Raw genomic sequence first — 288358 nt, 5'->3', positions numbered from 1 at the left:
TAAGAGAGACGTAAGGAGCAAATAGGGTTGAAGTTGCCAAAAGGATCAATGAAAAGGGGCAGACTAGATGGGCCAAGTGGTTCTTATCTGCCATAAAATTCTTTGTTTCTTTGTTAAATTAGGTATGTGTACAATCTGTTCTGACCTGAATTTCCTAGCAAGCATTCATCTACTGCTGCTCCACTCAGTTATTGCTAATACTGATTGCCTGTAATTTACAGAATCCAGTATAATAGAATTCTAATATAGAAAGCTATAAACAAACAATACCAACATACATTTCTTCACTTGTCTCAAAGTATCTCCCAACTCAACCCCTTCTGTCTGCTAAGATCTTTATCTCTTGTCCATGCTCATTACCTGCCCCCACTCCAGGTTACAGGACTATTTTCAGGGGAATGGGTATGTTCTGTTTGTTTGTTTAAGGTAATTTATTGCTTGCAATAATAGTGGGAGTGTTTTGGGGGTAGTTAGAAATTAGTGGTTTCACATGCTAGGTCTCCTATGTAAGGTTCATTAGAAGGCTGGACTAAGCCTTGACTGGGTGCCCTATCTTTAGAAGTGTCCTATTTTAAAAGTGTCAACTTCTTTTTAAATCGATTAATTGGCGTTATATCAGCGTTAAACAGCAGTGAAACAGAAGGAAACCCACCAAACTACAAACAACAACCTAATTAATTGGACAAAGTGGAATGAACAATTGTGAGTTCACAGTCTCCATACTACTAGCTCCTGTGGACACATAACCAAGACTTTCATTATTGAACTCCCTGTCTGGTGGCTGCATAAACCTGGTGCCTCCCTTGCTACTATTGCTGCTGGCTCTGTGCTTTACATATAATCCTAATGCATACTTATCTGTGTTATGTCAGTTTTCCTCTATTATAATGTACTTTTACCTTAGCTCTTTTTCTAAGTCTTATATCTAGCTCCTACCACTGTATATTTTACTATTTAATTTCTGCTCCCACCAAATCTCCACTTTTTTATACTCAATAATAAACTTTTGCAGTACAGAATCTTTTCCCACACTGCACTATTACTTGCGTTTCTGGAAATCTGCTCTCTCCTACATTCTGTCTTCATTCCTACTTTTAACTTTTCTTCCCCTATTTACATCATCCTTACTATTACCATGTTTTCTTCAAATCCCACCTTCACTCAGTGTCTACATAATCTTTTGTTCTGCCCCTTACTTCCATCTTTATCCTTTCCCCCTTGTCTCTTCCATTTCCTCTTCCCCTTATCTCCTCTCCTCTGTTTGCCTTCCTCCCCATCTTCTCCCATTACTCCACTTTCATTCTCTTATACTCCACAGGGGTCCTACAACCTCACTGCTAATCCCTCCTCCCACTCCCCTCTCCATGTCACTTTACCCCACATCCATCCACACATCATTAATTTCCCTTCCTGCCCACCTTCTACTGTCTCCCCTTCTAGCACTGGAGTCCGCACCATCACTACACTCTATTCAGCTCGGTCCCCCAAATTAATCTCACCCCCACGCTATAGCAACCCTGATAATCTCATTCAAATCTCTCCAAGAAACTCTGTCCCTCTATCCTGTGCCCTCTGGAATGCCAGGTCAGTCTGTAATAAACTGGTCCCAACCCATGACCTTTTCATCTCCAACTCCCTGAATCTCCTAGCTATTACTGAAACCTGGATTTCACCCTCTGACACCGCTTCTCCTGCAGCTCTCTCCTCTGGGGGACTCACCTTTTCCCACACCCCACGACCTGGGGGTCGCCATGGTGGTGGTGTTGGGGTCCTTCTATCCCCTGGTTACTCATACCAACCCATTCCCTCTGAACCATCCCTCACATTCTCTTCATTTGAAGTCCATGCTATACGCCTCTTCCACCCAGTACACCTCCAAGTAGCTGTCATTTACCGTCCCCCTGGCCCTCCCTCCAAGTTCCTTGACAACTTTGCTTCCTGGCTCCCTCACTTTCTCTCCTCAGACCTTCCCTCCATTATCCTAGGTGACTTCAATATTCCAATTGATATCCCCACAGAATCCTCTGCCTCCAAACTCCTCTCCCTCACATCGTCACTTGGTCTCTCCCAATGGACCTCCTCACCCTCCCATGTGAGTGGCCATGTGCTTGATCTGGTATTCACACACCGTTGTGATATTTCTGACCACCTCAATTCCCCATTCCCTCTTTCTGACCATCACCTTCTCTCTTTTAACCTGTCCCTCTCTCCTTCCCCTCCTCTACCTCCAAAAGCCTCCATTACTAAGCGTAACATTGACACTATCGACACAGGTTCCTTTTCTTCCCTGCTTGACTCACTTCTCTCCCCTATCCTCTCTCTCTCCTGCCCTGAACAAGCCGCCTCCCTATACAATGCCTCCCTTACTTCTGCTCTGGACTCTGTTGCCCCAGCGATCACTATTCACACTCGCAGATCTACTCCTCAACCCTGGCATTCCAAATGCACCAGATACCTGCAAAAGTGTTCTCGAACTGCCGAGCGACAGTGGAGAAGATCACGCTCTAAGGCAGATTTTCTCCATTTCAAATTTATGCTCTCATCCTATAGTGCTGCGCTCTCCCTCTCTAAACAGTCATACTTTAAGAACCTCATCTCCTCTCAGTCCTCTAATCCCCAGCGTCTCTTCACTACTTTCAAATCCCTCCTTCGCCCACCCCCTCCTCGCTCACTGCCCTTGACTTTGCTACCTACTTTACATCTAAAATTGATTCCATACGTCAGGACATCATATCCAATCAGTCCCCCAGCTCTCCACCTCCTCCTTTCCCTAGTCACCCCTCCCCATCAACTTTACCAACTCTAACATCCTTCTCCCCTGTATCTGGAGAGGAAGTCATGGCCCTCATCCGGTCCTCCCCCCCTTCCACCTCCCCCCTTGATCCCATCCCCTCCCGCCTCCTCCGCTTCCTCTCTCTCTCAGCCTGCTCCCATCTTGCCCACCTCATTAACCTCTCCCTCTCATCAGGCACTGTTCCTTCTGCATTCAAACATGCCCTTGTCTCCCCCATTCTTAAAAAACCTACCCTTGATCCTAACCTTCTTTCTAACTACCGTCCCATCTCTCTCCTCCCCTTTGCCTCCAAACTCCTTGAGCGGATTGTCTACAACCGCCTTACCACTTTTCTTTCCTCCCACTCCCTCCTTGACCCTTTTCAGTCAGGCTTCCGTTCTCTCCACTCCACTGAAACTGCCTTCACAAAAGTCAGCAATGACCTCCTTGCTGCCAAATCCCAAGGCCACTACTCTCTTCTCATTCTCCTTGATCTCTCTGCTGCTTTTGACACTGTGGACCACCCTCTCCTGCTGAATATCCTTCACTCCCTTGGTCTACGTGAAACTGCCCACTCCTGGCTGTCATCCTACCTCTCTGACCGATCTTTTTCAGTTTCCTCTCACGACTCCTCTTCCCCTCCACAGCCTCTTACAGTAGGTGTTCCCCAAGGTTCTGTTCTTGGTCCTCTCCTTTACTCCCTCTATACTTCCTCTCTAGGTGAACTCATCAGCTCTTTTGACCTCCATTATCATCTCTATGCTGATGATATTCAAATCTACCTTTCCTCCCCTGATCTCTCCCCCTCTCTTCTGACTCGTATCTCCAACTGTCTCTCTGCTGTCTCTTCCTGGATGTCCCAGCGATTTCTTAAACTTAATATGTCTAAGACAGAGCTAATCATCTTCCCACCCTCCCACATCACCTCACTTCCCACTATTTCTTTATCAATTGATGGAATAACTATCTCATCTAGTCCCAAGGTGCGCTGTCGGAGTTAACCTGGACTCATCCCTCTCCTTCAAACCACATATCCAGAACCTTTCACAGTCCTGTCGTTTCCATCTCAAAAATATTTCTAAGATCAGACCCTATCTCACCCAGGATGCTACTAAAACCCTCATACACTCACTGGTCATCTCCAGATTGGACTATTGTAACCTCCTCCTATCTGGCCTCCCCAAATCCCATCTCTCTCCTCTCCAGTCTGTCCTCAATGCTGCTGCACGGCTTATCTTCCTCTCCAAACATTCTGTATCTGCCTCCCCTCTCCTACAAGCCCTACACTGGCTCCCCTTCCCTTTCAGAGTCCAATTTAAGGTTCTCACGCTCGCTCACAAAGCCCTCACCCAATCTTCTCCCATATACATCTCTGATCTCATCTCCCTTCACGCTCCTCTCCGCCCTCTTCGCTCAACTAATGCACGCCGCCTTTCATGCCAGCTGATTACTTCCTCCCACCTCCAAGATTTTGCCCGCACTGGTCCCCACCTCTGGAACTCTCTCCCACTCCGCATCCACCTGTTTGCAATCCTTCAAACGGGCTCTCAAGACCCACTACTTCATCAAAGCCTTCCAGCTATCATTCTAACTCCTTGCTACATGCTCATTCGTCCCCATCTACCCCATCTGTGTCAACCCAGTTTGTCTTCCCCCACCTTTTTAGAATGTAAGCTCTCACGAGCAGGGCCATCTACCCTCTTGTGCTTCTCCTTACTATAGTGTCATTTACTTCTTACACACCACTAGGGCACCTAACACTTGGTTGCTTATGCTCTGTTGCTTATCTGGGTGATATGGTCACTAATGTAGCAATATATATTATCCATGTCCTGTATTGTATTGTTCTGTAAGTCACTTGTATACATTTTGTTTTTGTACTTTGTAAGGCGCTGCGGAACACTTGTGGCGCCATATAAATAAATGCTAATAATAATAATAATAATATGCGGCCGGCGGTTCGATTCCCGTCACCGGCAGCCCGACAGGAGCAGAGTGCGACGCAGCGTAAGCCCGACAGCGCTGGAAATCCCGATCGTGGATAGGTAAGTATCCACTAACCTAACCCCCCCTAACCCTAACCCTCCTTAGGGGTGCCTAACCCTAACTTCCCCCCCCCCCCCAAGTGCCTAACCCTAACCACCCCCTTCCCCGCTGCCTAAACCTAAGTCCCCCGGGGGGGGTGCCTAACCCTAAGTCCCCCCCAGGGGTGCCTAACCCTAACCCTCCCTCCCCCTAGCCTAAGCCTAACCCTAACCCTCCCGGGGGGGGTGCCTAACCCTAAGTCCCCCCGGGAGCCCTAAACCTAACCCTCCCCCCCCCGCGGCTGTCCGCTCACGGCGCCCGGCATCACTACGATCGTGATGCCGGGCTCCCGGCGTCGGGGAAATGCGGGAGTCTACATCTAGACGCCCGGCATTTCACCCTTGCCGGGATAAGACAGTCGGGAAGCCGGCTGCCGGTATATAGGCAGTCGGCTTCCCGATTGCTTCCCTTTTCAGGCTGCACCCACCCTATCTCACACTAGATTATCTTCTAGACCAGGGGTCTTCAAACTTGGCCCTCCAGATGCTGTGGAACTACACATCCCAGCATGCACTGCACATAGTTTTAGCATGCTGTTATATCAAAAAGGTGGCAGTGCATGCTGGGATGTTTAGTTCCACAGCAGCTGGAGGGCAAAGTTTGAAGACCCCTGTTCTAGACTGCACCCTTCAAGTGTTCCCTTAAAACTCATCTCTTAAGGAACTTTGTGAAATTCCTGAAACACCCTCTTAGCCCCCATAAATTATTCTCTCCCTAGTGCCTAACTCTAACCCTAGTACTTACTGTCAGGATGCCGGCAGTCGGGATTCTGGAGCTGGGATTCCTACTGCGACGGGATTCCGAGCGCCAGCATCCTAACCACCAGGTATGGTAATTGCATCCCATGTTCTCTTTTTATAAAGAAATCCTCTGACCCCAGATCGACATTGACTGGATCATGTAGCCTACATAGCACTTTTACCTGTGCAACCTGGCTGCACCAATACAGTGGGGCAAAAAAGTATTTGGACAGCCACTGATTGTGCAAGTTGTTGCACTTGAAAAGATGAGAGAGGTCTGTAATTTCCATCATAGGTACACTTTAACTGTGAGAGACAGAATCAGAACAAAAAATTTCAGAAATCACATTGTATGATTTTCAAAAATGTATTTGTATATTCTTGTGGAAAATAAATATTTGGACACCTACCAACCAGCAAGAATTTTGGCTTTCACAGACCTGTTACTACTTCTTTAGGAAGCTCATCTATCCTCCACTCGTTACCTGTATTAATGGCACCTGTTTGAACTGGTTAACTGTATAAAAGACACCTGTCCACACCCTCAGTCAGACTGCAACCTCTCCACCATGGCCAAGACCAGAGAGCTGTCTAAGGACACCAGGGACAAAATTGTAGACCTGCACAAGGCTGGGATGAGCTACTCGACAATAGGCAAGCAGCTTGGTGAGAAGAGATCAACTGTTGGCGCAATTATTAAAAAATGGAAGAAATACAAGATCACTGAATCTCCCTCGACCAGGGGCTCCATGCAAGATCTCACCTCGTGGGGTATCAATGATCTTGAGAACGGTGAGGGATCAGCCCAGAACTACACAGGGAGACCTGGTCAATGACGTCAAGAGAGCTGGGACCACAGTCACAAAGGTTACCATTAGTAACACACTAAGTCGTCATGGATTCAAATCCTGCAGTGCCCGAAAGGTCCCCTGCTTAAGCCAGCACATGTCCAGGTCCGTCTAAAGTTTGCCCGTGACCATCTGGATGATCCAGAGGAGGATTGGGAGAATGTCATGTGGTCAGATGAGACCAAAATAGAACTTTTTGGTATAAACTCCACACGCCGTGTTTGGAGGGAGAAGAATGATGAGTGGCATCCCAAAAACACCATACCCACTGTGAAGCATTGGGATGGAAACATCATACTTTGGGGATGCTTTTCTGCAAAGGGGACAGGACGACTGATCCGTATTATGGAGAGGATTAATGGGGCCATGTATCGTGACATTTTGGGGAAAAACCTCCATCCCTCAGTAAGAGCATTGAAGATGCAACATGGCTGGGTCTTCCAGCATGAAAATGACCCCAAACACACCGCCCAGGCAACTAAGGAGTGGCTCCTTAAGGAGCATTTCAAGGTCCTGGATTGGCCTAGCCAGTCTCCAGACCTCAACCCAATAGAAAATCTGTGGAGGGAGTTGAAAGTCCGTGTTACCCGGCGACAGCCCCAAAACATGACACATCTAGAGAAGATCTGCATTGAAGAGTGGGCCAAAATACCTGCGGCAGTGTGTGCAAACCTGGTCAAGAACTATAGGAAACGTTTGACCTCTGTAATTGCTAACCGAGGTTACTTTACAAAGTATTGAGTTAAACTTTTTGTTTGTCCAAAGACTTTTTTTTTTAGAAAGAATATACAAATAAATTGTTTACAAATCATACAATGTGATTTCCGGAATTTTTTGTTCTGATTCTGTCTCTCACAGTTGACGTGCACCTATGATGGAAATTATAGACCTCTCTCATCTTTTAAAGTGCAACAACTTGCACAATCGGTGGCTGTCCAAATACTTTTTTGCCCCACTGTATGTAGCACTTAACCTACAAATTGGAAGCTTAGGCCCGCTCACCTTATTGTCAATTAATACACATGCCGCTTTAGATCTTCTGGCTAAATGGCTAAAATCTGGCCTATGACCGCAAATTATAGGTTATTACATTTGTGTCCTAGTTTTAGTACTGTGTTTGTTTCAAATTGTAAAGCACAACTGAATGGCAACTGAATATATAGAAAAAATTATCAAATAATAGGTCCTTTAAGAATAATTTTTTTTTTATACGTGAATTGTTTAATGTTTACATTGGGCATTAAAAAAAAGATTATACTTATACACAGTTATAGTTTCATTGGGGTTGGGTACGGGAAGCCAGCGCTTAGCATCCCGGTGGTTAGAACCCAGACGCTGGCATTCTGACATGGTTAGGATACCGACACCTGTCGATAAGTATCCTAACCCTACCCCTAACCCTCTCTCCCCGCAGCCTAAACCCATCACCCTCCCCACCGCGCCGGCGCACCCCGGCGGCCAGTGGCCTAAAGAGGCCAGTCAGTGTATTTTTTTTTGGAGGGGAGGGGGGGAATTTTTGTGTACAGTAGGGAGAGGGGTTGGCGGCAGGGTAGCGATGACCAGTGGGAGAGCTATCACTGCAAAGCAACAGTGAATCCTGTGGCAGCCTGTTGCTGAAAGGGATCCTATAACGCAGTGCATTGTGGGAGATCAGACAAGAAGTGTCTGATCTGATCTAAGGAGCGATGCTGCAATCACAACTAAAGATAATTAAGGGGGGGACACAGGGGTGGGGGGCAAAGGGGGAGTGGCCAACGGGAGAGACGAAGGGGCCAATGGGTAAGAATAGCACAGTTTTTCTCTTTTTCTTTTCTTTCTTTCTTTTTAAATAATTATTATGTAATTTTGACCCAACTACTTAAAAAAACGGGACTGCTTAGTAATTATTTTGGCTTAGGGGGTGCCTTAAAAACATTATGGAGTGCCTCAAACTGAGAAAGTTTGGGAACCACTGCCCTAGTGCCTAACCCTATCCCCAATACTTACAGTCAGGATGCCGGCACCGGGATTCTGACAGGTGTAGGCATTACGGTGCCGGCATCCCAACCCGGGGATCTCAACTGTATCCCTTTCATTGAACACAGGGATTTTAAATCATACCTATAAAATACAGTTAAGCTCAAAAGAGGTTAAAAATGGTAAAAAAAAATGATTGAAGGTGTATAAGCATTTTGAGAGGTAGTCTAAGATTACAAGTATCGGGGTATACGAATTAAACCTGGTACACACGTGCACAAACTGTATACATAAATAACCTGCGAGGTTGAGAAACGCTCTCATTAAACACTTTGCTAAAGAATTATGGATCTATCACCATGGCTGTGGTAAACAGCACCACCAAAGGGTAAGCGACGCTTTTATTTGCAGGATACGAGGCAGCACAGATTCTCTGAGGAAATGATGTCGCAAAGACCAGGTTTCCTGAGCTGTTGCCGAATTGTGCAGCATCCATGATATTGTTCTTTTAACTTTTTTGCAGATGGTTGTCAGAGAAAATATTCTGGACACTGTCTCACTGTTTGCCCTTGTATAAATCAAATCTTATGAAGTGATGGATTGTTTAGCCAAGGACTACAGGGACAAGTGAAGGTTTTATTTTTTCCCCCCAAGTCAAACATAGTTTTGTTACTTCTTATGTACATATTTATATGTATGACTGATTACGCACCAGAGAAAAAGATCATCCTTATGCTGGCCAGCAATAAACAGTAAGTTGTAAGAGGAGCAGGATGTGGTTTAAAGCTGCTTTGCTGCCTAGTATATTATACAGCTGAGCATTAGCCCCAGAGGATAGGCTCTTCTCAGATGAACGCACACACCCTGCCTTCTCTGACACCATCCCGAAAGTTACGTATAATTATAACGCCATACATATTCAAAGTTTAACAAGATATAATTATCTGTAAATCACTTTATTAGAAGTTACAGTTAATAGGAATGTATAGTTCAGTTTTCTTTGGTTAAAGACATTCAGAATCAATATAACATATTATCATCATGATAAAAAAAAAAAAAACGAACCTTCCCAAATGTTTGACTAAGGCTCACGTGGCCAGCTGAGCTGGTAAACAAGCTCCCTCCAGCTCTGCAGGCAGGTTACCCCCTGGATACAGAACCACTGCATTAGTGGCACAAGGATATAAAAAAAAATCATCGGTCAGCAAAACCTGGAAATTCCTGGAATGTGTCGCTTGTTCATAACTAATGAACAACCCTTTTGTTTGGCCCACTCACACGAGTGTGCATTGGGTTGTCCGCCATCTCAAGCTACTAAAGAAAAGAATGAAACATAATAATGTAAGCAGCCCTTTAACCCATCATTAAATAAAGGGATCCAGACATGGAGCATTAGAATCTATAAAATAAGTAAAATTGTATCTGATATTAATGTTTGTCCTCTCTGTTCTATAGTCAGAGCAGAGCAGCAGGTGCCATCCTTCTCCTTAGGCTAATCTGGACTATGGTGACTTCTCCTATGTAACCTAGCTATGAACAGGAAGTGACAACAGGAGAAGACATTAAGGGGACAATTCAGTTGTTAGCGCTGGTGGCTCTGCCTAATGGGTGCCCGACGGAGCAATTCAATTGTTGCTCCGTTCTGACATGAACAGTCGCAGGCACTGGCATTTCTGCTCGCCCCCTGAGGAGGCGAGCAGAGATGTACGAAAAGTCCGTGGTTTGGGCACCCAAAAGACAGTTTGGAAGACCTAACCAGGACTTTAGATGTGTTTAACCATTTTAAACGGTTAAACCCGGTCTAATTGGTTGCGACAGGCGTGATAATTAATGGGCGCCCAAAAAACATCTGAATTTTAACAATTAATGTTAATTAGCATGATGTAAAAAAAAAAAAATAAACACCTTAAAACCATAAAAGAGCAGTAATGTACCCAAATACAGCGCTCTGTGACATGCATCACTGCATCATGGTTATCCCAGTTCTAAGATAATCATTACAGCAACAACCCCAACAAAAGTCTCATACTAATCACATGTATTCTTATTCTGATAATGCCAACAACAGTCCCATGCCCAAATCATATAGCCATGTGCCCAATCAAACCTCAGGTTTTACATTTACAATCTGGTGCACAGACGGATAATCTCATGCCAACTTAGCAGACCAATACAATTCTGTGCCCAATAGGTCCGATGAGTTAGATACCAATTTTCACTGTGTGCAGAGCAACAGCTTAATGCCCCATATTCAGCGCCAAGCCCAACATATACAGCCCAGAGCCAAATGTAAAAACACAGCCCTATCACCACCATATAGAGCTCATTGCCTATATAAATAATAATTACTGTAACATGACAGATGACATACAGCAAAAATGCAGTACTCTCACAAAGACACAATGGAGCTTCTTTTGTAGCCACCACCAGGGTTTCAATCAATGAAACTATTGTCACAAGTGGTTAGTGAGACAGCTCCCATCACAGGGGGGGATGAAGGATCAGTGCTGGCCCACATTTCACGAGCTTGTATGCAGCACACAGGACAGCACTGACTTAGGCCATACAACACTATCACTTACTCACTGTTACTACAATGTACCTATTGTCTGCAGCTAAGTGAAAGTGACACGCCATGGAGAATGAGTAAAAGGACCATCACGAATAAACATCTTCAACAATAAACCAGTACAAATATTAACACACTGTGCAAAATTACATCAAGACAATAAGATAAATTAAACAAATGTAATGATAGTGTTGCAGAAAAAAAAAATCATACCAATCTGTAACAAATACACAAATTCTGCTAGGATAATGAAGCTAGAACAGTGAACTTGGAAAGTCAGATGTACAGGAACTAATCACTTTATGATCCGCAAACCAAGTCTGCTTTGGCGGCTGCACTACTCAATCCCATAAAATACCCAGCAACTAGTAATGGGCTATAGTACGATGTGTAATCTCAGAGAGACTAAGCAAGTATTCTGTACTCTGGATGCTTCAGACAGTGAACATAAGACACCAGAACATAGTAAATAGGAATGACTCCAACTGTTGAACCCTTCCCCTTATTATTTATGATCTTGAGGGCTGGACCAGTTTACCTCTCAGTTCTCCTCCTTAAATAATCCTTGCAAACAATGCACCATCTTGCATCTTCCTGTTCCCCTCAGCAACTCTGATACAGTGTGTTTGCTCGGGAAGCCGATGGACAGAATCCCGACCGTCAACTTCCCGACTGTCTAAACCCGGCAAGGGGTTAAATGACAGGCCAGTCATTTCACCTACACCAGGAGCTTGACACCCGGCTTACTGATCGAAGATAAGCTGGGCGCGGACAGCCGCGCGGGGGAATGGGTTAGGTTTAGGGTTCCCGTGGGGGACTTAAGGTTAGGCACCCCCCAGAGGTTAGGTTTAGGCTAGGGGAAGGGGTGGTTAGGGTTAGGCACCCCCAGGGGAAGGTTAGGGGTAGGCACCCCTGGGGGAAGGTTAGGGTTAAGCAGCGGGGAAGGGGGGGGTTACAGTTAGGCACTTGGGGGGGAGGTTAGGGTTAGGCACCCCTAAGGGAGGGTTAGGGAGTAGAATTAGGTTAGTAAATACTTACCTTTGCCGATCGGGATTTCCTCCTCTGCCGGCCATGCGGCTGGCGGTAAATCGTATGTATTCCGTTCGCTCATACGCTGGGTACAGGCTTATTGAGTGCTGAAGTGCCCTCCCCTCCCTGCGACTCACCTCCACATGCCATGAACGGCGCTACTCCTGCCCGATGATGCCAGTCTACCCTGCCTGTAATTTTACAGTCTGTGTTTGTGCTCTTAATATGTAACTTTGGTCTGTGGTTTTACAGTTGTGTACTTTGCATATGCGATGTTATTTTACTTATGCTATGTCATTTAACACTGTACATTCTACAATAATAGGATCTCTTTACGGAGTAGATTAGTTTTTTTATTTTATTTTATTTTTTTAAATATTTGAGACAAAAAAAAATAAAAAAATAAAGAAAACTTTACAGATTATTACTTATAGTCTGCTTAGGGTCACGCACCCCAGTGTGATTGTCACTGTATGTAAACAGGCACAGAACAATAAGGCTTCCTGTCTCACAGCAAATTAAGCATCTTACCTGTCACGTGCAGCTGTAAACCTTCATGACTGTTTCTATTAGCCTGCTGTGGTGAGGCTGTGGCCATGTCAGGCTACAGGTCAGGCCTGGAAAACAGTAACAGAGGCATCATGTGAGTACAGTTACAATATTACCAGTCCTGCACAGGCTCATATTCAGTCATGAGTGACAAGTATACATCTCAAGGTACAGAGGCAACTTCAAAATACCCAGGTATATAAACGTATCTACAGCTTTTAAGTATACCACAGCTGCTTACAATGTAAAGTGGCATCTAGAGAAAGGACAATTCTGTTCAAGGGCCTTATAGTGACTAAATAAACACAAAGTTTTAGCTAAATACATCAACTGGTAAAGGGATGGGATCCAGTCCAGGTATGCTATGAGCTCAGACAGTGTTATTAGAACAAAACCAAAAATAGCCCAATGGAAATTGGCATATCCTACCATTCATAGCATAGCTGTAAAAGTTCCTATATTATCGTACATTAAAATGCCTGCTGATATATTACAGATAGCTGTCTCGATCTTTAATTAAATCTATTGTTTTGACTTATTACAAAGATCAAGGGTTAGATCTTAGTAGAGGTCCTTAAAGTGATTCATGTTGCCATCATTGATTTAAGGTCATGTTCATAAATCCAGTAATGCAGATGTCCACTATCTACCTGCCTAGCTTTAGAAGACAAAAACTGAATAGTGAACATGATATTGTTTGCCATCTTGTCTAAGGGTAACAACATAGAGTATGATTTTGTGAACTTTATTCTAATGATCTATGTTGCTGCGAGTCTAGGGGGTACCGTAATATTCACCCCATGGACCGCTAACAATCACAGACCACTTTAATGTCTCCTAGCGCTCCTATCAGATTGTAATCCCTGAAAACAGGGCCATCTATCACCATTGTCACGTGTCTATACATTCTCCATCTTTGGATAGGATGTAGTTTAAATCCCGGCAGTCGGAATGCCAGCGCTCACAATACCGGTGCCGAAATTCCGATGGTAAGTAGTGGGGTTACGGGTAGGCTCTAGGGGAGGAGGGTTACGGTTAGGCACTGGGGGAGGAGGGTTACGGTTAGGCACTGGGGGAGGAGGGTTACGGTTAGGCACTGGGGGAGGAGGGTTACGGTTAGGTTTAGGCTGCATAGGGGAGGGTTAGGTTTAGGGGTAGGGGGAAGGGTTAAGATACTGAACGACAAGTGCAGGTACCTTAACCCTCTCAGTATGCCGGCGTCGGGATTCTGACCTCCAGCATCCCATACCCAACCCATTCGTATATCCTGTCACATCTTATGCTGAATTCTTGTTTGCCATGCGAATTGGTCAGAACTGCATGTCTCATAATTGTAATGTTCATGTCTTTCTTATGCTGAATTCTTCTGTCATGCGATTGGGTCGATATTGCATCCATTTATTTTTGTTCTGGTTAGCTGGCATTTTTATGTATGCCATTATACAGATCTGGTCTTTGTGCCTTGGTCAATAATTGCACCAATGCACTTTTTAGCCTGCTGAAACAGTTTCTCTGTGGTCATACCAGTGTTATTCTGTACGGCGCTGCAAAACATGTGGTGCCTTATAACTGTACATGTGAAAGAATAGACAGATCACATAGATGATAGAATAACTAAGGTGGCCACTGAGTGAGTATCCATTAACAAGCTGGTATACCTATCAGCCAATCATGTTGCAGCAATTCAGTGCATAAAAGCATGCCGTTATGGTCAAGAGGTTAAGTTATTGTGTAGACCAAACACAGAAGGGCTGTTATGTCAGAAACTGCTGATCTTACGGGATTTTCATGTGCAAGAGTCTCTAAATAGTTATAGGTATTGATGTGCAACATGCAGCTTGAATCAGTCTTGCAGTATTGTTTAAAAATTGGATAAAAAGAAAATGTCTTCTCCCAAGTAAAAGAGCGTTCCACGTTAACAAACATACAGTTTGTTAACAGTTTATAAAATCTATTTATAACATTTCACAGTAAGACATCTTGGCACCACTACTTAAATCATATTTATTGCTTGCAGGCAAAAAAAACAGACTTATCAAACCCATTAAAAAGTGATACAGCATAAATGATCTGGTATATTTTAAATGCTGTAATAGAACCAGCAGAATCAGCAAAAAGAATCATTCTACGTTAATGTTTTTTCCCATTATCAGTAAACAGGAGAGATTAGACCAGTGCAAACGACCACAGCACAGCACAAAGACATCTTTGGAAATTAGCACAAGTGTGCCTTAAAATACTACCAAAGAACTTTACAGAGCAAGATGGCACCATTGGAGGAGATCTCTGTACCAGCCAATGAAGTTAGAGGGAGTGCATTTCTTGCAAAGTACACAATAGGGGCAGCAATTCACCTACGCAGAGCAGTGCAGAATTGAGAATTCCATTTTATTGAATAGAGAGGGAGATAAAAACGGTTTTGAGTGTTCCTTGTTGAGCATAAAGTTGCACAACTATTTCCACTCTGCAAAAGTATTTATTTATTTTTTTAACCAGTCCTAAGATGGTGGAGGATTGGGTCTCATCAATAGTTTTAAAGCAGGGGCGTCCAAACTACAGCTCACTGGCCAAGTAAGACCCTCTATATCTGACCAGGCAACTATTCAGAGTTTTTGAGCTGCAGTTACACCCCTGCACCCCCAGCATGGGGATTAAGGAAAGCTGCATCTGCCCTGCCTACGAGATAGGCAGAGCTGAGACAACACCACCTGAGTGGAAGCAGCAGCCTACCCAGCTATCCTGCCCCTAAGCCTAGACTATCCCCCAACCCAGCCCCGGGCCTCCCACCCAGCCACAGTGTCAGTCACAGGGCAGACAAGGACCGGAAGCTGCTTCTAAAGGAGCATAGGGACTATGCCAAAGGAGAAGAGGAACTTGCTATTATCTGAGGGAGGACAGACGCTGGGGACTGTATATCAGGAGGAATCCTGTAGGATGGGGTAATTTAAGGAGGAGAGAGTAAGTCCAGGGGCATTATCTGACGGGAATAGGAACCAGGAACAGTATCTTAGTAGGAGTAGAGATACCGTAGGCTAATAGAGACCACAGTCATTATCTGAGGGACAGTATGTGAGTCAATAGACAAGGTACTCGTCTGTAGTCAGTCACAAATCAACTATTTGCATTAATACAGAATCCCATCACAGTGAGTAAAACTGCAATCTAAGATAATTTAAAAAAATAATAATTTCAAGATATTTTTATCACTCTTAAGCTGGGTACAAACTGTACGATGTGTACCCAGCGATGCAATCCACGATCCGATGGCAGACATATCGGGCGATCCGGCGCCCAACATGCCGCCCCCCCCCAATTCCCCATATCTCTTGTGCATGCAGAAAGATCTGGAGGAGCGATGGACGACCCCACGGGAGCGCGTAGCAGACTATATCATGCCCACACACAGAACAATATAGCTGCGATTTTGTTCCAATCAGTCAGACCGGCCGCTATATCGCTCCTTGTGTGGGGGCCTTTAGCATTTATTAGAATACAATTTACTCAGCTAAGAACCCTTACTTAATTGATGGGAGGCAAGCTTTAGAGAAAAAAAATTGTAGCGTTCCATTCAAAGTTATTTCTTTAATATGGCACTCCAAGAAAAAAGTATGGACACCAGTCTTACAGGGAAATATCTTGGGGCTGATTCTGATCAGAAAAAAGCAAGTAACTTAGCGCCTTGGTAAACCATGCTACACTGCAGGTTGGGGAGATGTATAAAGTGCAGAGAGATTTAGATTTGAGAGGGACGTGTCCAAGCTCAAATCTAAAGTGTAGAAATAAAGCTGTGCAGCATTTGTGGGCCATGTGCAAATTCAGCCAATATTTACCCTGCATGGAAAAGCCATAAATGTCTTTGCACCACTAGTAGTGCAACATGGTTTGTCCAGGTGCTGTTACCTGTTTTTTGCTTTGCTCCCACCTCAGATTCAGCATTTTTATGTGCAAATTCCTCAATGAAAAGTGAACATACAAAAGTGTTTAGTCCCAATGTCCTCTATTCTCAATTTTAGTCATAAATGAGGCTAAAGTCACACGTATTACAGAAGATAATAAATCAGAACGATTAAATAAGTGGATGGGGTAGTTGTAAAGTGGACAGACTGTTGATGGGATGGTTATACTTTTACACAGAATGCCACTTCAGGTTTTGGCATGCACCTTTATAGGCACAGAGTGGACCAATGAGGAGGCCGGGTGCAAATCCAAAGTGATTTGTTTTGGGCACTGAGTGCGTTTCAGAAATGCCCTGAACAGACCGAATACTGGACATTTTGCACTTCATTCAATGGCTCTTCAAGAATCAAATCTACATTATTTTGATTTCTGTTTTGTGTGTGTTATATATACATTAGGGATGTGCAGGCTCGGTTCTACTCGGTTCCGTTCGGTTTTTTTTCCCGAATCTTATTGGGTTTCAGCTGTCACGAGTTTTGGATAGCCAATAAGATTCGGTAAAAAAAAACGAACGGAACCGAGTAGAACCGAGCCTGCACATCCCTAATATACATATATTGCACAGCCCGAACGCAAACAATTATATATATGTATGCGCATATATACAGTATATAATTCTCAAAATCTATTTTGAAAATACAACTATATATTAAGCACTAATCAGGCAGCTTATCTTGCCTCATGAAGTTGCAGTATACATGCCAATCCAGTAGATGGCGCACAAAGGCAAATACTACATATCAGAGTCCATGCTCATATTACTTGCAACCTTTGATTCTGTAAGTTAAGTAGTAACAAGATATACAAGATAGTGCAGCTGGACTTCCAGCGCACAGCATTGCACTGAAAGTTGGTGTTCTGATCATGCTTCTGCGGAACTTGACTCCACCCAAGTTATGCAGACGAACCCGACTTAAAGTCACTGCTCTACAGACAAATATAATTGAGGCACAGATTCCAAAGGGATCTGGCGCTGGTGAGTGTGCTTATACCACGTATACCCCTTATCCCCAACAATTTTCCTTTTCCATTCAAGTGCCTGCAGTTTCCTGTAAGTATCTGCTTCGCTATGAAGATCAACAAGACGCAGGGACAAACGCTCAGGGCTGCAGGCGTAGATCTCAGGACCAGCTGCTTCTCCCATGGGCAGCTTTATGTTGCTTGCTTACGAGTTAGTATTCCCATGCATCTTTTTGTGTTAATCCCTAAAGGAAAAACTGCAAATATTGTTTACAAACATATTTTGTAATTAATGTCTATAATATAAAATATACATCACAATATTAGATGCCACTACGGACTTTGTAAAATAAGTTCCGCTGAGCAATAACAGACACCCACGCGAGCGAAGCTGCAGGCAAACGCTAGTATGTAATAAGCATAGTTCATGTATCAGCCCTATATTAATTTCACATTATATTTCTCTGATAACACAAAATCGTGTGACACATCCAATCTACTATATACACCACGCACATTTGTCCCTGTACACTTGTAATAGGACAGTGGGAATATTCTATTCATTGATTTCAGTTATGAAGAAAATTAATGTTTACCTACCTGATCTTTTTACAGCATACTTATTCCATGCCATATGCTGAGCTTAGATAGGTCTCCTTATTGTGCATTGCTCCACCTACTCTCCTCTGAGTTTCCATGGTCCTTGGGGTTGACCTCAGTAGCCTCATTCCATGCCCCTTTCAAACATGCTTTCTTGACTTTGCCACATGCAGCCATTAGCTTTCTCTCATACACCGACACAAGAGGGAATGGCATTGGAGTTGTGTTATCGTACTGGTCAGGATTGTGACTAGAGGGCTTTACTGTTTTTTTGCTTGTCTGCACCCATTACCTCTTTAATGTCTCTATTGCTTCTCTTATCCAAAACAATACAGGTTGAGTCTCCCATATCCAAATATTCCAAAATACGGAATACTCCGAAATACGGAATAATTTTGGTGTGACTGAGATAATGAAACCTTTCATTTTTGATGGTTCAACGTACACAAACTTTGTCTAAGGCACACATTATTAAAAATATTGTATAAAATGACCTGCAGGCTGTGTGTATAAGATGTATATAACACAAATGCATTCTGTGTGTATATTGAGGTCCCATTCCCAAGATATTTCATTAAGATATGCAAATATTCCAAAATACGGAATATTCCGTTTTCCAAAATACCCCTGGTCCCGAGCATTTTGGATATGGGAGACTCAACCTGTATTACAAAAAAAAAAAAAAAGGCAGAACGTTACCCCATAACTGGATCTGTAAATGATGCTGGCGACCTTTCTGTGTTTATTGTCTCTACCTTCCAACATGGCAAATAATCCACATTGTGCTTCTCAGCACAGTAAACAGAGGAACTTTTCCCCTGCACTTTGCGCATCCATGCCTGGAAATGGAAGTCTATTGTGTAGTGCACAGCAGGAGCAGGCTGGGAAACAGACAATCCATAAAAAAACCATACAGAAATAAATGTAATTCATTGCTTAAACCCAGTATCGCTATTAGCAGCACTACTTCTTGTCCAAGACTACCGCACAGATATGTTGCAAAAAAAAAAAAAAAAAGCCGGGATGCAGAGTCATATCATTGTCACAGGCCATTGTATAATCCATTCTCCTAACAGAAGATTGAAGAAACCAGCACACCTCAAAAGGTTTGAAAGAATTATAACCAAACATGTAATGCAAGCAACATTCCCACAGGGGTATACAAGAAGAATGTATCAAGCCGTCATGGGGGCAAGCCAATTAAATGCGAAGTTGAATGGCTCCGGGAATGAGTGCCCAGAGCTATTCAGTTGTCCCCATCGCGCCTGGCACTTAAGTCAGGAGATGCCGTTCATGGCGCCTAATGCCGGGTGTTTAGTCGCGGTAAATGGCATTCTCCACCTTAAGGGGCAGCCTATATGCTGTTAGCACAGACGCTAAGCCCGCAACTAGCATTGCGGCATTAGTTTAGACAGATTCCTAAATTAATAGCTGCTATATCGCACAGTGTATGATCTCATAGGTCTCATTTGCTCACGGTCAAGAAGCCATACTAACAGATTTTACTAAAGATGGTTCCCTACTTTGTATGCAGACCAATTGTCCTCCCTAGTTGAAAAATAACATCGCTGCAAGGACAAATAAAGCAAAAACCATGAAACGGGACGTAGTTTAAATCCCAGCTGTTGGAATGCTGGAGCTCGCAGTGCAGGAGCCGGAATCCCGACACCAGTCAGAATCCCAGCGCCAGTATCCCGACGGTAAGTAGTGAGGCTATGGGGAGGGTTATGCTGGCCATACATCTGCACAACCAGCATAAGATACGATTCACCTCACGATTCCCCGGAGCTCCCTGCAGTCCCGGCGATACGATTTGGTGTTTTTCTTTACACACGATCTGTCCTACGATCGATCGTGTGCCTCACGCACTCATCTGGACAATGTCGTTGAAATGACATGAATGGATCGCATGCACTAAATTTACAGTACGATCTGCACATGATACGATGGATAATATGGGCTGCACACCTAATAATACGATCCGATTTAGGAGCCGTATACTACTAAAAAGAAATACACGAATTTCACAAGATCCATCATACGACTCGTCGAAAATCGGCCAAAATCGTGCTGGTATATGGCCAGCACTAGGGTTAGGGGTAGGATATTTAGCGACAGGTGTCGGTATCCTAACCCTGTCGGGATGCCGCCTTCGGGATTCTGTTCGCTGGGAACTCGAGCACCGGCATCACATACACAATCCCTATGAAACCTGTGTTATGATTCTATCAGAGACTATACAAACTATCGTTAGTAGCCCAGTGTGAGCACGCGATGTAGCCTAGATAGTAAAATAGAGAGTAGCAACATTTTTAGAACTGTTCTGCAGAATATTTGCTTTGTTCAATAACTGAGTACATAAGTTTGCATGTTTCCAATGGCGTATATTGTCCTTAATCATTCTGTACAGAATTCCCTACTACTACTCAAACTACATTCACCGCAGAACCGAATGAATATACACAGTTCTCATCCCCGCTCTATTAATGCGCCAGAAGTCCCACAAAATGCAGGATGAAGAGGCAAAATAGGGACTTGGATGCTTTTGTACTAAAAACGTGGAACTGCCATGATTATGTGCATGTGCACAGTGTCAGCCTCCGTTACTAGCCGGAGGCAGCGGGAGAGAGATCAGAAGATCTCTGTCCTACTCATAAGCCGCCATAGGCTTAAAGCAGTGGTGTAAAGTGTAAACTAAAGGGGTCAAACTCCCAACAGCTGCACTTTTCAGGTTTGGTGCACAGGGCTGAGATCGTAGTCCCCATTGATAATAATGGTGACTACGATCTGCAGCAGTAATTAGCACTCTGCCAGAGATTCCTGTGACATATCCTGCATTTTGTGCTATTAGTACATAGCAACAATTAATAAAATTAACGAAAAAAAAAAAAAAACTTTATAAATAGGCCCCTTGAATTATAACCAGAACACTATATATTGTATTTTTGTTAAGTGACCTAATTCAGCTGCCAAGTGTAAATACCAAATAATTACACAGCAACTTTGGTCATCCCTATAGCCTAATGCTCTGTCTTTTGTTTTGCATCAATTTCTGTAACAATTCCAGCAAAAGCACAAATTACAAAAAATTACAAAATAGAAACAATTAATCATTGCCACTTAGGGGTCTCTGTAGTAATAATTGCCAAACTGCCACGATAATTAAGGTTCTGTTTCGCGGCGGATATTTTCATTTTTAGCGAAAATATTCCCGCTATGAACTATGAGAAAGTCGCAGGGACAGTGGTTGCGGTAACCGATGTCTCCGCGAGTTACATCCCCGGCATTTTGTAATGGTCTTTCAGGTATGTGAAAGAATTCTCCGGGAAAAGCTCACACTACAAAAGAAAAAAAAGCTTGATAAATAGACCCCTTAATCACACATTTGTAATCTGCATCGAAAATCCTTTCAAACAGAAAAAAAAACAGCAGAGAAATATATAAACTAAAGTATATACAACATGATTTTATAGTTTAAAACATAAGAAAATTGTTCCATTTCTTACATTGCTTACCATGTTAAACAAGTAACATATACAATGAATAATTCAATTAAAAATAATATATATATTTATTTGAAAAAAATAAGCCTTTTTGTCACAATGTATTACTTAGCATAAGCAACCATCCGTAACAGAATTACCACAGATGATATGTAATAAAACGTTGCAATATACTATCTTATGTTCATTTACTGATGTGTGGAGCAGCTGTACTGGATGCACAGGAAAGCAATGTGGCAAGATTTCCATTGTTAGAAGCAGGTTTATAATAATATACTATTATGCAAACAAAGCAAAGGGCTCTGTAATTCCCAAAGCACAACAAGAACAAGCAGAGAAGGGAAACACTTTATTAATAAAAAGATCCACTCACAATATCTGTGCAGTCCATAGTACGTCAAATAAACACCCCCAGCAGCAGCAGCAGCAGCAGCAGCAGCAGCAGATCTGCGTCTCCTCCTCCTTGTGCAGTGCCTGGGATTCCTGACTGTGCCTGTCATGTGACTCTTATGCCATCAAATACAGGGAGAAGGCAGGGACAATCCTATACGTATTCACACGTCGTCCTGCAACTACTGCAGATTCAAGAGCCCTCTGAGCCAGAGAGGTTTCATGTGATATAAAATCTATGCTGTACAAACTGTATAACAGAGATATGTTCTAGCTTACAGTCTTTAGACACAATACAAAATGTAAAACTGACTGTGTGAAAACCATTTAATATTGGCTCCTAGTAAAATGGAAGTTTATAAAAGTCTTTCAGTTTTGGTTGGCATAGCGAATGTGCATTCTTGACCCCAAAATGGAGTTAGCTAGGGACCAGATTTTGGGCTCTCTGATAAGTCAGGGGACAGACAGTCAGAATCCAGGCACCGGAATCCCAACAGCATTTGGAATCCTGGCTCCAGAATTCCGACGGTAAGTATTAGGGTAGGGGCTAGACACTAGGGGGAGGGTTAGGGTTAGGCTATGGGAGGGGAGGGGGGTTAGGGTACTTAACACCAGGTGTTGGGATTCTGACTGTTGGGACGCCGCTGTCTGCATTCTGATCGACTCCATCCCGACCCATACCCAACCCCTCCTGATTCATGCATGGCCTACTGATGCTCAACTTACGTATTTTGAATGAGTTTAATTTCTATTGGCTCTTTCCCTACTTATTCATATATTCTTCTTTTTCTCAACTATCTCTGACCCAAAACATTTCACATTTACAGGTATACTGCATCCTGCCCCTCGAGCTCTCATACACTCCACAACTCTCCGCATTCTTCCAACCTTTAACTGGGCTCTGCAGTCTCACTCTCAGAACTCACTTTACATTCAACATCAGATCACTTAGTCTCCATACAGTGGAACAGTCTCAGTCTGGACCTGTCATGCACAACCCGCATGCAGCCCTTGCCTTAAATATATGCAGCCCTCTGGTTGGGGCCCCGGACAGGCCAGCCAACCTGGTGGTGTTTATTTGTTTTGGTCTTCCTCTTACCACCTGCACCTGACACTGGGAAGAGGGGCAGGAAATAATCATCAGGACGGGACTGGTCAGACATGCCTGTGACATGCTATGCATCCCTATGTGCAGAGAAGTGGCCACGGAACTCTCACTCTCTATAGTGTGATTATTATATAGTGAGATTACCACTAAGCACTTTCTCGCTCACTGTTATAGTTTTACTCCGACAGACAGACTGAGCCACAGCTTCTAGCTCAGGTAATGGTGCATACACACGGTTAGATTTTTCCTTCAGATCTGAACGATAACGATTTCAAAATCGTTCAGTCGTTCATATCTGAAGGAAAATCTGACATATCTGACATGCCTGAACGATGGACGATGAACGATGCGCGTTCCCGTTTGTCAGATAACGATATCTGACATCTGATGTGTTTGCAGTCAGACTTGGACGATTCCATTCATTTTAATGCAGTCAAAAATTGTTCAATCGTTCAAATCTTTGGTAAAATCGTTCAAATCATTCAATCGTTCATCTGACAAATTTGACCGTGTGTATGCTCCATAAGTATATATTTTTTTTAATGGATGTCAACACTTCAACATTATTAAAGTTATGATACATTGCATTATGGAATAATCCAAAATTTGCAGACAATGAATTTAGCAATACTTTTTTGTTTAAAACAAAAGAAAAGGATTTACAGAGTTATGTATTTGCCTTTTAACAACAAATGTTTGGTTTCTGTTGCATTTTAGAGAATTTTGAATAACTTATTTTCATTCCCATAGTTAAAGCCATCCTGCCTTGCAGCAATCCTGCCATTGTACACTCATGTTTCAATAGGAACCTTTTAACAATGCTACAATGCCTTTTCCTCAGGTACAATTGTAGGCATATTACATGTTTAAGTAAGTAAAAGTTTTTCTGCTGCCCCTTTTATGAGCTTGATCTCCCGGCCCCCGGTCTGGAAAAGGTTGTGCACCTCTGGTGAGGACTAATGGATCTCCTACGTACACCAGATGCACTCCCATGGGACCCAAAGCAGGCTCCTTTAAAAACCCTTATAGCTGCCACGTCCTAAGATGGTCTCTTCACATATTTTGGTTGTATACATGTTGGCAACATCCCAAGGGTTGTTACATATATAAAAACCAGATGACTGAATAACTTCAAAAGAATGAAACATATGATCAGGAAGATACTTCCCTGCACACAGCAGACTTCAAGTATTTAATCCTATTGAAAGACACTGGAGCCAGTCTCTCCTCAGCCTGATATGGACTAATAACAAAACTCAGCGGCACAGTAAGTGTTTTGTAAGGGAATACATACGGGAGACCGGCAGTCGGGATGCAGATGCTATCCGGACAGGGGCTCGCCAAGTATCCTAACCCTCCCCCTTTCATCCCCTAACCCTCACTTGCTGCATCCTAACCCCCGCCCCCCGCAGCCTAACCCTCTCCGGTAGTGCCTAACCCTTACTCCCCCTCATCCCTCCGGTGATGCCTAAACCTATCCCCCTCTGCGACCTAAACCTAACCCGCCCCGCTATACTGTCGTTTGGGTTGCCGGTTGTCTGGATTCCGGTGTCGGTAACTCAAGTGATGTCGGAATTCCGGCGGTGCGATTCTGGGCGCGGGGCAGGATTCCAATGCCGGGATTTTGCACAGCCAGCATCTTAACTGTATCCCTTTTGTAAGGTATACTACCACACATATAATACAATATACCAGCTATCTCAGGATAGGACCCCTTCATGCTTCCATCTGCCCACTAATAAACTTTGCCTGGTATAGAAGTCTTGTACATCTCTAACCCTCCCTCTTTTTCAGATCTCCTGCCTCAAATTATTTCAACATATCCTAGTTATGGAGAAGGGAAATGTAATATTGCTAAGGATGACTCTTCAATCTCTACAGTATATATTACCTGTTCCTAGTGAATTAATAGGCTTCATTCTCAGGATAGTTAATTGAGGCACTTTATGGTTGCCACATGTACCAAATATTTAGTTTGTAACATTTAATATTTTTCAAAGCAATGAATCAATATGTGTCTTTATTATAGGAGTAAAGCTGGGTACACATTAGACGATGTGTACCCAGCGATGAGGCGGGCCGATATATCGGTCACCCGTTACACATTAGACGATCCAGTGCCCAACCGCCCGATATGTCAGCACCAGCCGCATCCTGCCACATGGGGTCATCAGTCCCATTGAGCTGCATGTAGGGCCGGACCTGACGATGCGGGTGACCACCAAACGGGAGCACACATGGCCTCACATGTTTAGGCGAATTTGACAATATAAATCAGACTGATCCGTCGGATCAGCCGCAATATCGTACCCAGCTTAACTATCTGCATTACCATCACCTTCTCTGTGTAAAGCTGGGTACACACTACAAGATTGTGGCCAACGGCACGACCGGCGGAAAGATATGTTCGTTGGCCGTACACACTAAACGACATATTGTGCGACTGCATGCTATATCGTTCAGTGGCCACATCCAGGAGCATGGCGTCATTCAAGATATCTTCTGATCAGCCTGCTCTGCAGACAGATCAGAAGATGCGATTAACGACCTGCGGGAGAGCGCAAAAGTCAGTACACACACTAGACGTTGGGCCCAACCCGCCATGTCGGACGGCATACCGTCTAGGGTGTACCCAGCTTAAGTCCATCACTCCTGGGCTACATTTTCATAAGCATTTATGTGTCGCACCATCAGGATGTGTTATTGATATGCCGGAATGTCTCTACCATCGTAATGAAATCTATTGTTAGGCCTGGATGAAAGCCGGAGCACAGGAATAAGGTGTTGTCTCTCACAGGAGTGATAGGAGAGGTTTGCTCTCAGATTCTGCATTAGAAACTAGAGAATATGGCTGATGGCTGTGGAGTACCCAAGAGTTTTCTTTTGCATCAATTGTCATAGACGTTCCTTTATCTCTTTAGTCTAAGCAATTGCAATACCACGACGGAAATGTCTATAAATAAACCACTGTTGAAAAAAGGTGTGTTCTGGTATGATCAATTTAATCCATGCATGCTTCCATAAGGAAGAAAAAAGATATTCTAAATATAATACAAATCAGCCTGAAGTTAATCAGACAAATCCAAGAGATAACAATGATATAAATGATTTCCATTGCTTTCTATGTACAGAAATACATTGATGCAAGATCTGCCCTCTATTCAACTTCAGTCTGGGAAACATTCAATGACGGTGCTCAGTTTAACACAGGACACAACTGTAATCATCTAGTTTTGATATAAGTAACAGTAGTGGGATCATGCCGTACACTTCAAAATCTCTATCACAGCTTTATGTAACAGGACAGTAATTGCCGTATAGCCCAAGCTGGTGCGAATGCCTTGCTTGTGCAAGCACGTAAGCATACAGCACCTATGTGAGCACAGCTTTCTATGCTGCAGTGATCTGGGCTTCTCACTGCAGTACTGAAGCAGGCGGTTTTGCAGCTCCACACTCTGCCATCTGCTGAGGAATCAGCCCCTCCATCCTTTTCCTACAGTAAATGCTATTTAGGTAAACAGCAAATGGACAATATCACCTTAGCTGGCCACAAATGCCTTTTTTTTTCCCTCTCGTTTCCGAATGACTGTGTTTCTGAGCAAACAGGACAAAAATCAAATAATTTTTATTATGACCCAATAAGAAGTCAAAACAAAAAAAGTGTGATTGCTTCAATTGCATTCTGATTGTACACAGAAAGACATTTTTATTTGCACGACATTTGTGGATACATAGTCGAGATGCAGTATGTTGACTATATGTCAACATGTACAGCATGTCGGCAGTGTATGCCGACATCCATCATGTCAACATGTATGATGTCGACTTAGAACAAGCTGACATGTTCACAAAGTCGACAGGACATATGACGACTTACAGATGAATGTCAACGAATGCATATCAACATTTGTTGTATTGTTAGGTTTCAATCACTCAATTATAATACACACATATCAATCGACTTTAATCCAATCACTATGGTTTATACAGTTTGCTAAAAGTAAATGGATTTGATTGACTTGGCAACCTCCATTAGAAAGATTGTAACCCACCCCACACACGATTCCAAGACAACAACAAAAATACATAGATTTAATCTGCTGAATGTTAATGGTGGGGAGGGAAAGGACTTTACTGGATGTTAATGGTGGGGAGGGAAAGGGCTTTGCTGGATGATAATGGTGGGGAGGGAAAGGGCTTTACTGGATGATAATGGGGAGGGAAAGGGCTGTGCTGGATGATAATGGTGGGGAGAGAAAGGACTTTACTGGATGATAATGGTGGGGAGGGAAAGGGCTTTGCTGGATAATAATGGTGGGGAGGGAAAGGGCTTTGCTGGATAATAATGGTGGGGAGGGAAAGGGCTGTGCTGGATGATAATGGTGGGGAGGGAAAGGACTTTACTGGATGATAATGGTGGGGAGGGAAAGGACTTTACTGGATGATAATGGTGGGGAGGCAAAGGACTTTACTGGATGATAATGGTGGGGAGGCAAAGGGCTTTGCTGGATGATAATGGTGGGGAGGGAAAGGTCTTTGCTGGATAATAATGGTGGGGAGGGAAAGGTCTTTGCTGGATAATAATGGTGGGGAGGGAAAGGGTTGTGCTGGATGATAATGGTGGGGATGGAAAGGACTTTACTGGATGATAATGGTGGGGAGGGAAAGGACTTTGCTGGATGATAATGGTGGGGAGGGAAAGGGCTTTGCTGGATGATAATGGTGGGGAGGGAAAGGGCTTTTCTGGATGATAATGGTGGGGAGGGAAAGGACTTTGCTGGATGATAATGGTGGGGAAGGAAAGGGCTGTGCTGGATGATAATGGTGGGGAGGGAAAGGACTTTGCTGGATGATAATGGTGGGGAGGGAAAGGACTTTACTGGATGATAATGGTGGGGAGGGAAAGGACTTTACTGGATGATAATGGTGGGGAGGGAAAGGGCTGTGCTGGATGATAATGGTGGGGAGGGAAAGGGCTGTGCTGGATGATAATGGTGGGGAGGGAAAGGGCTGTGCTGGATGATAATGGTGGGGAGGGAAAGTGCTGTGCTGGATGATAATGGTGGGGAGGGAAAGTGCTGTGCTGGATGATAATGGTGGGGAGGGAAAGTGCTGTGCTGGATGATAATGGTGGGGAGGGAAAGGGCTGTGCTGGATGATAATGGTGGGGAGGGAAAGGGCTTTGCTGGATGATAATGGTGGGGAGGGAAAGGACTTTGCTGGATGATAATGGTGGGGAGGGAAAGGGCTGTGCTGGATGATAATGGTGGGGAGGGAAAGGGCTGTGCTGGATGATAATGGTGGGGAGGGAAATGGCTGTGCTGGATGATAATGGTGGGGAGGGAAAGGACTTTGCTGGATGATAATGGTGGGGAGGGAAAGGGCTGTGCTGGATGATAATGGTGGGGAGGGAAAGGACTTTGCTGGATGATAATGGTGGGGAGGGAAAGGACTTTGCTGGATGATAATGGTGGGGAGGGAAAGTGCTGTGCTGGATGATAATGGTGGGGAGGGAAATGGCTGTGCTGGATGATAATGGTGGGGAGGGAAATGGCTGTGCTGGATGATAATGGTGGGGATGGAAAGTGCTGTGCTGGATGATAATGGTGGGGAGGGAAAGGGCTGTGCTGGATGATAATGGTGGGGAGGGAAAGTGCTGTGCTGGATGATAATGGTGGGGAGGGAAAGTGCTGTGCTGGATGATAATGGTGGGGAGGGAAAGGGCTGTGCTGGATGATAATGGTGGGGAGGGAAATGGCTGTGCTGGATGATAATGGTGGGGAGGGAAAGGACTTTGCTGGATGATAATGGTGGGGAGGGAAAGGGCTGTGCTGGATGATAATGGTGGGGAGGGAAAGGGCTTTGCTGGATGATAATGGTGGGGAGGGAAAGGACTTTGCTGGATGATAATGGTGGGGAGGGAAATGACTTTGCTGGATGATAATGGTGGGGAGGGAAAGGGCTTTTTAAATAAAAACAGGTGCAACAGGTGATTCTGGGTGGCTACCATGCATGGAACGGATCCCTCTGGTGGTAGGGTCATGGGCGTGTGGGCAGACTTCAGCGCTCGTTTTGCAGCTAGATGGAGTTGGGACGCCCGTTTCAGACAATATTTTGCATCCAACATGGGGTCGGTGTAGGTCTGGATACAGATGACGACTGTGAACTTCTGCATGTATATGGATGGGTATTCGGCATAAATGGACGGATACTCTCATTAGTGTAAGCTAGTAAGCAGGCTGCCACAGCCATATAGAAGAAATCAATCATCCCCAATAGGTTTATTCTAATAACTAGAGATTAGCGGTTCGGTTCTGGCTCAGATCTTCACTCTAGGTTTGATTCTCAGGCGTTTTGCCTTGTTCTGAGAAACGAACTTGGCGGCAAGATCGGAGCCAAAACTGAAGCGCTCATCTCTACGAATGACATACTAGAGAGGAACAACATACTATAAAAATCAAATAAAACAGTACATTATACCCATATACAGTACTATAACAATATATTGCAATGTATGGCTTCCATAAAAATTAACTGTAGCATTTATATATAAATTGCACCACTGAAGGTGACAATGGATTGCTGAAACGTCACCGTTAATGTGTGTTTTGCCATTCGACACGTGGTGAACATGGGCTGAAAACTTAGGGGGAGATTAATCTGTTTTTTAGGCAAGCTACTTAATGGGCGCCCAATGTAGCAAATCAATTGTTCTGGATGGCCATTAATTATCGTACTTGTCGCACACAATTAGAAAAGGGTTTAGCCACATAAAATTACTAAACCAGTGTGAAGTCCTTGTTAACAGCTGTTTGGGCGCCCAAACCACGGACCTATCGCACATTTCTAGTCACCACCTCAGGAGGTTGCAAGCAGATATGCCGGCGGCTAATACGTCCGAATAGACCATCAATTGAATTACTCTGTCGGGCGCCCATTAGTCAGAGCCCCCCCAAGAGTGGTAATATCATATAAAAGGGCAAAGAGTAAAATAAACATTTATTTTTCCTATATTACGCTGGCAACATAATAACACAACAGCTGTGTTAAGGCTCCTATACACTGTGCGATATAGCAACCGACCCGACGGATTGGTACGATATCGCTGCTATATCGTACCGTGTGTGGGCATGATATCGGCCAGTGCACGCTCCCGTGGGATCGTACATCGCACCTCCAGATCTTACTGCATGTTCACATGATCTAGGGATGCGATGTACGATCCCATGCAGCGCTATGTGGGTGGGGGAGTCGGTTGCCGGCATATCTGGCGGTCAGGCAGCGGATCGCTCCGTGTGTGGGGACTGCCTGATATGTCGGCCACCAGATCGCAAGTCGCATTGCATGGTGCATATCGCACAGTGTATGGGGGCCGTTACTGCTCATGTAGCTTCAGATCTAACAGAGACTTTACAGTATGTTCATACAACTTTTACTGCTTCAAAATGGCAATTGTTCATTTTTATTTTAGTTTTCGATCAAAGTATATGTATGCATTATCCTTTCTGCATGAAACAGCTCATTAAGAAAGGGTCATCATGAGGACACTGATGAGTAAGTCAGTAGTATATCATGAGACCTATCCCTAGTCACACATAAAAAGAGAACATTTCTTGTCTGAGTGTAGTCAGCCTGATCAGAGTCTTTTCAGGCAAGACACTTCTTCCAGAGATTTATGTTAATTATATAAATATGCATTTATGCTCAGAAGTCCCATCAACATATACAACAACAAACTTTAAAAGTGGACTTTTCACCCATTAAACCATGCATGAAGTTAATGTACATTGTTCTGGGTCAACCTGTTTTGTCTTTACAGCTCCATTACACACCTGAAGCTCAGTCTTTGGAATAGTGTCCTTCTGCAGATCAAACGAAACAATCAGCCTTGGCCCAGTGTATCAATCCATGGAGCATCTGCAAGTCTGTCACATGCAATGCTGGATTAAATAGGAGTTCATGCCTCTGAACATGGCAACCTGCTGCTGAGTGATACAGGAAGCATCTGGCGAGATTTAGCCAAGTGCGAACTCTATTTAAGGATATTATTAGTCAGCGCCCTTTATACACAACCCTAATTATATATTTATGGTAAAAAGCAGCTTTAACTTCCTGTCCAGTATTAAATTAAGAATACAATGAGGACTTATCCATATTATGCTAGCCCTGTAATCGTTACTTTGTCAAATATATGGCTAGCTGTTAAGAAATCCGTTTAAGTGCCAGCCACGATGCTGCTTTCCAGCTTAGCGCGGCGGTAACATAGCGGCCAGCACTTTAGTCGGAGAATGTTGGTTAGCGCAACTAAACACTCAGCATTCACCGACTTAAAGTGGTTTTAGTCTGACTTAACATCGTGGTCAATTGAATAGCTCCAAGGACTCCTTCCCGGGGCTATTCGACATTGCGTTGAATTTAATCGCCCCCCAGTGAATCAGCACACCCCTCTGAGTAGTCCTGATTTTGGCAGGACTAAAGGCACTGAACAGTTACATTAATTGGAAAGTGGTACTAAGGGGTCTATTTACTAAGCAGTGTTATGAGACAGAGTGAAAAGTGATAAGGTACCAGCCAATCAGCTCCCAACTGTCATTTTTCAAACACAGCCTGTGAGGCAGTTGGGAGCTGATTGGCTGGCACCTTATCACTTTTCACTCTGTCTCCTAACACTGCTTAGTAAATAGACCCCTAAGTTTCAAACATATCCTGCGTTATTACTGCAGGAAACAAATTGTTTATTTTATACTAATCTATCCATATTGGCTCTTAAATCTGTGATGCGAGGTGGAATATAATCAGGTGATATACATGAGTGCTGATGTATGATGGTAGTGTGCAGGGAAGGGGAAATAAATGGCATCAGCATTTTGCAGTGCATTGTTGGTAATGCAGAAGAGTTATGTTTTATGTAACAAATACCAGTACTTTAGCATGGTTTCCTACCTGGTTATAAAGCTTTATAGTTTCTGAGCAATGAGTATAGTACATGAGCTGCATCTCCCATAAATATCTCTGCTTTGGATATAAATGCTGGACTATAGTGCAGGCTATAGTCCTATGCAGGCTTATCCACACTGTATTCATCTCAATAACCTACACACGTCAATTTAACACATGTATTCAATAATTTTTACTTTACACACCACTACAAAGCCATCCAACAATGCACAGACAGGTAGAATGTAAGCTCTCAGGACCAGGATCCTCTTCCTTTATATGCTTTTCCTTCCCTTACTTCTACCACCATATCCTGCCCACTGCCTACAATGGCACCCGACCTTTGGGTTCTGCCACCCTGATGCCTGTTTTATGACTGCTGATGCAGCAATGTTTATAAACTACGTCCATATTCTGCAATGTTCTGCATTATATGTCACTTTCGTTCCTGTTTGTTTTTGTTTTTTCGTTCATACAGTTTCTGTTTTAGTACTTTGTAAGGCGCTGTGGACTACTTGTGATAATAATGCAACAAGCACACGTAAGTCATTCTCTTTTTACTTAAAAGGAAATTCAGACAAAAAGTAGTGTTTTACAAACCACACTTCCAAACACTTTGTGCCAACCTGGAAAACTTACCTATATATGGCACACCACCCTAATGCTGCCCATCCACTAGGCGATTTTACCTAGCGATGGAGCGATAACGATGGTCGTTATCGCTCCATCGCTTGGTAATCGCCCGCAAATTGGGCAGTAAAAGGGTAAAAACGACTAGCGATGCACGCGCTGGTCGTTTTTAACATCAATCATCGCCCAAACATGACGGTCAACCAGACGACCGCCGTCACGTTGCCATGCTCAGGGCTAATTGATCTGCATACACTGCACGTCTGAACGTTCAGTGTATGCAGTTCACCCCGAGGGAAACAACGGCATCGTAATCGTGCCGTTGTCCCCCGCATCGTTAAATGGATGGGCAGCATAACCGTCCCGCATTACAACACAAAAATATCTGCTTTAAATGCGAAGTGATTAGACAGTAAAATTAAAGGTTTTTTTCCCAAACAAACCTTTTGCAACTTTTCTCGTTCACAGAAAGGGTTATAACCTGACTTCCTGCACTATATACTGCCATTTCTAGAGTAAATAGAAAGTTTATATCAGCTTCAGGGATGAAAGCAAAAGCAGTTTATTTTTTTATATTTGGGGAGGGGGGCTTTGCACAGATTTTGCAATTTAACAGCTTTTTAATGCATCTGCGAGTTCTTGATCTGGGAAGTTGTCGTGCAGATTGCAAACTAAAAAAACTCACTACTATTTGAATCCACCCCCAATAATAAAATGTTTGGAGACATGGCGGGATGGAAGACACCCTTCGATGGCTTGTGAAGTCAACTGCAACAGCAGAATCATGGTTTCAATGGGTCTCTAATCAAGTGTAGAAATTGAAGCCAACATATGACGAGCTTGCTTGTAAGTAAGTTTAGCTGTTTCAGCATTTCTCCCAGCACCATACATAGCACACACGCGGACACACTCATTCCAGTAGCGAAAGACCTGGAACATATGGCACATTTCCAAGAACACAATAACTGGGAGCGTGGCCCAAACTGTTTTTACAGACAAGACAAACAAGTTAAAAAGCAAAAACACATTATAACCCTAAGGACATTCATTAGAGTACTTTTGACTGTTAAAAACAGATCTGCCACAGTCTTTGTTTTATGATTAACCTCTGCTAGAGAACATAAAAAAAAAAAAAAGCACGAGGAAAAACGGAATGGTAAAATGATTACAAATACCCCTTTTCCACCCAAAACCCTGGACTCTGGTTATTGCCGGGTCCAACAGTACACAACGGTATGTGGTCTGGAAGCCGGCGGTCGAAATGCTGACCGCCGGCTTCCTGACAGCATAATCCCGGCAAGGGATTTAACACAGGCGTCGAAATCCTGATTCCTTCCCGATCGTCCACGATGGGTAAGTAGAACACTTAGCCCGGGGATGGGGAGGGGTTAGGTTTAGGCACCCCCTCCCCAGGGGAGGTTAGGGTTAGTCTAGGGAAAGGGGATTGCTTTGCTTTGGTTGATCTGTTTCAGGGCACCGCAATAGAACACATTTTTCTTTTATAACACATTTTAACCCTTCACTGTTTATTATACATGTACTTCACTTTTTTATTTTCATTCTTTACATGCAGCTGTGGCTGCTCCTAACTATGTCTTTTACACTGCACTTTTCTTACTATGGCGGTGTCCTGGGGCGGCTTAGCTGGGCCAGGTTGGGGGGGGGTCCTGCGCTCTGGATTTGAAACCTAGTATGTTAGGGACCTACCCTAAAGAGGTTACCTGGATATGGTGGGTAGGCCCATAACCTTGGCCATGATTATGCTAAAAACCTCTATTCATTGCAAAATTTTATTGCATTTATATATTATCAGTAATTTGGAGTTGTGCACCTGAGATTTGTCTGTTTCTGTTCCTGCAATTAGTCTCATCAGGTAGCACCTCCCATCATATATATACATACATACATACATACATACATATATATGTATGTATTTTTTGGTGTGTGCAGTCCAGGGATCTTTCCCATATACCCCTAAAAGAGGGTTAGGTGGGGGGTAAGGGTTAGGAATAGTTAAAATATTCACCCTGTCGGGATCTTCACTCTTCTGTCTTCCGGCGTCAGAATTACATCCGCCGGGCTTAGGACTGGCAGCATATCATACCGATTTCGTACACAACAGACCCGGGCCTTCCGGCGTTACAGCAGACGCTTGGAGATGATGTAATCTCCAAGCACTACTGAAGCCAGCCAATCCAGTCATTTGAGGCGTGACCCAGGTCAAGCCGTTTACACTGCTCCAGTGGTTCCCAAACATTTATGAATCACGGCGCCCTAGAGTATCAGCATTGTTTTCACGGCACCCCTAAGTTTAAGATTGTTATTGAGAAATTCAGAAAAAAATTAAGTGTATTAAATTGTGCTTAACTGTCATTCTTAGGTTCAATTATGTGGTGGTGGACAGGTTTGAGCTTCTGTTTGCCCTCATATCTACATTACATGTATGTCCTATTCCAAGTCAGATGGAACTTGGCCGGTTCCTGGCATTTAGCGCAACACTATTACCATACCATACTCAAGAAGTTTCTGATGTCACTTGGTTAAGTTGGTACACACTTGCACAATCATAGCTTCGATGAGATTTTTCTTTCGATTATACTTCCCGTTCAAAGTGCCGAATCATGCGTACATACTTTTACAATCTAACTTGTGATCTAGGAAACCCATCTGTCTAAGATATCTGCTGAAAAGACACAGAGGCGGCGCTGCTGCTGGAGGAGTAACAGTCAGCAGTACGTACACACTTTTTGTGCGAAATTGTACCATCGCATTGGTTGAAATTTAAACTGCACATAAATCCTGATCTTTCCATGTGACCTGTTTTCTTCCTAGATATCCTAATGATGCATACACAGTCAGATTTTTCTTCAGATCTGAACGATAACGATTTATAAATTCCATCGTTCATATCTGAAGGAAAATCTGACATATCTGAACGATGAGCGTTCCCGATGGTCATATAATGATATCTGACATCTGATGTGTTTGCAGTTATCTCTGGATAATTTCAGTCACTTTAATGCAGTAAAAAATCGTTCACAGTTCAAATCGTTGGTCAAATCGTTCATCTGACCGTGTGTATGCACCATTAGAGTACACACACTATAGATATCACATGAACGGGTTGGAAATCAAAAGAAAGGTGTGTACTCAGCTGTACTCAGTGTCTGAGCATACTGTAGATTAGTCTGCAGTAACAGCACAATAAAATAGGACTAAATGCAAAGAAGCAGTTTCTGCGCTTGCATTCGAAAACCTCTGCGACAGATCCGTAGCGGTGTACAAGACACCCGATGTCACTGCATTCCTGTTAATTAGAAAATCTTACATAAATAATTATTTCAATCGCTGCCTGATATTTCTGTGATTTGTATAAAAGCACTCTACACCTACAGGCTTGTGTATTTATATAATCACATTATTCCTCAGTGATTTCACATATCCTCATATACAAAGTTAAACAAATCTTGTCCTAATAGCTGTAGTCTCCATCATTGTTACAAGATATGGAAGAACATTTCTTGAGGTGCCAAAACATGAATTGAACAAAGTCTAAGATGGGTAGACACTAGACCAGAGGTTCCCAAACGCAGTCCTCAAGGTTCAATTTGATTTAACCACCCGTACTCAACCATGGATATCTCCAAAACCATAAACTGTTGGGGAGCCTCGAGGATCACGTTTGGGAATCTCTGCATTAGACAACATGTGAACCGATCCTGCGGATCGGAGCGACATATCAGGTACATCGCCTAGTGTGTACCCATGATATGCGCGCTCCCACGGGTCGCTAGCGACACTGCCCGTTGGCCCATGCCAAGTCCCTCTCCTCCCTGTCAGACCCGGCATCGGCAAGTGTGCATGCATTTGCCGCATGCCAGGTCCTGTCACCGGTGATGTCGTGCTGGGTTCACATCATGCAGTGCGTACCCAGCATAGACCTTAGCCAAATTACGTACCCGAGACTGTCTACTGCTAAGATTTTCAGATTTATCGGGATATGGTCATTGGGCTTGATTCAGCAGTGCACGGCTATCGGGAATCTGCGCGTGCGCAGGACCATTCCCTCGAGTGTGCAGAATGGATCCTGCTTAATCCCCCCCAAGCCCTTGAATGCCTCTGCTTAACTAACAGGCAGAGGCATTTAAGTGGCTGTGCGGTGGCGGCCGACCCAGAGATTGCCTGAACGTACAGAGTCTCTGAGCTCGCAAGCTGGCCAGGGGTTCCGGGCCGTCCACAATCACAACCATCGACCACTGATGGTCGTGATGGTGATCCCAGCCTGCGACCTCCGTCGCAGTGCTGGGATCGCATATGCGGCAGGGGGTGTCATACACCTCCTGCTGCATTAGCATTATTGCAAGTATCACAATTACCAAGCTGCCTGCGTGCACTACACACTACAGTATATGCCTGCGTGCAGCTTTGCAACTGTGATCCTTGCTCAATCAGGCCCATTATCACATTTGTGTTGAATAGCATGAAGAACTCCTTCAGTAATACATAGAACATTACAATACAAAAATACAATACAGAAGATATGAATAGAGAAATAGTAAAAACATACTGGACATTGGAGTTTTCTCCACTTATCTTTAACAAATCTCTCTGTGGGAAATAACTGAAAATATTTGAAAGCACACTATCATGCCTATTACTGTAAATGAATGGCTATTATCCAGAATAATTTTTCTACATGTGGGAATATGGATTTCTATTAAGAGTGGTTTTCCCACGAGAGACAATAAGTCACAAAATAGCAAGACAACGGCCAAAAGTAGGACTTTCACTTTAAAGTTATGGTCTAGGGATCGAGCGGCTTTAATGCATACCTTAAGTTGTCGTCACTGAAGGAAGACAAAAAGGTAGCCTACACCACAAACAGAGAGGACATTAAGCAAGTTTTATAATAATACACAATATTTTATGCCTGTAATTTTCTCCAGAACCTGGCAAATCTCTAGGTCTGCTATTTCAAATATTAAACAATCAGCAGACATACAGCCCAGAAAAACATCTGCTAAAACAAGAATAAAGACAGAAGGAATCAAAAAGATTAGGAGTTATTGTGCATACACAAGGGCCCACTCATCTTACACCAGATCAACTTTTTGCTGCCTGGGTGTTTCTTCACTTAAAGTTAAAAACATACTGTACTTGCCTTGGTGGCCTGCTCAAAGCACACTCCTGTGCTCTATGACTCATCCTGCATCTGCAAATGGCCTTACTCTATAAGCTACAACATTGACAAAGTTATTATATGAGGCGACCTCAGTGCAGTGACGTCAATAGCTAGGGAGGCACACATGGAGATAGGTCTGAGCGCTGGGAGCCTGTCTCACCCCCGTACTCACTGTAACTCTCCCCTCACTACACTAAGCTTCAGTGTCTATTGATTCTCCTACCTTCATCACTGTGTCTTCTCTTGCTACTCCTGACTGAGCACTCTCTAAACACTGCAGTGCACTTCCTGGTCACATGGCACATCCAAGGTGTCCATCAGTGCTCAAGGCACGCCCCCATACTTAGAGGCATGCCTCTATTAGCTCTTTTCCTGTGCAGCTTACAGCCCGTGGTGTGGCCCGGCACCCAGCTCTGCAAGAAGTGTCTGACTATACAGAAGCGAGGCTGAGCTGTTGCTGCCTCATCTCTTGTCTTTTTGCAGTCCCAGGGAGCTCCACAAAGCTGGTGAGCGTTAACTATAAAAAAAATTTACAATAAGCAAAAATGTTTATAAATTCTAAATATCTTCTTTGTATTACGCTATTCATTTTTCTATTAAATCTCAGGATTATGACAGGAGAGGCTCTGCCTCCCCTGCCTGCACATCCCTGCTTATGTGTGCAGAAACATAGCACGGAATTTCAGTGAAGACTTAACTATAGCCAGTGCTAGTAAACTTAAATAGAAGTTAATATGAAACCACTTAAAATAGCAATTTGTTATGAGTTATATGGGGAATCACTCATTGGGAGTTTATGGACAAAAGTAAAGGCCAACATAATCACATGTTGTAAACACTGCACTATATACAACAATGTAGGTCACATTGAAGCATTATTATACGCTCGCTTACTGCTTGTGTATTCCTGAAGTTAGAGTTTATAGGCCGCTTTTTTGCAAATAACATCCACATTTCGGTAGAGATATTACTAGCTGACACAAAAAAAGTGTTCAGTACTCAGAAACATATCTAGCTTTCTCGGACAGACTGAAGAGTACAGTACACAGAATGATATTAAAGTGGACAGTACAAATATACATACTGTAGCTAGCTTCCTCAAAACGGAGACTGAAGTGTTCAGTACAGAGACATAATTAGCTGCCTGACAGTATACAGAGACATATCTAGCTTTCTCGGACAGACTGAAGAGTACAGTACACAGAATGACACAGAATGATACTGAAGTGGACAGTACAAATATACATACTGTAGCTAGCTTCCTCAAACGGAGACTGAAGTATTCAGTACAGAGAGACATAATCAGCTGCCTGACAGTATACAGAGACATATCTAGCTTGATAATACTGAAATCTCAGTACAAAGAAATAGATAGCTTTCTCAAACAGACTGAAGTGTACAGTACACAGCTAAATAGCTAGCTACCTTAGATAGAAACTTCCTCAGTACAGTACACAGATACATAGCTAGTTTCCTCACAGGGAGACTGAAGTGTTCAGTACACAAGAGACAAATTAGCTGCCAGAGATTGAAGTGTACAGTACAGACATATCTAGCTTCCTCAGACTGAGGCTAAAATGTCAGTACAGAGAAATATCTAGCTTTCTCAGAAAACCTGAAGTGTACCATATACAGAGACAAATCAAGGTTTCTCAGACAGCCTGAAGTGTACCGTACACAAACTGCTAGCTTCTTCAGACAGACTCTCAGAACAGTACACAGAGACAACTAGCTGACAGACTGAACTGACATCCTCAGATGTAATTTGAAGTATACAGTACAAATGGGGCAATTCAATTAAATACGATGTTGAAGAGCACCGGGAATGAGTTCCAAGAGCTATTCAATTAATTGGCTGCAATGTTAACACGCGACTAGAGGATTTCTGCACGCACCCTCCTAAGATGCAAGCAGAAATCCGAATAAACTAATGTCACAACGTTATTTGCGGGCTTAGTTCGTGCACTAACAGCATCACAGACAGCACTTAAGTTGGAGAATGCTGTTTACCGCAACTAAACTGACATAAATGCTGGGCTAGCTTCCTCAGACTGCTATGTAAGTGTACAGTACACAGAGATAAATAACCCACCTCAGTCAGCTAGTTATAAATCTTTGTACAGTACTGAGGAAGTCTCTGAACATGCTAAAGTGTACAGTACTAACAGATGGCATGCGGTTAAGATCCAGACAACAGGGATGCCATCTGCCGGAACCCCGATCGCCGAGAGAACCCCGGCAATGGAATCCCGACATAGATCTTGGCAGATGGCATCCCGTTCGTAAGGAGACCGCGGAAAGGTGAATATCAGCCGTGGGGGGGGTGGATGGTTAGGTTTAGGCGCCCCGGGAGGACTTCGGGTTAGGCTGCAGGAGGGGGGAGGTTAAGGTTAGGCTCTAGACAGGCAGGAAGTTAGGTTCAGGCACCACCGGGAGGAGATTAGGGTTAGGCACTAAATGGGGAGCGTTAAGTTTAGGCACTTACTGGGAGGGTTAGGACGCAGGATAGGGAAGGTTAGTATGAGGGTGCAGGAAAGGAGGGTTAGGGGGTAAATAGAACAGGTGAACATTACTCACCGTTCCCGTCAGGATGCCGCTGTCAGTGTACTGACAGCCGGCATCCCGTCCGTCTGTATTTAATACCGATTCCCTCACAGACATATCAAGCTTTCTCAGACAGACTGAAGCATACAGCACACAAATACATATCTAGCTTCCTCAGACTGGGACTTCATTAGTACAATACACGGAGACATATATAGCTTGATCAGACAGACAGAACAGTAGAGAGAAATATCTACCATTGTCAGGCAGACTATGTGTACAGTACACAGATAAATACCTAGCTTTCTCAGACTGAGGGGTAAATGCAATAGGGTTTGAGTTTCTAACATTTTTTAGTTTTTTGCAAGACAAATGTAAGTTTGAATTCGACCAATGTAATAGACTACGAGAACATGCAAACTCGCACTAAACTCACATGAACCCTTCTTGCGCCGGACAAACACACAGTCCAGATGCTTTCCGTGTTAAACATACAACTCTCCATATAGAATAGGTTGCGAGCCGTAAAGTCGCACAGAACTAGCAGAAACAAGCTCACAAAACAATAGGATGATTTCAGGATGGCGAATTTAAAGTGAGCGTTTAGTGTAAATCAGCATCTGAGGCCTAGTACCACACAAGATGGCAATTTACACTAATAAAACCCCTGTATAAAAAAGCACACCTACCCCCATTTCCCCTGTGTGGGTGTAGTAATGGCAAATTTGCTGAACTCCTATGAGTTGTACAGGTCTGTCCTCCTCACTATTAAGGTGCAGTGCAGGAAGGGGGCGCAGGCGCATCACCAGATACAGCGCCCCATTTGGATACGTACCAGACGAACTATGGATTCTAATAATTTGAAAATTTGTTGACATTATAGAGGAAACTTACATCTACCCATGTGAGGAGCTGATATATATATATATATATATATATATATATATAAAATCTTTTATCATATGCATATGGTAAGTGTAGCTAAATTGATCTTTTACCCAACAAAATGAAATTATTATTTTTTTATAGAATTAAAAAACACCCCCAAAACAAAATCTTACCCTGTACCCATTATCACAATTGAAACAATCTGTTACTTTGCTTTACAAAAAAATATGAGATATGGTAAGAACTTACCCTTGTTATCTCTATTTCTACGAAGTCCATAGGGTTCCACAGGATACCTTGCGGTATAGGCGATGGCGGCAGACATCCAGGCACCACAGAGTTAAAAACTTCTCTATCCTCCCAGGATGCACTGGGGTCCCTCTCCTATACCCCGCCCCTGAGCCTCAGGCACTCAGTTGCGTCATAAGCCATAGGCCAAAGGAGGATAAAGAGAGAGAGAAGAAAGTCTGAAACACACAAGAATCACATTCTCACCAGAGGGAGACGGAAAAACCGGTGACCAGAATCACAGCCCATCTGCAGTACAGGTGCGACAGGGCGGGAGTCCTGTGGAACCCTATGGACTTCGTAGAAATAGAGATAACAAGGGTAAGTTCTTACCATATCTCATATTTTCTACTTCAGGGTCCATAGGGTATCCACAGGATACCTTGGGGATGTCCCAAAGCAGTATCCTTCAAGGGTGGGGACGCTCCTGTGCTGAGAGGAGAATCCGTCGCCCGAAGGAAGCATCCTGAGAGGTGTAGGTATCAAAAGTATAATACCGTACGAAAGTATGGACAGATGACCACGTGGCCGCCTTGCAAAGCTGAACAGCTGAGGCGTCACATCGAGCTGCCCACGAAGGACCCACAGACCTAGTGGAATGAGCCTTAACAGACGATGGAACAGGAAGGCCCTCGTGAGCAAAAGCTTCAGAGATAGCCAGTCGAATCCATCCTGCCAATGTTTCTTTAGTGGCAGGCCAACCTCTTTTGTGGAAGCCATAAAGGACAAACAAAAAGTCTGACTTCTAATAGACAGAAGTGCGGTCCACATAGATTTTCAAGGCCCGCACCACATCCAAGGTGGCCTCACCAACGGAAAGGTCCGGTGAAGTAAACGATGGTACAATAATTTCCTCATTGAAATGGAAACTAGATACCACCTTTGGAAGAAACCCAGGACGAGTACGCAGCACAGCCCTGTTTCTATGAAAAATTAGAAATGGAGGTCTACATGAGAGCGCTCCCAATTCCGAAACCCTTCTGGCTGAAGCAATAGCCAGAAGGAATACAGTCTTAATGGTTAGCCATTTCAAATCCACTGAGCCCAGTGGTTCAAATGGCGGTCCTTGAAGAGTCTTCAAGGCCACAGCCAGATCCCATGGTGCCACAGGTGGAACAAAGGGAGGCTGAATAAGAAGCACCCTCTGCATAAAGGTGCGGACATCAGGAAGCATAGCAATCCTACGATGAAACCACACTGAAAGTGCAGACACCTGTACCTTCAGGGAAGCTAGGCGAAGACCCTGGTCTAAACCCGCCTGTAGGAAGGCCAGAACCCTGGACAATCTGAACACCTGAGGAGCATAACCTCTAGTGCGACACCACTGGAAGAAAGCCCGCCACACTCTATAGTAGATGTTGGCAGATGAAGGCTTCCGAGCTCTCAGCATGGTGTTGACCACCGAACTGGAGAAACCTCTGGCCCTCAAGAGGGCAGTCTCAAAAAACCACGCCGTCAAAGACAGCCGACTCAGGTCCGGATGAAGGCAAGGACCCTGAGATAGCAGGTCCTGACGTTGAGGCAACAACAGCGGAGTGTCCACTGAAGATCCGTGTACCAGTGCCCTCTGGGCCACGCTGGAGCAATCAGCAGTAGCGTGCCGCCTTCTTGCTTAAATTTGGAGAAGGGAGAACGGAGGAGAGAGGTACGCATACTGGAAGGTCCACTTGACCGCCAGAGCATCCACTAGACAAGCCTTTGCGTCTCTTGTTCTTGACCCGAACATTGGCAGTTTGTTGTTGTGTCGTGAGGCCATGAGATCTATCTCAGGAAGGCCCCACTTGTTCACCAGTAGCTGACACACCTCCTGGTGAAGAGACCACTCTCCTGGATGCACGTCTTGACAGCTGAGAAAGTCTGCTTACCATTTGAGAACTCCTGGTAGGAACACTGCTGATATTGCGGTGAGATGCTTTTACACCCATACTAGAATGCGGGACACCTCTGTCAGAGCCGCCTGACTGAGAGTCCCTCCTTGGCGGTTTATGTATGCCACCGTGGTGGCGTTGTCCGACTGTACCTGCACAGGTTTACCCTTCAGGACCAGTCTTGCTTGCTGGAGAGCCTTGAATACTGCCCGCAGTTCCAATAGGTTTATTGGAAGAGCAGCTTCTACCGATGTCCACCTTCCCTGAAAGAAATGTGGACCCATCACCGCTCCCCAGCCTCGGAGACTGGCATCTGTTGTCAGAAGGGCCAAGTCTGCATTCCAAAAGGGGCGCCCCCTTGTTCAGGTGAGACGTCTGTAGCCGCCAGGCCAGAGATAATCGCACCTCCGGGGAAAGCACCATAGTCTGTGTCTTTATCCTTTGGGGCGACGCATTCCATCTGGAGAGGATCAGCTTCTGCAGAGGTCTTGAGTGAAACTGGGCAAACTCCACCATGTCGAACATAGATACCATGGATCCCAGTAACCTCATTGCCGAGTGAATAGACACCCGGCGACTCTGCAGGCAAAGAGGGACCTTTGCCTGTAACGCAGAGATATTTTCTCCCGTCACCAAGATCCTCTGATGTTGGGAATCCAAACAGAGCTCCTAGATGGAGCATCCTCTGTGATGGTACCAGGGAGGACCAATTTATCAGCCAGCCGGGAGACTGCAATACAGAGACTGTTAGTTGCAGATGGCGCTGAAGTTTCTCTGAGGACTCCGCCAGCAACAGGATATCGTCCAGATAAGGTAACAGGCGGACTCCCTGCAACCACAGGTGGGCTGCCATGACGGCCATAACTTTGGTGAACACCCAAGGTGCTGTAGCCAGACCGAAGGGCAGAGCCTGAAACTGGAAGTGGTCCTTGACACAAGGAAGCACTGGTGTGCTGGGACAACAGGGATATGCAGGTAAGCATCCTGAATATCCAGCGACACCATGAAATCCCCAGGTTCCATTGCTAAAATAATGGAATGCAGGGTCTCCATCCTGAACCGAGGAACCCTCAGAAATTTGTTGAGGGATTTGAGGTTGAGTATTGGCTGGTAGGAGCCATTGGGTTTCTGTACCAGAAAAAGATTGGAGTAATACCCCAATCCCTTCTGAGACAAAGGAACTGGCACAATAACTCCATTCTGGAACATCGAGTGCATTACCTTCTTGAGTTCAAGGCGTTGTCCTGATTGGACGGAAGGCCCATGGTGAAAAACCAGCTGGAAGGCCTCCTGCGGAAGGAGAGGGCGTACCCCTGAGAGACCACTTCTCTGACCCATGTGTCTGAAGTGGTCAGACCCCAGCTTTGGGCGAATTTCAGAAGTCGGCCACCCACTTTGAGGTCCCCCAAAGAGAGGCCCGTCCCGTCAGGCCGAAGGTTTGTCATCGGACTTGGGAGTGGGATGTCTGGTACTCCAGGCCTGCTTCCTGGGCTTTGCAGGTTTCTTGGCGGCAGTCCTCCTAGGAAAGGACTGTACCCTGGGTCTGTTCTGCGCTCTGTAGGGCCGAAAGGACGAAGAACCCGCTCCTGATGGGACAGTAGTGGAAGACAGACACGCAGACTTAGATGCTGCCGAAGTATCCACAATTTTGTCTAGATCAGGGCCAAACAGCACTTCTCCATTGAAGGGTAACCCCTCCAAACCCTTTTTGGAATCAGCATCCGCCTTCCAAGAACGCAGCCACAGGATACGACGAGCCGCCACTGCTGCCGAGGAGATCTTGGACGCCATGAGGCCCATATATAAAGCTGCCTCATTAATGAAGGTAGCTGAGTCCCTTAAATTACCCACCAACTCCACCGAGTCTGGGTCCAGGGATGCCTCCAAGGTATCGGCCCAGTGCTCCATAGCTCTTGCCACCCATCACACGGCCAAAGCCAGTCTGACACGCCTCCTGCATGGGAATAAATAATTTTCAAAAATATTTCTACCCTGCGATCCGTTGGATCCTTTAAGGAGGACATAGAGCGCATAGGCAACATAGCAATCTTTACTAGACGTGTGAATCCACTTGTGGCGGGTTATCCCATTTTGCAAAATAATTATCTGCAAAAGGGTATGCCACCGCAAACCGTCTATGGGGCTGGTAACGCTTACCCGGCGTTTTCCATGCCTCCTCTAAATGATCCACTAGCTGATCAGATAGGGGAAACACCGTAGCATCACTTTTAATATCCTTGAAAAAAGCATATTTTGATTTAGCTACATGAGGAGCGTCATCCTCAATAACCAAGGCCGTGCGCACCGCACGTATGAGCCATCTGTCGTCACAGCATCCTGATCTTGATGAGGTTGCAGCTGACGCTTCTGCGCCCGCACAGACGACTCGCCCTGTAACACCTCTGATAGCTGTTGTACTGAGGTAGACAGTGAATTAGCCCACGCAGGGTCATGGATGACCTGAGGGGGCGACAACAGGAAACTCTGAGGTACTATTAACTGTGTAGGAAACCCCTGCATAGGGGACGACACCATAGACTGCTGTGAGACCCCCATCTGTGGACACGCAGGGGTTGTCGTTAACTGGCCCACCAGGATAGTAAGTGCCGTAGCAAAACAAGCCCATGGTAGCTCCTGCACAGGTGTAATGACAGAAGTCGGCCGTGCCAACCGCAGGCACGCCTTACATAATCCATCAGAGTTACCATTACCCTCTGCCAATGGTACCTTGCATACAGTACACAGAGGCGGAATGGGGAAATCGTGCTCACTGTCTGACATACTGAGTGTGTGACCTGGAGCTGTATGTGACCACCGCACTTCACAACAAGTTGTATAGTGAGGTATAAATCCCCCTTGCAACACCGCACCGCAAGGGCTTGTTAGCAGAGAAGAAGAAAGGGATAGGGAAAATAGCTGACAGTATGTGAAAGTGAAAGTAACAGACAGCAGCGCTAGCCCAAAGTCACATACAATGCAGAATACTGAAAACCCTGCAGTATCTGCGCTTCATCAACTAACCAGACCTCAGCCTGGTAGGAAACAGCGCTGCATACACTGACCTTGCACCGGAGGAGAGGTATGCAGGGGGACCCAGACCACGATGCCCGCGTTAACAGCTTCCAGCAGCGTTTGCCACATGTAGTAAAATGGTCACCGAGGAGCAGAGGGAGGGCTGGTCCGGGGTCGGAGCGCATGCAGATGCCTAACCACCTTGTGGGGAGGCCGTGTGCAGCGGGGGAGGCGCCGGCTGCTTAGCAGGGAAAGCGCGCTCCCCTGGCATGCGTTTAACCCCTGGGACGCTGGACATTTACTGTTTCTGTCCAGTCCAGGGTAGTGGAAAGCGCAGGGATCAGTAGCCTGGTTCCACACTGCAGCCAGTCCCCAGGGAGCCCCCTGCCTGGGGACTAAGGACTGCGCTATTCGTCTGGGACCCACCGCGGGACCTTGTCCGGGCAACCGGGGCCACCGCTAGCTGTGACCCCAGTCACCCACCAGCATCCCCGGATCAGTACCGGCATTCTGGTACCAGCGGGGTGTAGTAGCGACGACATGGACGTCAGTACAGACTGTCCATGTTGTCTGCTCGTTAGATGTGCAGCCACAGCTGCATTGAAGAACTTCAGGGGCCGTGCAGACCCCCACTCTGTACGGTGCATCCGACTTCGGCCAGGCACCGACTAAAACTGAGTGCCTGAGGCTCGGGGGCGGGGTATAGGAGAGGGTCCCCAGTGCATCCTGGGAGGATGGAGAAGTTTTTAACTCTGTGGTGCCTGGATGTCCGCCGTCATCGCCTATACCCCAAGGTATCCTGTGGATACCCTATGGACCCTGAAGTAGAAAAGTTATTTCATGCTATACACACACACACACACACACACACGTGTTGTGTTAGAAGTATAAACATCACAGCCAAAAATCCTTTATGCAAACAATTTTACTGAACTCACAAAAATTCTAAATGCATTTTTCAACATGTTTAAGTAATCAGTTTTTTCTGGGGTGTGTGCTAGCGCTACGCCTACCTTTAGGCACACCACCACGTGTTCTAACGGGTTGGGTATGAAATGCCGACGGCTGGGAACCAGTCAGACTAAATACCGACGCTGCAAGCCTGAACGCTGAAGATCCCGTCTGGGGCTGTAAGTACCCTAAACCCTCCCTTAGTGGTGCCTAACCCTAACCTCCTCCCCCTGATGATGCCTAACCTTAACCTCTCCCCGGGGGTGCCTAAACCTATCCCCACCCTCCCCGCATCCTAAACCTAACCCTCCAGAGGGGGGGAGGGGTGCTTAACCCTGCCCCCCCCCCCAGGGGTGCCTAAACCTAAGCCTCCAAGACCCCCCCCCACAGGTAAGCGTCAACATTGCCTGGCTTACCTTCATTCGGGAAGCCGTCTGTCGGGATTTCAACGCCTAGATTTGGTCCCGCGCCAGGTTTTAGACGCCGGGATTTAGTCAGACTGCTTCCTGGCCGTCTGTATTTTGACCGCAGTCTGGTCTATATTTGTTTCAAAGGCTACACGCCGCACGTAATGAGACTCTTAATTTGATTTGCCAGTTTTTCGTGCCTTTCGACATCAGCAAACTTACATTTTGTTGGTACATACGCACCTTATAGCTCGCATGCTATTACATGCTGCGACTTTCAGAGCAAACTCGCAACAAGCTCGCAGCCAACTTGGCCAATGCAAACTCGCAAAAGTCGGAGCTTATTACATTAACCCGAGACTGAAGTGTTCGGTACACAGAGACATGACTAGCTGCCTGAGACTGAAGAATACAGCACACAGACATATCTAGCTTTCCCAGACAGAGATTGCACTCTGTAATATGTAATACACATACATTTAATTTCCTCAGATGGAGAATAAAGTGTACAGTAGAGAGCTACATATCATCAGATAACCCCCAAAAATCCACTATTCTATCCCCACTCATCAGTGATAGAAAATATATTTTTACGCTATTTTTGAGCGATGCTCAGCTCTCCAGTAATAGAGCACAAAGCAGTGACTTACTGCATGACCAGCGATTTGGGTCCCCATCATGCCTGACCCATTATAGTAAAATTTATTATTTGTACCACATCTGCTATCGCCATCCTGAGTAACCTTGTGATGTCCACTACCAGCAAAGGCCATTGGAGGCAAAGGTAAATAGGTAGACTCAATAATGTAATTCCTGCAAAGACATCCATTTTTGCAAGATTTAGGGATCTTTTCCATTTGATAAATAAGCCCCTGAGGCTGAAGTATACAGTACACAGATATTCACAATGGACTCAGGGCCCGATTCAGACCCGCTCGCTAGATGCCTTCGCACGCAGCTGTCAGCAGCCAAAGTATGCAAATCCGTTGATCGCACGGCAAGACATTAGCACGCCCACTATGTCTTGCCGTGCGATCACGGTATGTATTTATACGCCCACCAGCTTGTCACAAGACGCCCACTTTCCCTTCTTATTAAACGTCATCTCCAGGAAGTGTATGCAACAATCTGTAAAATCGAGTGACATCGAACGCATACGCAGCACTGGTGGTTGACCATACCCTACCGCAAGCACTGCGAGTGCTTCAGTGTGTAATTCAGCCATGTGACGTGTATTCTGACGCGGTGTCTTAATTATGTACACCTCTGAAACGGCGTTCAGATGCACAGACACGCCTGCGTTCGCACCACTACACCCCCGTTACAATCGACCAACCCGTCACCACCCACAAACGGCTCATCCTGTCACTCATCCTAGCGAGGCAGCTATGTGCAGCATGCGACTAGTTCGTGCACGCGCACTGCGTCTTATACGCATGGGCACATTGCAAACATCGGCAGGCTACGCGCAAACGGTCTGAATCGGGCCCTCAATTCAATTCAGAGCGATGCTTTATAGCGCCAGGAGGAAGCTCCCGGAGCTGTTCAATTCACATCGCTGTTTGGTCCGACTAAAGGATTTTTTCTCGCACCCCCTGGAGGGTGCGAGGAGAAATCTGACAATAGTGACGGCTGCGCGGCTGTTTTCCTGCTAAGCGCGGCGCTACCAGCCTCACGGCCGTCACGGACTTCGGAGAATGCCGGTTCTTGCGACTAAACACCCATGTAAAGTCGCGAGAACCGGCATTCTCCAACTGTCAGACCAAACATCACGCTTAATTGAATCGAGCCCAATGTGATGGCAAATACGTACATTTACTAATAGATTCCGGACATGGCACATGATGGTTTGCATTATTTATATTTAGATTAACAGATTGCTTAAGCACTTGCCTGGCATGGTCGCATCAGATGCAGATTTTTGATTGAGCCAACCTCAGGCCTGAACAGAGATCCGCGCTAAGTGCAGCCTGCAGCTGCCGCTGGCTACAATTGAAGGGCCCCAGCCAATGCATTAGTTCGCAGCTAGTTGAAAATGGCCCTAAGTCGCATCGCAGATGCAGCAGAAAGCCTCTCGGTGTACTAAAGATGCCAAGCCACGACTTTTTGCACACAGACTTTGTACGCGGCTCAGTTACTTGCAAAAACAATTGGGCTTGTCTGCAGGCTCTGTATTAGGGGCTAAAGTGAGAGTTTTTGGAAGTGGAGATGTTGCCCACAGCGACCAATAAGATTCTACTTAACATTTATCTAGCACCTTCTAGAAGATATTAGCTAGAATCTGATTAGTTGCTATGGGCAACATCTCCACTTCTAAAAACTCACTTTAGTAAATTTACCCCTTAGTATCACTATTTTTATTGCACAGGAAAAAAGGAAATGTACAGAACAAAGGTCAAAATAAAACAAATGAGTAAGAGAACAAACATACATTAATTATTTATGAATCAAACTACCACTGCTGTAGATTTTAATTATTATTTAAAAAAAAAAAAAAAAAAAATGAGAAAGAAAAATAAAAAATGTAGGCCAGACTCTTAGGCAAATGATTACACAATAGGAGAATATCAATAAAAAAAAAAAATACCACCACTAAGGGCTCGATTCAATTGAACGCAAATTAAATGGCGCTGGGAGGGAGCTCCCGGAGCTATTCAATTCTGCGCGCTGTTAGGTCGGAGAATGCCCGTTCTCCCGCCCCTCGCGCCTTAAACAGGGTGTTTGGTCACGAGAACGGGCATTCTCCGACTAAAACTTACCGACACGATGCTGTTTCCGCCGCGCTAAGGGCAGAAAACAGCATTTCGCCTGTACTTTTGTCAAGGAGGGGTGCGAGAAGAAATACTTAACAGCGCACAGAATTGAATATCTCCGAGAGCTCCCTCCCGGCGCTATTTAATTTGCATTCAATTGAATCGAGCCCAAAGTACTATTAGTTAAGGGCACTGAACTCGTTTTTAAAAGCTTGGGGAAGAGCCTAATGTAAAGGTGAACCAAGGATCCCATCCGGGTTAAACCCATCTACTTTATCATGAAGAGCTGCAGTCATTTTCTCCATATTAGCGTTAAACCAAATATTTGCTTTAACCCTGTATAAAGATGGAGAATATTGCTTTCAACATCTATTTAAAAAATAGTTTATTTGATGAATTACTAAGCCCTGGGACAAGGAGTCCTAATAGAGCCATCCATGGACTCATAGGCACTGGTGTTTGTAAAATATCACTTAAGAGGTTCCCAATCTCACTCCAGTAAGGGACAATAGACCTCATTCAGACCCGGTCGCAAGCGATGAGCGCTCGCAACCGGGTCGATGCTTAGGCCCTGCGCACGCGCAGCGGCCGCACTGCACGTGCACAAGCCCCGGAGTGAGAGAGAAACTCTCTCGCTCCGGAGCTCACTACAAAAGGGCCGGCTGTCGATGTTGATCGACAGCTCGGCTCGTTTTGTAGGCGTGGTGGGGGGGTGGTTCCACACACGGAGGCGTTCCGTAAGGAAAACCTGCCGTTTTGTGGGCAGTCGCACTGACATCAGCAGTGATGTCAGTGGGGAGCTTCCTGCTCGATCAGAGCAGGAAGCTACCTGGGGCTTGCGGTTGCCGAGACCCAACCTTAGGGTCTTGTCGAAAGCCCCGATGGTTGCGATGGTCTTGACCATCGCGACCATCAACCTGGTCGGTCGCTAAAGCTGTGGGTGGTAACCCACAGCTTAGCTAGCGACCAGGAGGCCACACTTGAAAATACAATAGGCCGCCCTCATACAGAACGAGCGCTCGCTGAGGGCCAATCTTCAGAGAAGTACACCAGATGTGTACAAAGTCACCCACCTGCCCACATCCTCGTCAACAAAGTGGGGAGGAGAAGGGAAAAATCAAGTCTGGTCGGTATCAAGTACTATCTAGAATACATTTTTTAGGAGTGCTCTTTAACCGAGGTAGACAGATGACCAGACTACATTTTTTCTAATAGTACTTCATGGGTCTTTACCCAGAGGCGGCACCCAAACTCTCCTCTCAACTGCATTCAAGTTTCAGAACTGAATTTGAACCATGCGATTGGAGGATAGTATATAAGATTGATATAATACCCTTTCTTATAGGAGAACAACAATATAATTTTTCAAATGGTGTCAATTGTCTGAAGATTAAAGTAAATACTCAGAAAATATAATCTTAGGTATATGATATTTACATTTAAAATAATCTAAAGAACACCACAAAATATCTTCAAGGTTCTGTCTTAATGTATTTTCACAGTGTATGTGTATTATAATGTTTAGGAGAAGAGTGAGCTGCATACAATATCAGATCTATCAATTGCAAGTAAATTGTGAACTGGTGAAGGATCTGTGCAGACAAAGATTTACTGATCGCTTTGACCAGACTGTTCGTTTCAGTCTTGGAAAATATATCAGAAAATCACATCAAGTACAGCCGAAGAGGAACTTTAAGTGATTTTTAGGTCTCCATGGCCACCTCACCCACACGCCTCAACTTGGCTTCCATTAGAGATGTTGACCTGCATTTGTGCTTTCAGAAACTTTTGGATTTATCTATTACTTCTGCTCAAGTGGCTTTCTCAACCACTTAGCAATGGAATAAAAGACCTTTACATACTCAGACTGACTGCGACGCAATTATAGAACTGGAACCATCACCACAACCAGAGGGCAGTGGAGAAAGGCAGCTGACAGGGAAAAGTGTACTGGTTTCACACAGTAGTAGGACATGTTTTCACAGAGGAATTCCCTTTAGAGAAAAAGTTTGTTTTTTTTTACAATGACCAAACAAAGTCAGACAGTGGTGCAGGATATTTGCTTTCACATGTACAATTTGTAGAACATTCATATTTTTTCATTTGATGAAAATGGTAGTGAGCAGAGGGGGCCTGAGCGGCCACAAGTGGTTGGGCAAAGTGCCACTGACAGCCGTGAGTGTAAAGCAATCACATAGATAATGACTGATAGAGAGGTCTTCTCAGTACCTTGTCTAGTAGCCAGCTATAGCGCAGCGCTCTTGAAATGCAGTGGAAAACTGGCCATTGGGTGGGGGCGCTGTGGAACCACATAGAATTGTTTTTATATTACATTTAGGGCTAAATGTGTAAAATAAAACACAAAGGGGGCACGATTCAATTGTTTTGGATGCCCCCCGCTGGCCGTCTACAGGATTGATCGCCCGACGGAGCAATTCAATTGTTGCTTCGTTCGGATACCTAAAGCTGCAGGGGGGGGGGCACATTTTTTTCTCGCAGCCTCCTGAGGTGTGAGAAGAAATGTTTGCAAAGTCAGGTGGTTTGGGTGCCCAAACAGCTGTTAAATACTAATGGGCGCGTGAACGGAGAAACAATTAAATTGCTCCGTCGTGCGCCTGTTCGTATAGATGCCCAGCAGGGGGGGCGCAAAACATTTGCATGGTCCCCAAATAATCATATTTGTAGAACAAATCTCTTTTTAGATATACTATATATTATCGCCAATGTTCCATCTAAACTGAGCAAATCAGGAAAAGTATAAAATCATTTGCAAGCTTAAGGTGCGTACACACTACACGATATGCTCCCTGAGCGATATCGTGTAGTGTGTCCCCGGCAGGCTGTGCTCAATGTCGTTCATGACATTGAGCACAGCCGCTGAACGATATCATTAACGATATCGTTCAGCGCCGGGCTCTCTCCCCCATTCCCCAACATGCAGCAACCTGACGAGGTCATCAGATTGTGCTGCATGTTCAGGCAATGGACAATGTCGGAAACGACCAGCGGGAGTGCATCACTGGTTGTTTCCGACGTACAAGTGCACGATTACTGAGCGACTGCACGAATACGATGTCGTAATCGTGCAGTCGCTCAGTAATATCGCCCAGTGTGTACCCACCAAGAGTTTACTGAGGCTGCATTAACAATCTGTAGGATATTTCCTAGTAAGATTTGTTTTATTATTAACACAAATCACTGTTCCCTCTAAGCAGAGTAATCTGTAAAAGGTAATCACAATATTATCAGCTTATCTATTCTAGGCAACATACAAATCTATTTTCATTCATAAATATTAACCTAATTAGTTGCACACACACCATAGAGCAGAAGTACTGCACACATACACATAAATCCAGAATAAGAGAATGCACCAGGTTTAACTGTGCAAAGTGGCTAACCCCATCTAAAGTACCACGAAGCACACTCAACCGGCTGACTTTTCGCGGATTTCTGCTCGCCACCTGAGGACAGTGCCAGCAGAAATCTGGGCACTCATGGCACTGGCTCCTGATCGGAACAACAATTGAATAGCTCTGTCGGGCACCCATTGCTAACGGGATGCAATCGGGAAGCCGGCTGACATTATACCGACAGCCAGCTTCCCGACTGTCATATCCCAGCGAGGGGGTGAAATGACCGACGTCTAGATGTAGATGCCGTTCATTTTACCGATTGAAGGGATGCCGGTCGCCGCGAGAGGACAGCCGTGGGGGGGGGGGGGGGGTTAGGTATAGGGCTCCCGGGGGGGACTTAGGATCCCCCCAGGAGGTTAGGGTTAGGCTAGGGGGAGGGAGGGTTAGGGTTAGGCACCTCCCCCGGGGGACTTAAGTTTAGGCAGCGGGGAAGGGGGTAGGTTAGGGTTAGGCACCCCTAAGGGAGGGTTAGGGTTAGGGGGGTAGGTTAGGTTAGTTAGTACTTACCTGGGGACGATCGGGATTTCCAGCGCTGTCGGCCTGCCGCTGACGGGATTTGAACAGCCGATTCCATGCTAACAGGCACCCAAAAAACAATTGAATTCCCCCTCATGCTGTTTTTTCTGTAACCTTTTCTGAGTATCCTGAGGAACAACTACCAGAAGGTTTGAAAGCCACCAGTGCAATCTGCAATCACTGGCGGGCATCAGTGCAATATTACCCGAGGCTCAGTTACACTCAAGAATCGGTGGGCATATATCATATTGCAGGGCTCGACAAAATCCCGGAGGCCAGGTCGCCATGGCTACCAGATTTTGCTGCCTGGCTACTAGATTTTGCAGTGAGGGAGGAAGCAGATCCTCATCAGCTCTGGCAGAGATTCGTGCCTGTAGTATTGCGGTGTTCATATCATGCACAGGAGTGCATGTACTGAGTATCGCCTGCGGTGACTGCTGTGCCTCTGTCCGTCCCGGCCTGCACTGACACCCCTCTCCATCCTGGCCTGCTCTGATCCCTGTTGTCTGTCCCAGTCTACGCCGATCCTCCTGTATGTCCCGGCTGTCTACTGTCTCCCATCTCCGGCTGCATAGAGTTGTCCGGTAGAGTCTAGGCGTGGCCAGGGATTGTGGAGCAGCTTCAGAGGGATAGTGGTATGACCATGAGGGGAGGGGTGTTTTGTTGTACTTTCTTGCACCATTGTTTTATATGAAATGTGGTCCGTTATTACTGGAGGGTGGATCAGGAGGAACTGTGCAGAGCAGTGAAGGGGCCTCCATCTTACTGTATCCATTCAACTGTGACCATTTTGTGGACTAGTATAGCGTGTATAACAGTTGTATAACACACAGAGCTGTGCTCCTCACTAACTCCTTTAAATTTTTGGGTGGTCTGGCTCCTACGCTTTCATCCTGGCTCCTAGATTTTAGAAAAATTTGTCAAGCCCTGTCATATTGGTTGTATGCTTTTGGACTCACACAGTGTACACTATTTGTTTTCCTCGTTTTTTGGTAAAATAACCTACACATCTTGAGACTAAAAGGTTGGAGAAGTGCTGGAATGCCCCCCTCCCGCCTCCATTTAATCCTACTTTAAACCCCGCTACCAAGTGCAAGCATCTGTTAACCACTACATGTGAAACAAGATTGTCTTTGACATGCAGTGTCACTGGTGTGTAACGCAGTGCCAGTGGGCCAGGGCCAAGGAGCAGATGTTGATAGCATCCCACTTGCAGAAAATGTTACTGAGCAGTTGGTCAAACAAACAGAATAAATGCAAATCATGAGAATATATTGCCCATTCTTACAGAATAAGAGCACACTTGGCACTTACTCTAGCATACAGAACCAAATCATTCAGTGCATTGTCTATACACACAAACAACAGATAATGACAACAATATGCATGATACAAAATGAGAAAAGGGATATGAGACAGAAGAAGAACAGATACTGATAATTACCTTAAGTAAACGTTTGATTTAGTCACCAACTTTTCCTTTGTCTTAAGTTTAATTCTTCAAATCCCTGATTTTGGTACATTAAAATTAATGCCCAAACCCACCTTCCACCATTTTCGCTTTATTTTAATCAGTTCTTACCTCTGACCCATAACCCCAGTGCCGAATTTTCCATTTGGTTTTCCAGCACACCCAACATTTCTGTCTGCTCCAATGGCCATCCAGTTTTACACTTCTCTCTCTCTCTTTAGCTTTCCATTATATATTTTATACTCCATATTAACTGCGGATTTTCAAATATATTTGCTTAGTTACCCTTTTAGATGTGAAGGCAGGCAGTTATACTAGATCTTTTTTTTTTTTACTCCCTTGTATACAAAATCAGATGGTGATCCTCGAGTACATCTGCTTCCATCTTTCCCACTCAGCGTCCCTATTTATCGCCTCAGGTCATAGGTACACTGATCCCACTTGGTAATAAAGATAATGGCGGTTGAAGTGCTTCTGCTCCATTTTCAGTCAGCTTTATGCTTCGAGCCGCAGGTGCTGTATAGGGGTTTGATATGTTTTGTCGACATTCATAATTTTGCTATTAATTGTCTAGACACCATTATGTCGACAGGTACATAATGTCAACACCCAGTTTTTACCTTAACTGTAACATTTCTATTGGCAACATTTTGTGTCGTCATTGTAACCACGTTGACATTATGGTATCGACCTTTTGACTATATTGTAATTGCCCATATAATTACTACAAACCACTGTATAGCTGTAGTTTAAACGGGATCAGTATGATTTACTGTCAGATGCATGTCCGGCGGTTCTAATCCCGACAGATAAGTATTTTCCTATTCACTAACCTAACCTCCCCCCTAACCCTCCCTTAGGGGTGCCTAACCTCTTCCCCCACTGTAAGTGCCTAACCCCCCCCCCCCTTCCCCGCTGCCTAAACACAAGTCTATCGGTGGGGGGTGCCTAACCCTAACCTCCCCCCAGGGGTGCCTAACCCTAACCCTTCATTTCCCCTAGCCTAACCCTAACCCTCCCAGGGGGTGCCTAACCCCAAGTCCCTCCCCTGGGAGCCCCTAACCTAACCCTCCCCCTCTGCAGCTGTCCACGCCCGGCTTACCTTCGATCGGGATGCCTGGCGTCGGACTCCCGGCGTACGTAAAATGACAGCCGTCGGGATTTCGACGCCTGTCATTTGACCCTTGCCGGGATTAGACAGTCGGGATGCCGACGGTCGGCATTTAGACCGTCGCCATCCCGACTGCATACCGTTTAAACTGCTGTATAAGCGAGACTGTGTAAACATTTAATTCTGGTGCTCTGATCATGATCAGCACAGATAACCAGTTCTGAAGCAGGGCCACCAACACCAGCACTGCCATAGGACGCTCCAGGCACTTGTACAGGCTGCCATTCCAGGAACCCTGCAAGCCAAATGCAGGTGCCATGGAGCTGTAACAGTACCGCCCACAGGGCATTGCACAGTGGATGACGGAACGGCTCGCACACAGCTAGTTACGGCCCTGAAGATAACACGAGGCAGCTTTGCGAAAACAATACCACTCATAAGGTCGTTGAAAATATACATTGGTGTAAACCTTTACCTGCGCCCTCCAGCTCATTTCTGCTTCTTTGTCAGATATACAGATGTGTCCACATACATCTTACTTCCTTGTGCGATAAACATCCCTTCTAGTCGCATCATGCTGTGGCGTAATAGCGCAGAGCGTCTTTTCGTGCAACATTTTACATTCAAGTGCGTGTTATTTGCAAGGCAATGTGAATAGGATGCACAAGCAGCTTCTGCTGATTAAAATGATATGCGGCATGCCTATGTTCTGTGTGCGGCTGTGGCTGTATCTGCATGCAAAACGCTACTTTACAGTGTCACAGCAGCTGACACTGTAATGCAGCATTTCGCATGCAGATACCCCCACAGTTGTACATAGAATATAGATATGTCAGCATATCATTTTAATCAGCAGAAGCTGCTTGTGCGTCCTATTCGCAAGAAAAAAAACTCTCAGTGCTACAGAGTCGTGAGCGCAAGGTTGCTAAATGTATATGGACACATCTGTATACAGTATGATATAAAGGCTTGTTTAACATGCCTGCTGATATGCTACTACTGGTATCTCTAACTTTGATTTAATGCAATACGTTAACTTAATACTGCCAGAAAGAGTATTTAGCAGTCCTTTTGAAGGTTAGAGGATGGCTCTGGACATGCATCAGGTTGCTAATCAGTGGTATAAAGGATTTTAGAAAATTCCTTATGTAACTAAATACATATAGAGACAAACTACTTTTAAATGGATACAAGTAGGACAATAAAACGGAAGGAGGTAATATCAATCTCCGCGAGTTATTCCCTTTTAGTACATAACACATTGTAAGCATCCTATGACATTTGGCATTTAATATACATCATTATATCCAATTACAACTGAGCTTCTAGTAATTGGATGCACTCCATCTTATCTCCATTATATCCTTTTCTTGGAAAGCTGAATCTGTATATGCCCATCATAAAACTAAAGCATTCTCTTCTGTGGATATAAAATCAAGATGTGCCATCTGACTTACACACATTCCTCAGCACAGTCTGTATTTACTCTTACTGATAAGGGCCATTTATGAAACATTAGCAGTAAAATTATGGACTGAAGATTATACCTATAAATAAGGGTCATTTACATGAGTGCAGAAAAACGTTCCTGTACCCGGTTTAGTGACGCGCCTAACGTTGTACAACAGATTCAAATAAAGCATAAAAGGATGAGTCCAACTTAGTTTTGAAGAAGTTAGGCAGGAAACAAATATTTATTTTTTTACAAGTCTCTGGACTCCTAATGGCTGCCACCATCTGTGCATAATATTCTTAGGGCCGTATTTAATTAGGTGCGAAAAGTCAGTTTCTGCAGAAAAGTATCGCCAGTGACGTCATTTCGGCAGGTGAAAAGTTATCCTTGTATTCAATTCCAAATACTTTTCGCCGGTGCGGAAAGTCAATGCATTGGAATAGGCGAAAAAGATGCTCCTATGAAAGCTGTCGAAAAAAAGTGCAGAATTGGGGTTTTGTGGGTGCAAACTTGCGGGAACCACCCTGCACCCTTGGGACAGCCCCCCAAAAGGTAAACTGTGTCAAAAAAAAAAAAGTAAAAAAAAAATACTCAACACCCCAAAAAACAACTTTGACAAAGGGGGACAAAAAAGTACACAGTTGGGGGACAAACTTAAAAACTAGCTAAATAGACTCCAGGGAGGTCCCCAAGTATGCCCCAGGTGTTTATAAAATTGCAGGTGTTTGCGGCAGGTGGATTTTTTAAGTGTTTTAAAAATTCACTTTAGCAACTTTAAAATATGCTAGCACCCATTTTCATTTACCCCAAATTTGCTGGGACTACTTATTTTCTGCAAAAAAAACTGCTAAATGCTATTATTCACCACTTCTGCAAAGACGCTAATTACCAGCTATTGAGATCATTTAAGTACCCTAAATACCTTCAGCAGGCCTATTTGGGGGTATCTATAGTGATCCCCAATGTCAGTGCATCTTTAGGGGGGGGTGTCAGGCTGATTTCCCCAAATCTGACAGCACTTTTAGCCAGGTCCAAATTCGTCAGGTCCAGTTTTCGCCGATTTCGAAATTGAATACGGGGATAAGCGGGGACGAGCGTGATACTTTTCCGCATGGGAAACCAGCGATGTCGGCGAAAAGTCTGGCATGCGAAAAGTACGGGACTTTTCGCACCTAATTGAATATGCCCCTAGTAGCAATGTCAAGTCACCACCACCATAAGCTTCTCATTTATCCCAAAGGCTGTGCAAAAAGTCTAAATTAGCTGCCATTTTGGCCAAGAAAACAGAACAATGGTCACTCATAAATAATAACTATAGAAAATTTACCATACCGTAACATTGTGAATTATTTGCAATTAGATGCGCAATCTTTAGCAACTGTAGATCAATGCAATCCTCTACAAATAGACTAAATTCACAAATGTACTTTATATATACTATAACAGCTCCAAAACCCTACAAGGACTTATAGGGAGATAGTCTCCATTTATATGCTAGGTTTATTTTATCAATTTTAAACGTGCCTAACTTGAAGTCCCCCCAGGGATCCATAAACCTAATCCTCCCCCCACACGGCTAAGTGCTAACACTGACCGAACTTACCTTCGTTCGGGAAACCGTCTGTCTAGATTCCGGGGTCAGGATGTAGACGGGCGTCAGGATTTCAATGCCCGTCTTTAGTCCCGTCGGTATTTAGATGACGGGATTTAGTCAGACAACTTCCCGGTCATCTGCATTTTGACTTTATCCCATTTCAAACTGTATAACTTTTAAGTTATTACTTAGAAAGGGCTGCGCATCGTGCTTTACTTCTGATGTGACACCCCCGGAAGATTACTTGCTTATGATGTCACTCTAAGAGCAGTGGCCGATGTGTGTTTCCGGACGCCACAACTTTCTGACCAGGAAACCGCAACTTTCTACACGTAGCATTTGCTTTGACTGCGTTACACTAAAGTGAAAGGGAGCCACCACTGCGAACATGCCACATGTGGTGCTTTGAATGGCTGTGACAGAAGAACAGTGTATCCCATGCACTTCCTCTCTCCAGAACACAGCTGAGCACTTCCTCTCTCCAGAACACAGCTGAGCACTTCCTCTCTCCAGAACACAGCTGAGCACTTCCTCTCTCCTGAGCATTTCCTCTCTCCTGAGCACTTCCTCTCTCCTGAGCACTTCCTCTCTCCTGAGCACTTCCTCTCTCCTGAGCACTTCCTCTCTCCTGAGCACTTCCTCTCTCCTGAGCACTTCCTCTCTCCTGAGCACAGCTGAGCACTTCCTCTCTCCAGAACACAGCTGAGTACTTCCTCTCTCCAGAACACAGCTGTTTCCTGTTCAGAAAATTGGGGCAATCTAGAATGTCTGTTTTTCCAAAATCTGGTGCCACTTCAGCTTTTCCTTCAGATAACTACAAAAACCAGCTTATAATAGTTTCAAAGCATTTAAATTTAGAATGGGAGCGTAGCCAGCTTTTTTACATGCGTGTTTCCCACATGACCCTTTTAAAGCCTATCAGACTCCCTACATGCCCCCCAATTTGTATATTATTTTTTGTGCCCCACTCATTTCTGTTATAATGTGACCCCCATCTGTATATCCTGTATTGTGCTGCTGTCACCTGTATCATGTTCTATATCTCTACCCTAAAACAAAATATGCCCTTCCCCTCTCGTCTTCTGTATGTCCTGTAGTGTACGTCCCTCCATTTCTATGGTTTTGTATTCTGCCCCCACACCCTCATCTGCAAATCCTGTACTGTGCTTCCTCTCCCCATCTGCATGTTTTGGGGATGTAGCTAACTTACCGGCGTCCGGAATGCTGGCCTCCAGAATCCCCACGCGGAAAGACCGATTTGGGATTAAAGACAGGAGTCCAAATCCCAACCCCTATCTTTAGCCCGACTCTGAGATCCCGACAGCTGCCATGCCGCACATAAGCGGGGTATTTTAGCCGTGGTGGAGGAGGGTTAGGTTTAGGGACCCCCGGGGGAGATTAGGTTTAGGCAACCCCTGGGGAGGCTTAGGGTTAGGCACCACTGGGGGAGATTAGGCACCACTAGAGGAGGGTTAGGGGGGGGGAAGGGACGGGACAGGGGAGGATTAGGGCACTTACCAGCTTCAGTCGGGATGTAGAGCCTTCGGGTTTCCGGCATCTGTATTTCATCCGGCCGCCAGCATTACATACCGATTCCCATGATTTGTATTTTCCACTGTCAGCCAGCTCCGTTTCTATGTTTTGTAGAGTGCTCTCTACCCCAAAACCACCTCCCAAACACATGGACAAGTTAATTTACCTCTGGCATGCCATTCTCTAATTCTGTCTGCCTCCGCTCCGCAGCAAAGTCCTCTGCAGTGCGGACGATGGTGGCTTTTGGAGTCTGTGACCAGCAGCGCTCCAACGTCACTACATCAGGTCAGCCATGCTGGCGGTTACTCGGGATCCGGATGCTGCCGATGCCGGCATAGGCACTGCTTAGGTGCTAGTTTCCAGCTGGGCGAGTGATCGCTCCTCCTACATCCCCCGTCTATAGCACTGATTTATATTGTAAGTGGGGTTACACTACTATAACTGCTTTACGTTTCTTGTTACCCAAAAGGAACATATTTAATGGCCTTAGCCAGCTACAGAGTAGGTAGATGATTTGTTCTTTCATTTAACAATTGTCAATGGGTTGTGGGGTTTTTTTTTTATATTCCTGTAAGCACCTATAATATCTAATACACTATGTAGACAAAAGTGATTGGACACTGACAGCAAATATATCAGTGAGATATTATTGACGTCAGTACTATGTAGGTCCACCACATGCAGTGATTACCGCAGACACCCTTCTTGGCAACAAGTTGCTGGACAGCAGCAGGCGGTATGTTCTGCCATCCTGCCTTATGTACAGTGACCAACTGTCACAGTGAAGAAGGTGGAGTCGGCCTAGAACACACCCGTTGCTCCAATTCGTCACAGAGGTTCTCAGTGGGGTTCAGATCTGGACTCTGTGCTAGCCAGTCCATCCGTGTTACCGAATTTTCTTATACCAGTCCAGCGTCACCCTGGAAACATGACAGGTGGCATTGTCGTCCTGATAAAATCATTCGCTGTTTCTACAGAACTGCAAGTGCCTCCCTACCAAGTGTTCTTGTCGAAACCGCCACATTAGTGGCCATTTAGAACTTGTGTGCAATGGTATGGATGCCGGTTTGCAATTTGCTTGTGTACCCCAATAACTTTTGTCTACATAGTGCTCATTTGTACAGATTGAGTAAATGTAAGATCTAGGCAAATCTAACACCTCCTAATTTAGATCTTTTCAACATGCCAAACTAGTAGTAGCCATCCTCTGTGTCCAACAAAAAAAGAAAAAAACATTTTTGCTTTTTGTGCTGACTTTTTTACACTTCTAGCTTCCTAAATCCTGCCCTCCCTTAACGCCCCTGCTGGACACTTCCACAGCCTGGACCCTCTGGTCGGGCTCGTTTCTCTGCCCTAGATGCCCTCTCCTGGCCTATAGCAGCTAATATGAGCCACAGCTCCGACCTACCCCTGTCTGCTTCTCCTGATGCTTCCCTGTTAGCTCAGGCTGCGGACCTAGCCCTACCCCCAACTCTGGGCCTTACCTGACCTAAAAAGTCTGGATCTTGCCTCAATAAGCTCCCCTACCTGACTGGTCCCTTAACCAGCTCCAAAGTGTTCCTCAACATCTCAGTCTGCTCTAATCCAATCCATCCACATCCTTGCTGCATCTACCTAACAGGTAGTCACTTCTATGGCCTACAGCGAATTACCCACATGCCAAGTGAGTGCAGGCCAGTAGCCCTAATATAAACCCTCACGCAACTTTATGCCTGCGCAACACTGAAAGAAAGTGTACCCTGAATGGGTGCCCTACCATCTTGCCCCAAGCACTCTGTGCAGCCTAGCATGACCAACTTGAACCTGCCCTACTGCAACAAGGACTGCCCAGCCACCCCCACCACTGCTTCCCCCGCTGCTTCCATGCATTTCCCCCACTGCAAATCACATTTCTAACAATTTCTTTCCCCATGATGTGGTTTTTGAGTAGGACGAAATATACGAGGAACAGGGTAGGATGAACACAGGGAGCTGATGAGTCTGTGGGTTTCTTGTGTTTTTAATGTTGCTTATATATTCTGTATTTCCCCATTGTATCCTATATAATGCACCCAAGATGGCTACCTCTCAAACTTTCGTGGGTAGGGTAAACAATCCATGGACCTGAGGATTCTGTGGGCACCTTGTTTGTATATTGTATCTCCCCAAAGTGTAAACATTCTCTCTGCATATTATTCATCCCACCCATTGTATTCTGTGTATTGCCCCAAGAAGGCTGCCATGTCTGGTACTTTCGTAGGTGGGGGGGGGATGAACAATCCCTATAACTAATGATTCTGCAGGTATCTTGTACTCTCAGTTTCCTATTTTGTATTACCCCAATGTAACTACTATAGAGCGAACAAGATGGCTGACTCCTTTCTAGTATGGGGCCTGAGTCCAATAAGGACGGTATTGACACAGCCGCAGGAAAGTGGCTGTGCAGCACCGTTCAACTAAAGTGCAAAAGCAGCAGGAGGTGCCTGCAGGAAATAGACGCCTCCTGCATACATCTGCGATCCGAGCGCAGCCTCCGTAGACTGCTTCAGATCACCGTTGTGACCGGTCACTGCCCTTGGCCAGTCTGCATAAGCCGACGCTTATCCAGTCTGGCTGTCAGAACCCTTCCGCCAGCTCCAGGTAGTCTGCGTCTGATGATGCAGAACTTGGGCTTGGCACACCTACAGAACGGGGGCAATGCTCCCCAGTTTTATATAACGGTTCTGGTCACTGCCCCAACTCCGCCCTCCAGACGCTGCAGCATATCAATCATGCTCTGACCAATGGGGGGGGGCATTACGAGTGATCACTCAGGGCCCGTTCCAAAACAATCTCTTATGTACGTAAGCCATCTGATTTCAGTGCATGACTGAATCAGGCCAATGGTTTGTAGACTGCAAATGTAAAGCATTTTGATACCTTTTGGAGAAAGGCACTATATGAACATTATTATTAAAATCATCATCATCAAACCAACACCTCATCAAACACCATAACTCGGCAAAAAAAAAAAGATTAAGAACCCCAAGTATAAAACAATGTAACCTGTTGCTAATGAAAATAATATGCACTGCTGTCTAAAAATGTCATACACACCAATAGCACAGAAAGCCGAGGCAATGAAATACAGTTCCAGGCCAAGGATTTATCATTGGGACAAGCCATTTATGCTTAACTGGGGTTACACATACAATTCAGCATTTAATTAACTTTCCTACATTTCTCTCAGGAATGATTTCCTAGAAATCTATGGCAGAAAATTGTTTAATACAGTACGTCTGAGGAATGAAACAGAGTGCATTACACAAGGACACCTGCAGGCAGCACACAGATTACTGTGTGCCAAACAAATCCAAAGTAGACAGAATGACATTTAGAAATGAGAACAGACTGTAGAGCGATGTACAGTGACACACTTTCTAGCTTAATAACTAGGTACCTGCTCTAAACACCTACAGTAGTGACAGAACAGGAGTACACACCTCGAATACTTGTAGGTCTGTTTTAATTACTATATTTGAAGATCTGATGCTCACACAAAGCCATCAATAGGGTTATGGTGGGGTTGATCAACCAAAAAATACAAATAAAACTCTTTTTAATTATTTTTTCAGTCAAAATCAGCAGAAGCAGAGTTCCTTGGGGTGGAAAGGGTGGCCCTCTGCAGAAATGGCTTCATGCAAGCATCTCTTACAGCCGCCCGGAGAACAGTTTTCAAATCATATATTCAACATTTAGGGGTATATTTACTAAAGAGAAAGTTTTTAGTAGTGGAGATCTTGCCCATAGCAACCAAATTCTACTTAACATTTATCTAGCACCTTATAGAAGATAATAGCTAGAATCTGATTGGTTTCTATGGGCAACATCTAAAAAGCCGCACTTTAGTAAATATACACCTTACAGTTGGGAGCATCAGCCTACGCCGGGTGCATATCACATGTCAATGTTTGGCCTGATTTGTTAAAAGATGTATATATTTTTATGTACAAAGCCTTCCAATTCAGTTCAGTGGGGTTTCTGCAAGTAGAAAAAACACCGGAAACCCTTTAGAAATGGAAGGGCTATTAGCATGAATGGTAAAAACTCTGAGCCACTTGCAATATTGAAGCAAATGCAAACATGCCAAATGCAAATCAACAACTTCATGCCAAAATATGCATAGGGGGGAATCCACTTGTATTTGGGCACCCGTAGCTACTGTCTAAAGCATGGGTGGGGAACCTTTGTTCTGCCGAGGGCCATTTTGATATATATATAACATTATTTGTGGGCCTGGTGCAGGCCACACCCCCTCTGTGTGATGTCACACAGGGGCGGGGCCACAATCGATGCTGATTACAGCTGCTTCGGAGAGCTGTAAGGGCAGCGGTGTGACCATCTGAAGCGTCCTAAGGACACTCCTGGCAGCACTGCTGCATAGATTCTGGCTGCAGGGTGCCATTCTAGGCACATTGCTAGCCAGATGAGGCTAGCAGAAAAAAAGCTCAGAGGGCCAGACCAAATGATTCCGGGGGCCTTATACGGCCTCTGGGCCTGAGATTCCCCATCCCTGGTCTAAAGTGACAGGAACAGTTTGTGCCGTGCCCATTACTTACCTCAGCTTTCTGCTCCCAGCCTCCTGAGGTTCTAGCAGAAAACTTGACCAGAGTAGGGCTTTTGGACATCTTAACCACAATGCACCCAGCTTTTGGCCAACTTAACTGTTTTTTAGAGGCACATTTTGGGCGCAACATCCGCTATAGTGATGGGCGCCCAAAAACAATTGAATGTCTCCCATCACTTTAGACGGGAGCTGCAGCTGCTAAAAAATAATTTAATTTCCCCTCAGTGTTTTAAGCAAATTTAATGAGCCTCACAAAAAATTATTTTGGTTTTAGAGCACAGATTTTAATTTTTACGTATATAGGTTTGATAATCTTCAAAAAAAACTATCATTAATATATCCTATTAAGATGCTCTGGGCCTGAGACTTCCGGTGGGCGGACCAAACGACCTGGCCGCACTTTTAATGGGCTCCCAAGCCGGCTCCATATAGCCGAGACATAGCGCCGCCGGAGAGACTCACTGCCTCACCTAAAGCCACCCTGAGGTCTCTGGGATAACGCGGGTAAGAGCGGCGCATGCCCCGGCCCCCCGCACTGCCCCACAACACCGGAATACAGCCGCATTGGAAAAGCGGCACTGCCCGCGGCCGCCATCTTGGATCGCGGCCGGGCATAATTTCTCCCCTCCACACTTTCAGCAACAGCCACCGGAGCTATCATTGGACCCATAGGAACAAGCGGGACGCCTGGACACCGTTTCAGGGACGCCCCTCAGTTACAAGATCCCCGCTGGCCACACATCACCCGCGGCCGCCATTTCTTGAGACCTGACTAAGCTACTGCAGCAAGCGCTTACCTCCTTTCACAATCCTCTCTGTTTGCTGCTCACACCAGGGAGCAGGGTGGTGTAGCTGGGTCCTCATACTGTGATCTTGTCCTGTCTGGTCCAAGGATAGTGCTCACAAGCCATACTATAAGTTTTAATTTACAGACCCAGTGTCATATATATCCTGAACACCTGGGGCTCCCCCTAGTGGCTCCTGATTAAATCGCACATCACATCCCTATACCATGGAGAAGTTTGTGGCCAGACCACAGCGTGCACCTAAAGGTCAAACTACTAAAGGGAAAGACAAAAATGTAGCTCCATCATCATCTCCTGACTCTCCTACTTCACCTCCAGCTGACAATATTCTGGACGGAACCTCTAAATTGACTCAATTTAGTACCGCCTCAATAGCTAAAGCCCAAGAAATATCTGAGCTTCTTTCTCCCTTGCTTGACAAAAAACTGTCCGGCCTCAAAGAAGCTATAGAATCAGCAGTTTCGCAACTTAAGGAACATGGTCGACGCTTTACGGAAGCAGAACAACGTATCTCCAATGTTGAAGATGAGCTAACAGAGGCACAAAGCGTAATACGTACACAGGAATCAGCGATCTCTGCTATGCAGGAAAAATTGGAAGACTTAGAGAATAGGAATCGCCGCAACAATTTAAGGTTAATAGGCCTACCGGAATCTGTTAAGCAAAGAGATCTCATGGATTTCGTCTCTAAATGGTTACCCTCTGAGCTCAATTGCTCGGCTTCTTCCAATACCCTCATCATAGAACGAGTTCACCGCATAGGCCCTGACCGTGCTTCTGACCAGAGAAGACCTAGGCCTGTCATAATGAAAATGTTGAACTACCTAGACAAAACTCGCATACTGGACGCCTACTGCAAATCAGAAGGCCTCACCTATCAGGGACACAAATTGTTGTTGTTTCAGGACTTCTCGTATCAAGTAGCAATGAAAAGAAGGGAATACTCCACTATTTGTAAAGCATTATTTGATCTGGGACTGAGATTTGCATTAATGTACCCTGCGAAGCTGAAAGTCCTACATAACGGCAAACAACACTTTTTCGATTCTCCATCGTCTGCAAAGACTTTCCTGGACTCTCTAACTGACCAAATCACTCCTCAAAATGATATCGTGACTTAAGAAGATACATTTAATTGTACAAATCCGTCTCCTATCGCAAACATGGAGAGTTTGTTATTGGAAATATATATCTTAGGCTTGTTTTCAAGATTTCTGGTTATTTTAACAACTGCTAAACGTCAACGGCAGAATTGTCAAGATAATCTCTGGTTTGTTGTTTTCTCCCCTTCCTTTTACACATTTACCATTCCTCCTCTTTTATATCCCCTTTTTTATTTTCTTTTATTTCTTTTTTTCAATTATCGATACTTTTATACCTCACTGGGTTTAAATAGGCCCGTAGAGCCTTATTTTTTGGTTCTTAAAATTTTCAAAAATTGTAAGACTGCATTATGTTTGTTATATTCCATACATTATGGCAGGTCATGTTTTTGTTTTTGTTTTTGTGTTATGTGTATTTTTGTAATGGCACTTTCAAGGTTTTACTGCAAGCGCTCTCTGCATGCTGGGACTGAGAGCGTGATGGTCTATTTACGATGGTTCATTTTTTTGATCTACAGAACAGGTATAGGATAATACAATGTCTCACTCTATTGCTGATCTCACTAAAACACAAAAAAACATAAGATTTTTAACTTGGAACGTAGAGGGTTTAAACACCCCGATTAAACGGCGTAAAATACTACAACAACTTAAAAAATTTAAACCTGACATAGCAGTGCTACAGGAGACCCATTGGAGACAGGGTGACCCTAATACTCTTAGAGACTCATGGATAAAAGATTATACAGCTGCATCTTTCACATCTAAAAAAAGAGGGGTGCTGGTGATTTTCCATAAATCTTTAAAATACACAGTTGTAGACTCGATCCTGGACACCGAGGGCAGATTTCTTTTTCTTAAACTGAATTTAGAAGGTGAATTAATCACGCTTGTCACTTTGTACGCTCCCACAGGTCACAACAATGCATTCTTCTCCGATCTCTACGCCCGACTCCAGAATTGGGCAGAAGGCGCCCTCGTCATAGGAGGAGACTTCAACACTACTCTTTCCCCTAGTCTGGACAGAACGGGAGCATCCGGTGAGTGGCGGGGCAGCACATCTCCAACGCTACAACTACTAATTGAATCCCTCGCCCTAGTAGACCCATGGAGACACCTCCACCCCTTAGCACGTGATTACACGTTTTACTCCCACCCCCACCACTCCTCAGCTAGATTGGACTTCTGGCTGGTCTCAAGCTCATTAATTAATAGGATTCAAACATCTCATATAGAAAACATAGTCATCTCCGATCATGCGCCTACATGGTTCACGTTACAACTATCTACCCCCAAAACATCTTCCTTCAATTGGAGATTCCCCTCATACTTATTCACTTCTCCAGACTTCAAAAAATACTTAGAACAACAATTTCTTAATTATAATAATGATAATGCTTCTCATATTGGCGACATATCATTGTTCTGGGCCGCATCTAAACCAGTAGTGAGAGGGCATATTATGGGATATGTTTCCCATAAACGCCGTAAACTTAACACACGTTTCACGGAATTGAGTAACGCCCTATCACAATCGTATGCCATTATGCTGCAAAATAACAACACAGAGACACGGCGGAATTATTTGAATAACAAAAATTTATATGACACATTGTGCACTGAAAGAGCCCAATATTATCTAGATTTCCAGAAACATCGCTATTTCCGTTGGGGAAATAAAGCGGGCAAACTGCTAGCTAATATAGTGAGAAGTCAGAAAACATCCTCTCCCATTCTTTCTCTTAAAGGTCCCCTAGGATCATTACATACCAACGAGGACATTGCGGCCTCTTTCTTACAATATTACACAGACTTATACTCCGCACAGGATGATAACCCTGTTCTGGGGATGAACTTTTTGAAAGAGGCTAATCTACCTTCCCTCTCTGAAGAGGCCCGCGACTCCCTAACAACTCCTGTTTCGGAGTTGGAGGTTGCTCTAACTATCAAGTCCCTGGCCAACGGAAAGACACCCGGCCCAGATGGCCTTAGTGCCGAGTACTACAAAATATTAAATCCACTTGTAACCCCTCATTTAGTTTCCTTATTTAATTCAATATTGAAGGGAACCTCAACACCACCAGACTTTAACCAGGCCCGAATTATCCTTCTCTTGAAACCTGAGAAAGACCCTACGCTGACCCAATCATATAGGCCAATATCTCTGCTCAACCAGGACTTCAAAATCCTCACTGGTATTATCGCTCAACGTTTACAATTAGTATTGCCACATCTCATACACACCGCACAAACTGGGTTTATGAAAGGACGACACTCAGTGATCAACGTCCGACATTTGATTGCAGGATTAACTAAATCTCACCAAATGAGAAATAACCAAACGCTCCTTGTCAGCTGCGACGCTGACAAGGCCTTTGATAGGGTGTCGTGGAACCACCTACTGCGCATCTTCCAGCTACAAAATTTTGGTCCCGAATTTATTACATTATTCAAAACAATATACCACACCCCTATAGCATTCCTAACAGTTAACGGCCTGAATACTCCATCCCTTAGACTACATAGGGGAACCCGACAGGGTTGTCCCCTATCTCCTTTATTATTTAACCTGGCTATAGATCCTCTTATCCGCACCTTTTTGCTATGTCAACAATGGCAGGGAATAAATATCGGAAATAATACTTTGAAAGTCTCCGCGTATGCGGATGACTTATTACTGTATTTTGAGAACCCACATTCTGCCATACCTAAACTCCTTCATATCCTGAAAAACTTCCATATTATCTCTGGTTTTTTGATAAATTATAACAAAACAGAGGCCTTGGCCCTACACTCGGACGTCACAAAAAACTGGAAAAATTCTTTCCCATTTAAATGGGCCAAAACAACTCTAAAATACCTAGGCCTTAATATCCCGGCACATCCCTCCGCCCTATACTCAGTCAATTTCCCTGCTTTAATACAACGTACACTTTTAGATTTTAAAAAATGGAAACATCTCCCACTCTCATATCTCGGTAGATGTCAATTAATTAAAATGATATCTTTTCCTAGGATTTTATATCTTTTTCAGATGCTCCCCTTGCTTCCTTTAGAATCTGATTTAAAATTGATTAACAAAGCGATCAGCAAGTTCATTTGGGCGAACAAAAAACCCAGGATTTCATTATTCAAACTCAGACAACCACCTGCTTTAGGCGGAATTAATCTCCCTTGCTTAAAATCTTATGCTATTGCGTCAAATTACCGATACGCAATTGACTGGATTAGAGGAACAAATGGATTTGCTGACACGCTAATAGAGCAATCTTTTAGTGTTGAAATGCCATTAGCTAGTTTGCTACACACACGACCCTTGTCCTTTCCACCTCACGTAGTACAAAATCTACTACTACATACTACATGCTTGGCTTGGCGCCGAGCCAGAACTCAAATGAGAGTCCCTCCCAATGTCTCCTTGTTCCTTCCTATCGGCCATAACCCAGGGTTTGATGCTGGTTTTCTAACACAAACTTTCAAAACCTGGAACACACAGGGATTGCGTTACATATATCAATTATTGGATCTCTCCACAATGACTATTTACTCTCATAACCAAATACAGGAAAAATTTCCCTGTATCCAAATCCCTTTATTTATATATTTCCAAATACGTAGTTATGTCAATACTTTACTCCCTAAAATTCCCATTATACCTGGGAAAAATGGTTTGGATGATGTGCTGTCTCGCTGCCTCTCTATGTCATTTTCCACTTCTATGCTATACACCTATATACGCCGGGAAATAAATTTGGAAGTGGAGACGGTGGGATTTGCCAAGTGGCATTCCACATTCCCTAACATACCCCTATCCACCATTTTGAAATCTTTTGTTAGACTCAATAAGCAATTAATTTCGGCTTCATACGCGGAAATGCAATATAAATTATTGCATCGTGCCTATTTCACCCCCAAATTAAGACTCATCACAGGTACTTCCACAGACTCAAATTGTTTTAAATGTGGTCAACCTGATGCAGATCTAATGCATTGTATGTGGCACTGTGCGGAGGTACAGAGGTTCTGGTCCTTGGTACACACCTATATTTCCACCAAGTTGGGAATTGCCTTTGAACTAACACCCGAGTGGGCTATGTGGGATATTGTACCATCATCTGGATCATCCTGTGCCCCTGGAGGTGCCCGTCTATTACTAGCAAAGATTGCAGCAGCTGCAAAAAAAACAATATTATCTCAATGGATATCCACTGACACTTTAACACTCAGTCTTTTACAACCTAGAATTACGCACCTATTTAATATGGACTGGTTAGAACTATCCCTTAATAAAGACAAGGAAGCAGAGAAGTTCTTTAATATTTGGCTCCCATATGTTCACACATTAACACCTCAGGTTAAAGACACGCTTCGAGCTGCAGTTCAACTTACAGCCTGGTATAATGAAGAAACCTTGTCTTCAGGTGAACCACCATTTTAATTCCTGTATTGTTACGTTCCTCATGGATACATTGTATTGCACATCACTGCTGTGGTCTTGTTGATGTCTTGCCATTTTCTGATCAATATGTTATATTGTTTATTGCGGTTTTACAATAAAAATATGTTTTAAAAAAAAAAGATGCTCTGGGCCTGTGTCAGAGGAGCGCACACTGACTATCGGAGGTAGTGGTGCGATTTATTTGCTACTGCTAATGTGCCCTGTTTTTGTACGTGCAGTCGCAGGTATAATGTCAGGTGCACGGAAAATGTAGAGACAGTGTCTGGGAGGTGTCTAAGCGCACGCAATGAGATGTTCCGTCTTATGGAAGGGTTGTGTGCGTGTCTGGTACAGTGGTTGTGTACAAATAGCGTTCCCGCTAGGCTGTTTTAGCGGGGCGCGGCGCCCTGCCCTCCTTCTGGAAGGCAAAAAGCGCCCTGCCCTCCAGAAGAAGGGCAAAAAGCGCCCTGCCCTAACAGCCTGCGGGAACAGTCTTCACCCGCGGGTCGCAGTGTCCCGCGTGTGAAGAAATGTGCGGTGACCCGGTCACCGGCGGAGAATAGACGCCGGGCGCATGCGCCCGGCATCTATTCTCGCTGTCTGCAGGGCTTGGGGGCTGCCCGGCGTGTCCGGAAGTGCCGGGCACGCCCCCAAGAGTGACGAAAAGGGGACGCGTCTTATAGACACGCCCCCTTTTTGATAACCATGCCCCCGCCTTTGGCGCGCGCACGGACATGCCCTCTCTAGCTCCGGCGCCCTGCCTCCTGCCGGAGCTAGAGGGAACACTATACAAAGGTGCTCGAATGCTCACATAGGGGGCCATACATGGATGGAAACACCTGCCATGGGGATGGCACAAGTTTCGAAGTTGCGACCGGTAGTGGCTTCTAAGGACGCACCAATCGTTATTACCACGTGAACAGACACTGGCAGTGGGTATCTTGGTCCTTGCACATCCAGGCGCACGGAAGTACACAAGTAGCGTTCCCGCTAGGCTGTTTTAGCGGGGCGCGGTGCCCTGCCCTCCTTAAGGAGGGCAAAAAGTGCCCTGCCCTCACAGCCTGCGTGTGCTGTCTTCACCCGTGGGTCGCAGTGTCACGCGGGTGGGGAAATGTGCGGTGACCCGGTCACCGCCGGTGAATAGACTCCCAGGCGCATGCGCCCGGCATCTATTCTCCCTGTCAGCAGCAATTGGGGGCTGCCCGGTGTGTCCGCAAGTGCCGGGCACGCCCCCAAGGGTGACGCATCTTATAGACACGCCCCCTTTTTGGGTGCGTGCCTTCTCTAGCCCTGCCTGCCGCTGGAGCTAGAGTGAACACTACACAAGGGAAAGACTTTGTAGCAGCGTTTGCATAAAGACACGGATAGGCAACCACTAATAGACGCAGTTGAGGGCGCTTCACCTCTGAATCAGGCCCTCTGTGTGTGTATGGGTTTAAACAAGGTAACACTCAATTCAAAGGCTCTTATACGGCCTTTCTAGAAATTAGTCCTTTGTTAAAAATAATGACTGCTCTCAGAGTTTAGGTTATATTTCTTAGTCAGATGGAAGGCTATTTTCCATATGATGAGTAAAGTTATGTCACTGGTTCCTCGTGATTTAATAGTCTGTAGTCTCAGTAATAGAGATTGGTCTCCCGTAAGATAACTTCCACAGTGTGTAGCAGACAGTTGAACTTATCTAATAATGCGTAATGCTGTCCAAGGTGCTGTCCGGTCAGCCTATACAGGTCATTTAGGTGTGGTTTACACACAACCCTCTGGTAGCATCTTAGCTTTTAAGAAGTGAGGCTGGGCGCATGTGATTTGAACTACAATGTCTGAAGCCTAGATAAGAGTGCAGACACTTTCAAAGAGTGAGGTCCCCAAGCAGACGATTCAATTGTTTGTGGGTACTGTAGTTTCCATCTAAAGTTGCCGGGAGCTATTCAACTGTTTTGCTGGACCAGCCCAGAGGTGGCTCTTATTGTGGATTTCTGGGAGCAGAAGTCCGTGGTAAGTAGGGTTTTGGGGGATGATCGCGAGTGCAGGGCGCGCCGTAAGTCTAGCCCGATGCTTAGAACAGGAGAGGCTGCTTAACGCAGATAATCCCATGTATTCTCGCACGAGAAGATGGCTGGTCGCTCATAAAATTGAATAGCTCCAGTGCAGTTCAGATGGGAGCTACCAACAAATGCATCGTCCCAATTTAAACCAATACATAACGCCCAGCATTTAGAGCAGGCAACGTTTTTCTCTTTGCCAGATGTTTAACATTACTAGCCAAAAAAACCTGCCACAACCATTACAACATATACAAACTTTTACAAAAGTAATTGATAGGTAAAGAAAATGTTAGTGGCTTTCTTGTTTTTGCTTTTAAGAAGCTAGGCTGCTCAGGATAGTGTGTAGTCTGGAGGTAGGGACATGCTTCAGAACTTTGTATTGTTAGTTAATCGACTGTAGGATGGACTAACTATGGTTAAGTTCACTCACCAGAGGCCCAGGCTTCGCAGGGTATGCAGTCCAAGCTTTGCTCCTTTTGGTTTAAAGAGGGTCTAGAGCTCCAAAACGGTTTCCTCTGTGAGGGTAGGAGGTGGAGTACGAGGGGAGAAGAAGCAAATAGGAGAGTGCCTGATCCTGCATGTACCACACTGAACATCCTCGAGTGTCAACTTGTGGCTCTAGTGCCAATGGTTGCCTGCCCATGATTTGGAGAATACATATATACTCCTCCAGTGGGCGTTTTTAGCAGAATACCATTTTTTTATACCTTATGCAGAATTCCAGCCTCTTGAAAATTTAAATGAATGTGACAGTCCAGTCAAAATGGCACAGTTGGGAGCTATGACCAGTGCCTAGATTATATTTTGCTAGATGTATTCAGACGTGTACAGGTAAGGACAAACACTAACAACAATACTCTTTTATATATAGAGTATCTATATTGCCGTGCAGCTGGTCCCATTAAAACTCAGGCAACACAGTTCAGTTATATTTCTATATGGCTAAAAGAGGTAACATAAGCTGAAAACGGGAATAAAAAAAAAAAGTATTGCTAATGGAAATGTCTAAGTTTAATCAGACTTAAATGTAAATATGTGCTTTGATTTTAGTTTACCTTTTAAGTCATATTTGAGCAAAACAAACTATGGATACAACTGAGGGGTTAACAATCATTTCACATAATACATTACAAAAGAATACAAATCACAATTTAAATTCAAAGTTCACGCACATAACTGCAGATTAAGCGTAAAGCTAAAAGGAGCACAAGTGTAAATGGAGACAGGCTGGTTTGCATTAATCAAGGAAACAGTTAAGTGCACACAGATGCAATGATAAAATAGTCTGTCATTAACCAAGGGCTACAAGGAATTAACTGCACATATTTGTAATTTCATAACAAGGATAATCTGTGATCTAGAGCAAATACAACTGCAAGTCTGCAGGAGCAAACACTGCAGTCAGTGGCCACAACTCCAATAAATATACTGAGCTATGTGCCAGACAGTAGGAGTAATTTACTACATCAGGCTTGAATCAATCATATGGACTGATGTTTAGAGCCACTGAATCTAATGTAGTGTAGTATCAATATATTGGCTGAATTCAGGTTTAAACAAAGGACCTAAAAGCTAATGTCTATCTGTATATGATCTCCCTCCCAAAAGAGATCAAGTTATTAGGCTTACATAACCAACAGAAAAGACAGGAATATTATTAACCTTTATTTATATGGAGTAAGTTATTATCAGCACAAAACAATGCAGGACAAGAACATGGTTTATAAACATTGCTGCATTAGTGATCATAACACTCATGGTGCGTACAAATACATAACACTCATGGTGCGTACACATACATAACACTCATGGTGCGTACACATACATAACACTCATGGTGCGTACACATACATAACACTCATGGTGTGTACACATACATAACACTCATGGTGTGTACACATCATTCTCGTTCATATCGTGCATTTTTTGGTCCCTTCCAACCAACGACCTGCGATGCGCAGGCACGTATGGACGATAACTATATCGTCCATCGCCCGTGTATGCAGGCCAAACTGGTCAATATCGACCAGGTTACTATAGGGACCCGCAATCAACTTTGGCTGTCGTTGGTGGTGTGCTGGATGATTGATATCGATCATCCAACACTCCGGGAAGGTGCAGGACGATCAGTCAGCGATATCGTTATCGCTGACTGATCGCACCGTGTGTACGCACCATTAGGGCTATCACACACACACAAAACGGTTTTGTCTGTCCGGAAAAAAACGGTCAGGTTTTTTTCCCGTGAAACGTTCACTTACACAAGCAACGGGTTGTGCCGTGTGTAACGTTAATGCCGTGTGTTTTCAATCTTTAAAGCTGAAGACCATGGACGGCAGCCGTCCTAGTCAGTGGTTATTACGTCTGCAACACGGCAACCGTGCAGTGTTCGTTTGTAACTTCCACTGAAATGAAACAGAAAAAAAAAACGTCAGTTTTTTTGCTGGACAGATAAATCCGTTGTGTGTGAAATAGCCCATAAACAGGGCGTCATTAACCAAGTGTAATGGTGCATACACACGGTCAGATATGTCAGATGAACAATTGAACGATTTGCAAACGATTGAATGTTTTTTTTACTGTATTAAAATGAATGGAAATCGTCCAAAACTGACTGCAAACACATCAGATGTCAGATATTTGTTATCTGACAATCGGGAACGCGCATCGTTCCACGCGTCAGATTTTTCTTTCAGATATGAACGATTTTAAAATTGTTATCGTTCAGATCTGAAGAAAAATCTGACCGTGTGTATGCACCATTAGATGCCGTTGTGGGGAGTTAGGAGTAAATGATAGTATGAGTAAGCGAAGGAGAAGCACGTGAGGGAAGAGGACCCTGCTCGTGAGAGCTTACACCTGTGTTGAAATTTATGCTCTGTTAAGCTGGGTACACACTTTTAGGATTGCAGGCTGAACAGGTAAAACTGTCCCGATCAGCCGTGCAGTCTGTCCCCAGTGTGACCCCCCGTCAGCCGCATATACACTGTGCAGACATTGCATAGTGTATACGGGCTTCTATGGGATTGGGTGGTCGAACCGACGAATATTAAACTGTACATAAAGGTGCAACCTTCCGATCCCGACCGTTGCAGGGGCGTTAAAAGCCATTTATTGGCTAACGCTCCTGCATCGGGACAGGGTACACACCTATACTATCCAATGGCCGTTCTCTCGATATTGGATGAATGGCCCGATGATTGTATAGGTGTGTACCCAGCTTTAGCCAGTGCAGGCATCGATTCCTGGTCTGACAAACCAACCAATGAAGCAAGGGCATCCGCTCGGCTTGAAATTTAGGAAGAGTTTTCAACCAGATACCTCTATGAGTATGTTAGTTATTAACTTTCCAAAATGACATGCAATTCCAACATTGTTGGTAACACTGCAATAATTTTGCAAAAGTGGTGCTGGATCAGCTCTCCACAAATAGATGCAGAACAAGATGCAAGAAGCTTTTGTATTACAGATTGATCTCCCATATCCAAATATTCCGAAATACGGATTTTTTTGAGCACGACTGAGATAGTGACACTTTTGCTTTCTGATGGTTGAATGTAAACAAACGTTGTTTAAGGCACAAAATTATTAACAATCTTGTATAACATTATCTTCAGGCCATGTGTATAGGGTGTATATAAAACATAAATGCATTCTGTGTTTAGACATGGATCCCATTCCCAAGATATCTCATTATGGTATGCAAATATTCCAAAATACCAAAAAACCTGATACCCAAAATACTTCTGATCTCAAGCATTTTGCATATGGGAGACTCAACCTGTACATTGTTGGCTTTTCAACTAAATACTATCAATATATATTGAAGACTATTTCACAGCAATGTCAGAGCTATATGTATATCCCGAAACAAAGCAAGACTTTTGCACCTTTAAATGTTTTGTGAGACACCCAAATGTTTCAGCAATGATTTAGCCAATCAGTTTGAGGGCCAAAGCCACACACCTCCTCAGCTACCTGGAATGTCTGATAAATAATGCATCTACCAATAGCTTGGCTGGTTTTCCAGTAAGGTAATGTATATATCATCCCTTTAATTTGGGACATATGTGACTTACAAAGGTCCTGTGGCTGATTAAAACCAGGTGAAAAAGATGAAAAGGAGACTGAGGTATATTCAATTAGAAACAAGGTTTTTACGCGGACCTTGCGCCCAATCTTGGATTACCATGGGTATGCTCGCTCCGGATATCCAAGTTTTTTTAAAACAGTGCACACAGAGTTTTCAGCACTGAAAATCACGGGGTGCGAAAAAAGAAAAAAAAAAGCTGTCCGGTCCAGTGGTCTCCATGGCTCCCGTTCATCTCCCCTCCATCTACAGTATGTAGTGGGGAAAACCCTGCAGGTGCGCGATTTTTGCGATTCTCGCACCTAATTGAATATGACCCGTGAAGTCAGCTGGACACAGAATCTATGTAATTCATATGTGTCCCGATTAAAGGGATGATATGGCAAGCCCAAGTAGGACAAAACCAAAAAAGTGATTTCCATCTCAGAATTATTAGATATAACTAATCTGTTTGTTTGTATGATTTTTTTAGGCAACTCATTAATTTTTTGGTGGCATAGTTGTGTTTGTAAGATTGTCATTATCAAAAATGACATACATATCTAGTCGTCTCTCTAAAGCTGGGTACACACTGACAGATATATATCTGGCGGGAAGGAAAATCTGGTAATGTATGGGAGCAAATACCAATAGAAATTTGCTCCAAAACCCTGGAAAACAGACCAGATTTTCCTTTCTACCAGACAGATTGGACAGATTTATCTGTCTATGTACCCAGTGTAAGAGGTAGACTGGGCATAACTTACAGTCTTAAGGTGCGTACACACTAGGCAATCAGGAAAGACAGTACGATTATGACATCATAATCGTACCGTCGTTCCTGATCCCCTGTAGTGTCTGCACTGAGCGATCACTCGTTCAGTGCAGGCACTGTCCATCATTCCTGAACATGCCAATCTGTAGTTATCGTTAGATTGTGCTGCATGTTCAGGCGATGGACAATGTCGGAAACGACCAGCGGGAGTGCGCATCGCTGGTCGTTTCTGACATAAAAGTGCACGATTACGATGTTGTAATCGTGCTGTCCCTCAGTAATATCGCCCAGTGTGTACCCACCTTTACAGTGCTTGACATGACCGTGGAGTTTGTAACAAACGTTGTGAAGAGTTCAGAAGGAGACACACTTGCAGTAATTTCCGAATTTTGGAAATGATCTTTGGCAAACTTGGGAAGCTTGTTTAAGGACATATGCAACGGTGTGCAAATTAACTGGAACATACATAATGGAGTATATGTTTAATGGAGATGGTGTGGTGGTGATTTTATTTACAACATCCTTCTATAGTACCAATTGGATGGATTAGTGAGGTCTCAGATAAGTCTCGACAGTGGTCGGAAACAGCCCTGGTGAAGAGCCACGATGACAGTCAGACAAAACTATCTAATGGAAGAAAAGCCCAAACAAGGATTCCGTAGGTGAACCTGCAGAGGAATCGTTGAGGTGTCGTCTCAACACAGAGGAAAGGGGGGGAGAGCATGAGTGGTAGTCCACACAAGTCTCTGTCCCAGAGCAGGAGTTGAGGTGGACAGTCAGGTACAGCTGACAGACACGACCAAGCCCCCCTCCCCCCTATAGCGAGCGGCCAGGAAGATGGTCATGATGGTCAACACCATCACGACCATCGGGCTTGCGACAAGACCCTTGTGGTAGGGTCTCGTTGCCGCAAGCCCCAGAGAGCTTTCAGCTCTAACAGAGCCGAAAGCTCTCCCACTGCCATCACTTGTGATGTCAGTGGGGCCAGCCCAGACGGTAGGCGTTCCCATGGGAACGCCTCCGTCTGGGCAGCCACGCCCCTGGCCCACCCACCGATGTTGAGTGACAGCACGCCCCCTTTGGTACGAGACGGAGTGCCCGTCGCAATCAGAGACTCGCGTATGCGCACAACGTAGGCCTTTCGCATGCGCACTGGCCTACCATCGACCTGGTTGCGAGCGCACAGCGCTTGCGACCAGGTCTGAATCAGGCCCTCTGTCCATACACCAGACCAACTTTCCTCCAACCTTCCAACTAGTTGGTTGGTTGGAATGAAAACCCAATAATGTATGAGAGCAAATGACAATCAGCAATTTGCTCCCAAACACCAGAAAACACAAAAAAGGACGTTCAGGCAAGTTGGTTAAATCTGTTTGATTTAAAAAAACTTGTCTGAACAACAGCTTTCATCTGCTTTCCGGGGGTTTGGGAGCAAATGGCTGATTGACATTTACTCCCATTCATTACTAGATTTTCAATTCCAAACAACCAACTAGTTGGATGGTTGGAGGAAAGTTGGTCTGGTGTATGACCAAAGGGCTAAATTACTACCAACCAATCAGATTCTACTTAACATTTAACTAGCACCTTCTAGAAGATAATAGCTAGAATCTGATTGGTTGCTATGGGCAGCATCTCCACTTCTAAAAACTCTCACTTTAGTAAATGTAACCCTCAAACACGGTGCTAAGTGCAGTGTGTCACAAAAGACCTACAGATGTGTCCTGCTACATCTTTGCTGATCTTGCTAAAAACGTGCGCACGCATCATGCCACGCGATTACCCGCAGCAGCATAAGGCTATGATGCGCACTGCGATCGATCCATGCACGGGTTCGAACGTAGTATGGCGGCACGGGTTCGAACGTAGTGGGCGTATACGATCGCAGGCACACGCCTCGCACAGCAAATTTGTAGCAGGACACATCTGTAAGTGTATATGGCTAGAAAGGGGCCACACTCCATGAAGCTACTATGGCTTTAAAAATAATCTGTGTTAACTGGCCCGTTGTAGCCCAAATATGTTTATTTGATGACCATTCTTTGTAACGTCAACATGTTGCTTACATTACTGACCCAATACTTCACCTTCTATTTTATGATCTTTTTCTTTTAGAATAGTCCACACACTTCTCACAAATAACATACAGACTTAGATGTACGACAAAGTTGCAACTTACATTTTACAATCCATTCTCATGCAGTTGTAGCAAATAATGGTTTAGAAAGACCGAGTTGAAAGTTACTGCAAGACCAGGATGAACATTACATATGGCAAATGTAGCATTAGGGTATAATAGTGGAAAAACTGAGATTACACGAGAAGTTTTAAAAGTCATACAGCGGAAGCATTGCTCAGGTGAGGAAAATGTATGAGATATCAATAGGCACTGAGCCTTGGCACAGACACACACTGAAACGGAAATAGCAACCAATGCATTCTATTACCGCTTCAGTTACCAGAATATCACAGAGCATAGCATCCGAGGGACAAAATAGAAATCCTGAGTAAATAGTGGCACAGCTAAATGTGACATCGCAATAAATATGCCATTAGCGCACAGATGACACTGGCACTTGATTTCACATACACTGACAGGCTTCGGAGTTAATAACAGACCGCAGAAAGATGTAGACACAAGTGACATGTGTACAATACAATTTGCCAATGTGTAATGTAGTGACTTCTGCTACTCTCAGTTACCATCTGCAACATTTTTTGCACTTTAAACCTTTGGTCGTGGCTGCCGCAGACAGTCCAATGAGACAACCAGACCGAAAGGAAAAGGGGGTGTTGGGGCATATGAACTGAAAAACAAAGAAGAGCCCAGGCCAGCCTCTGCAAGGAGGGGCTCACGGCAAGCAACATAAAGTGGTTAAGGACACAGCAAAAGGGTGGAATAGATTAAAGAGAAGCGGCAAAACATGCAGTGATAGAAAAGTATAAAAGGAAAGATGTCCCACGTTCGCAGGATATATCAGAAGATGTACAACAACGCTGGCAGAAATGAAAGGTGTACAGTAAGGGAGAGAGCGGCGGGAATGGGGTTGAAGGTGATGTGAAACATTGGATGAAATAAGTATGCATATATAAACATGAGTTACATAAAGGGATTAAAAAACACACCGTCAAGGACATACTGTATGGATGAGAGAACAGCAACCTTGAAGGTGGAGTATTCAAAAAAAAAAAAAAAAAAATACAGATTATGTGGCCTGTTGTAGAATAAGACTAGAGACAGGACAATAGAATAGAAAACAGACAGGGGCTGATGCACTATTATTACCAGATATTTATATGGCGCACACATATTCCACAGCGCTTTACATTCACATCAGTCTCTGCCCCAGTGGAGCTTACAATCTATATTCCCCATCACATGCTCACACACTAGATATACTTTTGTTGGGAGCCAATTAACATATCAGTAGATTTTGGAGTGTGGGAGGAAACAGGAGTACCCGGGGGAAACCCACGCAAGCACAGGGAGAATATACAAACTCCACACAGTTAGGGATAGTGGAAATCAAACCCACGACAAAAGTGTCTTTTTGGTATGCAGATGACGCATATTTGTACACTGCAAAATCCTACGCTTCAATCCGTATGTAGACTCGTTTTGCACTTACGACTGTTCACACTTACGGAAGACGGGATGGGGAGGGCATGCAAGCATTGGCAGAGGACGGAACGGCTGTTCACACAAATATGGCTCACGTAGGCCACAACAAAGACACAAATGTTCCCGTCAGAAGAAGTCTCACTAGCAGATATTCAATATCTGGTGCAAAATATGCACTGATGACAATAGGCAGCTGCTTTTGATTGGCTGAGTACATCTTGCTCCCTACCACTATTGTTAGCATGGCTGTGACCTATTTGCAGTATGTATTTGATATTTGCAATCTGTCCACAGCAGGAATGTACATTCTCATTTATTTTAAATGGGGAGGACAATGAATATTCAGGTTTATTTTAACTTAATTAGTACTTTTTTGTTGTATTGGCTCCTGTAATTATTGTATTTCACATGGTAAATTCAACTTTAGCATCTACTACTACCAATGTCAATAGAGCAGACGAAGAGGGACGGGCAGGCGCAACAATGTGGGCAACGGGAGCCAGACAGCCACCATAGAGTGTGCCAGACAGTCGGCCAACCAGATGCCACAGAGCAGGTGACAGGGGGCCAACCAGAAGCCACAGAGCGGGTGACAGGGGGCCAACCAGAAGCCACAGAGCGGGTGACAGGGGGCCAACCAGAAGCCACAGAGCGGGTGACAGGGGGCCAACCAGAAGCCACAGAGCGGGTGACAGGGGGCCAACCAGAAGCCACAGAGCGGGTGACAGGGGGCCAACCAGAAGCCACAGAGCGGGTGACAGGGGGCCAACCAGAAGCCACAGAGCGGGTGACAGGGGGCCAACCAGAAGCCACAGAGCGGGTGACAGGGGGCCAACCAGAAGCCACAGAGCGGGTGACAGGGGGCCAACCAGAAGCCACAGAGCGGGTGACAGGGGGCAAACCAGCAGCCACAGAGCGGGTGACAGGGGGCAAACCAGCAGCCACAGAGCGGGTGACAGGGGGCAAACCAGCAGCCACAGAGCGGGTGACAGGGGGCCAACCAGAAGCCACAGAGCGGGTGACAGGGGGCCAACCAGAAGCCACAGAGCGGGTGACAGGGGGCCAACCAGATGCCACAGAGGGGGTGACAGGGGGCAAACCAGATGCCACAGAGGAGGTGAAAGGGGGCAAACCAGATGCCACAGAGCGGGTGACAGGGGGCCAACCAGAAGCCACAGAGCAGTGGACAGGGGGCAGACCAGATACCACAGAGTGGGTGAATGGGGGGCAAAACCAGACACAACTGAGCGTGCTAGGCAGGCGCCACAGAGTGGGCAATGGGGGGGGGGGGTCAGGCAGGCATACAGTGTGCCAGGCAGACTCCACAAAGCAGGTGATGGGGTGCCAGGTCCTGAAAGACTTCACCCAGCGAGCAATGTGTGCCAGCCAGATGCCCGTGAGTGGGCACATGGTGCCAAGCAGTCATTAAGAGGGTATGAGAGGGGTCCAAGCAGTAGGAAAAAGACAGGAGGAGGGTGAGGGTCTGGCAATTAGATATTACAGAGTGCTAGGCATTACAGAATAGAGTGCTACCGGCAGGTCGGATGAGACAGTCAGAGAGAAGGGGAGACAGCTGCACAAAGAGACCACTACACACAGAGTCACCGTGCCATGTGCATATATATGTGTACATATTGGCAGCAGGATACGTACCGGGCGGATGTCCCGTACGCGGCCTCCCTGCCCGGGCCGTCCGTCTGACTGGCCGCCCTCCTTGTTGCCGTTCTCCTCCTCACACTCTCCCTGATCCTGACACCTCCGCTGCGGCCATCACACAGCTCGGCCCCGCCCACCTGACGTCACCTTCCCTCAGCCCTATCCGGGCGGCGCAGGGGGCGTGGCCGAGGAGGCGTGGCGTCGCCCAGGCTGGTAACATGATGAGGAGAGTGATGGAGAGGATGATGGTCATTGTGCTGCCGGCAGCCGGGGTGCTGGTCTCCATACAATGTATCAGAGTCATCTGATCATATCATTACTGATACAAGAGGCGAATAGGATACGAGGCTCCTGGCTCCCTGCTGTGCTTATTGGGTTACATTATTTCCAGCTCACTTTAAACACAATCCTTCCATGTAATGGTGCATACACACGGTCAGATATTCTGGTCGATATTAACGATATCGTTTATACAAATCGGAATATTATCCCTTTCAACTAACAAATGATGGTCGATGCGCTGGCACGAATGGTCGATATAGGTATCGACCATCGCCCGTGCATGCAGGCCAACAGGATCGATATCGATCATGTTAGCCTATTTACTATAGGGACCTGCAATCGTTATAGTAGTTGGGGGGTTGCTGCATGTGCTGGATGTTAGATCCAGCACATGCAGGACGATCGTTATCTGATGGTCTGACCGTGTGTACCCTCCATAAGTGATAAGTAGTACATGGTGTGTAATTGTAACATACTTGTACATTTATGTGTTATCACCCCTACACAGCATGTCTAGACATAAGTCTGAGGGGTAACTTTACTAAAGTGCGGGTTTGTAGAAGTGGAGATGTTGCCCATAGCAACCAGTCAGATTTTACTTAACATTTGTCTAGCACCTTAATAGCTAGTATCTGGTTGCTACTGGCAACATCTCCACTTCTAAAAACCCGTACTTTAGTAAATATACCCCTGAATGTATTACAATTACTAATAGTCTGCTTTTACCTAACATTATATATATGACCATTGGGCATGATAGTCACAGGATACAATTCTATTACACATGACCAAAATTCTTCCTCTATTTAAGATTGCTCCAAACCTGAAACCGCAGATTTTTAATAAATAGGAACTGTTTCCACTGGTGACGCAGTTGCATGCAGCATTTCTTCCATGGGAGACAGTACTTGGAAGTTTGTCATTATAGGAAACAGCAAACATTCTCAGACACAGAAATTTCCCGGGAACCATTCCCTAAATAATGTGGAGCCTTTTCAATATTAGCAGCACCCACCCGAAATATGTATCTCACTCGCTGCGATTTGCAGCGGCGGCGAACATTAATGAATGGGAGCAATACAGTATTGCTCCAATGTCAGGGCAGCTGCTCCAAAAAAACAGCCGTGCCGCTTGGCCTACCACTTCTACTTTCGCCGCTAACTAGTAGCAGGGAAAATGTACACAGCTGAGCAGTGTTAGTGAGCATGCATGAATTTCGTTCACGCATGTGCGCGGTGAGACCCCGAGGAGGTGCAGGGTTCCCAATATAAAAGATCAGGGCTCAGCGTGGCTTCACGGTAAGAGGGTAGCCCAGGGGCAGCAGCAGAGAGAATAGCTATACATCACCGTCATTATTTCAACCGACCGCAAGCCAGCCAGAGCTTGCGGAACAGCATCCAATCAGGAGCGGCCGCTCCTGCTTGGCTGCCGGTTTGCGAGCTGTGTTCAGCTCGCGAACCGCGCCATAGTTGAAATGCATTCGGCGATGTATAGTTATTCTCTCTACCATTCCTGGCTGCCCCCGCCACCCGGGCCCCCATGTCTTCTACCTGCACCAGCTGAAGAAAGAAAGGTACTCCTTGACCTTGCCGTGTGCTCCCCCAGTCCATTCTCTCCTGTCCTGCCCACCATTCCAGCCAGCCTTCCCTGCCCTATGCCTCCCCCCGTAGTCCAGCCAGCCTTCCCTGTCTTTCCCTAGTCCAGCCAGCCTTCCCTGCCCTAGGCCTCCCCCGTAGTCCAGCCAGCCTTCCCTGTCTTTCCCTAGTCCAGCCAGCCTTCTCTGCCCTATCACTCCCCCATGTAGTCCAGCCAGCATTCCAAGTCTCTCCATAGTACAGCCAGCCTTCCCTGCCAGTCCCCACCCCAGACTAGCCAGCCTTCTCTGCCCTGTGCCTTCACCACCTAGTACAGCAAGCCTTCACCCCCCCCAAGTCCAGCCAGCATTTCCTGTCCCCCCAGTCTAGCCAGTGTTCCCTGTCCCCCCAATCCAGCCAGCCTTTCCTGTCCCCCCCCAGTCCATCTAGCCTTCCATGCCCTCCTCCCCCCCCCCCCCCCAGTCCAGCCAGCCTTTTCTGCCCTGATGGTATAAACACTTTTAGCATTCAGGCACAGTTAAAAAAAATTTGATTATAAAACTTGTTTGTTAAAAAAATATAACGTCAATATTAGGGTGCCACCCGGCTTATACTAGGGGCGCTGTGAGGCAGTTTGCTGTGTGTTCATGCACTATTAACATTTTTTTAGTCATTTAAAAATTGTGTGTTAAAAAATATAACATTATTATTAGGGTGCCATCCGACTTATATTAGGGATGCTGTGAGGCAGTTTGTTTTGTGATAAGACACTGATAAAAAATTGTAATAATATAAAACTTATGTGTTAATATAACGCCATTATTAGGGTACCATCCGGCCTATACTAGGGGAGCTGTGAGGCAGTTTGCTGTGTGCTCAGGAACTGTTAATTTTTTTCTCGTAATTTAAAAATTGTGTGTTCAAAAATATAACGTCATTATTAGGGTGAAATCTGACTTATACTGGGGATGCTGTGAGGCTGTGTGTTCAGGCACTGTTAAATTTTTTTTAATAATATAAAACTTGTGAGGGAATTTGTGTTGTGTGTTCAGGGGGCACTGGGCCTGATTCAGAGCTGGACGCTCTGACAGAGCGCTCGCTCTGAATCAGGGCCGGCCTTCTGTTTTTTTAGAGCGGCCTCTTGGCCGCTTGCATAGCTGTGGGTGACCACCCACAGCTATAGCGAGCGGCCAGAAAGATGGTCGCGATGGTCAAGATCATCGCGACCATCGGGCTTGCGACGAGACCCTTGTGGTAGGGTCTCATTGCCGCAAGTCCAAGAGTGCTTTCGGCTCTAACAGAGCCGAAAGCACTCCCACTGTGATGTCATTGGGGCCGGCCCCAGACGGTAGGCTTTCCCATGGGGGCGTACTGTCACTCAACATCGACAGCACGCCCCCTTTGGTATGAGACCCGGAGCGACGGTTTGCCCGTCACTATCTGGGTCTCGAGCATGCGCACCATCGACCCGCTTGTGAGCGTATAGCGCTCGCGAGCAGGTCTGAATCAGGCCCACTGTGTTAAAAAATATAATGTCATTATTACCGTGCCACCCGGCTTATACTAGAGACGTTGTGAGGCAGTTTGTTGTGTGTTCAGGGAATTAAGGCATTGTTACAAAATTGTAATTATATAAAACTTGTGTTTTAAAAAATATGTCATTAGGGTTCCACCATTACTTGGGGCACTGTGAGGCACAGTGCCGTGTGTTTAGGCACTGTTATCAAAAATTAAAATGATAAAACTTGTGTGCTAAAAAATATAACATCATTAGGGTGCTTGATAGCTAGAGGCACTGTGTTGTATGTTCTGGCACTGTTATCAAAAATGAAAATGATAAAACTTGTGTGCTAAAAAATACGTCAGTAGGGTGACACCATTACTAGGGGCACTGTGAGGCACTGTGTTGTGTGATCAGGCACTGTTATCAAAAAATAAAATTATAAAATTAGGTGATAAACAATATAACGCCATTAGGGTGCCTCCATTACTAGGTGGATTGTGCGACACCGTGCTGTGTGTTTAGGCAGGGCTGTCTTAACAGCAGCCTGGGCCCTGGGCAAAGTAATGCACTGGGGCCCCTACCCACCCATTCATGGGGAGAAAATGTAAATATATGCTGCCCAGAACAATGATATGACACAGCCACCATATAGTATACAAGGGAACTTGCTGCCTGTATTGGGAATCAGTATGAATGACCGCCGGCCCTATGGCTCAAATCCCAATGCCGGAAGACCGTCGCCGCTGGGTCCCTTATTATCAATGTGGATGATGGAGTCCACCTGAGCAGTGTCCTATCCCCCTGGGCCCCACTCCCAATATCTCTCCCCCTTTCCCCCAAAGCAGTGTCATGAACTCGCTGAGGCCCCACTCCCCATGTGTTTCTGCCTTCTGCCCTCCCCCAATAGCAGTGTCCTCAGCCCTGAGCTCCCACACACCCTTGTCTCTGCCTCCCCCCATAACAGGGCATCAGCCCCCACATATATCTGCCTCCTCCCCCCATAGCAGTATCATCAGCCCCCTGAGTCCCTACTTCCCATGTCTTTGTCTCACCCTCCCATAGCAGTGCCATCAGCCCCCACTCCCCATATGTATCTGCCTCTCCATAGCAGTATCATCAGCTCCCTGAGCCCCTACTCCCCATGTCTTTGTCTCCCCCTCCCATAGTAGTGCCATCAGCCCCCACTCCCCATATGTATCTGCCTCCTCCTCCCCCATAGCAGTATCATCAGCTCCCTGAGTCCCTACTTCCCATGTCTTTGTCTCCCTCTCACATAGTAGTGCCATCAGCCCCCACTCCCCAAATGTATCTGCCTCCCCTCATCCAGCTCTTACCTTTATCCTGGGTGGTGGAGCCGGTCTGTCAGCAGCTCTACGGGTGTTGTCTGGCTTCTCCTCTGCACTCTGCAGTAGCTCATGTCAGTCTCACAGGCAGAAAGTGAAAGTGAAACTAAAAAGACTTCCTGTCTTTGTGAGTGCCCTGCTGCTGCTGCAGCCGCCTGATCTCTCCTGCTGGCTGCCTCGGATTACCGCACCGGAGCAGCTCAGAGAAAAAAAAAGGGGCGGCCCTGCTGGCGGGCCCCTTGAAGCTTCGGGCCCTTGGGCAACTGCCCAACAAGCCCAATGGAAGAGAAGGCCCTGTGTTTAGGCACTGTTATCAAAATGATGCCCAAGATAAAAAGAAGTCGATTTTCATGCCTGGGCAAAAGGCCAAAAAAGACACCTTTTTTGTGTGGAATTATTTTGACTCAAATCTTGACAACATTTGTCAAGCCATCTGTACCGTTTGTGAAGCCAAAGTAAGTAGAGGTACACCATCTAGAAACCATCTAGAAACCTCCTCCCTGCAACGTCGTTTGCAGCGAGTCCATGTACATTTTTTAGAAAAAGCTGAACAATCTAGTAAAATAATAGCAAGTAGTCAATCATCAGCTAGCTGCTTGCTCTCAGCTAGCTCCCTGCTCTCAGGTAGATCCCAGCTCATACAATCTCCACCGCCAACAACTTCATTATTAATCTCCTCATTAATGATCGGAGATAGTCCTCCTGCATCCAATTTGAGAAGGCTAGCTGGCTCCTCCCTTATCCAGGATTGCCCAGAAAAATCCTTGCACGCTAGGGCTGGTGCTGCTGCCGTGGGTGAATTTTCATACTAGAAGGGCACCAAGAAGACTAGTTTCAAACAACAATTGACTGTGAAACAATTATTTGCAAGAGGAAGCAAGTTTGAAAGCTGTCATCCAGTTGCACAGTGGATCATTGAAGCCATAACAGCTATCCTAGCATTAGATCTGCATCCAGTATACGCCATCAATGTATGTGGTTTTAGACAGTTAGCTGTGGTCATGTGTCCCCGCTACCAAATTCTATCTTAATTCCATTTTACAAGAACAGCAATTCCTCACCTGTAACTGAACGTTAAAATAAAACAAGTTCTTGGCCTAGACAATGCCATTGTACCCACTATACACTCAACCTCAGATATATGGACAAGCGGTACTAGTCAATAAAAAAATATGACATGACTGTGACACCCCACTGGTTGGGTGTATCGCCTTCAGCAGCAGCATCTAACACACAATGCCAGCTCATTCACAGGCAAGCTACTCTCTGAATCACCAGCTTCACTAAGAGGCATACTGGTGTCAACCTGTTACAAAAACTCAGAGATGTCATAGCAAAATGGCTTGGACTCTTCTCCGGATTACTAATTTCCGTGTATGACTGTGAGAGCATTATAAAAGGGTGAATTTGAACATGTCCAATGTTTTGCCCACACAATAAACTTGGTGGTTCAAATTTTTTTTTTTTAAATTAAAGGGGAGTGCAGGAGATGCTGTTTGTGGCCAGAAAAAAATCTGGAAATTTTCAGCATCCAACAACCGCATATAGAAGATTGCGGCGGCTGCAAGAACAGTTCAATTTGCCTTGCCACCAGCTGAAGCAAGAAGTAGTGACCATGTGGAATTCCCTTTATATGCTTCAGTGAATCAAGAAACAGCAGCAAGCCATCGATACCTACACAATAAGCCATGACATAGGGAGATGAGGGGCAATGTACCTTAGTCCAGCACACTGGAGAATACTCTTTGTCTTATGCAAGCTACTGAAACCATTTAAAGTAGTAACTAATGAAGTGAGTTCTGACACTGCCAGCTTGAGTCATGTAATAAAAGTACTTAAAAGCAGCTAGAGAAACTGAAGGAGGAAATTAAACAAAGTGATTCCAAGTATGTTGAACTTGTAGATCAACTTCTTTATTTGCTTCGCCAGGACCAAAGGGTTATCAAGATCTTGCAATTGGATCACTACATTTTGGTAACCATGCTTGAGCTCAGATTTAACTAGTACATAACCCCGTGTACTACTAACTAGCTTTGGTGTACATAAACTGCTCAGCCTCCAGTGTGTACTCATAAAGGGTATTTAGCACAGCCAGGAACCTTAGGAACGATCGGCAATACGAGGCTACCTCCTCAAAATGTGGAAAACTCATGTTCATAAAGATGAACTACAAATTCTTTGAGGAAGACCTTTGCCACCAATTGCAACAAAGTACAGATACTTCTGTAATGGGGGTTCCAGTGGGGATGAGCTAATATTGTGTGGAATAATGATGTTGACATTGATGAGGGTAAGCAGGATGATAATGAAATCTTACCAGTGTAGATATGATTAACAATGCTGTTAGCCTCCTTGATCCCATTGGTAGCTTGTTTTGTGGGGACTCAAATAAATCAAGCGCTTCAGCCACAAAAGTGGCAGTCCCAGTTGCTGAACTACTTGGTTTGTTAAACTGTGCATGTCCTTTTTAATATACAACGTAAACGTGGATGGGAGAGCCCAAGGACAATTCCATCGGGGACCGCTTTTCTTTTAATTATGGTCTGAATTTTCGGGGGCATTGGTGACAGTCTTTTTTGCATAGACAAACAATTTTTATTGGTTATTGCTCTAACACATAACTAATTTGCAACACATTTTTTTTAACCAGCAACAATGTGGTGCCTCACAAAATATAAAATAAATGAACAGAAATATGAAGCATATTTAGTATTATTTAGTAATATGCACAAGAAGATACAAGGCTACGTCTCAATTTCTCTTTTTAAATTAATTAATAGATCATTCTTTTTTACCTGCCATTCACTACATACTCTACCTCAATTTTCCTGTACTGCCCACAGACCTTTGAGCTACAGTAGTTCCCCTCATACTCAGACGCTCTGGTGTACCTCATGAATGCACTACAGGGGTTGTTACCCAATTAGCAAGGAGTGTGTGTGATGGGGTAGTATGACCAGCTTCTCTTGCAACCCTTGTCAGGAATCTACAACAACATTGTATTCTTTTATGGCTTTTTATTTTCTCAGTTGCTGCTAAACAGATCTTGCAAGGCCACGTCTCAAATTTTTTTAGTATTATTTAGTAATATAAACAAGAAGATAAAAAGCTATGTCTCAATTTTATTTTTTTAAATTAATTAATAGATCATTCTTTTTTTTTTACCTGCCTTAATTAATCAACCAATGCTTTACCTGCCTTCCATTACATACTCTACCTCCATTTCCCTTTACTGCCCTCAGGCCTCTGAGCTATTTGTCCTCATGCTCAGACTCTTTGGTGCACCTCATAAATATGCTACGGGGTTGTTACTAAAATTAGGAAGGGTGGGTAGTAGAATGGCCCTCTTCTCTTGCAACCCTTCTCAGGAATCCTTGACAATATTAACAACATTGTATTCTTTTATGGCCTTTTCACTTCTCAGTTGCTGTTCTTAATTAATTAATCAAGCAACCAACCAATGCTTTACCTGCCTTTCACTACATACTCCACCTTAATTTCCCTGTTCTACCTCAGTCCTCTGAACTACTTCCCCTCATACTCAGATTTTCTGGTGCACCTCATAAATGTACTACATGGTTTGTTACCCAATTAGGAAGGAGTGGGGGGGGGGGGGTAGTATGATCAATTTCTCTTGCAACCCGTGTCAGGAATCTAAAACAACATTGTATTCTTTTATGGCCTTTTCTTTTCTCAGTTGCCACAAAACAGATCTCGCAATGCCACGTCTCAAATTAAATATTCTTAAGTAATTAATCAACCAATGCTTTACCTCCCTTCCACTACATACTCCACCTCCTTTTCCCTGTACTACCCTCTGGATCTTTGAGCTAGTTCTCCTCATACTCAGATTCTCTGGTGCACTTCTTAAATGTACTACAGGGGTTGTTACCCAAGTAGGAATGGGGGTAGAATTGCCATCTTCTCTTATCAGGAATCCTTGGCTATATTAACATTGCTTTCTTTTATGGCCATGTCTCAATCAATCAATCAACTAATGCTTTACCTGCTTTACACTATATACTCCACCTCAATTTACCTGTACTGTCCTTGGACCTCTGATCTAGTTCTTGATTAATTAAATCATTCTTTCTATGGGGTCGTATAGTTTATTAAATGGTCATCCTATCTGCCACTGCTGTGTCGCAATGTTTCATAGATGTGCTATATTCTTTTAAACTGCCATGTGTTTGTGCCGATGCTCTGTTGCTTAGTTTAGCAAGCCATTCTTTGGCCAATATGGGTGAAAACAACATTGTGAGCTGTAAGGTGGTCAAAATTGATTGGAATTGACTGAAAATCAATGTTATTGAGGTTAGTAATACTGTAGGAACAAAAACAAAAACAGTCCCAAATGACACAATTGTAGTTGTTATTATCAATATAACAAAAAAAATCCAGATCCAAAACCAAAACACGATGATGAAGTAGAATACACGGGGGTACGCGCACAACTCTAATTCCTACACATAGTAAGCCTTTTTATTAAGATTATGCCTTGTTGTCAGTTTCAGTCACTTTTCATGTTCAGTCACTCTGGGGCATAATCAATAGTGGGACGATGCAGTCCCTAGAAGCTACGGGAGAGAAGGGGAGTAATGGTGCCTACACACTATGCGATGTGCTCACGATGCGATGTCCGATTTCTCCCCGGCAGCTCCATGGCAATCGTGACCACGATTTGGTGTAAAAAGTGTCCAATTTGACTCACGATCTCACAATCTATCATGCATTGTGCATGAGATTGGCAAATCTTGCTTGCAGCAGGCAAGATCTTATGGTGCGATGTACGACCAGCGGGTACGCACATCGGCATCGTGTTAATGAGCGGACACTCAGAATTTGGACATATTTGACATTGTTTGTCGTTCCGAGGTGTCAAAATCAGACAAATCGTGTAAATTATCGCATTGTGTGTACGCATGCACACATTCCCTTGCCAGTCGTAATGGGCTTCTAGGGGCTGCAGCCAATGACAAACTAAGAAATTTTGGGAACTACTGGCACAGTCAAAAAGAATCGCTTTTTTATATATTTCATTACACCAATATAGATTCTGAATTGTGATTTCCATAGATGACAGTGTTTATTTTATTGTTGATCTAATAAATCTTTACAAGGGACAGCCTTACTTTGTTTTACCTGTTTATTGACTGGTAAAGAAATCTTATAAAAATCTGGCTCTATATATGTAAATCCCTTGTAAAAAATTAAACAGTAGCCTTTTTCAAATGACTCTTGTACTGAAACATTTGAGACTAATTAACCACAGTCTTTCAGTTATTGACCAACTTTATAAAAGTATCCCAGGCAATGACAGACACAGGCATTTGTGGAAATAACTTATGTTATTAATTGAATCAACTCTACAGCTAAGTGCTTAATCCTTCACCAACTATATAACTGATAGAAACTTAACAGAAAATAAAAAGTACCTTCCAGCTTTCGTTTTTCACCTGGGAAATTTGATGATAAATAATGCATCCAGTATTCTAATCACTTAATGAACAGCACTCTGTACCTACAACGGCACTACCCCGTCCACCATCAGTGCTCTCAATGGTCGATAGTAGTGCTGGCACTGCTCCAGGTTTCAGCTCTGGTTCCATGCTGGCACCAGAGCCAAGGCAAACTTTTAGGTTCAGTCCCAGGGAACCCCAGCTTCAGCTCCAAAGCTGATCCAGACATGTTCCATGGTTCTTCTCCAGCTACTTTTCAGAAGCTCCATCTTTTAAGTAAATGTAATATATGTAATATAAAAGACTTGGGGCAGCACAGTGGCACAGTTATTAGCATTGCTGCCTCATCGCACTAGGAACATGGGCTCGATTCCAACCACGGCTCTTTCTGTGTGGTGTTTGTATGTTCTGTCATGTTAATATGGTAGTTATACTTTATATACCTCTAACATATTCAGGGAGAATGCAATGGCAAGAGATGTATCGTCAGAGGCTGAGTAGGAGATCTATAATATACTATTCTTAAATGTCTTATGGGAAAGATTCCTGGACTGCACACCCTGAATATATATAATGGGAGGTGCTACCTGATGAGACTAATTGCAGGCACAGAAACAGACAAATCTCAGGTGCACAACTCCAAATTATTGATAATATATAAATGCAATAACATTTTGCAATCAATAGAGGTTTTTTGCATAATCATGGCCAAGGTAGACTATACCCTTCCTCAAGCAGTTATCACTTCAGTGTGAAATACAACCAGGTGACGTGTACTATGACGCTGCCTCTTAATTATGCACGCCTCTGAAACTGCGTTATTTCAGTCAGGCACGACTGCGTTCACTTCTACACTCCCCCGTTTCTAGTGGCCTGCCTCTGTTACCACCCACAAATGGCTTCTCCTGTCACTCACTCTGATGCTGGGCTGTCTATGCTGGGCGAGCGTATGCTTCCCGATCACTGGGACTATTTCGCGCATGTGCGATGCATACGCATGTACAAAATGCAAAAATCGGCCAGCTACGAGCGAACGCTTCTTAGCGTTACGGGTCTGAATTGGGCCCAGAGAGTAAGAGGCCCTGCTTACCCACAGCTCTCAGTGGCTTCTTGGGACAGATGGAGACAGGTCCTAAATCCTCTGTAAAGATCCTCTGGGATCCTTAAATCCTCTGTAAGGATCCTCTGGGATCCTCAACATGCACCAGCGTCCTTGAGCTTAGGTGTTCAGTCGCCGGGGGTGGAGGTGAGTGGTGGGCTGAGTATTCTCCTCAGGTCTGCTAGGACTCCCATGCGTGTTTCCTGGTTCCCGCGATGGCAGTAATGGACGCAGCCATATTGGTCCGTATCACCTGACTAGTCTCTCCCAATGGTAGTCCTGTGGTCACTCAGCTGATCTTCTTATCCAATGACCAACTACGTAAGGGTATTTAGTCTGAACCCAGGAACAGGAAGCTGCGTGCAACTAGTGACTGTGATTCTGTAACATCGCTCCAAGCTCCATATTGTTATTCACTTTCAGTGACTATTATCTGCGCCTGGATCTTCAGTATCACCTAGAACCGTCTGCATGCTGAACTCCATTGTAACTTCAGTGGTATCAGTGTGCTACTCTGTGTATCTATCTCCAGTACTCTTTTTAGACTTAGCTGTATTTCACCAGTGTGCTCTCATCAGTCTCAGTTCATATTCTCTGTGTGTTTCCTCATCAGTTTCAAAGTTATACTGCAGTACCACTTACCAGTGATATCCTTCAGTGTTATTCTGCAGCACTATTCACCAGCGTGTGTACTCAGTACAGCATCTGTCATGTTCTGACTCCTAGGGGTAAATTTACTAAGATTCGAGATGGTCCCCATTTTCAAAGTGATTTATCTCGCTGGACTTCGCCAAAATTCGGCTGATTTAATCCCTTTTCTTTTACCAAATTTACCAACAGGCGATTTGAGGCAAAACGAGTTTGACGATGGTGATGTAGGTCGAGTTTGCCGGGTGATTTGTACGCAAGCTCGAGCGAGTTATCTCTCCTGTGTTGTTTTTTTTGGCTGGCACTAAATTGGTCGTTTTGCCTTAATGTGTCCAGGCCCTGGTAATTGTATTAATTTTAAACACAGATTGCACCATTATCATTGTATACACGCGTTTTTAAATAAAATTGATTGTCTTAAAAGGTGTCCTGTGTTTCATTAATGACTAAGCCTATAATTCGTCCTGTAAACGCAGAAATCTCGTGGGTTGTTGTTAGGAGTTTGAAGAATGAGGGACAGTGATTAGATTTGTGGTTGTTGACTTGTTTCTGGCTAATTTTTGGTTAATTTTTATTTAAATTTTTTGGTCCTTAATTTGCTTTTTATTTTTTTCTCTGTTGTTTGTATTAGTATTTGTTGTGTGATGTCTGGGGACCATGAGAGCCAGGGCCAGATTGAGGGTAAGTTGCTGTTTGCAGCAGAGACCCATGTGAGCACCAGTGAGGAGAGTGAGGTGGCAGCCCCCCAGAAGGGAAAGAAAAAAAGTGGTTGTAATGTCAGGTTTAGTTATGACCAGAACCTGGCACTTATTATTTAGCTCTAAAGCTTCAAGCACCTCTGCTAGTCGCAAAACTGATATTTGGTCTGGTGTGGTTGCAGCTGTGAATGTGGTTGGCCCTACCAAGAGAGATGAGGGCCATTGTAAGAAACGTTTTTTCGACATAAAACGTCATGTGAAGTCTAAAATGTCGGATGAAATAAAGGCTGCCCAAGCTACTGGTGGTGGATCGCCTTAAGTCGCCTCATATGCAGAGTATGAGGAGCCACTAAAAGCTCTCATTTTTCCAGAAGTGGTTAGAAGAAGCTATGTCAGGGACACAGATGCCCCTGGCCAAACTAGTAAGTTTTTTTTTTTTTTTTATATATTTTCAATTTTTTTTTTTTTTTTTTAAACTACATTTTTTGGGGGTTACAGAGGTTTTTTTTTTAATTTGTATGAACACAGTCTATTCTAAGGGGATTTAATAAAGGCTGCAGGTTTGAAATATATACCCTACACCCATAAACCCCATATCTGCATTTTTATCTAAAATCCAAAGCCTGTTGTAAATTTATATCCATTTTTAAAGAGCTGTATTCAATTTGTGTGGTGCCGCGATACTTTTCCGCCTCTCAGACTTTACGCCTACATCGCGTGTTTTGGAGGTGGAAAAGTATCGCTTGCGTGACCAAGTATCCCCGTATTCAAATTGAAAGTATGTGAAAATGGGACCCCGCAAAACTTAAACAAGCGGAAAGTACTGTCCTATTTGTTGGCAATTAGTCTAACACCCCCCAAAAGATGCTCTGGAATGGGTGTTAGCTTTGGTACCCCCAGATTTAGCTTGCTGAAGGTATATAAAGTTGCTAAAGTGAAGTTGGTAAATTTGTGAAAAAGCCACCTGCCACAAGCCCCTGCAATGATAAGAACTCATGGGGCATACTTGTGGACCCCCCCCAGAGTCAAGTTCGCTTGTTTTTTGGTTTGTACACCCACATTTTTTTTTCAAACATCCAGAATTGCAAAGTGTTTTTTTGGGGTGTCCTTAAGTGTTTTTTCAATATTTTTAGACGCAGTTTACCTTTGGGGGACTGTCTGAAGGCTGCACGGGGGTTCCAGCAACGTCGCACCCCAAAACCCCAGTTCTGCACTTTTTTCTGCCTGCTATTCATAGGAGATACTTTTCCGCCTATTACATTGCACTGACTTTCCACCTAGGCGGAAAGTCTTTGAATACGGCGATACTTTTCCGCCTGGCGAAATGAAATCATCGGCGAAACTTTATCGCTCATCTCGTCTTTTCCATCAAAATTGATTACGGACCAGAGTTACAACAACAGTATGTAAACCAACTTTGTATAAACTATTTATAGGTTTCCAGGTTTGTCTTTAGATTGTTCAATTTTTATTCTAAATGTTTTGACCATGAATGTAGTTTTAGAAACCGTTTTTGACAAACAAACATTACAAAATATGGCATATATTACTAATTATAAATAAACATGACTAATGTATTTTTTAAACACACATAAGGCAACAGCAACTACAAGAAACAGAAGCAGACAACAGCAAGATCCAGACTCAGAGGAGGCAGGTAAGTTAATTTTGGAGAGTATGGTGCTTTTTAAAAAACATATGAAATAATCAAATATGACAATACACTATGCTTTGTAGTCCCATCTCACCAACCTGCAAAAAAAAGGCCAACTCGATCTTTGCCCAGGGACACTCTGACAACATCACCAGTTGAAGCCACAATTTTGGCCCCTGAAACAAGTGCATCTGGTCATATGGATGGTGAGTGTGTGATTCTTTCTTCATAAACCTATAAAAAAAATTTTTTGGGTGGATCAAGAATTGCACTCTACAATATATTGTTTGGGTCTATTCATTTTGTTATTTGTCTGTTGGCTAATATAATTTCATCATATTGTTACATTCTTTGTCAAATAGGGATATGTCCTTATCAATGTGGTGCAAATATGTTTCCTTTTTTCTCAAATTAGCTTAAAACCTGAGTTTATTTTTTATGCAGTTTAGGGAAACTAATGTTGTCAGTTTATGGTGTCCACATAACTTGTGTTTTTTATTCAAGGTGCTTTCTGTATTTGCACAATGTTACATTAGTAACATTGAACCTCATTTGTTTGGCCATAGATAATAAGCTGAGTTTGGACATAGAATGTGTTTTTAAATTGTTCTGTTTTTTTTTTTTTTTTAACAAACTCAACATTGTTTAATGTTAAAAGACAGGCTAGCTTTTATGGTGACGAGTAGATTTTTTCTAAGGAAAATAGGCCGTGTGCCTGGTTAAAGTCTGCAAGTTTTTATTTTTCTAAAGGAAGAATAGAAACAGAACATCATGTCTGTAGCCTCTTTAAATATTTATAAAATTATCCGGAAATTCTAACTCAAAATTACACAATACTGTATTGCAGATTCCACCGATATGGCAGGGATTCCAGAACCATTCTGTTTGGGAGACCAAAGCCTACAAGAAGGACAAGAAGAAGAAGATGAGGAACTTATAACCCTCACGGAAATACCATACACCCCACAAATGCCTAACACACCACTAGGACCATCTTCTCCAACACTCTTGCCAGCTAGTCCGAATCCCCCCCACCCACATGATAACTACTGGTTTGAAATGGCTGCATTACAGCAGCAACAAATTGACTTACTGACCACACAAGTGAGTCAAAACACCACAATCACCAGAATTGGACACAGGCATAATAGAAGTATGCAAATTCTTCGGCAGGAAATCACCCGGAAATGAAATACAATGGAGTCTATACGTGAAGCCATTTTACTTTTTGAACAAACAAATCTTCAGCAACATGAAACTCAGAATCGCTTTACTGAGCAATTGATAAGAGTAATTGATCAGCAAAATTCGACACAGCGTGAATTTACGGCAATGTTACAAAATCTAGGCAACCAAATAGTCAATCGCTTATCTGAGGCAGCAGCCAACATCACTACAAGCACAACCTCACAAAGTGCCACACCGGCACCGGCACACAGTGCCACACCACCACAACACACCCTCTGTACCAGAGGTGGTACCCAAACTGGCTATGGTGGCAGAGGTAAATCTAGATAGGATCATTATTTTTTTCTTGTTTAAAAATTTATACTTTTTCAATACTTTAAGGATTTTTTTTTATGCCAAAAACAAAATACAAAAACATATACATGTGCAAATGTGGGTGAGTTAAGGTTTTTTGCCTAAAAAAAAAAAAAAAAACATGTTTTTTTTTATTTAATTTCTGTTTGTTATTGCCTTTTTTATTATTTTGCTATTTTTTCGTAAATATTTGTATGTATAATTCATCTATGTGTAAAATTTGCAAAAACATACCGTTTTGATGTTAAATGTTGTAAAATTAAATGCACAATGTACAGTTGTAGTGGTTTTTTGTAGCCTAAAATTAAATGCCTATCTAAGCACAATTGTTTATGCATTTTAGCATGGTTGGTAATAAAAGTGAACGTTAAGAATGTACCAGCCAATCCGAACTTAGCTGGCATGTCAGAGGAAGTGTGTTATTTTGTAATGTTTTTTGGTTGTTAACTTAGGGCCGTTAGTTTATTTACTTTTGGGCCTATTTTATTTTGGTTGTAAAGTGTTTTTTAACTGGATAAAATAGGGGCCTGACCTGTTTTTCGCATGATTGTATTTAATCAAATGTGAAGTTATCTGCCTTTTCGCAGGAGCGCAAAGTGTTAGGTAACAAAAGGGGAAAACTTAGCAACACTGAATAGGTGGTTTCAAAAAGTGTTTTTTTTTTGGCCTGGTGGCTTTGAAATGAAACCCGGGACCACAGGGAGACTCCAATGTTAATATGAGTTCCGTATTTTTAAAGGTTTGAATTTTTGGGTTTGGAAAAACTGTTTGGCCGTGGTTAATTTTTGGCCCCTTACCATTTTTACACAAATTCAAATACATTGACTTTTCACAGCTACATAAAGACAATGCAATGTAATCTGCGAAATACCGTAGATTCGCCTATGAATAGGTGCAGCACTAAAATAGAGAAATTTAGTTTGTGGGTACAGAGTTTCTGCAACCACTCTGCACCCTTTGTACACCCCCCTGATGCAAATAGCTCTAAAAAATTTAACATAAAAAACACACCAAATAACAAAAAAAAATAGGGGTTTAACTTTGGAATAAACAAAATAAAAAAAAAAAAAACATAAAAACACTCCAGGGGGTACCCAAAGTCTGCCCCACCAGTCTACCCAGAAATTAAAGATTGGTGAATTGATGCAAAGTTTCATAATTGGAGTTAACCACACTTTCATAAAGGTCACTTCACCCAGGCTGGTATGTTCTGATAATTTTAACTCACCACAGCAAGCAGGCTGCGACCTGCTCACTTGGTGTGGCGAAACCTAAATCCCAATAGGAGGGGTCACTTGTGAAGACCACCAAGTGGGTTAGACTCTGCACCTCTGGTTAGGTCTAGCCAACACCTGGGTTTGACCGTTAAGGAGGACATTATTACTGTTACCCCATCAGTTGTTCCTAGCCACCCTAATCCTCCGGCTCCCAGTCCTCCAACTGAAGAATTCCTATCGTGACATCCCCACAGCTCTCAGTGACTGCTAGGGACAGAGGACCTCATTCAGAGTCGGTCGTTGCGGCCGCTCGGTCGTACGCAACCGATGTTTGCTAAACTGTGCATGCGTAAAATTCGCAATGCGCGTGCGCAAACTAGCTGTTGCGATCAAAAATTGCTCTCTCCTTGAACATAGCCAGGTCGTTAGTTTGAGTGACAGATTGAGCCGTTTGTGGGTGGTAACAGGGGAAGGTGCTTGTGAACGGGGGAGTGGAGATCCGAACGCAGGCGTGCCTGACTATGCAAACAGCGTTTTATGGGAGTGCATAATTAACTAAGTAGTGTCATGGCACATGTGACATGGGAGATTTTTACACTGACTTGATCGTAGTGCTTAAGAGAGGGTATGGTCAACCTTAAGCTCTACGACCAGCTCCGATGGTTCCAGATGGTCCCAATTAATCCTTATATGCCCGGAGATGACGTGTATTGCGAACGAAAAGTGGGCGTGTTTTTAGTCTTACGGCCGCATCCTCCCCTCTCTCATCTAACGATCCCATCTTAACGACGCAACTTGCGAGCGCTTCATTTGCATATCAGGCCCCTTTTCCCTTACGACCGAGTGGCCGCAATGACCGACTCTGAATGAGGTCCAGAGTGTGAGAGGCCCCGCTCACATGCACTGAGGACTGAATATGGGAGCAGTCAAAGAGGAATGGAGGTCTATACCATTCTGTCAGTGCCCCCAAGGTGTCCCACCCCATTGTACCTACCGCACACTTCCACCCCATGCGTCACCTGCAGGGGAGTAGGGTAACAGATAAGAGTCGGGAGAGGGACAGAGATGATAGAGAGATGGGAGTGGGAGGGGGGAGTGCAGAGAGGAGAATAGAGATGGGAAGGTTGGGAAAGGGAAATGGAGAAAAAAACCCTGTAACATGAACACAATTGCTTGCGACCCTGTGAATGATGGGTCTAAAATACTAGTTATGTCTCTTACTCAAGAAACACTACTTATCAAAGCAAAATCTCTCTTTCAAAACTCTAGATCTCTGCTGCAAACTCCATCAAACATACATTCGTTCAATCATCCTGTATAGCAGGGGTGTAATGACGGCAATGCTTTCAGCTGTGCTGTTGAATTGGCAATCAGCAAGCCCAGGGCCGCCAAGAGCCGCACCGGTTTCTTTTTGCGCTAGGAGGGGGGGCGCTGTGAGCCCCTCAGCCCGGTGCACAGCCAATAGGGGGCGCGATCAGCATGATCGCTCCCCCCATAGGCATAGAAGACTCCTCCAGCTGTGTGCAGGCAGTCTCCCACTGCAGCCCAGCACACAGCAGCATGTGCTGGGCTGCTGGGATGTAGAAGGGAGGGGGAGCGGGGCCGGACCCGGGCCCCTCCAGCAAGCCAGGGCCCGGGTAATTTGTACCCGCTCCCCCCCCTCTCGGCGCCCCTGAGCAAGCCCAACATTGTGATATCATATTGTGTATGTCATGATCATTATTGTGGACTAGTACCTACCTTGGAGCTGGTGCAACTTGTACGTATGTCTGCTTTTGGCCGCATCTCCAAAAATGGTCCCAGGTCAAACCCACAGGGCTGCTGAGATGTCTTATGTGCCCCATTAATAGAGGGGTCGCATGACCAAGCAGGGCTGTGGCCACACCCATTCTGAAAAAGGTTCATTATGAAGATTGTTTGTGCCGCCGCTACCCAGTGGCAGGCTGGGCCAGGGGGCAGGGTGCCATGTGCCCCCCGGGCCGCAGTGCTATGCGGGCTACGGGCTGCAGGCAGTCTGTGTCTCTGTGACACAGCTGCCTGCACCGCACGTGTAGCGCTGACCGGACGGAGTTCGGTCAGCGCTACACAGTTACTGGCAAACACACAGCTGCCGGCCCCGGCAGCTGTGTGTTTGTTTTAAGTAGCAGCCAATGAGAGTCTGTCAGACTCTCACTGACTGCTGCTGTGCCCACTGCCGGAGCCGCTCCATCTTTCGGCTCCTGCAGTGGGTAATGGGAGAGATGTCATGACGTCTCTCCCATAATGCAGAGCAGGCCGGCCTGGGAGGAGAGACGGAGGAGCAGATGGCGGCGGGAGCGGGGATTCAGGTAAGTGTTTATTTTTTTTTTATTACCTGTGTCTACCGGGGAGTCACTGCAAGGGGGGAAACCACTACTGGGGGCCCTACAAGAGGGGAGACCACTACTGGGGGCACTACAAGGTGGAGGACTACTACTGGGGGCACTACAAGGGGGAGATCACTACTGGGGGCACTACAGGGGGGCTACTACTGGGGGCACTACAAGGGGGAGATCACTACTGGGGGCACTACAAGGGTGGACTACTACTAGGGGCACTACAAGGGGAGGGGACTACTACTAGGGGCACTGCATAGGGGGGAGGGGACTACTACTTGGGGCACTGCATAGGGGGGAGGGGACTACCACTGGGGGCACTGCATCGGTGGACCACTTCTGGGGGCTCTATATAAAGGGCAATACTGGGGGTACTGCATAGGGGGGAGACTACAACTGGGGCCACTATTTAAGGGGCACTGCATAAGGGTTACCATTATTGGGGGCACTGCATGGGGGGTGGACTGCTACTGGGGGCAGTATATAAGGGGTACCACTACTGGGGGCACTGCACAGGGGGGACCACTACTGGGGGCACTATATAAGGGGCTTACTACTGGGGGCACAAGGGGCACTGCACAAGGGGACCACTACTGGGGGCACTGTATAAGGGGCACTGCATAGGGGATACCACTACTGGGGGCACTGCATTGGGGGTTCCACTACCGGGGGCACTATATAAGGGGCTTACTACTGGGGGCACAAGGGGCACTGCACAGGGGGGACCACAACTGAGGGCACTATATAAGGGGCACTGCATAGGGGGATCACTACTGGAGGCCTGCATAAGGCGGTCCTCTCCTGGGGCACTGGGGGGCACTGCATATGGGCACCACTACAGACGGCTGCCCCTAATCTTTATTTTTGTTTACATTAATCCCATATGGACCTGCCTCCTCCCTGGAACACTTGAGGGGGGGGGGGGGCGGGTTTGCACCATAGCACGAATGTGCTTCGGGCACCCTGGCTACAGGCTACTCCTCTGCATGCATTTGCCCCCCAGGCTAAAAGTTGCCAGCCAGCCCCTGTCGCTACCTATCCAGCAAATAAAACAGGAGGGAAGCAGGGACAAATATTATGCACACCGATAGCTATGTAGCTATGGTGTGCGCCAAGGGAAGTGCTTTCCTCTGCCTCCATGGATGGACCAGCCATCCCCACAGCCAGTATTCCCCACAATTTACATTGTGCAAAATAGTACTGCCCACAATTCATATTACAGTAAGCAGTACTGATCCCATTAATGTTTTGCCAAACAGAAGTTCCCGCATATCACATTATGCCAAATAGCAGTGCCCAGAGTTTACATAAGCATATATACAGTACACCCATCCTCCATAACATTAAAACCGCTGATAGGTGAAATGAATAACATTGATTATCTTGTTACAATGGCACCTGTAAAGGGGTGGAATCTATTGGGCAGCAAGTGAACGGTCAGTTCTTGAAATTGATGTACGTATTAGAATGGAAGCTGGAAAAATGGGCAAATTGTGATAGACGACTGGGTCAGAGCATCTCCAGCGCAGTGGTTAGTAGCTGGCAAAACTGGAAGGACAACCAATGAACCGGCGACAGGGTTATGGGTGCCCTAGGCTCATTGAAGCGCGTGGGTACCGAAGTCTAGCTCGGCTGGTCCTATCCCACAGAAGAACTACTGTAGCACAAAGTGTTCAAAAAGTGAATGCTGGCTATGATAGAAAGTTGTCAGAACACACAGTGTATAGCAGCTTGCCGTATATGGGGCTGTGCAGCCACAGACTAGTCATGCTGACTCCTGTCCACATGCCGAAAAGCGCCTACCATGTTTATTATTAATAAATGTAAAATTTAATCAAAACAGCTAATATAATCAAATATAATCGGAGCAGTGATGGGAAGGCGTATGCGTAACCCACAGGTCAGTCACGCATGCGCACAAGAGCCCTGACGGCAGGACTCGTACAGCGGCGGAGGTATCCAAAAGGATCCCTCTTTGCTACCGAGACCTCCTTCCCACAGGGAAGGAGCGGGTTGTGATCCACAAGCGGGAGCAATCGCCATCTGAAGATAGCGAATGCTACCTCCTACCGCACTCAAGCTCCGAAAATATTGTATTTTGGGGGCTTGATGAATTCTTTTGCGGGCCATTCCGCAAAAGGAAAGTAAGCAGGAGATTTCTGTGATATCTTGATGAATGGCCCAAAAACTTAATTTTTACAATTGCAAGTGCACTGCTGAATGTAGATTCACGATTATCGGGAATCTGTGAGTGCGCAGGTCTTGTTCTGTGCATGTGCAGAACAGGTCCTGTGTGATCGTATGCAGAGCAGCAGCAGACTGTCAGTGATTGATAGTCTGCTGACATTTGTGGGCAGAGAGGGTGCGGTGATGAGGCATATCGCCGCTGTTGGAAGGGATTGAAGAGGCCAGGATCTGTCGGATGTCCGTGCACATGGGCATGTGTGGGCATCAGATGAGGATACGAACGCAGCTAACTGTGCTTCAACTGACAAGGTGCGACCCCCGGACTCGCCTGCGAACCCGGCAATTTATGACCAGTTTTGCTAGATAAAATCGTCAGTTATGTAGTTAAACTTTGTGGAGGGGGTTTCTTTGGTGGGAGGTGTGTGTGATGGTTTCATTTTGAAAGCTCGGCAGGAGGCACACACTCTGCAAGTTGTGTCCTACTTGCACTTGTGTACCAACATGATGACATAATTTTTTATCAGAATTTGATTTTATTATATATATAACATTTCTGCACGGGACCTCTTTGTCTGGTGGAAGCCTGGGGCGATTTAATTGTTTTGGGAACCCATAATTCCTGTCTAAAGTAGCCGGGAGCTATTCAACTGTTTTGGGCACCCAGCCCGGAGGCTGCGCTTTTCTGCTTGCACCCTCCTTAGGTGTGAGAAGAAATCCGCCTAAAGTTGGGCTTTGGGGCTGTGTGCGATTGCCGGGGCGCGCCTCAACTGCAGCACGTCTGGCACTTAGCACAAGAGAAGCCACAGTCTTGTGCATTTGAGCGTGAGAATGCAGCCATCGCAACCAGCACGTGGCTGATCGCACAAACAATTAAATAGCTCCCGTGACTTTAGATGGGAGCTATGGACACCCAAAACAATTGAATTGCACCCTAAGATGTTGATTGGTGTAAGCGTTCCAACGGTGCACAATCTCGCTTCAGTCTGATGAATGACCAGGACTTTTTGGCTTTTATTAAAGAGAGAGAGATCCTCAGAGTTGGCATTAAAAAGAATTATATAAATAACTTCACTCTATACTTAGAAGGTTAGGTATATTTTTATTTGCAGTTGGTACATCTTATAATTACTTTCCTGTTGGTACATCTTATAATTACTATGTAGTTGGTATGTCTTATAAGTAATATGCAGTTGGTTGCAAGTAATCATCAGGTAAGAAGTAATATGCTCAAATGGCGCCACCTAGCAAACAAAGACAGAAATATGACGTTCACATGGTAAAAGAAAAATATACCCAGCAGGCATGATTATTATTTTCATTCAATTTAAGTTGTAAATTGAGGTAGTTTATTGTGTACAATGGGCCTGATCAGACTCGCTCGCAAGCGCTGAGCACTCGCAACCGGGTCGATGGTGGCCCAGAGCGCATGCGCACGACGGAGCCGGCTCCGTCGAGTGCATGCGCGAGACCCAGATAGCGACGGGCAATCCGTCGCTCCGGGTCTCGTACCAAAGGGGGCGTGCTGTCGATGTTGAGTGACAGCACGCCCCCTTTGGTGGGTGGGCCGGGGGAGTGGCTGCTCAAACTGAGACGTTCCCATGTGAACGCCTCCATTTGGGGCCGGCCTCACTGACATCACTCGTGATGTCAGTGGGAGAGATTTCGGCTCTGTTAGAGCCAAAATCTCTCTGGGGCTTGCGGCCACGAGACCCTACCACAAGGGTCTCGTCGCAAGTCCGATGGTCGCGATGGTCTTGACCATCGTGACCATCTTCCTGGCCACTCGCTATAGCTGTGGGTGGTCACCCACAGCTATGCGAGCGGCCAGGAGGACGTTCTAAAAAAAAAATAGCCTGGCCCTGATTCAGAGCCGGACGCTCTGACGAGAGCTTGCTCTGAATTAGGGCCGGGCTATTTGGCTATTTGGTGCTCTGTGCCAGAAAGAGCATAGGTGTCCCCCTATTTTTCAAATATGGACATAATTCATCCGAAAAAGGAGCATGACCTCATGAAGAAGAGCTAGGGAAGAGATAGGGGAGCCAGGAGCTGCTGGGGATAAAAGAAGAGGAAGCTACTAGTAAGAATGATAATAAACAGGAAAATTGACAGGCCCGAACAGCGCCCCCCTTGTCCTGTGGTACCCTGTGTCATGGCACAGGTCGCACCACCCTAGTATACGGCCCTGAGAGCACATATTGGTTGCATGCTTCGATGCATCTTACAGTCAGTCAGTACTTGACTACTTTTGATAAAGCATTTCTGGGATATTGTGAAAACAACATCTGTGTTTAAAATAAGGTTCATAAAACTGACTTCTTTCCATTGTAGGTGAGCCCCAAAGTAGTTAATACTTCAGTGCGTATAAACACACATTCAATCAGCACATTTTCTAGGTCACAAATCACCTGTAATTTATCACACATGCTTGGGCCATACTTGCCTATCCTCCCAGAATGGCTGGGAGGCTCCTGAAAATCATGTGGTGCTCCTAGCCACCTGAAAAGATGTACAAGTCTCCCAGGTTTGGGGCCACCCAGCCACCTACTTCCCCAGTGAAGTGGGCGACACAGGCGGCAGATGACGCAATTTGCATTGTGTCATCATGGCTTTGCATAGTCGGGGGTGGGACTATGATGATGCAATCGCATTGTTACACCCCCAGACCTGCCGAGCCCTGCCGCCCCCAAACGCTCCCACCTCTGCAGTGCCAACCTGGCTGCCTCCTCCCAGAGGAGGCAGTCAAAAGGTAAGTGAGTAAGAAGGCTTGGGCACAGTGGGGGAAATTTACCAAACCTTGGAGAGAAAAAAATGGTGTGAGATAAAGTACTAACCAATTAGCTTCTAACTGTCATTTAAAAGACTGTGGGGGAGATGTATCAAAGCTTTGAGATAAAGTGGATGGAGATAAAGTACCAACCAATCAGCTCCTGTCACTTTTCAAGCACAGCCTGTAAAGTCACAGGAGTTGATTGGCTGGTACTTTATCTCTCTCCAAGGTTTGATAAATCTCACATCACTTTATCTCTTTCAAAGCTTTGATAAATATCGCCCAGTCACTCAAGTAGCCATCAGTGTGTTGGATAGCGGTGGCCATTTGTTGCAGCATACATATTCCTCTCAAAGAGAGTCAGCATGATTTGTGAAATGAAGAACTTAAGTATAAGCATGCAATTAAGCGTCCAAACCTTATGCCTATTCTTTCAGTCATTCACCTGTTATGAGTACCATGGCCGTAACTAGGGTAGTGCGACCAGTGCCATGGCACAGGGCACCGCAGGACAGCAGGCACTGTTTGGGCCTGTTAATGTTCCTGTTTGTTATCATTCTCACTTGTATCTTCCTCTTCTTTTATCCTCAGCATCTCCTGGCCTCCCTTATATCTTCCCTGGCCCTTCTCCATGAGGCCATGGCCATTTTTCAGGTCTTATCTTATGTCCCTATTTAAAAAATAGGGGGGGGGGGGGGGGCGCCAATTGCTCTCTCTTGCACAGGGCACCAAAAAGTCTAGTTACGGCTCTGATGAGTACCACCCCGAAAGTTCTTTAAAATTTTTAAAGATTTTAAATGACCTAGGCTAGAGTTTCACAACTTTTTATAGCTCTTCATATTTTGCGACCTACTCATGTTAATATATGGCTATACAGTAGAACCTGGTGTGGATAAACCAGGCAGCTACAAATATATATATATATATATATTTAATCTTCCCTAGTACTATGTAAATACTGCACAGAAGTCCAAACTAGGCTGCGATGCAGATTTCTGACACATATCCAAAATTCGACCATATCTCACACAAGACACTGCAAAAACTCGAATCCATGCACTCATTTCCCGCATTTACTATTGCAATAGTCTCCTTACTGGTCTTCCCAAAAACAGGCTATGGCCATTGCAATCCATTATGAATGCAGCTGTGAGGCTGATTTTGCTTGCCAAACGTTCATCGTCTGCAGCTCCGCTCTGTCAGTCCCTCCATTGGTTGCCGGTTTTCTACCATATTCAATACAAAATACTTTTACTTACACATAAGGCTATTAACCAAACCACACCAACATATATCTCTTCTCTCATCTGAAAATACCTCCCAACCTGACCTCTCCGATCAAGATCTGCATCTCTCATCCTCACGCATTACTTGCTTCCATTCATAGTTACAGGACTTTTTTCGTGCTGCACTCACTCTGGGGAATGCCCTCTGCACACAATAAGACTTTCCTCTAGTCTCCAAACCTTGAAGTGTTCCCTGAACTTCACCCCTTCAGGCAAGCTTATCAGATTCCAGAACCGCCCATATAACCTTCATAGCTTCCATATCTAATTATATCCCCTTTCACAGTCCACACATAACCTCTCACATTGCCTTTCTTGCACAACCTCCTGACATTTGGCCGACATTCCTGTATGACTGGATCATGCAGCCCACCAAGAAACTCTGCATTCTGGATGCACCAAAATGCAATAATATAGCACCTATCCTTGTGTATCAATGCCTATTTCCCTATAGACTGTAAGCTTGCAAGCAGGGCCTTTCTACCTATATATCTGTCTGTTATTACCCAGTTTTGTGCTATTAATGTTTCCAGTTGGCAAGCGCAACAGAATATGTTGCGCTATATAAGAAACTGTTAATAAATAAATAATTCTAGAGATGTGCAGGTCTGGTTCTTGGAGAACCGACAACAACCAAATTTAGGAATACCGTCTCGAACCGAGTCCAAGTTCGGAATCACTTTGGGGTACTGAGTCCCGGTTCGGATCCTCCTGCGGTTTGGAACTTGGATTTAGAAAACAAACTTGGGTTTTGGATTGCACAATAACAGGTCAAAATTACGTCATTTGAGACGTTTTTTTTTTTTTTTTTTTAAAATACAGATCCAAAACCAAAACACGTGAGAGTGGTTTTGCAAAACCAAAACACAAAGATGAATCCGGATTGAAAACCATCGGCATACATCTCTAGACACATCCCTACGTATTCAACTTTCTGCTTTGGCTCCACAGAGTGAACAATGGGTAGTTATTGCAGCTTAACTGTGCTATTGATTATCCATGCAACCTATCCCCTCGTTTAACACAGAAATGTTCTGCTACTGTGTGTGTTGCGCACGGTGGGATGGAGCAAAAATTTATGTTTGTGCGGAGGTGTCAGAAAAGCAGAGAAGGAGCAGATCATGTCGGCGTAGACTGGGGTGACCCTTATGTCAAATCCAATATATATATAATTTTTTCTATTATTGAGAGCATTATCCTTATTGCCTGGATGCTTTTCTCTTTTCCTGACACACATCACTGAAGACAACCTATATATGTTTCTATCAATACATGAAGCACTTTTTGGATGGAATTATTCTAGGAATCTCTGTTATGATTTTTTTAAATGGATTTAAGGGGCCTTTTTTGACCAAGGCCACTCTATTGTGGATTACCATACATTTAAGATACATTTGTCTTTCATGTTTATAGTTGTATGTACGGTACTATTTAGATTTTTTTGGTCTTTAAAGTACTCTCATTTATCCTTGTGCACATCTCTGCATTGAGCTATGTCCCAAAAGAGAGCCTTCATTGTGGACGAGTTATTCCTGTGCGAAGCAGATAATCTCTTGGTGTCCCTGATGGATGATGACGTGGAGAAAGTAAATTTTGATCAATTTGAATTTAATACTTTATCCGCAGAAACACCAATAGATGTGTATCACAAACTACTAAGACTTAAATGTAAAGAGACAGACCTGGTCCTCCACGGCCAATTTCTTTCAGAGTACCATACAGGTAGATCTAAAAAAATCCCTCAAGGCTTTAGGGTTGTCAACATCTCCACTATCGGCAGATCAAGTGCGTCCTTGTGCACTAAGTGGTGTGGAGTCTCAAACACATGTTCACTAGACTTGATCTTGGCTGGTAGTGGAGGAGGTTGGCCTTGAATTAGTTAAGATCCGTGATGAAATTAAGAAATTGGAGAAATCGAGCCTCACCTTATTAACAACTGATAAAACGACCAGTTGGTGTGAAAAGCTACAGACCCAAATAGCGTTATATAAAAGGGATCTGATTTCTGTTAAAAAGAAGAAATTAAGCACTGTGAATAGTGACTATTCTAACCATCAGGTGTATAGATGGCTCTTTGGTAACCCTAGTGGTCCCCCTAAGCAACAAAGAACGTTCAGACGTAGAGCAGCCTTTACTGTAGATACTACTTCAAAAACTGATTGGCTCTGTGATTGATAATGCTGTGCGGGTGGTTGGAAGAGGGAGTCGCTTTGTTTTTACGAGTTGAGGCACTGATTTGTCCCATTTTTTACACCCTACCCAAGGTGCATAAGACCCTGGATAACCCCCCAGGGTGCCCTATTATCTCAGACAGGGGCTCTCTCCTCCAGCCACTCGCACAATTTGTAGACTGTTTTCTACAGGAACTTGTTACACTAGTTCCTAGTTACTTGAAGGATACTGGGGATTTCTTGAACAGAACTAAGACATCTCTGATCTTCCTGATGAGGCTATGTTGGTAACTTTAGACGTGTCATCACTTTACACTATTATCCCTCATGAACAGGGGATACTAGCTGTAAAAAATTATTGTTGCTAAGACCTACCCATGGCCCCACCGGTAGAATTTATCTTGGATCTGTTAGATCTAGTACTCAGGAATAACCACTTTATGTATGATGAGGATTATTTCCTACAAGTAGCTGGGACCGCGATGGGCTCTAACCTCGCGGTGGCTTACGCCAACATTTTCATGCATACATACGAGGAGAAAATATAATAAATAGTTACAGCGCTCAAATTAAAAAGACATTAAATTGCGACTTGGTTCAATAGGAAAACGTAATTTAATAACACATTGTGATAAAAACACTGAAAATAATCAGTTAAAATAATAAATAAAAAATATATATAAAAAATAGCAGCATGTAGCAGATGAAGCAAATAATCCCAGGATGGAGTCCCAAATATAGGTCTGCAAAATTGATCCTTATATCAAATATAGTTATTAGATACAAGTGAAATTATGCCAATGGAGATTCCAAATGCAATAATGGTAATAAACCGATGTTAATGAGAATTGATTTACCAGTCCATAATAGGTCTTCTCAGGTAATGTGCAAGACATCCTCGCAGTAGCTGTATTGATTCCTGGAGTCCAGAACTGGATAGATTTGTTTTCCAACACAAAGGTTAGGGCTCTAGTAAAGTGCATTGCAGGGTCCAATAAATAATCCTGGGGAAAAGCTGGGAATAGTAGTCCTTTCTTAACACGTTTCGCTGAGTGGTCTCAGCTTCTTCAGAAGCAAATATTTGCTTCTGAAGAAGCTGCGATCACTCAGCGAAACTATGTGGTGTCTGGTTGTCTGCACTCTGTTTTTGTTTACGCGGAGGCAGCTTGGTGCACTTTAAATCTATTTTTATTGTTTACTACTGCTCTGACACAGACTTCTGGTTTCGGGGCATGTGTTCCAAGCTGTGGAACACATGACTTCCAGTCCGGATGCTGATAACATACGGACATTGCCTGTGTGTACGGAGTTGTATTGATGCACCTCAGTAAGCTTACTAGGGATTGAGAATGCACTTCCGGTTTCGGAGCAGGCGTTCCAGGCTATGGAACGCATGACTTCCGGTCCGGATGTACACAGCGTCCAAACACGCCGGTTAAGCTGGCCACACACTAGACCAACTTACATCCAACCAGCCAACTTGTTGATTGGTTGGAATGAAAATCTGGTAACGTATGGGAGTAACTGATGATCAGCAATTTGCTCCTAAATGCCAGAAAACAGATGAAAATGGTCATCAGACAAGTTTTGTTAAATGTTTGATCTAAACATTTTATTCAAACAACAGTTTTAGTCCATTTTCCAGCGTTTGGGAGCAAATTGCTGATTTGATTCCTTACCAGATTTTCATTCCAACCAATCAACTAGTTGGCTGGTTGGACAGATAATCTTTAGATGTGTGGCCAGCTTAAGGTGGCTACTTAAGGAGACTCAGGTAAGGAGATTGTTTGATGCTATTCCTCTTACAAACTTGCTTTTGTGGATGACTTGTTGGTATAGTTGCATGTCTTGAGAAAGGTCTATTTTGACTGAAACATCGAATGACTGGAGATGTAAGCAATAAATTACCTGTGACCCTATCTTTACTCTGGTGAGTGCCCCGTTGTCTTTTGACTTGCTGGATATATATATATATATATATATATATATACACACATACATATACACACTATATATATATATATATATATATATATATAAACATACAGTATATTTAATATATGTATGTATATATATATATATATATACACACACATATATATATATATATATATATATACACACACACACATATATATTTATATACTGTATACACAGTATATATATATATATATATATACAAACAGTATCTATCTATCTAACAACACAAGGAATTGAAATGAGGGCTCCAGACAGGCAGGTACTTGGTAAAGCAGTGTCTTTTTAATGGTAGCAGACATTGCACCTTAGCATACGTGAGGTTAGGCCTGGACACACACAGGCACATAACAGAAAATAAACAACCAACATAAAAGTAAATGTCTCAGCACTCCTTGTGCTAATGTCTGTGGACACTCCAGGTCCTAGCACCTTATGGCTAACCACCACCCCTAGCCTATCGCCTGGCCAGTTTGTCCGACATCAGGAGCAAGGAGTATCAGGTGTATGAGAGTTTTAAACCCTTCCTGCTGATTCTGGGGGACCGGAAAAACCCGGAATTCTATATTTCCAGTTTGAGCTGTGCAGCCCAGAAAACCAGGAATTCCAAACTTCTATTGTAGGTGCAGAATGTGCCAATCTTGTTTTTTTTCCTCCATTGGAGAGAGCTGATCCCAGCAGAATGTGGGCAATTCAGGTGAGAGACCACCCCTCTCACCACAATATATATACACATACTGTATATATACAGTATATATACACAGCAATGGATAGAAGGCGGCACTCAGAGACTACACCGGGGTTAGGGCCCACGAAATGTTGACAAGTAAACACGTTTGTTTCAGAAACCATGTATGGGGTGTAAGTGTAGCGTTATCAGTTTGTTTAAACAAAAAAACAATTGAATAATTGGAGCTATGCACTCGCAATATTCTGTATATAATGAACACTCTGAAAACAGGGAATGATAGTTCCAAGTATGTATATAGTTTATTTGAGCCACTGTGAAGTAATGTTAATGTTTTATTTACATATGAAATATACTAAACAATAAATCAAATTTCATATAATCATCTTTTTTCATAATGCACAAATAAATCATTGATCATTTTTGTGACATATACATTCTGATGACGTGACCCACAATTAGTCCTGACAAACGTGTTGGGAGTCACTAAGGCTCATTCACAAAGTAAAAAAAGTACAGTGCAAATTTATTTTCTTACATTTACATTTAGGCAAGTGCACCTGATTTACAGGAAAGCATAGGGATTTGTGAACCAAAATTGCTGTGTCTGTGGGTTGAAGAGTTCGCACCCTCTGATGTTAGGAATTTGATGGACCCTTCTTAAGGGTGGATAAAGTGCTCTTAGTTTGGCGCTAAAATTGAGAAAATGGAATACTGGATCATTTAAATGAACTGACAGGGCAGGGTGAAGCAGGTGCAACTAGGGCAGAGCCGTTCTGGCCATATGTCACTTCTGCCAGATGCCAGAAGGGCCGATGCACCCCGAAATATTGGCTGTGCAGCTCGAACTCCCAGCGCTCTACTCAGCCAGCATGTAGCAGGATGGTGGCATGCTGTGATGCCACGCCATTTTTCGTACGCAAAGGGGATTTCTGGAGCGGAATTACAGCCCCAGTACATCTCTTAACAAAAGAGACTGCCCTTTATTACAGGTAGCATCTTCATTCCTGCAAAAGCACTAGATTTCTCTTGGTGGTTAGCAGGGCTGTTGGTGCCACCCTCCCTTCCCCTCCAGTGGCGTAAGTTTATCCCAGATGCCAGGAGGCAAGTTACAATTTGCTGCGCCCCCGTCAAAGCCGCTGACACTGTAATGTAGCAATTTGCATGCATGCAGACAGGCTATAGATAGATAGACAAAGGCAGCAGCTGATGGTCTGACATGGAGCTCTCCACTAGTGTACGGTGACTTCTCAGGTGCCGGGAAGGGGTGCCTTGTATTGGGCGGCCATGATGGTACACTCCGAGTACATAGTTACAGCCCCAAGTGGGGTGGATATGTTGTGGACAATGGAGGAGGTGCCCCTTCAGAGCTGGAGCCCGGCGGCAGGCGCCTCCATTGTCTCCCATAGTTCTGTCCCTGTTCCCCTCTAATACCCACGTTTAAATTTAGTACTGATGTCTCTTCACATTCATGATTAAGGCACAAATTAAGATAATGAAACAGTATTTTAGGAAAGACTGAAAAGTTTAAATGAATAAAGAGATAAAAGTTGAATAAGTAAAGGAGGGTATCCACTAGACGATTAAGTTGAACGATAATTATCGTTTGATCGTTCAATCGTTTGCAAAAGTGGCTAAAACGACCAGCGATGCGCGTGCCCGCTGGTCGTTTAGACATCTATCATCTTTCCAACATGCTGGTTAACCTGATGATATCGTCAGGTTCAGCATGTTTCCATATGATTGATGACCCTGCACTGAACGACTGCTCGTTCAGTGCAGGCTCATCACACGACTGACAAACGACTGAACGATTACAATGTCGTAATCGTGCAGTCGTTTTCAGATCTTGTAGTGGATACCCGCCTTAAGACTTTGAGTATTCACAGAAGTGCAAATACAGGTGCAGATTTATTTTTACAGTTCCCAGAAAGGGGAAGTGGCCAATGCGTCTCGGAATACGCTACTGCAGATCAGGAGCATACTGGGGCCACACTTTTTGTGGTTTGTGAATGAGCCTTACTGATATGTGCTGGGTAATATTAGACATATTACATGCAGTGTACAGTGCAGCAAACTCCCATTCTACAGCACTGCAGAATATGCTAATGCTCTATAAATAAAAGATTAGTCAAGAAGCTATTACAATTCTGCATTTCCGGCAGGTCAAACTGACAGGTGATAGGTTACAGAATGGGGATGTAGTTATTAATTTTAGTTCTGTGTCTTTGAGAAATGCATTCTGCAATCCAGACAACATTTCGGCATTCTTGTTCCTTCAGCTTAATGTAAGAGTAGAAGACACCAAAGTGGAACTGGTTGTTAAACGCCAGCACATTCATTTTTACCTTGGGAGGAAAAGTAAGATACCATTTTTGTTATATTAAACATGCAAATCACAAAAATGTACATAGAGGGGCAGATGCAGAGCGAGTACTATGCCAGCTGGCGTATCAGGTGTGATTTCGCTGTGCCCATGGTCAGAAAGCGAATGCGCACACATGTATACAGCATATGGACGGGAAGTCACTATTTATTCAGGCTCTTTACTTTAAAGTAATTTACACCTATGTTATGCACTAGCCCTAAATGTCCTCTCAGAAATATTATAAAGTAACAAAACCATTAATGAGATCCCTGCTGTCTACATGTAATATCGCTTTATATTTCATCTATGGTAGAGGCAGTGGTGGAAAAATAATATCTTCTACAGGATAGAAGATCGACATCGAATAGGTCGACAGTCAATAGTTCAACTACAGATGGTCGATGTGGTCGACAGGGACAAAAGACCAACAAGTATAAAAGGTCGACTGACAAAAGGTTCACAGGATTAAAAGGTTGAGAGGCTTAAAAGACCAGCAAGTGCAAATGAATAACACACAAATAGTCAACATAGTTGAATATAGTTTTTCAACAATTTTACGAATAGTGTTAGAGTGAGGGTTAGTGGTAGGCACTTGGGGCAGGGTTAGGCTGCCGGAGGGGACATTTAGGCACCAGCGGGATGGTTAGGGTTAAGCTAGGGTTAGGTGCAGGCACTGGGGCAGGGTTAGGATTAGGCACCAGGGGGAGGGTTAGGCACTTGGGAAAGGGTTAGGCTAAAGCTGCGTACATACCTAGAGATATATATGTGTCCAATCAGTCTGGTGGGATGGAAAATCTGGTAATGTATGGGAGCAAATAACAATAGATATTTGTTACCAAACACTGGAAAACGGACCAGATTTTCCTTCCCACCAGACAGATTGAACAGATATATCTGTAGGTGTAAAAATGAGGGAAAAGGGGAATTAAGGGGTAACCCCAAGCACTGGTATCAATATTGGTATTGATATGTGACAGCAGAGAAAAAAAAACTCCTTAATCATAAAGTCATAATTGGGAAATAGTACCCAATAAGTAATGGGAGGTGCACCTAAAGAGTAAGTTACATAGTGAAAGAAAGGAAAAAGAAAGTACTCTGTATTGTAGGGGCACAGTTCTCTGCTTTAATAAGATAAAACTTAACGTTTATTAGAAATATAAATAAAAATAAAATTCAGGACAGACAAAATGGAGGACAAACAACATATATATAGATAAGCAGGGTATTGGAGAATAAACCAAGAAAGTCGGAAAATTATATAATCTTCCGATGGTTACCTGCTGGTGATTGAGTATGAAAGTAAAGTCTCTTCTATTAGAAAATGAGATCAACCAATGAGATAAATAGAAGTCTCATATATGGATATACAACATGCAAGAGACCAAAAAATAATCAAAAATGATTCATATTATGTAACCAAGTACAATGAAAATGGGTCTTTATGACATCATATATAGTCTCTAATGGTTGCAAAAACATGATACATTATATCATACCCATAATAAAATCTGAAAGTAGCCTGGGTGAAAAATCTAATGACAATACAATAAGTTTGATAATCAGAATAATATATATCAAATATTGAAACAAAACGCTGCTACATCTAAGTATTGTGGTAGAATATGTCCACCCACCAAATACCCTCTGCATGTCCATAAATCAATTTCTCAGAAAACATTTATTACCCAACAAGGATTGCGGCATAATACATCATACATGTCCAGGTAAATGAGTCATACGCACAATGATTGATAATAAAGACCACAACACATAAATATTCAAGTATTGTAGATAAATCATAAAGATATAGTGATGGTTAAGGACAAAAGGGAACATACAAAAAATCAGGTATTATACTAAAATAGAAATAGAAAAGTAACCGCTCACTTGTTAGTAAGGGGTAGGTTGCTGCTATACTCCATGTACATAATGTAGTGAATGGAGCATGAGCGGACCTATCACATATACCATGAGGGTATGAAATATAGTCAGGTAGGTATCCAAAATGACTCCCCTGTCTACTCCATAGATAGCCTGCTATATAAAGCGTAGGCTACCCGGCGGAACAGTGAGAGAATATGAATCACCCGAAAAACAGATTGGAGTGTTCAGTGGTAATAGCTAGGTGATATAATACTCCTGTTGCCAGAATAAATGAGAGAGATTTCCCAATCGTTGGCTCCCTGGCACCGCTAACACTCCACTTGAACCCAAAGAATTGAGAGAAAAGGAGAGAACATCACCGGGTCAGCAAATGACACGACTCACCCCTCTGATATGAGATCACAGTGCAGGGGGAACATTGAATGAGACGGTGCTGCCCAGGTGTCCCTCGAAAACAGTAAATACCTGATACCAATAGTGGCTGTGTAGCAGCAGCGTTGTCCCAACAGCGGGAGTCTCCACATGCACTCCGGAGACTACCCGGAAGCAAGACGCGCGTTTCACCTGACACGGCTTCGTCAGTCTGATTATCAAACTTATTGTATTGTCATTAGATTTTTCACCCAGGCTACTTTCAGATTTTATTATGGGTATGATATAATGTATCATGTTTATGCAACCATTAGAGACTATATATGATGTCATAAAGACCCATTTTCATTGTACTTGGTTACATAATATGAATCATTTTTGATTATTTTTTGGTCTCTTGCATGTTGTATATCCATATATGAGACTTCTATTTATCTCATTGGTTGATCTCATTTTCTAATAGAAGAGACTTTACTTTCATACTCAATCACCAGCAGGTAACCATCGGAAGATTATATAATTTTCCGACTTTCTTGGTTTATTCTCCAATACCCTGCTTATCTATATATATGTTGTTTGTCCTCCATTTTGTCTGTCCTGAATTTTTTTATTTATATTTCTAATAAACGTTAAGTTTTATCTTATTAAAGCAGAGAACTGTGCCCCTACAATATAGAGTACTTTCTTTTTCCTTTCTTTCATATCTGTAGGTGTGTACACACCTTTAGGCTGCCGGAGGGGACGTTTAGGCACTAGGGGAGTGGTTAGGGTTAAGCTAGGGTAAGGTGCAGGCACTGGGGGAGGGTTAGGATTAGGCACTAGGGGGGTGGTTAGGGTTAAGCTAGGGTTAGGTGCAGGCACTGGGGGAGGGTTAGGATTAGGCACTAGGGGGGTGGTTAGGGTTAAGCTAGGGTTAGGTGCAGGCACTGGGGTAGGGTTAGGATTAGGCACTAGGGGGGTGGTTAGGGTTAAGCTAGGGATAGGTGCAGGCACTGGGGTAGGGTTAGGATTAGGCACCAGGGGGAGGGTTAGGGTTAGGCACTAGGGGAATGGTTAAGGTGAGGATTAGGCTTAAATGGAAAAAAAGGTCACTTTTTTTTGTGTCGACCATTTATTTGGCGACCTTTTAACCATGTTAACAGTTTGCTGTCGACCGTTTGTAACTGTGGACCTTTTGTCCCTGTCAACATAGTGCATGTCGACTATTTGGTGTTGACCTATTGACTGTCAACTTTTATATTGACTATCTTTTATACCAGACCCCTTCAGCAGCGATCAGTAAGTAAAAAACCACTGCGGTACAGTAGTCATCTCTGGGTAAATACATGTTGAGGGCTGGCAGATATGAACAGAGCTGAATGCACATATTTTGAGCTATTTTAAATTACAATATTGTTGTAGATTGTAATACTATACAGTACAATGGTAATTTAGGATAGTTTAGATTGCACTAACAAAATGTGGCAGAGACTGACAGTATATTAAATCACTGTGGTAGTGACAGGTTCCAAATTAAAAACATATATTTAAAGGTGTAAGAAGAAACTTAACGCATCTGCAGGCAGTGCTGCGCATGCGCTGGTTTTACAGATGTAACAGCGCATGCGCAGCACTGTTTCCAGATGCAATAAGGTAGTGTAGGCAGGGAAAAGTATCTATTTCCCGAAAAGCTGTCATCGCAAAAATGACAGCTTTTCGGAATAGATACTTATGGAGAGGTGGAATGATGAATTCCACCTATAATTAGCTAGAACTCCATGAGAGTTCTAAAGCTAATTATCTCCATTGAATTTTTATGTTTAATGAATAGGCCCCTAATAATGAGAATGTTGGTATCACTTAATGGATGTTAATTAGAAAATGTTTATATCAGCTTCCCCTTCCAGGAGGATAGACAGTATAAAGGCAACTTTGTGTTTTTATTTGTTTTTATGCAGATATGCAGGGTGTGTTTAGATTTCATTAAGATACTGTACTAACCAGCAGGGCCGCCATCAGGGGGAGACTGCCGGGTCTGGAGTCCCGGGCCCGGGTAGCAAGGGGGGCCCGCACAGGGACAGACCTACCAGTCATGCAGCAGGTGTCCCTTGGGAGTAATGGCCCGCAGGTATTCCCCGACACATAGCAGATCCTTCTCACTGAGGATCCGCACCGCAGCGCCGGGCATCTGTCACTGACAGCGATTACTGAGCAAGCATAGCCTCCTTTACTTCCTCTTGGCTGGCCCCTCCTCCAGACCAACCACCTGACAATGAGCACAGACAGAGTAGCTCAGAGACAGCATATGCCTGAGAGAGCTGCAGTGTGACTCACCAGTCTGCCCACACGGACTCTCTGCAAGTCAAGCCTCTTGCAACAGACGGAAGTGAGCAGGTGGGCCTCTCAGGACACTGACAGAGGTAAGTTAATTGGGGAGGGGCACCACTGAGAGACAGGGGGGAGGGGGGCAATGATACAGAGGGAAATGTCTGGGGGGGGGGGGGAACTTACAGACAGTGGGGAATGTCTGTGTCTGGGGGGGGCACTGAAAGAAAAAAGGGAATGTGTGTGTGGGGGGGCATTGACAGACAGGGGAATCTGTGGTGTGGCACTGACAGAGGGTGTGTGTGTGTGAGTGTCTGGGGGGGCACTGACAGATAGAGGGGAGTGTGTGTGGGGAGGACACTGACAGAGGGGAGTGTGTGTGTGTTGAGGGGGTTACTGACAGACAGAGGTGAATGTGTGGGGGGGTCCCTGACATACAGAGGGGAGAGTGTATGTGTGTGTGTGGGGGGGTTACTGACAGAGGTGAATGTGTGGGGGGTCACTGACAGAGGGTAGAGTGTATGTGTGTGTGGGGGGGGGTCAGGGCCGGTTCTATGGTTACGCATGGTACGCAGCCGCGTAAGACGCCACGTAGTGAAGGGCGCCGCGGCCGCGACCATGCACATTTCAGTGGCTTACAGTGGTGCACCAGTCTGCACCGTGCGTGTAGCGCTGACCGGACGGAGTTCGGTCAGCGCTACACAGTGCCAAACACACAGCCGCCGGAGTCGGCAGCTGTGTGTTTGTTTCAGCAGCTGATGAGAGTCTGACCTCTCATCGGCTGCTGTAGCTCCCACTGCGGGAGCCATCTTCCAGCTCCCGCAGTGGGTAATGGGAGAGACGTCATCATGACGGCGTCTCTCCCATAATGCAAAGCGGCCCTGGAGAATGGTCGGGAGTAGCGGATATCGGCGGCGGGAACAGGAGCGGGGGGTTCAGGCAAGTGTTTTTTTTTTGTTTTGTTTTTTATAACGTGTGTCTCTACTGGGGGGGGGCTACAAGGGGGGATTACTACTGGGGGCACTTGAAGGGGGGATTACTACTGGGGGCACTTAAAGGGGGGATTACTACTGGGGGCACTTGAAGGGGGGATTACTACTGGGGCACTTGAAGGGGGGATTACTACTGGGGGTACTTGAAGGGGGGATTACTACTGGGGCACTAGAAGGGAGGATTACTACTGGGGCACTTGAAGGGGGGATTACTACTGGGGGTACTTGAAGGGGGGATTACTACTGGGGGCACTAGAAGGGAGGATTACTACTGGGGCACTTGAAGGGGGGATTACTACAGGGGGCACTAGAAGGGAGGATTACTACTGGGGTTGCACTTGAAGGGGGATTACTACTGGGGGCACTAGAAGGGAGGATTACTACTGGGGCACTTGAAGGGGGGATTCCTACTGGGAGTACTTGAAGGGGGGATTACTACTGGGGGCACTAGAAGGGAGGATTACTACTGGGGCACTTGAAGGGGGGATTACTACAGGGGGCACTAGAAGGGGGGATTACTACAGGGGGTACTTGAAGGGGAGATTACTACTGGGGGTACTTGAAGGGGGGATTACTACTGGGGGTACTTCAAGGGGAGATTACTACTGGGGGAACTTGAAGGGGGATTACAGGGGGCACTAGAAGGGAGGATTACTACTGGGGCACTTGAAGGGGGGATTACTAATGGGGGCACTAGAAGGGGGATTACTACTGGGGGCACTAGAAGGGGGGACTACTACTGGGGGCACTTGAAGGGAGGATTACTACTGGGGGGGACTACTACTGTGGGCACTTGAAGGGGGGCTACTACTGGGGGCACTTGAAGGGAGGATTACTACTGGGGGGGACTACTACTGGGGGCACAACAATGGGGGGACTACTACTAGGGGCACTACAAGAGGGGGGACTACTACTGGGGGCACTATATAAGCTTACTAATGGGGGCACAAGGGGCACTGCACAGGGGGGCGCCAAAAAACCTACTCGCTTACCAAAAAATTTGGGCTAGGGCCGGCCCTGGGGGGAGGTTACTGACAGACAGCGTGGAGTGTGTGTGGGGGGGGTCACTGACAGACGGGAGTTTGTGTGGTGGGTCACTGAGAGAGGGGAATGTGGAGGGGATCATTGAGAGAGGGGAAAGTAGGAGGTGTCATTGAGATGGGGGAATGTGGGGGGATCGCTGAGAGAGAGTGAAATGTGGGGGTATTGCAACTGGTACAATAAAGTTTTTATTTTTTTTATTGAGGCAAGGCACGCATGACGCCATTACATCATGCACGCCGCACCACTGACAGAGGATCCGGCTGCAGCGCGAGGAGGAACAGCCAGAAGATACAGGAGAAGGTAAATGTCTGAGGGCTGCAGGGGGCAGAATAGCGACAGAGGGGTGCTGGCTAGGGAGACACTGCGGGGCTGGAGTTGCAGAAACACGGGGAGGTGGGGGGGCCCTGCCTATTTGGTGAGTGCCGGGCCCCACGATTTCTGATGGCAGCCCTGCTAACCAGAACCCACCACCCTCTTCCCTGTAAAGACCTGACACCATAGGTTTATCAAGACCAGCTATCTGCTTCCATTGTTCCTGTTTATTTAGCCAGTGATACCGCTTACTGCAATTATGAAATAAGCAGGAAAAACTGGTGCATTCCTTTTACAAAGAGCAATCTACCAATGAAGGACTAGTCTAAGGAGACTTACGGCCTGCTTCAAAGGTGTACGCGCTGCTGATGTTGGACGTAGTGTATCGATCTTTGGCTACTGCACGTATGCGTCCCGATTGTGTCAGTTCAGAGTCACGGTTTTAGGTGCACAAAGGGAGAAGTGTATTGAAAATGCAGTGTGCGTTCCTGGGCAGTGACAGGGAGTGTCTTAGCGCACGCATGGGGATGGTCCTTCTATTGGGCGCATCGAAGACGTGTCAGGGAAAGCTGCTATGCACAGCCACAAGCATAGGAGGCCATGATCAGATGGGGAAATTGCACCTGCCATAGTTTCAATGGTGGCATTTAAGGATGCACCAATCGTGCATCGATATTACAGCGTGCATGGATGCTAAAAGTGGGCATCTCAGACCTTGTACATTCGGCCACACGGATGTACACAAGGGAAGGAGTTCATAGCGGCATTTATATTAAGTCTCAGATGGGTGACCACCAATACACGCTGCGGCATGCGCTTATGCGTGCGACTCAGAATCAGGCCCATTGTGTCATGGTGACCTTATTATACTCAAATCAGTGTGACCGGATCAAAGTGAGAAGTCTCCAACATTCTCTGTACTTGTGCTGAGTTTTGCAATGGATCTTTGTAGAATGAAGGACACTGACCTGAATGCCAGTTTATTAGACTTCACATACTAACATAAGGCAAAACCCAGCTGCAAATAGAGCTATCACGGTTCCCTTAATGGATTTCTTACCTCATTTTCAAAAAACTTGTCTTCTAATGTCTTTTCTCCAGTTCCAGTTCCAACCTCTTCAAACAATGCTTTGTACTCCTGCAAGAGAACAAAGGGAGGGTATTTACCACAGACCAAAGGGATCTCTATGTTTCCAAAGTTACTGTTCTACCCATTAAAAGGTAACGTCAAATTTAGGGGACAGATCGGTATGATCTAAGGACAGCTTGCTATAATTGTATAGATGAGTACTATATATATATATATATATATATATATATATATATAGTGATAGGATCACTAGTAAAGTGGTCTGTGGCAGGTACATTTGTCCCAGATTCCTGTCTTTTGTGTTTTAAACCCCCAGGAGAAAGTCTGCAGTGTAGCAGGCTTGAGTTTCCGCTTTTTGAAAAGCCGGTTTGGGACCTGGGGGTTGTGGGTGAGAGCCTTTTTGGGAATTACGGGGTACTACAGGAGGTTTATACCCAACTTTGCCACCATGGCAGTCCCACTGACTGACCTGACCAAAGGCAAACAAAAAGTCATGGTAGAATGGAGTGCTGAGGCAGAGAAAGCTTTTCAGGAGTTGAAAGTAGCGTTGTGTTCCCAACCAGTCCTGATGACTCCTAATTTTGAAAGGGAATTCATAGTACAAACCGATGCATCAGAAGTAGGTATAGGAGCGGTCCTGTCCCAGAACAAGGAGGGTGAGGAACACCCTATTTTCTATCTTAGCAGAAAGTTGAATGTACATGAGAGAAACTATGCCACAGTGGCGAAGGAGGCGTTGGCCATAAAGTGGGCGTTAGAGGCTCTCAGGTACTACTTGGTCAGAAGAAAGTTCAAATTGATCACTGACCATGCCCCTCTGAAGTGGATGTCTGAAAATAAGGACAGTAATGCGAGAATTACAAGATGGTTCTTGGCGTTACAAACTTTTACTTTTTCAGTGGAACACAGGCCAGGAAGCCAGCTGGCCAATGCTGACGCGTTGTCACGCGTTCATTGTTTGGGGGCTTCAGTTGTTCCGCCCCACAGGTCGAAACAAAGGGGGGGGATATGTGATAGGATCACTGGTAAAGTGGTCTGTGGCAGGTACATTTGTCCCAGATTCCTGTCTTTTGTGTTTTAAACCCCCAGGAGAAAGTCTGCAGTGTAGCAGGCTTGAGTTTCGGCTTTTTGAAAAGCCGGTTTGGGACCTGGGGGTTGTGGGTGAGAGGAGAGGGAGGGCTCCACCCACGGCCACTCCAGGTTTTGGTTCTCGCAGCCTGGTAACAGGCTTGTTAGTTTTCCACCTGAGAGTGGCCAATATAAGCCTAGTGTGTTTAGGGCTGATGGTCTCACCTGGGAGAGCAGACAGGGAGTTTGCTCAGAGACACTTGGATACCTAACTGTGAGTGTTGTGCTGTGCTTTTGTTGCTGGCGAGGGCATTAGGCCCTGCCAGGTTCTGGTAGTGAGGGAACTACCTGTGAAGTTAGTGCCCCGACAGGGCTAGGATTTATATTTAGATTTTCTTTATATTTCTGTCATTGTACAATAAAGACTGGCGCCGACCAGCTTGTACTTGCATCCAGACTGGTGTGCTGCTTCCCTGCTGCTGTGTGTGTGTGTGTAAGGAAGGAGTCCTCTACCCAGGAGAGGGACCCCCTAACCTAACTGTGTCACAATATGGTGGAGAATGCGGGCACCCACACACACTGAACTTGCAGCAAGAGGAAAACTTTACATTTAAAAATTAAAGGGACAGACGCCCAATTTGTGAGAGTGGAAATAACACTGTGTCCTTGGAGTCCCATAGAGGAGGCATCAGCCAATGCTCAGAGAGGCAAGGTTCAGCTTCCAATCTACACCCCAGGACAAAATGGAGGAAATTATTAAGGCCTTGCTCCAAGCTACAGCAGCTCAGCAGGAAGCTACCAGGGCTCAGCAGGAGAGTAACAGACTTCAACAGGTCTCCTTTGAGGAAAACAGCCAGGCCATAAAAGAGGTGATACAGCACCTGGTCGCCCGACCCAGCGATGTTAATACTGGTTCTCCCACCCCCACTCACTCCGTACGAGCCAGTCACTTCCTCCAAACGATGACTTCGGGCGATGATGTGGAGGCCTATCTCGCCGCATTTGAAAGAACGGCCGAAAGGGAGAGTTGGCCCAAGGAGCAGTGGGCAAGTCTGGTGGCACCTTTTTTGTCTGGGGAGCCACAAAAAGCATATTTCGACTTATGCCTGGCTGATGCCAAGGACTATAAAAAACTAAAACAGGAGATCCTAACTCGCTTGGGAGTCACCACCTTTGTTCGTGCCCAACGGGTCCACCGCTGGGAGTTCCATAAGGACAAGCCTCCACGTTCCCAGATGCATGACCTCGTCCATCTGTCCTCAAAATGGCTACAGCCCGAGACGCTGTCGGGACCACAGATCGTGGAAAGGGTCGTGATGGACCGGTACCTGCGATCATTACCTGTGACTCTGCGCAAGTGGGTGAGCCATGCAGACCCTAAGTCCGCGGACCAGTTGGTCGAGCTGGTGGAGAGGTACGTGGCGGCTGAGGAGCTGATGAGTATGCCCCACCGAGCCCCGATGGCGCACCGGCGAACTCCCAGAGACACTGGTAAGACTGTTCCAGGGGAGAAGGGTGCTGGGTGGTGGAATGTACCTAAGACTGAGGGTGTAGAACCTGCAGACAGGCCTGCGAGGCCGGGAAGGTTCTTGCCCCGTAAACGACTAGACATTAATATGACTCAGTGTTTCCGATGTGGTGGCTTCGGCCATATTGACGCTAATTGTGCACTTACAACTGAACCTATGCAATGTGATACTGCTCATGTCTACCGCAGGGGGTCTTTCTTTGCACAGACAGCCTGTACGGCTGACCGGCAGGCTGAGACTGATAAGCACATATGTGTACTCACTGTAGATGGCAACCGAGTAGAGGCACTGTTAGACTCTGGTAGCTTGGTGACACTTATAAAAGCTGAGCTGGTGAACCCCTTGCGGTGTGAGGGGAAAACTGTTGGTGTGATCTGCATACATGGGGATATTCGATATTATGTTACTGCTGAGGTGAACATCGAGACACCATGTGGTTCTGCTATAGTTTCTGTGGGTTTGGTGCATGGTCTGATGTACGATGCAATATTGGGGAGAGACTTTGCTCACTTCTGGAAGTTGTGGGAAAGCCGTTTTGTTCCAGAGGTGAACAACCCCGATCCATTTGAGAAGGTTGTCAATGTAGTGGAGGAGGGAGTTTCTTCTGAGTCAGAGTTATTCCCTTTTTCTACTATGATTGGCGAACTAGAGAATGCAGAGCGTGACGGTGGCCCGCCAACTGATGTGCCTCCCGTTGAGGTGGGAAGTGTTGTTGGGCCAGGTGATCGTCTGCTTGACTTAGAGGTCAGAAGAGAGGTCTTTGCCGTGGAGCAGTTGAATGACCCTACTTTGGTAAAAGCCAGGGAGAATGTAAAAGTAGTTGATGGTAAACCTGTAGACCCTGATAGTCCTTTGTCCTATCCCCACATGGCAATGTGGCAGGATTTGTTATATCAGGTGACTAAGAAGGGGGAAGATGTTGTGGAACAACTAATAGTTCCCAAAGCCTACAGAAGAACAGTGGTGGATCTGGCCCATGGTCATATAACGGCAGGCCATCTAGGGGTAGAGAAGACCACTGAGCGAATAATGCAGAGGTTTTTCTGGCCCGGGCTACATAAAGAGGTATCTGACTTTTGCGCATCCTGCCCTGAGTGTCAGTATCATGCTCCCAGGCCACATTTTAAGGGTCCACTAGTTCCATTGCCTATTATAGAGGTGCCGTTTGAAAGAATAGCGATGGATTTGGTTGGACCCTTGATGAAGTCTGCCAGGGGACACCAGTATATTCTGGTCATAATGGATTACGCTACCAGGTACCCAGAAGCGATCCCGTTGCGCAATACGTCAACCAAGACCATTGCCAGAGAGCTAGTTCATGTCTTTAGCAGGCTGGGTATACCTAAGGAGATACTAACTGACCAGGGTACACCGTTTATGTCAAAAATCATGAAAGAATTATGTCGCCTGTTCAAAATTGAACAGTTAAGAACTTTGGTTTATCACCCCCAAACCGATGGGCTGGTCGAGAGGTTTAACAAGACGTTAAAACACATGCTTAGGAAAGTGGTTGACAAGGATGGTAGGGATTGGGATTACTTATTGCCGTATTTATTGTTGGCCATAAGAGAAGTTCCCCAGTCCTCCACCGGGTTTTCACCCTTCGACTTGTTGTATGGGAGACACCCAAGGGGGTTACTAGACATTGCCAAAGAGACATGGGAGGGGCAGTCTAGTCCTTACAAAATGGTGATTGAGTATGTTTCTCAAATGCAGGAGAGAATTGCTGCGGTAGTGCCGATAGTGAGAGAGCACCTGGAACAGGCTCAACAGGCACAGCAGAGGGTATACAACCGCAATGCTCGGTTACGCAGCTTTGCTCCTGGGGGTTATTGAAGAATCACATAGTGAATGGGCAAGTCCCATTGTGTTGATTCCAAAGCCCGACGGGAGTGTGCGTTTCTGCAATGACTTCCGAAAGGTGAACAGCGTTTCAAAATTCGATGCCTACCCGATGCCAAGAGTGGATGAACTGATTGAGAGACTAGGGACGGCAAGGTATTTAACCACTCTTGACCTAACCAAAGAGTATTGGCAAGTACCGTTAACCGAGAGCGCCAAACAAAAGACAGCTTTTTCAGCACCAGAGGGCTTGTTTCAGTACAAGATGTTGCCCTTCGGGCTACATGGGGCACCTGCTACCTTCCAAAGAATGATGGACAGGATTCTAAGGCCCCATAGACGGTATGCGGCTGCTTATCTGGATGACGTGGTCATTCATAGTCCTGATTGGCAGTCTCACTTACCCAGGGTACAAGCAGTGTTGGACTCCATCTATAAGGCAGGTTTGACAGCCAACCCAAAAAAGTGTTGTCTAGGCATGGAGGAAGTAAAATATCTGGGATACACCATTGGCAGAGGCCTGATAAAGCCTCAGCTCAATAAAGTTGATGCCATACAAAACTGGCCACAGCCTCTGAATAAGAAGCAGGTGAGAGCCTTTTTGGGAATTACGGGGTACTACAGGAGGTTTATACCCAACTTTGCCACCATGGCAGTCCCACTGACTGACCTGACCAAAGGCAAACAAAAAGTCATGGTAGAATGGAGTCCTGAGGCAGAGAAAGCTTTTCAGGAGTTGAAAGTAGCGTTGTGTTCCCAACCAGTCCTGATGACTCCTAATTTTGAAAGGGAATTCATAGTACAAACCGATGCATCAGAAGTAGGTATAGGAGCGGTCCTGTCCCAGAACAAGGAGGGTGAGGAACACCCTATTTTCTATCTTAGCAGAAAGTTGAATGTACATGAGAGAAACTATGCCACAGTGGAGAAGGAGGCGTTGGCCATAAAGTGGGCGTTAGAGGCTCTCAGGTACTACTTGGTCAGAAGAAAGTTCAAATTGATCACTGACCATGCCCCTCTGAAGTGGATGTCTGAAAATAAGGACAGTAATGCGAGAATTACAAGATGGTTCTTGGCGTTACAAACTTTTACTTTTTCAGTGGAACACAGGCCAGGAAGCCAGCTGGCCAATGCTGACGCGTTGTCACGCGTTCATTGTTTGGGGGCTTCAGTTGTTCCGCCCCACAGGTCGAAACAAAGGGGGGGGATATGTGATAGGATCACTGGTAAAGTGGTCTGTGGCAGGTACATTTGTCCCAGATTCCTGTCTTTTGTGTTTTAAACCCCCAGGAGAAAGTCTGCAGTGTAGCAGGCTTGAGTTTCGGCTTTTTGAAAAGCCGGTTTGGGACCTGGGGGTTGTGGGTGAGAGGAGAGGGAGGGCTCCACCCACGGCCACTCCAGGTTTTGGTTCTCGCAGCCTGGTAACAGGCTTGTTAGTTTTCCACCTGAGAGTGGCCAATATAAGCCTAGTGTGTTTAGGGCTGATGGTCTCACCTGGGAGAGCAGACAGGGAGTTTGCTCAGAGACACTTGGATACCTAACTGTGAGTGTTGTGCTGTGCTTTTGTTGCTGGCGAGGGCATTAGGCCCTGCCAGGTTCTGGTAGTGAGGGAACTACCTGTGAAGTTAGTGCCCCGACAGGGCTAGGATTTATATTTCTGTTTTCTTTATATTTCTGTCATTGTACAATAAAGACTGGCGCCGACCAGCTTGTACTTGCATCCAGACTGGTGTGCTGCTTCCCTGCTGCTGTGTGTGTGTGTAAGGAAGGAGTCCTCTACCCAGGAGAGGGACCCCCTAACCTAACTGTGTCACAATATATATATATATATATATATACACACACACACCCAGGGGCGTATTAACACCTGAGGAGGCCCATATGAAGTGGACCCCCTTATCTAAGCAGCGCCCTCCCCCAACGAGGAATCTTACCTTGCTCTAGCAAGCAGGTCCCTCCTCCCCCACGGCGCCAACTTGCCAGTGATATTTGTGAAGATGGCACATGCGCACTAGAGGGCAAAGGCTCTGGCAGGGTGTCAGAGCCTTTGCGGTCTAGTATCAGTATCTCTAGTAGCAGTATCAGGGTTTATGGAGCGGAGTGGATGTAACTTAGTATGTAGCCACAAACTGAGAGCATAGTGGACGATGCAGGGTCCCCTGAGAGCTCATTGTATCAAACAGGGCGGGTGTGAGTATGCTGTGTTATATTTTATAGTGACTGACAGTATATACAACATTCCAAAGAAATACTATAATTATGTCCACGTGCTCCATGCAAGTGCTAAAGGTAACCTACAATAGGTACTTACAGCATAGTATTCTGCGATGCTTTTCACTTGTTCATAGTCTTCCGCATTGGCAAGCAGTCGCAGTCCCTCTGGATAGAGCTTGCCACAAGTCGGGTACAAGGTCTCTCTGTCTTCTTTGTTAAGCTCAGTGCCAAAGGAATTGATAGTGATAACAAATGCCCGTCTGTCCGCCTCAAACTGGACGAGAGAGCAAATTATATTATATACATAACAGAGAAAAGCATGTATATTATTAGAGATACTAAATACTTATATTCCATTTTAATGTAAATATTCACATTTGAAACGCAAATGCCATACCTATTCTACAGTACATGTGCACAAAGGAACACTAAGGGCCTGATTCTGTGTTACATGTAATGCGGTCGCAATTCCTGATGCCTACATTGATCATAAGCCCTATGCAGGTATCTGTGTGATTGATCTGCCCCCACACCTCCAGCTGCGAGAGCAACTACCATCACTAGTAATGGTACTTACACCTAGCACATGCTTGATGCAGAAGATGCGACTGAAAATGGTGTGCACACTCTATATGTATAACTTAAGGTGGTTACATACTATACAGATATATCTGCAGATGATGGTCATTCATACACACTGAACGGCCGTCATCTGTATCTGGCTGCGGGTTCCGGCGACCAGGGGGCTTGTCGGGGGCGTGTGTGTGTATGGGCGGTCTGCAGACATGGTCTGCCGATGGACAGATATGTCTGCAGACCGCCCGTACACACCTGCCGATGGACAGATATGTCTGCAGACATATCTGTCCATCGGCTGTGCAGCAGAGCCAGTGCAATATGTCGGTGAACGCCTATGTTCACCGACATATTGCGGGTACACACTGGCCGACGGGCAGCAGATACATTGGCCGATCAATTGATCGGCTAATGTATCTGTCAGTGTGTACCCAGCTTTAGAATAGATTGCTAAATGCCCTCAGGATATATCTTTTATGTGCAAATGACCAGCTGCAGCCCAGTCGTGCACCCAGTGATGCACATTCAGCCATTATTGAGAAGCAACTGAGATACATTCAATTCAGAATGGCTCGCAGCTGCTCTAAGTTGCCTATGTTGGGTGTGGCGTATGCGCCATTTGATAAAAGTCATAAGATGTGGACAGAATCTCAGCGCTCGCGAGCGGGTCTGAATTAGGCCCTGAATGTGCAAACACTGAGATGCCCCTTTTATGTTTCTTGAACTAGAGATGTGCGGTCTGGATTCCAAGGAACCTGAACCGCTCAGAACAGCGGGAATCTGAGCTTACCTTAGCTGCGGCTCGGATGTTCCCACCAGACTCAGATCCCCAGCCGAGGCCGAACGTCAACTTCCCTGAATCGAATTCTCGCGGAACTTGGACTCTATATAAGGTGCCACGACCGCGTCACGGCGCCTTTACACTGTACGCTGCTGTATGCTGCGCGTACTATGCTGTGCTTGGGGCCATGTTTATCTTCAGGTGGGCTATTGTGTTTAACTTCAGATGGGCTGTGTTTGGGGCTGTGTTAAACTTCAGACGAGCTGTGCATAGGAGGCACGGTACTGTTTGCTGCACTGACTCTGCATATAACATTTAACAACTGTGCTGCTGTATCCAGAGTCTCACAAGGGGCTGTGCTGTAGCCATTGTGTGTATAGGAGGCACACTGCTGTTTGCTGCGCTGACTCTGCTATATATTATTATATTTAATATATTAATTTAACAACTGCTCCGTGTCCAGAGTCTCACAAGGGGCTCTGCTGTAGCCAGTGTGTATACGGAACACACTGCTGTATGCTTATACTTAAAAAAGTTTAAAAAAAATAATACAAGTTTAAAAAAAAAGAATTGCCCAACATTAGTGACACCTCTAACGTAACTCTATCTGATACGATCACCATCCAAAGAATGGTGGAGGATTATTTTCATGACACCGTACAAATAGACATGTCACAGAGGGGTCTATTCATCATACCTTAAAACTCTCTGGAGGTAATTAGGTTTAGAACTCGCATGGAGTTCTACCTAATTACAGGAGGAATTCATCATTCCTCCTCCCCATAACTAACTATTTTGAAAAGCTGTCATTTTTGCAATGACAGCTTTTCGGGAAATAGTTATCTCTATCTACAAAAACTTACCGCAGCTGTAATCCATTCTGCACATGAGCTGTTACATTCGTAAAGCCAGCGCATGCGCAGCACTGCCTACAGCGGCGGTAAGTTTGTGTCCAGACCCAACCTCCCCCCCCGCTCACCTCCCCCCCGTCCCCGCACTTACCTACCCGCTGCAGCGCCTCTGGTGGCTGTGCTGTCACGTGTTCTCCCAGCAGCCCACAGTATAGTTTAGAAAAAAAAAAACATTTATTTTTTTCTAAACTTTATTGTGTTCTTCTGGGAGAACACGTGTCTGCACAGCCCCAGGAGCCAGAGGACGGACAAGAGCGCCGGATGGAGACGCCGGGGGACCTCACCAGCTGGAAGCAGGTGTCACCTGCTATTCGCCACCTCACAGTGGCGAATAGTAACTCCATCAAATTCTGAAAATACATACTTTTCGGAATTTGATGAATAGCATAATTTCCATATCATCATACTAATGTATGGGGAGTGTGGAAATTAACGCAGGGGGACTTAACAAGGAGATATCAGTGATATCTCCTGTGTTAAGTGTGTTCATGAATACTAAAATAACGTTAATTAAGGAAAATGTCCTTAAAAATGTTATTTTAGTGTTGATGAATAGGCCCCAGAGTCCCTTCACGTACTGGAAGGAAAAAAAGGCAATTTGGAGGCCCTTGTACAAATTGGCTTTGCATTACTTAAGCTGCCCACCCTCCAGAGAGAATCTTCATCACAGCCGGGAACCTTGTGAGCGAACGGCGTAGGAGGCTACTTCCCCAAAATGTGGAAAAGATGATGTTCATCAAAATGAACTGGAAATTCCACAAGGAGAGACCTTTCACGGCAATTGCATCACAGTACAGAGACTTCTGTAATGGTGGATTCCAGCGTGTGAGGATGATGTTCACACTGATGAGGGTGAGGATGGCAATGACGGTGATATCTTGCCACTGTAGAGCTGTTTCCTTAAGCCGATTGATAGCTTGTATTGTGGGGGCACAAACAAACCAAGCACTTCAGCCACAAAAGTGGCAGTCCCTGTCGTTGAAGTGCTTGGTTTGTAAAAGTGTGTATGTCCTTTTTAATATCCAACATAAGAGTGGGTGGGAGGGCCAAGGACAATTCCATCCTGCACTACCTTTCATTTCTGCCAATGCTGTGTGGCAATGTTTCATAGATGTGCTTTAAACTGCGGTGTCTGTACCGCTACTCTGTCGCTTAGTAACCAGCCAGCATATTGTGAGCTGTGAGGTGGACTATATTGACTGTAAATGACTGGAAATTACTATTATTGAGGTTAATAATACTCTAGGACAGTGCTGGCTAACCTTGACACTCCAGCTGTTATGGAACTACATAACCCAGCATGCACTGCTACAGTTTTGCTATTAGGGCATGCTAAAACTGTGGCAGGGCATGCTGGGATATATAGTTCCACAACAGCTTGAGTGTCAAGGTTAGTCAACACTGCTCTAGGAACAAAAAAAACAGCCCAAAATATGTGATTTTAGCTTTTCTTGTAAATTTTTGTAAAAAAATCCAAATCCATATCCAAAACCAGTCATGGCGGTTTGGCAAATCCAAATCCAAAACTGGACGATTAATCGGAGCCAAATCCAAATCCAGCAAAAATGGTGCGGAGCACATCTCTACTCTGAACGCTGTAACACCGCCGGTGGTTCTTGACACAGCACAATAGGCGCACTAACAACACTTGCACCAGCCCTATGGCAGGTCCAGTTTCTCTGTCTGAACATGGCCTCTGTGGCTGCGGCTCTGCGTCTGAGAATGCAGTTGCTTTCACTGATACTTGCGACACAACCATAACACGCCCGTGAGACGGCCTTTTTTTGCGTTCGCTTCAGACCACCTCTCAGTCACCACCCATGAACACCCATCACTTTGCCGCCATATATCTGACATAACAGCACCTTTGTGCATACACTCTGTGTAATACATGCGTCCTAGGGGCATTCAGAACTCTTTGCAAAATAATCGCTGAACTACATGAACATCGGCCCTGTGGATGAATTGCATGCTCTTCTGAGTCAGGCCCATAATGTCTACTTCAAAAATGGTAATTTTCTATGAGCTGGCAGTGATAAGATGACACTTTCTGCTTTATTGGGCCAGTCCTGATCGTCTGCATTCACCATCCAAAGATGACTGCAGTGATAGAAAGTCAGCTGACTGGACTTGTACCGCTACTGTGCTTGTTTAATAGGTGTATTGTGTTATGCATGGGGAAGCTATTGCTGGAGGTAGCAGGCAAAGGCCATCGCTGCTGAAACCCTGTAATTGCTATCGCCAACTATGGGGGGGATGTGTTCTTAAACAGGGTGTTCTTGCCAAAATTTAGGCTTTTCACTGTGTAATAATTAATAAATAGAATCCTAACATTCTAATCAGCTTGGCAGGCAGCACTCTGTGGGTGATGTATCAAGCAGTGAATAGGGTTGAGAGGTAGTTCATAGCAACCAATCAGCTTCTACCTATCATTTTATAGAAGGTGCTTGATAAATACTACTTCAAAGCTGATTGGTTGCTATGGCACAACTTCTCCACTGGTCTACTTCTCCAATGTTATCACTGCTGTATACATTCACGCCCTCTGTCTCTCTCATTCCAGCCTTTCTGCTCTACATCAAGACTCCTGCTCTGTGAGAACTTGAAGCACTGATGTAGTGAACTTGCGCTGAAAGACAGAGCATATCGGGTGCGTTACTTACCTGTCCCTTTGCTGGATTCTTCAGTTTTTATTTAACTAAAAGCTTCTCTGACAGTGGCAGGTCCTATTGTACCTCTGTGCTCTTATGCAACATACACACGGCGGGGCGGGGCCATGCTGCATTCGGCAGCATGGCATCGTTAACGATATCCCTGGATTAAGCTGCATGTTCAGCCGACAGGGGATATCGTTAACGACCCGCGGGAGCACGCATTATTGTTCGTCCAGTGCATACACACTGGACGATATGAACGACATGAACCATAATGATATCGTTATCATTCATAAAAATTGTCTAGTGTGTATGCCACTATATACATGCAGGGGCGTTTCTAGAGATGAGGGGGCCAGTGTGCAGTCTCCGATACGGGCCCCCTCCTCTCTGTCTGGCGGCCGGCAGTGCACTGAGCTGTGCACGGCTAGCGCCGGAGTTATAGACTCTGGGCACTAGAGTGCGCCCAGAGCCTATAGAGTATGCGCTGGTCACTGGGAAAATGGGCACGGCGGCCATTTTACCTGTACTGCGCATGCGCAAATGATGGGAAAATGGCCGCGGTGGCCATTTTCCAGTCACCTTTACAGCACCGGACCCCCGCGCCGACGTGGGACTCTGGAGAGGTAAGTAATACTATGGTTGCAGGATGTGTGGTGCGGGGCCCCCCTGGACCCAGGGGCCCGTGTTCCCCGCACACCTTGCACCGATTATAGATACGCCCCTGTATACATGATAATCTTTCATAATAGTCATCAAATAATCACACACTGTGGCTAAGATAAATACCCCAGTCCAGGCCTCTTTGGGGGCCTGTGATGAGTGCAGATGGGGTAGTCATGCCCCTCTTTGCATGCGCAGTTTCTAGTGAGGGCCTCCGACGTGGCATAGAGTAATTATCTGATGTCAAAACTCACCCGCTAGTTGTGACCTGAAATCTTTTCTAAAATATGTTTTATTTACTGAAAGAAATAGTTATCTTATAAATAATAAATATATATGATTGTACCTCGAGAATTGGACACATGATTTCTTCAGTCGTCCCTCCTTGGACTTTGCAGAAGTTGTAAAAAGCCTCTAGGTATGACTGGTAGAGAAACACACACACAAACAGGATAGGTGAATACATTGTATAAAGTAGTATTGTAACATACTCTAAGATAACATGTATTTATTCATATTTGAATATAAATTGGTATGTAAATTGCACTTACGGACAAGTATAATAGAAATCCATTTAGCAGGTATTTCAAAGCTACAGTACTGGTAGTTTCAGCTATTTTATATATATATATATATATATATATATATATATATATATATACACACACACACACACACACACACACACAGTGTATATATATATATATATATATATATATATATATATATTAAAAGATAGCAAAAAGAACACTGAAAGACTTAACAGGACAACCAAGGTGAAAAAAATGGAGTGTATGAGCTTGACTAGCTGCTTAAATGAATAATGGAGTAAATTGAAAAAGGTTTAAGCACTTTTTTTTTTCTGAGCGGACGGACAAACAAACAAACAAATAGCACATATGTTTATACTCTTTTAGGATAAAGTGTGAGAGTTTGAGGCTTGCTGGTAACTTGCCAGCACTTCTATGAGTAATAGTCCGTGTGTTTGTTCCTATCCTAACTTTCCCTTACTCTACCTGAGAGTGTCCGGTAGTTGCGGCGATCTTCTCCCTTGCATGGGGGTGCCTTCTCCTTCCGGATCCAACTCTGCCTCATTCTTATCCTTAAATCACAGACTACAAGCAGCCTCATTCTTATCCTTAAATCACAGGCTACAAGCAGCCTAATTCTTATCCTTGAGGTCCGAAACGCATTGGTGCAGGAGAGTTTGAAGTCACGTGGAGCAGTTCCCATCCGTTCAAGCCCGCTCGATACCCGGCCGCCGCTGTCATCCTTACAGCGCTGCAGAGTGATATCTGGAAGGAGAAGGCAACCCGTGCGAGGGATAAGATCGCCGCAACCAGCTGCTGCTATCATTTCAACGTCGTTGCATGCAGAGTTGGATCCGGAAGGAGAAGGCACCCCCATGCAAGGGAGAAGATCGCTGCAACTACCGGACACTCTCAGGTAGAGTAAGGGAAAGTTAGGATAGGAACAAACACACGGACTATTACTCATAGAAGCGCTGGCAAGTTACCAGCAAGCCTCAAACTCTCACACTTTATCCTAAAAGAGTATAAACATATGTGCTATTTGTTTGTTTGTTTGTCCGCTCAGCCAATATCAAGCGCTTAAACCTTTTTCAAAGGACAACCAAGGTGTTATTGAACTATTATAAACAAACTGTGTGGGCGCAACTTAAGACTCTCCAATATAGGTAGCAGCCTATACTATACTAGTTGTATTCAAATTATTTAATTTGATTGAATATTTTTAGTATAATATTACGACTATTTTTAGCGCATTGTAGGTATTGCGTTATATATACAATATATATATATATAGCGTCTTACAATTGGGAACAAACAGTAATAAATCAAATCTCGGAGAGAGTTAAAGGGGAGAGAGATAAAGTACCAACCAATCAGCGTCTAACTGCCGTTTTACAGGCTGTGGGGTAGATGTACAAAGCGTTCGAGAAAGATGAAGTGGAGAGAGATAAAGTACCAACCAATTAGCTGCTAACTGTAATTTTTCAAACACAACCTGTATAGTGACAGTTAGCAGCTGATTGTTTGGTACTTTATGTCTCTCCAGTTTATCTTTTCCAAGGCTTAGTACATCTACTATGTACTAAGCCACTAATGCCACTAATGCCACAACATCCTACGGATCGCTCTTCAGGTAAAATGTGCAATCTGTATCCTATAGACTACAATGGCGTTAGCTACAAGGGGCCAAGCTTTGCATTCCGGGTTTTTGGAAATCTCACTATATGCTGTAGCAGAGGAACCCCTGGCATACATCTGGAAGCTCAAATTTTGCAGGTATATTTAGGGATCAGGTGTCTCCGCGCCGGAGCAATGATGAATTGCTCTGGCACTCGCAGCGAATAGGAATGTTAATTATCGGGTACGCATACTTACTTTTAGGTAGTCTCCCAGAATATTGGGTGGAATTCCCATATCCTACCCACTTCCTACTGAAGTGGGCAGGATGGGGAGATAACACTGGGAATCGTCGGTCTGTATGGAGGGAGCAGGGCTAAAATGGCACAAACCGCATAATTTTAGCCCCACCACTCATCCACAGAGCCAAGTTTTGCTCCATTTTGTCAACTGTAAATTAAAGAAAATAGGCTAAGGGAAGATAAACAGAACACTATAACATTCCTCATAGCCTATACAGATATAGATATACTAAGCCTTGGATAGAGATAAAGTGGAGAGTCATAAAGTACCACCCAATCAGCTCCTAACTGTCATTTTTCAAACACAGTCTGACAGTTAGGAACTGATAGGTTGGTACTTAATCTTTCTCCACTTTATCTCTATCCAAGGCTTAGTACATCCACTCCTCATTCTCCAGCACTAGGAACAGCTCTGATAAGAGTGCTTTATAGTAATGACCCATTTTACCAGTGGGTAAACCAGTTCCTTAAAACGTATATAATGTAGAACTGTATTTACAGCTCTCCGCTTTCATATAATTGGATTTCCACCAAATATGAAATACATATTTTTGCTCTTTATATAGAATTAGTGTCCAGCATGTGACTAACAATACCTTGTAGAGCTTGTTGCGCATTATTTCAATATTCATCTCATCCATGTCATTTTCTGACAGGCAGTCTTGGAAGAAATCAGCTAGGATTAAGAAGTAACATTTAATCACTTTATAAAATCAGAGAATTAGGATGGAGTGCATTTCATATACAAGGAGTTAAAGTAAACACCCGAGCCTGTGGGTGTCGGCCTCTAGACAAGAAGGGGCTAGTTGGTTAGTGAGGTAGTGTTGTGGGGTGGGGTTAGGTTTGGTTAGCCTATAGGATTGGCAGAGGGTGGGTACGTGCTATTTCACAGTTGCTGCTTGGCAGCCATTTTATAGAAATTTCTCTGGTCGGCTGTTTGAGCAGGTGCTGGGCTAGTGACAGGTGCTGTGCTAGTGACAGGTGCTAGTGACAGGTGCTGTGCTAGTGACAGGTGCTAGTGACAGGTGCTGTGCTAATGACAGGTGCTAGTCACACGTGCTGGGCTAGTGACAGGTGCTGTGCTAGTGACAGGTGCTGTGCTAGTGACAGGTGCTGTGCTAGTGACAGGTGCTGTGCTAGTGACAGGTGCTAGTGACAGGTGCTGTGCTAGTGACAGGTGCTAGTGACAGGTTCTGGGCTAGTGACAGGTGCTGGGCTAGTGACAGGAAAACTTCACTTTATGTGACTTATACTTCTATTTATTATCTCCTGCTACTTCTATTTCTTCTCTCTGTCTTTTCATCTCCTTCTCTCTGCCCCTCTGCCTGTTTTCACTGTTCTTATAACCTGTATTCTGCCTTTTTCTTTTCCCATTTATTTATATATCTGCCTCCATTTCTGTCCTCTCTTCCTTCTTTCCATTGTGTACAGTGCTCGAAGTGTGCCGGTATGCAACGGTATGGCATACCGGCAGTTCAAGCACTAAACATTTATGTTTTCAACAAGTTCCATGGACGGCCTCTAAAGCCAGCCGCTGTAAGTGTTTGTGCAGCTGGTTCTGTATTAACGCTGCAGCGGAGTCCAGCAGCAGGGACGGGCTGCCCCTGAGCCGGTAAAGTTTAGGGCACAGTCTGAGGACTTTGCAGCCGGCTGCTGCCTTGTCTAAGGGCCAAGTGGCATCAGCGTTAATTGTCCCCTTCCTCCTCCCAGAGCAGCTGCGGACCTGGCACCTCCTCCTCTCTGGAGTCTCTGCCTTCACACAGCGCACAGTGCCTGGGGAAGCTCCGCGGTCCCTCTCTGAATGGCAGCCGACTGCCGAGTGAAAGTGCAGCATGGCTGCGGGCAGGCGGGCGGGCACCGGGGGACCTGTCGTTTTGAGACTTTTTTTTTTTTCTTTTTGCTTCCCTCAGTGATCGTTTCTGGGCACTTTTAAAATGGCCCTAAGCCACTCCGCAGACATGATGTCTAGCCTTATAATATCTGAAATTCATTTTGGAAGCAGAAGGCTTCCGTATTTGCGGCTCCCTAGCAGTCACTCTGACCTGCCATCCAGGCAAGCAGCTGCATGAGGAGCCCGGGGACAGAACCTACCTCAGGGCCTTCACCCACCTACTGAGCACAGCAGAACCAGGATAAGGTGAGCTCTATAAACAGGAAAGCATACAACAGAAATAAATAATTTCTGAGTAGCTAGATATTGTGCAGAGCATTTTACTCCCCCACACCTTCCCCTGTAAATCCCTATACCTTCTATCTCCCCCTATTTCTACATTTTCCCACTATTTCTTCAACTATTCCTGCAGTCTCCTTCTATTCCTGTCTCTATTCCTCCAGTCTCCCCCTATGGCTCTCATCTCTTCCTATTCCACACATCTTCCCCCATTCCTCTTGTCTTCTCCTTCTTAACCTCTCTATTTTTCCCCCTAATACTCCTATCACTCCCTGGGGGAGATGTAAGAAGCATAGAAGCGGTATCAGCGCCCGTTATGTGCGCTGATACCGCTTCTACCCGATGTATGATCAGGGGTTGGCAGTAATAACAGGGGAGCATAGCGCCCCTGTCATTATCGGCGCTGCTATCTACAAGATAGCAGCACCGATACCCTGGGCAGTGTATGAACAGTCAGAACGCCTGACTGTTCCGCCACTGTATCTGTCGCTATCAACAGCTACAGCCTAGCAATGCCCTATCCCCACAGCAGGGAGAGAGCTGTTCCTGCTGCCGGCTCCAGAGCTGCAAGCAGGGATCTCGCGATACTTGCGAGATCCCGCGCATGCTCAGTGGAGCCGGCTGAGACACAGCGCATCAGCACTAGGCTGTGTACTCAGGCAGGGATTGCTGAGAGGGGAGTTATCGCTCCCCCGCTCCAGCCGATGAGATGTTTATACATCTCATCAGTAGGGCTTCCTGCTTTGCTTCAGTAAAGAGGCGAAGCAGGAAGCAGTATAGCGGCATATTAAGTGCCGCTATAATACATCTACCCCCCTATTCTTTACTACAGTTGCTGTGCTTTTCTTACCTCAATATTGCTTCCTCCACATCTCTCTCTCCTGCATCTGTTGTTGCTGTGGTTGTTATGGGTAGTGAGCTTGTGCAGTGTGGCACTTGTGGCCAGATTTATCACCTCTTTTCTCTGTAGTCCACCCCCCAATTCCATGTACATCCCCCTGTTTCCTAGTCTCATCACTTTGTCTCTCTCCTCCTGTCCTATCCCTAATTTGGTTCTCCCCATCCCTATCTCTCTCTTTACCTGTGTTCCTCTATCAATTTCTCCCTCTCCTGTCACATCTCCCTTTTCTCATGTTCATCCCTCCACGAATGTTCCTTTCCCTTTCTTTTCTCTCTTCCCTGCAGGTATGACGCGTGTATTGATGCAGCAGAATATCTATATTTGAAATAATAAATGTACAGTAATGCGAATGCGCTGTAGCAATCTTTGCTAAGTCTGGGGCTGGCGTTGCTGCTCTGAGATTATCTTAGAGGCAGGAAACTTTTTTTGCTTTCTGTCGGGGAAAGAGAGAATTCCAACTTGCTACTAGGTCAGTCTGAGGCAGATGCAGAAAGCAGGTGGGTAGGAATCTGCAGTCAGGTGGCAATTAAAGAAAAATAGCCGGTGGGAAGCAGAAATTAAACATTTTATTTTCGCTTCTGTAAGTTTGGTTTCCAGGAAAAGCAAATACTATCAGGGTGATCTGCTTACAGTTTTTGCTGAATATGCACCTAGAAACAGTTGTGTCTACGCTTACTACCAGCTCTGTGCCCATAGTTCAGTTTACACACCCTCACTCAACTTTATCCATTTGAGATTGCCCATTACAGCCCAGTTATGATCCTTCAGCATAAGTGGAGATGTGCTTGAAATTCATACAATTCTGCATATCTTGTACTTGCGTACATTGGGCTCACGCCCATTTTTCCATTGCTGTGCATGGGTAGTAAAGCCACGGCCACTCGCTTACATTTGCCCCCTGGGCTAAAAATTGACAGACAGCCCCTGTCTGGCAGCGTGCTGCTGCAGCCGCCCTCCCATCAGCATGTGCCGGGTGCCCATCCCCCGCCGGAAGGTCTATGCAATCATTCTGTCCAGGACTACAACTCCCAGAACCCAGGGAGCATTCCCATCTCATTTACAGCATCCTCCTTAGCACTGCATGTGGTGTGCTCAGCAGCCGCGGGAAGGTGGCGCTGTCCCGTCATGTATACAGTGGCATTACCGGCCCTGTGCTGTATAATACAACGCCGCGTTGCTGTCTTTACATGTGATAATGTGAACATGGCCTCTGCACAGCCTGGGAGATCCCTCTTCTTCCAGCTGTTCCAGGCGTGCTGCATGCAGTGAGTCAGGCAAAGGTGCATATGTACTATCTCTGGGCAGTGTATGATCTGTATATAGCATTCAGTGACAGTCTATAGGGAGTGAGAGGTGCACAGAGCGTGACAAAAGAAGAAGAGAGTATCAGGTAAATGGGATGAGAAAAGGAAGCAGAGAATGAGTGATGGAGGAGTTTACAAAGAGAGGAGGGAGTGAGAGGTGCAGAGGTGAAAAAGGGAAGTAGGTAGTGAGAGGTGCAAAGAGTGAGAGATGAAAGGAAGAAATGAGAGATGGATGCCCCTTTTTGAGTGACAACACCCTCATGACATGTAGCCACACCCCTCACAACGCATGCTCACACCCATTTTTTCCTGCATGCTTTTGGCGCATGCACATAGGCCCTCATTTAGAGGCGGTCATTAGATGCAAGCGGTTGCACTGAATCAGGGCGGCCGCTTGCATCCTGAACGGCCGCCTCCTTGTCGATCGTTAAGCTGTGGGTTACCACCCACAGCTTAACGACCGACCAGGTTGATGGTCGCGATGGTGATCACCATCGCAACCATCGGGGCTTACGACCAGACCCTAAGGTTGGGTCTGGGCACTCGTAAGCCCCAGGGAGCTTCCTGCTCTGAAAGAGCAGGAAGCTGCCCACTGACATCACTGCTGATGTCAGTGCGGCCACCCACAAAACAGCAAACGTTCCTTAAGGAACGCCTCCGTTTTGCAAACTACCCCCTCCGGCCCGCCTACCAAACGGGGTGAGCTGTCGATCAACATCGACAGCCGCCCCTTTGGTAACGAGCTCCGGAGCGTCAGAGTTTCTCTGTCACTCCGGGGCTCGCGCACGCGCAGTGCGGCCGCTACGCGTGCGCAGGCCTAACCATCGAGTAGGTTACGAGCGCATCAGCGCTCGCGACCAACTCTGAATAAGGTCCATAGTGTGTCTCTATACCCCCACTTGAAAATTCCCACTTCGACCACTTATTGTGTATATATTTAATTATCCTCACTGAGGTGATCACTGATGGGAAACGCTCTGCTGTGTATAATAGTACAGAATATACACAGTGTGTAGTGATAACATTTAGTTGTACACACTGCCATGTATAATAGTGCAGTATATACACAGTGTGTAGTGATAATAACATTGAGGTGTACACACTGCTGTGTATAATAGTACAGAGTATACACAGTGTGTAGTGATAACATTGAGCTGTACACACTACTATGTATAATAGTACAGAGTATACACAGTGGGCTTGATTCAGAGTCGGACGCTCTGACAAGAGCGCTCGCTCTGAATCAGGGCCGTCCTACCTATTATTGGAGTGGCCTCCTGGCCGCTTGCATAGCTGTGGGTGACCACCCACAGCTTATGCGAGCGGCCAAAAAGATGGTCGCGATGGTCAAGACCATCGCGACCATCGGGCTTGCGACCAGACCCTGCGGTAGGGTCTCGCTGCCGCAAGCCCAGGAGTGCTTTTGGCTCTATCAGAGCCAAAAGCACTCCCACTGACATCACTAGTGATGTCAGTGGGGCCGGACCCAGATGGTAGGGAACGCCTCCGTCTGGGCAGCAACGCCCCCGGCACGCCCACCAAAGGGCGCGTACTGTCACCATCGACAGCACGCCCCCTTTGGTGCGAGACCCATAGCGACGGCTTGGCCGTCGCTATTCGGGTCTCGTGCGTGCGCACGACGGAGCTCCCTCCGTCGTGCGCATGCGCACTAGGGCACCATCAACCCGCTTGCGAGCGCTCAGCGCTCGCGAGCGGGTCTGAATCAGGCCCAGTGTGTTGTGATAACATTGAGGTGTACACACCTCTATGTATGATAGTACAGAGTATGCACAGTATGTAGTGATAACATTGAGCTGTACACACTACTATTTATAATAGTACAGAGTATACAGTACACAGTGTGTAGTGATAACATTGAGGTGTACACACTGCTATGTATGATAGTACAGAGTATGCACAGTATGTAGTGATAAAATTGAGGTGTGCATACTGCTATGATAGTACAGAGTATACACATTATAAATACACACTTGTGCACTCTCACTGAAGGAAGGCTGCTTAATACCTAAGTGATAAACACTAGATCACAAGATACAAATTCTTAAAAAATAAAAAGGTCCAAGCGCTATACTTTAAAAAGGTACACCACAACACAGATTTAGCGGGTAAGGATAAATACATATAGTTTAAAAGATATGAAGATAAGATCTCTGATATATAGTCACGTTTTTCATAAGAAGATAATTTCCTCCGGATAGTGATGTCACCAATACTACAATATGATCCAGAAAGTCATAAAGTAATCCAAACTTGAATCCTGCAAAAAAGCAGTTTTCAATACTATGTGTCCCTTAATATTCTATTGTCCCTCGTAAAGACGTCATAAAAAATATAAGGGGAACACCTCCATAGTGTTAAGCAGTAAATCATTTATTGCAACATAAAAATACACATGATAAATGGCTGCATACCATATAAGTCCTTTTTGGAAAAGGTACAAATCAATACATATAGGGGAAATTTTCATTAGCTCCCCCTACTGAGCTGTACCAAAATACTCCACCAATGCGTTTCAACCTATAGGTCTTTTTCTAGGTGTGTTTGTATATCAGACCAGGATCAGGTCTTTATAGGGATTCAAGTCTCTGCCCATTTCCTGTCTCGTGTGCAGACATAGGTATAAATAAAAAAAACCCTCTACACATACAAAATACTAATATATAAGCTCACCGCTAATTAAGTACACTGTATCCTCAGCTACTACGTTATATAGCAAGCCATAGTCCCCTTTTGTTAGTGATAATCATCACTTCCTATAACTCGAGGAGGCTTCCTGCATTCCTAGTAATGGAAGGCATACTGCCGGCCACGTGACCCACGGACATGAAGTGGTGGCGGGGGACTCGGTGTGTGTGCAACGCCATGGAGCACATGACACAAACCACAGCACCACTAGGTCTAACATTACGGCAAAGTACTGGACAAGTCAGGGTGTACGTCTGCGTGCCAGCACTTGTCCGTCCACCGGAAATAACTACCCTGGGAACATCCTTTGTATAACATGAGTTCACTATTTTGATAAAAATGCAAAATAGGTAATTCTCGAATATAATTAGTATATAGCAAACGGCTTTGGTATTATAAACAATAAATATAAAACTGCATATCAATTCTAATAAAGTGCATAAATGTATGTAAACAGTAATAAGATCTATAAAATAACCAGCATAAAAACACAATATAAAAATAATTTTAAATCATGTTATTATATGAATCAAAACCATTTAAAAATGTTAAAAACTATAAAAACTCTTTAGTTCGAAATCTGTATATAAACCCCATGGCTGTAGTGTTTTAATTTCGTATATGGATTTCATTTCTGCCTTAGCTAAAAATGTATCAGTACCTTTTGTACGCCAATTGCCTTCAATCTTTTTAATCCCTATAATGCTTTTGAAATTTTTGAGGGAATGGTTGGCAACACCTTTTTTAATATTCCGCAGGTGTTCTGCCTGTCTGTTTCGGAATCTCCTTGTGGTTTTTCAAATATATTGGAGGCCACAAACATTCGATTAAATAATACAATTGGTACTGTTGCATGTAATAAATTCTTACATTTTTAAACATTTGTGTAGTGGCATAAGATGTGATTTCTTAATTTTTTCTGGCTTGATTGCTAGGAGAAATACTTACATTACAGGACCCACAGCGGAATATCGAATACTGTGGTAAAATGTCTCATAAATGGGATCTTATAGAACATATTACATATAGTTTTTTATATATAGTTATTTATATAGCTATCGGTATAGTGATAACACTGCGGTGAGCGCTCTGTATAAGAGCACTGAGTATACACAGTGTATAGTTATAACACTGCTCTGTATAGTAGTGCTAAGTTAACACGGTGTATAGTTGTAACACTGAGGTGTGCACACTGCTCTGTATGATGGTACTGGGTATAAAAATGCTGAGTGTGCACATTGTATAGTTACACCACTAAGGTAAGATACACTGCTCTGTATAATAGTGCTGAGTATAGACAGGGTATAGTTATTACACTGATGATGAGCACACTGCTCTGTATGATATTACTGAGTATGCACAGTGTATAGTGATAACACTGATGATGAACACAACACTCTACACAGCACACTCCATATAATGATACTCAGTATGCACGGTTTGTAGATATAACACTGAGGTGAGAACTGATGGTGAGCACACCGCTCTGTATGGTAATACTAAGTATACACGGATAATGGTCACACACAGGGCTATGTGTGTGTTTATAATTAATTCCTTTAGCTCCTCCCCCAGTAGCGCCACTCACAGTTCCTGAACCTACTTTTCTCGGAAAATTGCACTGGTCACGCCACACCGTAAAATACACTTTGATCCTGTTGACAGTAGTGGTAACCGCAGCCCCCCCCCCTTACGATATTCCATGAAGGGAGCCCTAATACTGCTACAAATGCGGGCAATATTCTTACACTCCTTTGTAGGATAGTACAAGGTCTACAATGGCTGGTCCTGTTGTTCTTTTGGTTTCTGTTTCTCTTTCAGAGGCTGCGGTTCTAGAGAATGGTGCTCCCGCTCGGGATGGAGATATAACTGCAGTTTCTGGACATAGCGAACAGATGGTCAGCTCTGATGAGACAAATTTTGCGCTTTATGCAGATTCAGTGGCGTACTTGGTCAAAGCGACGGCGAAGGCATAAGCCTAGCCACCATAGTGTTTTTGGAGGACCTGGATAAAGCCGTACATTGGGGGTCATTCAGACCCGTTCGGGAGCAAAGGACGCTCGCAAACGGGTCGATGTTGCCCCACTGCACATGCGCACGATGGAGGGAGCTCCGTCGTGCGCATGCGCGAGACCCGGAGAGCGACGGGCTCTCCGTCACTCCGGGTCTCGCACCAAAGGGGGCGTGCTGTCGATGTTGATTGACAGCACGCCCCCTTTGGTGGGCGTGGCTGCAAGACAGGGAACGCCTACCGTCTGAAGCCGGCCCCACTGACATCACTAGTGATGTCAGTGGGAGTGATTCTGGCTCTGATAGAGCCAAAATCACTCCAGGGCTTGCGGCAGCGAGACCCTACCACAGGGTCTCCGTCGCAAGCCCAATGGTCGCGATGGTCTTGACCATCGCGACCATCATCATGGGTGCTCGCATAAGCTGTGGGTGGTAACCCACAGCTATTCGAGCGTCCATGAGGGCGCTCCTAAAACAGGTAGGAGGGCCCTGATTCAGAGTGAGCGCTCTGGTCAGAGCGTTCAGCTCTGAATCAGGCCCATTGTCCTAATAGTCTATTTCGGGCCAGGCATACCCCTGGTGTTAGAACATGCTTGCGTGTGCCTTGTCGCATTTTGATTAGTTGCATTTTTGCGATTTGGCCCTGCTAGCCTAGTTAGATCAGCGATTTTTGCCCTTCTGCTGTACAGCATATTATCAAGCCAGCATGGAGGGGCTAGCATATCAGTCCTTAGCTCCCAGGACCATGCAATTTACCAGGTTGCTTGGTGTGTATGGCGTTGCATTTTGGCCCATGGAGGGAGCCGAGGTAAGACCAGTTGAAAGCTTATTCTTGCTTTTGCATAGCATGTTTGCATTGGGACAGGTCCAGTGCTATAGTGGTAATGATGTTAGCAGGCCTGTCCCAATTTTTTCTGTGTCTTGGGCCTGGGGGACCTTTCAAAGTATTTCTTGGTCAAGAGAGCTTTGAAGGGGGTGGGACAAGTTGGTCCCTGCTCCTCCTATTGGTCAGCACCCACTCTATTTGCGTCTTCCTGCATGGTTATTACAAGTTTTTTCAGCAGTTTTTCGGTTTTAGAGTCCAGATCAGTGCAGCTGCATTGACTATTGCGTCGGGTTTTTTCCGTTGATCAGAGTTAGGCCATGAGCTGAGGAAAGTCTAGTGCTTAAAAACGTACCTTAGACTTCGGTAAAAGTTTTGCTTTACATCCTAACTTGAGGACTAGCTACTCGTCATATTTGGGGGTCCTGAGGAATTTTGTTTTACCACTAGTTTATAACTTTGGCTGCATGCCGGCTGGTGGACGTTTTGTGATTTGCTTCAGGTCAAGTTAGGATCACCCCTCCCCGCCCTCCCTCTCTCTCCCTGTATTAGGCTTCTGTCTTTGCTACTCTTTTCTTTCCTATTTGTGTTTTTGGTGTGTTTTTATTTAATATACAGAATTTATTCCACTTTTGGAGAGGGTTAGATGGTTTAGGGTTTTTGAAGTGTTCCATTTCAGCTCATTTGGGGACGATCATTGCCATGTGCCCCCTATTGCAGAGTTTTGTGGTTTGATATCATTCCACAGCAGGTCTGGAGAGCTGGTTTTCTCTCCTGGGACCCTGTAAGTGGTCAGAAGATGGATAAACCTGGCTGTGAGTTGGAGAACTGGTTTTGTCTCCTGGGACCCTGTAGGTGGTCAGAAGATGGATAAACCTGGCTGTGAGTTGCAGTGTCCAGGGTTTTGGAGGAGTGGTCCTTTTACAAGCTTTGATTAGGTTCCCTGATGTCCTCTTTAAAGGATGGACGGTGCATTGGAATGGAGTTATTGAGGAGTTAGTTAGAAGTCAAGGTGTGGTAGATTAGGGTATGGTGGTGGTGCGGTTCTTAGCTGGGAACCGCTGTTGGCGGGAAAGAATGGTAGCAGTCGCCATCTGTCTTTGGAGCTTGAGGTGCTCTCCCTTCCAATACATGGCTTAGGCTGATTTTACCCTACTGGGGTCAGCGGCAACCACCTAACCAGGTGGGCCTCACGTCGTGTCATTGGGGTGGGAGGTGGTAATGGGCTGGCTGCTCGCCTCCCATTTAGAAGATCGGTGTGAGTATTCAGTTGGTGATCTTGCATTGTTGGGCCGTTCTTTTTGCGCCACCATACTTTGTCTGTCTTTCTTTCTTATTCTATTAGTTAGTTCAGTTATACATTAAATAGTTTAATTCGTTTAAAATTAAATAAAGCTGACCTTCATTTCCCCTTATATAAGTCTCTGTGTCATTATTTCATTATGACTATGGTTGATGATTTACCCTGCACTGTTAGGAGAGAACACTCATCAGGCGATGGGGAGTTTACAAGGACTAACATTGCAGTGATATTTACACGCCATTCTGAGCTGCTCTCATGGTACTTGGATAAAGACATTGGGGTCTATTCATGGAGCAGAGAAAAGTCTGCTGGGTGCAATTCACAAAGCGGGTTCCCGTGGAGAAGTACATTACTTCCCAGCAGCTCCCCTGCTCCGTGGATCAATCACATCACCATACTTTAGTATGGCCAGGGAAGTAGCATACCTCCCTATCTTTTAACCGCAGTGCCTGGCTCCTGGCGCTGGTTTCGGCCCCTTGACGTCCCAGCAGCCACTGCAGCCTCCCCTGACCTCAGCCGCCGGAGCATGCGCAGGAAGGACCTGCTTTCGCCTCCCGGCTGCTCACCCTGTACCGCCAGACCCCTGGACAGCGCGGAGAGGTAAGTATACATGAATTGCTACTTTACAAAGCTATATATCGCATCGAACCGATTTATAGTTAAAAGTAACAATTCAGTTTTTGTTTTCTTTCTAAATAGAAAGAAAGAAGGAAATATACCCAGCGCTGAATAAGCAGGAGGATCAAGTGTTCATGCAGCAGTAAAGACAAAAGGTAATTGTCAACCTTACTAGAAAACCAAAAACAAAAATAGAGTGCGCTCTAGTACTTAAGTTGGGACATTAGTGTAACACAAGTCAGTTGATAAGCATAAAAATATATTTAATCAATTAAAAAAAAAAACATTAAGAAACAATAAATAAAAAATAAATTAAATTAAATCATGTATATATCTATTGACACAAATTTATAATATAACGTGTGTGGTTATGCACAAAAATATAAGAATAACCAAAAGTAAAAGATAGTTGTTAAGACTCTCAGTATAGATAATAAAATATACAACAGTAAATCTAAAAAAATTGCTTGTTGCCAGTAGCTATTCCAGGTTGTGGTCAATTGTATCCAAAAGAATGATACTAATATAGTTTAGTCTCTCAATAGTAGTTCCCTGGAGATTCTTTCTGACATAGGATACATACCAGTTCTCTTTTAGTTGTCATATATGGCAACAAATGACCCGTAACGATAATGTCATGGAGTGTGGCAATTATATCGTTTAGGTTAGAACAAAAAACACAGTTTATTTACCCCCAGGTTTATCTGCTGTTAATTATGATTCCGTATATATATGCATACTAAACAGCAGGATCTTATCAGCAAACGATAACTGACAGCCCGTGGTTTGCGCTGTATCTTTGAGGTGACCAGGAAGCTGCAGGGGAGAATGGTCTAATGTGTTGTGCAAGCGACTCCCATCTCTGGATGGTAGATGGCGGCGTGGATGATGTGGCGGATGATGGTCCACAATCAGTGACCACGTGTGCCAGTACTGTATTTGCGGTTCACTCTCCTCTCCACAGCCGCCTGGCAGGTGTAAAAGTTTGCGGCAAAGAGTCAAACATATAGCAGTCGTTTGCCAGTTCCTGAATATCGGTCAGTAATAGCTGAATGCAGATCGACTCTCCGGATTTTCTGTAGGAGAGCAGCAATGCGTTTCTGCTACACCCGTAGCCTTTTTCAAGCTGGGGACGGGCCAGGGCCGGGTTCCTATGGTATTAGACCCTGCCATGGCAAGCTGCAGCGATTTGGGGGATCGCAGGGTGGGGGCGGGGCTAAATTATGTGTTTTTGTGTTATGTAGCCCCACCCATCCATACAGAGCCATGGTTCCCAGCAATTTTGCCACAATTCCCGGCATTTATCTCCCCGTCCTGTCCACTTCACTAGGACGTGGTTGGGATGCGGGAGATCTGGATACTCTTCCAGGGGAGCAGGGGGCTACCCGAAAAATTCAGAAGCTCTCCACAACTTCTGGGAGAGTAGGCAAGTATGTGCTGGAAGCTTTATTTTTATACTGTAATTTAGATTTCAGTTTGGACACACCCCTCCCAAATCTAAATCTCTCTGCATACTTTATATCTCCCCCACCTGCAGTGCAACATGGTTTTGCCCAAGTGCAAAGTTACTTGCTTTTTTATTTTGCTCCCAACACAGAATCAGCCCCATTGTACGCAGAACCAATATTGTTGGGAAGATACAAAGCTCACCACAGGCACAGTGCAAATGCTTTAGTTTTCTACCAGTGCACCTTGATGGCTCACCCTGCACACCTGAAGGTAACCCCTACTCATAGTTGCCATCTTTTTGGTTACCCCCTCCAGGAAGGGGCAGCCAGGTCCACACAGTGGTATAGGGGGTGGTACGGGTATGTGGCATGGTATGGGGGGCATGGCGTGATAATTGAGTCGTCGTGGCTACAAGGAGCATGGCGCGGAATAGGAGGCAGTGTGAGGGGCATGGCAGCGGGATCGCATCATCGTAGTCACACACCCTGCTATACAATGCAGAGATTACCGGCACTACAGCGGGAATTTCAAAGCCACCCGGATCGCCCACTTCACCCAGTGAACGGGTGTGGGCGGCTACCCTGTCTATGCCCAGATACAGCCTCCACAGAGAAAAAGTGTTCCTCGATGTGCAGAGAGTAGGAAAAATGTTTAGGAGACTATCTGTACATGTGTAAGCCTGGTCACAACCCTTCATCTCATTACAATAATCTTTTTCTGCCAAATGTAATATTGTTCTCCACTGCTCTGCAATATGCGGGGCCTGATTCTGAGTTGCAAATACACATTACATTCAGCATGCCAATGCGATTCTAAGGCATATATCGAGCCATACGCATCTTTGTACTGTATACAAAACCCCCGCAGCAACAGTTATCACTAACTTACACCTACCCCATGCTGGGTGCAGGATATGGCTGAGAGAGGCATCCACCACACTGCATACTGTATGCACAACTCAGAATGGTACGTAACTATGGCAATACAGCCACGACACGCCCAGGTGATGGTTTTCTTCTGTGCACAGGCCAAGTTGACAGAAACGCCCATATCCCACACAGCAACACCAGAGATCCTTTCTTCTCGCCAGTAGATACACAAAGATGTGTATGCACGCTGCATTGGCCCTGCCCAGTATGCAAAATATCGCTCGATCCATCCGCATTCAGGGGTCTATTTACTAAGCAGTGTTAGGAGAAGTGAAGAGTGAAAAGTGATAAGGTGCCAGCCAATCAGCTCCCAACTGTCATTTTTCAAACACAGCCTGTGAGATGGCAGCTGGGAGCTGATTGGCTGGCACCTTATCACTTCCTTATCACTTTTCACTCTGTCTCCTAACACTGCTTAGTAAATAAACCCCTCAGAGTTCTGTGCAGCTCTGAACCAGGCCCGAGGTGTGTTGGTGTGCTACTGCTACACTAGGAATGTCTTCCAATCTTCTGCTGCTCCTCCGCACATTCTGCCATCATTGCTGTGCAGCTCTGAGCACACTGAGGGCCTGATTGTGTGCCAGACGCAAAGCAGCTGTGTTTTCGGGAAGCCAGATTTACTACCTTATGCTAATGCAGGGTTTCTGTAGGCCTAATGCAAGAATCCGTACGGCTACAAGAGGGAAGCCGCAATGCCCAAATGTTGGTCCACAGCCGCATCTGTAATCAGCAGTACCGGCACTTGCACTTGACTCATGCTGGGTGGAAGAGATCCATCAGAAACAGGCTTCCCTTCTCTGCACGCACGCCTCAGAATAGCATAGAACTGCAGCTACACACCCACAACATCCCCATGAGATGGAACAGTTCCATGTTCTAGCATGGTTGCTGCTCAGTTAACGCCCAGAAATTCCCATTTCTTGAAAAAAGAGATCTGGCCGAGATCCATGCGACTCAGATTCACCCGGAGACACTCAACAATCTTTAAAACGGCTTCTGCACATGCGGAGTATGCTATGGTTCACTATTTGTGCCCATCTAAGGAGCTGCATCCCACTCAGAATCAGGACCTGTACCTGAACATAGTTTCAACAGCAAATAGGCCATAAATGCTCCCAGGAATAAAAGTGTATGCAGAGTTATAGACAACGTGAGGTACTACCGCCTGCAATTGGTATGCTTATTTATTATCAGTACACGCTTGCACAGCTAATATACAGGGTGCAAATGATATGCTTTAGTCCAACTCTGCATTTGCAGTGAAATGTCCTCATTTCAGTGGAATGTGGCGATGACTTTGAAATGTACACAACTCTGTATGGCCTCTACTAAATATGCACAACTCTGCATGGCCACTACTAAATGTGCACAACTCCACATGGCCACTGCTAAATGTGCACAACTCTGCATGGCCACTACTAAATATGCACAACTCTGCATGGCCACTACTAAATGTGCACAACTCTGCATGGCCACTACTAAATGTGCACAACTCTGCATGGCCTCTACTAAATGTGCACAACTCCACATGGCCACTACTAAATGTGCACAACTCTGCATGGCCACTACTAAATATGCACAACTCTGCATGGCCTCTACTAAATGTGCACAACTCTGCATGGCCTCTACTAAATGTGCACAACTCTGCATCGCCTCTACTAAATGCGCACAACTCTGCATGGCCTCTACTAAATGCGCACAACTCTGCATCGCCTCTACTAAATGCGCACAACTCTGCATCGCCTCTACTAAATGCGCACAACTCTGCATCGCCTCTACTAAATGCGCACAATTCTGCATGGCCACTACTAAATGTGCACAACTCTGCATGGCCACTACTAAATATGCACAACTCTACATGGCCACTACTAAATGCGCACAACTCTGCATGGCCACTACTAAATGCGCACAACTCTGCATGGCCCCTACTAAATGCGCACAACTCTGCATGGCCACTACTAAATGCGCACAACTCTGCATGGCCACTACTAAATGTGCACAACTCTGCATGGCCACTACTAAATATGCACAACTCTGCATGGCCACTACTAAATGTGCACAACTCTGCATGGCCACTACTAAATGTGCACAATTCTATATTGCCCCTACTAAATGCGCACAACTCTACATTGCCCCTACTAAATGTGCACAACTCTGCATGGCCCCTACTAAATTAAATATGCACAACTCTACATCGCCCCTACTAAATGTGCACAACTCTACATTGCCCCTACTAAATGTGCACAACTCTACATTGCCCCTACTAAATGTGCACAACTCTGCATTGCCCCTACTAAATGCGCACAACTCTACATTGCCCCTACTAAATGCGCACAACTCTACATTGCCCCTACTAAATGTGCACAACGCTGCATGGCCCCTACTAAATTAAATATGCACAACTCTACATCGCCCCTACTAAATGTGCACAACTCTACACTTCCCCTACTAAATGTGCACAACTCTACATTGCCCCTACTAAATGTGCACAACTCTACATTGCCCCTACTAAATGCGCACAACTCTGCATGGCCTCTACTAAATGTGCACAACTCTGCATGGCCTCTACTAAATGTGCACAACTCTGCATCGCCTCTACTAAATGTGCACAACTCTGCATGGCCTCTACTAAATGCGCACAACTCTGCATCGCCTCTACTAAATGCGCACAACTCTGCATCGCCTCTACTAAATGCGCACAACTCTGCATCGCCTCTACTAAATGCGCACAATTCTGCATGGCCACTACTAAATGTGCACAACTCTGCATGGCCACTACTAAATATGCACAACTCTACATGGCCACTACTATATGCGCTCAACTCTGCATGGCCACTACTAAATGCGCACAACTCTGCATGGCCACTACTAAATGCGCACAACTCTGCATGGCCACTACTAAATGTGCACAACTCTGCATGGCCACTACTAAATATGCACAACTCTGCATGGCCACTACTAAATGTGCACAACTCTGCATGGCCACTACTAAATGTGCACAATTCTATATTGCCCCTACTAAATGCGCACAACTCTACATTGCCCCTACTAAATGTGCACAACTCTGCATGGCCCCTACTAAATTAAATATGCACAACTCTACATCGCCCCTACTAAATGTGCACAACTCTACATTGCCCCTACTAAATGTGCACAACTCTACATTGCCCCTACTAAATGTGCACAACTCTGCATTGCCCCTACTAAATGCGCACAACTCTACATTGCCCCTACTAAATGCGCACAACTCTACATTGCCCCTACTAAATGTGCACAACGCTGCATGGCCCCTACTAAATTAAATATGCACAACTCTACATCGCCCCTACTAAATGTGCACAACTCTACATTTCCCCTACTAAATGTGCACAACTCTACATTGCCCCTACTAAATGGGCACAACTCTACATTGCCCCTACTAAATGCGCACAACTCTACATTGCCCCTACTAAATACGCACAACTCTACATTGCCCCTACTAAATGCGCACAACTCTGCATGGCCCCTACTAAATTAAATGTGCACAACTCTACATCACCCCTACTAAATGTGCACAACTCTACATTGCCCCCACACAAACTGCTCTGCAAACAGGCATAGGTACAGCTAAGCATCAGGTTCATTATTATTAGGGCCAAAGCTGAATGAGGTAGCTGTTTTCCACTTTATAAATGATCTCCAATGATGGCTCTCCGGCTATACAAACAGAAATGTTGTCAGTGCACTAGCACCTGGTTGGAGTTTAAGGTGAAGTGAATGGGGCTTTGGAAAGGTTGGAAAAGTATGTAATAACTTTATGGATTGGTCTGGAGTTTTCATGAATTAGCGGTGTGGTTTTGCCCAATTTTGTCTGGATAAATGTTGGGAGGGATAACAAGAGTTAAAAAGTATGATAACAAAAAGTTGCATGGACATTTTCCCAGTACTACTCAAAACAGGGATCTTATAAGCTGCATGTAAGTATAAATATAAATAATAAAAAATCATTGCTATATAATTCTAATACTTATTGTGTACTAAAAAAACGTGTTTTAAGGTAGTAAGCAAACAAGGTTTTTCCTTTCTTACCCAGAGGAGTGTCCACTATTATGGCATTGAACAGTTCTGCAGGAGTCTGAGCAATATTGACTGCTTCCATCTGCTCAAAGCTGCCCAGCGGGTGGCACTTAGGAACCAGTTCAGAAATAGGCCTTTGGTGTAAAGTCCCTGTTATCAGCAGAATCATGTTATCAATCATGTAGCTGTACCTGCAACACAAACAGGCACGTAAAATAAATCATGCAAATAATCTTGGAGAAATTAAATATTTAAAATAAATCATTGATAGCATTATATAATGTCCTTTCTTCTGATAGAGTATAGGCAGTATGAATTATAAATGGACTTTAAAGGAATATGTAACACACACACACACACACACACACACACACACACACACACACACACACACACACACACACACACACACACACACACACACACACACACACACACACACATATATCTACTATATAAAAGCAAAAATTTGTCCTTCTGTCTCTCTATACAAATCAACAATTTACAAGCCACGATCGTGAAATTTTACATACGAGCGTACTAAAACACGGCGGAGGCAACTAAAAATTTTTTAAATCAAAATTAATTACTGTTGATTTTTAATTAACGAAAAACCACAATTTTTGCATAGCATTCGCCCTCTACAGGTCAGGTACGGAATTACAGAAGGATTTAGCTTATCTACAAGTTTTTCTTTTCTATCTTCTCTACTAAATCGAAATTGATTACTGTTACTTTTTAATTAATTAAAAAACACAATTTTTGCATGGCATTCGCCCTCTAAAGGTCAGCTACGGAATTACAAAGGGATTTTGCTTATCTAATATTTTTTCTTTTCTATCTTCTCTACTATATCAAAGCGAAAATTTGTCCTTCTGTACTTCTGTCTTTCTATACAAATCCGCAGTTTACAAGCGAAGATCATGACATTTTACATGCCAGCGTATTAAAACCTGGCGGAGGCAACTAAAATTTTTTTAAATCAAAATTAATTATTGTTAATTTTTAAGTAACTTAAAACCACAATTTTTGCTGGACGCTGATTGTGGGGCCTCACGGCATATGGGTAGAGCCTCGGAGCAAACGTTTTGTGTTGTCATGTTTTGTCATGATCTTAATGTTTATTATCGAAGAGTGCTTTAGCAGGCTTTGCCAGCATTCTCAGCTCTCTCACTATACCAAATTACGCAACAACATTTACTTATTTTTTCCAACTGTGTCAAAATGATGACTTTGCAAGGATCCTGCTGTACTGTGAGCTGCCAAAATATTACACAGGGAATGCTTCTCCCAAAGTTTTTCTGCGCAGAAAACAGGGAGTCGCTGTAGATGGTCATCCTGGTATCAGAGCAACAGAAGCTCTTGGCCGTGTTTACACTGTACATCCTACAAATTTTGAATGCTTCTATCTCCGAAGTTTGCTTTACACGTTACAAGTCCTACTTCCTTCGAAGACCTTAGGACTGTTGATGGGGAAGCTTGTCACACTTTTCGTGAGGCCTGCCTAAGGAGAGGTTGGTTGGAGGATGATGTGTAAACAAACATTCTTAAAATCCCGGGCAACGCCGGGTACTCCAGCTAGTATATATATATATATATATATATATAAATAAAATGGGTACAGCGACCTGTGTGTTATTTTGAATAAAGTGCTAATATATTAAAGTGCAAATGCCAACAAAAAATAGTAATCATAAATGATGTAATAAAAGGGGTGTACACAATTTAATAGTGGTAAAACAAATACACAGACAATAGATAACAAAACAACAGCTGCTACTAAAAATGCTTGGCTCTGGAACAACCAGTGTATAAAAGGTAGCAGAAATTAAAAATATAATAAATTAGCAGATGATATCATTAAAAATGCTTAGCTTAGCTTGTATATATTTTTTTATTATTATTTTTTCTTTTCTGGAACTGTGGGTAGAGCTACTAGGTGTGGAGCTACAGAAAAACATATATATATTATATATACTTATGTAAATATTATATAATTATATATACCTATATATAGTATTTAGAAAAGAAGGCACCCAAAGGTGCCTTTAAAATAAAACTGATCTCATGGAAAATACATTTTGGCTCAGGACATTATGTCATAGTAAATGAGAGGTTTAGGAACTGAGTTCCTGCTTGTTCCTGCTGAAAAATAGCACTTTATATATACACAGTCGAGTCACATTATTATCACCACCAGCTAATAGCCAGAGTAACCGCCAAGGGCAGCATGGACAGCAGCTAGATGGGCTGGAAGTGACTCAATAAGGTGCTGGTAGGTTGGCACAGGTATCTGGAGCCATGCTGACTGCAGTGCATCCAACAGCTTCTGGAGGGTGCATGGTGGAGTATCCATATAGCAAACAAAATGATCGAGGTGGTCCCACAGATGCCCAATTGGGTTCAAGTCTGGGGAATTAGTGGGCCAGGGAAGTACTTGGAAGTCTTGGTCATGCTCATCCAACCACTGTCGGACATTTCTAGCCGTGTGACATGTCGCATTGTCTTGCTGGAAGATCCCATCCGCCTCAAGGAAGACAATCAGCAATCAATGGTCTGCAAGGATGGATTTATAACCAAATTGGTTGAGGGTGCCTTGCACATGGCTGAGTGGGCCCAGAGAATGCCATTAAAACATTCCTTAACGCTGCCACCACCAGCTTGTGTTCTTCCAGCAATGGTTGCAGGTTGTTTGCTCTCCGATGTTTCATCTGTTCGATGAAGCAGAAAACGTGACGCATCAGAGAAGGCAACCCATTGCCAATCAGCGGAAGTCTAATTCCGATACAGGTGTGAAAATTGAAGCCTTTTCTGCACCTGCTTTAGCATAGGTGCAGTTACCATCCGTTTGCTTCGGAGCCCCATATGCTGCAGTGTTCGATGAACTGTCATTTTAGACACACGTCTGGTGGCCCCAGGTTCATTTTGCCGGTGAGCTGCTCCACTGTAGCGTGTCGGTCGGCCCCCACACACCTTTCGTAGCCGATGTTCACCTCTCACATTAATGGCACGTTGTGCTCTGCAGTTTTCACTTTGGTTATTTGCAATGGTGCCATTTATCCAGTCACGATACACCTTCAGCACAGCAGCATGGGAACAATTCACAGATTGCGCTGTTTTAGAAATACTGCCACCCTTGGCCCGAAAGCCAATAATCTTCCCTTTTTGCAACTCGAATGAATCGCCCCATTTACCCATGACAGCAACGAGTGATATGTGTGCAGACCGCACACCTTATATACTCACCAAGCCAGCACATGACGTACTTCATGGGCTACACGCTGCCGACGTCAAATGTCGGAGGTAGTCATAATACTGTCAATCAACTAATATATATATATATATATATATTTATATATATAAATATATATATATTTTAGGGATGTGCGCCGACCCCCGTGTTTTGGTTTTGAATTTGTATCTCCTTCGTGTTTCGGATCTGGATTGGTTTTGCCAAAACCGCCCTTGCGTGTTTTGGATCTGTATTTTTTCTAAAAAATCATAAAAACAACTGAAATCACATAATGTTGTCCTGTTTTTGTTCCTACAGTATTATTAACCTCAATAACATTTATTTCCAGTAATTTCCATTAAATTTTGACCACCTCACAGCTCACAAGATTCATTTAATCCAGTTTAGGCCAAAAGGTTGCATCGAGCTAGCTGACTGACTAAGCTAAGCGACAGCAGTGGGCGGTACTAACATGTGGCAGTTCAGCTTCCAACATGGCACATCAGGAAACAAATGTTTTTTATTAATCATGACTGAGGCCTGAGGCAGTTGGCGTATGTATGTAGTTGAAGGCAGGAAATTCGTAGTAAATTTAATTTAAGTTTTGGATTCTGAAGCAAGGCGAGAGCAAGGGTGAACAATATGACCCATGTTTTGCCCACAAAATCAACTTGGTGGTTCAGAATATTTTTTAAAACTAAAGGGGCATGCAGGAGATGCTGTCTGTGGCCATAAAAATTTCTGGATATTTTCACCATTCAGCAACTGCATGTTGAAGACTTCAACGGCTGTAGAGCAGCTCAATTACCAACATGACACATCTAGGAAAGAGAATGGCACTGGAGTGGCAGACAGGATGGCAGTTTAATAAACTATGAAAGTAAAAATGTCAGGCAGCAATGCCCGAAACAGCACATAATGCAAGGAAAAGAGGTGCAAGATGGAATTGTCATTAGGCCCTCCCATGTACCCCTATGTTGTATATATTAAATAGGACATGCACAGTTTAACAAACCAATCACTTCAGCGACAGGGACTGCCAATTGTGGCTGAAGCAAATGGTTTGTTTGGGCCCCCACAAAACAAGCTACCAATGGGCAGCTGACATTGCTGGCAATGATCTCTACATACACAAACTGGCTTTACAACATAGGTAAGATCAGATGTCGTAATTGTCATCGTCATCCCCATCAGTGTGTGCTGTACATCCTCTTCTTCACACAATGTTAATTTGTCCCCGCTGGAATCCACCATTACAGGAGCCTCTGTATTTTTTTGACTTAATGGCTGGTAAAGGTCTTCCTTGTGGAATTTGAAATTCATTTTGATAGTACAGCAAAGTCAGTTTGTGTAAGGGACTCCAAATTGCCTACTTTTCCTGCCAGTAGTGAAAGGGACTGTGTGACATGCCTACTTGGATGCTATCCCTAAAATAATCATCCACCATTCTCTGAATGGTGACCGTATCAGACGAAGTCACAGTAGACATGTTACTAATTGTAAGATCTTTTTATTTATTGTGGAATGCTAATTTATTTATCTTTTATTTTTTTTTACACTGGGGAAGAGCACCCCTGTACAAGGCAGCAGCCCCTTGGTGAACAACACAGCACCCCTTTATGGACAACAAAGCACCCCTGCGGAGTGCGGACGGACCACCTGCAGAGTCACAAATACATGGACGATAAACTGCAGTCTGGCCGGCAGTGTCACCAAACAATAATAGCGTAACTAGTAACTAACTAGTCACTACCTAGCACACACAAAAAATAATTTTAACTTTTATTTTTTTTACACTGGGGAAGAGCACCCCTGGATGACAGAGCACCCCTGGAAGACACAGCACCCCTTTATGTACTGCAGCCCTGCCCCTTGATTGACAGGACAACACAGCAGCACCCCCCACTTTATGTACTGCAGCCCCAGCCTGACAACACTGCACCCTTGAACAAATAGTGACAAGTCACTTACAGCACACAACACTGACTGCACCCTAGAAGAACAGAGCACGTCTGCTCTATACCCTCTCCACGGCCGGAGTGAAAATGGCGTCGATCACCGGGACCTTTATAGAATCCAAAACCCGCGAGAATCCGACAGCGGGAGGATGTCGTTTTGCCTCACGCGGGAAAAACCGAGCCGGACTCTGATCTCGCCTCGGATCACGAAGTTCGGGTTGGTCCGGTTCTCGGAGAATCGGACCCACTCATCTCTAATATATATATATGAAAAGGATTAATATATAGTACATGTGAGTATGTATTATTTATTTCTCACAGAGTACACCATTTCTGTAAATAGTAATATTTATTTATCATAAATGACATTTGCCCTATTGCTTGCTTAACATATTGGGAATGGTGGTGACCTTTAACGTTTAAAGTGTATGTTGGAAAGCCACACCCCCTTATGTTCTCACCACTTTATCCCCCATGTACTATGGGCCTGATTCAGCACGGATTGCAATTGCAACCGCGTACGCAGATCGGCCGATTGTTGCGTACTGCGCATGCATAAGCACCGCATTGCGAGTGCGCCGGCCGCGATCGCACTGCGATTACGCATATAGACAGGAATTCATTGCAGAGTGAGTGACAGACTGTGAGCATTTGGGGGGTGGTGATGGGAAAGTGGTTGCAGAAACGCAGGCGGTTTGAACGCCGTAGCGTGGCCATGCATAAACTAGCCACTGCGATTGCCTACCCAGCTTGAGTACTCACTGCGTGTGAAGATATAGGTCAGATCTGCTGTTATTAATGTGTGGGGGGGCGATGTGCTTCGATGTTACCGATGTGTACGCAGGACTGCAAGGTATTACGGATGTGAGAAGGCAGTAGTGGGTGTCTTTATGCTGGTTGAGCGGTGGCAGGCAATAGCATATTTTCGCAGCTGCATTGGTTGCGATTACACAGATGTGATTGCAATTGCGATCCGTGCTAAATCAGGCCTAATATTCTGATCTACTGAATGAGACTGGATATACTCAGTTCTCTTGCAATTACAACTGCTGTGGTTGTCTTCTCATAAATAACATGGACCATCTTCCAGCACGGCCCATATGCTTAACGGACAAGGCTGGACAGACCATATAAATAAATGGCTTGTTTTACCCTACAAGAGGCACTGCCTATAGACATCCTATCAAAATCAGTATTTTGTTAGTATAATAAACCTATGACATATGATTCTGAATATCTGCAGAAATCCACAATAGTTTCATGAATGTTTGCAGGAGCACAGATGGGTTAATTGACCCTAAAGGATCTATATCATTTGTCATTATCTATTCCCCTCATTAGTACAGCCTGCAGTCAACAACCTCATACACGAAGATGTTTACTATCGCACCAATGCTGGATATGGGATGCAGTCATTAGGTTAACAATAACAATGTCGACATGCATATTTTTTACACCACAATAATATAATAATAAATAATAATAGTAAACTGTGGACCTGATTCAGACCAGCTCGCTAAGGCGCGATCGCTCGCTGTGAGCAATTTGCGCCCATCTGCGCATTCCTATAATTCGCAGTGCGCGTGCGCAAGCCATTCGTTGCGATCTGATTTTGGTAGCTCATAAGCCACTATCAGGTCACTGCTTCGAGTGACATATAGTGCAGTTTGTAGGTGGTAACAGGGGAAGGTGCTTGTGAATTGGGGAGCGGATGTGCGAACGCAGTCTGCCCGCCAAAACGCTGTTTAAAGGGTGTGCATAATTAGCCAAGTTACGTCATTGTACACGTCACCTGCATGTATTTCAGCCCTCACTGATGGCAGTGATTGCGGCGGGGAAAGACAACCCCAAGGGCTGCGAGCAGCTCCGATGGCTCACGATGGTCCCGATTAATCATACATTTCCTGGAGATGATGTGTGTTGCGAGTGACAAGGGGGCATCTTCAGACACTTGCGAGCGCACTTTGCCGTAGCTCGCTAACACACAGTGGGCGTCCTTACGCGACGCAGTGCGAGTGCTTAATTTACATATTCGGCCCCTTTTTGCCAGCGAGCGATCGCATATTGCGAGCAGGTCTGAATCAGGTCCTGTGTTTCCTTAAGGCCCTCATACATGGTGCGATATGGCAGCCGATCTGACGGACTGGTACAATATCGCTGCTATATCATACCGTGTGTGGGCATGATATCGGCCAGTGTGCGCTCCCGTGTGGTCGTACATCGCACCTCCAGATCTTACTGCAGGTTCACTTGATCTGGGGATGCGATGTACGATCCTATGCAGCGCTATACGGGTGAGGGAGGGGGGTGCCGGCATGTTGGGCAGCGGCTTGCTCCGTGTGTGTGGGGATCGCCCTATATGTTGGCCATAGGATCAGCCGCCGCTGCGAAAGGTGCATATCGTGCCGTGTATGAGGACCATTAGTTTAATATAATAATAGACTGAGTCCACTTTGTTTAATACATTATTATACTGTGCACTCGTTGTTTAATATAATTATAGTCTGTGAGCTCTTTGAATAATACAATATACTGAGGGTCTGATTCAGAGCCGAACGCTCTGACCTGAGTGCTCGCTCTGAATCAGGGCCCTCCTTCATGAAAATGGAGCGTCCATGATGATGCGCCCACAGCATATGCGAGCGTCCATGATGATGGTCGCGATGGTCTTGACCATCGCGACCATCGGGCTTGTGACGGAGACCCTGCGGTAGGGTCTCGCTGCCGCAAGCCCTGGAATGATTTTGGCTCTATCAGAGCCAAAATCACTTCCACTGACATCACTAGTGATGTCAGTGGGGCCGGCTTCAGACGGTAGGCGTTCCCATGGGAACGCCTCCGTCTGGCAGCCACGCCCCCGGCACGCCCACCAAAGGGGGCGTGCTGTCAATCAACATCGACAGCACGCCCCCTTTGGTGCGAGACCCCGAGCGACGTATTCCTCGTCGCTCGCCGGGTCTCGCGCATGCGCACGACGGAGCTCCCTCCATCGTGCGCATGCGCAGTGGGGGAACATCGACCCGCTCGCGAGCGGGTCTGAATGACCCCGTGTCTCTTTCTTCAATATAATAGACCGCACCCCCTTTAGAGAGACAGAACCGCGCACATAGGAGGCCATACTCAGACAGAGAAATGCACCTTCCACAAGGCAAAGACAGGTTTTGATGGTGCATCCAAAGACGCATTATTTCAGCATCTATGGACGCTAACAGTAGGCATCTCAGTCCTTGCACAATCACATCTCAGTCTTTGCACAATCACATCTCAGTCCTTGCACAATCAGATGCACAAATGTATACCTGGGAAGGGCTTTGTAGCTGCATTAACATAAAGTTGCAAAGGCACCCTGGTTTAAGTTTATATCCTGATACAATCTCAGACAATCAGAGCAGCTTTCTCCCATACGTCTTGGGCCCTCATTCAGAGCCACTCGCTAGCGGCAGTACGCTCGTCCCGAGCGATGTTCGCAGCATCTGCGCATGCGTACGGTTTTTAGTACGCATGCGCGAACCAGTCAGTGCGGCCGAAATACATTTGTACGCAATATAGCGAGTGCCTGCTATTTTGAGTGACAGAATGAGGCGTATGTGGGTGGTAACAGGGGAAGGTGCTTGAAAACGGGGAGTGGAGATCCGTTCGCAGGCGTGCTTAAAGGTCAAAACGGGCGTTTTATGGGTGTGCATAATTAATATAGCAGCGTCAATGACCACGTCACTTGTTTTTTTTTAACTCATATCCTGTTCGATGTACTCGATTAATCTAATAAATAGCGGACATGACGTATGGTGCGAGCGGCCAGGGGGCGTTTTTAAGAAATAAAAGAGCGTATGTTTTGCTCGCTCGTTCAGACTTAGAGGTGTGAACAAACTGCAATGTGCGAACGGATCATTTGCATAGCCACCCCATGTTTTTGCACGAACGAACGCAAATAGCGAACGGCTCTGAATGAGGGCCTTGGTTTTTTGCCTGTTTTCTGGCAGATTGACAAAGAACAAATTAATAAATAAATCGCTTTGTATTTTTTCCATTGAAAAATAATTGGGAAGGGGATTTTAAAAGTGGCCTTTCTAAACGGACTATGGAATAAGAAAATCATTTTGGAACAATAAACAAAGATGTTACTTACGTTATAAAGTCCAGAAATGTGGCAAGTGGTTGAAACGCGTGGTTTCTAAAGTAGTGGAATTCAGCCATAAGTTTTTCTTTCAGTTTCCCATCAATTGTAGATACTGTGAGTTGTCCAGTCTCGTTGGCCAGGAAGTTTCCATAATCCGTGGTCTGTAAATGTAACTTCAAGTCTAAAATGGTAAGACACACATATCACTATAGTAACAGGTCAGACAACCTTGTTCCCAGCTTATATTCTCAGCCCCCTTATATATGGGCAGGGCCGGATTAAGGTCTGTGGGGTCCCCTGGGCAACAAACTTGTGGGGGCCCCTATATACCACCGTTTCTCGTCACCCTAGGATTTTTTTTTCTTTCTATTCACCTTAATGCCCCTCTTGCAATGCCCACTGTAGAAGTGCCCCTTATGCAATGTCCCCAGTAATGGTCCCCCCCTATGCAGTGCACCTTATGCAGTGCCCCCTGTAGTAGTCCTCCCTATGCAGTGCCCCCTGTAGTAGTCCTCCCTATGTAGTGCCCCTGTAGTAGTCCTCCCTATGCAGTGCCCCCTGTAGTAGTACCCCTTATGCAGTGCCCCCAGTATTGGTCTTCCCTAGGCAGTGCCCCTTATATAATGCCCACAGTAGTGGTCCCCCCTATACAGTGCCCCCAGTAGTTGTCCCTCCTATGCATTGCCCTCAGTAGTAGTTCCCCCTATGCATTGCCCCCAGTAGTAGTCCACCCCTATATAGTGCCCCCAGTAGTAATCTCCCCTATGCAGTGTCCTTTATATAGTGCCCCCATTAGTATTCCCCGAAAGCATTGCCCCCAGTAGTAGTCCCCCCATGCTCTGCCCCCAGTAGTAGGCCCCCCTATACAGTGCCCCCAGTAGTAGTCCCCCCATGCTCTGCCCCCAGTAGTAGTCCCCCCTATACAGTGCCCCCAGTAGTAGTCCCCCCATGCTCTGCCCCCAGTAGTAGTCCCCCCTATACAGTGCCTCCAGTAGTAGTCCTCCCCATACAGTGCTCCCACTAGTAGTCCCCCCCTATACAGTGCCCCCACTAGTAGTCCCCCATGCTTCGTCAGCTGAGGGAGCTCCAGCCGGCTCCCTCAGCTGACGAAGCAGCCAATGAGAGTCTGTGTGACTCTCATCGGCTGCTGTAACATACACATAGCTGCCGCCGGCGGCTGTGTGTATGTCATTGTGTAGTGTGGCCGCGCTCACTGCGCGGTCTACACTACACTAGTGGAGGGGACACTAGCAGTGGGCGCAGACAGCGCACCGCTGCTAGTGGGGGCCCCTCCATGTGTGGGGGCCCAGGGACGCCCCTGTTGCCCCCCCCTTAATCCGGTCCTGTATATGGGACTAACGCAGAGTGAGTTCAGAGCAATAAGCTTTGATTCATGGGTGCAAATGGAAAATAAGTGTCTATGACATGAGTGTGGCGTAAACTAGATGCATATGCTACATACTTGCCTACCTTCCAGGAACGTCCGGGAGGTTTCTGAAAATCAGATGGCGCTCCCACCGCCTGGTAAAGTCGGCAAGTCTCCTAGAGCCTGCTGCCATCCGCCCACACTCCCAGGGGCACCGACAGAGAGGGGGAGCGGGTACTAATTACCCGGGCCCGGGCTTGCTGGAGGGGCCTGGCAGGGGCCCTGGTCTGGCACCGCACCCCCCCCTCTTACATCACAGCAGCCCAGCACACGCTGCTGTGTGCTGGGCTGCACTGGGAGACTGCTCGCAGCTGCTAAGTAGCAGCCACATTAGTCTCATATGTCTGTGGGGGGAACGATCAAGCTGATCGCGCCTCCCACTGGTTATGCGCCGGGCTGAGGGGGCTAACTGCGCCCCTCCGCCAGTGCTGCAAAACTTTTCTTTTTTGTTACCTAAGGGGGCGTGGCCACACCTCCAACTATTAGGACATGCCCCCTTTTACCAGGGCCTGGCACGGCTCTTGGCTGGCCTGCACACCCCCTCATAGCCGCCCACTTACCGAGCAAAAGTGGGCAGTCCGGGGGAGCCGATGACGCGATTTGCGCTGAATTGTGTCATTATAGTGCCGTCCCTGCTTTATAATGCCTGTGATCTCGGAACTCACCCATGCCATTGCCATGGCCCCTGCTGTGCTGACTTGACTTCCCCCAGAAAGTCATCAAGTATTATATGCTGCTGTTGCCGATTAGAACCCATTTCAAGCTCTGCATGTGAAGAACGCTATTTTTGCATGTGATGTATTATACAGATTTGTTCACCAATTCTGCAGCATCCATATAAACCAGTGAGTAATTCTATATAGATGTGTAATGGGACCACAGCACTGGTAACTATAACTTTAATTAACAGTATCTAACTTAAGCACATATAATAGCAGAGATATCTGCAAACTCTAGTTTTAACCGAGCAATAAGTAAGAAAAGCAACGCTGTAATTTCCAGTTAATGAATGTGTCATGAAAGACATCTTTATTGTTGCTAAACTTAGTGAGCACATGACAGACTGTGAGTTATTGACTCATTTATTCTTTCTGGAACGGGAACACTCTAATCTAAACTCTACTTCCCTGTTTGCTTCACTTGTTTCTGATGACTGGGATATAAATACAACGGATTATGACATTTTATCCCTGGAAACATATTTAATTTGTTCTCTGGCAGTCGCCATCAGACATCAAAGAGTAAAGCTGGGTACACACTAAACGATGTGTGTACCCAGCAATATCGTCAGCGGCACCCGGCAGGGGTGTCGGCATTGGTAAGTGCATACACACTTGCCGGTGCCGGCAACGATGGCATGTGAGGGGGGGGGGGGGGGTAGTGGGGCCAGGCTGCATTCGGTAGTATGGCATTGCTAACGATATCCCCAGATTGTACTGTAAGTACAGACGTCTGGGGATATCATTAACGACCCATGGTAGTGCGCTTCGTCAACAATCTAGTGCGTGCACACTAGCCAATTAAACAAAATTGTTGTAACGATGTGTCGTTATCAGCAATATTGTTTAAAAAATCGTTTAACGTGTACCCACCTTTCCAGCATTCTGTTTGTTCTTCTCTCTGGAAACAAAGATAATGATTATTGCTGAAGAGAGGGTTCAGTGTATTCATCATTTCGACATCATCGTAGTGTCGACATTGATCACGTTGACATTAATCTTGTCGACTCTAATGAAATGTTGACATGACTAGAATGTTGACAAAAGTTCCTGGTAGTCTACTGTTACGGCAGGTCTGGTGGCTCATCCTGAGGCTAACTTCAGCTAATCCTGCGGCAGTTCAGGCAGTGAGCATCCCTACCCCCTAGTGCCTAACCCTACCCTCACCTCCTGCAGCCTAACCTTAACCCTGCACATTTACCCAAATTTACTAAAAATCACATTCAGAAACCGGGGCTACAAAAGGAGCCCATCCAAGTGAAATGATCATAAAAGCAATAATTTCCTCATGAGCTGAGGCCATTCTGCATATACGTGATCAACAGACCTCGCATGTGCGATGGCCATTGCTGGGGAGAGTTCCAGAGGAACCCTCTCCCGGTAATTTTTGCGTAATAGTAGCCCATGGGCTACTATATTGTAACGCCATCAGGAGAAGGCATTACCCTATCGGGGCCAAGCTGCTTGTAAATCGGACAGTTTTGCCGCCCCCATAGAAGTCTATGGTGGCTGTGGTTCCTGTCAGAAATGGAGGGAACACAGCAGATACTGGAGATGTCTGCTGTGGTCACTCCTTCATACAATATGGGGATTGTTAGTATATGTGGATATCCCCAAGGGAGTATACAACAAATATTACTTTCTGTGCGTTGTGCAGAGGACATCATGTGATGCGGGCAGCAGTTGCTCCTGTCCAGTGTCTTAGGGGAAGATGTTTCAAACATTCTCAAGAGGACAAGTACATTCTATAAAATGATAGCAAGAAGTTGATTGGTTACTAAGAGTAACTTTAGAAGGCTTGTTACATCTCCTCCAGGGACGGCTCCAGGCATGTTCTGTCATTGCGGCTGCACAAGGGCACCAGGACTGCAACCTGGTCGGCTCCAGGAGAACCCCGCCCTCCACCCATAGGGGTCCATTCATTATGTTAATTATCGGGGTCTGATAGATGGCGAATGCTCCCGCAATCAAGCTGCGATGAAGCTTGATGAATTCTGTATAACCGCTACTTATATACACATACATACACGACGGGGGTCACACATACATACAGGGTCACACATACATACAAACATATACAGGAATGGTCACACATTCATACATACATACCTACACACATATGCAGACAGGGTCACACTTTCATAAATACATACAGTACATGCAGGCAGGGAGGATCACACATTCAGTACATACAAGCAGGGAGGGTCACACATACAGTACATACAGGCAGGAAGGGTCACACATACACACACACAGGCAGGGAGGATCACACATTCAGTACATACAAGCAGGGAGGGTCACACATACAGTACATACAGGCAGGAAGGGTCACACATACACACACACAGGCAGGGAGGATCACACATTCAGTACATACAAGCAGGGAGGGTCACACATACAGTACATACAGGCAGGAAGGGTCACACATACACACACACAGGCAGGGAGGATCACACATTCAGTACATACAAGCAGGGAGGGTCACACATACAGTACATACAGGCAGGAAGGGTCACACATACACATACACAGGCAGGGAGGATCACACATTCAGTACATACAAGCAGGGAGGGTCACACATACAGTACATACAGGCAGGAAGGGTCACACATACACACATTCAGTACATACAGGCAGGGAGGGTCACACATACAGTACATACAGGCAGGGAGGGTCACACATACAGTACATACAGGCAGGAAGGGTGATAGACATAACTGGGGTATAACCTCTCTTACCTTAATGTGGACCCTGCAGCTTATTCCTCGACATGCTGCTGTAGCCCCGCCCCCTGCTTGGGTCAGATGAACTGAGGGCCAATCAGGGCTCAGCACAATCTCCTCTAATGACCAGGAGTTTCTCACTAGAGCAGGGAGACAGAACAGGAGCTGCATTTGCTGCTGCGGACCCGGCACAGGCTGTCAGCAACTTGACAGCTGCTCCAGAGTCCGACTTCAGGGCGCCCACTGGTAACTAAGGGGTCTATTTACTAAGCAGTGTTAGGAGAAGTGAACAGTGAAAAGTGATAAGGTGCCAGCCAATCAGCTCCCAACTGTCATTTTTCAAACACAGCCTGTGAGATGGCAGTTGGGAGCTGATTGGCTGGCACCTTATCACTTTTCACTCATCACTTTTCACTTCTCGTAACACTGCTTAGTAAATAGACCCCTAAGGTGCCTGGAGCTTGCACTCCAGTGGAACCGTCCTCCCTACGCCCCTGAGCAGGAGATATCGGTGATATCTTCTGCTTTACATTCTTGATGAATGGCCTGGTAACTTAATTTCTATGTTCATTTTCACTTGCTTTTGTAGAAATTAAGTGATGATGAATAGACCCTATAAGCTGGAGTTATTGGCATAAGCTTAGTGGGAGGGAGCAGGGTAGAGAAGGGGCGTAGAGTTTGGGCAGTGCCGATAGTGTAGCACAAGACAGGGTGCCAAGAAATCCAGCACCAGCCCTGATCTCCCCCCTAGTCTCTTCTTTATGATATAAAACACAATAAAGGCACATATCAACTACATGACTAAAGAACAACTGAACGATAACGACATTGTTATCGTTCAATTGTTCATCATACTGTGCAGTGGATATTGTGCACACACTGAACGATATGTTGTTCAGTGCAGGCACCCTCCCTCATCCCCGAACATGCACAACCTGGCGATATCATCAGGTTGGGCAGTATGTTCAGGCGATGACAGATGCCGACAATGACCAACGGGAGCGCGCATTTCTGGTCGTGCCGGCATATTCACTGCACAATTAATGAACGATTGAACGATAACGATGTCGTTATCATTCAATCGTTCCATTTATATCGTGTAGTGGATATGCCCCTTTAGTCAGATAGGAGGCATAGAGCTTGGGGGCCGCAGGTTGCTCATCACACTCATCTGAGACGCAGCAGGCAAGTATAAGGAATATACCACTGTGCCTGATCAACTTGTCCAAAACAATATCAGATTTCAGCTAGACGCCATTAAACAATGTATCCTGCTCACCAGAAGGCAACTTGTAACGTGCACAACACAAAACAATTATCCAGCCCAACAACTCATCAGACCATGGGGATTAAATTGCCTGTAGGTAGAAAGAAGTGATTATGTTCCTCTGCTGGCTGATGTAGCCAAATTGCTGGAAAGTAAACACTTCAATAACAGCGAAAGATGTGACCTGTTACTCTCTGGCTGCAGACTGAACCCGTGCTCCTACTTTGGCTTCTTCATATAAAAGTATAATAAAAACAAACCTTTTACTGTAAAAACAAAAACAAAAAAAAACGAGTCAGACTGCACTGCATCTTGCATGTTCATGTTCTAATGCACTTGTGCCTTCCAGCTTGTGTAAAACATACTTGTCTACCCTCCCGATTTGGCCGGGAGCCTCCCAAAAATCGGGAGCTGCTCCCGGCCCCCGGGAAAGGCAGGCAAGCCTCCCGCCAGCCGCCGACCCCTCCGGCGGCCCCTGCAGTAATAAGAAAAGCCCCTGCAGTGGGGGGGGGGGGGTGACTTGATTCTCGCTGAATCGCATAGTTTTTTCCCTGCCCCCTGCTTCACAATACCGGTAATCTTGCCATTGAATAAAGAGAGCGGAGCCAAAATGGTGCGACCACGTGGCCTCCGCCCACAACTGCCAGTCGCGTGCCTTTGATTTGCCGATCTGGCTGCCCCCTCCCGGAAGGGGCAGCAAGAAAGTCGGCAACCCTGGTGTAAAAGCAGAAGACATTATTGGGCAGATTTATTAAACATGGCATGTTTCCCAAGAATTTATTAAGATTAAGAGGGTACTGATATCTGCTGCGGACTCTCCATTTAATAGCAGGAGCAGTCCCCTATATGTTTCTACGGGGTCTATTTACTAAGCCTTGGAGGAAAATCAGGTCCTAACTTTACAGGTTGTTTTTGAAAAATGACAGTTAGGAGCTCGCCGGAGGGGTAAGTATTGGCAAATACCAGTGAATTTTTTGTTAGTATCACAGTAATACTAAATGAAAAATTCCGCTAGTATTTGCCTTCGCTAGTAAATGGGGGTCACAGCCTGTAACATGACAGTTAGGAGCTGAGTGGACCCCCTGCAACTCCCCCTCCAACCCCCCCTCTCTTAATTACACTTATCTGCATGATCCAGTCCTCCGGTGATGTCCTCTGGTCAGGTAATATCCCATACTGCACTGGGACCCGATCACCTGATGACCGGGCCACAATGCAGTATGGGAGACCAGCTGATTGGAGGGAGGACATCACCCAGAGCCCCGACCACCGGTCCCTGGAGTTACTATTTTTTTTTTTATACAGTAATCAGCTTGCGGTCTGTTTAGACCACACAGCTGATTACTGGGACCAACTCCCGGCTCTGCTCTCCCCGCCTCCAGGTGGCGTTATTATCACAGGGCCTCCCTACCTATTTTTTTCATATTTTATTCTTAGTAACTCTGGTTGGATCACATTTCCCATTACAATTATGGGAAATGCGATCTGCTTACTAAAAATATGTGATACTTAGGGGTTGGAGTAGAATTTTACGAATTCTACTCCAATTGCCCTGTAATAACTATAGGTGATACTAAAATAATGTGAAAAGGGTGTGAGAACTTTATTTTAGTCAAAATAATGTTAATAACTAGAGCCCTTAATCTCTCACCAATCAGTACACAGGGGTCTACGTCCCAGTGTTCTACAGCCACACCCCTTATTTTCAAACAATGTTGGGAGGAATGCATCTGTATGTAAAAAATCCCAAATTTGCGTGGGTTTCCTCCATGTGCTCCAGTTTCCACCCACAGTCCACAATGCGTGTTTGTTTGTTTGACATTTTGGGTGTCGACATTTTAACCATGTTAACATTATTGCGGTTGACAATATAACTGTCGATATTACATAATAACCACATATCCAGTGCTTCATTCTATTGATGGCACACTAGAAATTATTAATAAATATTGTAAGATGTACATTTGCATTTTCTTCCAGATACTTTAGTAAATGACCCTTCAATTTCCATCGGAAGAGAAACCGAAAGACTGCATAAGAAGAGAGGTGTTTTAAACCTCTAGGATGGGGGCAGGCATGTATGCAAATTACTTGTTGGAGTTAGCCTATGGCAAGCAGGGGCGGGTTTGTAACGGGAACATTATATAAAGGGCTAGAAGTGTGGGCCAAAGCCTCTTTGTTCCAGATTCCCCACCCTCCCTCCCCTATAAATTTTGGTATGTTGTGGGTGTGGTTTTGGGTGGCGGGAAAGAACGGCAGGTCACCAGTCCGGGTGCAATTATGATTTAAGGGTGCTCCCTTCGTTGACTGGTAGTTGGCTGTACCAACCTAACGGGGGAAGTCAAGATGAGGGTGAGCGTTACCTTTTGTTGATGACATGATTTACATGGTTATGTGTATGCACTCTGGGCGATCTACGCCTGCTATGCCTTTTGTTGTTTGTGTGTGGGCATAGCAGATTTGGCTGATTTCTGGCCGTCCTTTCTTTGCCACCATACATCCTTAAATAAATAATAAATAAATAATAATTATTATTGCTCCAATAAATCGCCATCAAGTTATCTGCCAAATCCACGTCTCAGTGTCTTTATTTTATGTTAGTATGATAAGTGGTTTGCACACATGACAACACCTCATCCGATAGAAGGTTTATGGCGAGGGGATGCTTGTAACAATGACGTTTCACACAGGCACAACATTGCTCATTTTGCCACGCACCCATCAACCTAGTGTGTACCCAGTACCCAGCTTTAGCAACAATTTATCTCAATTCAACTAATCACTGGCTGAACGCTATCATAATCATCTTTTAGATTATACAAGGGTCATCTCAATGTGTCAATGCATCAGGTAAATCCAGAAAAGGTCAGTCGTATCAGCAGGATAACGTGAGCTTAAGATATTACCAAACCATACCGAACGGTACCAGCATAAACTGCTTCAGCTGTGAGAGATGTTTGTTCTCTAATCAAGTGCTGCTGTCAGACCAGCTCCAGTCTCTGTTGCCAAAACACAGGAGAGGTCACACACAGCATGAGATGCCTGGGAGTAGAGACAGAGCTGATGCACAAGGTTCTGTGTCATTAAGCAGGGACATTAATTGAAAAACAGAGAGGTGGACTGTAATCATCAGGGGTTATGCCTTATTGCTATATGATAATAAAACAGCCGAGGAATGCATAAGAAATGATAACTGATACAAGTGAAATGAAGTGATGTGTCATCCTTATTAATTATATATGTGCTCTTCTCTGATTTATACACTCTTTATAAGTTGAATGACAAACTCCTGCAACCAAATATAGCGAAGGCAGACAATTTTTGTAATGTGCATCACTTTAACCTGCATAATGGCTCTCTCCACTGAGCCTCAGATGCATAGGTTTCCTCCACAGCATATCGTCCTGTGGAGCAAATAGCGAGATTTACTGAGGAGACGTATCTCCCATTCAGTAGGGGGTGCTGGGTGGACTAATGCTGGGTACACACCTGAGCGGCGGATCGTCCGGCTGCCCGATGGCGTCATCAGTTAATGTCCAAAGTAATTTTCTGCTATCCACGTGGACATAGAGAGAAAATGTAATCCTGCCCAAACTGGCGAGCGAAGTGAGCCCATGAGGGGACAAGTTTCTTCTTTTGGTGGCCTTTATGGGCATAGAACCGCACTTACGACCTCACTCCAGGTACAAATGCTGAAGGGGATCTATACACTACCTATTGTGCATGCACACTTACCAATATGCCATCCGACATGTCTGGCCACAGGAAATGGTAGTGACGTCACTGCTACCAATCCAGGAGAGGGCTGCAATCAGTGGGGAGAACATGGGGCGCTACTAATGTATGGAGCCCTTACTCACAAAGGGGGCCTGCTGGCACCAATGAGCCCGGCTGCAAACTGCTTATTTACAGACAGACGTCTACTTGTGAATAAGAAACAGTTTGTTGCCAGGATCATCTGCATGCTGCGGCACCCCTATCACACACTCAAACTGTGATCAAAAGCACCTGCAGAACTGGATTTAAGATGGGGGCATGGAAGTTGCGTGCCACAAGTCCCCTGTTATAGGAGACTTCAGTCTGGACCCGGAAACCACCTCTACCTTGGCTCGCCTAATCCCATTCACGGGTTACCTCCCCAATTTCCCACCTATATTGTCCTCCTGTCCCTAACTCAATTGTAATGGAAGCACTCCCCCTTCTTTTGCAGTAATAGAGGCATGCCTCTGTCCCTACCATTCTCCATGTGTGCCTCTGCATCTCTTTCCCATGCCTGCCTTTGAGACCCCCTTGCCCAAGTGTGCCTCTGCCCCATCCTCATGCATGCCTCTGACCTCCCCTCCCCAAGTGGTCCTCTAACCCTCCCTCCCCATGTGTGCCCCGGACCCTCCCTTCCCTATGTGTGCATCTGCCCCCCATTACAGTCAAGCAGGGAGGGGTGAAATTGAAGTACATCCAGTATAGAGAGGGTACAGAAACCAAATGAATTCCAAGAGATGCTGATTTGCCATTAGGAAAGACAGAGCCATCCAGTAAACCAAAGCGGCACTGCGTGTGAGTGACAGAAATAAACTAAAGAGACCAAGGGGCACATTTATTAAAGAATATTTGGGGATATCTCCAGTATCTGGTGCGGTCGTTCATTTTTGACCGCAAATGAAGCCCCCATAGGGGCTTGGCCCGGCCATTGATGCCATCTGAAACCTATGGACTACTATATTGTAGATTTTACCAGTCGCACATATGCAGTGCACGTGCTGATGCTGATCCGGGGAACCAGAGTGATAGAGTAAATTATCACTCTACTCAGGGGCAGAAGTATGGGAGACAATGGAGGCGCCTGCCGCCGGGCGCCAGCACTGAAGGGGCACCTCCTCTATCACCCACAATATATTCACCCCATTTAGGGCTGTAAATATGGGGGATAGGGGGGCACTAAATGATAACTTGCCTCCGGGCGTCTGGGATGAACTTACGCCACTGACTCTACTACCAGCTATTACTAGCCAATGTTACAGGGCGACATCGTGCACCTACCAGCCGCATTTTGTATTCTCAATAAGTTATTGTTTAAGAGCCTGTGGCTGATTCTGAGTCGGACACAGTGTCGATGCCGCACAGTTGGCCAATGTGTTAAATCTGTGCATGCATCCCAGGTGCGCAGCGCACACATCCCGATTGTCAGCGCTTGTACTGTAATGTATTAAGGGGCATACACACGATACGATATCTTTGAAAGTTATGAACGAGAACAATATCGTTCAACGATATATCATTCATATCGTTTAGTGTGTATTCACTGAACGACCAACTATGCGCGCTCCCGCTGGATGATAATGATGTCTTTGGTCGTCCGTACATACAGGCCAACCTGGACGATAAGAATTCCCTGTTCAGAGATGTGGCAGGATGACTTCACTGAAAGATATCTATCATAGAGATCTATCAGTACGTACACCCAATATCATTTGTCCTGCACCACAGAGAGTTCAAGGAAAATCGTTCAGCGATATCGTTCATTGAACAGATCCTACCTTGTGTACAGGGCCGGATTATAGGGAGGGCGAAGGGGGCGGTCGTCCAGGGGCCCCCACACATAAGGGGCCCCCACACACTGCCCAGTCACCGCTGCTACTAACACTGGCGCCGGCACTGTCTCCGGCGCTGGCGCAGCTATTGTCCGTCGGCGGCTCAGCTGTTCCCAATCCCTAACAGCAGCCGCCGAGGAGCTTCCTACAGTCAGAGTCTCGCGAGATTTGACGTCATCATCTCGCGAGACTCTGACTGTAGGAAGCTCCTCGGTGGCCGCAGTCAGTGACAGACAGAGGGAGCCGAGGCTCCAACATAAAGAAAAGTTGAGTCGACTTGACTCAGGCCCTCATGGTTCCCTCTTGGTGCACCTGTGCACCTCAGCGGTGCAGAGCGCTGGCGGGCAAGTACTGTAGCCCTTAGTGTGTGTGTGTGTGTATGTATATGTGTGTGTATATATATATATACACACATACAGTATATATGGCTATATATACAGTGTGTATATACACACACACATAATGTGTGTGTGTGTATATATATATAAACGTGTGTGTGTACTTATATAATGTATATATAGCCATATATACTGTATGTGTATGTATATATTATATATATATATATATTACATTTGCTTTACAATTTAAAGTTACTGGAATATTGAGGTCTTTATATATATATATGTTACATAGAGGCCCCCACAAGTTTGTCGCCCAGGGGCCCCCACAGACCTTAATCTGGCCCTGCTTGTGTATGCAGCTATAGTTACAATTTGGTCCTTTCTGTGAGCTTAAACTGTTACCATACGGTTATTGCCAAAGACAGTGTGTGCCATGGTCCGAATACTTACCAAATAGTTATATATATATATGTTTGCAGGATCCTGAATATTGAGTGTAATGTATTATTGTGTCTGTCTTTTCATTATATAATGTAAATCTTTGGAAACTGTAATAATGACTGTGAATCAGGAGGCCTGTGTACAGTCTCTGTGTGGGCACCCACATCTCTCACAGAGCATTTTTACATAGACTCTGGCATTGTACAAGTGCCAACTGGGCATGTGAAGAACTCGGGAACATGGTGCCTGTGCCATGTTCTCTAATGCGCAAATCTCTTGTAAAATGGCAGCTGCACCATTTCCTGGTAATTTGTGCGGTGATTATGCGGGACTCCAGGGAGGTGACTATAAATGATGGGTACAGGGTGGGCCCTCCTGGCCGGTGTGCAGCCCTCCAGGCCGGCCCTCCTCAGTCTGGCGCTCCACACGGCCGCGTACCTGGCGTATAGGTCGGGCCGGCTCTGTTCACAAGTCATCATAATAACATCATGTTGAATAATTCACATGACAAGTGCAGCAGGTACAACATGCTTTTCTCTTAAATCAAGCCAGGGCCATGTAAATCAGTGTTGTCATAGTGATAGAAATGTTTTTTAATGCTACGGTGCCCCCAATGGCCTAAGATAGATCAGTATAGAAATCACGTTTCTTCCATGGAAAATAAAATGCAGTCTGTCCATAAATATTACAGAGGTTTTCACAAAAGCGGTAAATAGGATTTCTGGAGCTTTTTCTCCTAATCATTCATGAATTTTGTACTTTTCAACATATGATATGATCATGTTAACATTTTTCTCTTTGTGTCATTTATTTAGATTTTCTCTAACGCAGTGCGTGTGACTGGTGCCACTGCCCAGGGTGCATGGTGAAGTTCACTGCACCAACGATACCCTTTTACAACTTTTGCACTCCCCCACTTAAAAAAGGTACGTACGATGTGCTTGGAACTGATCTTTCTACTCCCCTTTTGTTTTCTGTGACATCATGATATCACATGTGCCATGGGCAAGGGGTGTCAGCACAGGGTGCCCCTGCGCCCTGCTATGGCTCTAAACTATTGTGCCTCTACATGCATCCTTGGCCGAGTACACACTACGAGATCGGCACGGTTTGTCAAATTGAAACGACAAATCATGTATATCGTATACAACATCCTCTGGTTGGCCCTGCTGCACAGCCAATCAGAATATATCATATACGAGGTGGCGCAGTTTAATGAAGGATGGAAAGAGATATCGTTCCATCATTCATTAAATTGCACAGTGTGGACGGGCAATCACGGATGGTCCGGGACGAATGGAATTCGTACCATCGTCCTGATTACCCGTCTTTGTAGTGTGTACTTCAGGGCCGGCTCTAGGGGTGTTCGACCTGTGCGGTCGCACAGGGGCGCCAACCCGTAGAGGGCGCATCCCTCCCCAGCATCCCGATTTCAGCGGGACAGTCCCGCTGTTCCACCTGTGGGTCAAAGTAGCCTGCGGGTGGTCAAATCGGGACGTTAGGGAACCCCACTGCCCCAGCTGTGTGGCGGTGCCGGACCCCCGGAGTGTGAATGGATGCAGCGGGCATGCGCGCGGCATCCATTCACTGATGGGAGAGGGCTGGGGGAGCCCAGCCAGTGACGGAGGGCTGGGCTTTACCCCCAGCCTGACGTTATTTGGGGCATGCCATGCGGGCATGCCCCCAAATAACGTCACGTAGGGGGCATGTCCTATGGTAATTAGGCCACGCCCCCCATTTAGGTCGCACGTGGCTTATTAAGGGCCAGCACAGGGTGCTCCAATCCCTAGAGCCGGCCCTGGTGAACTTTGCCTTAAGGCCCCCTTACATCAGCAATCTGAAAACCACAATTGAACAATTTGAAGATTTATTGCCGGATCTTAGGATTTCCCAGTCTAGTAATCTGCGCCCATACATTACAGATCTGTTTCAGTGATTTGCAGATCGATTGCAGCAAACACAGATCTGCCAATCTTGAAACGCCCATCATTTTGCTAGTAACGGTCTGCAAATCTGCTGATCATGTCCATACACTAGCAATTTACAGCCCCGATCGATCTTTGAAATCCAACATGTTGGACAATCTGATTAAACAATTCCAATCACTTTTTGGTTGCAATCTGCGATCTGTGAAGCCCATACATTGCAGATTTTTATACACAATCGATTGCAAATTGCAGGATTGTCACAATCGATTGCTGATGTATGGGGGCCTTAAGTCTCAAATGGTGATAGGTCTTGCTCCATTAATTCAATTTCCCTGATTCCTAATTCAGGTCACTTATATAATACAGACAGTAATTTGTAAAAGTGAAAATATGTGGTGAGCAGTCAGCAGGTAGCTGATGGAAGTTACACATGAAATCAAATGTCTAATTACCTGGAAAAGGATACGGCACATACCTAATAATCAGTAAATAATCACAGGTATGAGCTAATTAGTGATCCCCGTTATATAAATTTCGATGGGGAGATAGCTATAATGATAAAAGCTGTAACATCTACAAATAAAACAGTAGACATAGATATACAACAGTTTTGATGAGATTGCTATTAATAATTTACCCTCCAGGGTTTCACACTGTGCCAGGTTGATGTAGTCTGCGGCTTTTAGGATTCCACCTTTAAATCCTCGGACCAGTCCCTCCAGGTAGCCGCTGTCGACGTTGAAGTAAAACTCAGAGGTCGGCATGGTGCAGCTGATCTGTGATGTCTGCCTTGTTCTGTTAGTGTTGTGTCACACACAGAGAGACTGCTGTCTCTAACAGGCAATTATTCCCAATGTGACCCAGGCTGCTATTGTGTTCCTCATTCATTGCTTCAAAAGCACTTCCCTACTGTTTATAATGCAAACATTGCAAACACAGGGCTGCAACAAACCAGCTTCTGATACTGGCAAAGGTGAGGACAGAATAGTTACAGGTAAAGCACCTTGATGGACATTTGTGAAAACGTGTGCATGGAAGTAATGCAATGCATCCAAAAGCAACCACTTTAGAATATATAGTTATTGTAGTAGAGTCATAAGCATTTATTTTCACTTTGTATTCCCATGGATGTTTAGTGAAACTTTTGTTCAAACAGTTTTCTGGCGTCCTTTATGCATATTCTTAATGTTATGCGCCTGCCTTGTCAGGCCATGCATAGCTACCGACTGTCCCCAACTACTCAGTCATCCTGTTAATACTGGTACAGAGAGGTAAGAGTTGATTGGCTGGGCCAGTCTATGCAGATGTGCACATAAGTGAGCTGGCCTGCTGGTGTGAGCAGTGGAACGACAAATGATGTAATCAGGCCAGGCACTGCGTTAGGTAGGCAGGGGGCAGTGGCACATGTGCACTACTAAAATACAAGACACTTTGGCAATTTGGAGTGAAAAGCCGGAATCGGCGGAAAAGTTTTGCTGATGACGTCATTTCGCCAGGCGAAAAAGTATCGCCGTATTCAATTTGAAAGACTTTCCGCCTAGGCGGAAAGTCAATGCAATGTAATAGGCAAAACCTTTTTCGCCTATGAATAGCAGGCGGAAAAAAGTGCAGAATTGAGGTTTTGGGGTGCAACGTTGTGGGAACCCCCGTGCAGCCTTCAGACAGTCCCCCAAAGGTAAACTGTGTCAAAATTTTTTTTTAAAATACTTAAGAACATCCCAAAAAATAACTTTCATTTTAGGGGCGAAAAAAAAAAATGTTGGGGGACAAAGTTGAAAACTTGCGAACTAAACTCCAGGGGGGTCCCCAAGTATGCACCAAGTGTTTTTTTCATTGCAGGTGTTTGCGGAAGGTGGATTTTTCACGATTATTTAAACTTTACTTTAGCAACTTTAAAATATGCTGGCCCCCATTTACAAGTACCCCAAATTTGCTGGGATAAGTTATTTTCTGCAAAAAAACCTCCTGAATACTGTTCTGCACCACTTATTCAAAAACGCAATTTAGCAGTTATTGAGCCTGTTTAAATACACCAAATTCCTTCAGCAAGCCAAACCGGGGGGTACCATAGTGAACCCCCATGTCAGAGCATCTTTTGGGGGGTCTCAGGCTGATTTCCCCAAATCTGACATGACTTTCCGCTTGTTTCAGTTTCGCCGGGTCCCGTTTTCGGGTACTTTCAAATTGAATACAGGGACACGCGCGATACTTTTCCGCATGCAAAACAGGCGAAGTATGCGAAAAGTCAGGGAGGCAGAAAAGTATCGCGGCTCCGCTCAAATTGAATACGTCTCTTTGTGGGCCAAGTGGGGTTCCTGGCCAGGAGTGAAGACATTGCTTGGAGAAGAGCCAGCATGCCCTTGCATCCAGAACCCACTGGCATTGGCAGTCCACCTGTCAAAAAATGCATACAAATTTTTTAATGAAACAAAAATTCTCTGATACAACCCTCATTTACGGCCCTATTTATCAATTTTCTTACTAAAATAATGTGATAACGGGTGTTTTCACCCCCTTTTCATAATATTTTAGTTTCACCTAAATGTATGAAAGGGCAATTGGAGTAGTTTTCACAAAACCCTTAAATTCACACATTGATTGTAATGGGAAATGCAATCTGCTTCAAACTTATCAAAGAGAATGGTAAAAAAAAATACCGGGGAAGGGGGGGTGGGAACCCTGTGATAATAATGCCACCTACTCTATATCAGCCTACTCTGTCTGCTGGCAGGGAAAGCAGAGCCCGAAGTAAGCTTCAATGATCAGCCTGCGTGTTTGATAGGCCGCAGTGCTAATTACAGTGACATTTTTTTTTAAAAAAACACCCTTACCTGCATCCAGACCAGTAATCAGCTTAGCGACCCAGTCATCTGATGCAGTAAACTGAGATTTATTATTATTTATATAGCACACACATATTCCACAGCACTTTACAGAGAATATTTGCCCATTCACATCAGTCCCTGCCCCAGTGGAGCTTACAATCTATATTCCCTATCACATGCTCACACACATGCACACCATACTTGCCGACAATCTGGCTGCTCCTTCCGGGAGGGAGCAGCCAGATAGGCAGAACAGGGGGCGTGGTCGGCAAAAGGGGGCGGTCCAAACGAGGTGAGGGCGGTTTGCGGGTGTGACAGGGGGCGGAGCCACACGATCGCGCCATTTTAGCCCCGCCCCCGCTACACAATGCAGGAAAAAAGGCATTGCGAAGCAGGGGGCGGGGCCAAAATGACGCGAATCGCGTCAGCGGCCCCCCCGCTGCGGGGGTTTATCAGGTAATTCGGAGGGGGCGTCGGGGGATCGGCGGCAGGCGGGAGGCTTGCCTGCCTTTCCGGGGGGGCGGGAGCTGCACCCGTTTATCGGGAGGCTCCCGCCCGAATCGGGAGGGTAGGCAACCCTGATACACACTAGGGTTCATTTTGTTGGGAGCCAATTAACCTACCAGTATATTTTTGAAGTGTGGGAAGAAACCCACGCAAGCACAGGGAGAATATACAAACTCCACACAGTTAGGACCATAGTGGGAATCAAACCCATGCCCTCAGTGCTGTGAGGCAGTAATGCTAACCATTACACCATCTGTGCTGCATCCTCTTTATGCTGCATCAGATGACTGTAGACACAGCCAGGGGCTAGCAACTTTAAGCCTGGGGGGCAAATGCATGCAGGCGGCCCTGGCAGAGGAGTTGCGTGTAGCCAGGGTGCCCGAAGAACGTGCATGCTACGGCGCCCCCCCTCAAATGTTTCAGGGAGGAGGCGGGTCCATATGGGATTAATGTAAGGTAAAAATAAAGATTAGGGGCAGCCCCCTGTCGTAGTGCCCATATGCAGTGCCCCCGTGTGCCACAGGAGAGAACACCCTTATGCAGGCCCCCAGTAGTGATCCCCCCCTATGCAGTGCCCCTTGTGCCCCCAGTAGTAAGCCCCTTATATAGTGCCCCCAGTAGTGATCCCCCCTGTGCAGTGCCCCTTGTGTCCCCAGTAGTAAGCCCTTTATATAGTGCCCCCAATAGTGGTACCCCCTATGCAGTGCCCCTTATATAGTGCCCCCAGTAGCAGTCCACCCCCCATGCAGTGCCCCCAATAGTGGTAACCCTTATGCAATGCCCCTTAAATAGTGGCCCCAGTTGTAGTCTCCCCCCTATGCAGTACCCCCAGTATTGCACTTTATATAGAGCCCCCAGCAGTGGTCCCTCAATGCAGTGCCCCCAGTGGTAGTCCCCTCCCCCTATGTAGTGCACCTAGTAGTAGTCTCCTCCCCCTTATGCAGTGCCCCTAGTAGTAGTCCCCTCCCCTTGTAGTGCCCCTAGTAGTAGTCCCCCCTTGTAGTGCCCCCAGTAGTAGTAGTCCCCCCCTTTGTAGTGCCCCCAGTAGTAGTCCCCCCCTCCGGCGGCTGTGTGTTTGTGTTGTGTAGCGCTGACCGGACTCCGTCCGGTCAGCGCTACACACGCAGTGCAGTCTGTGTCACAGTGACACAGACTGCCCGCGGCCCGCGGCCCGTATGACGCTGCGGCCCGGGGGGCACATGGCACCCTGCCCCCCGGCCCAACCCGCCACTGGACACAGCGATCATATGAATGGATCACCGAGTATTTCACCAGGTCACCGATCATCTGAAGGAAATAAGTGTAAGCTGTGGGGGGGGGGGGTTAGCTGACAGCAGGGCATGCGCAGAATCACAGAGCTTTCTCGCACGCTCTGTCCCTGCATGCGATATCCGATACATCCTTGCAATGTATTAAAATATCTGGGATGCAGATTCTGATAAATAGGGCCCTCACTCATTTATTTCCCACTTATAATCATTACTTGAAAGCCAAAATGACAGGAAAACTGCAGCAATTTGTGTTAACTTATATGTTGCTGCAAATTCAGTCTATAATATTCTGGCCTTATGGCCTGATTCAGAGCTACACATAAGTCCACTCTACAGCAGGGTTGCTGGCTTTTGATTTCTCCTCCGTGGGAGAAGCCTGGGGAGCAGAAGCAGGTGGGCGGAGTTGGGGTGGGGCCGGCGGGGGTGCGTAATTAAGCTCCACCCCCTCATGGGAATTACCCGCGACTGCCGGATATTTACAAGAGGGGGGCGGGGCCTAATGGCGTGAGTCTCATAGAACCGTGTCATTAGGCCCCGCCCCCAATGCGTGGACCCGCCTATACACAGTAATATCCTCCCCATTCTATCCACTTTACTAGGAAGTGGGCAGAATGCGGGAGAAGTGCCTACCCTTCTGTGGGTGCGGGGGGGTTACCCGAAAAATCGTGAGCTTCCCCTGAACTTCCAGGGGGGGGGGGGGGGGGGGTAGGCAAGTATGCGCTGCAGACAGATCTCACTATTTTTAGCAACCGTGCATGCATCTGGGCCTGCATTAGCAACTTTGCGCCTATGCCACGCGCGCTCAGAGGGACGTTGGGGCTGAAATACAGCCCCAATCCATCCCTGCTTGTAACAATCTTATTACGCACTGTGCATATATTGCAGTTGGATTATTTTTTTTCTATACAAAACAATATATAAAAAAGTAACATGAAAATACTGCACAGAAAAATATGCTGAAACCAGATTTTCCAGTTTTATTGATCCTTTAGTTGTGTTTGTTCACTTTGTTGTCAGTGTCATGTCAGCAAACACAGGCAGTACAAATAACACACATGTAAACTGCTTTGCATCTTGCAGATGGTCGACACATTTCTTGTTTGTGTGTAGAAACCTCCATGCAGGCAGATGTGATACTTCCAGTAGTGGTGACTGTCAGTTCAACCATGATGTAATGTAGAGATAGACATTAGCAGACTCTAGGGCTCTATTTACTACAATCCGCATTAGAATGCAGATTGTGAATTGCGAATTCAGGCAATATCATAGGGATTTATTGAAAATCTCTTGCAGGGACAGAACTTGCGATAAAGCTCTGTCCCTGAAAATCCCCTCCGCAGCCGTATCACTTTACTTTAGTAAAAATAATGTTAATAAATAGAGCCCCAAGTGATACGGCTGCGGTGGGGATTCGCAGGGACAGAGCTTCATCGCAAGTTCTGTCCCTGCAAGAGATTTTTAATAAATCCCTATGATATTGCCTGAATTTGCAATGTGAATTCTACTGTATTGCCTCTTTCCACTGCTTCACTACTATCTACTTTAACATTCTTTATTTTAGTAACTAATTCCTGCACCCATTACTCACCTACCTCTCTTTATATTTCTCTTTTGGAGCTGTGCTCATACATTAGCAGCACTGTTCTTTTACCTGTACTTTGAACATCTAACCACATTTATCCACACTGTCCCTACAGCACACAGCTCCACATCACACAGCCTCCACTCCAGTTTTCACCTCACTTATTACCACAGCATGAACGGGATTGGTATGAAATACCGCCGGCCCTCTGGCCGGCAGTTTGAATCCCGGTAGCGGCAGGCCGACAGAAGCAGAGTTCCCAGCAGCGGAAGCCCGACAGCGCTGGAAATCCCGATCGTTGTAAGGTAAGTGAAAACTAACCTAATCTATCCCCCTAACCCTAACCCTCCTTAGGGGTGCCTAACCCTAACCTCCCCCCCAAGTGCCTAAACCTAATCCCCCCTCTAAGTGCCTAACCCTACCCCCCCCCCTTCCCCGGTGCCTAAACCTAAGTCCCCCGGGGGTGCCTAACCCTAAGTCCCCCCCGGGTGCCCTAAACCTAACCCTCCCCACCTCGCTGTCCGCTCGCGGGGCCCGGTATCCCTTCGATCGGGATGCCGGGCACCGTTCTCCCAGCGTCGGGAAAATGACAGGCGTCTAGATATAGACGCCTGTCATTTAACCCTCGCCGGGATAAAGCAGTCGGAAAGCCGGCTGTCGGGATTAAGACAGCCGGTTTCCCGATTGCATCCCGCATGAACACCTCTACTTCAATCACCCCCCTAATTCAGTGTCTACATAATCCTCTGCTTTACCTATTTCTTCCACCCCTATCCTACCCTTCTAGTCTCATCCACTTGCTGTTCCACCTTTTTTCTCTCACCAGTCTCCCTTACAACCCTCTACTTATCTCAACCACCCTTCCTGTTCCCCCACTCTTAACCACCTTCCTCCCTCTATGGACTTACCATCCCACCACTAAGCCCTATTCCCTACTGTCTATGCCGGTCCCCTCTAGGGATGCCGTGAGAAATCCTGGACCAGAGTATAGCAACATCCTGGACCCCCCCCCGGAGAGGGCGTGGCCACTGCATGTTGGGGATGGCTTCACCTCTCTGTGGGTGGGCCTAGCATGTAAGAAGCACCCACTCACAGGATGGCATAGCAACAAGCAGCCAACACTATAGTACTCACTATTAGGATGGCGGGGCAGTCCCATAATAGCCACATTTTAGCTGGATGTATTTAGATGCTAAAATGTAACAGACAAAAAATTAAAGGGCAAACTACTTTTATTTTGTACATTTCTCATGCAAATAACACATAAATAAAATCTATTTTTGTCATAGAGATAGATGAATGAAGAACTTAATTTTGTCATAACACAAAGTCATCTTATGCACATTCCGCAGCATATATCCTAACCCACTACTCCGTGCTCCTTCCTCACTATCTACCCAGTGGCGGAACTCCCGGAGACAATGGAGTAATTTGCTGCAGGGCCCCAGCCCTAAAGGGGGCACCTGGCTCCATTGTCCCTCGGGCCGTTCCGGGCACTGCTATGGAGATGGAGCACCGATCGGCACTCCACCTCCAGCGGCGTCAGTACGGGGGGTGTGGTCGCACCCCCTATTTGCCGGGCGCCTGCTGAGTGTGTTACCAGCGGGCGCCTAGCCCCTTCTTTTCCCCCAGCGGTAGCCGGAGGAACGGAGCTCACTCCTGAGCTCCGCTTCCGGGTCCTGCAATGCACTATGGGAGTGACGTCATGACGTCACTCCCATAGTTCCGAGGAGCAGGCGCCGGGGAAGGAAGGCAACATCACTGGAGCGGGGTTTCAGGTAAGTATTGTTTTTTTTTTGTATGCGTGTGTGCTGGTGGGAGGGGGGGCTCACTACAGGGGGCATTACTGGGGGCTCACTACAGGGGGCATTATTGGGGGCTCACTACAGGGGGCATTATTGGGGGCTCACTACAGGGGGCATTACAGGGGGCTCACTACAGGGGGCATTACTGGGAGCACTACAGGGGGCATTACGGGGGCTTACTACATGGGGCATTACGGGGGGCTTACTACAGGGGGCATTACAGGGGGCATTACGGGGGCTTACAACAGGGGGCATTACTGGGGGCTTTCTACCACTTATTACTGGGGGCTTACTACAGGGGGCATTACTGGGGGCTTTCTACAGGGGGCTTGCTACAGAGGGCATTACTGGGGGCTTACTACAGGGGGCATTACTGGGAGCTTTCTACAGGGGGCATTACTGGGGGCTTACTACTGGAGGCACTACAGGGAGTTTACTACTGGGGGCTTACTACTGGGAGCACTACAGGGGCCCTTACTACTGGGGCACTGCAAAGGGGGACCACTACTGGAGGTACTGCATAGGGGGACCTCTACAGAGGGCACTGCACAGAGGGACCATACTGGGGGAACTGCATAGGGGGGCGGCAGCTGGGGCTGGCATAGGTGCTGTGGGGGTGGTACTTTTTAATTTAAGGGGGGGGCACCAACATTTATCTTGCCTCCGGGCACCTGGGATGAAGTTATGCCACTGTATCTACCCCATCTTTGTTGCCCCTGTCTGTCTACCCCCCCTTTAGAATGTAAGCTCTCATGAGCAGGGCCCTCATCCCTCATGTGCTTTTCCTCCCTTACTTATAGTATCATGTACTCCTAACTCCCCAATTGGCACCTAATACTTGGTTGCTTATGCCCTGCTGCTTGTGGTATGCAGCTATGTTTATAAACCATGTCCTTGTCCTGCATTGTTTTGTACTGCTATTACTGTTTTTTCTTGCGTGCTCATTTATGTACTATGTAAGGCGCTGCGAAACCTTTGTAGCGCCATATAAATAAAGTATTATAATAATAATAATAATAAGTTGGAAATATCACACTATAACTGCATTTTAAATGTGGATTGTAGTAAATAGAGCCCTAAGGGCTCTATTTATATTTACTAAAATAAAGTGAAAAAAGTGTTTCCACACCCATTTCACATTATTTTATTTCCACCTAAATTTACTAAAGGGCAATTGGAGTAGAATTCGTAAAATTCTACTCCAAGCTCTAATTATCACATATTTTTAGTAAGCAGATCGCCTTTCCCATAATTGTAATTGGAAATGCGATCTGCCTGAGATTTACTAAAAAATAAATTGTGAAAAAATACAGGGGGAAGCCCTGTGATAATACCACCTGGAGATGGCGTTATCCAGAGTCTCCCCCGGTTCCCAGACTCCTGCTCTGCTCTAACAGGCAAAGCAGAGCTGGGAGCCAGGCTCCGGTGATCAGCTGTGTGGTCTAAACAGTCCACAAGCTGATCACTGCTAAAAAAAAAAATAGTAAAAAAAAAAACTTAGCTGAGTCCAGGGCCAGTGATCGGTGCTCCGGTGATGTCCTCTGGGGCTCCAGTCAGCTGGTTTCCTGGCTCTTGCACTGTGACCCTGGTCAGTTGCTGCATAGAACAGCTGACCAGGTAACAGTGCAGGATGGAAGACCAGCTGACTGGAGCCCCGGAGGGGGAGGACATCATTGGAGGTAAGTGAAATTAAGGGGCACGGGGGCTCGTGGGGTGGAGCGGTCATGGGGGGAGCGATCTCTGGTCTAATTATCACATATTTTTAGTAAGCAGATTGCATTTCCCATACTTGTAATTGGAAATGCAATCTACCTGAGATTTACTAAAAATAAATTGTGAAAAAATTCTGGGGGAAGCCCTTTGATAATAATGCGACCTGGAGATGGCTTTATCCAGGGTCTCCCCAGTTCTCCAACTCCTGCTCTGCTCTAACAGGCAGAGCAGAACTGGGAGCCGGGCTCCAGTGATCAGCTGTATGGTCTAAACAGACCACAAGCTGATCACTGGTAAAAAAAAAAAAAACTTACCTGAGTCCAGGGCCGGTGATCGGTGCTCCGGTGATGTCCTCCGAGGCTCCAGTCAGCTGGTCTCCCGCCTCCTGCACTGTGACCCTGGTCATCTGCTGCATAGAACAGCTGACTGGGGTCACAGTGCAGGAGATGGGAGACCAGCTGACTGGAGCCCCAGAGGGAGGACATCACCGAAGCAGCGATGACCAGAGGTAAGTGAAATTAAAGGGGGAGGGGGCACGGGGGCTCACAGGGGGGCAGTTGCGGGGGGCGCAAGCTCGCAGGGGGGTGTAGCGGTGGCCGGGCGGCGCATTTGCGGAACCTTGTCACTGTATTTTTTCCGAAAAATACAGTGATAAGGCTGAAGTGGGGATTCGCAGGAACAGAGCTCTATTGCAAGCTCTTTCCCTGCAAGGATTTTTTAATAAACCCCTGTGAAATTGCCTGAATTCGCAATGCAAATTCAGTCGGATATATCACACTCCAATCTGCATTTTAAATGCGGATTGTAGTAAATAGAGCCCTAAGTGAAGTACAATGCAGTTTTTAACAAAGTGAAAAAAGTTATTACAGTAGTGATGTAGATATTGAACTTTTTCTAGGAACTAATTATCACCTGCTACCATACATGCCTACCAGGGGCTGGCTGGCAACTTTTAGCCTGGGGGGCAAATGCATGCAGGCGGCCCTGGCAGAGGAGTAGCGTGTAGCCAGGGTGTCCGAAGAATATGTGTACTACGGCGCCCCCCCCACCCCCCTCAAGTGTTCCAGGGAGGAGGCGGGTCCATATGGGATTAATGTAAGGTAAAAATAAAGATTAGGGCAGCCCCCTGTAGTAGTGCCCATATGCAGTGCCCCCGTGTGCCACAGGAGAGAACACCCTTATGCAGGCCTCCAGTAGTGCCCCCAGTAGTAGCCCCCCCCTTGTAGTGCCCCCAGTAGTAGTAGTCCCCCCCCTTTGTAGTGCCCCAGTAGTAGTAGTCCCCCCCTTTGCAGTGCCCCCAGTAGTAGTCCCCCCCTTTGTAGTGCCCCCATTAGTAGTAGTCCCCCCTTTGTAGTGCCCCCAGTAGTAGTAGTCCCCCCCTGTAGTGCCCCCAGTAGTAGTCCCCTCCTTGTAGTGTCCCCAGTAGTAGTCCCCCACCCCCCTAGTAGTGCCCGTAGTAGTAGTAGTCCCCTTATAGTGCCCCCAGTAGTAGTAGTCCCCTCCCCCTTGTAGTGCCCCCAGTAGTAGTAGTCCCCCACATCCCTTGTAGTGCTCCTAGTAGTAGTAGTAGTCCCCTTGTAGTGCCCCCAGTAGTAGTAGTCCCCAGTAGTAGTAGTCCCCTCCCCCTTGTAGTGCCCCAGTAGTAGTCCCCCCCTTGTAGTGTCCCCAGTAGTAGTCCCCCCCTTGTAGTGTCCCCAGTAGTAGTAGTTCCCCACCCCCCTAGTAGTGCCTGTAGTAGTAGTCCCCTTATAGTGCCCCTAGTAGTAGTCCCCTCCCCCTTGTAGTGCCCCCAGTAGTAGTAGTCCCCCACCCCCCTTGTAGTGCCCCTAGTAGTAGTAGTCCCCTTATAGTGCCCCCAGTAGTAGTAGTCCCCAGTAGTAGTAGTTCCCTCCCCCTTGTAGTGCCCCAGTAGAAGTAGTCCCCCCCTTGTAGTGTCCCCAGTAGTAGTAGTCCCCCACCCCCCTTGTAGTGCCCCCAGTAGTAGTAGTCCCCTTATAGTGCCCCCAGTAGTAGTCCCCAGTAGTAGTAGTCCCCTCCCCCTTGTAGTGCCCCCAGTAGTAGTAGTCCCCCACACCCCTTGTAGTGTCCCCAGTAGTAGTAGTCCCCCACCCCCCTTGTAGTGCCCCTAGTAGTAGTAGTAGTCCCCTTATAGTGCTCCCAGTAGTAGTAGTAGTCCCCAGTAGTAGTAGTCCCCTCCCCCTTGTAGTGCCCCAGTAGTAGTAGTCCCCCCCTTGTAGTGTCCCCAGTAGTAGTAGTAGTCCCCCACCCCCCTTGTAGTGCCCCCAGTAGTAGTAGTCCCCTTATAGTGCCCCCAGTAGTAGTAGTCCCCAGTAGTAGTCCCCTCCCCCTTGTAGTGCCCCCAGTAGTTGTAGTCCCCCACCCCCCTTGTAATGCCCCCAGTAGTAGTAGTCCCCCCCTTTGTAGTGCCCCCAGTAGTGCCAGACCCTCCCCCCAGTAGACACATAATATAAAAAACAAAATAAAAAAAACACTTACCTGAATCCACGCTCTCACCATCTGCCCCTCCGTCTGTCCTCCCGGGCTGGGCCGCTCTGCACTATGGGGGAGACGTCATATGACATCATGACGTCTCTCCCATTGCCCACTGCGGGAGCCAGAAGATGGAACGGCTCCCGCAGTGGGCGCAGCAGCAGCAGCTAATGAGAGTCTGACAGACTCTCATTGGCTGCTGCTTACAACAAACAGCTGCCGGAGCCGGCGGCTGTGTGTTTGTAAGTGTAGCGCTGACCGAACTCCGTCCGGTCAGCGCTACACACGCGGTGCAGTCTGCGTCACAGTGACACAGACTGCACCGGCCCGCGGCCCGCATGACGCTGCGGCCCGGGGGGCACATGGCACCTTGCCCCCCGGCCCAGCCCGCCACTGATGCCTACCCTCCCGGTTTTCGCAGGAGGCTCCCGATTTTTCGGGTAACCCCACGCACCCCCGGAAGGGTAGGCATTTCTCCCGCATTCTGCCAACTTCCTAGTGAAGTGGGCAGAATGAGGAGAATACCCGCGGCAATCGTGGGTCTCTGTGAAGGGGGCGGGGCTTAAGATGTGATTCTGCATTAATCACAGCATTTGGCCCTGCCCCCTATGCAAATTTTACCCAATTGCAGCAGTTTTGCTGTGAGGGGGCGGGGCTTAATGACACAAATCATTAGGCCCCGCCCCCATCGGCCCCCTGCTGCTTCTCTTACCCGGGCTTCTCCCGGGAAGAGATGATAAAAGGTAGGTAAGTATGCTTTGGCAGCGTGTGCTGGGCTGCTGTGATGTAAGAGGGAGGCAGCGGTGCCGGACCCGGGCCCCTCCAGCAAGCCCAGGCCTGGGTAATTAGTACCCGCTCCCACCCCCCCCTCAGCTCCCCAGTGCACAGCACAGTGGTTGTGCACATGCAGCAGATAAGCCAGGTCAGAAAGGGGATTGCAAAAGCTCTCTCTTTATTATACACTCTCCAATGGGGCTGCCTCTTTATTTTCACTGTGTAAGTCCCAAATATAGTGTAACACGGGGTATTGAAATGAGGACTCCAGACAGGCAGGTACTTGGTAAAACAGTGTCTTTTTAATGGTAGCAGACACTGCACCTTAGCATACGTGAGCATAGGCCTGGACACACACAGGCACATAACAGAAAATAATCAATCAACATAAAAGTAAATGTCACAGCACTCCTTGTGCTAATGTCTGTGGACCGTCCAGGTCTTGGCACCCTAATGCTAACCACCACCCCCAGCCTATTGCCTGGTTAGCTTATCCAGCATCAGGAGCAATGAGCAACAGGTGTGTGACAGTTTTAAACCCTTCTTCTGCTGCTGACTTCCGGCTGACTCTGGGTGACCTGGAAAACAAGGAGTTCCATATCTCCACTTTGAGCTGTGCAGCCCAGAAAACGTGGAATTTCAAACTTCTAGAAACTGCAGAATGTGCTGGTCTTGTTTTTCTCTCCCTTGCAGTGATGTGCGCTGCCTCCCCAGCCAGGTCAATGGCTGGGGAGGCACTGGCTAGTATCAGAGCCAGATTTAAATATACATACAACCTGAAGCTTCATGTGGGCATTATACAAAGGTGCAGCAGTATATAGTGCTGGAAATTTGGTGAGTTTTGATCAGGGATGAAAATATTGACAGGGGAGGCAGTGCCTCACCAGCCATAGATTTTTTACTTCAAAGTCTTGACTATAAAAATTGTTAGAATGATACAAAGAAGATATTTATGATATTTTCTTCAAAGTTTTGACTATAAAAATTATAAGAAACAATTAGAGTATACCTGTGTATGACAGGAAAGGCACTGCAAACCTGCCTCACCTGACTGCATGTCACTGCTCCCTTGGAGGGAGCTTATCCCTACAGAATGTGGGCAATTCAGGTGAAAGACAACCCCTCTCACCACAATAGATATAAGTGCACTTAATCTGTTTGTAAAATTTATGGGGGTATGTGGAAGGGGGAAATACAGTGCAATGCAAAATAGGAGAGAGAATGCTGCATAATACAAATTGAGGGGGGCATAATATTTAAAACAAAATGGAGGAGAGGGGAGAATGCTACATAATACAAAATGGGGGGCGAATACTACAGAATACAAAATGGGGAGAGATGGCATACAAGGAATCAGTATGATTTACTGCCGGACCCATGCCCGGCGGTTGGAATCCCGACAGAGGCATCCCGGCAGATGAGGAAATCCCGATTGTCCAAGGTAAGTATTGTCTAACCTAATTCTACCCCCTAACCCTCCCTCAGAGGTGCCTAACCCTAACCTTCCCCCCCAGTGCCTAACCCTAATCTCCCCTCTAAGTGTCTAAACCTAACCCCCCCTTCCCCGCCGCCTAAACCTAAGTCCCCCGGGGGTGGTGCCTAACCCTAAGTCCCCCCGGGGATGCCTAACGCTAACCCCCTCTTCCCCTAGCCTAAACCTAACCACCTGGGGGGGTGCCTTACCCTAAGTGCCCCCCGGGAACCCTAAACCTAACCCTCCCCCTCCCCGCAGGTATCCGCGCTCGGCACCCGGCGTTCCTTCGATCGGGATGCCGGGCGCTGGTCTCCCGGCATTGGTAAAATGACAGACGCCTAGATTTAGATGCCTGTTATTTAACCCTCGCCGGGATTAAGCAGTTGGGAAGCCGGCTGTCGGGATTAGGTCCGCCGGCTTCCCAACTGCATACCGGCATACAAGGGGCATTTAGATAAGTCTGGTAGCATAAAAGGGACACGCAGAGAAGTATGATGGCCTACTAGCAGGGGCGTATCGTATCTATAATGGGTGAAGGGTGTGCAGTCCACATGGGCCCCTGGGTCCAGGGGGGGCCTGCACCGCACACCCTGCACCCATATTATCTAATAATCACCTCTCCGACGTCCCTCGTCGGGTGTCTCAGCCCGCACAAAACATTGGAAAATGGCCATCGCGCATGCAAATTGAGGAAATCGCTAGGAAAATGCGGCAGTGCAATTTCCCCGGCGACCTGCACATGCGCAGTAGACTTTGGGCACAGACTAGTGCCCAAAGTCTACTGATGCTGCGATCGCCGGTCAGTGCAGACAGGGAATGCACACGGGCCCCCTCCTCCCTTAATATGCCCCTGCCTACTAGGTGTTTGTGGCAGTGTATTGGGGCATACAAATGACATATGGAGAGGGCTCGTGACATAAAGGGGCATGTAGACAAGTGTGATAACATACAAAGGGCATGTGGAGAGGTCTCAGAAAAAAAATGGGGAATGTTGATGACTTTGGTGGAATAAAAGGGGCATGGGTATGGGTACCTTGGCTACATGCTACACCTCTGAATGTGATATATGGTCAAAAATTTTAAATTATATATATACTGTTCTTATGCCCTGCTGTAAACGCAGAATGCCAGTTATTGCTTCCCATGCCGTTAAGCTTACAGTTTGTTTTTTTGGTCCCTAGGACAAGGACACAGTGAGATGATCTGAGAAGCTCACATGGAGCTGGAACTGGGATATGTAAGGGGATCTCCAGCATGCCTCCTAAGGGCAGTTACTTCTTCTCATTATAACTAGTAATAGTATACTGTACGCGGGGCCAGATTAGCAATGGGGCGGATGGGCCTCCACATAAATATGCCCATCGTCATGACAGCATGATGTAGAGGGTGTACATGCCCACATGGCACTGGCCACACATACACATCTCACAATAGGCCCTTGATCATTTTCAGTTCCAGACCCTTGTGGCCTTTAATCCAGCCCTGACTGTAGTATGAGTAGGGTACACAAACTTAACGCATCTGCAGGCAGTGCTGCGCATGCGCTGGTTTTACAGATGTAACAGCGCATGCGCAGCACTGTTTCCAGATGCGATAAGGTAGTGTAGGCAGGGAAAAGTATCTATTTCCCGAAAAGCTGTAATCGCAAAAATGACAGCTTTTCGTAATAGATACTTATGGAGAGGTGGAATGATGAATTCCACCTATAATTAGCTAGAACTCCATGCGAGTTCTAAACCTAATTATCTCTAGAGAATTTTAAGGTTTAATGACATGATGAGTCGTGATTAATTAGTGTTTATTTCTCCTTATACTCTGGGACTTAACAACAAATATCGATATTTGTATACATTATTCCACCTATTTATTCCTTGTATACAGTGACTGTGCAGCTGTCAGGTATTACAACACATTCCCCTAACAGAATACAAATGTGGTTCCCTGCTGTGCCTGTTTCCTATAGACTCTCTCAGGACATCAGATACAGTGTACAGGAGCCAGACTAGAGGCTTCTTTTCCACACTGAATAATGACAAAGTCTTTGGATGAGGAGTGCTTCATATAGACAGATCCCCATCGGATGGGAGTGTAAAGAGGAGAAAGCAGAAGTGGACAACAGTCTTGGTTCCATTTCTAGTTCTACTTATCAACTTTTCTGGTAAGACGAACCTTTGATGTGGTTCCTAATGGGACTCGGCTGCTGCCCTTGCACTCACTTGAGCATGAGCTACTGTAGTCTGTTGACGCCACATGGACATTTTGCTCTCGGAAATCTGCTGTATGATAATGATGAGTATAATATCCCCCTAGTTCTTCTGCATACCTTCAGGGCTTTGCTGAGAATGACTAATCTGACCGCCTGTCCTGCTACACCTGAAATGTGCACCTCCTGATTACGGTTTGTATACATAATAATGGTTGTATTTATTGTAGTGCAGCATCATTTACCGATAACATTTGCTTGGTGTTATATATATGTTACTAACAAGTGTCTCTTTTTGGCTCATGGTGTGCGCCCTGCATTCTGAGCAATGGTAAACCATTGTCAGTTATTTTTGTCTGTCCTCTGTGCCGCCCACAAGCCAGTAACCACAACCGCTAAGTAATTAGTGGTGAGTGAGCTAAGCATGTTACTATATGGAAACCTTTCTAATAGGAATCCATGCTAGACTACATACCGTGTAATCTGTGTATATCTGGTCTCAGAGAAAAGTGGAGAAACAGTATAATAGAAACAAATAGAAAGAGGGATAGTAAGTATTTGTAATTATTCAGTAGTAGTTGATAGTTGTCTATTCTGGTGCTCACTAGTACTCTCATATAATAGTTGTCTTATTATATTTGTTGCTAAAAATAACAAACATACTGTATAATATTCTAGTAGTACTATGGACTCTTTTTAACCGGGTTCCTAGCTGTTGCAATTTTTCTCCATAACCAATAACACCCTACACCCCCCCCCTGTTTTTCTCTCTCCCTCTTTCCTAAAATCTTTATTAGCCTTCCATCTCTGCCTATCCCTTTAGGCTGAGTCCCATACAAGATGTCAGTGACGGTCTCCAGCCACTATAATTGTGCGCCATGCCGTTAGTAGTGGAAATGGGAGCCGTAAATGGGGGTGCATGAAGGAGTCTTGCATGTGTAACCGACAAGATCAGCAGAGCACACATATGGAAGGGCACACATATGGAACACATATGGAAGGGTACTGGAGGAACCCTCTCCTGGTAATTTTGTTTTGCGAAATAGCCCATAGGCTAGTATAGGGTAACACTATCTGAATATGGCGTTATCGCATTGGGGCCAAACTCCGGAATGCTTGACATTACAGAGTTTTGTAAATCTGATAGCTTTGTAGCCCCCATAGAAACCTTTGGGTGCTGCTGCTTTTGGAAATGGAAGGACCGCAGCAGACATAAAAAATGATAGCTACCTATAGTCATGCGAAGATTAAACTACTCCTACTTTTAAATATGTTTTTTACATATCTGTAAAAAATGAGTAATCATTTATTTCCCACTAAATCAGACAGTTTTATAAACCTTATCTTGTGTGACAAATTACTCATAACCAGGTATGCCAAGAGAGAGGGGGGTGGGTACTATGCGGCCCCCTACCCTCATATCTGTCAGCAGCCCAGCACACACTGCTGTGTGCTGGGCTGCATTGAGAGACTGCTTGCTGTTGCAGTCTCCTCTTCTCTGCCTGGATTTGCTTCGGGCTGAGGGGTTTACAGAGCCCCCCTCCCCAGTGTGCGGTGCTGCAAAAATTTGCTTTCCCACCCCCCGTAGGGGGAGTGGCCACGCCTCCTGCGATTAGGCCATACCCCCTTCCTTCCCCTGGGCTCGGGCTGGCTCTCTATACCTCTGCACATAACACATTTTACTTTGTCATTATTTATTCAGCAAACATAATCCTCCAGGAAGACGCCAATTGTAAGTAAGTATGTACAGTATACTTCATGACTCAGTAGCAGCAATAACTTGGAGTGATATTTTTCTGTTTGAGTTTATTAGTCTCTTACGCTGCATTTGAGGAATGTTGGCCCACTCCTCCTTACAGCGTTGCTTCAGTTCATTGATGTCTGACGGCATTTTGTTTATTCACAGTTTTCTTAAGTATCTCATTTGGCACGGTCTATATTTTCTCCTCAGCATTCCAAAATCTTGATTCTTTTCTTTTTTCAGCCACTCAATTGTATATTTACTGGTGTGCTTAGGACTATTGACATGATGCAATTTATGCCTAGTTTTCTGATATAGGGGCCTATTCATGATGTTAATTATCAGGGTCCGATAATTAACATTCTAATTCGCCGCAGCCACCGGAGCAATTCAGCATTGCTCCGGCGCGGTGGCAGCTGATGTGAAATCAGCTGCCCCCACAAGCGGCTTCACTGCTCCTTTTCGGAGCAGTGAATCTTTTCACTGCTCCTGTCGGAGCAGTGACGGCGGTGCGTATGCGCAACCTACAGGTCACACATGTGCACAAGAGCCACGACGTCCAGCGGAAGGAGCCGCACATGGGACGGAGGGGTCCGAAAGGATCCCTTCTCGCAACCCGGACCTGCTTCCCATAGGAAAGAGCGGGTTGCGAACCCTAAGTAGGGGTATTCGCCATCTGAAGATGGCGAATGCCCCCGCCGTCAAGCTCCGAAAATATTATATTTTCGGAGCTTGATGAATTCTGTCCCCATACTAGTGTATGGGGACTGCGGGCCATTCCGCAAACAGAAGGTAAGCAGGAGATATCTGTGATACTAGTGTATGGGGACTGCGGGCCATTCCGCAAACAGAAGGTAAGCAGGAGATATCTGTGATACTAGTGTATGGGGACAGCAGGCCATTCCGCAAACAGAAGGTAAGCAGGAGATATCTGTGATACTAGTGTATGGGGACAGCGGGCCATTCCGCAAACAGAAGGTAAGCAGGAGATATCTGTGATACTAGTGTATGGGGACAGCGGGCCATTCCTCAAACAGAAGGTAAGTAGGAGATATCTGTGATACTAGTGTATGGGGACAGCGGGCCATTCCACAAACAGAAGGTAAGTAGGAGACATCTGTGATATCTCCTGCTTCACCTTCTTAATGAATGGCCCGAATACTTAATTGTCACAATTGCAGGTGAAAATGTGCTTTTTCACCTGCTTTTGTGACAATTAAGTGATGATGAACAGGCCCCATAGACAGATGGTCGCTACTCTGGTATAAATAGAGGTGGACTAAAAGAATGTGAAGTGTCCAAGTCAGCTGGCTCCAAATGGTCACCTTTACACCGCCATGCTTGACGGTTGGGATGAGGTTCCTGTGGTAATACACTGTGGGCCTGATTTAGAGACAGACGGTAATGCAATCACAACTGCATTCGCTCATGGATTGCAGTTGCTAAAATATGCTAATACCTTCCAAAGCGTAGCCGAGCATGGGGACGCCCACTGCTGCCTTCCCATATCCGTCCGATAATGTACAACAGCATAAACATTGGTACTATTGACGCACATCGGGCAGTCATGTAGCATGTAAGTTAAGTCAAGTCTGACCTGCCTCGTACAATGCGGCACTCGTGACACACAGTGGCTAATTTTTGCCATGCTTTCCACCATTCTGGCTGGCCCCTCCAGACATATTACCTGGCATTTGTGGGCGGAGCGGGGGGTGTGGCCACGCATTTGCATAATTTTCGACCCGCTCCCGCTACAGTGCAGGGGGCGGGGTCGTGATGACGCGATTCAGTGTGAATTTCTCTTGTAACTGCGGGGTGTCCGGAGGGGTCGCAGGTGCTGGGAGGCTTGACTGCCTTGCCAGAGGGCCGGGAGTGGCACCCGATTTTCGGGAGCCTCCCGGCTGAATCGGGAGGGTAGGTGAGTATGATTTCTGCACACCCACGAAACAGCGCTTAAAGGTCAGACACGCCTGCATTCTTCTAACCACCCCCCCATTATCACCCCCAAATGATAACTACCTGTCACTTACTTTACGAGTGGTTCCTCTGTACGAAGTAATCGCAATGCAATCGCTGCACGTGCGCAGAGCTGCGTTCTCGAATGCACAATAGCAAACATTTGTTTGTTCTGCGTAAATATTGGCATTACATCCATCTCTGAATCAGGCCCTGTGTTTGCTTTTTGCCAAACATGGATTATATTAAGACCATATAACTCCACATTATTATTATTATTAATTATTATTATTAATAATAATACAAAATAACACGAATTTATTTAGCGTCAGCATACCCTACAGTAAATGGCTTATCTAGAATGGGTGCAGGGCGTACATCCTGCACTCATTTATACCCCTTTCACATCGCAAACACGGGTCAGACCCGGGTTTTGAACCCGGGTCCAACCCAGGTCAGACCCGTGTCAGGGCCTTTCACATCACCTTAATAACCCGGGTTATTCCCAGGTTATTTTTGATTTGGTGCCTTTTAACTCAACCCGGGTTGCCCATGTTTAAACAATGTGATGTAATTTTAAAGGATTTTATTGGCTCACAATTATGATGACGTTTTCAGTAAAGAAAAGGAGGGGCTGGGGAATGCTTGCAGTGCAGATGACTAGGTCACAGGTCTGCTTAATGCAGTATGGCCAAATGCATTGGCACACAGCTCAAAGAACTTCCAGTCCATGCGGGCAGCACCACTGCGATTTCTATTTTGGTCGTTCACCTTATGAAATTGCTTCTTCAGTGCCTTTAGCTTATTGACGACCTGCTGTTGGCTCCTGATGAATCCAGACGCAGCCAACATTTTGCTGATGTTTCGATAAGTTATCACATCCTTGACAGTGCCCGTTATCAGTTTACATATTTCTTCCTCACCCCTGATCCGCAGCAACTCCATTACTTCTTCATCACTCCAGTTTGCCATGATTCCTTCAAGTGAAAGTAAAGTGTAGTATAGTACACTGTGCTGTCTGTATATAGCTTATTAATAGCTGCCTTTTCCCCAAAGTGTGTAGTGCAGGACAGTAATGTAACTACAGAGACATGTGCTCTGTGTGCAGGCTGGTCAGCTGACTGGAAAAAGCCAATCAGCACTATTTTCTCAGACCCTGGTCGAATATCCCGGGTCTATACCATTTAAGAGCCAAATAACCCGGGTCCGACTCGTGTTTAACCCTCCTTTTAACCCGGGTTGGTGCTTTTTAAAATCACGTCGACCCAGGTTGACCCGGCAATAACCTGGGAATAACCCGGGTTATTTTGGCGATGTGAAAGGGGTATATGTTATACTTACCTCTCCACAGTCTCCAGAGTGCTGCCCTGCAGAAAATATCACAGGGAAAATGGCCATTTTCCCGGAGACCATCACTTGCGCAGTAGATTCTTACATTAAGCCAGAGTCCACTGCGCTGCCAGAGAGGAGGGAGCCCAATCAGAGACTGCACCCAGGCCCCCTCCTCTCTTAAAACGCCCCTGCCTACAGTGCTTTACAACTGGGAATAAAGACAGTGATAAACAGAAAGAAAAGGGGTAAGAAGGCAGGAATACAATCTTTAACATTTAAGTTTAGAGAATAGTATTCTAGTGTCATTGAGATGCAACTTTGCAAACCTAGCCCATATTGAAATGTTTTTTTTTATATGTAATCAGTCATGTCTACCCTTCCATTAAAAGCTTATATATTATACAGTCACTTTCTGTTGGTCATGAACTTTGACATTGTGGACATGTTAGAGTTTTTGAATGAATAATGACACAGTAAAATCTGTTCTAGCTCTGTCACATGATATTAGATTTAACATAATTTTGCAATCGATGAGGACTAAATGATTGTTAGTTATATTCTGAGATTTGATGGAGGCTGTTTTTTTTCCACCTGAATGGATATGAATGGATATATGTATTTTCTTGTATATTAACCATATTTATGTATCTGTTCTCTACGTGTCCGCACAGTTAGCTGTTCTCAGAAAATATATTTGTGTACACTTGCTTGCTTCCTTTCTGGGAGAATTGCGTAATTTCAAAATAAAGTGAAGCGAGTGGGATTGCAGGAGAGTGGCTTGCTCTGTCAGGAGTATTGGAGGACTTAACAAATTTCAGGAATCACAGACGTTTGCATTGTCCTTATGGACATGAAAGTGAAGGGGGGTATGTCCCATTCATGGCTGTTCTGCACCTGTCACTGGTGCACACGGGAACGAATATGTGGTTACTAAGGACCAGAGAAGGATAAGGGGTAGCCTAGCGTGTCCCTTTGGTGATAGAGACATGTCGCTATGACCTGGCCACGTCCCCATCCTCGATCCTTTCATTTGAAAATTTGGGAGGTATGCATACTTCTCAGTAACAATAAACCTCTCTATGGGGCTTATTCAGAGCTGCACACAAAACCGTTTTTCTGACAGATCTGATTTTTAGCAGGGCCCATGCACCATAGCTGTGCACACACATCTAGGGGCGATTCTGAGTTGCAAATGTTGAGCACTGAGCGCCCTTGTCCCCTGCATCACTCCATACCTAGAAGAATCGCCAGCCTGGTGACGATATCAGCTGTCTCCAAGGTTCCTCAGTGTGACTGTGAAGAGACTGTATTTACAATTTTACACCACATCAGAGCTATCAGAGCCTGTGAGATGATGAATATCAGCACACTATTACTGCTGTACATGTGTTACTGCACCACTGTGTTACCACTGTTACACCTTGTTCCATAATAAAGACTGTCATCTGGTTAAGTCACCTCATATGATCTAACACCCACACTATCCCCTACATACAACACTGACTTCAATAGTAAAAATCTCAGTTGCTTCTCTACTTGCGGGTTTAATGAGCATAACTGGGGTGGTGGAAGGGTGTGTGCATAGGGGTCTATGTGCTAAGCCTAGGGGGCCTATTCATCAACACTAAAATAAAGTTTTTAAGGACATTTTCCTTAAATAACATTATTTTAGTATTCATGAAGAGACTTAACACAGAAGATATCACTGATATCTCCTGGTTAAGTCCCCCTGCATTAATTTCCACACTCCCCATACATTAGTACATTAGTATGGGGATATGGAAATTATGGTATTCATCAAATTCTGAAAATGATGTATTTTCGGAATTTGATGGAGTTACTATTCGCCACTGTGAGGTGGTGCATAGTAGGTAACACTTACCTGTGTTAGTGTGTGCAGGTCTCCCTCCGGCGCTCTGGTCTCTCCTCCTGCTCCGTCTGCTATGCTGTCATGTGTTCTCCCAGCAGAACACAATAAAGTTTAGAAAAAAAACAACATTTTTTTTTTCTAAACAGTACTGTGTTCTACTGGGAGAACACATGACAGCATAGCAGACAGAGCCGGAGGCTGCTGCGCGGACAGGTAAGTGCTGGATGGGGGAGAGGTGAGCGGAGGGGGGGGGAGGGGGGCAAGTGAGCTGAGGGGGGACACAAACTTACCGCAGGTGTAGGCAGTGCTGCGCATGCGCTGATTTTGCAGATGTAACAGTGCATGAGCAGCACTGCTTCCAGCTGCGGTCAGTTAGTGTAGTGAGCGATAACTATTTCCTGAAAAGCTGTCATCGCAAAAATGACAGCTTTTCGGAATAGATAGTTATAGGGAGGAGGAATGATGATTTCCTCCGGTAATTAGGTAGAACTCCATGCGAGTTCTAAACCTAATTACCTCCAGAGAAAGTTTAGTTATGATGAATAGGCCCCTAGGAGAGAAGTGGATGGAGATTAAGGGGCCCATTTATCAACGAGTTTTATCATACGCAATGAGCTCCCAACTGTTATCTGTTTGAAAAATGACAGTTGGGAGCTAATTGGCTTGAGCACCATTTATCATGTGCAACAAGTATTAAAACTTGTTGATAAATGGGGCCCTAAGTACCAACCAATCAGCTCCTAACTGCCACTTTACAGGCTGTTTGAAAAATGACAGTTAGGAGGTGATTGGTTGGTACTTTATCTCTTTGCTCTTTATCTCTATCCAAGGCTTAGTACATAGACCCATTAGTTGAGTGAGGACTTGTCCAGTGTGTGTCAACATAATTGCAGGTTATGATGAGTTGAGTGTATACAGAGATCCATCTGTTTTCTGATGCATCTCTTGCAAGTGTGCACTGATAATTGACTCAAGCATATGATAGTACAGTGCAGTTGCATAGATGCATAGAATTTGGATACGGACAAATACCTGCGTTCATATACGTACACATAATGCGAGTGTCTTTGTGGTCGACTTGCATGCAACTCAGAATAGTCCCGTATGTGCGTAACATGCAACTTCATTATAACTAAATACAGCATAGGAATTGCTGAGAGACTACTATATTTTCTGTTTACTGCTAGGCCTCATTTCTCCACATTTCAGAGAGAACTAACATCCCTTTGTCACTGACACATTATTATGTTCCTAGTACACTGAACCCGGCATATGACAGGCCAGCAAGGCCTGCCCCCGCCCCGCAAAAATGCTTTGTCCCTCCCACCCCCTGCAGCTGCTCCATCCCACCCCCCGCTCCCTGCGGGCGTTCCTCCTCACCTAGGTCTGTCTCATCTCCCGAGCCCTGCAGTGGGAGCCATTGGGGAATGTGCCTTGCCTGCTTCTGTGTACGCATTGAGGAGACGGGCAGAAAATTATTATACACTGTAGATATCAAAACATGTCCAATCAGAGAGAAGTCATATTTACAGCACAAAAAGCTAAGGTTGTTCACAATCCTACATGAGTTGAGGATCACAGTTGTGGCAATCCCAATACAAGGAAGACTCTCCCATTCAATTCAATTGACAGATTTCCACTTCTACAAAAACATAAACCAATAAATTACTGTCCAAGAAATCATGCAAGCTCTGTAATTAGTAAACACACATAGGGCATAAGCAGTACAGACAAACGCTGAACACAGGATTGTCCTGGGGAATTTTGATGATATAGGAACATGACCAATGAACGAACTTGAAAAGGTAGTAATTGTTATTAATAATTAGATACTTTAACCATAAAATGAGCTATAATGTATTTTTCTGATTTGTTTTGCAAATTCTGGGGGATGAAAATCATATTCTATAGACTATACTTATAATTAATTAGTTAAACCTCAAGAAAGAAGCTTATTTTAAGATTTAATATGTTCTACTGGGCTGCCTCCCCTGGTTACATATCTGTGTCACACAGTATGCACTGGGCTAGTACATGTTGCCAGGGGCAGGGTTTAGGAGGAGTTCGTTTAGCTTCTCATCAGAATGTGTGTCCTTTCTGTGTCAGGTACCTGGATGTGTGATGGGTCCTGGTCCTCTGGCTGTATTCTTTGTGCTCCTATCTTCCTGAGATGGGATGCGGAGCTAGCAGCAAGGTGCTCCCAGAGCCTATGGAGCCTCCTCTGAAAAAACATCCTTACTATGTCAAGCTGATCCGTGCCATGGTTCCAGTTCAGTTCTGTAATGAGCCGGTACAATGCAAAGCGGAATTCTGGGGACTGCAAGAAGAACCTAAAAGAGAACCAGACATAGAGGCAAAGAAGATTCAAGTGGCTCGATACCGTGCAAAGTTTGACCCCAGAGTTACAGCTAGGTAAGCTCATTCAGATTGTGGTAGAAAATACTGTATTACAGTGAATTCGCTTAACTGGTATGCCAGTTGTTCCAGCATAAATATTTTCCTTATTATTGCTTGAGAACAAGTAGTATTAATGTAAGTATATATTTATTTATATAGAGAAACTTGGAAATCAACCCTCCTCAGATTTCCTTGAAATACAATGATATATGTTCCTCGACTAACAGGCATTACAGAAACATATAAATAAAGGATTCTGTCCACTGGAGATACAGCTTATACAAAAACAATCAGAAAATACTGTAGCAGGCAAGAATTTAGTGTGTATTTCACTCTTGATTGGTGGAGCTCAATGGTTTCTAACAGAAATAAAATTTTTTGCGAGTTACCTGCAATCCAACTGTTTTAGAGGAAACTTGCAACCACCAACATGGCAGAATTTTCCTCACTCCCCATAGATAGGGGCGCATATATAATGGATGCAGGGTGTGCGGGGAACACGGGCCCCTGGGTCCAGGGGGGCCCCGCAACGCACACCCTGCACCCATAATATTACTTACCTCTCCGGAGTCCCGCATCGGTGCGGGGGTCCGGCTCTGTAAAACGACTGGAAAATGGCCATGGCGGCCATTTTCCCATCGTTTGTGCATGCTCAGTACAGGGAAAATGGCCACCGCGGCCATTTTCCCGACGACCTGTGCAGACACTATAGACTCTGGGCACACCCTGGTGCCCAGAGTCTATAACTCCGGCACTGGGCGCGCACAGCTGAGTGCGCTGCCGGCTGCCGGGTGGAGAGGAGGGGGCCCGCGTCGGAGACTGCACACGAGCCCCCTCCTCTCTAGAAACGCCCCTGCCCATAGACATTCTGCGATGTTGGGCTACCATCATTCTGAGTGATGTGCGCAGTAGCACTTCAGTCGGAATAGAATTGCCCCAAAGGGCTCAATTCTGTTGGGTGCAAACCTGCGAGCCTTTCAAACTCACGTTGATTTTTCAGAGGAATTTTTGTGCACAAGTGAAAAGATAGGGAATTTTTTTCTTTTAAGGTAAGGTAAATGTTGAGACACAGTACAGGACCTCTGGTACACCCCTCCCACAATGACTAATCACCCACTTGTAGGGGGTTTAAATAGCATAATTTGGACAATAAATACATATCAATTTTCAGGTGAGTTTCTCTAAACAGCTCAATAATGAATTGCTCTAAAGCTCAATAGTGGGTCAAATGATGTGGGACAGGTATGTGGAGGTGTAAATGATGGGGGACAGGTATGTGGAGGTGTAAATGATGTAGGACAGGTATGTGGAGGTGTAAATGATGTGGGACAGGTATGTGGAGGTGTAAATGATGGGGGACAGGTATGTGGTGTAAATGATGGGGGACAGGTATGTGGAGGTGTAAATGATGTAAGACAGGTATGTGGAGGTGTAAATGATGTGGGACAGGTATGTGGAGGTATAAATTATGTGGGAAAGGTATGTCGAGGTGTAAATGATGGGGGACAGGTATGTGGAGGCATAAATGATATAAAATAGGTATGTGGAGGTGACAAGGTATGTGGAGATGTAAATAATGTGGGACAGGTATGTGGAGGTGTAACTAATGTGGGACAGGTATGTGGAGGTGTAATTAATGTGGGACAGGTATGTGGAGGTTAACTAATGTGGAACAGGTATGTGGAGGGGGAAATGATGTGGGACAGGTATGTGGAGGTGTAGTTTATGTGGAACAGGTATGTGGCGGTATAAATGATGTGGGTCAGGTATGTGGTGGTGTAAATGATGTGCAACAGGTATGTGGAGGGGGAAATGATGTGGGACAGGTATGTGGAGGTGTAAATGATGCAGGACAGGTATGTGGAGGTGTAACTAATGTGGGACAGGTATGTGGAGGTGTAAATAATGTGGGTCAGGTATGTGGAGGTGTAAATGATGTGCAACAGGTATGTGGAGGGGGATATGATGTGGGTCAGGTATGTGGAGGTGTAAATGATGTGGGACAGGTAGGTGGAGGAGAAAATGATGAGACAGGTATGTGGAGGTGTAAATGATGGGGGACAGGTATGTGGAGGTATACAGGATATAAAACAGGTATGTGGAGGTGTAAATTATGTGGGACAGGTATGTGGAGGTGCAAATGATGTGGGACAGGTATGTGGAGGTGTAAATGGTGGGGGACAGGTATGTGGAGGTATAAATGATGTAAAACAGGTATGTGGAGGTGTAAATTATGTGGGACAGTTATGTGGAGGTATAAATGATGTGGGACAGGTATGTGGAGGTATAAATGATGTGGGACAGGTATGTGGGTGTTGTACATGGGAGAGCCATTTTTGAACCTGCAGATCAGAGGTAAAAGTGTTTATTCCAACTTTTTACAAACTTGTATAGAAACACTAAAAAACTACTATACAGATATTTTTGTGCAACCACAAAATGCTGGAAATACTTTAATTTGCTGAAGAACACTTGCTTGCTATTGTTTTTCCACCATTAATAAAAAGTTAAAAATTCAGTCATTTGACACTTTTTAAAAACCTCCAGTACTTTCCTTATGGAGGCTAACAGCCTTCTATATGGTCCTGCTATCTCCGTTGTCACTTATTGAGATCCAGAAAGGTTTCCCCACCCAGGTCCCATTTTGTAGACTAGACACACACCCTTGCTGTGAGTCCCGCAAATTGGAAATTCTAACTGGATCTCACATTTCTCGGGTGCGCGCATTCGTGCGATGTCTGCAAATTGTATGAAACAAACTCTATTTTGCAAACTCCTAACAAATAGGATTGAGCCCTCTGTGTTTGGTCTATGTCTGATTGTGTGACGCTGCTTGCTGCAGAGAGGGGAGTGTGGAGGGTATATAGGTGGAGGACCCTGGTCTTGGATAGCACCGTGCACTGTAATATGGCCTGCCTGTGCTGTATAATTACTCAGCACATGTCTGCACTTTACTGGGGTTTAAATTAGGGGTATGGTGGGGTTGTTTAATTTGTCTAGAAAAATTATTTTGCAGGGACAAATTGGAGGGGAAAGGGCCCAAACAAGACTCTTGCTTAGGGCCCCATGGGGTCTTAATCCGTCTCTGATGCAAGGATGGACATAACACAAAGGTTTTATGATTAGGCTGCCTTTCATTGATTTGTCTGGTTTGATAAAGTTAGGAAATCAGACGGCTCTGCGTTGCATGAATGTCTCTGTAGTCCTGGAGCAAGATTCAGTGCACTGTAGTGATAAACTCCTAAGGCTACGCCAAACTACAACTCCCAGCAGCACGCAGGTAACCATCCTCCTCTCACGGCGCTGGTTTATAACTTGCTTGTACATGGACGCGCTATTGTCTACATGTGTTCCAGGAGCTGCGCAGTAGTGCTATGTCAGTCTTGTGCCTGTGAGTGCCTGTGAGTGAGGAGACTGAAGAGAGCAGTGATGTCCGCATATAGATGCCAAATCAGCTAAATCAAATGCCCCTCAGGCTTACTGATCTCTGTCATCAGGTAGGTGATGTGGCGGGTTACTCCAGCTGCATGCGTCCATTGACGTAGAAAGCCGGCCCGGGCCAGTGTGAAGGGGGCTTGACCTATTTGCAGGAGAAATGGCCATGCCCCTCAAAAATAAAAAACATTTTGCAGCACAGTCAAGGGGGGTGCTGTGAGCCCCCCAGCCCTGCGCAAATCCAAGGGGAGAGGGCGCGATCAGTGTGATCGTTAACCCCCCCACAGACAGAGGAGAATGCTGCTGCTGCTCAGCAGTAGTGAGCAGTCTCCCACCGCAGCCCAGCACACAGCAGCGTGTGCTGGACTGCTGATAAGTACCAGGGAGGGGAGCGGCATCGTACTCGGGCCCCTCCAGCAAGCCCGAGTAATTAGTACCCGCTCCCCCCACTTTTGGCGCCTCTGCATGCGCCTCAATCACAATTGTGCCTCTGTGTGTACACAACGTGGGCCGCATAAGCTGTGCAACCTTTTAGCAACTTTGACACATTAACAGTTGAAAAACATCAACCATTTGCATGAATATCCTTGAAAAGTCATGAGAACACAAGATAATACCGTAGAAATTAAGACGCGGTAATTTCTATAGCAATTCCCGCAGCTTTTTACTTGCAGCCCCCCTACAGGTGCAAAATCAGTAAAAATCCATATTTTAAGTTTAAAATGTCAGGACTTTCTTCAGAACCACTTGGACACCCCCTTATTGACTAATTAGGCAACTGAAAGTTTCCAATTTTCCAATTACCTTAATTAGTCCAAAAATTACATGTCATTATTGGTGATAAAAAAATTACCCTAAAATAAACTTTTTTTGTGTATTTCTGCACTCCAAATTTAATGAAGGTATTTATTTAAATTAAAAATAATTAATTTTTATCTTTATTTGTTTATTTTTTTTTTTATTTAATTTTGCAATTGGCCTCAAATTACCACAAAAAAAATAAATCACATTTTAGTTTTTATTTTTATTTTATTTTTATTTCTGCAGTTTTTTGGGGGTTTTGTATTTAAAAAAAAAAAGTTTGCTTTTTATAATTTTTTACCTTTTTTTTTTAAAATGCACAAATCAGCCATTTATAGCATTTTTAAAGATCTAAATATTTATCTTTGGGACAGTAATACACATTATTACTGATACCCAATGTATATATATTTTTAGGGTACAGGCTTTTAAAAAAATATCCACGGCTATTTGCAGTAAAAATTACCACAACCAATTTTTTTCAATTGGATATTGTGAAAATCGAGAGCGCACATACTCGCATTAAACAAAAAATGTGTACCTAATTAGATATGCCCCTAAGATGTTGATATTTTAATTTTGAAATATTTGGGCCTGGGGTGGCTGGGCATTGGCATATCTTATATGGGAGCAGTGCATGTGGTCCAAATGGACCCCTGGGTCCAGGAGGGACCACGCCGCACACCCTGCACCCATAGGGGTCTATTCATCATCACTTAATTTCTACAAAAGTAGGTGAAAATTAAGATTTTTACCTATTTTTGTAGAAATTAAGTGCCCGGATAATTCATCATTCTAGTAATGAAGGAGATATCACTGACAGCTCCTTGTTATAATTGTCCCACAATAATTTCCATTGTCACCACACTGTATGGGGATGTGGAAATTATGAAATTCATCAAGTTTCGAAAAAGCATTTTTTTCAGAACTTGACAGTGATACTGTATGCCAAGGCTTAAAGTGGTCCTGGAGAGGTGGAACTCATTTCCCCCGCCACCTACCCCCCCCCCTCCACACACATACTAGGCAGAGCTACTCTGAGAGGCCAGTGCAACTGTGAAAACTGTTGTGTATAGGAAACTTTAAAGTGAATGGCCAGGGGCCTGGGGGCAGTGAGGAGCTGATTGGTTGGCAGTTTATCACTTTCCAATGTAAAACTTTCCAGAACTTAGTACATCTGCCCCTTAAAAAGAAAAAAATGTTCTATATCATCGGTGTAACTCTTACACTGGAGAGACAATATCCTCCTACATCTCTACAGTGCCACCCCCCTTGCTACTCATCAGCGCCACCCCCACTGCATCCCACCAGCTTCATCCCCTTGCATCTAACCAGCTTTATCCCCTCTGCGTCTCTCCAATGCCATCCCCCACCATCTCTCCAGCACCATCTTCCTGTGCTTCACAAGCATCAGCCCCTCTCTATCTCACAAGTGCCATTCCTGTGTCTTCACTCCAACACCGTCCTCTTGTGTCTCTCCAGGTTACCCCCTTGTGTCCTTCCAGCAGCTCCTTGCTCGTGTCCCTCACCATTAGTTCCTTGCCCCTGTGTCCCTCTATCAGCAGCTCACCATCATGCCTGCCTTGGCCCCTGCTCCTCTTCACGGCTCCTCAGTGCATATGTTGTGTGCAAAAGAAGCCCCCGGGATGCAGGCCTACAAAGTGAGTAACAAGAGGGGCGGGCCGAGGGTGGAGGAGGAGGAACATGGAGGCAGGGGTGGTGGCTGCTGCCAGACAGAGTGGCTCTCTGTCTGTGGGACTTCTATGTAGGGATATGCCTGAGGCGGAACTAGTTCCGCCTACTATTAGAGGTGACGGAACTCAGTTCCGCCCCGATTCTGCCCACTTTAACCCCTGCTGTGCGCCACAATGAGATGGCATACAGAATCCGATACAGCAGAGGAAAAGATCCCTCCCTGCTGTGTCCTCTTACCTTACTGAAGCTTCCTCCCAGCTCCCTGAGCTCTCCTCCAGTGAGTCGAGAGCAAGGGAGAAGGCACAGCAGCGGTGGCGGGGAACTGATGCTATGGAGCTGTACTGTTTCAGCGGGTGTCCTCCTGCTGCTTCACTGTCTCTTCGCAGCCTGTCTTGAAAGCTGCGCATGCGCAGCTGCAAGACAGGCTTCGAAGAGACAGTGAAGCAGGAGAAATGTCCCCTTATTCCGAAAAAGCTGTCTTCACAAAATCAGCAGTTTTTCGGAAGTGATAACTAAGTATAGGAGACATGATGAATGCCTCCAATACTAAGATTGAACTTGCAGCGAGTTCAATCCTTAATTGTCACAGGGGATATTTTTCCATTAAAAATAGACCCCATATAATTATTATACATGCGCACTAGAGATGTCACCAGGAACATAAAGCAGGCGCCATGTTCCCAGAGACCTGAGCATGCGCAGTAGACCCTGGCACACAGTATACTGCACTGCCGGAGAGGAGAGGGCCCGCACAAAGACTGCACATGAGCCCTCACCTCTCTTAAACCGCCCCTGCGGCTGGGGAACTGATTTTTAGAACTTCAGTTTCTATTTACTGTATGTCAAAAGCTGACCATGCCACTGCTGTGCGCCCCCTGTTCCCAAACACGTGAAGTAGAGCACTCCCTGCAGCGTCCATAGGATGCTCTGAGCTGTTCTACAGTCTGCAGAGTGCGTGCTGCAGCAGCATTACTGACTGCAGGGTACCTGCGACCACAATGCTGGTACTGTGGGCCAGTGACAGTGCCACCCTCAGGGTTTTGCACTGCTCACACACCCCTAATTACTGCCCTGAACATACTATAAAGAGCGTTGCTATAATATTGAGGTAAATGATACGGCGAAATGGGCAGTATGGATGGCGTAGTGGATAGCATTACTGCCCCAAAGCACTGAGGTCACGAGTTCAATCTAAGATTATGGCCCATCTGTGATAAGTTTGTATGTTCTCCACCTGCTCGCATAGGTTTCCTCCCAAAAACACAATGGAAGTTTTATTCTGGCCTAAAACTAACCCTGGTGCATATGTGTGTCCATGATAGGGAATATAGACTGTGAGCCCCACGGCAGGGACTGTATTTATAACTAGAGTTATGCAATGTGTAAAAAACTATAGGTAATCGCTGGGGATGGTAAATAGTCAAAAAGTTGTGATGGTAGTGTTAAGGTGCATACACACAATGATTTTTTGAACGATTTGTCGTTAACGACGTCGTTATCGGTTAAATAATTGTTCAGTTTCTGAGTTATAACGATGAACGAAAATCGTTCAAGCGCGCTCCTGTTTGTAGTTTGTAGTTATCGTTCATCGTCCATTTCAGACTGTCCAACATAACGATTTTCATTAAGGGTAGGAACATTTTTCGTTCATCGTTGTAAAAATCGTTCATTACACTTCAAAAATCATTCACTTTTTCAAGGGAAAATGTGACAGAAAATCTGACAGAAAATCGTTGCTTACAAAATTGTTACGTGTGTATGCACCTTTAGAGTAACAATGATATTATGAATAAGTACATTAGATTGTCATGTGAACAGAATATAATATAAAGTACAGGACTACACAGAAATAATTATTAGTATGCTTATGTAAAAAGAAGATGAGGGGAGTAGTTGTCCTGCATTATTAATGATTTATAACAAGCTTTTATTTATTTCTTTATTTGGGTTTTGTGGCTCACACCGCACTCCCAGTCCCATGCGTTCTCCGGGCCCCCACACATGCTCCATAGAGCAGAACAAGGATAAAGGGCGATAAGTAACCTGTGTTGCTCGGGACAGTTTTTGCTGTGCCAGCTGAGCATCACTCATATCAGCACCATACACTGCAGGTCACAGCACATCCAGCCATCCCTAGTTTGAGTTAAAATAAAATAAAAAAAACAATGAAACATACTTCTGATTATGAATATGTGGATATACCAAATTTATATTGTAGAAGAAATAGATATGAGATCTAATTGTTTAAAATGTTTCAATTTGGCCAAAAAGAATGAAGAAGATGCGAAAAGCATTTTCTTCTAGAGTAAAATCTCACTGAAGACTTTATATGATGGAATTTCTCCAAAAAGAATGAGATACTGTACATTACTGAAATATAATAGTATTTGAACTCCCTAATTCACAGGTTCTCAAACTCGGTCTTCGGGACCCCAAACAGTGCACGTTTTCCAGGTCTCCTCATAGAATCGCAAGTGAAATAATTAGCTCCACATGTGGATCTTTTAAAATGTGTCAATGAGCAATGAATACACCTCTGCTCCTGCACAGTAACCTGGAAAACGTGATTTGTGTGGGGTTCTGAGGACCGAGTTTGAGAACCACTGGCCTACTTAATCAATTTGGTTAACACTACCAAGCTATACTGTATGCGGTTAATGTAACACTATTACCTGCAAAAAAAAAAATCAAAACTACAGTATACAAAACATTAAAAAAAAAAAATATTAAAAAGTTTGTGGTGAGACAAATAAATAGATTAGGTCAGAGGTTCCCAAACTCGGTCTTCAATGCACCGTTAAGCTGGCCACACACTAGACCAACTTTCATCCAACCATCCAACTTGTTGATTGGTTGGAATGAAAATCTGGTAAGGTATTAAAGCAAATGATAATCAGCAATTTGCTCCCAAATGCCGGAAAATGGACAAAAACTGTTGTTTGAACAAATTGTTTAGATCAAACATTTAACAAACTTGTCTGAATGACCATTTTCATCTGTTTTCTGGCATTTAGGAGCAAATTGCTGATCATCATTTACTCTCATACGTTACCAGATTTTAATTCCAACCAATCAACAAGTTGGATGGTTGGAGCAAGTTGGTCTAGTGTGTGGCCAGCTTAACAGTCCAGGTTTTAAGGATATCCATGATTGACCACAGATGACTTAATTAGTATCTCAGTCAATTTGATTTAACCACCTGTGCTCAACTATGGATATCTCTAAAACGTGAACTGTTGAGGAGCCTTTAGGACCGCGTTTGGGAACCTCTGGATTAGGTAAAGATATAAGATGTATTATGCAAATGTTTTAATTGTGTGATAAATACAGAGATGGGTAATAGGATTTGTTGGGACAGAAATTATATTTTAGTAAGATTGAACAGTTTTTAGAACAGATGTCAGTGCTCTTAGAGACCAGAGATTTTAGTGTTGGATGGAGATGAATAATATAATGCATTGTCTATACCACAGGTTCTCAAACTCGGTCCTCGGGACCCCACACGGTGCATGTTTTGCAGGTCTCACAGAATTACAGGTGAAATAATTAGCTACATCTGTGGATCTTTTAAAATGTGTCAGTGAGTAATGATTACACCTGTGCAGCTGCCAGGAGACCTGCAAAACATGACCTGTGTGGGGTCCTGAGGACCGAGTTTAAGAACCACTGGTCTATACACCTACTCTTGTCACTGTATTTAGACATTATGTAAATAATATGCATTGTCTTGTGAAATAAGCAGGATGTTCGGTATACAGTACAGTGTTTTGTGGCCCTGTCAAACTGTAACACAGGGATGTCTCAGGTCATTTAACTGAGACCTTATCTTCTTTCTGTTCTGAAGTCACAGAGCCATGAAGGCATTTGAGTAATGACAGAAAAACTATTTCATCTGCTTATTTAGTGGTACAAGTTCAGACAAGTAAAGTTTTCCAGGACATCATGGTCTATATATAAACTGGCATTATGTAAATTATGTTCACATCAAATATGTAATGCATACCTTATGTTAATGAAATACTTAAGTCTTATTTGCATTCATTAGGACTTATTTATATTTACCAAATGGTATGTAATAAAAATAGCAGCATATGCGGCTGGCACCAAGCCCCGCAACATAGGGCTCTGGTTCCTGCAGGAATCGTATGCCTCACAGGACTCCTTCAGCCTAGTTGGGTATTGGTATTTTTCATACCACCATTGGATTGGCCAACTAAAAGCTATATAATTTTTTTAATATTTCAGAGATTGGTGAATAGGTCACTGTAGTGTTGCGTAATAGGTTGGTTTGGATTAGATCTTGGTGGATGGCTGTAACTTTAGCAATGGAACTGGGAAGTGGTATCAAAAAACAATCTCTATGTATATTCATGCTTCAGTATATTCTGCAATATATGCAAGGAGGAATTCTGTACAACACTTTTTATTTAAAGGATCGTGTATTAATTTACACCCTATGTTGACTGAATGCAGTCAGTGGTGAAACGACCATGGTTGCAGGGACCCGGCGTGAGGTGGTTATGGGGCTCAGGGGTGAGCAGGATCCTTCGGCTCTCGAGGGCCCTGCTTGTCTCTTCTCAACATGTGCGAGGGTCAGCGAATGCACAGTGAACCCCCATCTTTCCTTTCAGTTCAGATGAGGGTATCTAGGGCAGGCACCCATGGACCTTCCTCCTGCCCTGAGTTTTCTGCAACATCTATTACACAATATTGGTCATTTTGACCGAAATTATGAGTCACAGATATGTTTGATCTATCTGGCAGTGTTTTCTTCAAGCGAAAGAGCTGCGTAATTATTACTGGCTTAGCTTCAATATCATTTCTAGATTCATGCTCAACTTTATTATAGATTTAGTTAAACAGTCACTGTAATAGAGAATCAGTTAGCAGACATAAACATGTTTACCTCCAGGCTTTGTGTTATACACATACATTATTTCTGCCAGTATTTAAATCTGCCATCTGCAGCAAATATCTTGGGGCAGGTTAAGATATTTTTGGATTGGAGCCTAGGCTCTCAAACTTCATAAGCCGAAAAGGCATATGTGACATGGTCCCATGAAACGTCCTTAATGATAAACATCAATTATAATAATTCCAAATCTGATCCGGCAATGGCATACACAAAATGTCATCCGGAACTTCAGATTCCTCATTATTGTAGCATCTTCCTTACTGTCGGGATCCTAAAACACAGTTCTCATATCATAGTTTTGTGGCTTCTAACTGTAAAATGTGATTGCTCAGTAGTGGTTGTATTGTGAGGTACATGTCAGGTTCTGGTTTTGTTGTGGACCCGGGGTGGTGATAGGAGCAGATACAGAAGCAGATTTAAATGAAAATGTGGAACTTTTAATGAGTGGCTTAGTAGACATGGAAATGGCAAAAGAAAAAGTCCAGGTATAGCACTGAAGTGCACTTGAGAACTGTAGTGAAGCTAATGGGAGAATGTCCAGATAGTGACAGGCAGGAACAGTCCAGTATGCAGGTTCGTGAGGCTGAAATAGATTGCAGGCTGTGGAGGCAGGGTGCAGGGTAACAGCTGACACAGGTACTCAGGCAAGGGAGAAGCAATAGGAGGAGGCAGGGGAATCCAGCAGGGTAAGGAGCAGGTTAGGTGAAGCAGGCTTAGGCAGAGATCCAACAGGCAGGCGGACAAGCTCAGGAACTCTCTCTCAGCTTGCGCTGAGAAACACGTTGCACTGGCAATGCAAGGGAGCTCTGAACTCCCTTAAATCCCCAGTGCTCAGCCGTGACTGGTCAGAGAGGAGCATGTGACACACCAGGATAGGGCGACTAGGTCACATGACCGGAGGCAAGATGGCGGCGCCCATGCTAGAGAGGAATGGAAGCACCATCCGGCCTAACCAGACCAGAGTGACAGTATGCCCGCACAGGACTACGCACAGCCAATGCACCCCGCCAGGCACCAGCGCCACCGCCAGACGCCCCTCGCCATAGCGTCTTCATAGGTATCACCTGCCGACCGCCATGCCGAGAAACCCTGGTCGTGACGGTACAGTATACAAGACAAATTGATGAAAGTCTGGAAAATAGGATTGAGATCATCTGCCATGGATCATTAGAGACTACAGGTAAAACAAGGAAAATAATGAATTAACAGGGCCAGATTATCTGTAAATTGATTTAGGCCCTGCCTAGGACCCACAGACGCCACCATCGGCAAGGAACCTAAGTCTACTAGTGAGTGATCTTACATACACTATTGTCCCTGTCCCATCAATTGCCCGCTGTCAAGCTGAGCTGACCCTAGGCTTGGAATGCATGCTCCTAGGCATCCAAATGACCTAGGCATTTGCCTAATTAGCTTATGCCTCTGTGGGAACCTAAAGCAAATGGCAAGCATACATTCCATAGCATAAATGTTTTATATTTGAAGAAAATGAGACAGCAATAACAATTTACAAACATACTAATAATAAGATAAATAGTAGCAATGAGAACATCAGTGCTGTGTGCAGTATTTGCAGGATAAAGGAGACAACAATAGTGGAAGTTGTAACCCCAATATTAGTTATAATGAGTAAGGAATGGTAGCAAATAGCACGCTCAGGTCTGGGGCAACACTATGGCACACCATAAAGTACTGTACTCTACTTGAACAGCTGCAAATAAGAACAATGGAAAAAAGGGTATAGTACTGTAGGCCCTTGGGTAACAAAAGCAATCTAATTTATAGGATAAGGTGTAGGGAAAGGAATAATCTCAGCAACGTACAGCAATCCAAGGCTTTGCCTTGTCTTGAACATACTGTCACATGTGCAAATAGCTCCAAGTGTGGTGCAGTGAAGTGTTTGACATGCAGCAGATGCTAACCAACCCTGGGAACTTAGAGGGTTCTCTGAACACAAAAGACCATAAGGCAATGTGGATAGGGTTGCAGTGATAGCAGCATTAACCTGAAGCAATTACAAGACAAGCGCTCTCTTTTCCTTTGAGCTAGTATAAGGTTCACTTTTTTCATACTAGGGGTGGGATGGATGGCGCATCGCATTTTGAATGCGATTTATCCTACCAGTCATTGCAAGATTAATGGCGTTTACTAATACCGTATGCTTGAAAAAAATCACAAAGGACAGCTCTCCCGGTAAGAGTTGTCATTTGCGATAGAAGGATTTCTGGGTTCATGACCCGGGAGTCCATCTGCGCAAGCGTTGAATAATGCACACACTGCGGAGGGTTCTGGGAGGGATCAGATTGAATCCCTCTCAGGGGGAAATGTGAATAAAAGCCCATAGGCTTCTATTAGGCAACGCCATCTAAAGATGGCGTTTGCCCACTGCATCCAAGCCCCGGAATGTATTGCATTCCGGAGCTTGGTGCATATGCGGTAAGTGGTCAAATCTCCGAAAACTGCAAAGATGCTTTGATGCATCCCACCCCATTGCCTCAAAATCGCTGTAATCTCGCCACTGAGATTTCGCAAACCTATTTGTGGTGTGGACAACATATTCATTTTAGGATAGATTAAACGGAAACTATGTATGTTCTTAAATCTTGTACATTGTATATCAATTGCAATCAGTGCCGAACCAATAATTGTTCTGTGATTTTAAACGCCTGTAGTACAATGAATCACTTCACATAATGCAATCATATATATGGTTCACCTTGATGGCTCTAATTATCATTCTTCTCTTTCAGATATGATATCAAGGCTCTTATTGGAAGGGGCAGTTTCAGCAGAGTTGTGAGAGTAGAGCACAAAGCTACGCGACAACCATTTGCCATTAAAATGATAGAAACACGAGCCAAGGAAGGAAAGGAAGTATGTGAGTCTGAACTGAATATCCTCAGAAGGGTCAGTCATCACAACATCATTCAGTTAATTGAAGTGTTTGAGTCTCATGACCGAGTGTACATGGTGATGGAACTGGCTACCGGTGGGGAGCTGTTTGACAGAATCATTTCGAAAGGATCATTCACTGAACGGGACGCCACCAAGGTTCTACAGATGGTTTTAGATGGAATAAACTATCTGCATGGACTGGGCATAACACATAGAGACCTAAAACCGGAAAATCTTCTCTATTACCACCCTGGAGCAGACTCAAAGATACTAGTTACTGATTTTGGTTTAGCAAACTCTGGTAATAAAGGTGGAGACTGGTCAATGAGGACCATATGTGGCACACCCGAATACATTGCTCCGGAAATTATTCTGAGAAAGCCTTACAGTAATGCAGTGGACATGTGGGCTCTCGGGGTCATCACCTATATTTTGCTTAGCGGATCTATGCCCTTTGAAGATGAAAACCGTACAAGACTTTACCGGATGATCCTTAAAGGAAAATACAGTTACTTAAGTGATGTGAGTATTCAGAGCTGAGGTTCATACAGTACATTACATTAGACACTATGGGGCCGATACAAAGTTACATGCAAGGCAGCCGCAATTACACTCACATTACACGCACAACTAAATGCTTGTATGTGCTCATATACAGAGTTTTACTGCACTGTCCCTACCTTAACGCCTGGTTAAATACTCATTATTATAAGCACAAGCTTGCAGCAGCCCTATAGGAGGGGCAAGAGATGTGTTTAAATTCAGACTGATCTCTGCATGTACACTGCTCAGAGGATGGGTGGGCTGGACAGCTTTGAAAACAAAACCGAACAACTGTTTTCAGGTATTGTCAGGCTGTGAATGATCATCATTCAGTACCATACACTAAACCACCATCCGAACATAGGAGATCCGAGTAAGATCCGAGTCTGGCTCGGGTTTTCCCGCCTAACTCGGAATCCAAAATGTCATCATGCCGCTGTCGGATTCTCACAGGTTTGGGATTCTATAAAGGTCCCGGGTTGCCATTTTCACTCCGGACAGAACAGACGTGCTCTGTGCTGCTTTGTCTGTGCATGTGTCCTCAACTTCTCAAGGGTGCAGTGTTGTTGGGCTGGGGCTGCTGTCACTGTTGTTCTGTCAATCAAGGGACTGGGGCTGCAGTACCTTCAAAGGGTTGGGGCTGCAGTACATAAAGGGCTGCTGCTGTGTTGTCCATAAAGGGGCTGGGGCTGCAGTACATAAAAGGGTGCTGCTGTGTTGTCCATAAAGGGGCTGGGGCTGCAGTACATAAAGGGATGCTGCTGTGTTGTTCATAAAGGGGCTGGGGCTGCAGTACATAAAGGGGTGCTGCTGTGTTGTCCATAAAGGGGCTGTGGCTGCAGTACATAAAGGGGTGCTGCTGTGTTGTCCTGTCCATCAAGTGGCTGGGGCTGCAGTACCATCAAGGGGCTGCAGTACAAAAAGGGGTGCTGCTGTGTTGTCCATAAAGGGGCTGCAGTACATAAAGGGGTGCTGCTGTGTTGTCCACAAAGGGGCTGGTGCTGCAGTACATAAAGGAGGACTGCAGTTCTGAAGGGGTGCTGCTGTGTTGTCCTGTCCATCAAGGGGCTGGGGCTGCAGTACCATCAAGGGGCTGGGGCTGCAGTACATAAAGGGGTGCTGCTGTGTTGTCCATATAGGGGCTGGTGCTGCAGTATATAAAGGGGGACTGCAGTTTATAAAGGGGTGCTGCTGTGTTGTCCTGTCCATCAAGGGGCTGGGGCTGCAATTCCATCAAGGGGCTGGGGCTGCAGTACATAAAGGGGTGCTGCTGTGTTGTCTATAAAGGGGCTAGGGCTGCAGTACATAAAGGGGTGCTGTGTCATCCAGGGGAGCTCTGTCTATCCAGGGGTGCTCTTCCCCAGTACATAAAGAGGTGCTGTTGTGTTGTCCATAAAGGGGCTGCAGTACATAAAGGGGGGCTGCAGTACATAAAGGGATGCTGCTGTGTTGTCCTGTCCATCAAGGGGCTAGGGCTGCAGTACATAAAGGGGTTCTGTGTCGTCCAGGGGTGCTCTTCCCCAGTGTCAAAAAAAGTTAAATAAAATTATCATTCCACAAAAAATAAAAACAAAATATCGACCACAGTTTATCATCCACGTATTGTAACACTATAAGTCATAGCACAGTGTGTTATTCTTATTCATAAAAAATATTGTGACACTAAGTGGTAGCCAAGTGTGTTATTCTTTTCTTCTTATTCATAAAAAATATTTTGACACTGTAAGTGGTAGCGCAGTGTTATTATTATTCATAAAAAATATTGTGATGCTGTTAGTGGCAGCGCAGTGTGTTATTTTTCTTATTCATAAAAAACCTTGTGACACTGTAAGTGGTAGCGCAGTGTGTTATTCTTCTCTTATTCATAAAAAATATTGTGACATTGTAAGTGGTAGCGCAGTGTGTTATTCTTTTCTACTTATTCATAAAAAAAGTCTTGTGACACTAAGTGGTAGCACAGTATGTTATTCTTTTCTTATTCATAAAAAAATTTGTGACACTGTAAGTCATTGATACCGCAATATAATATAGACATGTGTGTTGTACCCCACTTCATTCGTGTTTGTTGATATGGAGAACGATCAGTTGAGAAGAGAACAGGAACCACATACTAGTGCTGGAGCTGCTGCCAGTGCCACCAGTCATGACGATACTAGTCCGTCTACGTTATCTACTAAAACTGATGCCCAAGGGCATACAGGGCTTAAATCAGGGCATCTAAAATCAAAGAACCAATGTTTTAAAGTGGTAAAGCAAAAAACTTCAAAGGGAAAGTTAGCTGCAGAAAGACATAACATTGGCAATATTTCAACACACGAAGTGGCAGGGAAAGGCTAAGGCCTTGGCCTTTATTTATGACTGGTGGTTCTGCCTCTTATAATGATGTAAGCCCTTCTCCCTGTAAATGTTTCAAAAAAATTAAAATTGTTAATGCACAGGAACCAATTGTGCACTCAGAAATGTCACAAATCCCTGAGGAGGGTCTAAGGCTGGGTACACACCTAAAGATTTTCTGTCCAACCAGACAACTAGTTGATTGGTTGGAATGAAAATCTGGTAAGGTATGAAAGCAAATGACAATCAGCAATTTGCTCTCAAATGCCGGAAGATGGACAAAAACTGTTGTTTGAACAAATTGTTTAGATCAAACATTTAACAAACTTGTCTGAATGACCATTTTCATCTGTTTTCTGGCATTTAGGCGTAAATTGCTGATCATCATTTACTCTCATATGTTACCAGATTTTCATTCCAACCAATCAACTAGTTGGCTGGTTGGACAGAAAATCTTTAAGTGTTTACCCAGCTTAAGTGTGTTGGCGGGTGCCATGTGTGAGCCTGACCAATACTGTACTCTAAGAGGAGCCTCCTTCCACCACTTGTGCATCCTCTGCAAATGCGGGAATGAGCAGCACAAGTCACAATGCTGACATAGAAATTGAGGATGCTTCTGTGGAAGTGCACCAGGATGAGGAAGATATTTGTGTAGCTGATGCTAATAAGGATGTTGCTGATGAGGTTGCTGATGAGGATGTTGTTTGTGTAAACGAGGCTCTAGTGGAAACAGTTGTTGCCCGTGATAAGGAAAAAAGCCCATTGTCATGCTTGGGCATAAAACAAAAAAATCCACATCTTATGTTTGAAATCATTTCTACCCAAATCCAGACAATTGTCAAGCCATCTGTACCCTTTGTAATGCCAGAGTAAGTAGAGGTAGGGACCCTAACCATCTAGGAACCTCCTCCCTGTTACGTCATCTACAGCGTATCCATGCAACGTGTTTGCAAAATTCAGAAACTTTGGCTAAAAAAGTAACAACAAGCAGTCCAGCATCAGCTAGCTCCCTTCATCAGCTAGATCCAAGCACCTGCCATCTTCACCACTAACACCTTTATCAACAATATCCTCAATCATGATTGGAACTAGTCCTGCATCCAATTAGTTAAGGCTAACTCAGTCCTCCCTTATCCTGAATTCATCAGAAGAATCCTTGAGCACTACTGCTGCTGGGAGTGGACCTTCATCCCAGAAGGGGACCATGAAGACTACTAGTAGTAGTTCAAAAAAACAATTGAACAATCCTTTGCAAGGGGGAGCAAGTATGACAGCAGTCACCCAGTTGCACAGCGGATCACTGATGCCATAACATCCATGCTGGTATTAGATGTGTGTCCGATATCCGCCATTCATGCAGTGGGTTTTAGACAGTTAATTGAGGTCCTGTGTCCCCGCTACCAAATCCCATCTAGGTTCCACTTCACTAGAAAAGCAATTCCCAGCCTGTACAGGGACGTTAAAAAAACAGTGTCCTCCAAAATGCTGTTGTACCCATTGTCCAGTTAACCACAGATATGTGGACAAGTGGAACAGGACATATGCAAGATTACATGACTGTAACAACCCACCGGGTGTGTATTGCCTTCAGCTGCACCGACAGCAGCAGCATCTAAGAAACAGCAGCTCATTGAAAGGCACTCTGTGTATCACCGGTTTCACTAAGAGGCATACCACTGACAACCTCTTAGAAAAACTCAGGGAAGTCATTGCAAAATGGCTTACCCCGCTTGGACTTTCTTCGATTTCTGATTTTTTACAATGCCACCAATATTGTTAGAGCATTACAGCAGGGTGAATTTCAACACTGCCTCTGGGCCATGCAGCAGCCTTGGGGGATGGTATAACTTGGCCAGATGTAGCCCGTGGGTTGTTGAATATGAAGCAGCGACTGGGCTGTGTGGCGGCCTTGAGGGCTGGAGCAACTTGGCTAGATGCGGCCGAAGCCGGAAATAACAGAAGCAAAGTCACTGGTGTAGGAGCGCGGGACTGCGCCCTGATGTTGCTGGAGTGCGGCCGAGTTGACACAAGCAGCTGACGCTGTAATGCGGCCTGGGCCGCCGAGTTGACACAAGCAGCTGATGCTGCAGTGCGGCCTGTGCCACCTGGATGACACAAACGGCAGGTAGATAATATGCAGGACTGTGCTGTCTGGATGACACAAACGGCAGAAGAACAATATACTATAGGAGGCAGGAATGCTGGAGCTCAACTGAAAGACAGGAGACAAAGACAGAAACGGAAACACGAAAACTCAATCATCAGCATGGAGTGAAGGGCTGGCTGTGATTTAACAGATACAAGGTCCAATCAGAGGAAGTCCTGCAAGCCTCCCTAATGACAGACCAGTGTGCAGCTGGCCTGTGCACACTGACAAGACAATTAATTAGTGAGCAGATAATACTGTGCACATGTGATCAGCACACAGACAGACAGGATTAAATGCAAAGTTCTAGTAGCAACTAAGACTGGAAACTGCAACCAAGATGATCTGCTAACCGCAGATCCTAACAGTACCCCTCCCTTGATGAGGAGTAAAGGAACTCCTAGACCCTGGTTTGTCTGGAAAGTCCTGGAAGAACCTTCTCTTCAGGGTAGGAGCAAGCAAAGAGCTTTCCGGAACCCAGGAACGCTCCTCCAGACCATATCCCTTCCAGTGGACAAGAAATTGAAGAGATCCACGAGATATTCTGGAGTCCAGGATCTTCTCCACAACAAACTCCTGGCGCCCCTGGACGAGTACTGGTGGAGGCCTGACTGAATGCCTAGCCCGAGGATAAGCTCACATTGATGCCCAGAAACATCTCCAAAATCGGGCCAAGAATTGTGTTCCATGATCCCAGACGATATCCATGGAGAGACCATGAAGTCTGAAGACTTGTTGTAGAAAGAGTGCTGACAGTTCCTTCGCAGAAGGTAATTTGGCAAGAGAAACAAAATGTACCATCTTGGAGAACCGATCCACAATGGTCCAAATGACAGAACAATGGGCAGAGACTGTAAGATCTACAACAAAGTCCATAGCAATACGGGTCCATGGCTTAACAGGCGTAGGCAGAGGACACAGAAGCCCTTGAGAAGTGGTTATTTATAGAACAGACATTGCATGCCTGGACAAATTCACGAATGCATCGAGACATGGACTGCCACCAGATAGAACGAAACAGAAGTTCTAAAGTTCTAGCGATGCCTGGATGACCTACCACCTTGGAACAATGGTAGTCCTTCAACACATCCTTACGAAGTTTCTCAGGAACAAAGAGTACACCCAATGGTTTCTCCAGAGGAGCATTGTTAAATGCCGTCTTCCACTCGTCTCCTTCTCTTCAGCCAGGGTAACCACAGGACAACTGGAGCCAGCGGACACAGAAGGAGTAGAAATGACAGTTCCTCCCGATGCAGAGCTCCCACGGCAAATTGCAATGAAGGGGTCCGGCAAACGACTGGAAGCTTGGAAAGATTTGACCCGTTCAGACCAATAACCGACACAGGTGTGGATAAGGGTTCAGATTCTAGACCCAAAGTCTTGAAAAAGGTTATGTCCATGAAATTTTCCGCAACTCCACTATCAATGAATGCAAGAACGGAGACTTGGTTGTGAGGGAGAGAGATAATTGCGGAAATAAGGACAGAATTTTCCAGGGAGATGGATCGAAGGCCTAGATGTACCTCCCCTAGCTCATCTAGACCTTGCCTTTTCCCGACTTGAGTGGGCAAAGCTGAGCTATATGTCTTTTACCACCACAGTACAGACACAGACCCAACGCACGTCTCCTCCGTTTCTCTTCGGCCGAAAGACGAAATGCTCGAAGTTGCATTGGTTCCTCGGACTCAGGCGGTGCTAATGGAGAACATGGAGGCAGAGACGGCAATTTCTTCTCCACACGACGTTCACGGAGTCGTCGGTCGATGCGAATAACCAGATTCATGAGGTCATCCAGAGAACTAGGGGCTGGATACTGGACTAAGATATCCTTAATCTCGTCAGACAGCCCACAACGAAACTGGCTTCGCAAAGCTGGGTCATTCCAGCTGGAGTCAACCGCCCACCTCTGGAATTCTGGGCAGTAGTCCTTAGCGGCCTTATTTTCCTGCTTCAGAGACCTGAGGCTAGCCTCTGCCATTGCCGTTTTATCGAGGTCATCATAAAGGAGCCCTAAGCGGCAAAGAATGCCTCGACCATCAGCAGTGCAGAGCTAGTTGAGGGAAGACCAAAGGCCCATGTTTGTGGGTCACCCTGTAACAAAGAGATAACTATCCCTACTCGTTGGGCTACAGAACCCGAGGACCTAGGTGATTGCTCCCCCCCTCAGGCATAGGAGATTGCTGTGAGTGCTTTTAGCAGCCGCAAGCAATCTCCCACTGCATCCCAGCACATGCTGTGTGCTGGGCTGCTGCGAGGGAAGGAGGAGGAAGAAAGGGGGGGGTGCCGGGCCCCACTGGAAGCCCGGGCAAATTGTACCCGCTCCCCCCCCTCTCGACAGCCCTGGGTCTATTCATTATTACTTAAAATTAGGGATGTGCAGGCTCGGATAGGTTCGAGTTTGCACGTTGAGTTCGGATTTTTCCCTCCAAAAAAACGGAACTCAGAAAGAGGCAAAACGTCATCTTGCATGGACGAACATCATCACTCCTAGATAGTTTCCTCTGCCTGCTCTAACTTTGATACTGCTGCACAAGCGATGCTTCCATTCTCATAAGCTGCCCAGCCACCACTTCCATTCACATAAGCGAAGCATGCATATAACAGCAGCTGAAAGTGTTTACTAAAATTCATATTCATTTTGGTTTTATTTTTCTCTATTATCCCGGTCGCTGCATGCGGCTGCTACTCCAGTGTGAAGCGTCTCCCCTCTCTCTGTTCCCCGGTGGCACTTGTAAGTGCTTCTCCTAAGTAAATAAACAGTTATTTAAGCACTTACAAGTGCCATCAGGGACCGGAGAGAGGGGAGACGCGTCTCATGCAACAGGGGGACTGGGGGGGGGGGGGGAATTTGCTTTGGTGTTTCTGGGTGTAACCTGTGAGGATGATGAGGATGACGAGAGCACCTTATTTGTGTCCTAATTGTGTTGTTAGGTGGTATGATGATGTAGCCTGTTGTCAGATTTTCCAAGTTCCAGAATGTGCAGCATTGGCCCTCAGTGAATCGTGTGCCGGCCGACGGTACAAATGCACTTTAAGTGCCGACTCTGAATTTGGAATCAGAGTTATAATGAAAATATTCCTTTCCGCTTTGTGACAAATAGGGCTTTTTATCTGTAAATGTCATTGGTCCATATTAAATGAAATGGAAAGGAAGTGAGAAATCGTAATGAGTTACAGGGGCGCCGAGACTGATGGTGCTGGTAGACAGAAGCTGGGGCCTCCAAAAGGGTCATAACATCTCCATAAGGGTCTACTAAGCATGATGGGATGTGGCCAAACCCCATTATTTGCCACACCCTTGAAAGTACAGGCGCCTAGAAGTTTGCATGGTGGCTATGATGAGTTAATATATTGGGAAAGGGGGTACACCTACTCACCCCTCCGGCTCCCTGCGGTCTGATAATTAAAAAGGATCCTGAGATGCCCTGAAACACACTTGAATACACTTTTTCATTTACTTTTGCAATAATGTTAATAAGGTAAATTGTGAATAACCAACCATGGACCTTTGTTGTAAAAGACCATAATAAAAGAGGTAATAATATTCATTAATACATAATGAGTCTGAAACAGTGAGATAAATTATGGCTGTATCCAACACTCTACTTACAAGAACAAAGTATGAACAGATCATATAAAATCAAGGTAAGCAAATATTTTTAAAACACATGCTGATCTGCATACAGTAACATGCAAATACATAAGATGACAAAGAACATATAAGGTAATCTGTGTGTGGGTGTTACTCTGGCGCTTGGTAACCATCAGTGTCTCTCTCGAGGACTGGAAATCCTGGCCTCTATCAACCTTTTAACCCTCTTAACCCACTTAAACCTCTTAATGCTACATTTGTTCTGCTACACACGCTGTTTGCATCTCTGGAAATTGAATTTAGCTTTGTGGTTTTCTTGTACTTATTGTGTACTCAACAAAGTTTATCCTTTTGGACAGTTTAGTGATTGTTGTATAAAACAAGCATGTCTGTGGTGTTATCCCATCATCAACTTATGATTGTAAGCTCTTACAAGCTCGCACCTTCTGTTTTAAGATATGTTCCTTGTACTGGTAACATTGCGGGCCTGATTCTAAGCCACACGCGGCTCCGTATGTGGCCACATGTAGCGCATTTAGCAAATTGCTCATTTGCTCCATAGTGAACACATGCATATTTGCGTATCTCATGGGGTCAATTCTGATCACTATTTTTCTTTACGTGAGATGTGTGATTCACGGTGTCACCACGCATACAGGTGGCCGTGTCATGGGAGTGTTATGGGGATGTAGCCCAGAGTTGCGCCCTATTCCGAGTCATGCTTACGCTAAGGGGACGGATCTCTCGCACTCAGCTTAGGTTGGTGCTATGTAAGTACATGATAATAATAGGAATGATAATAATGACTACAATAATACAATACAACATAATAATAATAATACAATAATATAATACAATAATAATTATTGTTATAATATCTACTGTGTCTCAAAAAACAAACAAACAATAAAGCATTTGTTTATGTGGAATTTGATCAGTGTTACAAAATATGCTTTTATTTAGCGTGAAGTTTAATGGCTTCTAGCTTTTAACAAAAGTGCTTGATAGAAATCAAAATCATCCAAGGTTCTGTCAAGAGAACTAATGTCTATGTAAAAATGTCTTTTAACATTTTTTTTAATGCAAATTGCTAAAATGTTTTGTTTTTATTTTATTTAAAAAAATAAAAAAAAGTCATTCAAAAACAATATTGAAAATGAAGATTTGTACCAAATGACTATATTAATTGTTTAATACATATCCATTATCAGCTAAGGCTGATGCAACTTTAAGCTGGAAACACACTCTTGTGTGGCCCTACATGAGCATGTAGAGTGACTTTGTAAACTGTTGTCCACTATGGGCCCATGGCCCTGATTAAGAGCCGCTCGCTGCCCGCACGCAGGGATTGTGGGTGTGTTTTGTTTTGTCCTCTGGCCGCTCGCAAAGCTGTGGGAGACCACCCACAGCTTGTGCGAGCGTCCAGGAGACCATCACGATAATCGCGACTATCGGCCTTGCGACGAGACCCTACGGTAGGGTCTAGGCTGCCGCAAGGCCGAGTGGACTTTCTGCTCTAATAGAGCAGGAAGCCCACTACTGACATCCTAAGGGAACGCCTGCTTTTGTCCAGCCACCCCCCCTACCCGCCCACAAAACGGGGCGAGCTGTCACTCACCATCGACAGCTGCCCCGTCTTGTTGTGAGCCCCGTAGCAGCTGAACTTCAGTTGCTCGGCAGGGCTCACGCACGCCGGACGCGCCGCATGCGCAGTGCCTCAACCTCGGGCCGCTTGCGAGCGCACAGCGCTTGTGAGCGGCTCTGAATCAGGACCCATGTGTATTGTCATCTTTTCATAGGCCCATATGCATAAGAGCCAAAAGGCTGGATCTTGTCCAATGATTTATGAACAGTGATCTTATCGATCTACAGTTGGACCAAGCAGTGGGTCGCTTGAGTATATGAGATCTAAGCATGGGCCTGATTCAGACCCACTCGCGAGCGGCTGTCCGCTCGCAAGTGGGTCGATGTTCTGCACTGAGCATGCGCACGACGGAGGGAGCTCCGTCGTGCGCATGCGCCAGACGCGACGAGCGAAGGACTTTCCTTCGCTCGTTGTGTCTGATCAAAGGGGGCGTGCTGTCGATGTTGATTGACAGCACGCCCCCTTTGGTGGGCGTGCCGGGGGCGTGCCTCCCTGACGGGGGCGTTCCTAAGGGAACGCCTACCGTCAGAAGCTGGCCCACTGACATCACTAGTGATGTCAGTGGGTGTGATTTTGGCTCTGATAGAGCCAAAATCACTACGGGCCTTGCGGTTGAAAACCTCAACCGCAGGCTCCGGCTCGCAGTTTCGATGGTCGCGATGGTCAAGACCATCGCGGCCATCAAACTGCACGCTCGTATAGGCTGTGGGTGGTGACCCACAGCTATACGAGCGTCCAGGAGGACGCTCCATAGTTATGGAGGACGGCCCTCATTCAGAGCGTGCGCTCTGCTCAGAGCGTACGGCTCTGAATGAGGGCCCATGTTCGTTGTGATAACTTTACTATTTTATTTAAAAATAAAATGTTTTTATGTTTTTCAGCCTTGGCCAAATGTTTCCAATCTCGCAAAGGACTTTATAGACCGTTTGCTCACTGTGGATTCCAATGATCGATTGTCGGCAAGTGATGCCACACAACATCAATGGATCAAGTCTATGGCTGCATCATCATCCATGAAGAACCTTCACAGGTCCATCTCACAAAACATGAAAAGAAGGGTTTCATCCAGGTGCCAGAGCACCAAATCGGAGCAGTCCCTGAAATCTGGCCATTCCAACAAGTCCCGGCGCATGAGAGAGATTATGGAACGCAACTTGCGTTACCAGGCACATGTTCTGAGCGATGATGCCTGAGAATTTACACAACATTTTACCTCCGCAAAAATGAAAAAATATTTTTTTATGATGCACATCTGGTTTACTTATTATTTCTGTAGGAAAATGCAATGCATTTCAGCCGAAGTCCCAAAAAATAGTAGTTCCTGGTGTAATTATTACATGACACACATCTTCACCTCTTCTGAATGAAGCTTGTAAATAATACTATGTTCAAATAATGTGTACATAGTAATGGTCCTTTATATATTATGGATGTCACTTTGTGTGTTTGAGTAGCAGGAGTGGTCCTTAGGAAAGATTTTATGTTGTATATTATTTCTTCATGTTAAGTTTGTTTTGTTATACTATAATGGACTTTTGGTTTTAGATCTGAGATATTAAATTCTTAAAGCTGAGAGAATTAAATGTGATTTTCTTAAATAGTTTCCTGATGCTTGCAATTATTATTATTATAAAAAGCTGTTTATCAAATGGAAAAATTATACAATTTATTAATTGTCAAAAATAAAGGACTTTGAGAGAATAGGGTTGTAAGGAGACAGGGTTCACCCGGGCGACGTATGTCCCAGTGAATATCTTAACAGTCTAGCTGAAATTGTTTGATTTTTTTCCTGGCTGAAAAACTCACGTGTTTCATGATACCTTAACTCAGGGAGCTGTAAAGTTTGATAAGTAGAGTTTCTGTAGTGTGACCTATAATATGTCATCATGCATGACAGTCAGCTTGGAGATTTAAGAACTGATTCAGAGATGTACACAAGTCGGCCGCACACACAGAATGAAATATGGATATGATATGCACAGTTCAGCGCGTTTCTGTGATCGCACTACCCTTATGAATCTGCTTGTTCAAGTAGCCATTATCACCACCAGTGAACACTTATAGCTGCCCTATTCCTGATGCAAGAGATCCATCTGGAATCAACCAGGTCTTTGCATACACACAAATCCCACAATTACGTATACATACCTTTGGCACACCCTTACTACACTAAAGCTGCATACACACAAGACGATGTGTTGTTTGTATGATATTGGTGAAAGATTTCCCTTGAACTCTCTATAGTGCATGACAAACGATATTGGGTGTACACACTGAGAGATATCTTTCAGTGAAGTCATTCTGCCACATCTCTGAACAGGCAATTCTTGATGACCTGCATGTACGGACGACCAAAGATATCATTATCATCCAGCGGAAGCGCGCATCATTGTTCATTCATTGCATACACACGGAACGATATGAACGATATATCATTGAACGATATTGTTATCGTTCAATGATACCGTCTCGTGTGTATGCCCCTTTAGCCTGCCTGCGGTCTCCCTGTTATAGCCCACTTATTCCCGATCAGCTGCTAGTGAAGTTGCCACTGAGATGAATACTATTCTGAATCGTCTATACATGCCTGCATTTAGTTTGGACTTGCGTGCAGCTCTGCCTAGGCTCCTTATGGTTTCATTTCAAATAATGTATTAATATTCTACAAGTTAGGAATTGATATAAAAAATTTGAAAAATATGATTAATGAGCAGCGAATCAGTGTGCTGTGTTAGATGGGAGGGTTCTTGATTTGTTTATGGCCTGGGAATCAGACTAAAGAAGAATTACACCCACATACTATAAACATAGTGTTAGCTGGAGTTCCTTATGCCATGAAAACGTACAAATAGTGTTTATTCTTACTTATTGATGCCCTAGTCCACAGGTTCCCAGGGTTAGTCCTACGCTGTAAACAGAAAAAATGTGTACACTTGCCAATTAGCTACTGGTTGTCAGCCTCTGATAGGTAAAACTGAAAAGATATAAGAACCAGCGCTCGTTAAACAAAATATTTGACTAAAAAAAGAATGTATGAGAAATGGATGTAAAAACACTAAAGCAGCATATTTAATAAATATAATAATAAAACAAAGATTTCAAGCACAATAGCATAAAGGGATCTTCAACATATAATCAAATATTGTAAAACCACTGCTAGGAGGACTCCTGTGTAACGTCGTTTTTAAACAGCATTTAGGACATTTTTTGGACAATCATTTCGTTGTTCAAACAGCAAATATTTACAAAGTGGTTACTGTGTTGTTAGAAAATCCGGATAAAGCAATGATGTCCACAGATATTAAAATGTCCAAAGTCCGCTGGATAATGCCAAGACCAGAATTCACAACAGTGCAGGAGTCTCATTCACAAATACGCATTTGAAGAAGGAGCTGGAGGGGTCCAGCGAAACGCGTTAATCGATTTTAAACCTACCATCACTGCGTATTTGTGGATGAGACTCCTGCACAATTGTGAATTCTGGTCTTGGCATTATCCAGCGGACTTTGGCCTTATTAATATCTGTGTACATCATTGCTTTATCCGGATTCTCTTAACACACAGCTACAAGTGGATTGCCTACCTCAGCCCTGCCACCTGCAGATCCTCGCTAATGGGACTGTTTCTACCAGCACAGTAACCACTTGGAAAAAATTTGCTCTTTACACAGGAGTCCTCCTAGCAGTGGTTTTACAATATTTGATTATATGTTGAAGATCCGTTTATGCTATTGTGCTTTTGTTTTATTATATTTATTAAATATGCTGCTTTTGTGTTTTTACATCCGTTTCTCATACTTTCTTGTTTAGTAAAATATTTGGTTTAACGAGCGCTGGTTCTTATACCTTTTTAGTCCTACACTGTGATCCTATTTCCCTCAATATCAAACCTTTTCCAAAAAAACAGCTGATTTGTCAGTGTTCATACGCTGTGAACGTCATACCCATACGAATGGGAAGTTTATATAGAAGTAACATAAATAACATTGAGGCTTGTTTGCAGGTGAGTGTATCGGAGAGATCCAGATCAAAGGGAATTACTGTATAACTTTGAATTTTTTTTTTAAATTAAACTGTACTCAAAATAGCATCTATTTTACAGGGGTTCATTCTGCTACAGCCATGATTTATTGAATTATCCATATACACTTTCACTGAATGTAGCTTATATTTATCTGTACTGCTATGACTAAGCTAATGTAGCCTAGTGCAACAAGGTGTCGGTGGAGCGTGGAAAACAGAATTGACATAATGTAACTCATATAGGTGTTATCTCTCCTATGCTTAGTACATCTACCTATTACTGTTTTTAATGTACCTATGGCACAAGACACAGAGCGCTGCCTGCTGACATGGAACTGTAACAGTCGGCTACTTCTCACAAGTGAGGCCAACAAAGGTTGCTCCATATCAGTTATAAACTTTGTGTTTTGCTCTGCGCTCTGATGTCACAGGGTATAAGAGGGATGGGCAAAAAAGGAATGGGACACCTGTGGCACTTCCATCGATGTCACAGAGTATGAAGTGGGTGGGTACCCAAGGAATGGGACACCTGTGGCACTTCCATCGATGTCACAGAGTATGAGGGGGGTGGACACCCAAGGAATGGGATACCTGTGGCCCTTCCATCAACGTTACAGGGTATGAGGGGGGTGGGCACCCAAGGAATGGGATACCTGTGGCACTTCCATCAACGTCACAGGGTATGAGGGGGGTGGGCACCCAAGGAATGAGACACCTGTGGCACTTTTATCGACCCTCAACCCAATGCAGCTACTGCTACACTTCATTACCTTTGTTGTTCAGAGTTCCCGACACCCATATTGCTATTTGCAGTTATGCCTTAAGGCAGTGTTTCCCAAACACTCTTCTTAAGGCACCCTAACAGTCCAGGCTTTAAGGATAACCATGCTTGTGCATAGGTTACTTAATTAGTGCCTTATGTTGATGTAATCATTTGTGCTCAAGCATGGATAGCCTTAACACCTGATCTGTTAGGGTGCTTTGAGGACCAAGTTTGGGAAACACTGCCTTAATGAGATGAATCTGATATTCTGAGAGACGAGCAGTCAAAGCATCACAAGCATTGAATACAAAGCTGAAATGCTAAAGAGATCAAGGCAATTCAATGTACTTTAGTTTCAGAGGATGTAATTAGTTAATTAAGGTGATGTTGTCATTGTTTCACACAGAAGTGACTCGATTCATAATCACTGTAATGAGTATATTGTTATTGACTATAAGATGATCTGCAATGCTGTAGCAATTGATAGGTTACAAGTCAGGTAATTTATTAGCATTAAATATTTGTGGGATATTCCCAGAAAACAGAAGTTCTCGGGGGTACCCGCAAATATTAAGGATCTTCCATATGTACTATGGAGGAATTGCAGCAAATATCTGTGTTATTTACCACAGTCCCTCTCTTTTCTTTCTTAAATGCAGCCCTCATTTACATGGGGGCTGCTGTGCTGCCGGATTTGCCAAGCTCCGGAATGGGACTCAGGGCCTGATTCAGAGCCGGACGCTCTGAAAGAGCGCTCGCTCTGAATCAGGGCGTTTTTTCTTGTTTTTGGTGCGGCCTCCGGGCCGCTCGCATAGCTGTGGGTGACCACCCACAGCTATTGCGAGCGGCCAGGTGATGGTCACGATGGTCTCGACCAGCGCGGCTTGCAACAAGACCCTTGCGGTAGGGTCTCGTTCCTGCAAGCCCCAGTGAGCTTCTGGCTCTTAAAAGAGCCGGAAGCTCACCACTGACATCACTCGTAATATCAGTGGGGCTGCCCCCAAATGGCAGGTGTTCCGTCGGGAACGCCTCCGTTTGGCCAGTCACCCCCCCTGCCCGCCTCCAAAACAGTGCGAGTTGTCGATCAAAATCAACAGCCGCCCCTTTTGGTGCGAGACCCGGAGCGGCGGAGCGCCCGTCACAAGCCGGGTCTCGCGCATGCGCACGTCGGAGCCGGCTCCAGCGTGCATATACGCAGTGGCCAAACATTGACCCGCTCGCGAGCGGGTCTGAATCAGGCCCACACACCACAGCTTGGCCCCGATAGGTAACGCCATCTCCAGATGGCATTATTCTATAGTAGCATATGGGCTACTGTTTCGCAAATTATATCTGACGGCCGCTAATGCACACTGGGCCTGATTCAGAGCCGGACGCTATTTGCACTCGCTCGTTCAGAAAAAAGGGGTGGCTATTCAAATGAACCGTTCGCTCTTTGCGGTCTGTTCACGCCTCTATGACTGAACGAGCGAACAAAACTTGCGGTCATTTTTTGGGAAACTACGCCCCCTGGCCGCTCGCATCCTACGTCATGTCCGCTATTTATTAGATTAATCGAGTACATCGACCAGGGTTTGAACTGCTCGCTATTCTTGTGGTTGGTTTTTCCTACCGCAATCTTGCAAGCAGTTCTGACTATAAAATAACCCAGTGACGTGGTCAATGACGCTGCTGTATTAATTACGCACACCCATAAAACGCCCGTTTTGACCTTTAAGCACGCCTGCATTCGGATCTCCACTCCCCGTTTACTAGCACCTTCCCGTTACCACCCACATACGCCTCCTCCTGTCACTCAAAATAGCAGGCATTCGCTATTTAGCGAACAAACGATTTTCGGCCGCACTGACTGGTTCGCGCATGCGTATTACGATCCGTATGCATGCGCAGTTGTGCAAACATCGCTCGGAACGAACGAGCGGCCGCTTACGAGCGGCTCTGAATCAGGCCCACTGTGCACCAAGGACCTGAACCAGGAAGCAGTGTTATAGCGTTACGCTAACACACTACTTCCAGCTCTTCACCAGGACTGTCTCTTATCGGAGCCCATCTCCTGGCATTCCATATCAAACAAATAGCATACCACTTATGCCAATTTTTTTAAAGAGAGTAAAAATGAAGAAAGATGAAAAAATTAGAAAGAAAAAAGGAAGGAAGAGTTTTTCTCCAATGAACTATTCTTTTATTATATTTTATCATCTTCATAAACTTAATAAATAAAGGAACATAACTCTAAGGAGAAAAAAAACAGCAAAATTAAAACAGAAAAAAAAAAAACCCTTAAAGCTTTCTTCATTAGCCCATTGCTAGCAATTCTGGCCCATTGACGTGCTCATACTCTCCAAGCTAGAAATGATAAGTCTCAATGCTTTGCAGGAACATTTTGTTGGTACAGTCCTTGATGTGAGCATCTAAACATGTCAAATAAGCAATCTATAGACTGTTTCATTGTTGGCGGAGTTTCCTTGATCCAACACAATAAAAAGTTGGATAGTGCACAAATGTATGTGTTGCAAATTTTGAATTTGAAGTTCAGTTTGGCTATTCCTCTCTCGTTCCTGGTATCAATAGCAAACCACACAAATTAAATCTGCTCAGCCTTAGACATGGAAATAAAACATGTAACTAAATGACACATTTTCGGAATTAGGGAGTATGCCTAAATACTATAGGATAAATTTGCAGGAGTTGCATTACACTTTAGACATTTATTATCTCATCTCAAGAGACCTATTAAATGCTTAAAAGGCCCTGGAAATTTTTGTAATGTTCCCCTCTCCAACCGAAAATTGGCATTTTTGCCACAATATCCATATAGGGCTTCACCCTTTAAATCAAGTGGTTGTCGGTTCGTAAATGAACGCACGCCGGTATAAAGACGCCCACTTTTCTCTCTTAACACACGTCATCTCCAGGAAGTGTAAGAATAATCGGAACCACCGATAGCCATCGGAGCTGCACGCAGCGCTTGAGGTAGACCTTACCCCGCCGCAAGCACTGCGATCACTGCAGGCTGAAATACAACCAAGTGGCGTGTACAATGACGCATCTTTGCTAATTATGTACACCCATAAAACTCCGTTTTGATGCCCAGAAACGCCTGCATTCACAGCACCACTCCCCCGTTCACAAGCACCTTCCCCTGTTACCACCCACAAATGGCACTATCTTTCACTCAAAGTAGCGTCCAGTCTGTGTACTATAAGCGCACGATTCCTGGACGCAGTGACTGGTTCGCTCGTGCATACTTTGACGCATATGCATGCGCAAACATGCGATAATCGTCCATAGCGTGCGTCCGCGGCTTAGCGTCCGGGTCTGAATCAGCTCCTGGAATCGCAGATGCATGCAGTAGGTGTCTATTTCCTACAGACACCTCTTTACATGTACAGTATTGCACAGCCTCTTCCCTGCAGCTGTGCAATACTGTACAAATCAGAACCTGGCCCATAATTCCTTCCTTTATTTTTGCAGGTGAAGATTACCATCTGATATTTTTTCTTTCATTACTATGTGGTCGCTGCACCAGGCTTTATGTTAGTCCATTCTACTAGTATTCGTGAAAATGGTGCTAAACGTATTCTCCTTTTATCGCTAAATTCAATCCTCCCAATCATATTGGTATTATCAAAGTATCATATAACATTCTGGATTTAGATCCTGCCCAGATTATTTATTATGTTTTTTAACAATTATATAGCGTACACATATGCTGCAGCTTTTACAGAGAATATGTCAGTCACTCACATCAGTCCCTGCACCAATGGAGCTTGCAATCTATATTCCCTATCACAAGTGCACACACAAGTATTTTTTACTAAAAGAAATTCATGATATAAAAGAATTGATGGTAGTGACAATGTAAAGTTTCTCACCTTTAATAACATATCATTGGCCACTTCATCGTCAGCATGGCCTATAGATATACCAGAACAAGGGCCTGACTCTGAGTTGCACGCTGACGCAGCTATGCCGTTTGCCACAGTCATGTCCGCATCTTTATGATTATGCTGCAACCGATCATTTTCCTACTGAGGTGCCCATTGGCAGCGATGCTAATCTTTCTATGTGCGTCTTTAGACGAGCCATCGGTCAAAACATCGGAATTTGCAACAGCCCTATGGCAGGTGCAGTATCTCCTTCTAGCTGTGTCTAGCTAGCCACCCCCTGGTACCTGACAGGAACACCCATTGAAATTCAGTCTCCCTGGGTCCAGATTCGTTCCGCGTCTTCAAGCGCTAACCAACCGGTCACATGTGCAGTGCTACTCGGACTCATGTAGTGACATAAAACATTGGTCACTTACATGCGACATCAGCATCAGAGTTAAATTAATTATAGTAGGCGATAAGAGACAGCCTTCACATGGAAAAAGTGTATGTAGTAAGTAGCTACCAGTGGCGGATCTTACCTAGGGCTGCGAGGCTGCAGCCCCCCCGGTAAAATCCTCCTGTTCAGTGAGCCAGTGGAGTCTGTGACTGCACTGGCTTCACTGTGACTGGAGGTGGCTTCTTATTGGAAGTGCCACCTGCCAGTCACGCTGAAGACAGGCATCCAAGGGGAGGTGTCTCCTCCCCCTGGGACTGCCAGTCCGGGCTGCGATCAGCAGAGAGCGGCTTCCAGTAGAAGCCGCTGCTCTGCCTTTCGGGTGGCCCTACAGGACTTCTCAGGGCTGCAAACAATGCAGCCCCGAGAAGCTGGTGTTAGGCACAGGGGCGCCGAGAGGGGGTAGCGGGTACAATTTACCCGGGCCTGGGTTTCCAGAGGGGACCGGCAGGGGCCCAGGTCCGGAGCCGCCCCCACTCTCCTATGCCTGAGGGAGTGTCAGAGTTCAGCCTAGGATCGGCTATCTCTTACCTCCGTGCTGGCTTCCCCTGACTTCCTTGTGGTCAGACGCCTGGTGCAGTGAGGGGTGAGATGCTGAGTATTCTACCTTAGGTGCTTTTGCGGACTTCCATTGTCGGCTGTGTGTTTTGGGGCTCGGCGTTCCCATCATGGACGCCGCCATGACAGTTCCTCTCATGTGACAGTCCTCCTAACCAATGGTAGCATGATCTCAGTCAGCTGACGCTGTGCTCCAATAATCTGCTACCCCTGGGTATAAATCTGCCCCCAGAACTTCAGGAAGATGCTGTTCAACTTCGTTATTCCAAGTGTCTGTGTTACTCCCACTATTGCTCTGTGCTAAATCCTTCAGCGTGTTACTTCAGCCTGCTCACAGTTTTCCAGTTTCCTGTATTAACTTCCATGCTAACCCTTACTCTGAGACTTTAGCTTTCTCACAGTACTTTAGTGTTTCATGTCCCTTCCCTGTGTGTCTTTGTATATGTGCTGCTAATTCTATTGCAGCTTTCCTGTGGCTATTACCCAGTGTCACTGAGGTGTCAGATTACCTGCTAGTACTAATTAGCTCACAGCTGGACCTCCAGCACTCTCCTAGTAATTGCCTTTGTCCAGTACCAGCATTACTAGCTTCCCCAGTTTATTCCTGCTTTCCCTGTGTTTTACAGCTCCAGAATCTGTTGCAGTTCCTGTACATTTTCCTGTGTTTCCAAGCTAGCCTACGACTGGGATTACTACATGTGCCTGTGTCCACTTCTCTCTGTGTCTTGTTTGTGCAGTCAACACCTACATTTATAGCTTTCCAGTGCATGTTGGTGTTCTTTGCTCTGTGTCTTGTCTCTGCAAATCAGCTCTAAACATATCTAGCAATTCCCAATATATGCCTCTGTTTTTCTGTGCAATCAACACTTGGATTTCTTATGCTGGCCATACACGCTACAATTATCGGGGCGATCCGCCTGATATCGGCGGATCGCCCCGATAATTGTAGCGTGTGCGTGCGACCGAGGGTTAAATATTGCCCGTCCGATGCGATATTTACCCGGTAACTGTCGGCCGCATCTGGCAGTGTATGCCCAGCACGGCCGACAGACAGACATTTCCTGCGTTCCTTCCTACGGAAGGAACAGGGAAATGTCTCCTCCCCCGGGGGCGGAGCGCGGATGTCGGGCTATACACTGTGAGATTTCTCTCACAGTGTATGCCGGCGACATCTGCGGCTGGCAGCCGGCAAGATAAAATGTCTGTCGGTCTGATAGACATTTTATCTGGCTGTGTATGCCCAGCATTAGTGATTCTCAGTACACTTTCCAGTATTCCTATGCTAGCCTGTGATTAGGATCCCTAAACAGCGTTTCAATATCTAAGCATCCAGTTTACCTCCTGTGCTCTAGCATTTGCTTCGTTAAATATAGTTTCCGGTCTTCTGCCATTCCCAGGTACCTGTCCAGAGGGCCGCGACCTGCTCACTTGGTGCAGCGGAAAACCAAATCCCAATTGGAGGGGTCACTGGAGAAAACCACCAAATGAGTTAGACTCCGCGCCTCTGGGCAGGTCTAGCCAAACCTGTGTTCGGCCGCAACTAGGAGACCTAGTCCAGTCACTTCCCAGGTCACCCGAACCCCCCGGCTTACCGTCCTCCACAGAGGAACATTTGCATCAGATTGTGACAGGGTGGAACGATCACACTAATCATGCCCTCCTGTGGCTTTGCGCTGGGCTGAGGGGATCACAGCGCCCCCTCCCCAGCACCAGCGCTGCAAGAGTGTTTTTTTTCTATCTCCCACATTTAGACCTCACCCCTCTTTAGCTGGGCCTGGCGGCGCTCTCTACGGCCCTGGTTAGGCGTGCGCATGCGCGGCACCACCATTGCTCATACACAGGTTCCGACACCTGCCAGATTCATTGAGCAGGCGCCAGGGCCCAGGTCAACAGCAGCAGCAGCCTCCCTCAGGTAAGAGGACAGGAGCCACTGCTGATAGCTACTGAAACTTATTGCTTGATTTGATGTGTAAATTGCCTAAACTAAATTAATAAAATTCTTTTGTTTTAAGGAGCTGTTAAAATTATTCAGATTAACTGAGTCAAAAGATAACCGCAGCTCGGATAGATCAGAGGGCATATAAACCCCTAGGCAGGAATACGTGGAATTAAGAAAGTTAAAGTTATGTTGGGAGTTGTAGCTTAATGATTGACAGGTGGACACTGAGTAAGGATTGGTGAGTGTTGAGTTAAGGGGTGTGGTTAGTAGGAGTGTGGGTAGGTCTGTAAGGTTATACTGCCTCTTTAGAACTTGATCTACCAAATTTTTCCTTTTGTCTTCTGTCGGTTTTATTTCAATGGCGAGAAAGAACAGCAGTCTATATAAAGTGTCCACCTTGTTGCAGTAATTGGTAGTGCGCCCCCCTTTAATGCACTGGTTAGGCTGATTTTACCCTACTGGGGTCAGTGGCACCTCTCGTCGGAGTGGGCTAATAATAGTGCATTGGGATGGGGGCTGTATACCGTCGGATAACTTGCCAGAGAAGGATATCGGCCCTTGCTAGTTTTACATCACTCTTACACTTGAATTGGGACAGTGGCCCTTTTCAGTGAGTGCATTACATCCTTGCTTAAGTCAAGTGGGGCGTCAGATGACCTGCCGTTCTTTATTATTCCACCATACTCTGATTGTAAAATAAATAAAGCTGACCGTTTATTTTGATCGCATATACTTGGTCTGTCTCTTTATTTTAGTTAAGTTGTGATAATATGTTTATGGCTGCACACATTATCTGCCATAGGGAGTTTAAGCTTTGCTAATAGGGTACTTTCCAAAGGATCTTTCTTTCCATGGGCTCTATTTATTAACATTATTTTTACTAAAATAAAGCGACCGCGGGGGGCGGGGCTTAGCGCCGGGGGTAGCAGCGGCGGCCGGTTGGCTCATGTACGGGGCAGTAGTCATGGTATGTTTTTGCGAAAATATTATGACTAGAGTGTGGAGGGGATTCGCAGGGACAGAGCTTTCTCGCAAGCTGTCCCTGCAAGGGATTTGTAGTAAATTCCTGTGATATTGCCTGAATTCACAATGCGAATTCAGTCGGTAATATCACACTACAATCTGCATTACAAATGCGGATTGTAGTAAATAGAGTCCCATGTGAGGCATGAACAATCCTTCTAATATTCTGTGTATTTATCTTATACTTACAAAACTTAATTGATCTTCATGGATGAAACAAAGAAAGTCGATAGACTTTGGTCCTTATTCATTATGGATCACAACTGCAATTACGCACGCAGATGGCCGATTGTTGCGTACTGCGCATGCGTGAAGGCATCACTGTGATCATACTGCGATCGCAGTGACCACACAGACCCATCACAGAGTGATTGACAGGAAGTGAGCATTTAATAGTGTTGACCGGGGGTGGTCGGCGAAACTCAGGTGTGTCAGTGCGTTTGAACGCCGTTACAGGGGCGTGCATAAATTAGTCACTGCGATGGCATATGCAGCATGAGATCTCACTGCGTGCGACAAAGTTAGCAATTTCTGAGTAAGGTCAGACCTTGTGCAATTGTGTGTGAGGCTCCGATGGTATTTGATGATACCGATGGTTTTGCAGACTTGCAAGGTATTACCGATGTGTGTAAGGGAAACTGGACATCCTTATGTTGTGCTGCGATTGCAAACATTAGCATAGTTTCGCAGTGGGTCTGCGTGCATAATCGCAGCTGTGATCTGTAATTAATCAGGCCCTATAATGGTTATTATTATAATATTGTTGTTTAGGCAGCACAGATGGCATAATGTTTAGCATTACTGTCACACAGCACTGAGGTCATGGGTTTGATTCCCACTACAGTGAAGTTTGTATATTCTCCCTGTGCTTGCATGCGTTTCCTTCGGGTACTCTGGTTTCCTCCCACATTCCAAAAATATACTGGTAGGTTAATTGGCTCCCAACAAAAATTAACCCTAGTGTGTATAGTAAGGGAATATTTATTTATTACCAGTTATTTATATAGCGCACACATATTCCACAGCACTTTACAGAGAACATTTGGTCATTCACATCAGGGTCATTCACATCAGGCCCTGCCCCAGTGGAGATTACACTCTATATTCCCTATCACATGCGCACAGACATACACATTAGGGTTAATTTGAGTTGGGAGCCAATTAACCTATGAGTATATGTTTTGGAGTGTGGGAGGAAACCACAGTACCTGGAGGAAACCCACGCAAGCTCTGCACAGGTAGGGCCGTGGTGGGAATCGAACCCATGACATCAGTGCTGTGAGACAGTAATGCTAACTATTACACCATCTGTGCTACCCATATAGATTGTAAGCTCATAGGAACAAATTGGCTGCGCTCATTCAATCACACTTAGTGTGTATATTATAAACCATACTTAAGTATGAAGTGTAAAATAATTTTAATTAGGCAATCTCCTACACAAATATATAAAAATATTCAGAGCCTAAGTGGAATATATATATTCCTACAAAAATTAAAATACATACATACATATACAAAACATATAGTTAATATCAAAAAAGGATTTGATAGGTATAGTCAATTTTCCTGGTTGGATTGTTACCAGGCAAAAGAAAAAAATGTGTCCTTTGGATAAAGATACACTGTATCTGTGGCAATATTGTGGCTAGTGCAACAGTTTAATATAGTGTCGCTGTATTAAATAGGCAACATGGAATTAGCTCACCCGATTTTCTTTTGTTGGTTGTGTTGTTATACCATGCGGCCGGCGGTATTTCATACCAATTCCTTAATAATGAGTTTGGTCTACAGATAATAGAGGAATGGAAAGAAATTAATAAAGGTTAGTTGATAACCCACATGGATAACTATTTGTAAACTACAGTATGTACTAAAACTCCACTTAGCTTGGAGATAAAGCTGCTTCTGCTTTGCCTGCTACTGCCGCAAAGCTACTAAAAATAGTGCACGTTACTAAAAATATACCTGCCAAGAAAAGTGAACTTTAAGTCACTCCCTTGGTGGTAACTTACCTTGTTTACCGGCCGGCACCTACAGCAGTGACCTTTTCTTTTGTAAAAACTTTATTAGCAAATAAACAAAATGACAAAAAAAAAACACTTCCTGATCCAGTGAGGAGAAGTACATAATGGCAAGAGGAGGCAAAGCCGGTGCTGGAGAAGACACCCAACGGTAAGTGACCTCTCCTCTTAGGTGGCTATGGCAGCGCTAAGTGACCCAGGTGCAGCGTGATATTGTAGCCTGCACTTAGCGCTGGCAGGCTGAAGGCAGAGAAAATCCCTTTAGCGTTATGTACAGGGATTTTCTCTGCCTTTAATATTTTTACCTCCCGTATGTACCCCCTTGTCTGGCATTATCCAATGAGGGAAGCAGAGAAGACATCCATGTCCCAGCATTCGGCTAGAAAAACACCCTACAGAGAGCAGTCAGCTACTTGCTTGTCCTGGCAAAGGTGGTGAAAGTAGAAAACATTTCTTAGTGGTGCCGCAAAAAAATGGGTGTGGTCACATGTCATGAGGGGTGTGGTTATTTAAAATGGGGGCATGTTAGCATGAGACACCACTCATTTCTTCTAATTTTAGGAGCATTCCTCTCCATTCCAAATAAATCTTACCTATATGGTAGTTTCTCTGCAATGTGGATCTTCTAAAGAAACTGTTCCTCCCTGGGCAGACAGTGTCTTCAGTCATTATTCACTATTTACATAGGAGATCACATGGTCACTGGATTCCTCCTCATCATCTGTATGTCCAAACAGAGCTTCAACTTTATCATCTAGTATTTTATGCACTTTATTATGTTCATATTCTTTTTTTTTTTTTACTTTACTTTACTTTTATACATTCAGCTGAGACCCCAAGCTTCCACTACAGTGGAAGCACATTCATTAGAAGCAGCGGCACCCAGCAGTTATGCCGCTCTGGATAACAGTGACCCCACTGTCAGGATGTGCGCATTGCAACTATTGAGGGCATCTCGGCCTCTCATCAGCACCCCTCGCCGCTAACTGCTCTGGCGCACGGTACACGGGGGGGGGGGGGGGGGGGAGTTTGCGGGCGCCGCTCACCTAGCTCTCCCGGAAGCAGACAGAGGAAATGGCTCCACAGGGGAGGGCGGGGGTTTGCTGGCGCTGCTCACCCGGAAGCATACAGAGCAGAGCAGGTCACCAGCGCAGTGTACTCAGACAGGACAGCGTACCCTGGGGATATCTCACACTGCTGCCGCCGGCCACCTCAAGCAGGTACTTTTCATTGTGGTCCTGGAGCATCACTCGAGTATAAGCCGAGGGGGGGCTTTTTCAGCACAAAAAATGTGCTGAAAAACTCGGCTTATACTCAAGTATATACGGTAATTGTATGAGTGCAAGAGCACATAATAACATAGCACCAGCTTTTATTTTTGAATCCACTGGCAATGAACTATATTATTTAACCCCTGACAACCTCATAGGAAATAACACACAGGAGAAATATATGAATGCCTTATGAGGTTTAAAACTTAAAATGTATTATTACTGTGTCTCAGTGTCAACAAATATACTATTTAAGCGGTTTTTAAATGTTAGCACACCAAATAATTCCTTATAATTCTAAAAATAATAGTGTGCAAAAGAAATACAGGAAAACCCCATGAAAAATACACCCATCATCATGTACCAGACACATAATGAGTATACTCTTTAAGCAGTTTTGTGTTACACTAATTAACTCCAGACAACCTCACAAGGGATAACATATATGAGAAATGTATGTATGCTCTACTGAGCAGTATATCACTATGTTATCAGACCTGTTTCTAATATAATGTAGGTGGTAGTATTCTACAATTGCACCTAGATAATCATATAAGAAATAAGTAACTACAGAGTTATCTTGTGACATTACATTAAAGTCAGTTGATGGGACAGCATTAATCATCATCTCCTTCATGGTGAGAAATAGACTGCATGATTCACAATGGCATATCATGTATCACAGTGACAGCCGCAACCATTGTGCTACTATCATGTATTAACCCAGGGACTAAACATAACTAACTTTATAATGGCCTATTTTTTGGATCTTTAAATTGCATGTCACTTTTATGGGCTCATTTAGGGGGAGATGTATCAAACCTTGGAGAGAGATAAAGTGGAATAGTTGAGCAAAGCAACCAATCAGCTACTGTCATTTTTCTAGCACAACCTTTGAAATGACAGATAGACACTGATTGGCTGCTTTTGGCAATTTCTCCACTCTGGGCCTAATTCTGACTCGCACACTGACTGGAGGCAGTACCGATGTTCAGGTAGCTGGACAATGTTATAAGTACCGTACTGCGCATGCGTCCTGAGGTGCAGAACAATTTCGGGTGCAGGGAGTTTGGATTTTAGAGGGTGTACCTGGGAGGTAACAGGGGAATGGCTAGGCAGATGCTGACATGCCGCCGACAGTGACTGCATCCAAAGACACACAGCTGTTCACACAGGAGTCCATGTTCGAATGGAGTAACTGCACCTGCCATTGGGCTGGTGCAAGTTTCGATGGCGGTCTGATGGTGCACCGATTTCCTCAGACACAAGGCGCTGCAAGTGAGTGTCTCAGTTTTATATAGACATCGGTGGCGGCATTGGCATAAGACGCAGGCGCAACAGTGACAAAAGAAACATTTGCGGCCACGTCCCTCTGTGCGATTCAGAATCAGGCCATTTATCTCTCTCCAAGACTTGATACATCTCCCCATTAGAGTTAGCCAGAAAGCAATACCACATTTAGCAAGAATAAGTTGCAAATTGCATTTGTTGCAGTTGCACATACTGTATGTTATAAAAACCCTTCCACATCCTTTCCCATGCCAACTCAGAAGCACGTAAGACACCTGGCACTATGAAGGACGGAATGGGGGTTGGAGGGACCATGTAACATACATGCAGACTTTCTGGTTGTGCTGCAGAGGGCGTGACGGCGGCAATGGTGGGCAGTGCGGGGGCGTTATGGCATAATCGTAACATCACGGCCCCACCCCCATTATACAATGCTGAGATTTCCAGCTTTGTAAAGCAGAGGGCGGAACTACGAGGATGCAAATCAGCGCAAATCGTGTCATCGGCTCCCTATGGACCGCCCACTTTCTCCAGGTAAGTGGTTAGTGGGGGGGAGTGGTGGTGGGGTGCGGGAGAAGTGGGGCATGGTGCAGGGGAGGGTGCCGATCAGTCCGGGAGACGTGCCTTCTCTTGCAGGTGGCCTGGAGTGCCTTCCGATTTTCGGGAGGCTCACGGCCATTGCAGAGGAGTCAGCAAGTATGGCATGTTAGTGTAAGCATGGCCAAAGTACAGTTAAGGCGTGCTAAATGAGCCTCAAGCTGACCACAGGAAATATTTGCCTATTTAGACTGGAGGCAGATTATTCGCTGGTGTCATTTGATGATGATCATCGGCCGATGCCGATTGGCTGAATGCATCTGAAATCCCTCCCACTTGTGCTAGTACTACAGTAATATTACTGCTGCGAGCTATTCACATTAATTTGCAATGAAGCATATTTTCATGTCATCTTTTAAAGGAGGTGGACTTAGAGCCTGATTCTAGTGATAGCTACTGAGTGAATGTCTCAATACATTGACTCGAATCTTGTAGATGTTCGAATGCTTCAAGTTATGAAAAGTTGGTGTTGAGACATGATACTGCAGCAGCCTTTCATCCCAGTTCAACATGCTGGTGCTGCTGTGCACTGCACCCACTGACTACACTGGGCTGAGGATGACAATCCCTGCTGCAGGCCCACAGAGGGGATAACTCCCTGCATTGCACATCACTGGGCTCAACCGCACAGCAAGCACAGCACATCGGCAAGCCGACACAGCACCCACACCCCCACTCAAGATGCACCGCACATCGCGGCCGACCCACTCCCAGCTCATGTGCCGGGATTGGAACTCAAGTGCTGCAAACGTGCAATGGATTAATCGCGACCTGCACAGTCAGCCCCGAGTCCCGGCAGTCCGCATTCCCAGCAGAGCCGTCTTGAGCCACTCCACTGAGCTGAATCATGTGGCTCGATTCAGTTCAATGTTTCGCTTTGCCATCGCTACCTGGTTTAAAGTTGGGAACAGAGTAAGAAGTAGCAAGTAACTGTGTACCTGGACAAACCATGTTGCAATGCAAGCGATGCAAATACATATATATTTGTTTGCATGTGGGATAAATACTGGCTGCTTTTGCATGTAGCCCACAAATGGCTGTACAGCTTTATTTTTACACTGGAATTTTATATTTCCTTTTGGAAACACCCCTCCCAAATCTAATTTCACATTTTACATCTGCCCCACCTGCAGCTCAACATGGTTTTACCAAGGTGCACAGGTAATTGCTATAATTTACTCTATTCCCAACTCTGAATCAGGCTCTTAATTAGTACTTTTTTTTGTCTTTGCATCATACTTACCAACTATAAGGCTCTCTCCTCACAGCAGGTGGGCGATGCGAGGGCCGTGGCCGCCCAATTGCGTCATTGTGGCCCGCCCCCGATGTTCAAAGCCGATATTACAGGCACTGTAAAGCAGGGGACGAGGCTACGATAACGTGATTCAGCACGAATCTCATCATCTCCCCTCCTGGACTGCCCACTTTTGCTCAGTAAGTGGGCGACCACTAGGAAGGGAGGGGCTGATGCGGGCCGGCGTCGGCCAGTTCCGGGAGACGGGAGCGCCACCTGATATTTGGGAGAGTCGGTAACTAAGCTTTGCTACTTATTCTAATTTTTGTTTACATGGCAAATGCCACTTTGTAAGTTATTAATAACATTAGCTTTTCCTACTAATTGTGCAGCCATAACGCCTGACATAACCCAATAAATGCACTTGTTTGCCCTTTTGTGTAACTCAGCTACATATAGCTACATATAGCAATAACTTGAATCACCCATCACAACACTGTGCTTTTCATCTATTCCACAGTCATTTGACACTTGGTGAGCACCAACAACAGTCTCATTATGCGGGATCTTGCGCGCCATAGGTGCGTGCGTCCAAAAAGGGGCAAGGCTTAGCGTAAAAGAGGTGGAGCCTTGTGGAAACCGGGGCGGAGCCTCATGGCACCCATAGGAAAGGGTCCTAGACTGCACACCCTGAATATATATAATGGAAGGTGCTACCTGTTGAGACTATTAATGCAGGCACAGAAAAAGACAAATCACAAGTGCACAACTCCAAATTACTAACTATATACAAATACATTATGCAACAACATTTTGCAATAAATAAATAGAGGTTTTTATCATAGTCATGGCCAAGGTTATGGGCCTACCCACCATTTCCAGGTAACCTCTGTACGGAGGTTCAGGAGAGTAGCTAGAGTAGACCTTAGGCTACTACAAATGTTGATGGTGCCACCAGTGTTGCATCAATGTTGGAACATACTTACCAACATTCTGGCAGCCTTCTCTGGGAGGGGGCTGCGAGGGGCGTGATGACGTGATTGCATCATCAAGGGCCCTATCCCTCGCTTTATAATGTCAATATTACTGGCATTATAAGGCAGGGGGCGAGGCTACGATGAAGCGATTCAGCACAAATTGCTTCATTGCACCCCTGGACAACCCACTCTCGTATGCGGGTGCTAGGGGCGGCGGCCATTCCGGGAGACTTGCCTACTCTTGCAGGGGGCTGGGAGCAGAACACGATTTTCAGGAGGCTCCCGGCAGTCCCGGGAGAGAAGACAAGTATGTGTTGGAGTGTTTACAATCTCCATCTCAGATGTAAGAGACCAGTGAGGCTGAAAGTGGGCGTCTCAGCGTTTGTACAGTCCATAGCACGGTGGAGCAGTAGGAGAAGGCTGAGATTAGCATTTCCATATCTCCACAACAGCTATTGAGGCAGTGCCTGCATTCACAAATGGCATCACCAACCATCTCTGAATCAGGCCCTGAGATCCTAAGTGATTACCAGAATAATTGATTAATTAGATTCCAGGTAATAAATTCCGAATCCCTTCTTATAATACTGAAACCCAAAATGGCTGCTCTTATCCTCCCCTCTGATCTATTTTTATGCTTTTCAGGACATGAGAAAAATCTAAGACTTCCAACACTTGTTCTGTGGTAACAAACTATTTTATCCATTTATCCACCATATTTCTTTATTATGTTCTACCACTAGATGGCGATGTTAGCTGTCACAATATTTGTGCGCTGTGAGTCTGTAACAGGAGCTGAGAAGGAGAAATAGAGAAATACTGATTGTTTCCTACAAATGCCCAAGTCATGTGAGTGAGCAGAGAATGTCAGGAGGAATGCCAAGAATGAAAAATAAAGTTCATTCTAAAAATCAGAGGCTTGTGGAACCTGCATGTTCCCCTGGCTGCTCTTCCTAACTTGCTGCCAAGCATAAACAGACATGACTTGCAGTATTATTTATTTATAGTCCATACAATGAAGACGCTGTCAGAGGAAGCAGGTCATAATAATAGAAGTTGACCCTGTTGCTCCTTCCCCTCTGAGAAGTTCGTTAGAAGGACATTTAAAGTTCATCCGGAGCCCCAGTCAGCTCCTGTACAATGAATGGGAACCCAGAACGGTGAAGTTCCCATTTCACTATATATTCTTTGTAGTGGCTACGTTATGACAAGGAATCCCCTGAGTAAACGTGATTTTGTGTCCTTCCTAATATGACAAGTGTACGCTCTTTGGGTCGTTTCAGCGGGAGCGGTATATATTTTCAACATGCAAATTGTAGACAATGAGAACATTGTTAGGTCGAACACGGCATGCCGACATGCTAATAACGCAATGTAAAGCAGTTTAACAGGGTCGGCTTTACATCTTCATACATGATGCTTTACCACGATATATGAAGTTGTAAAGCCGACACTTTTAAAATGCTCCATAATAGCATTATTAGCATGTCGGCATGTAGCGTTCAACCGAACACTGTCACATTCTCGTTGCCGACATTTTGAATGTCCAAATTGCAACTACATCCCTATTCATCATTTAGCAAATATATTTAAAAGGAACTAAGAATTAAAAAAAACAATATTTATCGAAGGAGGAACATCAATTTGCCCTGAGTACTTGTATACAAAATATCAGGTGTGGGTTTTATATTGTATATATCTCTAATGCAAATAGCCAGACTGATAAAGATGAGCTGACCTGGACTCTTGTCCAGACATTGGGCTCATGGGATATTTAGGGCCTAACTCAGAGGTGGACGGGTGGCAGCCAGTACTGCATCTTTGTGCTAATGCCACAGCCAATCAACTGAGACACCCATCTGCTGTGGAACTAATCCACCGCTGTGCGTATTAAGACGCGCCTTCGATCGCACCATCAGAGATTGCACCTATGGCAGGTGCAATTACTCTGTCTGAACATGGCTGCCAGGGTCAGTGCAACTGTGTCTTTGGAGGCAGTCGTTGACCGCGACCCACATGCAACACACCTGTGCCTGGCTATCAACCTTCCTGAAACACCCACCACAATTGGATCTCTTTGCATGCAATTTCAATCTGCGTTTTAGAGCGTTACGCTCATCCTGACAAACATGCAACTTAAGTGCATGCGCAGACTGAAAACATCAGCCACTTGCATGCGGCATCGTTATTTCATGCTAATCTGAATCATGCTGTTAACCTAATAACCAAGGACAGGAGAAAGAGCACAGCTGCAATACCATTTCTTACAGGCAGGTGGCAGACTCCTTTCATTCTTTCGTTAACTACAGGATACTTCAGGCATGTAGCATGTTAGAGGATTTACTTATACTGCCCCATCGCTGTATGTATTTTTTCACATATATATTTGTGTGCCTCTCACTGAATATAAGGGATAGACACAAATGAATAATGCAAACAAGCAACATTTTCTGGCAACCGATGAAAGTGGAATTTCCATTTCAAAGCTTTCATTTTCTTCTCAAATAATTGATAGTGATGACCGTTACTTGTGGAACAGAAGTCTGTATGATCTCCCCAAATTCATGAATGCCACTGTATACAGTACGCACCATTTTATGTCATTTAACTATAATGGTTCCAGAAAACAAATATGCATTTTTCACTTGTTGGAACACAAATATTATGTCTCTCATTCAAACGCCCCCCCCACCTAGCCATTGGTGCTCTAGGGTCCTAGGGGAACCTAGCAACTCTGGCTACATCCGATCAATGTTTAAACAGCATTTATAGTGGGACATCCACAGGTGTGTGCACTGGATCTCTCCGACTCTGACGTATATTCTAATTTATAAATGTAAAGAGCTGAAGAATTAGAGATTGGGAAGCATTTGCTGCTGCCATAGTTGGGCTCATTATTGCATAGTATTATTTAATCATGTTGTCCCTTTAGGTTATTGATTTCTTGTCAGTGGAGAAATTATTTTACATTCCACTGCTCTGCCCCTGGCATTCTGGCTCGTGCAGCAAAGCTCTATTATATAACTAAGGCTGCACTCTTACAGTCATTGGGATTCAATTTCATTATATCCCGCTGAATTACCAGTCTGCATTCCTGGGAATATTAACAGGATTATCTCCAGGGATGACAAACGTGACCTCCTTCTGTAAGAGTTAGGCTTTATCCTACATACAGTATGTAGGGATAGTAGTATATAGACTGCCAGTCACGTTCCTTGTTACATCTCAGTGGGTCGTGGCCAGGGAAAGTTATCACTACAAGTGAGAGGCCTAATATAAAGTTAAATGACAACAGTTATAGGAGTGTGAACCACACAGGACCTGATGATGAGTTTGATAGAAAATAGGGGTATGTGCTCCCACATAGCTTGCACAAAACAAAGTGAATATTTACCCTTATGCAGAGTTGCATACGTCTTGCAGTGTGCCTGCCCACTAACTGTATACTTGGTTTCAGTGCTCGAAGTGGGAATTTACAGGTGGGAATATGACAATTTAAATCTCCCCCTCCCCTTCGGCCCCTGCATCCATATCACCTCATGTACCTCTCACCCTCCACTCTTCTCCCTGCCTGCTCCCCTCTCTCACCCCCTGCCCTTCTCACTAATGGATTCCCTCTCACCCCCCCACCACCACTAACTGCCTGCTTCCCTCTGTCTGGCCCTCTCTCTATTTCCTCTCTCACACCATCCCCTCTCTCTAATTCCCTCTGACCTGCCCTGGAATGGAGCCGGCGGGAGGCTGAGAGGATTGGGTCTTAGTTGTTGCTGCAGTTTACAATCAAAAAAAGGGAAGGCTTTGTAAATCCGGTGCCGGCCGCGAGCCAATGAGAAGCTGCCAAGTGGCAGGTCGCAAGCTGCGATTAGCTGGTGGCCATTGCTGCTTACTTACAGTGCAGTAGGGATGGCCATCGGTATGGTAACCATCGATGGCAAAATAGCAAGTGGCCATCGATGGTAACCAACTATGCAATGGATGACCATCAGTGGTTTCATCAAGCAATGATCATCCCTGTTCAATGACTGACTGGCCCGTGGGACAATCAGAACCAAGGGGCGTGGGTATTGAGAGACAGAGCATGGCTCTGCCCCCAACACCATGTTAAAAAAAAAACTATTCGATTATGCATTTCCATCGATGCAGGGAAACCATCTGGTTCTCCCCCATCGATGGGAAAAATATTTTACATCGGCCATAAATCAACGATGATTGTGAATCATCAGTGGTCGATGGCCATCCCTACAGTGCAGCCGGAACCCAATGCTCTGTCCCAGCTACATACCAGCGCCTCTGCCAATCGAGATGTGTCTCCAGCAGGACACATCTCTGCACGATGCTGCTGCTGTTCCAGCGCTGGGATCCCATACTGGATCCCAGCGCTGGTACTTTCTCTTCTGCGGCTAAAATGAAGTGGGGGCAGGAAGTGGGTATGTCATACCGCCATATACCGCCCCACTTCGACCACTGCTTGCTTTGATATTCAGGGACTGCTCCTGAAAAGCACGCCATCCGCAGGCAATACCGATTTTCACATAGATGAACGATTATTTGAAAACTACGTATGTGCGAAAAATGCTGGAAACCCTACTGGCGCATGCATTACACAGAGGGCCTGATTCAGACCCGCTTGCGAGCCAGCTCCGTCGTGCGCATGCGCGAGACCCGGATAGCGACAGGAAAACCGTCGCTCCGGGTCTCGTACCAAAGGGGGCGTGCTGTCAATGTTGAGTGACAGCACGCCCCCTTTGGCGGGCGGGCCGGTGGAGTGGCTGCCCAGACGGAGGTGTTCCCATGGGAACGCCCACCGTCTGGGGCCGGCCCCACTGACATCACAAGTGATGTCAGTGGGAGTGCTTTCGGCTCTGGTAGAGCCGAAAGCACTCTGGGGCTTGCGGCAACGAGACCCTACCACAAGGGTCTCGTTGCAAGCCCAATGGTCGCGATGGTCTTGACCATTGCGACCATCTTCCTGGCCGCTCGCTATAGCTGTGGGTGGTCACCCACAGCCATGCGAGCGGCCAGGAGGCCACTCTAAAAATACAGAAGGCCGGCCCTGATTCAGAGCGAGCGCTCTGTCAGAGCGTCCGGCTCTGAATCAGGCCCAGAGTGCAGGCACAAAGGTGCTAATGCCATCAGGTCAGACACTATCAGAAATGTGGCAGAAAAGTTCTCTGCATGCAAAAAGGTCCGCTCAGTGGGCGTATTGTGGGAGTGTCGCAGGCGTGCCACAGAAAGCGGCTGTATTCCCAGATGTATACACAAGCATAGGGGACCATGGTCAGACAGAGAAATGGCACCTGCCATAGGGCTGGTGCAAGTTTTCATGCTGCGACTAAAGGTGGCGCATAAGGATGCACCATTTGGTATTACAGCGTGCACGGACACTAAAAGTGGGTGTCTTAGTCTTTGCACATTCAGCCGAATGGATGTACACAAGGGAAGGAGTTTGTATCCACAATTGCATAAATTCACAGATGGGCGGCCTCCAGTAGACGCTCCTGCATGAGATTTTGCATGCAACTCTGAATCAGGTGCAAAAGAAACGTCTGAAAAAATAGGTATTTACTCTGAAGTCTAACTCTGCCCGGCCCTCGGTTGTGTTGACACTTCCTCAATGAACTTTGGCTGCATGAAAACGCAGAGTTCCATCTTTGCAGTCATAAGTGGAGATGTGATTGAAATGCGTAAAACTTCAGGAACAAACTCAGGATTGCTACATGGGGGTTTCCAAATGCTTCCTTTCTGAGCTAGTTTGGGCAGCCCATGAAGTCAGCATATATTAGAGACGTGCGAGTCCCATGTTTTGGTTTTGATTTTGGTTCTAATTCATCATCGTGTTTTGGTTTTGCTAAAACTTAGTTTTGGATCTGTTTTTTTTTCTTTTAATTGATAAAAACAGCGAAAATAATTTGTCCAATAATATAATAATAATTCAAGAAGTCATTATCATCCTCACTCTCATCAGTGTTAATATCATCCTCACAAAATATTAGGTCATCCCCATTGGAATTAAGCATTACAGAAGTCTCTGTACTTTGATGTAATTGGTGACAAAGGTCTTTCTCATTTTTAGGAAGTAAAGGGGCTCCAAATTGCCTTTTTTTCTCCCAGTATTTAAAGGGACTGTGTGACATGCTAATTTGTAAGTTGTCATTAAAATAATCCCCCATCATTCTATTGATGTGTAGTGTATCAGATTAAGTCACGGTAGAGGTGTCAATGTTTGCAATATTTAGTCTTTCTGCAGTAAATTTTCCCCTTATTATTAGAGGCGATGTTTTATTTAACATTGTGAAATGTTGTTTATATTTCAGGTGCCGCAGCACTAGTACTGAGTTTCTGCTGCTGCTCTTCTATCAACTAATCCATGATTGGTTTTATTTTTTACACCAGCCAATAAATTAGGTTTTTACACTAGAGAATTGTTTGGGGTGTAGATGATGGGGGACACCACTGCACACAGAACAGTAATATACGCTGATTCACTCGCTTGAATACACACAAAATAAATACACAATATATATTTTTAATTCAATGGGCTCAATTCAATTCAGTGCGATACTGAATAGCCCCGGGAGGGAGCTCCTGGAACTATTTAATACATTGCGCTGTTTGGTCCAACTAAAGGATTTCTTCTCGCCCCCCCTGTGTGTGCGAGGAGAATCCGACAAAAGTGCCGGCCGTTCGACTGTTTTCTTGCTTGGCGTGGTGCTAACAGGCGCTTTAGTCGGAGAATGCCAGTTCTCGTGACTAAACACCCATGTTAAGGTGCAAGAACCAGCATTCTCCGACTTAACTGGCAACTGTTGGACCAAACAGTGCAGAGAATTGAATAGATCCGGGAGCTCTCTCCTGGGGCTATTCAGCATCACACTGAATTGAATCGATCCCACTGACTGCAGGTTTTTTGTTTCAGAGAGAAAAAAAAATATTTCATTTTGCCATTTTTTTTATAGAACTGGAACTCATCAAAACAAAGAGGTCTTCTTGGGGTGCAGTGGCCTCAAACACAGAAAAGTATATTATTTTTGCAGTGATAGATTTACTAGAGAAAAAAAAGTTGCAGGTTCTTTAATGGCACCCTAATGGCCTTTTTTTTTTTAACACAATGCCTGAACACACAACACAGTGCCTCACAGCGCTCCCAGTAATGGCACCCTAATGGCATTTTTTTAACAGTGCCTGAACACACAACACAGTGCCTCACAGGCCTCTTAGTAATGGCACCCTAATGACATTATTGTTTAACACAATGCTTGAACACACAAAAAAGTGTTTTTAACACCGTGCCTGAACACACAACACATATTTAAAATGTTTTAACACAGTGCCTGAATAACAAACAGTGCCTCACAGTGCTCTTATGGCACAGTGGCATCCTAATGGAGATTAAATAAATAAATAAAGTAAGTGAACAGCGCTTTGAATAATAATGGAGCGTACACACGGTCAGATTTGTCAGACTTGTCAGATGTCAGATGAACGACTGAACGACTAAACGATGTGAACGATTTGACCAAAGTTTTGAACGATTTGAACGATTGAACGATTTTTGACTGCATTAAAATGAATGGAATCGTCCAAGTCTGACTGCAAACCCATCAGATGTCAGATATCGTTATCTGACAAACGGGAACGCGCATCGTTGATCGTCCATCGTTCAGGCATGTCAGATATGAACGATTTTCCTTCAGATATGAACGACTGAACGATTTTTAAATCGTTATCGTCCATATCTGAAGAAAAAATCTGATCGTGTGTATGCACCATAACACTGTTTTATGTTTCACTCCAATGTTACAATCTTACATATCATGTACATGCATATATTTTATACATAGATTTTTAAGAGATCATTGTATGTTTAGGTGTATAATAAATTGTAATTAATTTGTGTTTGTATGGGCACGTTTTCAGTTTATTCATTATTTACAGCGCTGTTCACTTACTTTATTTGTTTTCTCTTTTGGCTTGCTACCATTTTGGACAGCTGCGTAAAGTGATATATATAATTTTCTTCAATTAACAGTTAAAGTTAAATTTTCCATTAAACACCTGAAGCTACTATATTACCAGTATCGCTGCTGCAGTGCTATCTGGGGTGCCCGCATTGCTGTACTTAACTGTACTCTGGCAGCCCCACCTGATCAGCACAACATCATGACGTCATGCGTTCAGGGGGCACAGGGCGCATCGCTGCCCTGTTATAGCACTGGTGGTAATTATTTCAACTGTGATACTGAGGACATCTGTAGAACTTGCACTGTTAAGGTTCTTTGAAGACCAAGTTTGGGAACACTGGTCTATAGTATAGACCACAGGTTCTCAAACTCTGTCCTCAGGACCCCAAACAGTGAATGTTTTGCAGGTCTCCTCACATAATTGCAATTAAAATAATTAGATGCACCTGTGGATCTTTTAAAATGTGTATGTGAGTGACAAATACACCTGTGGACCTGCTAGGTGACCTGGGAAACGTGAACTGTGTGGGGTCCTGAGGACAGAGTTTCAGAACCATTGGTATAGACTGAACCCCCCCCACTACCTTTACTGCCTCCCCCAAGGCGTGACGTCACGTGTTTAAGGAGTGTGGCTGGCACTATAAGCCTGTTACGGCACTGCACTCGGTGTATAAAAAAGACAAATAGGAGAATTGTTTGGTCAAGATATCATGGGTCCAAAAAAAAAAAAAGAGGAAACTTAGCCTTGATAGACTTAACCCTTTGAAGGCCAGAGGAGTGAAAAGTTTTTGCACACACCTGCATTTGCAATGTTATGTAGTGAATATCCTCTGTGAAGGGGGAACCCGCACTGCCCCCTCTGTCCTGTATCCAGAACAATCTACCGTCTGTGTAATCTTTTGGTGATATCTTCGAAGAGGTGATAGCAAACACTCTGGGGTACATTTACTAAAGCTTCTAAATATGATGGTGTTGCTTATATCAGCCAATCAGATTCTAGCTATCTTTTCTCTATTGCACCCTAGACAATGATAGACAGAATCTGACTGGCAGCAACGGGTAACACCAGTATTATAATTTTTAAAAGCTTTAGTAATCTACCCCTCTTTCTCTGTGTCAGAGCCTTTGTTATTCCAATAATATGGCGGGAAAGATGGCACCGTTGGCATAAGGTGAGGAAGGGGAGGGCTGCATGAGGGGGACATGTGGGCCCCACCGTGGGTTAATACACCTCTGGTTTAGGTCAAAGTATGTGGGCCATAATACAGTTTGTGTATATTTTCTTTCTGTTTTTTTTCCTATAAAAATGTTTACCTTTATTTTTTAGTCTATTTTCTAATATTTCTAGCATGCATTGAACTATAAAGGGGGGAAGCGTGTGATTCAGTGACTATCTGATGTGCCGGCAAAGTGCTCCCAGCTCCAGCTTCGGTGTCCCCACACAATGAAGTAGGCTCCAGCCAGGGCCGGATTATCAATGGGGCGGATGGAGCTACAGCTCCAGGCCACCCATGAAAATAGGCCCATAGGATGACTACAGTACAGTGCTAACAGGAAAAAAAAATCCTGTAATCACCTGAGTCCCGGCCGCCTGAAGAATTGCCTATTTACTCTACCCAACCACTGTCAGTGTCTGAAGCCCTGCCGCCCGCGGGCAGCCCGTAGCTCCGCCCCCTCCGACATGAAGCCTGACATGAAGCCCCGCCTACATACTGGCTGATCCTCTGTCTCTAGACATGTTTAGCTCCGCCCCATCCGGCATGAAGCCCTGCCTACATACTGGCCGATGCTCTGCCTCCAGACATGTTTAGCTCCGCCCCCTGGATCATCCACAGGTAGCTGTCCATGTGTTCCCCGGTCATCTGAAGCTCCGTTTCTTGTTTTATCTTCTGAAGCCCCGGCCAGTGCACACTCAATCACCCCTCTCTTAGCTGTTGGCAGCCGGGCACTGAAATCATAACAAGAGTCAGTGCTGCGAGTGCAGATGCTGAGCTGCCTAGGAAAGGAGGTAAGGTATGTGTATAAATGTAAATATATATATATATATATAAAATAGTCCAAAGTCACCGGCACTCCTTTACCCAAACAACTGCTCTGGTGCCTGACCTATGAAAATCCATAAATAACAGCAAAATGGACGGCACTCAAGAGACTAATGATGAAAGCAAAAATATGACCATGTCACCAGACGGCATATAATCAACGTTTCAGGGACCTCTCCCTTTTATCAAGTGTCATGGTCATATTTTTGCTTTCATCATTAGTCTCTTGAGTGCCGTCCATTTTATATATATATATATATATATATATATATATATATATAATTTCCAAGTAATAGCTATGCATACATTCACATGTTAACACAATTCCATATTTTATAGCTTACTTGCAGACTTTGGGGCATATTCAAACAGGTGCGAAAAGTCAGTTTCTGCTGAAAAGTTTTCGCCGGTTACATCATTTCGCCATGTGAAAACTTTTCCCCGTATTCAATTCCAGAGACTTTTCGCCGGTGCGGGAAGTCAATGCAATGGACCAGGCGAAAAAGTTTCACCTATGAATAGGTGTCGAAAAAAAGTGCAGAATTGGGGTTTTGGGTTGCAAATGTCTGGAAACCATCCAGCACCCTTGGGACAGCCCCCCAAAGGTAAACTGCATCAAAAAAAGTTTAAAAAATACTTAACACCCCAAAAAAGCACTTTCATTTTGGGGGCGAAAAAGACCAAAGTTGGGGGACAAACTTAAAAACTAGCGAAATAGACTCTAGAGGGGGCCCCAGGTATGGGGCAGGTGTTTTTAAGTTTGCAAGTGCTTGGTGCTTTAACTTCACTTTAGCAACTTCAAAATATGCTAGCACCCATTTTCATGTATACCCCAAATTTGCTGGGACTACTTATTTTCTGCAAAAAAACTGCTAAATGCTATTCTTCACCACTTCTGCAAAGACGCTAAATAGCAGCTATTGAGAGCATTTAAGTACCCCAAATAGTTTCAGCAGGCCTATTCGGGTGCATCTTTTGGGGGTGTCAGGCTGATTTTGGGGTGTGTCAGCACTTTTCGCCAGGTCCGAATTCGCCGGGTACGTTTTAGCCGATTTCTAATTGAATACGGGCATGGAAAACCAGCGATGTTGGCGAAAAGTCCGGCATGCGAAAAGTACGGGACTTTTCGCACCTAACTGAATAAAATGGAGGTTATGATGTCACTTCTGGTATGCATTCCACGCTAAAACGCAATTTGTTTGGAGCGATTTTTGTCTACATCTTCACGGGTATAAATATAGGGCCCAGGGTAAGTGTTGTAATCTCTGCCTGATATGCTGTGTATTTGTTAAGTGCTTCACCTGTAGAGTCTCAACAAAAGTTCTTGAAGGTCCAAAACATTGACGACCTGAGATGGTATGGATTTGGTCTAATAAATACTAATGTACTGATTTATTTCAGGTCTGGTGAGGGCTTTCCATCCTCATTTTGGAACTATTACTATATGTATGGGTTATCTTTCAATACACCTTAGAGGAGTACCTCAGCTTTTGTCCCGGAACTGAGATGGGAGTGCAGAACTTGGAAAGATATATAGATAGGATAGACGATAGATAGTGGTACGGGTAGTTTCAATTTATTAGTTGCACCCTGTGCGTGTGGCGAAGGTGCGTGCACAAAAAATGGGCTTGGCCACACATCATGAGGGGTGGGGCCACTCGAAACATAGCTGTGTCCGCACGATATGCCCCTGTTTCTCTGGGGGCATGTCCAGCACTCTGGGATCTGGTGGGCTGCACCTTGTCACTGATTGCCTAGGGTCCGTCTCACTGCAGAGTGCTGCGACTCACTCAGCAGCGCAGCTGATGGTGCCGGCGGTAAGGTTGTAGGGGGTACCACATACCGGCTGCTTATCTCTAAATGGTACGCCATACCACCTTACTTGCACCACTACATGCTGTGACAAATATTAGAATAGTACATGTGCTGGAGTTTTGGCCGTGCAGAATGGATGTGGGAACTGAGAAGCAAGAGCCATGTTTCTTGGGTACAGGATTGCAGGTGCAGGATGTGACACGCCACCGAAATGGTCGCGCACTCCTGTGGTATTTGCCTCAACTCCCCATTATCTCCCCCAAACACTCCCCGACTGTTAATCACACTGCCAGTAAAAAGTTGCTGCATGTAACTATGGTAATATACTGTGATGCATACGCAGCTTACCAATAATCTCTCAACTGCAAAAATATTGGCATTCTGTATTACTCTGAATCAGGCCCATAGCTCCACTATAAAGGTGTTGAAGGTAGGTGCTAGCTATGTCCTACATGCAGATAGCCACATCAATGGCACAGGAACCCCCCTAGGTAGACTACACCCACACCACACTGGCCAGGCCTCCCACATCACTAATCCCATCGTCTCAGCACTTGTCACACCACCTGGAATGGCACACAATGGGCCCTTCATGAATTTCAGCTCCAGGCCCATGTAGACATTAATCTGGCACTGGCTCCAGCCACTGCCTCAACAATCACTCCAGTCCCAAGATCCTCACAGGCACCACAACCGTTAGTCTCCCGATAGCCGCTGCTATAGCTATAGCTCTACTGCAGCGCCGAGGACCAAGGCTGTGGGCACAGAAAGGGGGAACGCCAGTCTGATCTGCATAACGGCAGATCCTCTATTTACACCTTCCTTATATCAGCCGCGCAACCCTCCATTCTCGCCTGTACCTGGCTTGTGCATTTACTTCTAGAAATATCTTACACAGCGCGACCCCCCCTCTTTATTAAATGCACTATGAATATATGTAATTACACTTAATGAGCATACCTGTCCCATGGAAAGCTTACATGAGGGCTTAAGTACATTAAAATAATATGAGATATGGTAAGAACTTACCCTTGTTATCTCTATTTCTACGAAGTCCATAGGGTTCCACAGGATACCTTGGGGTATAGGTGTGACGTCAGTCGCAGGGCACCAAAGAGTTAAGCTTTCAGCCTCCCAGGATGCACTAGGTCCCCCTCCTATACCCCGCCCCCGGGCCAAGGCACCTCAGTTAGTTACCAAGCCATAGGCCGGAGGAGGAGAAGGAAGAGAGAGAACAAAGATCTGGACACATACAAGAATCACATTCTCACCAGAGAAAACCGGTGACCAGAGCAAAGCCCATCTGCAGCACAGGTGCGACAGGGCGGGAGTCCTGTGGAACCCTATGGACTTCGTAAAAATAGAGATAACAAGGGTAAGTTCTTACCATATCTCATATTTTCTACTTCAGGGTCCATAGGGTATCCACAGGATACCTTGGGGATGTCCCAAAGCAGTATCCTTTAAGGGTGGGGACGCTCCTGTGCAGAAAGGAGAATCCGCCGCCCGAAGGAAGCATCCTGAGAGGCGAAGGTGTCAAACCTGTAATACCTCACGAAGGTATGGACAGAAGACCACGTAGCAGCCTTGCAGATCTGAACTGCCGAGGCACCACGTCGAGCTGCCCACGAAGGACCCACAGACCTAGTGGAATGAGCCTTCAGAGAAGGAGAGACCGGTAGGCCTTCATGAAGATAAGCTTCAGAAATAGCCATACGGATCCAGGCTGCCAAAGTTTGCTTTGAAGCAGGCCAACCCTTTTTACAGAAGCCATAGAGGACAACAAAGCGTCCGACTTCCTAAACAAAGAAGTGCGGTCAACATAAGTCCTTAAGGCCCGCACAACATCCAAAGAGGCCTCACCCACGGAAAGACCCGGTGAGTTAAAGGCCGGAACAACTATTTCCTCGTTAACATGAAACTGGGAAACAACTTTGGGAAGAAACTCGGGCCGAGTGCGGAGCACTGCCCTGTTCCCATGAAAAACCAAGAAAGGGGGTCTACAAGAAAGAGCCCCTAACTCAGAAACACGTCTGGCTGAAGCAACGGCCAGAAGGAAAACAGTCTTAGCTGTTAGCCATTTAATATCCACTGAGCCCAGTGGTTCAAACGGCGGTCCTTGGAGAGCCCTCAGGACCACAGCCAAATCCCAAGGCGCCACAGGTGGAACAAAGGGCGGCTGAATACGGAGAACACCTTGCATAAAGGTGCGCACATCCGGGATTGTAGCAATCCTACGGTGAAACCAGACAGATAGGGCCGAAACCTGTACCTTCAAAGAAGCAAGGCGAAGCCCATGATCTAGTCCCGCTTGCAGGAAGGCGAGAATCCGAGACAGACGAAACTCCCGCGGTGCATAACCTCTCGGTCGACACCACTGGAAGAACGTATGCCACACGCGATGGTATATCCTCGCGGAAGACGGTTTCCGAGCTCGTAACATGGTACGCACCACAGAGCTGGAAAACCCCCAGGACCTCAGCATGGCCGTCTCAACAGCCACGCCGCCAAAGACAGCCGAGTCAGGTCCGGGTGAAGACAAGGACCCTGAGACAGAAGGTCCGGTCGTAGCGGCAACCGCAGAGGACTGTCCACGGACAGACCCTGAAGGTCTGAGAACCAGTGCCGTCTGGGCCACGCGGGAGCTATCAACAGGAGCGTCCCTCCTTCCTGTTTGAATTTCCGGATTACCCGTGGAAGAAGGGAGACCGGAGGGAACAGGTATGCGAACCTGAACGTCCACCGGACGGACAGAGCATCCACCAGAGACGCCCCTTCGTCTCTTGTGCGAGACCCGTACACCGGCAACTTGTTGTTGTGCCGGGACGCCATGAGGTCGATTTCTGGAAGACCCCACCTGTCCACCAGTAGTTGAAAAACGTCCGGGTGCAGGGACCATTCCCCTGGATGAACGTCCTGGCGACTTAGAAAGTCCGCCTCCCAATTTAGCACTCCCGGGATGAAGACCGCTGATATGGCCGGAAGATTGCGCTCCGCCCAAACCAGGATCCGAGAAACCTCTACGAGAGCCGCCCGACTGCGAGTTCCTCCTTGCCTGTTTATGTAGGCCACGGTGGTAGCATTGTCCGACTGGACCTGCACCGGGTGACCCTGGAGAAACCGCTGTGCCTGCAGGAGAGCATTGAAGACCGCACGGAGTTCCAAGATATTTATTGGAAGCTCCGCTTCTGTCGGTGTCCACCTGCCCTGGAACAAGTGTGGACCCGAAACTGCTCCCCAGCCCCGAAGACTGGCGTCCGTTGTCAACAGGACCCAATTTGGAACCCAGAACGGACGTCCCTTGTTGAGGTGGGTCGTCTTTAACCACCACGCAAGGGACAGGCGAACCTCCGGGGTGAGCACAATCGTCTGGAACTTCAGAGACTGAGGCAGCCCGTTCCACTTGGACAGGATCAGGTGCTGCAGAGGTCTGGAGTGAAACTGGGCGTATTCCACCATGTCGAACACCGACACCATGGAGCCCAGTAACCTCATCGCCGAGTGTAAGGACACCCGGCGGCTGTGCAGACAACTGCGCACCCTTGACTGTAAAGCAGAGATCTTGTCCTCCGTCACGAAGATCCTTTGCTGTCCCGAGTCCAATAAGGCTCCAAGATGCAGAATCCTCCGAGACGGGATTAGAGTGGACTTCTGCCAGTTGATTAGCCAGCCGTGCCGTTGCAGCAGTGCAATGGTCAGGTCCAAGTGGTGTAACAGGAGCTCTGGAGATCCTGCCACCAATAACAGGTCGTCCAAGTACGGCAACATGCGGACTCCTTGCAGCCGCAGAGAAGCCGCCATGACCGCCATAGCGTCCTGTATGTCCAATGACACCATGTAGTCCCCAGGTTCCAGCGCCAGAATGATGGACCGTAGGGTCTCCATCCGAAACTTCGGGACCCGCAAAGACTTGTTGAGTGCTTTGAGGTTGAGAATCGGACGATATGACCCATTGGGTTTCTGTACCAAAAATAGATTTGAATAGAAACCCTGGCCCCTCTGGGAGAATGGAACAGGCACTATAACTCCAGCCTGGAGCATAGTGTGCAATACCTTCCGCAGCTCCGTAGCCTTGTTCCGGTCTGATGGTAGACCCGTGGTGAAGAATCGAGCCGGGGGTCTATGCCGGAAGGAGAGGGCGTACCCGTGAGAGACCACCTCCAGAACCCAAGTGTCTGTCGTAGTGAACGACCAACACCGGGAGAACTGCAGCAGGCGGCCTCCCACCCTGGGATCCCCCAAGGGGAGACCCGGACCGTCAGGCCGCAGGCTTGTCATCTGGCTTGGGGGCCGGACGTCTGGTACTCCATGCCTGTTTCCGGGGCTTGACCGATTTCTTAGGGCCAGCCTGTCGAGGAAACGACTGTGGTTTGGGCCTGCCCTGGGCCCTAGATGACCGAAAGGACGATGGTCCAGAACCAGAAGGAGCAGCGGCCGACGGGAGACAAGCAGATTTGGCTGCCGCCAGCGTGGCCACAATCTTATCCAGATCCGGACCGAAGAGAACTTCTCCGGTAAACGGCAACGCTTCCAGACCTTTCTTGGATCTGCGTCCGCCTTCCAGGATCGCAGCCACAAGGTGCGACGAGCAGCTACCGCTGCTGAAGAAATTCTAGACACCAGAGTACTAATGTCTAGAGCCGCCTCGTTGATGTAGGTGGCCGAATCACGGAGATTGCCAATCAACTCCGCCTGTTCGGCCGGACAGTCGGATTCAAAAGAAGCCTCTAATGAATCCGCCCAGCGCTCCATCGCTCTGGCAACCCAGCAAATGGCCATAGCCGGCCGTGCTGCCCCCCCTGCAAGGGAATAAGCGGACTTCAGGCAGATTTCTACCTTGCGGTCCGTAGCATCCTTAAGGGAGGACATGGATGGCATCGGCAATGTGGCACTACGGACAAGACGGGTCACGTGAGAATCCACCTGTGGAGGGGATTCACACTTAGCAAAATAATTATCCGCGAACGGATAAGCCACCGCCAGGCGTCTCTGCGGCTGGTATCTTTTGCCAGGTTGTTTCCACGCCTCCTCTAAATGGTCCACCAACTGACCCGAAAGAGGAAAGACTGTGGCATCGCCCTTCACATCTTTGAAAAAGGCATACTTAGATTTAGCCGCTGGGGGAACTTCGTCCTCAATCACCAAGGCTGTGCGGACCGCCCGAATAAGTCCAGGAATATATACTTTGGACTTAGCATCAGCGTCCTTAGTATGGAAAGGTTCCTGATCGTAAGGATCCAGAATCTCCCCATCATCAGACGTCCCTTCGTCATCCTCATAAGGAGTGGACAGAGACGCCACCGGCCTTTTATGAGGCCGCATCACAGACTCCCCTTGCAACACATCCGACAAGTGCTGTACAGAACTCGTCAGGGAGTTAACCCACGCTGGCTCCTGAGAACCCGGGAGCGGGGAAATAGGGAGACTGTGGGGTACCACCAATTGTCGTGGGAACCCCTGCATGGGTGACGACACCACAGACTGCTGGGACAAACCCATCGGAGTAAACGCGGGCTGCGGAGCTAACTGGCCCACTAAAGCTGTTAACGCCTGAGCGAAACAAGCCCAGGGCGGCTCCTGTACCGGTGCTGTAACCGTAATAGGCCGCGCCATGGACAAACACTGCCGGCAAAGGCCCTCCGCGCTACCCTCCCCCTCCGCTAACGGTACTTTGCACGTGGTACACTGTAGCCGGAGGGGAAAATCACTTTCAGACATGATGGCACCACGTATGTGACCTCTCTCACCAATTAAGTATTAAATAGGCGAGAGACCACCCTGCAGCACCGCACCGCAAGGGCTTTAGCAGAAAGAACAGGGACAGTAATAAAGCTGACAGTTTAGAGAAGAAAAGTTACAGGCAGCGCTAGCACAGTCACATACAATGCAGAGAAATAACAATTCCTGCACTAACAGCGCTGATCACTCAACTACACAGACACAGGGCCTGGTAGGACACAACGCTGCATACACAGACCTGAGCCACAGCGGAGGAGAGGTATGCGGGGGGACCCAGACCACGATGCTTCCTTCCAGACTTCCAGCAGCGTTCACCATGCGTTGCAGAGAAGATGGCCGCCGAGGAGCAGAGAGAAGCTGGCCTGGGGGAGGAGCGCTGACACAGGACCAGTCAGCACAGTGCAGAGAGGGCTGTGTGCAGCGGGGGAGGCGCCGGCTGTGAGACAGGGAAGACGCGCTCCCCTGGCATGCATTTAACCCCTGGGACCCCGCTGCTTACCTCTGTCCCCCTTGAATCCGGCCATGGTCCGGAGCATCTGGGGTCACCGCTAGCTGTGACCCCAGACGCCCACCAGCATCCCCGGATCAGTACCGGCGTTCTGGTACCGGCGGGGTGTAGGGAAGACAGCATGGACGTCAGGACTGACTGTCCATGCTGTTCATCCAGATGTGCAGCCACAGCTACATGAGGAAAAAGCTTCAGGGGCTCTTCTAGCCCCTACTCCAAAAGGTGCACCCGACTCCGGCCGGGCACCAAACTAAACTGAGGTGCCTTGGCCCGGGGGCGGGGTATAGGAGGGGGACCTAGTGCATCCTGGGAGGCTGAAAGCTTAACTCTTTGGTGCCCTGCGACTGACGTCACACCTATACCCCAAGGTATCCTGTGGAACCCTATGGACCCTGAAGTAGAAATACAGTTATTACTAGGGGCATTTTAAGAGAGGAGGGGGCCCGTGTGCAGCCTCTGTTTGGGCCCCTTCCTCTCTGACGGCGGCTCAGCAGCAATGAGCGCTGCAGATTCTGGCTTCATGCCAGAATCTACAGCGCATGCGCGGGTCTCTGGGAAAATGGCTCCTGCGCCTACTTTCTCGGTGACATCTTTTTTTCGCATGCGCAGATCACTGGGAAAATGGGCGCTGCCATTTTCCCAGTGAGTGTTTGCTACTCTACAGTGCCAGTCCGTCGCTGCGGAGCAACAGCACTTCGGGAATCGGCGGAGAGGTAAGTATAATTACCTATGGGTGCGGGGTGTGTAGTGTGGGCCCCCCTGGACCCTTCTACCATTATAGATATGCCCCTGGTTATTACCCTACCAACAATATATTATATGAATTAAAATAACTTTCTACCTCACAGTGTAAACATCCATAGTAATACCTATTATTTAGTTAAAACACTACCCCTATTCTAATTATTTATTAGAGTTTCTGCTTACCCTAATGAATTATCATAAATATATACCTATATACATACATACATATACATCTACCAAACTAAACTAATCCCATGTACCGAACTCTACCCCAGGCTACATCAGCATGAATTGCATCATCAGCAGGTGGCAGCAAGGGGCTTGTGGGAGACTTGCCTACTCTTCCAGGAGTTTGGGAGATATTAGGGAGTCCCCCGGACGTTCCAGAAGTGTATGATGAACCTATACTGAATTTAAGTCCTAACTATTAGCCTATCTTTATATATAAGCAGCTCTTTCAGGATAGTCAGAGTGTGAGAGGGGTATATTTATCAACATTTTTTCTACTAAAGAAATGTGAAGACCTGGGTTTTCACACCCTTTTCACATTATTATAGTATCACCTACTATAAATGGAGGAAAAATTGCCCATTGATACATAAGCAGATCGCATTTCCCATACCTGTAATGGGAAATGTGAAGTTCTCAAATTTCCTAAAATCTAATTGGAAAGTGGGCAGCTGGGTGACTCCAGCCTCCGGGAGACTGCCCACTTTTCCGGGCGGCCGGGAGCGCCACCCAATTTTTGTGAACCTCCCAGCCATTCTGGAAGGGTAGGCAAGTAAGGTGCTAATGATGTACAGCAAATACTAATGTATGAACAAAGACAAGTCCAAAGTAGGGGTGTGCACCGGCCACTTTTCGTGTTTTGGTTTTGGATCTGGATCTTTCTTCGCGTTTTGGATCTGGATTGGTTTTGCCAAAACCACCCTTTGGTGTTTTAGGTTCTGGGTTTTGGATCTGTATTTTTTTAAAAAAAAGCATAAAAACAGCTAAAATCACAGAATTTGTGGGCTTTTCTGCTCCTATGCTATTATTAACCTCAGTAACCTTAATTTCCACTCATTTCCAGTCTATTCTGAACATCTCACAATAGTGTTTTTATGTCCAAAAGGTTGCACCGAGGTAGCTAGATGACTATGCTAAGCGACACGAGTGGGCGGCACAAACACGTGGCCCATCTAGGAGTGACACCGCAGTGGCAGACAGGATGGCAGTTTGAAAAACTAGGCCCCAAACAGTACATAATGCAAAGAAAAAAAAAGAGGTGCAAGATGGAATTGTCCTTGGGCCCTCCCAACCACCCTTATGTTGTATAAACAGGACATGCACACTTTAACAAACCAATCATTTCAGCGCCAGGGTCTGCCACACGATTGTGGCTGAAATGATTGGTTCGTTTGGGCCCCCACAAAACAAGCTGGCAATTAATCTGTCCCTGCACAAACTGTCTCTACGGAGGCAAGATGTCGTCCTCATCCTCCTCATTCACCGATTCCTCACCCTCTTCAGTGTTGTGTACATCCTCATCCTCACAGAGTATTAATTCGTTCCCACTGGAATCCACCACCACAGGTCCCTCTGTACATTCTGGAGGCTGGTCTCCCTGGAAGAGTTGATAATTCATTTTTATGAACATCATCTTCTCCACATTTTGTGGAAGCAACCTCCTACGCCTTTCGCTGACAAGGTTCCCGGCTGCACTAAACACTCTTTCGGAGTACACACTGGAGGGGGGGCAACTCAGGTAAAATAGAGCCAGTTTGTACAGGGGCCTCCAAATTGCCTCTTTTTCCTACCAGTACAGATACGGACTGTCTGACATGCCTACTTGGATGCTGTCACCGATGTAATCCTCCACCATTCTGTCAATGGTGACAGTATCATATGCAGTGACAGTAGACATGTCAGAAATTGTTGCCAGGTTCTTCAGTCCGGACCAGATGTCCAAACTTAGTCCTGCCTGCCCTGCATCACCGCCAGTGGGTTGCTTAGGATACCTAAGTTTTTTCCGGGCAGCCCCAGTTGCGGGAGAAAATGAAGAAGGAGCTGTTGTCGTGTCACGTTCCGCTTCAGCTGACAGTGTTTTCACCAGCAGGTCTTTGCATCTCTGCAGGCTTGTGTTGGCCGGAAAGAGAGACACCACATAGGCTTTAAACCTAGGATCGAGCACGGTGGTCAAAATGTAGTGGTCTGATTTCAACAGATTGACCACCCTGGAATCCTGGCAAAGTGAATGAAGGGCTTCATCCACAAGTCCCACATGCCGAGCGGAATCGCTCCATCTTAGCTCTTCCTTCACTTTCTCCAGCTGCTTCTGCAAAAGCCTGATGTTGGGAATGACCTGACTCAAGCTGGCAGTGTCTGAACTGACTTCATGTGTGGCAAGTTCGAAGGGCTGGAGAACCTTGCACAACATGGAAATAATTCTCCACTGCGCTTGAGTCAGGTGCATACCCCCTCCTTTGCCTATGTCATAGATGGATGTAGGCTTGAATGGCCTTTTACTGCTCCTCCATCCTCTGAAGCATATAGAGGGTTGAGTTCCACCGCGTCACAACCTCTTGCTTCAGGTGATGGCGGGGCATGTTCAAGAGTGTTTGCTGGCGCTCCAGTCTTCGGCACGCAGTCGCTGAATGGCGAAAGTGGGCAGAAAATTTTCGGCCCATCCAAAGCATCTCCTGCACGCCCCTGTCGCTTTTCAGAAAATTCTGCACCACCAAGTTTATTGTGTGAGCAAAACATGGGACGTGCTGGAATTTGCCCAGATGTAATGTCCGCACATTATTGGTGGCGTTGTCAGATATCACAAATCCCCAGAAGAGTCTAAGTGGGGTAAGCCACTGGGCGATGATTTCCCTCAGTTTCTCTTAGAGGTTGTCGGCGGTGTGCCCCTTACTGAAACCGGTGATACACAGCGTAGCCTGCCTTGGAACGAGCTGGCATTTCTGAGATGCTGCTACTGGTGATGCTACTGTTGTTGCTGCGTAAGTGATACATCTAGCCAGTGGGCTGTCACAGTCATATAGTCCTTAGTCTGCCCTGTTCCACTTGTCCACATGTCCGTTGTTAAGTCCACTGTGTCCATTTTCAGGACACTGAGGACACTTTGCTGACGTTTCTGTACAGTCTCGGTATCACTTGCCTAGTGAAGTGGAATCTAGACGGGATTTGGAACCGGGGACACACTACCTCCATCTATTGTCTAAATCCCACTGCACTAATGGCGGATACCGGACGCACGTCTAACACCAACATAGCAGTCAAGGCCTCAGTTATATGTTTTGCTTCAGGATGACTGCTGTCGTACTTCATCCTCCTCGCTAAGGACTGTTGGAGGGTCAATTGTTAAGTAAAAGTAGTGGTGTTCCTACTTCCTCTCTGGGATGATGAACGACTCCCAGCAGCAACAGCAGCAGCGGCAGAAGTAGGTGTAGCAATGCAGGATCCTCCGGAGGAATCCCGTATAGGAGAGTCAGTCATGCCAGTGACATGGCCTGCAGGACTACATCCGATCCTGACTAAGGAGAAAATTGACGAGGAGGGAGTTGACGGTGTGGTTTGCAGGCGCTTGGATACAACAGGACAAAGGGATTTAGGTGTCCCTGGACTGCTTACGGTCTTAGCCAAAGTTTCTGAACTTGACAGTAACTTTTTACTGTCAAGTTCAGAAACTTTTTATGAACGTGCTGCAGGTGACGTATAAGGTAGGATGTTCCTAGGTGGTTAACGTCCCTACCCCTACTTATTTCACCTTTACATATGGTACATATGGCAAGACAGTTGTTGTCCGGATTTGGATAGAAATATTGCCAGACCAAAGAGGTGGAATGTTTTGTCTTCTGCCCAGGCATGACCGTGATGGGCTTTTTCATCCCACGGACAACAACTGTCTCCCCCGGAGCCTGATTTAAACAAACCACATCACCATCAGAATCCTCCTCGCCAACTTCCTCCTCAGTGCCAGCTACACCAGTATCCTCAACCTGTTGTACTTCAACAGTGACATCTTCAATTTGCATATCAGCAAGTGGACTGTGGGTGCTCCTTTCAGCACTTGCAGGGGGCGTGCAAATGGTGGAAAGAGCCACCTCTTCCCATCCAGTGCTGGGAAGGTCAGGCATCACAACCGCCACCACACTTGGACTCTCCTTGGGGATTTGTGATATCTTCTTAGAACGCACAGTTCTTCGCTGTGCTTTTGCCAGCTTAACTCATTTGATTTTTGTGCGGAATGAGGGATTCCATCGTCATGTAAAGCTGAACCACTAGTCATGAACATAGGGAAAGACCGTAGCCATTCCTTGCCACTCCGTGTCGTAAATGGCATATTGGCAAGTTTACATTTCTCCTCAGATGATTTAAATGATTTTTTTTAAGGTAATTTTCCTGAACTTTGTCATTTGGGATTGTATATGCCCTCTACTATGACATTGGGCATCGGCCTTGGCAGATGACGTTGATGGCATGTTATCGTCTATGTCATGACTAGTGGCAGCAGCTTCAGCACTAGGAGGAAGTGGTTCTTGATCTTTCCCTATTTTATTTTTATCGGGAAAGTTTGGTCCTCCATCTATGTTATATTGATATATACGTGCGGCTAAGGCGCACACAAACACAGAAATATTTTTTTTATTTTTGTTGGAGACTAGTGCACTTTGTGGGTTACACCACCCTTTAAGAAATGAGTCAGCCAGCTCTTTACTTATGGGACACAGGTGCACGCTTGGCGCTGCTCCTTTGTTGATGCACGTGCAGCTACAGTGCACATAATTCACAAAGACAGAAAAAAAATATTTTTTTATTTTTTGTGGAGCGCACTTTGAGGGTTAAACCACCCTTTAACAGACAGACGCACGCTTGGCGCTGCTGCTTTGAGGATGCACGTACAGTGCAGACAATTCACAAACACAGAAGAAAATGTTTTTATTTTTGTTGGAGTGCACTTTGGGGGTTACACCACCCTTTAACAGACGAGCCAGCCGGCCCTTTACTTATGACACAGGCGCATGCTTGATGTTACTTTGTTGATGCATGTGCGGCTACTGCGCACACAGGGCCTGATTCAGACCCGCTCGGGAGCGCTGAGCGCTAGCAAGCTGGTCGCTGTTGCCCAAGTGCGCATGTGCATGACGGAGGCGGCTCCGTCGTGCGCATGAGCGAGACCCGAATAACGACGGCCAAGCCATCGTTATGGGTCTCGCATCAAAGGGGGCGTGCTGTCGATGGTGATTGACACCATCGATGGTGATTGGTGGGCGTGCCAGGGGCGTGGCTGCCCAGACGGAGGCGTTCCCATGGGAATGCCTACCGTCTGGGGCCGGCCCCACTGATATCACTAGTGATGTCAGTGGGAGTGCTTTTGGCTCTGATAGAGCCAAAAGCACTCCAGGGCTTGCAGCAGACGAGACCCTACCTTAGGGTCTCGTCGCAAGCCCGATGGTCACCCACAGCTATGCGAGCAGCCAGGAGGCCGCTCCAAAAAGTAAGAGGGCCGGCCCTGATTCAGAGCGAGCGCTCTGTCAGAGCGTACGGCTCTGAATCAGGGCCACAATTCACAAACACAAAAAAAATTGCACTTTGGGGGAGCACTCCTGATGCACAGATCACCCCCTGGACAACACTACAGCACCCCTCTAGGACTACAGCCTTTATGGGACACTGCACAACACAGTCCATCCAGCCCTATAGACTTTGGAGTGGACACAGCCCCTATGGACAACTGACTGCACAACACAGCCCAGCCAGCCCCTATGACAGCAGCACAACACAGCCCAGCCAGCCCCTATGGACTGAGTGGTCACAGCCCCTATGGACAACAGCAGCACAACACAGCCCAGCCAGCCCTAGCTCCCACCCTCCCTCTTCACTGTAGACAGCTGGAGTGAGAAATGGTGCCGACGGGGGGACCTTTTATGGAATCCAAAACCCGCAAGATCCGGAAGGCGGCATGATGACGTTTTGCCTCGATTTCAGATCCGAGTCAGGCAGGAAAAGTCGAGCCTGACTCGGATACGACTCAGAAATCTGAACCCGCTCATCCCTAGTCCAAAGTAGACATATGCGGTTCGGTTCCACAGAAATCCGAATCCACCCGAATTTCATGAAATATGACAGATCCGAGTCGCGGCTCTAATCTCCTGAGGTGGTCCGGATGAATCACGGTTTTGATCTTCAAGCAGTTTGAAATTCGGATTTAAAATCTCAATTTCGGGTTTTGGATTGCAAAATATGATTTTAGCTGTGAGTAAAAACTTTTTATTTCAATATTAAAAAAAAAAAGAAAAAAATCCAGATCTAAAACCAAAATCAAAACACGAAAATTAATCCAGATCCAAAACCAAAACACGGGGGGTCAGCGCACATCTCAAGTCTAAAGTATATGATTTTACTATTTTTGATGAAATCCAGAAAACATCAGGGTGATTTTGCCTAAACCAGGGCGGACATATCTAAATTCTACATTTGGAATACTGTAGCTTACACTAGTGTTGTGTTTTGCTTTAGGTGCCGACGAATTTTTGCCCTTATTCCACAAGTGTTGAAAGATGGCCCTGTTTTCTGTAATGCACAGCTTTGTTAATAATTTAAAGTTCATCTATTTACTATAAATAGTTGGCGCAGCCATATTGTGATTTCACAGCAAACAAATGAACTGGAGGCTTAGGGCATGATTTAGGGGTGGACACAATTTATTATTTATTTATTACCAGTTATTTATATAGCGCACACAAATTCCACAGCGCTTTACAGAGCATATGTGGTCATTCACATCCGACCCTGCCCCAGTGGAGCTTACAATTTATTCCCTACCACATGCTCACACACACAAACTGGGGTTATTTTTGGTAGGAGCCAATTAACCTACTAGTATATTTTTGGAGTGTGGGAGGAAACTGGAGCACCCGGAGGAAACCCAAGCACAGGAAGAATATACAAACTCCGCACAGTGGTGGGAATCGAACCCACGATCTCAGTGCTGTGAGGCAGTAATGCTAATCATTACACCGTCTGTGCTGCCCGACAATGTCAGTATCGGACCTAGTGGATCGATTCTTTGCTACTGCGCTTGTGCCAAAGCCACAATGCGCATGTGCGGTGATGGATTAGAGATGGTGTACGCAGTGAGGATTTATTTGCAAAGTGAGTGGCAGATAGTAATCGTTTGGGGGAGGTAACGTGGGGTGGCTACAAAAACGCAGGTGTGTCAGGATCATTTTCTGAGCGCGCCCTATTGAGCCTCTGAAAATTTGTATGCAGCTGGAAAGGCCATGGCGTCTTGGGCGAGACAAACATTCTGCGACAGCATTGGGTTGCTCAGATGTTCGATGCGTGATTGGTGTGCCAGATACTTCATCTTTTGTACGTGAGACGGTGGAGGTGGGCGTCTCTGTGCACACAGGACATCAGCTAAGTCATTAGCATATTTCTGCAAATCCGCTGCATAAGAAATCTCACTTGCCACCTCTGAATCAGGCCCTGTGAGCGACATCAGTAATGAAACTTGATGCGTGCACAATGAGACATACGCGCAGCTTATCAACAATCCCTCAACTGCGTAAACATCGGCATTCCATCCATCTCTGAATCAGGCCCATAATTGGCAAACAACCAACTTGAGATCTAGGACCAGTGACGGATATTACTAAGTAAATACATAGTACAGGTAGTCCCAGCGTTTTCTCCCCTTGGGGCTACCAGTCCGGACTGCAATTTGCGGAGAGTGGCTTCCAGTGGGAGCCGCTGCTCTGTCTTTCGGGCTGCCCTACATGGTTCTAGGGGCTGCAGCTAATGCTGTCCCTAGAAGCCAGTATTATGTGAATGCGCGACACCACCGCCACTTGTGCACATGTGGCGGTCCCGGCGTCTGCCAGATCCATCTGCCACAATTTTTTCAGCCACACCAAATATTCCTTGATGAATTCACCCTGTCCCACATTAGTGGCTTATACCAAAGTCACCCTGATTCTGTTGTGTCACTAATAATTGGTGTTAACTAACAATTGGTGTTGCCACTTATATATAGCATCTTTACAGATTTTAGATATTATGCAATTTACCAACCTGGGAGAAAAACCCAGCACATGGATCTTGCTCTCATACACTGGAAGCCTAATGCTGCTGGCTAAGGGATACAGTAAAATGTGCATGGACGGCCAGTAGTTTGCCCAGACAGATTTCAGCTTTTCGGCTTCGCAGGTCCCCCATTGCATGGTATAGGCTAATCCAGTAATGAAATACAAAGCATTTGTTGCTTGACAAATTGCGTTAAGCAATCTGTGAGTAAGTCACCAAGCGGTGCTAAGTATGTGAGCGCCTATCTCATAATTTGAGAAAGGTAAGAAAAGCTTTTCTCGCCCATAGCTATGGGGCCCCTGAAGGACCATACGGTTGCATGAAATGATGCGGTTGCTGGACCACCAGAGATGCGGGAGTCAGTCCAAAACACAAAGTGATGGTAAGCCCATGGGGCACGTGCCCTCTGGTCCAGTCAGCCAGCCCATGGGGAGGCCTAGTGTTGCAAGAGAAATGCGCTGCTGCACAGACTCCACTCATCCTGATCTTCATGGAGGCTTCATGCCCTGTCCCAAGATGGCCGCCATGATCACTACTGAGCATTTGCCGGGGCCATCTTATATTTTACTGTGTGAGAGTGACACAGTGGGAGACAAGTCTCCTATTTAGCTCCTAAGAGTGACCCTATTAAAGCCTACATAAAAAGCTTTTCTAGCATTCCGTTTGCAGCATACACAGAACTGCTAGTGAGCTGTGTAAAGCCCTGCTTCGCTCCATTACTAGATTACATGTAACAATGAGTTCAGTTGTATGAAGCAGGGATGGGGTAAAAACCTTAACGGTCTGGACCATGCGGGGAGGCTGTAATCTCTCCCTCCCCGATCACAGCTGTCACAGACAGCTTCCGAATACCAGCCAATCACCATGCGGTAAACGGGTCCCGGTTACACTGAGCATGACCCGGGTTGTACCCGTGTAAAATCCTCCTCTAGACCCAGGAAGAAATGCCGGATCAATCGCTAAGGTAAGTATAAACTAACCTAACCCCCTAACCCTCCTTAGCAGTGCCTAACCCTAACCTCCCCCCCAAATGCCTAAGCCTAATCTCCCCTCTAAGTGCCTAACCCTAACCCCCCCTTCCCCTCTGCCTAAACCTATGTCCCCCGGGGGGGGGGGTGCCTAACCCTAACTCCCCCTAGCCTAACCCTCCCAGGGGGGTGCCTAACCCTAAGTCCCCCCCGGGTGCCCTAAACCTAACCCTCCCCCCCGGCATCCCTTCGATCGGGATCCCTTCGATGGGGATGCGGGGCGCCTGTCTCACGGCGTCGGGGAAACGACAGGCGTCTAGATTTAAATGCCCAGCATTTCACCCTTGCCGTGACATGACAGTCCGGAAGCCGGCTGTCGGTATTAAGGTAGCCGGTTTCCCGATTGTATACCCTGGGATCATGTGTCCGATCCCAGCGCCGGAAGAGTGGGCGCAGTGGGTACCTGATGCTGGAGACACCCGGTCCCTCCCAGCAGTGGGAGCACGGTTGCGGTGAGGGTCCGGTGCTGGGACTGCTAGTTGGCTCCTAGCGCCAGTCCAGCATTCGAGCAGGCTTGGCTCCACCCGCGAGCCAATTACTGCTCATGGACTGGCAGCCAATAAGAATCGTCTGTAGTGAGCCAATCAGGGCTCGCTGCATCATAGCTCCGCCCACCGACAGAGTCTTATATTAGATGCTGCCGGGCGGGCGAGCTCAGTCCGTTGGCGGAGAGTGAAGTGGACGTCCCCAGACCAGCTGATTGCAGCATCCATTCCCTGGGGATCCTCCCTTATAAATCCCATTTCCAGACTGGCCTCTGTTGCTGGACTATATTGCACAGCCGCTTCTTCGTGGCTGTTTAATACTGTCTGACCGTGAATCAGGTCCTAAATGCGTATATTCAGCTGTATGCACCCCTGGTGACATACCTACTTGGAAATGGCCATTTTCCACATAGTTGCGCAGCTGTAAATGGCAAATTAAGTTGCGACTGAGTTGCGCACGGAGCACGCGGAGTGCGAAAACCTGCCAGATGCTTGCATTCAAGTCTCCATCAGCCCCAGTGTGTTCCATTATATCATAGTAATAGAGAACCGCAGCGCTGAACATTATTTGCTCACAGATCATCACCGCGTTCTATTACAGCTTCTTTCATCAGTGTCTTCTCCTTGGAGAGCTTTTCATTAAATGAAGTGTTCAGTGACTTATATGTTTCCTACTTTTCTACAGGATGTGTTCGATAAGCTTATTAGCAAAGTGTCAGAAGAAATGACATATCACACCTGCACGGACATCCCATGTGTATTGCATGGTGTTCTTTGTGATAAACAGAATGGCTGTTCTAATGAGGTACAATGCTGAATAGGCTAAACAAATGTTTAAGTAAGTGGAAAACAATGGATATTATGAAAAATGATTTTTTTCCCTTTAATTATACTTGTATGAGATTCATTTTGATCTGCAGCAAGTAAACAGTGATTAGAGCAGTCGAGGTTAGGCTGTTAGCTAAAAAAGTATTTGCAGAGTACGGTAAACTGTAATTAGGACACAGGAGTCAGCTGTCCTATTAATTTGTTTTGATGACACAGTAGAATAACGTAATAAATTGTCTGTACTTTGAAATTTCAAGGATTCATCTATAATTGCCGTTGGTTTATGAAATATTTTTAGGCTTCTCACCGTGTGTGAAAAAAAAAACAGTAATTGTTAAGGATTACTTTTGAGATTTTATGCAAAAATGTATAGATTTTATGCAAAAATGTATACACAAAACATGTGTCTGGACCAGGACTGATTGTTTTGTAATCGTGGGGCCTATTTATCATCCTTTATGGGCCTATTACACATTTATAAGAGAAACCGAATGATTAGTAGAAGAAAAGAGGTGGTTTAAACCTAGGATGGGGGCTGGCATGTATGCAAATCACTTGGTTAGGTAGCCTATACAGGGCTGGTTCTACCATTACGCATGGTATGCAGCTGAGTAGGGCACCACATAGTGGAGGGCGCCTCACCTGCGACAATGCGGGCCGCGGGCAGACTGTGTCTCTGTGACACAGCTGCACCACGCGTGTAGCACTGACCGGACGGAGGTCGGTCAGCACTACACAGTGACAAACACACAGCCGCTGGCGCCGGCAGCTGTGTGTTTGTTTTGATTAGCAGCCAATGAGAGTCAGTCAGACTCTCGCTGGCTATTGCGGGCTGGAGCTTTCCGGCTCCCGCAGTGGGTAATGGGAGAGACATTATGACATCATGACGTCTCTCCCATAATGCAGAGCGACCCGGGAGGACGGACTGAGGAGCGGATGGCGGCGGCCGGAGCGGGAGCGGGGATTCAGGTAAGTGTTTTTATTTTTATTACATTTGTGTCTACTCGGGGGGGGGGGGGGGGGGGAGGATTACTACTGGGGCACTGCATAGGGCGGGAACCTCCACTGGGGGCACAACATGGGGGGGACTACTACAAAGGGTCGACTACTACAAGGGGGTGGCTACTACTGGAGCACTGCAAAGGGGGGGGAACCTCCACTGGGGCACAACAAGGGGGGGGGAACTACTACAAGGGGTACTACCACTACTAGGGGCACTACAAGGGGGGACCCCTGCAAGGGTGGGGATTACCACTGGGGGCACTACAAGGGGGGGACTACTACTGGGGGCACTGCATCGAGGGACCACTACTGGGGGCACTATATAAAGCGGCACAGCATAGGGGGGAACCTCCACTGGGGGCACAACAAGGGGGGGACTACTACAAGGGGGTGGCTACTACTGGGGCACTGCATAAGGGGGGAGCCTCCACTGGGGGCACAACAAGGGGGGGGACTACTACTATGGGCACTACAATGGGGGAACCACTACAAGGGGGGGAAAACGACTGGGTACACTACAAGGGGGGGAGTACCACTGGGGGCACTGCATCGAGGGACCACTACTGGGGGCATTATATAAAAGGCAATACTGGGGGTACTGCATAGGGGGGGGACTACAACTGGGGCCACTGTTTAAAGGGCACTGCAAAAGGGGTACAACTATATGGGGCACTGCACGGGGGGACTACTACTGGGGACACTATATAAGGGGCACTGCATAGGGGGTACCACTACTGGGGGCACTGCATATGGGGGAGTACTACTGGGGGCACTATATAAGGGGCTTATTACTGGGGGCACAAGGGGCACTGCACCGGGGGTACCACTACTGGGGGCACTGCATAGGGGGTACCACTACTGGGGGCACTGCATAGGGGGACTACTACTGGGGGCACTATATAAGGGGCTTACTACTGAGGGCACAAGGGGCACTGAACAGGGGGGACCACTACAGGGGGCACTGTAAAAGGGGCACTGCATAGCGGGACGCCAAAAAATATACTTGCTTACCAAAAAATTTGGTCTAGGGCCGGCCCCAAGCCTATAGCAAGTGGGGGCGTGTTTTTATAGGGATGTTAGTGAGGGCCAAAGCCTCTTTGTTTCCAGGTTTTGCCTGGTGTCAGAGACAGAGCTAAGTGTTGATTTTGTGCTGTTTCCTGTATATTTTTTTCCTTATTTCATTTCTTCTTTTTCTTAACTTGTCTGTCCTCCTTTCTTCTGACTTTAGCCCTCTCTTGCTTCATTTTAACTTTGCCCTGTCTTAAATTCCTATTGGTCTCTCCTGCCCCAGTCCTCATTGCTTGGCAACATGCCCAGTCCCCGCCGCAGCGTTGGACCCCCCGCACGCTTCCTTACCGTGGCTGCTGCCGTGTCCGCGCTGGAGGTCTGTGGGGTACAGAGCCCACGTCGGCGCCCGGCAGTTGTGAGTCTGGCCGCGGGTGATGCTACTCTTGAAGTGTGTTGCAGGTGGGTGCGTGATGCTCCTGAGGTGCGCGGGGCAGTGCTCCCTCCCAGGGACCATTGCACTGCCGTGAAAAAACTCCGGAGGTCTTAGTGAGAGGGGGGTGGGGCTTGGGCGCCATTTTGCAGGGCGCACCCTGTAGGCTCCTAGTGATGCACAGGGAAGCTCTTTGGAGGCTTCAACACTTGTGGTGAATATAGGTAGGGAACGAGGATCAGCAAGGGCTGCAAGGACCAGGATCCCTGATCAGGATAGGGGGCAGATTTTACAGCCTCAAGCCCAGCCAGCCCCTGCAGTGCCTGTTTTGCAGGTATTTTCTGCCCCTTCCCCCATTGCTGCGCAGGCAGAGCCTTTATCAATTGTTTCTGCCCTATCTACATTGGCTGCAGCGTTTGCTCCATTCTAGTCAGCTTTGCCGGCGGGCTCCGCTCCAGGCCTCTCCTTTGCACCTGTTAATGATAATGCTGGGAGCGGACAGAGGGGGGGAGGGTTCAGATCAGTTGGGGCAGGCATTGAGACTCTTAGCTCAATGCTGGGGCAGCAGGGTGTTGCTGCTTTCACATCCATTTCTGCAGTACAGCAGAGCGCTAGTCAGGCCAGAGCAAATGTGAGTCGTAATGCTGTGTTGTGTGGCACCAGATGTCCTTCCATCTTTTTCAGATCATGACGCTGAGGAGAGTGCACTGGACGATGAGGATGCTGGGGAAGGACAGTCCAAGGTTGCTTCTGATTACCAATACATCGGGGGCATCAAGTGGGTCTAGCTCGGACTCTAATTCACTAACATCTTCCTTTTCCTCCTCTGTATTCAATGCGGATAGCACTGGCAGAGCTCGCAAGCGAGCTGCGAAATATGCAAAATTGGAGGCGCAGCGGGCGGGTACATAGCACTCGTAGGCGCAAATCAGTTCAGAAAGGTAAGGAAGGTTCGGCGGGTATTCATTGTGACAATACGGCTGTATTGCGGGGTTTAAGGCCAACTTGTCGCACTAAGGCCCTCATTCAGAGCCGTACGCTCTGAGCAGAGCGCACGCTCTGAATGAGGGCCGGGCTCCATTTTCATGGAGCGTCCTCCTGGACGCTCGTATAGCTGTGGGTCACCACCCACAGGCTATACGAGCGTGCTTTGTGATGGTCGAGACCATCGCGACCATCGAAATTGCGAGCCGGAGCCTGCGGTTGAGGTTTTCAACCGCAAGCTCCGGAGTGATTTTGGCTCTATCAGAGCCAAAATCACTCCCACTGACATCACTAGTGATGTCAGTGGGCCGGCTTCTGACGGGAGGCGTTCCCGTGGGAACGCCCCCGTCAGGGAGGCACGCCCCCGGCACGCCCACCAAAGGGGGCGTGCTGTCAATCAACATTGACAGCACGCCCCCTTTGATCGGACACAACGAGCGAAGGACTTTCCTTCGCTCGTTGCGTCTGGCGCATGCGCACGACGGAGCTCCCTCCGTCGTGCGCATGCTCAGTCCATAACATCGACCCACTTGCGAGCAGACAGCCGCTCGCGAGTGGGTCTGAATCAGGCCCTAAGATCCGTAAGGGGGATTATGTGGATATGTTTGCCCTGACGGAGTAAGCAAAGAAGGCATTTAAAGCGGCTAGGGCGAAAGATGGTATTGGTTTGGAAAATTCAAATCATACAATAATTGCTTAGCTGATTTTTGCATTTTTTCTGCCTCTTACCTGGAGACCCGCCTGGCGGAGCACCTGAACGTCATCAGGTATCTGCATTTAGTGCACAGCATGCAACAATACTCTAGCGGTATGGCTTGGCGTGCTTACGATGAAGAGTTTAGTCAGAAGCAAGATGGCAGGCAGGTAATGGACCTAGGGTGGAAGGACGTGGAGGTGTGGCTGGAGGTCACGCAGCCTTCGCGTCCTGCCTATGAGATTTCCAGCAGGCGTCTGGGGGCAATTTTTTTTTTTTGGGTTTAATAATGCTTCCTGTACGCAGGGACGAAAATGTCGTTTTCTACTTCAGGGTCCATAGGGGGTCCACAGGGTTGACCTTGGGGTATAGGTTGGGAACCAAATCTGGGCACCACGCAGTTAAAGCTTTTAGCTCCCAGGATGCACTTGGGTCCACTCTCCCTATAACCCCACCCCCCAGCCAGAGGCACCTCAGTTTAAGTTGGTGCCCGGCCGGAGTTGGGTCACCGTTACTGCAGGGGGGCTGCTTAGCAGCCCCTAAGCTTAAAAGAGTTTTATTTTATTATTATTTTTTACTACTCTTCAGAGCGGCAGCATCAGACTGTCCAATGGACGTCTGAACTGCCGCTCCTACACCCCGCCGGCGCTGCGACGCCAGTACAGATCTGGGGATCGCAGCGGGACCCCAGAGTCTGTACTAGCCGGGCTCTGGAGGAATCCCTGGGCTGCTGCCGGATCGACGGGGACAGGTAAGTCGTGTGGTAACCGCTTGCGGTGATCCACGTGTGAATATGCAGCCTTATGCCTCCGGTCTCTGGGGACAGACCGGAGGCGCTAGCGGTGGCGGCGGGCTCCCCCTCCATGGAGGCACACCCTTTGTGTCCACAGCCCACCAGGGATTATAGCGGCAGCGGGAGCCGGCATCCCGGGGGGTTAATTGCTAGCCAGGGGAGGAAGCCTTCCCTGTCTAGCGGCTCCTCCCCTCAGCTCAGCGCGCCTTTCAATAATACAGTCTGGCGTCGCTGAGCTGCTTCCTCCGCGGGCCACGCTTCTTCTGGGGTCTCCAGTGGCCATTTTCTCTCTGTGGTGCTGCAGAACTCTTAGGATGTCAGTGAGCCCAGTCCCCCTGCGTACCTGGCCATTTTGGGTGAGTGTACACAGCGCTATAGCCTTCCCAGACACTGAATCTGGGCAGTTGAATGTAGCGACATTGTGCAGTATATTATATGTCATGCTTATGTATGTATATATATTTTTCTGCATTGTATGTGACTTATGCTAGTGCTGACTGTCTGCTTTTTCTCTCACCTGTCAGTGTATATCTATCCCTTTTCTTTATCTGCCCTAATACAGGTGTACCTGGGGTGGTTCTGAGACCTCACATATATATATTTGTTAATATCTGTGAGGTTTGTCACATACTGTTGCGTGCTGCACGTTGCCATATTTTAGATGGAACTGTGAGTTGCATACGCTGATAATGGGTCCCTGCAGCTAATCTTAGCGTCAGTCAGGACCGGTATGGCGCTGCTTAATATTTCCGTCAAGATAGTCAGATATATCTGACCAGGAGATTGCACACGATACTGCACCCATTATTGCTATCCTGCAAGTCATAGCCTGCAGGAATTAGTGCGGAGGATTTTAACTCAGAAAGGTTTATGTATGCGGCACCATCTGGTGCGGGGCCCCTTGCACGACCCCCTTAAAGGGCGGTTTATTTCTCAGGGTCCTCTCCTTTGAGGATCGCCGGGCGGGCCCCATTGTCGTCACTCGCTTGGAGTTACTTCACCATACTGCCCTTTTGAACTCGGGGTATCTCGCAATTTCTTGCAATTTACCCCTGTGCAACAGACTGTCGCTCCCCGCCGGGGTTTTTCACAGTACATGAATTACCTCCGATACCACATCGGTCTGTCATTCCCCTTGCAGGGATTACCACAACGGCCACCCTGGTGGATGTCGTTTTATACGAAATACTAATTGGCGTGATATACGCCCTGTGGTTACTGACCAGTGGCTCTGACGTTAACTGGATGGTATATTCGGCTCTTTCCCTCTCACATGGGGGGAGCCGATTTCAAGTATTATTATCCCTGCTTTGGGGCTGGTAGCCAGGTTCATTCTGGATATAGAGAATGTCGATCCTGCACCTGTATCATACATCTCCCGTTTTCTGCCCAGCGGGTGGATCTCATAGCGGGAGTCTGGCTGTCGCCAGATACGAGGAGTCACAAAGGCCTCCTGTTTCCCATTCCCTGAGGGTCCTCACAAGTATTGGAAATCCCCTTCTGGGATGGATTTGTATGTTAATCATCGGGTTACAGGCATTAATACGCCTCCCATCCCGGCCTGGACGGATTTTACGGATCCGTAGGTGGTAACTTTGCCTGAAATCAATGTACTCGTTTTCAGGGCCTTTTGCACGTCCTACCATGGCCATCGCATGGTGATGCTTTTGTGACGTTTTTCCCCTCCAACACGTCTGAGGTTCAAATATCTTTTGGCGCTCACATAAAATATGCAGTGGTCATATGTGGGATTACCTCATGGGATGCCGGTCTTCTAACTTTCAGGGTTTCGGCGGCGTCTGTATCCGCCGCAGTACCCTATGGCTGCGTTATGGGAAAGCAGAGGTGCACACTATTTCCATGGGGAAGATCTTGTTTGGTCCTGACCTTGACAAGATCGTTGCATCATTGGCAGTATCACTAATGGGGAGATACCGTCTTTAGCTACTCCCACTACATTCGGACTAACTCTGTTAAGTCTTTTTGTCCTCAGGGTCAGCCTAAAGGCCTGTTTTTTCCTAGGC

General features: G+C 45.7%; 3 protein-coding genes across 6 annotated transcripts in view; 1 reads left to right on the top strand and 2 right to left on the bottom strand.

The window, feature by feature from the left end:
- WWP1 (WW domain containing E3 ubiquitin protein ligase 1) overlaps nucleotides 1-84867 on the bottom strand; it is a 163579-nt gene extending 78712 nt beyond the window's left edge. The window contains exons 1-2 of one of the 2 annotated variants that reach the window (XM_088471404.1): nucleotides 84718-84867; nucleotides 12532-12617 (exon numbers count right to left, since the gene is read on the bottom strand). In XM_088471404.1, the coding sequence (XP_088327530.1) occupies nucleotides 12532-12598 (67 nt within the window). In that variant the 5' untranslated portion in view covers nucleotides 12599-12617; nucleotides 84718-84867. Of the gene's footprint in view, nucleotides 1-12531; nucleotides 12618-21942; nucleotides 22030-84717 lie in introns of those variants that run through there. The other variant, XM_088471405.1, reaches the window with a different exon arrangement.
- Nucleotides 84868-115454: 30587 nt separating this feature from the next.
- On the bottom strand, nucleotides 115455-183086 carry ATP6V0D2 (ATPase H+ transporting V0 subunit d2). The gene is made up of 8 exons (XM_088471533.1): nucleotides 182870-183086; nucleotides 167809-167980; nucleotides 158505-158683; nucleotides 140820-140899; nucleotides 138121-138198; nucleotides 132287-132463; nucleotides 125507-125584; nucleotides 115455-117518 (listed from the first exon to the last, which is right to left on the bottom strand). The coding sequence occupies exons 1-8, from the start codon at nucleotides 182994-182996 to the stop codon at nucleotides 117357-117359; spliced, it is 1053 nt and encodes a 350-aa protein (XP_088327659.1). The 5' UTR covers nucleotides 182997-183086; the 3' UTR covers nucleotides 115455-117356.
- Nucleotides 183087-183196: 110 nt separating this feature from the next.
- On the top strand, nucleotides 183197-233771 carry PSKH2 (protein serine kinase H2). Of its 3 annotated transcripts, none has more exons than XM_088471530.1 (4): nucleotides 183197-183226; nucleotides 207882-208187; nucleotides 221769-222435; nucleotides 233055-233771. In XM_088471530.1, exons 2-4 carry the CDS (start codon nucleotides 207946-207948, stop codon nucleotides 233364-233366), a joined length of 1221 nt encoding a protein of 406 aa, XP_088327656.1. In that variant the 5' UTR covers nucleotides 183197-183226; nucleotides 207882-207945; the 3' UTR covers nucleotides 233367-233771. The 3 variants fall into 3 exon arrangements, with proteins under 3 accessions (XP_088327656.1, XP_088327657.1, XP_088327655.1); XM_088471531.1 differs by lacking the exon at nucleotides 183197-183226 and adding an exon at nucleotides 198999-199071; XM_088471529.1 differs by lacking the exon at nucleotides 183197-183226 and adding an exon at nucleotides 200532-200612.
- The last annotated feature ends 54587 nt before the right edge of the window (nucleotides 233772-288358 follow it).

The sequence above is a fragment of the Taudactylus pleione genome, unplaced genomic scaffold, assembly GCF_031769625.1.
Source record: "Taudactylus pleione unplaced genomic scaffold, aTauple2 ptg000114l, whole genome shotgun sequence".
NCBI classification, from domain to species: domain Eukaryota; kingdom Metazoa; phylum Chordata; class Amphibia; order Anura; family Myobatrachidae; genus Taudactylus; species Taudactylus pleione.
The sequence above is the reverse complement of the archived record's forward strand: the minus strand, read 5'-3'. Positions and strand labels throughout refer to the sequence as shown.

Excerpts from the sequence above, each read along its gene's own strand:
- ATP6V0D2 (XM_088471533.1), bottom strand. The coding sequence starts at position 182,996 with ATGCCGACCTCTGAGTTTTACTTCAACGTCGACAGCGGCTACCTGGAG. Across the intron at positions 138,199-140,819 it reads TGCGCAACAAGCTCTACAAG|TCATACCTAGAGGCTTTTTA; the intron begins GTATTGTTAGTC and ends TTTCTCTACCAG. Across the intron at positions 132,464-138,120 it reads TCATGTGTCCAATTCTCGAG|TTTGAGGCGGACAGACGGGC; the intron begins GTACAATCATAT and ends TCTCTCGTCCAG.
- PSKH2 (XM_088471530.1), top strand. The coding sequence starts at position 207,946 with ATGGGATGCGGAGCTAGCAGCAAGGTGCTCCCAGAGCCTATGGAGCCT. Across the intron at positions 208,188-221,768 it reads GACCCCAGAGTTACAGCTAG|ATATGATATCAAGGCTCTTA; the intron begins GTAAGCTCATTC and ends CTTCTCTTTCAG. Across the intron at positions 222,436-233,054 it reads AATACAGTTACTTAAGTGAT|CCTTGGCCAAATGTTTCCAA; the intron begins GTGAGTATTCAG and ends TATGTTTTTCAG.